General features: G+C 44.1%; 4 protein-coding genes across 15 annotated transcripts; all 4 read right to left on the reverse strand.

The window, feature by feature from the left end:
* Nucleotides 1–24,307: 24,307 nt before the first annotated feature.
* hgfb (hepatocyte growth factor b) lies at nt 24,308–46,936 on the reverse strand. The gene is made up of 18 exons (XM_030425420.1): nt 45,854–46,936; nt 43,963–44,122; nt 43,547–43,659; nt 42,845–42,959; nt 40,297–40,445; nt 38,686–38,806; nt 37,564–37,682; nt 34,365–34,530; nt 34,138–34,268; nt 33,167–33,260; nt 31,833–31,963; nt 30,086–30,115; nt 29,422–29,527; nt 28,403–28,477; nt 27,996–28,145; nt 27,793–27,899; nt 26,886–27,028; nt 24,308–26,390 (listed from the first exon to the last, which is right to left on the reverse strand). The coding sequence occupies exons 1-18, from the start codon at nt 45,900–45,902 to the stop codon at nt 26,211–26,213; spliced, it is 2,139 nt and encodes a 712-aa protein (XP_030281280.1). The 5' UTR covers nt 45,903–46,936; the 3' UTR covers nt 24,308–26,210.
* A 5,131-nt stretch (nt 46,937–52,067) lies between these two features.
* On the reverse strand, nt 52,068–124,516 carry LOC115586402 (voltage-dependent calcium channel subunit alpha-2/delta-1). 5 transcript variants are annotated; one of them, XM_030425414.1, is made up of 41 exons: nt 124,087–124,516; nt 115,910–115,991; nt 115,578–115,694; nt 98,312–98,371; nt 97,500–97,535; nt 96,336–96,465; nt 90,113–90,244; nt 88,949–89,018; nt 88,332–88,382; nt 88,006–88,105; nt 83,736–83,894; nt 82,991–83,095; nt 82,221–82,299; nt 81,652–81,701; nt 81,459–81,548; nt 80,569–80,643; nt 80,377–80,457; nt 79,965–80,039; nt 75,537–75,608; nt 75,212–75,283; nt 74,370–74,431; nt 73,905–73,981; nt 72,918–72,929; nt 71,467–71,475; nt 71,108–71,168; nt 70,921–71,012; nt 69,298–69,379; nt 68,695–68,757; nt 67,962–68,065; nt 67,325–67,414; nt 67,142–67,209; nt 66,994–67,032; nt 66,444–66,515; nt 64,405–64,557; nt 63,474–63,526; nt 63,021–63,076; nt 62,757–62,886; nt 61,897–62,009; nt 60,717–60,799; nt 60,310–60,389; nt 56,076–58,155 (listed from the first exon to the last, which is right to left on the reverse strand). In XM_030425414.1, exons 1-41 carry the CDS (start codon nt 124,176–124,178, stop codon nt 58,119–58,121), a joined length of 3,264 nt encoding a protein of 1,087 aa, XP_030281274.1. In that variant the 5' UTR covers nt 124,179–124,516; the 3' UTR covers nt 56,076–58,118. The 5 variants fall into 5 exon arrangements, with proteins under 5 accessions (XP_030281278.1, XP_030281274.1, XP_030281276.1 ...); XM_030425418.1 differs by lacking the exons at nt 56,076–58,155; nt 60,310–60,389 and adding an exon at nt 52,068–56,012; XM_030425416.1 differs by lacking the exon at nt 60,310–60,389.
* Nucleotides 124,517–128,238: 3,722 nt separating this feature from the next.
* Nucleotides 128,239–191,448, reverse strand: pclob (piccolo presynaptic cytomatrix protein b). 7 transcript variants are annotated; one of them, XM_030426013.1, is made up of 37 exons: nt 191,330–191,448; nt 186,753–187,992; nt 185,014–185,847; nt 181,686–182,504; nt 180,617–181,516; nt 179,447–180,388; nt 178,287–179,180; nt 177,115–177,957; nt 175,695–176,867; nt 173,887–175,506; nt 172,424–173,461; nt 163,025–163,921; nt 155,784–162,630; nt 153,693–155,260; nt 153,293–153,558; nt 152,095–152,923; nt 150,899–151,949; nt 148,854–148,922; nt 148,483–148,509; nt 145,496–145,584; nt 145,284–145,359; nt 145,068–145,193; nt 142,949–143,057; nt 142,659–142,726; nt 142,317–142,558; nt 141,233–141,280; nt 141,004–141,134; nt 140,074–140,100; nt 139,494–139,587; nt 138,510–138,581; nt 137,833–138,139; nt 137,268–137,462; nt 134,939–135,080; nt 134,731–134,789; nt 133,101–133,238; nt 132,830–132,975; nt 128,239–131,599 (listed from the first exon to the last, which is right to left on the reverse strand). In XM_030426013.1, the coding sequence occupies exons 2-37, from the start codon at nt 187,725–187,727 to the stop codon at nt 131,456–131,458; spliced, it is 23,805 nt and encodes a 7,934-aa protein (XP_030281873.1). In that variant the 5' UTR covers nt 187,728–187,992; nt 191,330–191,448; the 3' UTR covers nt 128,239–131,455. The 7 variants fall into 7 exon arrangements, with proteins under 7 accessions (XP_030281873.1, XP_030281874.1, XP_030281872.1 ...); XM_030426014.1 differs by lacking the exon at nt 191,330–191,448 and adding an exon at nt 189,501–189,678 and having other exon boundaries at nt 142,317–142,555; XM_030426012.1 differs by lacking the exon at nt 191,330–191,448 and adding an exon at nt 189,501–189,678.
* Nucleotides 191,449–205,687: 14,239 nt separating this feature from the next.
* On the reverse strand, nt 205,688–230,963 carry sema3e (sema domain, immunoglobulin domain (Ig), short basic domain, secreted, (semaphorin) 3E). 2 transcript variants are annotated; one of them, XM_030426638.1, is made up of 17 exons: nt 229,805–230,963; nt 218,669–218,829; nt 218,452–218,511; nt 217,977–218,096; nt 214,788–214,881; nt 214,373–214,489; nt 213,918–214,060; nt 213,710–213,824; nt 212,301–212,370; nt 212,082–212,226; nt 211,500–211,725; nt 211,179–211,270; nt 210,710–210,751; nt 209,696–209,862; nt 209,264–209,331; nt 208,803–208,936; nt 205,688–207,727 (listed from the first exon to the last, which is right to left on the reverse strand). In XM_030426638.1, exons 1-17 carry the CDS (start codon nt 229,917–229,919, stop codon nt 207,227–207,229), a joined length of 2,370 nt encoding a protein of 789 aa, XP_030282498.1. In that variant the 5' UTR covers nt 229,920–230,963; the 3' UTR covers nt 205,688–207,226. The 2 variants fall into 2 exon arrangements, with proteins under 2 accessions (XP_030282498.1, XP_030282497.1); XM_030426637.1 differs by having other exon boundaries at nt 209,264–209,334.
* Nucleotides 230,964–241,919: the final 10,956 nt, after the last annotated feature.

Raw genomic sequence — 241,919 nt, forward strand, 5'->3', positions numbered from 1 at the left:
GTCTGGGTGGGCAGGCTCAGATAAGACTTGCCATCTCCATGGCAATATTGCTGAGGTGCTGGTTTATTTTTAATGAACAAAAGAGAGATTATGTGTGTGTGTGTATTACGTACGTACCTGTGTGAATCTGCAGGCAGGTTAAAAATACGGACCGCGCTCACACTAGAGGCTGATCTTACTCTATCCCGCAGTTACGTAACGGTGCAGCAGCGACGTTTCGACAAACACTCTTGAACTTTTTAACCGAGCGAACGACCTCATTAGACGAGTGTCAGCCGTATGAATGTAAACACGATCCATCAGGAACATGCGTGCCGATACAGGGAGCCAAAAGAAGGCCCACACACCCGAGGCGTCAGACATCAGCTCGCCTGATTTGAGTATTAATCATTACCCTGGTCGCGCACGCACTCACACAGAGCCAGATTCGTCCCCCGTTTGTTTATCGGCATTTTTTTTTCCTTTTGTTCCTCAGACTGCGTATGAATCACACAGCAACACAGTCCTGAAAAGAACATTCTTGCAAACTGTGTGTATGTGTGTGTGTGTGTGTGTGTGTGTGTGTGTGTGTGTGAATCCGGTGAGAAGGGGTGGATGGAGCTGCTACATTTAGGATGCTTTCTTATAAGCAGGTTAGGACTCCCAGTAGCATCAATCCTGCTACAAACTGCTTTGATCAGTTTGTAGTCTCAATCCAATTTAAGAGCTCGCCGCAAGCAAGAGTGTGTGTGTGTGTAATTTTGTGTATAAACTGTAAACTGGTGTTTGGCCTATGGCTGCAGCTGGGCAGGGAGACTGCAGGCTACAGCCGAATAATATAAGAGCATATAACACACACACACACACACACACGTCGCTTGCCACGTTCGGGAAATAAGGACAAACTCATGAAACACAGCCAGCCCTTTGTACCTGCCTCTGTCCATCTGTCCGTCTCTCTGTCTCTCGAAAATGCGAGCACACACACACACACACACATAACAACCGGCCGGCCGACGCACAATCCACCCACCTCCTCCTGAATGAGTTACTATGCTCAGTATTTATTGTTCTGAAAAAACCCGCGGATCGTATTAGCATTTCATCCCCTAAAAACACAGTATAAAATATGCAGCTTCTGGAAAGGAAGAGTCATGGGAGCCCTGAGAGTGTTTATTCATGTAGCACCCTGGGAGAGCTCGCAGGAGCACGTTGGAGGGAACACTTTACAGTGCACAGCAGAGCTCATCAGCTGAATATATTACTCCTGCTCCTGAAGGCGATGCTGTTCGCTTTTGGACTCCTACGGAGTGAACACTGCTGATCAGCAGGACACACACACACACACACACACTGATTCTCTCTCTCATTTCACACCCACTCACACCTCAACCTCTCTTCCCCCCCACGAGCTGCCCTTTCCTTCCATCTCGTTTCCCCTGCTCTTAATGGGAGGAGGAGAGGATGTTAATAGGCGAGAAAAAGGTCAAGGACATCCACTCATGTCCTGCTTAGGCCACGAGCCACCTTCAAGCGGGGAGAGCGACAGCTGCTAACAGGGCCGAGACAGTGAAAAAAGAAGGGAAAGCTCGGCAGGTACGTGAAGGGCTCGTCGTCCTAGAGCGAGACCCGAGCGCGCGTCTCATCTTGCGGCGAACAGCACGGCGAAAGCGAGCACTTGCAGCTCTGCGTCTGGAATGAACATTTACTTATACACGTCTGAGTTTCTTGATCCCTTAATCAAAGCAAACACCCAACTTATTAAAGCCAAGATTAGAGCAGCTCTTATCTCCTCACGCCTGTAGTTTTCTCTCTTTTTTCTCTCCGGGTTTTTTCTTTTTCGTTCCTCGCCGTCGAGCTGGATGATGATGCGGAGGAGAGAGGGAGGCGAACCTTGGAAGACAACCTTTGCTAACCGGGCTCATGTGTCTCAATCACAGCAAACAATATCAGTCTGGGCTAAAATATGCAAGGCAACGCTCACGCTGGAATTTTTCTTTTACCGGGCGAATGGACTTAATTTAGACGCAACTGTTTTTCTTCTTAATATTTTCCCTCTCACCTTTTTACCCACACACACGCACAACCTGCCTGTCTTTGCACTCTTTATTTATTTTCTTTTTTTGTCTTTTTGTAAATGATAAGGTTCGGGCTCTGACTGACAGGCGACCCAGCCTCCCTGCCTCCTCTCTCTCTTCCTTTCTGTCTCTCCTTCTCTCTCATTTTCTGAGCTTCCCTCTGCTCTCATTCTGCCTGTCAGCATTATAAAGCCCAATACAATGTACACACACAGACACACACACACACACAGAGGGAGGGAAGGAGGAGAAATTAAGGAGGAGAGCAGGGGAGAGGAGAGGAGGCCTTGAGCCTTAGCTGACACCATGTTTTCACACTACTGTAACCGAAATGTGTGTGTGTGTGTGTGTGTTTTTTTTTTTCCTTCAGATTTTCTGGTTCATAATAGGGTTGTGAGCATCATCGTGGATGCATAGCTGACGGGACAGATGACTCCACCATCGAGCGACTTCTTTTTTTTTTTCTCTCTCTCTCTTCCCACGGCAGATAGCAGACTGCAAATGTTTGACAACAGTTACATATGAAACTATCAGAAGGCCGTCGTGGAGACGGGCTAGGCGGACAAGTTGAAGATTGAGACGGGATGAATCACTGAACGTAATGCAATCCTGTGATTTCTTAACGCGTGAGCCGCAGCGGGTACGCGGCACACAGATTCCCCTCTCTCGCAGCACTTCTCTGCACAGTTGCAGCCTTTGCGTCAGTTGGTCGGAGCACATCACCTTCCCAGGAGCTAAAATTAACCTGGAAACCTGAGAAATGCTAAGTGGGACATTTAGATTCTTCATGACTGCTCAAGATCTCACGGCTCGTCTGACTGAATTTTCGGACGTTACGCGCTCGACGTCATTCGCCTTTCGCACATCGGTCTGTTTGCGGCACGGGGAGAAATACGCTGAAGCGATCGCTGTAGTCGGAATTCGTTAGGGGACACGACAACTTTCACAGAGGCTGTTAAGCGTTATGTCTGTTTTTCAGTTTGCCCAGTCGGACAACAACACACTTACTGTGAGGCCAGTGCAGTGCAGTGCAGGCAGGCAGGTGGACAGCTTGTATTGCTCTGCCGCGCTCACAGGTGACAAACAATAACTGTCAGAAAAAAGGCAGTCGGTTAAAGCACACATCCGCTGCTCACTCCTTTAATCTGCCTGCCTGCCTCTGCTGCTGCCTCAGCGCTCGGTGTGTACACACCACTGCGGTCATGATACACGACACTTAAACTCATAAATCCCTCCTCCATCCCAGCATCCACCTGTAGCTTCTGTTTCTCCCGCGTATCCACCGCGCTCAGCGTCGCGAGGCGGGCATTTTTAAAGATCAGACGCTCTGAATGTTAGCCCCGTGCATTCATCTTACACATTTAGGGACGCACGATGTAAATCGGATGGAAAAAATGATGAGAAAATCTGCAAAAATAATGCACATGGAGTTCGTTTCAATTCACTGCTGTTATGCACTTATGAGGACTGCTAACGCTAGCTGCAGGTCTCGAAGTTTGTGTTCAGTCGCGGCCCTGGCTGCGTTCACCTGAAGCCCGCCGCAGTTAGCAGTTAGAGGTTGGCGGCAGTTAGAGGTAAGCAGCAGTTAGAGGTTGGCGGCAGTTAGAGGTTAGCAGCAGTTAGAGGTTAGCAGCAAGTGAAACCATGCGTTCATCAGGAAACTCTGTAAATCAGTGAGGGTTCAGGCAGAGCAGCCAGAGGACACGAGAGGGGAAACCAGAATATGTAAGAAGACGCCAGAAGAGGAAGGCAACGACGTGATGTAATTAAATGAGCGCTACAGTCTGCTAATCGCTCCGCACACATCTGATGTTTTCATCTGCCAATATTTTGTTTTCAGTGGAGCCTGCTCTTCGATTTTGTGGTATTTTCAGGATTTTTTGTCTTGTTTTTTGTACAAATTGTAAAACCGGTTGATGGAGATCCACCTGGTGATCAACACCGTGATTTGCATATTTGGGATGATGAGCGGAGAAATCTGCACCCTCGGCCTCTTCACATCGCTTCAGCAAACACCTGTCATGACGCATCGTTCTGAAAACGATGTGTTACGTGACGGCAGACAGCTGGTGAACTGTAACCGGGACATTGGGCAGGTGGTTACGTGAGCGCTGCTGATCTGAAACCCTGGAAAGTGTGAGGAAAACACGGTTCCGGGGGGGCAGCAGCTCCCATCAAGGTGCCCTTTGGCAAAGCAAGCAACTCATAATGTCTCTAGTGTGCAGCTCGATTTTCCCTCGGGGTAAATACGTTTATCTCCCTCCCGTATATATATTTGTTTGGCTTTAGCTCCTCTGTGATACCACGTTTATTCTGCTCCGGCGACGCACTGACAGCGAACGTCGAGTGTTTACTCGAGGAGTTCCTCTCGCTCTCCCGTTTTCCAAGTGGCTTGTTGATGTTCACCGGCAAAAACATCTCCAGCCAGAGCGAAAAATCCTCCTACACGCCAAACTAGGAGCTGTTGAGCGCGGAGAGAGCGGAGAGACACTGACGCAGAGTTCGGGAAGGACCGTTGCGACTGTGTGTATCGTGATGAGTGTTGCTGTGTATGCCGTCACTCCAACTACAGGCTTGTGCTGCTGTTTTTCTGCTGCACTGCAGAGGCCTGCGCCGCCTCTCGCTCACAACTTTAGACCGGTTTCCCCGGCAACCAGGGTGTCTGCACATGGAGAGCAACCAACTTCCCCAGATGAGAGCTTTTGTCAGTACAGTCACGATCACTGGGAAAGAGAGGGAGAGAGGAGAGAGGAAAAGAGAGGGAGACGGAGAGAGATGGGAGAGCGCAAAGTAACTCTCGCCCATATATCACTTATATATCTCGCCGAGGCATAAATTGCTATTTGTCCGACCGAGTGGTCAAACCTTCCTAAGTTATAGTAGCATGGTATCTGTCTCGTCCTCTCTCCCACACACACACTCTCTCTCTGTCTGTCACACACACACACTCACAGATGCACCAAGTTTTTACCAGGACATTCTGCTGTCTGCCGCTCTTCTCGCCTCCACAGTAAACCGGATGTCAAGTTTATCTCGCGGGATAAAACTATCAAGGTAATATTTCAGCCCGGGTCCATAAAAGAATATCTCAGCCGGCACGAGCCGCGCTGCATCCGTCTGTGCCGCCGCGTGGCTTTAAACTTTGAACAGGATCTTGGAAAAAAAAAACAAAAAAAAAAACAACGCGAACAGGAGCCAGAGTTTTTAGGAACCCCGCTGTGTTTGTTGAGAAGTGGCATTTAGACAATTTGCCCGAGATTATAGGGTGGATGTTGAAGAAACCGAACGCTGTTATTACAGAACCTTTATCTAGTCATCTGTCGGGCAAATTTGATCTCGTGGCGTCTGCTGGTTATTGCAGGAACCGCTGTAGACGATCTGAACTCAGTTTAAAGAAGAAAGAAAAATACCCCGTTACTGAGCGCTGAGTGCATTCGAAAGGCAGTCAGCATCATTCACAGTGATGACAGCGGAACTGCCATGTGCATGCAGTGACACTGAGAGAGAGAGTCAAACCAGGAAATGCTCTCAGCTACCTCTGTGTGAACTTTATAGAGAAACAAGGAAACAGCACGCAGCGACAGTGGTAACACCTGTCTCGTCACTCTGACTTTTACAAGTGTTATTATTGATACGGTCGAGGTAGCACATTTGATGATCTGAAATTGATTAACACGAGTCAAGTAATTTGTCCTGTTGTGTCTTTGGTAATCATTTTATTTTATTTACTGAGCGTGCAATCTACGAAGACAGCTCACAGCCAGTGCGCGGTAGCTTGCGGCAGATAAACACTGGCTTAGCAACGCAAATGAACACAAATGTTCCTGCCGTCAAACTCGCTTCGGTGTTGATGCATGCGCCATTAAAACAGCCGCCACTGCTGATGGAAATTCTAATGTGACTCAGGCACAAGTGTTCACAGATGAGGTCACGTTTGAAACTTTTATTCACCTTAAATTTAGTCTCGTCTCGCTGACTTACCCACCTTAAGGGAAATTCAACGAAATGTACGGTTACCTTGAGGTGGTACACAACACAACAAATTACATAACAACGGTCTCGTTGTTTTTAGACATTTTAATGCAGAATTAATGTATATTATGGGGCGGAGGTGGCTCAGGGGTAGAGCCAGCGTCTTGTTATCTGAAGGTCGCTGGTTCGTTCCCCTGGTCTGCATGTCGAAGGGTCCTTGGGCGAGAAACTGCTCGTGATGTGCTGGTCGACACCTTGCATGGCAGCCACCACCATCAGTGTATGAATGTATGTATGTATGAATTACTGGAAGTCGCTGTGGACAAAAGCACCTGCTAAATGCCCTAAATGTAATGTAAATGCATATTATACCTTTAAGGGGAAACAGCTGAAACAGTCTTAACCGAGCTTTGTGCCCGATCCTTTTGTCTGTGCGAGGTGAACGAGTGTATTTTGGCTGTTTAGTGGGGGAAAAAAAAAGAAACTGACAATTATTCCTTCTATCTATCAAAGAGGAAGGAAACTCATTTTCTTGCATTAATTAAAAGAGTTGTTTGTAGTACAAATCCAAATATGTTTGAAACAAAAAAGGTCATAGCTTGTATTGATCTAAAAATACACAATTATTTCTGCTTACTCCCCCTTCTCCATGTGGACGTGTAAAAAAAAACAAAAAAAAACAAGAACAGCGCTACAGTGAAATGCCCGCGAGAAAAACCTGTACCCGTGTTCCTCAAAAGTCCACAGGGTGCTCTCCTCCAACAAAAACCACCCCCGCCCTCCTACCAGCCCCTCTCTCTCCCGTTTTACTCGCTTCGTCTCACTCCCCTGTTCATTTGTCTTCTGCCGTATTTGTCTAGATATATGACTCACCAGACTCCGAGGTGGAGCTGCAATTTAGCTTCCCTGTCTCATTCAAAACATTCTCCCTCTCTCCCTCTCTTTCTCCGAGTCCCTCCACCCACTCCTCGCTATCTGTTTTATCCATCAGTAGTGTTCCGTGGCCCCAGCTGACCTCCCCTCTTGTGAATAATAATGGGCATTCATCCCCGCGCATTGGTCATTAAGATCCAGCGAGCGGGCCGCTAGATGAAGACAGGGCCGCGCGCTGTCTCTTTAATGCGGTAGTAATGTGATTACGATCATAACACTGTAGCAACAAGGGGCTGACGGCTGTGTTTGTGTTCATATTACGCTTGATCGTGGCCTAATAGCACATCCGTGTTTGTAGGCTAGTCATTACTGTCACTCACGCGCTCATAACTCTTCATTACCGCTAACAAAGACCTCCTGCCACAGAGACACACACGCAGGCACACCTCCAAAAAAAAAAAAAAAAAGAGATTGCGGGGTTGCGTATGTGTGTCGTGTCGGGACAGCTCTTCAATCTCGGAGCAGCCGCGGCGCTGTTGTTGTGATGTACTGTCTGAACCGTTAACTCGCGGATGTTTTCTTCCTGCCCACAGGCCCCCCAGTTCTGTCATGTCAGACGTAACGAGGTTAAACATCAGATTATGGAAAATGTATAAGTTTTGATAAATCTTACGTGCCTTCTTTTCTCTGATCTATAAATGTTGTGTTCCCCCCCCCCCCCTCCGCTCAGACGGGCGCTATCTCGAATTGTGACACGGAAACGGAGATAGCGGACTATGATCGGGCAGACACACCAAGTAGATAGAGATCACCCCTCTGACATGACCTCTGCCAATGACACACACACACACACACACACGCTCTCGTACACAAACACTAAAGGTTGTAGACAGTGGTGTCGAGTCAATAGGCATTCGAGTGGGACACATTCTGTTAGGATAAACACACGGGAGACAGAGTGAAGGACGTATAGATTCAGCCTCGGAGCAGGTTTCCAAACACAGACAGACAGGCCCAAAGTACTCACGCTGTTCCTGGTTCAGCATCTCACAGCCGGCTTTAGAAACAAACGCCGGCTGCGCGCATCAGTTTAAATCACCGGTGTCGACAGCCTTAACGTTCGCAATACCTGAAGCCGCTTTGTCGCCGTTACTTGTTTTTAAAGGGGAATCTGTTTGATCACAGAAAACGTGTCGCGTGTCTTCTGCTTTCACAAACAAACAAAAGGTGAGAGCAAATCTGAGTGATTATGATAACGCAGGCCGTTTAGAGGATGCTTGAACCATCTGAAAGAAAAACGAGATTGGATCTATTTTTGGGGGGATGGGGGGCTCTACAGGCAAAAACACAAATCCCTGGATTATTCATATGTTCACAGTCGCAGGGTTCAGGGCTTTAAAACATGTGCAATACATTGTTGGATTTAAAAATCTCATTGGCTACATGATGTATCAGTCATCCAGAGGCCGGCATCCGAGTTGCTCAGGTGAAAGGAGAAAGAAGTCAGCGGGTCACCTGTCTACGTGATCCCTCATTGGCTGTTTTTTGCTCTAGGGTGGGCAATGAAGCTCCTATCAAGCTGTCAATCAAATGGCTACCATCTCAGGATCTCCGGTGTTGAGGTATAATGGTGACTGCTGGGAAATGAGAGTGGCCAGTCTGTTAGCTGGTCGAGGTTTAACTTTAAGCGCTTTTATTTTGAAAAACGGTTTTTCAATGCAGCGTAGCCGTCACAGCTTTAATGAGCCGTAAGTCAACCGTGTTTACATTAAAACAAATTCTCCCAGCAGCTGGCTGACTAGTTCTTCTCGAGCGCTGCCTTCTGACATTGATGAGTCAAACAATGTGTCAAACGGTTGAATCGCGACAGCCCAGCTCTCCTAGTCGGGCGACAACATAAGCGGGCAGGTAAGAGAACAGGAAACTGACAGGATGTATTAGTTATGAGGTGGAAGAGGCACTGCTTTGTTGGGGATGTTGGAGGGACTTCACCACAGGGGCAGGCCATCCGACAACTAATCGTGTTTTGTGCTTGGCTGGTTGGGAGGTGAGCTCTCCAGGTCCTCCCAGTTGTCATGGTCACCGTCCTTGCCACCCTCATCACCATCAGGATGAGCTGCTGGGGCTGACTTTTTTTTTTTTTTTTTTTTTTTTTTCAGCAAGATGCTGATTGAAAGCCATAGAGGGAGGCCCAGCCAAACACACCATCCTTTGCCACCCTCTGCTCTTCATTGCTGCCATATGATTTCATTGTACGAGTATCCAGGGAGGAGCTGGAGGGCTTTACAGAGGGAAAAAGATGATGCCACAGCTGTGTTGAATCCAGCTCCAGCCTCTGGCACTACTGAATAGTGTCCAAGATGAAGGCACCAAAGGATCCATTCAGGGAGCACAGGGCATCCACCAGATTCCCTCCAATCCTGACATTTTAGGGCCGGTTGTCCATTATGTCGGAGTTGCTGGAGATGAGTGAATTAGGAATTGAGGTCACGGCTGCACGTTTTACAGGGGTAGCACTCGCCAGGCTTAGTCTGATCGGCTGGACGGTACAAGTATGTGCGAGATCAAGCCTTATGTAGAGTCTGTTGAAGAGTGAAGCATGTGAAAATAGAACAAAACTGCCTTTGTTCTGACAGAAACAGTACTTATTTTTGCATTGCATTTTCAAGGAGACTCATAAAAGCACAGAGCTATCAAAGCTAAAGCAGCGCACAAAAACAAAACATTGAGCCCATCCGGAGAAAACCACACTCATCCCAAAAAAAAAAAAAAAAGCATCCCCAAGGGTGTATTTCACAAAGCAGAATTAGAAAGATTATTATTATCATCCATCAATATGCATGACTGAATCGTACTCCTAAAGCTAATATTCACATTTTGTGTTACAGATGCAAATCAGGAGCACGAGGATATACAGCACTATCAGCGGCATAATTGTTTTTGCAGTTATCTGGTTTTATAATCCTGCGCTGAAAAAACACCTCTCAGCTCCGGCGTCGGCTCTCAGGCGAGCACAAGTAGGACATAAACAAATACATGACTGAGCACGCCTGTGGTACAATAGCTGAGAATTCAGACCAACATGATAAATCGCCGGCATGCGAGTCACGTTGCCTCCTCAAAGGATTTTGAATGACACTGACCTTTTATTTTTTAAGCAAGCCAGGGAAATACAGCCGCTGATTGAAGTGATGGCCCGATTGATTACCTGTTGTTGATCCGGTTGGCTTTTTAGATACACTGTTGCTTTGGCATTTTCGGATCATCAAAGTCGCCATGGCTAAATATTTTATTAGTTTTGGAGCTCATGTTCATTCAGTTTTGCTTGTGCATATTTAATTTTTTTTACAGAATACATTTGAATAGTTTTATTGGAATGGGTGTTTATTGGCCATGGATAACCATGGATCCTGAGGCTAGAATGTCTGAGAACATGAAAAAGAAAAAGAAAAAGAAAAAGATGTATTGACTTTTGTGCAGGCTGATTGAAAATAAAAAGCATCAATACAACACGTCAATTTCTCTTTGTTCTGAATCAATGTCACCACTGTGCTCTGAGGAGAATCCAATATATAGTGTATTAAATGATGAAAAGATATTATTAAAGGTGAAGACAGGGACGTTTTTGATGTTCCGTAAGAAAGATTTCATTCTCTTGGTTGATGCAGGCAAAACGAAAATTCAATTTCATTTCCCAGAAATTTCAATCACATCCCTATGATTCAATAGAAACGTTCCTCTACGCAGTGCTGAGGCCCAGATAAGAGGTAATTGACAAGAACTGACCGATGCAGTAAAGACTATTGAGCACACTCATTATCTCAATGACCTGACCCCAAGCATGCACAGACCACGCCCCGCCGGCACACACACATGCCCCTGATCAACTACACTGTTACTAGGCAACTGCTGCAGCCAACCCCCGCATCCATCCCAATCACACTGCCCAAAGGGCTGACACAGATGACAGTGTGTGTGTGTGTGTGTGTGTGTGTGCTGTGATGCCTTCTCTTCCCTAATTTACTCAAGTTGTTGTTGCATCAAACGTTTCGGTCTTGTATTTAAATTCACACTTTAAAGGGTTAATCCATCAATTAACACATTAAAGTGTTTTCACAGGTCTTGGGGAGTACTGCTGCATATGTGAAGACGTAGTGCAAAGCTTTTCGTGGCTCCAGAGAGAACTGCATGTAATCTGATCAACTGCTCTACGTGCATTCTGGGTAATGTAGGCACCAGGTTTCGAAAAGTAAGAAGAATAAAAGTGGCGATATATTTCTGGTTCTGCTGCATGGATTTTGATCATACATTTTATAACTTAAGGAGTCTCACAGTGTTACAGGAGTCCAATGCTGTCCCAGTGGACAGCTTTTCAAAGCTGGCTCTGACGTTACCCACAATGCAACTTAGTCACTGAGTGACATCACTGGAGCAAAACTCCACAAGACCTGTAAGCACACTTTAATGTAAAAAATGGGTGGAGTTACCCTTTAAGTAAGCAAAGACCAAAAACAACTCGACAAGAGGTTGAACAGGTGTTTTTCTTCAGCTAAAAGGGAGACGAGATGAAATTTGATCCAGACAGTCCAGTTATAGTAACAGATCGAGCAAATCTGAAGGATTATCGAACGACGAGACAATGCAAATTAAAAACACTGCAAGACAAGATTTTACCACTCTAGAAAAGATATTGCGGTGGAAATCTTCTGTCAAGATAACGGCGAGGTAAATACAAGAAATTCTGTTTTGTTGTTACAAAGTGATCTACCAGAAATGTGTGCCAGGTCATATCTGATTGGCCTCGCTGGCTGATGCAGCGTCGTGGTCTGCCAAAAGTTGACCAGGTTCAACAGGGTAAGCCACTGGATCGACAGACTGAATGGATGAGGAGGCTGCTGTGTCTTATTTTTATTTTGACGAAGAGCACAGCTCTCTATACATTTAAATTTGCCTCAGCTTTAAGTCAAAGATGTCGAATTGACGTCGGCCTTTTCTCTTTCTCGAACATTTTATCTCCCGTTTAACTACCTCCCTCTTAGTTTTCCTGCCTGTGAAGGTCAGACACATTAGAGTGAGGTATTTTTTTTTGTATAGCAGAAATTGTGTAACACGACGCATTATAACTTGTGAGGACACTGCGCTGCCTCACTCGCAGAGGCAGAGACTTGAAAGATCAACGGAGCGCAGACTGGTTAAAGGAGAGAAGTGGGCCAATGTGAGCACTCCGTGATGAATCAATAGACTATAAAGACGGAGACATACATACACAGACAAGTACAAAAAACATACTCACACATTCACATTTGCAAATAAAGGAAATCCTTGTGAAGAAGTGACTCAGTGGACGTGGAGAAGGCATGGCCGAATTCAGATCCACATCAAATCTATTCTATCTAATCTGTCCATTACAGGTGTGAGTCAGAACACGACGTGCAAATGAAGCCGATCAAATCTGTTACAGTAAACAGTTTAGCTTTATCTCTTGTCTACAGTTTAAAGGGAGAGAATAATGCCTGGCATGGCCGTGCTGGGCAATTTATTGAAAAAATCTCCAGTGCTCTGAGAGGCTGTGATAAGGTTCCTGTGATGTTTGTAAAATCGCCTTTTCTAAAATTGGATTTTATGAGATCACATCTCTGTATATCCGCACTTGACCTTAAAACGACAGATAAGCAATGTAGAACATGCTATGTGGAGCAGTCAGCCTCTTGGAGATGCTCAGAGGAGCTGTTCATTTGTTTCAGTGACAGGAAACATGGCCGGCCTCTGTCGGGAAAACAGAGACTCACTTTTCGCACTGTATGTCCAGGTGAAGAGTCTCGTGTTTTTACACTGTGAAAAATCCACATTGTGGTTTTTAAAAAGGTAAACAATCTCACAGTACCTGTGTAGAGGATCTTACAGTATAATATAGTCCGAAAAGATTACACAATTGTATGATATAATGCACCAAAGCGTCTCCACTGCTCTGTTTATCCGTATCACTGGTGGAGTAGGCGACTGTTCCCTTTCTTGGGATTGCTCATCTGCCAGATGGTAGTATTTCTAGGTCTCCTATGGGTGTGATATGTCTACACAGTGGCCTATTACATAAGCACTTTCCTATCCGCCTGTGGCTAGCCCAACTGTGGAAAGGTGCTAAAGCAGTGCGTGCCTTGCATTTGGCCCCATTAAGGAATACATTCATATAGCTCAAAACAGGAGGCATTGGTTGGCCCGTTGGTTCCAGTAAATATCCTTTTTGGTCTCAAAGGTGCTGCCTTACAATCTCACTAAAGATTAAACTGGAAAGACAAAACGTTAGCAGATCGTGTTCCAAATTATGCAATTACAAATGTCATGACACCATTATTTACAGACATTTCCCAACTAATACATATAAAACAGCCCTGGCACTAAAAAACTAACCAGCCTGAATGATGCCGAATAAATGATGCCTCAAGTAAATAAAGATGCAGCTGTTTATTTCCTTTTCAGAGATAACATCTCCACAGATCTGATCTGCATGAGAATGAGCAGGTCCAAGCGATGTTTTGTTCTCTCTCTCTCCTCTGTTCTCCCCACCCATTCCCTAAGAGGGATAATAACTGGGCATTTCTCCAATCCATCACTGGTATGAACTGAACTGACAGTCTCACTGGGGGGGCGAAAAAGACGATCTTGAAAACAAACACATCGTGAAAAAAGAAAAAAAAAATGGGACCAGAACTTATGTTAGAAGAGGAAAAGTGGAGGGACGGTGCGTAGAAAAGTTACACAGAGGAGGGCTAATTTGGAATGCAGTCAAGTACTCCAGGGCCCGCGGCTTTCAGCAGCCTGGCAGGCTAATCGCAACACAAACGCCAACAGACAAGATTTCACAGAGTGCAGCGAACTTCAGGTGAACCTCAGTGGCTCTCACCGGGGGAACAGACGAGAGAAGAGGGACAGGAAAACAGGTAGCTGCGGAGCTGTCTAGTAATACTCACATCAACTTTAGTCACACGCAGTCAGCACTCAGTGGGGCACATGTCTACCGCCTGCCAGCGAACAGACTCACAGACTGAGGTGCGACAGAATGAAGTACATGATATATTTAGCTGATCGTTAGGTCCGATGAAAATGAGGGGAATCTTTTAAAAACTGGTAAAAAAAAAGAGACATATTTTTAACAAGATGCAAAGCTCTCGCAGCCAGCGGTGGGAGAATCACTGGCAGGCGACATATGCTGATGCGCTGGTTGGAAGACGTGAAGCAGATCTGGTAAGTTAGCGGCCAGCAGTGTGAATGTGGCCGAGATCTGAGTCAAGCCAGCAGCACGTTTGGCACCAGGCACCAGTGAGACTCCGCAAGGTCACCAGCACTCAACCCGCATCAGATCAGGAAGGACGAGATGACAGAGAATCTGGCCTGAAGGGGAACACATACTTACAAGCGCATACGTATGCGCGCATTCAAGAAGGCTGTAAACTCACCGAAGATATGCAGGGGGAACATGCTTGCACGCGCACTTATTGTACAGCTGTATTTACTGTACGTCTACGAGGACGCAGCCATCGACACGGAGAGACACTTAATAGATCATGCAAGCTTCAACAGTCACAAAGACACAGCTGCTGTGCTCCCTAACTATCATCGGAGTAGCAATAAACGTCATCCATGTGGATGTCTGCCATTATAGTGCAGGATAATGAGCGGTATTGGTGATTGACCTGATTTCCCCCCCAGTCCAGAGTACTCTCAGGCCTCTTAGTACCCACCGCACATGAACATACATAAAAAGACATTAAATCTTGTTTACATGTAAGAGAGCACAGTCAATGCCATAACAACAGACTGAATTGCGGGATGAAAGTGGGGGCTGATAAAAGAGGGAGCAGAGCACAGAGGGAGAGAAAGAGGTCAATCCACATGAAGGGAGGCATTCTGGATATAAATGCCCCGTAGTGGAGTACTGTCACTTAGCGCATGTGGTCCGTGTGTGAGTGAGTGTCGCGTCTGTCGAAAAACCTCCCTTTAAAAAAAATATGCCACATTAAATAAATTAGTCAGACTCGCGAAGGGAAAAAAAAAAAAAAAAAAAAAACTGCAGAGGGAACGATAAAAGACGCGATTCGACAACATGTGTTGTGACAGACACAAACCATATTTGGAGCACATTGCGCATTCCGAACGCACAACAAACAAAAAACATCGTTCAGAAAATACTGCTCGACACAGTGGAATATGTGCGGTGTTTGCAGTGACAAAATAGACCTACTTATCGCGTGCTTATTTGCTGCGCTCCAGCACAAATGCCAAAGTTGCTTTCTGCGGAGCGGTGCACATTTAAGGAGGTCTTCTCACCCTGATTCCTTCTTAGACACATATCCCGGCTACCAACTGCCTCTGTCAGCACACACAGCGGCACGCACACACACACACACGCACACACACACACACACACACACAAGTCTCCAAGGGCATTCTCACACATGCATACAAAGGCTCATGCACAATCATGGCATATGTGCGCACACACACACACACACACACACACACAGGCACACACACTCACCGCCCCCACACACAGGCAAATACCCCTTGGCACCTGAATTCAGGTTGCTATAACTGTATGGGCCATTTTTAGCTCTTTAATAATACTTGAATAGTTGTTACCTGAGATAACCCCAGGGAGAGGAAAAACAATTCCAGTCTCCCACAAGCCCTGGAGTTTAATCCTCTCTAGTATCCTAGGGAAATAATGCTTCCTCTAATAATTCCTTGGGTCTTTCAGTTCAACATTGATGTCCTTTTGTGTTGGCTGAGGCCATTAGTTCTGACACATGTATAATTGATTATCATATTAACAGCTAAAATCATTCTGCTCATTTTTGCTGAGGCCATCGGGATAGACAAGGTACACAATGGCTTCGAGCAGTTGGATCCATAGCTGAGATACGACAGACTTTATCGCCCCCGGCTGGGAATTTCCCGTCGGACGCCACAGAGCGTGCAGTATAAAATCACAGGAAAACAACAGTAAAAAAGAACAACAACAACAACAAAACCACAAGAGAACAATATAAAACAGGGATCAACACCAAGGACAGCTACAGAACGCACATGCAGCATTTCAGCAAAGGTGTTGTTAAGGCTTTTATGGACATGTTGAGAAGGTGGGGAACCATGAACTGTCTGCCTGAGGTGGAGAGCTGATACTCAGGGTGGGCAACATGAGCTGATCTTTTTTTGGGGGGGCCTGTTTGATTGTGGTTTGTTGAGAAACAGCCTGAGGATCTGGATGTCCATTGACACCTATGATCTCAATGGTTGTATGTATATGTCCGGCCTTTTTTCGGGTTACCAAAACATGGAAAGACGCCAAGAGGAAGAAGGTTCTCACGCACCGCAAGATAGAATATAAGCTTCATTCCCAGTTCCCACCAAAGTTTTAAACAGAACCTCTGGGTGTCCCCCTGTATTATAGCGTGATCATGAATCAAACAGAATCTTTGTGTTGAGGCCGAGATGATGATCGTAAGTTAACACAACGTTCTGGTTGTTTAAACCACAGAGTGAGAAAGCATAAGCCTGGAAAAAATGTAAGAGAGATGACACACCCCTGGGTCGCTTCGGTACTGATACTCAGATGCTCGGACTGGATGCAGCTACAGTCTGTGCACCCTGCTGCCATCTGACAAAAGATACGTATCGGCTGCCGTACCACCAGACTACGGAGCAGTCTTCTTTCCTCAGGTCACTTTACCACTATTCTTGCACACAGTCTGCCACTTGGAAAGCAGCTGTGGACGGCTTCTGTTGAGGGGAAACAAACTATAGTATCAGAGGATTTACAGATAGGTAAAATGACCTCAGTCTAAGACCCAAAACTTCACTGTCATCACTACAGACTGTCTGCCCAACTGTACACTGCCCACACCAACCGTCATTGACATACACGCCGGGCCTTCAGTTCTGTCAGCGCGGATGTAGGTAAAACCTTTGATTTCTACCTTTGGACTGGGGATTTCTGGTCTTAACCACGTCTCAGTGAAGAGCATTACAGAGGATTCACCGTATTCAAACCAGGCTTTCCACAGCAGTTGGAGTCCATCCATCTTAGTCCCCGGTGATTTTGCATTGCACAGGATCGTGGATGGTAGTGGAGGCCTGTTTCCTCTCCTTCTCAGCTCCCCTGCCTCGTTTTCTCTCGCTCTGTTGCCATGATGATTTTATCTCCCTGGGCAGGTTTTCGATGAGGGACCCCTGTAGGTGATTGCGGCCAGACAGAAGCAACTCTGGTTTGAACTTTATGGCCAGGCTGTCCATTTTATGACGTGGTAGTTGTCACCGGATCACTACTGCCACAAAAACCGTCCAAGAGCAGAAAATATCAAATTTTTGTCACTCATACAGATATTACTGCACATGATACACCCCAATCGTCTGACAAATAGCTGCTGGGACAGCCAAATGATCACATAACACCAAAAAAACAGCAGACTGGCGTGTCTGCTGCCTGCAGAATAACGCCAGGGCCATTTTTGGCAAAGCATGTCTCCTTTTGCTATACTTGGAGATGAAGCCATGTGACCACTAGAACCGTCAGTGCTGTTCTCGTCGTTCTCCCGTCAGTTTACTCCAAAGCCTCATGCTAGTGCAGTTGGTCCCTGCTAGAGGAGTGGCACTTATGCTGTACGTAATGGTATGAAGGAGACGCGATCGTCGCAGGGAACCTTCCTCTTCGCTCAGGTTCAAGGGTCATCAAACCACATTATTCATACGAGCTGAGGGTTCAGTCGGAGCTACAGGGAGGGGGGAGAGAGGGGGACAGAGGGAGGATAGATAGAAGGAGGCGAAGAAGAGGAGGTGGTTTCTGTGCCACCGTTCGATAAATGAGCAGAACACAAATTACTTTAAGTGTGTTGCCTTGAGCCAATTCAAAGGGCAGTGCTGGGCCAGCACTCTTTGACCTTATCTAAAAGGAACGATTAGCGAGTCGAGCTCCAAACGTGTCCGGCACGAAACACGAACACGGAAATATGTAAGCGCACACACATTTACACCCTCATATATAAAAATCAGCTTCAAATGAGATTTGATTCACGACATACATATTGATTTGTTTCTGTATAATCAAAGAATGCGAATAAGTATAATATAATAATAACTAACTCTCCACTGTGATCGGGTGTAAACATTCCCACCAGCCTGAGCTAGTGCTAATAAGTAAATCCTAGCATGCTAAACTAAGATAGTGAACATGCTCGATATGATACCTCCTTGGCAAGTGTCATTGCAAGCATATTAGCATGCTGATATTAGCATCTAGCTTAATCCTTGCACCCCTGTGCTTGTAGCCTCATGCAGTCGCTACAATGGTTTTAGACTTTGCAACAACTAATCAGGGTGCTTGACTCTCAGGTCCGGTCTCTGTACTGTACTGTACATTTACAAAATATATGAAAAGATGGTTGATGGAGTGGGACAATTTGACCCATAACAAATTGGTTTCAAAGAAAAGGCAAGGAGAGGAGAGGAGGAGAGGACAGGAGAGGAGGTCTATGACGTCAAAAGGGTAGTTGGTGGCTTACATAGCCTTATCTGTAGCCTGTATCCCATGGTTACCATATGCCGAACACAGCTGGGAACCCGGGCCGGAGAGAGCAGGGTGACGCACTAGACACACACACACACTGTAGGACAGCTGGCACCCAACGCAAACGCACGCTAAAACACACCTATACCGTCGCCAGTGCAATTCCACTTCACCTGAATGCGGCCCTCACACTGGGGGCGGTGTTTCTAATTCCATCCCGGGTTAGAGAGAACACAGAGGGGCTAATATCTGCAGGATCTCCAACTGGGAGAGGTAACACACCTCCATCCCCATGGGATCATCCTGACGGAGGGAGATAGATAGAAAGAGGGAGACGGAGAACGAGATACACAGAGGGGGAGGCGGAGAGAGACGTAGACAGACAGAGAGAGAGGAAAAAAAAGGGAAAGACGGCCTGATACAGAGTCACAGACAGAGACAGACAGAAAGGAAAATAGGAGGAAGAGAAAGCAGCACATTATCTCTGTGTAGAGTCCTGGGAGGAACAGCCTGTTTGTAGAGTGATACCTATCAGCTCGCTGGCTGTCTCGGGAGATATTACTGCACCGTGGTGTACTTTACCCAGATAAAACATCCCAGCGTCTCTGATAGAAAGACTCAGACAGATAGTGGCAAGGTGAAAGGGAAAGAGGCAGAGAGGCTGTCAGACAGATTGACAGACAAAAGATTGGCAGAATAGCTGATCACTTCCTTTTTAAAAAATACATGCTACGGCATAATGGATGGGATTATGCAGAATACATGATTTAGCAAATCCTCGCATCAAAAGTTACACCGCGCGACAGATGGTGCAGGCGTGCGAGATATCCCAGCTGAAATCAAACACAGAAATGCTGTGGCTGCGTGGCAAAGAAGTTTAAAGTGCATCGCGCATATACACTGCATACTGTGTGCTTTTGTTTGCATGTCTCCCCCCGACACGTCAAACTGTGGACCGGTTTGTCACAAGTGTGCATCGCTCGGTGAATTGCATCTAGTCAAAAACGCGTCATGCTTCCCATATGGAAAGTCATTTTGGATATGAAAAAGACTTCCTAGCCTTAACTTGGAAGTTGGTTGTCACTTTGAGACTAAGTGATCTCCCAGACTACGCTGTTTAATGTCCCCCAGCCTTCCCCTCCTCTGATGATTCACCCTGCTGTGTGTCTGCATGCCCGCCTGTCTGTCTGTCTGTCTTCTCAGCCCGTCGCGCTGCCTCCCGGGGCCCTGATTGAATAACTAATGATTAATATCAACACAGCCACTGCCACGGCGACTGATTTACCACATTCATTGATCCAGACCTTGAGATGTCATGAAAAAAAGGTGCAGATTGAACCGCAGGCAAGGTTTTGTGAGACTAAATTATCTGAGCCTGACACCCAAAATTCAGGGCGCATCGGGGGAAATATACTGCCGCAGACAGCATCCCACTCCCCGTTCTCAGAATTGGAAATCTAAACCGTTATTTAACCAGGTGCGTTGTGAAAAATAAAGCCTAGGGTTTAATATGTATCCACACCTGGTTTCTGCCTAGTAATGACAATTTATTGGCCCATGAGCAGCTTCATTTGAACAGTTGGGGATTAACTGCGTTTCTCCAGGGTGTGTGCAGAGCAGTTGCTGAGCAAAGATAGAACCCCTTTACTCAAACTTCTCTCTGCCAGATTTGTCTAATTCCAAAAATACAAAGCAGGGACTTTCTGGATACAGGTTTCCAAACATCGGGACCACACTGAGGCAAAGCCGTCGCCGAGGGGGGGGCGGGGGGGGCTGTTGGTTGTAGTTTGGGTAAAACAAAAAAGTTGGATTTCCAAAATGAATATAAATAAGAAGTTGATTCAGTCCATCTGTATGGTTGGAGGCGGCAAGCTGCTGCGGCCTCGAAAAAACATGTGCACCCACAAATGAGACGGGAGCTCCGTGTTTGTGACTACACATCTCGATTTGTGATAAACAAATTATGACTCATCTTTCATCTCAGGAGGTATAATTGATTCTCTCTTGTCCTTTCCAGTTCCTCCCTGAGTCACCTTATCAAGTAGTTTGCGCACCGTTGTACCAAGCAAAAAATAGAATTTGGTCAGCAGCGAATATCTCTATCCATGTCGTCAGCTCTGATATTCACAGCCCAGTCGGCAGGATAAAAATGTTGGCAGTTTTTCGCAGAGCACAGATGCATTCAGATTCGCACGTGTCGTGGGCCATGTGCCGTATTGTCGTTGTTTATGATCAGACTGTCATGGCAGTAGGCGGAGGGGGCGGTTGCGGAGCAACAAGTGGGAAAGCTGTAGCCGCATTTCACACATTTGTAAGTGAGGAACCACTGAACAGTTTCCAGGTGACCACGGGGATCTTTGTGTCGGCCTTTGTGCGGTTCTATTGATAGGACAGCTACAGAGAGATGACAGAAAACGGGGTGAAAGAGTAGAGGGGTGATACGCAGACCCGAACCCCGGGCTGCTGCAGCGAGGACAAGGCCTCTGCACATGGGACTCCCGCCCTACCAACTGAGCTACTGGGCACCCAGATCTTTGGATTCTTGACATGAACTCGGCACATCTTCAGCCGTGTTTGGGGCGATCAGAGCAGGTATCGTAAGCCAAACCATGATCTTCTTCCAACCCTTACTGAGTGACATGTGTGCCCGAAGCTAACCAGATCAGAAGCAACGCGTCAGGAGACAAAACAGAAAATTGAACCCAAGGAAATGTCGAGATTGCGTAGACATTGCCATCATGTATTCGGGCGACGCGTAACTCTTGTTTTGGCCTCCGCAAATTCCTGAAGGTAACATCTGCCTCTTGAGCTACTGAATGCGCACACCATTTCTTTTTTCTTCTATCCCTTCGGTGCCCGACAGGTAGGATTAGACTCGACTCGATTGGAAAACAGCCTGCCGCTGCATCCGGGAGTCCAAATTTAATGAGAGTGATGAGAGCGAACAAAAACACGGAGCTGAATCACACTAAAATGCCCCGTCAGGTGTTCACGGGTGTCGCTGGTGATCCACATCAGAGTTGAAATATGACACAGAGGCCCATATTGACGATATCATGCATTACTCCAAAGGGGAAAAATAGGCTGAAGAAAACAACCTAAAGGAGTTCATTTCAGCATAACTGATTAATGACTATGTTATGGGCATTTTATTTCTGGAGTTTGCTCGCTCCACGCCTCATCTCACGCATGAGCGTTTTTACCAATGAGACGTCAGTCAGTCAGTCTCGAGCAGTCCAGAAGTTTAGTGAACACTCGGTTTTGGTTTGGACAATTAATTTCACGAGTGCTGCAGTTTATATATTTGTATGCGGCGCAGATTGCTCGCTACCTCTCGAGTTAATTCGAGCAAGCTCAATAAAATCTTATGTCGTGAGCTGCTAGAAATCTTAATAACCGAGCGCCGCGGTTTGCAAACACATTTCAAAGCCGGGAGAAAATACCATTCACGTTCGTCCCCAAAGAAAGGCTGCGGATAAATGTGATGCAGTCGAGTCAGACAGCAAAAACTCCACATTTTTGAGGTCTGTGAAAAGACATTTCTACCTCCTGTGTTGCGTTCAGCTGTCTAGTGGTTTTCAAAACTCAAGCGCTGCACTCTGTAAGGTGAGAGTCACGTTGATGGCAAACCGAGCGTGAGGGTCGAGAGGTGTGTCGAGTTACAGGATGAATTACTGATACGGGAAGCATTATTTTGAAGAGCTCGACTATCATCCCGCATACACTTCCTTCTCCTCGACTGTAGCAAACTTACACGTGACACTTGGAAAATATGCACACACACAGACACACACAAACACACACACAGAGAGCCCTGAAATTGAAGACTCCACAGAGAGGGGAGAAAGTGCCTTAAAAGAGGTTAAATGGCATTACGAGACAACTCAATTAGATTATGAAAGATATTCTTAACTAAGTCTGAAACTCAATGATCTGTAATGGGAGTCCTGTGGCTTATAAAAGCCCTTCCTTGGAATAATCAGTCTCCGAGTCTTTCTCTCCTTTCACTTGCTCACACACACGAGTAACACACACACGCGCGGTGGGGAGACGGAGACGCCACCGGTCGCACTTAGATCTCTGCATGCAATCATCGGCCGACCGTGGCAGCATGTGAGAGTACCCTGCCACTTTGTTTGAATTTCAATGGCCAGCCAGTTGGCCAGCCGGAGATTTTAAAGCTTTGGAATTTATCAGGAAATGCCACATTTATCCATTTATCCACCGACCGAGTCTGAATCAGGTTCGCGCAGACGCAACATGAACGGCACGATTTGCGAGTCCTGGGGTACAAGCTGTATCCGTCCCTTCTGAGGTTTAAACGAGGGATAGAAAATGAGAATCTCTTGGCACGATGGAAATGTATCAGCTGTGATGCCACAGAGGACATCCGTACCTGTCTCCCTTTAATTCTCACTGCAGCAAAATTCTTTTTATTTTCCCTAATGTGCCGTTAACCGCTTTGACAAAAAAAAGGTTAAAAATAATTCATTGTTGTTTGGAAATTGATGGAAATGTATTGCTTCAAGGCTTTACTTTCGGGACCCTCTTGAATAAAGGATGACGCATCTAAAGGGACCGAGATAATACATTCTGCTATTTACCATATGAGTCACTCACATGCATGACTTTTAACATATTCAAGCCACTTTGGCAAATAAGGCTACACACTGAAAGACACGCCGCCTTTTGGTTCACGAGCATCTGACAGTCTTCTAACACTCACACACACACACACACACACACACACACACACACACAAATGCTTTCACGCCGCCATGAGCAGCCCTGACATAAGCCATGTTCTATGGATCATTAGCCTCCTGTATGCTGTAGATCTCACGGTGCACTGGGCGAGGGTCAAGTCAGCCACTCACTCAGTCTGCGGGCAAGTGTGTGTGTGTGTGTGTGTGAGTGAGTGAGAAGAGTTCGTGTCAGCGCATGTTTGTGCTTTTTGCAGTTGTCCTCCTGCACGTCTTTTTGTTAATGTCCACAGTTTCAGTCTCGCCGTCCGTCCATCCATCCATCTGAGCAGCAGATGAAAGCAAAACTTCTTACACTTCATCTCCCTTTGATGCCTCTACAGTGGCTGTTATCACAGAGGGCTCTGTTCGTCTGTGTGTGTGTAAGTGTGTGTGTGTACTGTATACCCGTGTGTTGTGTCAGCATCAGTGCACAGCGTTCACAGTGTGCATGGCAACAGCAAAAAAATGTCTATCCCCGTGTATTTTTCTGCTTGCTCCATAAGTCGTCCCCCCCCCAATACAGCATCAATGGATTCACAATTACAGTAATCTTCAGCTCTCGGTCGCCGCTTCCCCCACCTCCCCCGCCGCTCTTTCACCTTCACACACTCCTCTTCATCACCCTCATGTCCCTCCAATCTATCCTTCGCTCTCTCTCTCTCCCTATCTTTCAAACTCCAGAGTTTCTGCCACTCTGTTGTAAGCGTTTGATCAAGAACAGCGACAAGGCTGGAACGGGGACGGCGTGTGTAGGTATGTGCATGCGTGTGTGCACGTTAATGGATGAGAGCGTGACCAGATTGTGGGTATATGCATGCGCCTGTGTGTGTGTGTGTGTGTGTGTGTGTGTGTGTGTGAGAGAGAGAGAGAGAGAGGGGGAGAAAGATTAGTCAGATTACAGAGGCATCTTTTTTTTTCTACAGTCTCTGTGCTACTGTGGTGCCATCTCCTGGCGGGGAAGCACAACAGCCTTGACTTCATCATACAGCAGGAGCAGGAGGGATTGGCCGGGATTTAACACATTAGCATTCAGGGCACTCCGAAGGGGCCTTCAAAGAATGTGAAGATTTAAAAAAAACATGAAGGAGAAATGCACTTCGTAGAATAAAAAAAAGAAAGACATTTAATATAGTGACAGACATCAGTAAAAAACATTTCAAATAATTGCTGAAATTGGGTTTAACAGTTAGCATATTGGATAAGATGACATGGAATTGTATAGTGAATGCACATCATACACAGAAAATGACACGGTACTGTACAACCTGTAGAGTATAGCAGCTTGTATATGCATATCCGAGTGCACACATTTTCTCACACTCTCACCAACGTCACGGAGCCACAATATAAAGTCGGCTCGATCATTTACACCGCTTAAAAAAGGAGATGTGTTAATTTGCTTCCAGGGCCGTTCAGTCATCTCGGTGCAGCATCCATCACAGACAATGCAGTCACAGAGACCATCTCTTCTTTCCCCCGTGACAAAGTTTGAAGTGACAGACTTTGTGACGCTAACGTCGAGAGTGGATTAGAATTGGAGGTCTGCCAAGGTCTGAGTGTGGGGAGAGGATAATTCATTCAGCTCGGGCCCAAACACACACACACAAACACACACACAGACGCACACTCTCTCCCTCTGCAGTTATTGTTTTGCATATTGACACTGCTGCAGAAAAACACATATACACAGACACGCATGATGAATTAGCGCGCATAGGTTTAAAGGTGCAACATGTACGTCGTTAAGAAACTTAACCAAGATTATCACCAGAATGTGAACAATTAGTAGGTTCGAAGTTGTGGAGTCTTTGTGTTCTACTCAAGTTAGCATGCTAACCATTTAGCCCCAGCCTGCCCCAATCCAAAGCGCCTGTGCCAGCGGTGCAATCACAAACACTCCCACGGTGCTCCAGGTCCGGAATGCTAGCTGAAGGGCTAACTGAGCTAACAGCAGCTGCATTTAGCAGTTAGCCTGGTGATATCCTGGCCCCTGTTTGTTTGGATTATGAATTCAACAGGTTTCCAATTCTTACATATTGCACTTTTAAGGAAATGTTATATTTGGATAGAATGAGTTTGTGTATACACATTATTGTTACATTTTCTGCTTTTTTGTCAAATCCTAAATGGGTTGCCCAGACATACATTCCTTTTTATTAACACAGAATGCAAAGATCATTATATACAGTCAGTGGCTTTGTTATAACATTAGAATACTAAAAAAGAAAAAAAAACAGAGTTTATTTGAGTGTTTCCATACAGCTGACATCATTATGAGACAGAAAGCTGAAATGTAAATAACACACTGTACATCATTTATCTGCCTTCCACGACATTCATTCCTCTCGTCACAGATCTATAAGACCCAAATCACCTTTAGAGTGTCACAAATACACTCATTAAAATACTATGTACAGTAAGGACCACTTTATTTAAGCCCCTGGAGATGCTTGGTAAGAGTGCCCTTAACATCGCCCTCCCACTGGATGGTTCTCTAAGTGGCCCATTGATGTACTCCGCCGTGGGGGCTGCTGAACCACTGCACTTTTGGTGTTCAAAAACATTCAAGTAATGCCAGGAATCAAGATTATTCACATGCACACATACCACTCTGGTGGATTTGCTGCCAAAATAAAAACCATGAAAAATGGATTAAGACCAAATGTTTGTTTGCCCAGTCTGCTCCCAAGACATCTTTCTTTGTTACTGGGTCCCTTCTTTTTCACACACAGTTCATGTCCTATGTCTACATTTTTTTTAACTCTTCATAATGACTCTCAGCATCAGTACGATGTCTGATTAATGGTTTGTTCACAGTGTTACCCCCATCCATTCATCTGTTAATGGTGCATCCTCAGACCAGATTCTTATTGATCTGTGGGACTATGTAGGTATGAACAACATAGATACCAGGTGTCCTGAGTGCACTGTTGGATTTTAACAGAAGTAGAGGCTGTGGGTTTGGTTTAGTCCCCGGGTTCTGTTTTATTCTCTACTGAGTCTTTAGACGATTTCAGGGTTGGGGTAATATTTGAAGACCTTGTAGATCCACTGTGTATAGAAGGGCACGTTAATGAAGATGCCAGGCTGGTTGGCCCGAGCGCAGCCTCTGCCATGGACGCTCACTCCCACAATAACCTTGATGTCACCGTCCTGACACACGAGAGGGCCGCCGTAATCCCTCTGCAGGAGAAAAAAGAGAGATGGCACATTTTTCACCGTCACCGGTTGAGTAATGGCGATCAACACTGTTTGCGTTCGCGACGGCGTTAAAAGAAAGCAAGATACATTGTCACAGCACCAGACGTTATGTGAACATAGACAGCTCTCTTCCAAAGCCAGAAAACCACAAAACCGAAGCTTTGAACGCTGATGAAATTTTGTGCAACAGTCTCCAGCTGCTCTATTTACGACGGACTGCATACTAAGCCCGCGGATTCAGTGAACATTTGTTTGAGATTTGGATCTTTGGATCAAGCTGAGCTTTGAAAGCGCTGCGTTGAACCAAGGCGCAAATACTCCCAGAAACTCACACTGAGAACAATTACTTTAGCCGAGGGCTTTAAAGGCCTACCAACAAGGGCTGAACACATGATCCAAACTCTAGTGTGGAGGTCTCGTTCTGGTTGATGAAAACGCCTCAATCGGAAAAGTTATATTAAATGAGTAACAGTTTACCTCACACACTCCCTCGTTCCTCTTGCCTCCTGCACAGATCTTGGTGCTGGTGATGTGGAGGTTCCCTCTGTGCATCTCTCTGCACCTCTCATTACTGACGATGGGCAAGTCGACCGCCTTCAGGACATCATCGTGGCCGGTGCCTGAAAGAGATCCAGATTGGACTTCATGGCATCTGTTCTGGTGTAGCACAATGCAAATGCTACTATTGTACTGTTAGAACTCCAGCATGTTTTCAACCTCGTCCATCTGATTGTTTGTTGAGTCGGTGGTTTTGTCAGCAGGATTGCACAAAATCTACAGAACAGATTTCAACGAAGCTTTGATGGAGGATTGGTCTTGGCCCAGAATAGACCCGGTTGACGTTTGTTTCCCAGTTAGGGAACAATCAAGGAACTCTTTCTCAATTTCTTGGCTATCGAGTTTGATATTAGATTAGGAGGGGACTGCTGGGCCTTGGCGGAGTTATGAGCTCTACTGAGTGCCGTATTAGTTTTGTAATGTAACAAACATAACATAGTGCAGTATCATATTCGGCACATTTCTGTTCTAAAGAGCGAGGAGGAACGTCATGGCAATCATGGAAATTCTTAACTTTTATTAAAAATATAAATCTTCCGTGATCCCATCTGTATATCAAGCCACCCAAAAAACACTACTGACCCAGAGTTGAGAAACATATGGCCTGAGCTATACAGCAGCCAATTATTTAAGAGAGGACTGTGCTATAATATACGTTTGCGCCTCCACCTTTTATCATCTTGAAAAAAAAATTAAAAATCTCTAATAATCGAGTCCTGTAGCAAGGGAAATGCAAATACATGTGATATATTGGCAACCTGGGAGACCTGGAGAGTAGACTTGGATACAACAGCTGCAGTGGAAGTAGAATATAGAATATCAATACCTTTGGTCTCTCCCCATCCATACATTTTACACAATCGTCCTTCTGGGATGGAGCACCCAGCCACAGGTAGCTGAATCGTATGGACATTGTCTGCAGGGAGCGCGGGCCTGGAGGGTACACAGCATGATCAACATCGCGCGCGCACACACACACAAACAAATATACAGCGATATATCTTTGAGATTGTTTTTCCAGGCACTCACTTAGACAGCCTTATGAGGGCTAAACTGGAGCCCTCAGGACCACATATCACATGAGCTATGCTGACTTCCTGTCTGTTGGACCAGTCGGGAGCGCCCTCTCGAATATCAGAGGCTCCCAGCCACACCCGATACTCGCTGAGGTCCGGAACGCTGGAGAGGCACGAGACAGTTTTACTACTTAATAAAATATTCCACATGTATCGGGATGTGCGAGCTCCTGCTGATCAGGACAGACGGTAGCAACTGAACTGAAGAGAAGTGGTGGGGTATTTCTTCTTGAATACGCAAACACATATGAACACATATGAACTGAAGTAACTTTTACATCTAACGCACTGTGAATAAAGAGAAAGTTCAAGGTTCAAGCAATATTACATTAACGGCAGTGAGCGCTGAAGTTACTGTACCAGGAAGAGAAGCACTGCCTGTCAGTGAGCACCCACTCCTCTCGTATAAGTGAACCCCCACACCAGTGCATGGACCTGAAGAGAGCACAAAGCACAAATGGCACAATTAGCACGTTAAAATCTGTAAAACACAATATGTGAGCAGTACTATGATACAATACAGTGTTGGTCCTGACTCGCAAACGTAATCGCATCTCTAACTTTGCCGAGGCAGTGGTGCAGGACTGAGTGTATATTGTAGTATATGTCACTATCAGAGTCAACAGCCATTCTAGTAAGATAAGATAACTGAATTTTTTTAAATTCCGTTTTATTGCTTACAATTTTTATACATTTTGCCGAAGGGCCAATGTCGACCTTCAAATGTAACATAACTTCCAAAAGCTTACATATAATACATGATTTTTCTACTGCTGTGTCGAGTAAGTTCGGTAAGTTAAAGTAAAAAACGCTCTATGGTTGATGAGGAGGGTCCAGGAAAACGGGATCAGCTCTTGCTTCGTTGGACCTCGGGGGGAACAGTGATCTGGCCTCATCTGCAAACAGGTGAATTTTGCAGTCGAGGACTCTAATGTTAAGCGCCAAGAGACCAATCACAAATCCTACAACAAGTTTATGGGTTTTCCTTTGTGGCCTTTAATCATTTGCTGGCTCCCTCAACTGGCATTCAAATCGAGAAAACTATGAGAGCGCCTGATCCAAACTAACGTAAACTGATGTAAATGTGAGCTTTGCACGACTCTAAATTCCCCCTTCTGATTGGCTTCTTGTTCTGTTTCATTTATGACACAGCCGATAATGAGTGTCGAGCATCAATGCCGCTACAGTCATGATTTAAAGCAAACAGAAATAAATGTCAGGTTCTTTCAAATGTTTGGCGTGTGGCGAGCAGAGCGGAGCAGCATCTGAGCACTTCCACTGAAGTTTTTATGAATTCAAGGTCAGTCTGGCGAGATGTCCTATTGTTCTTCTTCAGCGGTAGTGGAAAATGTGTAGAATATTAAAAAGCACCGCCGCACCCTTTCTGTATGCTGACCATCCAGCTGCCGTCTGATATGCCCACCGGACCTCCTCCCACTATCCTGGTTCTCTTATGGACAAAACATCCAACGGATGACAGCTCACCTGGAAAGTGGACACACACATACACAAAAAACACACACACGCATAAATATTTCAATATACTTCACCTCATGTAATATACATGTGTTTCGAGACATGAATATGCATATAAAATGTGATAAGTGGTGACATATTGTTTACACAGTCACAGTACAAGAGGCACTTGAGCTGCTAATGATCCAACACAATATCATCATTTAAAAACCGTAAGTGGCGTGGCCAGTCATTAAAGTAATTATTGAATAAGTTCATACATCACATGAGTGTGATTGTGACTCTATATGTCACGAGATTAAAGGGTTCGTCATCTCTTCTTGAGCTATTATGCGCAGAAGAGTGAATGACGCAGACAGACCAACACACACTCCTATGTACACACACAGAAACAGATGTCACCATGGCAAATAATATCCTGCATCATGCACCATAATGGCTGGACATAAAAGGGACTCAATCAGAGACTCTGCCAACACCACTACTTGCCTCGGAGGCTATCAAACACAGATCAGCAGCTGAGCCGCATTCAAAATACGGACAGACAAAGCCAGCGGAGACACTCACCCAGCGGAATGGAGTTCTGTGAAGCATCACCTGCACGGAGGAGAGGAGACAAACGGGATCAGGGAGTATTAAGTGCTACAAGATAAGAGGCGACCTCACACAGGGGGGTAATTTTCATACAGCCTCGGCCACCTCACTTCACGAGGCAGCTGGATTTGCGGGATCACGTGATCGCGCAAATCCCACTTGTCAGGCTTCAGGCTTATGCGCTTGTGGCTCAACACGCAGTGGTTGGAAACAACTGACTGTTTCATCACAACTGGAGAGTAAATTTTAAGGGATTGGATTTATAAACTGGCTCCGCTGGTGGAAGGTCTTAGCTGAAGGTATTAGCTCTTGATGCATGGCGATTGACGGATGGTTAGTCCAATTATCTGCCAGGATTGATTAAAAAACGCCATCTCTTTTTCTGTTTCCAGTGGCGCCTCTCCAGGTGGTTCTGTGCAACAAACCAAACATCTGGAGGGTTTTAATTGAATGCAACACGCTTCAAAGAGGTCATATTGTGCTTTTTGGATTTTTGCCTTTCCTTTATTGTGTTGTGTAGCATTTTTGTGCATGTAAAAGGTCTGCAAAGTGAAAATGCCACAAAGTCCACACCAAAGGAAGTCACTCTCTCCCACAGAAAACACTGCTGCACTGTCTGAAACACCTGGTTTGAAGTCGAGCCTTTACTTCCGTAACTTACGTGAGTCACTATGTCACATCACATTTGGCATGACCCCCTCTACTCTGCCTCTGATTGGCTACCTCCTGCTCATTAAGTAATACACATGTGCAACTCTCATTGAAGATTGAACAGAGCGAGATGTTTCACTCTGCTGCTGAAGACCCCCGAATAAAAGTATAAACCTGGAAATTAGCGTAATATGACCTCTTTAAATATTTCTACATTTAGATGTCTCAATAGACTTTTCCTATAGCTTAAAGTCAGCTACTGGCTTCCATTCATTTCTGTACAGTAGGAAAATAAATTAGCCCACTCTCATAACCCCTTTTACGGTATTGTGAACATCACGTTTAAATTGTTGTCCCCATTGCACTTTACGTGACTGCGCAGCGTTACCTCACAAAATTAACGAGGCTTTGCAAAGATGCTTAACAGGCAATCATAATAAAACTTTAGAGACAGCGGCATTGTTTTCTAAATTATGAGTTGCCTTGTAAAGTGTAAGCATTGTGCAGCAAATGGCCTAAACCTTGCAAAGCCACTGGTTTAGTCATCAACAGCTGATAATAATGTTCTACGAAAAAAGTTTTTTATTGGCCAGAAGAACTGTGGATATCTGTGTAGATTTGATTTAATGACACTGACACAGAGACATGATCGAAGACACAGACACACAGACACACACACAGACACACACACACACACACACACAAACACACACACGCGCACACACACAGGCAGTCACAATGCCTCTGGCTCTCGGTCCATGTGGGAATAGTTAGAGGGAAGGAGCCCTCCCTTGTCTTCCGGATGAGTTGTGAATCTCCTCTGACACACACTGACCTGCGGGTGTAGACAGATCTACACACTGCGAATTAAGTGTGCGCGCGCGTGTGTGTGTGTAAGCGAGACGGACCACCAGACGGAGCACAAACACTTCTACACGCAAGTTCCATCTTGGATCAGGAAGTACAACAAACTTTCAATTTCACAGTCCCACAGATTGTTTTCCCCCACCCTTTGTGTCCCCGTGTGTGTCTGTGAAGGTACACTGCAGCCACGTTTCCATTCACTCACATGGTTTTACGTGGCAGTAGTCCCAGGGAATGGCAGAGTTGTTGGTGTAACACCAGGGACCGTGTTTGTCTTTGTCAGGGTTTCGGCAGTAGCTTCCCTCCAAGCTGGCGATCTGCACGCCCCTCTCGCCACTGGACACACACACAAGCACAAAAAGATTCAATAACTTCAGACAATTTTCCAAACAATTGAAGCCAGATAATTTGCCCGTTGATGAGACTAAAAAAGGATTTGCGTGTGATTTATAACTATTACTAATACATCTGAACGAATTTAGCCAGATAGGATCTGGACAGTGGGGCTACACAGCTGTGTGGGCTCTGTCTCTCTGGACCAAGATAAGAAGGGGATCTGTGAGGGAATTACTCACTGAGACAATACGCATCCACCTACTCTCACATATTTAATACATGCTCATGCAGACAGATCCCACACATGACAGTGTTTTCATAAGAATTTTAAAACTGCGGAGTTCTTTCCCACACTGAATTCCATGACCGATAAGGAGTACAGTTGAGAGGTAAAAAGGGAGACACAGGGGGGAAAGGGATGCTGGGTACCAAATCACAACAATCCGCAGTTCTAAATCTGTGTTGTGTGTGTTGTATTTCCAGCAGCTAGCTCTCGCTGTGACTCCCTAACCCCGACTTCTGACCCCTGGGCAAGAGCCAAGCGTCGGAGCTGATTGGCTTTGAAGTGTTCCTGCAGAGGAGGGGCCTGGGGTCAAAGGTGAGGAGTGAAGTGTATATCCCCCAGCCAAGTTATCACTGGGAGCCATTCCTGCCGAGTTAGGTCATCTTCAGGGAAACACTTCTCTAGCCGTTTAGGAGACGTCGGAGAGGCGAGTCACGGCACCCGCAGGAGCCGTTTTCTCCTTTGAGAAACAAGAGGCCTGACTTGATGCGCTAACAACAATGAGACTTAACTAGAGGTCAATAACAGGGCGCCTCCCCGCACTAACCAGCACGTCTCAGGTTCGCACACATGGTTCTGGAAAAACACAGGCACATTCGCACTGCACTCCGAGGCAGTCGTGCACAAGCTTGTATCATGAAGAGCACATTTTTGTAACATTCTCTCTCCTGTTGAAACCCATGAAATCTGCATGTTTTTTGCTCATCATCAGCGGCTTGTCTTTGATCCAATTGTGCTTTAAAAAGGAAAACCTCTTTCGGCTCTCTGACGGGTTACTACAACTGTGTGATATCTTGATCTCTATGTTAGGCGGGGGCACTCGTCTGCGGTTTATTGACGGCGCAGGTCTGTTTTGTACATCACTGTGGAGTTTGGGAAAGTTATTAGGTCAGAAAGTAGCGGGGATCCAGTGGGCCGACCTGTTGCTGTGGTCTCTCCAGGGAGCACAGGGCAGGTTTGATCGAGTCCTTGACTGCTCCCCTTGGTAATTCTCTCCAAAGCCCTCGTAGCAGTCTGTATTTAGACACAAAGAGTAAAATAAAGTGAGACAGGCGTTCCACAAACATATGTCATGTCTTTACGAACAAACAGCTTTTAACAAAAACATGCACAATAGGCAGTCTCAGTCCCCTACAAACCTGCATCGCCGCGACAATAGGTTTTGTGAATATTTTGACGTACTGCATTGTTGTACTACAGACTAATAACACTGAGGGATATTCAATTAGATGCAAAAGGATAAAAATAACTTTGCGAGCTATTGTGGTTGACATGGGATCTAGAATCTAGCTGGGAACACAAAGAAAGTCGTCCACAGTGATGCCATAGAAAAATCCTGGTCATAAATTAGGTTTTGAAGCTGTCTGTCACCCTGCATCTCATTTCTATATGGGAACGTATTCAGTCCTCGAGGTTAGACCGCAACGCAACCTCAGAGAGGGTTTATAATCCCAATGGCAAGGCCATATAATCTCAAAAGACATATCCCTGAGATCCCTCGGGAAATTTGCATTTGTGTACTCAGCCATAGATCTACATCTTTTGCTTCCAAATCTCTCGCTACCCCAGAAAGAATCCCATCCAGAACTAATCCTTCCACTCCATCTTTCACTGTCCAGTGAGACCTGACGATCCTGAGCGGCTGTCAGAGTCTGTTTATGTGAGGCGCGGTGGTCAGTCCTTCCCACAGCCCTACATGGCTTCGGTTCCACCACAGGGACGGAGACAAAGTGGTTACGAGCCAATACGTGCGGTTAGAGGGTCTCATGTGAACTCTGCGGTCCAGAGAATATGAAAATGCAGAATATTGCTATGCTTCTGATGTAGAGAAAATCAGCTTTTCCTTTTTTGCCGTTCTGAATGTGTCAGATAAAGCTGTTGAGTCTCTCACCGCTGGGCTTGTTCTGGGTGCCGCACTGAGGGATGTTGGTGCACAACATCGTGCGGACTCTTGGGTCCGTCGTGAAGCACCAGGGGGATTCTTGGCCATCTGGATTCCGACAGTAGTTTTCTCTCAGGTCTCTGGAAAACACAGAAAAAACCATCCAGTAATCTGCTATAAGTGCATGCAGGTGGGTGTGCGAGTGGACGCGTGTCTTATGTGAGAGTCTGACTCACTTGCAGGGGTAGGCTTGAGGTACGAATGTGTGGTTATGGGGATACTGAGAGTCCCAGCGTTGGCAGCTGAGTCCAGTGGGCACCAGATCTACTGTCCCTCTGTAACCCTCTCCTCTGCCCTGGTAACACTCGGTCGTTTCCACCACATTACTTTTCGGAGGCGTTTCTGGAAAAGAGTTAAACAATATTTTAAGGGAGCGGCTGACATCGGTCAAGGTAACAATCATATTTATGTTCACTTATACAACGCATGTGAATATCCACAGTAAGGAATAATGTTTATCAATAATGTTTGATTAAGGTCGTAACATAGTTCTTCAGCCTTTTCCAACAACCAGAGCTAAGTGCATGTTTAACAGGGCAATAAAAAACAAACCAAAAAAACATGGCACTCAAGTGTTGAGACCGTGTCAACATCCCAGAAAGCAAGCTTTTATATTTCCACATTTACTGGCCATGCTACTCTTTCCTCAAAAAACATCCGCTCAGTGGCCTTTAAGGCACAAGTACACAATGAAAACACTGATAAAAAACCAGATGAAAGCATATGCCATAGACGGAAAGGAACATTCAAAAGACAATGTTTGCTTTCACCAACTGAGAAAGCATTTTAAACTTCAGCCCCAAACCAAAAATACATGTTTTATGCTCTCACCTGTGGTGCTTTTTGTCCATATCGATTGTTTTGCAGTGATTTGCAGAGATTTTGGAGATACTGGCCGTTAAGATGTCTGCCTCCTCTCAAACATAATGGAACACGATGGCACTCAGCCTGTGGTGCTCAAAATGCCAAGAAAATAAATTTGAAATACTCAACAGCAAGGTCTCAATTACTCAAAATATTTCACAGACCTTGTTGTGAGCGGCCCCACGTAGGACGTACTTTCTGTCTTATTTCCGCAGAACTGCACCCGCAAACCGTATCACCACACGAACAGCAGCGTACATTTACTCATAGGCAAAAGGCTAGCAAACCTTACAGCTCAGTTGAGAAGGACGCCATTAATGGTTACATCCTGCACTATGTTCTGTCTTGTTCTTTCTGCGAGGGGCTATGGCTGATGGGTAAGGTTTGGTAGAAACATCAAGAGAATTCGGCAGATATCTCCTAAACCCGTCGACTGTCACCATAACAATCAAGATGGATTAACAGCACCATGATAAGAGGAAAATATGTCTTTTTGATTTTGGGGTGAAATGTACCATTGGCATTATTGAAATCTAGAGACATAAGTATCGACTTATCTTCTTTAAAATACACAAATATTGAATGATGTGTAAATGCAGGAAACCACACAGACAAAGGTATCATTGTAGCGGTGTCACAACTGGCGATCCCCAATCTCTACATCATCACATGCACTCGTACCAAAAATAAATAAGGATATTTATCAAAACTAATCTGGTTTGCTTACTTGTGCTGCTATTTTTGCACGAGAGAGGCAAAGACGTGGTGGTTGAAATGGTGGATGGAGAGATGTGGGAAGCAAAGACTGAACTGCAGGGAGAGCTGGAGTTAAGTGAACTTTGTGAGAGTGAGGCGAACTTCACATGAACTGTGGCACTGCACCGAGACCTCGATGAACCCGACTGTAGATTACATAATGATACGCGGACATGCGTGGCACACCATACACTTGGTGCTGTGCCACCATGCATGCCATTCTTTTATTATTTCTCGCCCGCACAAATGTGATGTAGAGGTCCACTGGATTTTATCGCCGAACTGTCGGCAACGAATGGTTCGGACTGGAACAAACTTGAGACATCAGTTGGTCCCAGAATTGACGGTGTCTCCACACTCTCAGGTCTCATCAAAGTTGCTAATAACGTTCCTTTAGAGAATGATTTGTCACTGAGGAAATGTTCAGTGTGAGTGTGTTCGATGAGACGCATGGCTTACAGTCTCAATGTTTTAGCCACCTGCTCTCAACAGAATAGCTCACTCTGTGGGTTATGAAGACCTACAGTATAATGAGGCAGATATAGCCAAAAGTGGAGAAAAAAAAAAAAACAAGGCAGGAAATCCCATCTGCTCTGTTTCTCTCTAGAACGGCTGCTCATTACACACGAGTCACACAAGTTCATTAGCCCGAACATTGTGCAGGATTGTACCCGGCAATGTGCGGAGCTGCAGATCTTCCAAGACTCTAAAACAGACATTTTCTGCCCCATACAATACGTCTAAAAATAGACGCGCACTAGTTGTGACAGTAAACAAAAGAGCAGGCCGCGACAAAAGAACACTTTGTCTCTCCGTCTCTTGCTCTCTCCTCTCTGCCTTGTTTTGATTAAGACTAACTGGGTCGTAAACTTGGTCTGTTCCCAACAAACTCCCATATCAGAGACCCAGAGAGAGGGACTGAGAAGCAGAGAGACCGAGAGAGACAGAGAGAGAGAAAGAGCGAGGGGGCAATTTTTAGAGGGGAAAGAGCAGGAGGGGGGAGCAGTGAATCACTGGGTCCACATGGAGGAGTGCCATCTAGTAAACATGGTGCCAGGGCTGCTGATGATTTTAGCAGGCAAACAGGCCAGTCGAAGACTCAGGAGAGCGAGGCCGAGCCCAACAATAACACCAGAGCTCTCTCTGTTTTATGTTCTCGAGGACCACAGTGGCTGAATCACTGGCTCGTCACTGATTATAGGTCAGCTAAGAGTGTCTGCTGCTTTAGGTGCAAAGACACCCGGAAACACAAAGCCAGACGTGACATGTGCACCTCGCTCATACACATCAATCGCACTACTTGCGCCGAGTGTGTGAGGTGTAATGAAAGCGATCTGCCTGTAGTGTGTGTGTGACCCCTCGTGTTGCGTCTGTGTGTGTGACGGGAGGTTAATGCGGAGCAGTAACTGATCCCTGAGCAGTGACCGCCACACATAAGAGCTGGCATAGAACAATAAACAGCAGGCCAGTGGCGCAAGGGGGGGAAAATAAACATTCTGGCTATTAGAGGAGACATAACAGAGAGCCAAGCCCAAGAAGGGTGTGTGTGTGAGGGGTTTGTATGTGTGTGTTTCTTTACTATCAGCCAATGAAAAGGAGAGGAGTGGTAAAATTAAAGGGAAAGGGAAGTTATGAATTCTGGTTAAGTCAGTCACACTTCACGGGCCTGTGCCGAACACAAACACGCCCAATGAACACGCATGAGAGTCGCTAATGCATTCGACCACAACACAAACAAACACGAGCCATGCTTACCACAAACTTTGATGTCGCAGTACTCCCAGGGTGTGTTTGGGTCCGTCGTAAAGCACCAGGGTCTGTGGCGCCCATCTGGGTTCCTACAGTAGTTATCGTCGAGGCCTTTGTCAGGAAACCTAATACAAAGCACAAAGCAGTGCAACAACCTTAGTGTATAGACAAAAGTATATACTTTTAAAGGTCCCATAGCACAACTCTCTAACTTGGAGGTAAGTAATAGCGGCAGAAAAACACTAATTGTCACATCATTCTCAAAACCCGGAGTTAGAATCGTGTTTTCACTTTCCCTCTGAATCCTTGGGAGAACACGACAGGAGTGGAGAGACAATCCACCATCGCACGCAACAGAGGCATTAATAACTGGAACGGCGCGAGGACTCCATCTGCGAATCTACTCAGAGCTCAGGGGAGCGAGGGAGATAATAGGCCGCGCCACTACAGGTGTTCGACAGTAAGTCATCCCAAAGTCCCGCATCCCTCCAGGCCTCCAGCTTCCAGGCGCGCAGTATCGGGCCGTTGGACCCTCCCCTCCCCCCCTTCTCATTACATTAGTGCTATGAGCAGTCTGGGACCTAGTTTACACAAACACTGAGATGATTAAGGATGTGTTAACGAGTCCCCACTAATCCAGACCACCTGCCGTCCGAGTTTCTGGAGCACTCTGCTGACGCCGACGCACGGAGCAAAGACAGAGCATGCAAAGAATACTAATGCAGACTAAAACATACTGCCTCTTTACCATAGGTATAAGCTTATCTCGGCCTGCTTTATAATCTACCAAGACCTTAAAAGGAATTTTGGCCAATTAAGTCAGACCGGGGAGTTTTCCCAGCATAGTGCTGCTAAACACACACAATTACACACTGGATTCTGATAGCATTCCTTAAGGGAAAGGCGCAAGACTCCAGATCACTTCATCTCCGGAGCTAGTCACAAGAAATTAGCTCATGAACTTATTACTGCATAAACTATTCTCATACTAACTGCTATTAAATTATGCATCAGTGTGTGGGCTTAAGTGTGATTTAGCGTGCTCAGTTTAGTGCGATGCTGAGTGATGCAGTTAGACCTGCAGGTAGCCTACAGTATTTTGTGTGTGTGTGTGTGTGTGCGTGTTACCTCTTTGGGTGATACAGGTGTTTGTGTGGTCCATCCAGGTCCCAGCGCTGGCATTCCTTTCCACTTTCTGTGTGGTCCATTGGCCCTCTGTAATCTTCCCCATTACAGTTCATACACTCGACTGTGCAGCAGCAAAAAAACACACACACACACACACACACACACACACATATGCACACACAGACACACCAAGCAAGAGCTTAGAGAAACATGGAATCAATCTATCAAAAATTCTGTCTCCTCTCTTCGCCGAATCAGTGGCTTATTTCTGTTACAAGAGGACCCGTGGCACAAAAAAAGGACCTCCAACCGAATCCTCATGGGCACAGAATGAATCTAAATCATTACACTTTTAGTAGTATAGTTACGGGCTGACAGGGCAATAAACTTGGATCATCCACTTTAATACATTTCAGGTCGTAATTTTATTCCCCAAAGTGGTTATGCAACATTTTGCAATAAAAGCTTTCATAAAGACCTGTTAGGTCTGCCTAAAGTTCAGACATTATGTATAAACACACTGACTGCATGGAAGCGCACATTATGTGTCACACTGATGAAGGCGAGGCCCTCTTTGACGCAGAAGAGGCACCGCGCTGTTGCATGGCGAGTAGCACACACTGTCTAGCGTAAACAAAAGACAGCACACAGATTAAAAACAGATGTTTATGAGCCCGCCGCTGTCATGACAGAGCACATTTAATACCATTGGCTGAGCGCGCATGTGTGTGTATGTTTCCCATTACGAGCAGCTAATTTTTTGGAGAGACCCTTCCAGTGATTTTCTTCTGAATGAACGCAGGCTTTCCATCAAAAATACAAAACTCATTATCTCCGTTGTACAACTCGTGATAACCCGTCGGGACACCACATGTGAGCTGGAGAGCAAGAAGGATTCCCATCCTGTCTTATCAACCCACAGCCTGGTTCCTCATTACTGTGAGCTGGTGTCATACATGCGAAGGGAACAAGCCCTCTGACAGCATCACTCCCCAGGGATTAGATAACAGAGGTCATTATCATCCCCTTCTCCAGGAGTAGGTCGGTGCCTGACAGTAACATCGTGTGATATAACATGCATGCTGAAACACTGGTGGGAAAGTATTTTTCTTTCATGGCAGCCAGATAATGTCAAATTTTGTACTCTAACTCCAACAGTTTCCTTCTATTTCTGCCACACGGCTCGACAGAATATCTCAGAAATGTGTCTTTAGGAGACGACAGGGGATTAATATCCTCCAACATTCCAGCACACCAGCCTCTTTAGGTTCAAACCATGATATATATAAAAACATATAAAAGCTTAACCTGATGGAATGAGAGAGGACAGCATAAACTGAACCACACACCTGGAAACAGCTGCAGCTGGGCTCAGTGACCCCCTCCCCTCCAAAAAAAACACACACACACACATATATATGCACACAGATGTAGAGCAGAGCCAGCGTTGCTTGGTCCAAGGCGCTGTGTGATTGCCTAATTTTCTGCAGCTCATTTCAGAATATCAAGCTTCAAATGGTGAAGCAATTTGCTATGTGAAATGGGCATTATTTTAAGATTAATGCCTGCTCAGAAGAGTATTGTGTGTGTGTGCGTGTGTGTGTGGCCTACCTTGTGAGCACTGTGGTATGCCGCACTCCTGGTGTCTGAGGTGCGGCCGGGGGTCAGTGGTGAAGCACCACGGGCCGACGGTGGAGTTGTCCGGGTTGCGACAGTAGTTTTCCCTGAGGTCCTTCTTCCTGAACCTCTTCGACATGAATCTGTCAGAAGCAGATCCGCAGTTACACAAAGTGACTCAGGTACAAAAACCCGTCGCTAAATGTTGCAGCTAGCATGCAGAGCAGGCTCCTTTTTGAAAAAGCCAAGGCCACAGTTTCTCTTGTGTCCTTTCATCTCTGGCAGAATGACAAATCCTCTACTCACGCTGCTTAGCTCTGACGGCTGAAACCTGCCTCTCAACATGACCAGTGAAAACTAACAAGCGTAAAAAGTAACTGATGGCAGCGCTCAAGGGTCGCAGCCGTCATTGACATGATGTTATTAATGAGCAAAAACATGTAGAAGCAATGTTAGTTTTCCATGAGACTGGGTCTGAACGTAGTGTAAACACGCTGACAAATGACTCATATCTTCTACATCAGGCGAGCACATGGCTGCGGTCACCGCTTACGATGACGGACCTGGGGTGCTCTTTGAGTCAAGCCGTGTTTTTCCACATGATGATGAAAAGATAAAGTTTGTTTGACTGGAGTGGGTAATGACAGCGACAGACATGAGAAGGCCTTTTGCCGCGCAATCAAAAAAAAGAGGAGAAACCTTTCACTGATAAAAACGCAATTTGTTCTTGTTAGTGTGTGTGTGTGTGTGTGTGTGTGTGTGTGTCGGAGTCAGTTAGAGTTTCCCATGGCTGTAAGTCGACTGATAAAACATACAAAGCGCCTGGGTTTAATTACCTGATCTACAGAGATGTTAATAGCAGTCTGATAGAGCAGGTTCAAGGGAGGTACAAACGTACACTGCCCTCTTTGATTCGTCTGCTCACTACAAAGCCTTTCAAAGTCATTTAATACCGCTGAGTGGAAGGGGAGGGAGAGCCAAGGATGTAGAATAAGGTTCAAAGATAAGAAAAAGGTCTTAGATGAAGTGTCATGGGTAATGTTCCATGATGTTTATTAATATGTGAAACAAGATTACATTTGATCCTTATTTCACTGGTATTTTCTCCTCAGTTCTCCTCCTTGTCCTCCCCTGACATAAAATATTGCACTGCATGCTCTTTTTGTCCTCATGAAGATGATGGGATAAGATAATGTACTGTTAATATATTTTGAAAGTAAACCTTTTTGGGGGGGTTATCACTGTATAGGTTGCACTGTGAAATAGGTCTACATGCTTTGGTGCACCAAAAACACATCAGTTTTCTCATCGCTTTATTCCACCACTGTCTGAAACGCACTTTTTTAGCTCCTGTCTCTTTAAGGCCCCACCCCCTCCCAAATACCCAGTCTCCTCTGATTGGTCAGCTCACACATGCCTGCTAACATCAACAGAGTCGTTGTGCTAGATCAATTCTTAAAGGCCAAACTAGCTACCAGGCATACATGTTGCAAATGTGTCACTGGGTGACGTGGTGTGATGTCACAAAGTCACGTAATTAAAGGTGGGACTACTGAGCAGGTGTTTAAGGAGCAGTGGAAAGGGGGAAAGAAGAAAAAAAGCACAATACCTGTAAGATAAACTACATCTATTAGACTGCAGTGATGTAAAGTAATTAGGTGCATTTACTCAAGTACTGTACTCAATCTAGTACTGTACAGTACTTGTAATTCATTTGAGTAATTCCATTTAACGTCACATTTCAGAGGGAAATATTGAAGTTTTTACTAAGCTACGTATATTTGATAAACTTAGTCACCAGTTACTTTAAAGATTCAAATTATTATTACCAACTATTATCAGCCAATATGATACGATATATTATCATGATATATTAAGCAACAAAACAGTAAAGCAGATTAAATGATGCAGGACTTTCACTTGTAACAGAGTATTTCTTCATTGTGGTATTTCTGCTTGTTTTTGAAGCCTGAATGTGAAACTGAATCCTTTTGTTAGACATGTTTGCAAAGGATTAATGTTGTTATCTCGTTACTTACCAGGCAATTACTGAAGATCAGCGCCAATTTAACGTTCACAATCTTTGAGAAGGCGTTGCTTCACTCGCATCTTTTCTTTCTAAACTCCACTTAATTGGCTCATTTTTCGTTTTGGGAGCTGCACTGTATCAGAAAGTATGCCAGCATGAGCTTTAACTAGGAATGTAGCTGGGGGGATGTACCTGCAGCTTAACCAAAAACTGCATATTAGATATGATCCTAATCCCAGTAAAACACACACACACACCTAGCACCTAGATAAACAGGAGGGGCACAGCAGGAAATGATCTGTGACTCTGTAAAGCATTACAATGAGGTCAGTTCTGATGAATGGCTGCTCCCAGGGGCCTAATCAACCCCTAATATATCATACTCATATACACATACACACGCGTACAGAATAGCCCCTAGCTACTCGCTAATTTAAGCACAAACAGGCTAACAGTCAGACTCACCTTTGGAACGACTTTGACACTGTGGTTAAAAGTACATTGGATGCTTACTTGTGTTCATGAGGGATGGGAGAGGCCCAAGCCTGGCACAGGATCCCGCTCACTGTCACCGACCTCCGCCCCCTGTAGCTCTGACCCGTACCCACAATGCACTCCCTAACATAGTCTGAAAGAGAGACAGAGAGAAAAAGGGACCAAATGAGAGCAAAACAGAGCAAGGATGTGGACGAGCCAACAACCTGACCGCCTGTGTACACGGAGCCAGTGCGGATGATGAAGAAAACAGACAGTGGGAGATGTTCGGCTATAATGCGGCGCTTAACAAGGCCACAACAATGCCAAAAAGCCGAGTCTGTTTTTCTAATCTTCTGCAAAACATTTGGATTCAGGCGAATTGGGCTACACGGCTCGCATGTTCACTGTTGTGGCCGTCAAAGTCAAGTGGGGTGGGGGTTTCCACCGTTTACACAAACACAGCTTAATGACAGAAAATGGACCATAATGTGCTGCGACACAATAAACAAGACAATGGTCCTTGCCCTTCCTTGACTTTCTCCTGAGGGATTGTGAAGCACGAATTGCTCTGAAAATGGCCAATTACAGAGTTATAAAATCCTAAACCAACTAAAACATGTCTCTGATTTGAAGTGACCTATGCAGAGTTTTTCTCTTTTTTCTTTTTCTTCTGATGGAAATATATGTTGACAGGAGGGGACACAAGGGGAGCGGGAGAGTAGAAACAGCAGAGGGCACCTTTCTTCTGATAGAGTTGGTAGTTGAAGTCCTGCTGGCTCTGAGCTCCGGGTGAGTTCCTGTCGAACGACAGCCACTGGCATTTCCTGTTTTTATGATCATAGAGAAACGCTCTGGAGAATAAGGAGGAAAGGACAGGAAAAGGGGGAAGAGCGAAGTAAATAATGGTCAGGTTTATATAACTTCTTGACACATAAAAGTGACCCAGGATAATTTACAACCCTGTTATATGAGCTTGCGATGCAGTCAGGAGTCCTGTCTAACCAGCCAAACAAGACAATTATACGTGTGAAAAGCTTAATTAAAGACCTTTAGGAGCCACTATTTAACTCTGTCTGTATTTACAGCAATTAACACTGTGGGAGAGCGACCTTATCTGCACCTCAAGGGGGGAATGCTGGTAAGTACAGGCATACCTGCAGGTGAAGGGGAGCCTCCTGTTGCGGCTGCAGGCTTTAGCACACTTGGCCATGCTCAGCTTCTTGGTTTTGGTCAGTTGGGAGGCATCGGGAGACGTCACAACCAGTCGTGTGCCATCAGTCTTCTGGTAGTCCTGGAGCGCATTTCTTCTGCCCTCTGATACATAATCACAGAACATGTTCGTGAACACTCAGGGGGCATTTACACAAGTTTGTCTGGTGCTGATCAGAAATAGGTGGACAGTTTGCCTGTCTACTTTCCGGTTTGTTCCATCTAGCTTCACCTTCTTCTGTCCTGTGTTCTCCTGACATAAAGAATGGCGAACTTCATTTTGTGTACAAGGTGCCACACAAGTTAAATTATTATTATTATCATTATTATAATGATGACACATGCACACAAACACACAGGCGATGTGATATTCTGCTAATGAGTCGGGCCGGACTGGGAACACTGAGCAACTGCATAACAATGTGTGAATTAGACTGCTTTAACTGTTATTAATCTACAGCACCTAATAAGATGCACAGTCATTTGTCACTGCCAGGCTGTAACACACACACACACACACACACACACACACACACACACACACAGAACAGCACACACTATAACTTACTTTGGAGAACCACATGAAATTACATACTATACTAGCGTGCAGACTGGGCAAAATGTCCACACAAGTAAGAATGTCCACACAAGAATGGTGGGATTTCATATGGTCCACATAAGTATAGCAATACAAACTTACACACACACATACACACACACACACACACACACACACACACACACACAAACACACTTTGAGGGGACTCAGCTCTGGGAGTGCTCTGTATCTCAGATGATTGCAGGTTCTCTCTAAAAATCAAAGAGCCACTTAGACATTTACATTTAGACAGAAAACTCAACGCCACCTACTTCTTTCCCCTCCACCCACCTGTTTCAACTCTCTGCCTATATGCACTTCAGTCGATTCAGGAGCTTTTTTTTTGTATTTTATTTTTTTTTAATCAACACAGAGAAACAACTGTTCTTCTGTTTCTGTTGGAAAGGTGCCCACGGAGCTGTTCATTCCTGGAATAAACAAATCACGTAGCAGAGCGCAGAGCCGGTGTGTGTTTTCACATTCAGTATTTGGGTGTTTTGGGGACGGATGAAGAACAACCTGAGGATCGCACCAGGACCGGGAGGCATCATGTTTTGTCCGATCCGCAACTTGAGTTCACCGGCTCGGCAGTTTTTTTTTTCTCTCTGCCTGAGTGCCTACGCGCAATGAGGCGCAAAATCGCACTCTGTTAGTGGACTACAGCATAAATGAGCTGCTAATTTGATTTGAACACGAGTGATTTTGCGGGTTGCACCTATTCACTTAATCATGGAGAGGATTTTAATGTGGCGTTCCGGTCAGATAATGTATGTCCTAACGCGTCCCTATGCGGTGGAATGCGCACTACAGCGAGAGTTGAGATTAAATAATAAATAAAGAAATCCTCTGCTGGATCATCAGTGCTGGCAAAAGCATCGTTTCCATTTAAGCCCTCAAGCTGCTTATTTTCTTCTCGGACTGGCAAACTTAGGAAATGTTGCCCTGACACTTGGAGAACACTGTTTTCCTAGAAATTAAATTAATGCGTAAAAATCACAATTTTTAGAAGAGAATTCAAACATCCTCACAAACACTGTAAAGACTCGTGCTGTGCATGGATTGACGTGATATTACAAAGATAGACTACGGCAGAAAAAAAAAAAAAAGTTATACTAAAGCTCGTCCTAACTCGTGTTTGACAGTCACGGTGCGCCGAACCAAACCCGTTTGGCACCATCTCTCCAGCACCATCAGGGAGCGAGCCGAGCAGTTTGCGGGGGAATTGTCGCCAAACTTACCAGAACATGAGATGATGACGAGTCCGAGAACGATCTTGTAAATCCACATCGCCGCGTCACAGAACAACAGCCTCAGACCCCGAATTCTGTTTCAAAAATGCGTGTCCGCCGCGCTGCCTGCCGGACTGTAACCGGGAGATGTTGCTTCCACCACTGCACAGATGATGCGTCTCCTCTCTAAAGTACTTCCTCGCCTCCCTCGTTACCTCCCTCCCTCGCTCTCCGTGCGTGTGGATGACTTTATCTCTCTCTCTCTCTCTCTCTCTCTCTCGCTTTTTTCGCGGTGTCTCTCTATCCATCTGCGCCCCGGTCCACTTTTCAATTAAGCGTTTTTTTTATTGGTCTGAGAGTCACATGCGATATTGACAAAGAGTCTGTGCGTGTGGCAAAAAAAAAACATTTATTATCCTTATCAGCACAGGATCTGTATATAACTGCGTGTGTGTGTGTTTGTGTATCTGTCAGAAGGCTTTTACTGACAGACTATAGCACATAAGAAAACACTGAATAACCGATTTGTTTTCTTCTTTATGTTTCTTTGTCTAACTTTATTCTGCCACCAGTGATGGACTCGGGATGTTTGAGGAGCAGGGGCAAAGAAATGAAAAGGGCACCAGCGTGAAAAAAGGGCACTGAAAAGGCACCCTAGAATGAAGGGATCCATGTTTCTCCATTTGAAGACCACCCTAAAAGACACTTTATCATGTTTTCCCCACTGGAAGGGCATCCTAGAGGACACTTTATCATGTTTTATTTCCCATAGGAGCATCCAACAGGGCACTTTCGCAGCGCTTTTTTGAACGGTCCCCTACACCAATGTTTTTTTTTTTCCATCTATACCATTCAAAACCTATAGAGAACCTATTAAATAGCATCCTATACATAGACAACTTATGCATTCTCCTCAGAATGTAACACAGGTCTTACAGTGGCTGAGCTGGAGAGCTAAGATTCAGACTCAATGAAACAGATATCGGCAGGCACTTGTCAGCGATGGGACACTCAGTGGGGATGTAAAATAGGGAATGGGAGGGTGAGGGGAGTGCGTGTGGTTGTTTTTGCTACTTTCCTTCTCCCCCCCCCCCCCGTGTCAGATAAGGAGTGAAGGTACTGTTGGGGTGGGGGTGGGGGGTGGATGAGGACAAGGCATCCCAATCCATCTCCTGGGTGTCATCTCTACTTCCAGCGATGACAGCGCGAGATAGGAGCCGGGGACACTTAGCCGGCCTTTCGCATTTACTCTAAACATTTCTGATGGGCTCTTGCAGTCCGGTGACAGCCGGTAAATAGAAATCGCACCAGTTTAGATTGAGAGTTGCTTTATTGTGTGAATCCCCCCCCCCTCGGTATTTCCTTTAAACTAACACCATGTGCACCAAACAAAACAGAGGAATAGATGGATAAATATGCAGGAGGAGACGGACTCCATCTCTATCTCCTCTCTGGTTCAATGACTAATGCTCCTGCGGCTTCCTGAGAGGACCACAGAGTCACTCGCAATAATAAACAATCAGCCATGAGTCAGATACTTTCACTGGAGCGGAGCACCAGTCTCCTTGTTTTCTCTTTATCTCCCCCTTTTTCTCCCAACCTTTCCCTACAGTACAAACACATGAAACACGACCACATGTGCAGACAAACACGCATTTGAACACTTTTTTTTTTTATGCCCCTCCGTCTTTTCCACTCGCAAAAACAGGCCTGCTCGCACGTAACGAGCAGCAGATGACTGGATAACCTTCACCAGTTTGAGCTCTCGCAGCAAAAAAGAAGAAGAAGAAAAAAAAAAAGCCCTCATCACCGCAATCTCATTACTGACTCTCCTCGCAAGAATCCAGTGGGTGTTTTTCACCGCGTCCGCGAGAGAGAGCCACTGCTTCTGCGAGGAGATGGAAATTAGAGAGACCCAGTAGCCCACTGCTAGCGCATAGGAGTGCCGTCACCATTCAAGACTCCTCACATCTGCGGCTGGTTACTGCCAGAAACTTCATATCTTCGGGCAGCTGGTTAATGGAGGGAGGAAGTTCAGTGGGAGATGGAGATGATATGGTGAAATGAAGAGGTCGATGCTAGATGAAGAGCGATGTGAGGAAAAAATGGGAACGACTGTGGCGAGGAAGGTACAATGCAGAGCAGTGTCCCCGAGCCTGCTCCCGTCTTGAGTGCATACTTGCGGGGTGCGTGGAGTATTAATAGACTTCCTGCAGATTTTGTTTGGAAGTTTTGTGTGCATCGCGCGCTATTAAATCCTCCGTGCATGTGTGTGTGTGTGTACGTATGTGTCCAAACCGGAGATCATTTTTCATCTGCAGCAAATTAGTTGGAGCTCATTGCGACCTCTAATCGTTCCAGCCTCCCTTCCAGACTTCAGCCATGTGACCTTACGTACGAGAGATGGAGTGGAATGGAAAATTAGGAGATTGGATGACAGGAATCGGAGACGCAGTTTGATTGGAGACAGAGAGAGATAAGGTGGAAGGATTGAGGAAATATTGGAGCGCGGAGAATTGGTGGCTTAGGTATCTCGCCCTAATGAGTAAAGGAAGACATGTTAGGTTTTTGTGTTAGTGTGTGTGTGTGTGTTTGTGTGTGTGTCTTGGGGTTAGTGATGACAGCGGTGGCCCTGGATGCTGTAAACACAGATACTGTGTCAAGAGATCACCCTTTTAAACAAACACGCACTTCCTGTTGTCAGTGTCTGTGATGTAGTCACTGCTTGTAATTGAGATCTGCTGACAGTTACTGGTAACACAAATAAACTACGCGCGCACACAATCTGTCCACACAAACAGTTTGGAAATACGGCCGCATCGGATAAAAAACGTGTGCTAAACCAGACTTTTCATCGCAGCCCCGCGTTCGAATTTCCGTTTGATTCTTTCCGATTGCGACAGGGAATTTTTGAAAAAAAGAAAAGAAAGTCGAGGAGCGGGCAGGAGATGCAAAAGTAAAGCTGGAGTTTTAACATATCTTCATTATCATGCACATTAGCGGACTGAGTCGCTGACACATCCATAGAAATAGCTTTAAAGAGAATGAGAGGAGCATAACCAGAAACCACTCAATATGGCATTGATTTTGCTTTCAGATAATTCACTCTCTAACAGCAAAACAACTGCTTCCCTCATTGTCACTGACACACTGAAACTTACACCATCGATCACAGAAAGTGGAGAGCAGGGCTTCACCGATGACTCATCTTTGATGTGCTGAATCATTCCAAATCTAAGTTGTCGTGTCTGCAGATGTGACTCGCAAACTGCATGACTTCTTTCACTTTACTTTCTTTTTTTTTTTCTACTTTTCTGAGTAAAACTTACAAGACACTTTCTGAAATGGCGTTCAGTTTCTCAGTGGCCTTTCAAGCTGACGCTCTGCATTAAGGTATTTCTCATGTTGAAAGTCTCAGAGCGACGCCGACCGCTTCAGTTCAACATTCAGTTCACAGTCCTCATCCAGCCTTTTGTCTGTGCCCCCTGCCTGTGTTTATGGGTGTTGATGTGAACGTTTGCGACCGAGCCTTGGAACAATTGATCAACAAAATGGCCTTGTGAGTTTGTATATCCACGCAAACCATAACTGTTTAAATGACACATCCTCTAGCACAGTACACATGAAGTGTGTCGCACAAACACATCAACATCCCACACGCAGCCTATTGTGCCGGCCCTCTGACACTAGATGTCAGTCACCCGAAAGTGCACAAAAACTGAGGCAAACTGGCAAACACACACGAATAGCCCATGTTTACATACACAACCTATATTTGTTATATATTTATGTGATGTATTGTAAAGGAAGGACCAGTTCGTGCTATTGTCTCACTTTCGGATACAAGTGTTTATTTTTGAAGAGACCCTGCTGACCACAGTGGTCTATAGTAGTATCGATCCTTCCCTTTTGGACTTATTAATTAGAGAAAATGATATGTAATAAGATGTAAAACAAAATTTGTCACCACCCATACACAATTTAAATCCATAAAGTCCAGCGTTTGAAGTCGCCCTCCAGCCAAAAGTGTGTTTCTCTTTTTCTTAAACTGTTGAGTGTTGAAGCTTCACTGTGTGGAATGATGTATGTGCAGAATCTGACACTTAAAAAGCTCTTTTCACATTATTTTTTCCTGAACGTGGGAAGTTTCTTCGTGCTCACTGAAAATCTGATTTTAATGGGCCAGCCTATAAACACCATTTGTGACTTCACAAATAGTTTGGAAGACAATCCTGGTCCAATATTCAGCCTGCAGTGATGTTGAAAACCTCGAGCCTCCATTGCACATACGCTGAGATTTTTCGGGAGGACATCTTGTGTCAAGCAGCTAAACTTGTAATTTGAAAACTATTTGCATATTCACATGTTCTGGAATGTTTAAGGGAGAAGGGAGTTTTGCCAGCAGACAACCATGTCAGATGCACCTCAGAGAACCCATTGTGTGGCGGGGATCTTTTCACATTTCATTTCATCATATCTAGAATTTGGCTTCAAGTGAAACACTTGGAGTAAAAACACAATGTAGAAGTCCAATATGCTCAACATGCACATAAAATAAAACCAAGGAAGGAAGCAAAACACAGCCTGAGGACGAGGGGAAAGGGGAGAGTGGCTCTTAAAATAGCGCCTAGACCTGTGTTTCCTCATTTCTTACACATCTGCTAACAGTCAGCTTGTCTTGTCTGATGCTTACTGCTAATTTACCCCCGCATGACTCACGCAGAACTGGAGACACACAGGGGAGGGAGGCTAGTCGGCACAATTAAAGAGCAGAGGGGAGAAAAAAAGCTGCTCTGGGGCAGCAGGTACATTTCGTCCCACATGCGTCTGTGTCAGACCTCATACGTGTAATTAACATGTTGACGGTGAACATGGCGTGGGCCAAGTGGTACAGCATGCAGCCTGGGTGTTCAGAACCCACCTGAGTGATTTGCCAGACACGCACACAGGTAACTCGAGGCATGAAAACACAAAGAAACACATAAACATCACTCCGTGGTGTCCTCAGGAGCCAGCTGCTAAAGTTTTACTACTCCACCCCTCCTGCAAAACAAAGTTTCCAGCGGGAAAACACTCACCAGAAGTGTGTACAACCACAATCAGGTGACCTTCTTTACTCCCTTGCTCTCTGTTGATCTATCCTGTTTCCATTCATACACAGTCTTCATCAGTTATTTTGTCCATATTGCGAGCATATTTTGTTTGATTTAGGCCTGGATACAACTTTTATAGGATACACTTAATGAAGATGAATGTCAATGACTTTCTGACTCTTCCTCTGGCGCCAACAGCAGGTCAAAGTTATCACAAATCTAGTGAAATATCTCAGCGTCAGATATAATGAATTGGGGAAATAATCTGATAGAGGCATTCACGGTTGTCTGAGGATGAGTATCAAGTTTTTTTTAAAGATCTAAAACCATTATCGCAAACATAAACAACAAAATGCCTGCTAATCTAACGACATTCCCAACAGAGTCCACTGCATTTTTGTGTTTAGTGCCGTTTAACAAAAGTCATCATGTTAAATATGTTCCCTTTAGAAATCATCCTCTGGGGGTCATGAATGTCTCTACATCATTTAGTCTGTACCTGGCACATGTGTCATGTACATGATATTTATATCATCAGAGATTGGTGTCTAATGGTTATTCTGCGACTATAGGTTTATTATGTACTCGATGTGACGTACATCATTTGATGCACTGATGTTATCTGTGGAATGTGACAGGTTGCTAGGTTGCAGTGGTATTCTTGGTAAATCTATGTTTCTTTGCGCCATATCGTGATGACTGTCAGTCAGCAGAAAAGCTTAAAACTGGCAGCAGGACTGCACACTACATCGCCAACTATGTGTATTTTTGTACGTGTACAAGATCTAAACATAAGGTGGACCCACTTGTTGGAACATTACTCCTTAGCATTAATCGTAGCCAAAAAAAACTCACAGGGAATCTTTAAAACACCTTAAGGTTTAAATGTCATATTCCCTAAAACGTATTATGAAAGAGACTTAACAAAACACCTGATCTCACGAAGAGAAAGACACATATTCCTTAACCTTGCCGAGTGCTCGTGCCCCCCACAAATCTAACACCTCATGTTACCAGTTAATGTATGTTAGGCCCCACTCTAAACACAGAGAAAATCCACAAATCAATCCCCAATCTGGGCCGGAATGGAATGTGTCCCGTTGAGACGGTTCACCTGGACAAAGTTTTCCAGTGTAACGCCTGCCAATCACACTGAGCACACACCCGGGCGCACGCACAGCAGGCTTACAATCTTAGAAAGAGAGGAGAGCAGAGAGAAAAAACAAGGTAGTGAGAACAGACAAGTGTGCGGTTGTGTTTATGGGTTTGAAAAAGCCAACGGCATTTCCTGATTGTCCACGCCAAGTCTGTGTTTGGTGTTCTTTTCCAACCCGCAGTTTGTCTAACGCCATCGTTTCTCCTCTCCGTTTTTATTTTTTTTGCAAATATATTTTAAGGTTTTCTTTGGCTCGCGTCGTTGCCAGGTTGGGTGGGGGCTCGTAAGAACAGGTGCCAAAAAGTTGCAACAATCACAGGAAAATATCTGAAGCCTATTTAGGATTCTTTTCTGTGATTAAGGACTTATTTGACGCTCTCTGTGTTTTTCCCTTTCGCTGCAACCAAAACACATTAGGAGGTCCAAAATTGTTAGAAAAAAAAACACACACAAAAAAGATTAATCTAGAAATACTGTTTGATCCAATTCTGGGCAAACACACTGTAGACTTGCCTATGCACTCAATCAGGCAGCAGTCACTAACAACACTCTACTAGACTTTAATGCACAGTAAGGGACCGGTGTAACTTTTTTTTACAGGATGTCAGAACCTTAGTGACCCGATGAACCTGCCCTGCTGTGTTTTATGGTGATGGAAAAACAGTGACCTCTCTGCTGCTGCTTCCAGGAAATGCACTCTCGTTTTCATAATACTAAGAAGAACAAAAACAAATGGTGCCAATTAAAAATCTTGCCGCTCATGTAAACCACATTATATTTACCAGATTGAGGGAAGTTTATTCAGACTTGGGTTGATCGCCCCTGGGGTGAGTACCCAGAGGCCGCTGATGTCGCTGGGGCTAAATTAAGCACTAATGGTACGATCAAAGTGTCACCAAGTTCTACAAATAGCACTTGCTGGTAAAAACCTACGTAAATTGATGTTGTGTTACTGTCAAAGTAATGTTAATGAACTTTAGAGGGGGTTTTACTAATGACATGCTGATCCTCGCCGATCCAGTCACAGGTCATGTTGTTGATGCAGCATCAATCTCATGTGTCACATCCTGCAATTAGTGGAACAAACCCAAGAAAGTCGTGCTCAGGCTTCAACTCAGCCACCAATGAGTCACGCAGTTCCAGATTTTAAGGCTTTACATTGGGTAAAATGAGCATTTTTGGAAAACCCAACAGTAATGGTGTTCCGCTAAAATATGTTTTGCATCAGGAGGCAAAAATAAAAGCACCACAGGAAAAACACCAATAATGTGTTTCGTAAGTGGTATTTGGTAATGAAGTTTAAAAAAAAAAAACAAGTGCCATCACTCACATTGAATACCGTTATTGTGTAAGTCTCTGTGCTGTCTGACATCACAACAATACCAGAACAATTGCATCAACAGCGTGATTGAGTCAGAATGGACTTTTCCGAGCAGACAAGTGTTTTTAACAAATCCCAAATTTATCCCATTTATCTAACCCAATCATCTTGATAGGGTGAACCAAAACTTTCCATTGTTATCGCCCTTTGAGTTCTAATTCTACACGCGTGCTCACATCTGCTACAGTACAAGAATGGGCCAAAATAGAGCGGAAAAAGAAAACGAACAAAGAATGTTTTGCTGACAGATTAGGTAATGATTTTAATGGTTGACTTCATTTTCTTCTCCAAACAAATGGTTTAAATGACATGGCGAAAATATGGACTTGTTTTGTGTTTGGCCAGAGGTCTGAGACAAACGCCATAAACCCAATCCCACGGTTCGATCCTGGCCTGCAGCTTTTATTGCATTTCATTCCCTCTAGCTCTCCAACCATGCCTCCTGTCACTTTTTGACTGTCAACTATACGATTAAGAGGGGAAAAAAAGGTTATATAAAGGGTATAATAGAACTGGGAAAGAAAAAGGGAAGCTGTTGCATGCGTTGAACTGACTCAGTTAAGCTGTGATTAGCTCAGCAAACTGTAGCTCCATATGTCAGCAATGAAGACGGTAAGCTGTCATGTGTAAAAGCACCGATGCTCAGAATGAAACAAATCAAACACACATTGTATAAAAGCCAAAACAAAAAAACAACTGAATTGCCATTTTATAACGGAACTTTCCTTTTTAAGTGGAGCGCTTTCATTTTCTTCTTGTGGGTTTTTTTTTTGTTTTCTTTTTGGACAAAATTACAAAGTGAAAAGAGATGTAGAACTTGTCACGTCGCTTTCTGTGTCTGTAACTTCTTAAGCCAGGCATGTTAAAGGCTACGACCTCGTCCCCATTTACAAGAGTATCCCGTTACAACCTCCCCCTTAGATACCACTCTATGGTACACATACGAAGACCTCCCAGTCTGACACATCTCCAAGAAAAACAAACGTCTTTATGCTCTCCACTTAAAAACTATCGGCGGTATTGATTCTTAGATTACCATCAGATAAACACAAATACCATCAGGCAAAGCGCGAGTAGTGTACAAATACGCTGCAACTCTGATGTCAGCATCTGGCTTTCTACTTCTCCGGAGCTGCCTGTGTCAATAGTGCTGCCAGAGGCATCACAAAATTAGAAACACAGGGAGAGGACCCCCGTCAGAACTCCCTGCCATGCTGTGTCATCACACATACAGTCGAGCTTTTCATCTGGAGGAGCTTCTGTCGTCCTTCTCACTCGGGTACTCATGTGAAAAATGCATATGTTTGTGTGTGTGTGTGTATTGGTTTGTACTCCAGGATGAAGAAAGAAAAACTCAGCAAACAGGAAACAACTAGGTAATGAGCTTTTTAAAGAAGCAATTAGGCATTCTCCTGGGTGGGTACTTCTCGTGTACATTAATATGCGGATGACTATAGCCTCTCATGTTCAGCCAAGTGTGTTTTTATGATCAAATAAATATATAAATCATTTAAAATAACCTCATTACTTGGGATACAAAAATGTTGGCCTCATTTATGCATATGATGGATACGTATTATGGATATGCATGATATAACCTGAGGCTGGAAAGCCCATGCACCGATCCAATATCACATTATTTATTCATAACATCCATAAAGGGTTAGTCGTACAAAGATTTTTGTTAGCAGTGGTATCATTATTATTTCAGTCTGATACCCAAAGTTCAGCTACACTCTAAAAAATCTGTTATTTGTATCAATAAATTCTAATTTATATATTTTTCCTGTTTTTTTGTTTTTGTTTTTTTTGAGTACAGGAAAAGTCCACTAAATTACGGAAATATTTTGTGAATATACGTGTCCAATGTAAAATAACAGGGAAAATCTGTAACTGAGTTACTCATCAATTTTCAATGTCTTTGGCATTTCTTGTTTATAAGTGTATATATACTTAATCAATCATCAGAAGTTCCCCCAAAATATCACGTTTTTTGTTTTTTTTCTGGAAATTACCATGTTTTTACAAGATTTGTACAGTGTCAGAATTGTTACCGGTAAGGAAAAAAAGGTAGACATATATTTATTTAAAAATGCCACTTTGAGACTACAACCCCTCTCATTTAACTTAATTAACACTCAGTGGTCAGACCATTATATTTATGAATATCTGACTACAGGGTAACTTGACAACCCCTGAAAATCTTTCTTTTCTGACCTTCTTTGGAATCGTCTCACCTTCCTGCAGTTACTTTGGATTGTACCAGGGGGTGAGTCACTGCACTGTGACATCACTTCTGAGCTTGGTTACACGTGCATCATAGCACACTTATGACCACACCCTACCACGAAAGAAGGCTTTAAGTGATTATGTCTTGGCTTGATGTTTTAAAGTGCAGTCTATTTGACGCAGTAGCAATCATCCGCACCTACTTGGTACACAAACACAAACAGAGGGAAACCCCAGATGTGAGTGCACTTCCCTTTTTCAGCAGCTGTCTCTCTTTGCAGGAAGGATGACATGTTCGGTCTTCTCCCACTGGAGCCAAAGCAACACGGCCAGATGTGACGGAATTAAAGGGGGGAAAAAAAGCACCTTGGGTCATAACAATACAACACTTTTATTGTGAATATATTATATTTGCACAATAATCAACACCATATTATAAACATTTTTCATTTCCTTCCATTTTCTCTTTTATACAGTAAATAGTATTAGTGTACAAATGTATACAAAAATTTATTCAGGCTAGTCAAGTTCCACAAAAGAGTAAATTCATGTACAGTATTAAAGCACAATCAGATATCGGAGGGACACGCACATGCCTGCACATAGACACGGGACCCCCGGGTTAAAACACGAGTCAACACGCGACTTTTGATAAACAGGCATAACCTGAACACTCAACACCAGCAGTTCACCATGACGGCGAGGTGGAGAGAACTCAACTTTAATCGTTATAATGGCTAAAAAAAAAAGGGACAACTAAAACATTTTTGTTTGATTTTTTATGATTTATGGTGAAGTAAGGCAATGCATGATTACCCCCAGCGTATTCTCAAAGTTCTCTCCAACAGGCCCTGATGCTGACCGTTGGGCATAGACAGCGTTTAAAACACATAACAAGCTCATCCCATGACATTGCAGCGTTTCGACACTGAGCCTTCAGCGTCTGCTTCACAGCACTTAGAGAGCAACACAAAGAGGAAACAAGCAGAAGGAGGGAGAGTGGCGGGGAGGAGGAAAACAAAGAAAACAGTCGATTTTATTATGCTGATCTCATTCACAAGTCATCTTGGCTCCTGAGTCTGGAGATCCAGAAAAAAAAAAGGTAACAGAAACAGGACTAATAAAGAGAGGTGTTGGAACGCAAAGCTCAAGTCTGGTTTCAGTTTGTTTTTGACCGTGGAGGGAAATGATCTTCCTCTCGCGCAATCAAAATCACCGGTTGTTCCTACAGGTGTGTGGGCCTTATGAATTCAGAGCAGACCGCAGCAGATTTGACCCATTCTGCAACATGTCACTGCACGGGCTAAACCTCTGTGCTATACTGCAGCAGGCGGCGGAGCATACGTGTTAGGAATACAACTCTGCTGCATTGTTTTATCCGGGTAACAGACTGTTTGAGCTACTGAGTAGGCACTGGGAATTCGATGCATCAAATTGAAGACAACCAAAGCTGTCAGACCAAGCACAAACGCATTTGAAATAGTAATATCCTAATAGGTTAAATTCACACGGGGAGCTCTCTTACCTCTCAGCGAGGCATCTAAGGTGTCTATCTACCTAGCTAACGCTGTAACCCGAATACTGATGTGCACCCACGTCGGAGGAAATCTGAAAATAAACTAGCCTGCAGATCCTCTGTAGTAGGTTTGTGTATGTCTGTTGTCCTCGGTAGTGTGGAGCTTTGGTGTCAGAGTACCGGTGTTGTGTTTAGCTCTGTACTGAGCACATGCTGCTACAATACAACACCTAGCTAGTTGATCCGGAGTTACAAAAATAAATGGTCGATAAATAGATAGGTACAGTACATTTAAAAAACACGCCAAACAAAAAAAGGGATATTCTTCATAGTTGCACTGGTTGCCAAAAATAAACGGTCATTACAGCATAATGATTCATACGCAATAATATCGTAAGCAACAAACAATATCGACGACTACATAAATCAACGCTGTCAGTGAACATACAGTCTTTGAATGATATTTAGTTGGCATAGTGGGACAGCTCTTCACCCTCTGCTAAATAAAATCAGAGAAACAAATTAGGCAGAATTAAAGGGTTTGGTTAGCTCTTACTCTTGCACCAGTATTAAGGAGTATATCGTGGTAATGAGTGCAGCTGAGCACAGTAAATGTGTCTCTATTTTGGAAAAATGACGAGGAGGAAATGAATGAGCACCCTTTGGCATAGGAAAATGGAGATGCTGATAAAAGTGTCTCGTTGCAAATATTCTGCATACGTCCCGGATGGCATAACTGAAGTGTCTTCTCGCCTCTTGTGAGATGAGATGATGATGATGATGATGATGTGTGCCTGTGTGTGTGTGTGTGTGTGCGTGTAGGGGTCATGAGTGTTGCAAAGATGTGAGGAGCCACAGCAGCAGTAGTTGGAGCCCAAGCATCGGCCAAAGACACGGGCTTAGGCAGGTCCCTCCTCCGCAGTCAGAATCATCTTCCTGTTGGACGAATCAGTCGTGAACAAGTTCAATAAACAGTCTCTAGCTCTACTTTCAACAGGCTTCTGCTGCTATCAATAATTAGCAATTCATTATCATATTGTATCTTCTCTGAAAGGGAGGGGAAAGCGATTCTGGAGGAAGATAGCAGGTTATTGATTCCCAGGTTGCGCTGGGTTTGTATTCTGCCTGAAACTTTAGCACAAAGTGTCTGTATTTAGGAATACATTTTAAAACAATTGAAAACTACAACCCTTGTCCCTAATACTTAGCCCTACAACTGTTCACGCTATGGGGTAGGGTGTCCCGATTGCACAGAGGGGTAGGGCAGAAGGAGGTTTTTCAGAGGCACACTTCAAACTAAGGGTTATCAGAACTCTCCGTCATATCAATGAATCACGGTCCTTTTCTTTATAATAAAAGAAACAATCGCTACAAGTCTGCTGATGTCTTGGCAGCTACCTAGCTTGCTAGCTAGATCGACATCGACAGTCCCTCATTTTGATGTATTTCAATGTTGCAGTGGCCCCTTAGATGAACTTTAGTCCAGCAGCCAGGTTGCTACAGTTCACACTGACCCTTAAAACTCTTGATCAGATGCAACGGGAGGCTGGAAAACAAGAGGTATGGGTAAAAATTGGAAATTGGATTGAGTCTATGTTGAGTCTTGACCAGATCTGTTTCCCTGTTTCCAGTTTTGCTCTCTAAAGCTCCTGATTTTTGATTAACTCGTTAAATACTGATGCTTTCGAATGGTTGCTACCCTGACCTACAAAAACTTTCAGTATGTGAGGAGTTGGTAAACCTGAGGCATCAGTATTACTGTCTTACTAACAGGAGCTTTAAGCAAACAGAAATCTACCGTACAGTGACTGTGGTATCAGTCTTCTCATCTAACTCGAGTTTGCCTAGAAAGCGAGCAAGCGTATTTCCCATACTGAACAGTCGTTGCAGTTCGAGAGGTGTTCCCAACCTCGCTGTGCTTTCCATGTGTGTCTATGCACACGCACCTGCCCACACACTGTGTGGCTTTTCTGTGCTTGATGGGAGTATTCAGGATATCCGTGCATGCCAGAGTCTCGGGAGAAAGAGGTGGGAGTCCTCCGTATTCAAAGGGCAGGAAAGCTACGTGGAGCTTCCTCTGTTTACACCAGTGACAAAATGGACTGGCCTGGACACAAACTGTCTTCCTACGAGGAGCCCAGCCAAAAGTAATGGGACAGATGGAAAGAGGAAAAGGGACGCGGCCTACTTTTACTCTGTTCATCTACTTCCTCGGCCACAGACTCGCCACAACATAAACACGGAGGCACATGAATTAGTAGCCTGTTATGTGTGTGATCTACGCCTTTACAACACAATGAAAGACTGAGTTCACAAAGATATGGGAAATAATTTCTCCAAATATTTAGACGTCGTATAAACTGTTCAAAGTTGGGTGGTGATGCAGTGATCTCACACATGATTTATGCCCCCTCGCTCCTTTGTTTTACTGATTTAGCCCAAATGGTACAACACATGAACTTCCATCAGATCCTTTCAAGGGAATCTCTTGTGTGGACAGTTAATGCCGTCTCAATCTGGTCTGAATATTGCACTGCAGTCCTTGAAACCCTCCATCCTAAAACCCCGAATAATTTGTTTTATATATTTACAAACACAGATCTGAGGTAAATTTGGTTGACAAAGCATTTCAGTCACGCCAAATAAAAAGACTGCGGCTGCAGATTTATTTGCACATAGTTTTGTGGTGCTATTATATCAAATTGATTTCACACTTTTAACTTCCAAGGTCGCCATCTGTTGGGGTAAAAAGCTGTAAAAAATACAGAAACAAAACAGAAGAACAAGATGCCAAAAAAAGGTCATGGCGTCTTGGAGGAGGGACAGGCATGCAACAAAAGAAATAAATCCAGACTCTTATAAGTCTGCTATTTTCAAATCATGTAAATGTGCGTGAAAGGAGCTTGACTGGTTGTAAAATTGGTGAGCGATGACTCAGATATTAAAAGTTAAACAAGGCGGGATTGGCATGTCATAGTAGGGCCTGATTTGTCCTTTGCCAAGCGCACTGCGATGTCCAAGGAACAGTAAAGCTCACAGGAGTTAATAATTCAGTAATGAAGCTGCGTGGAGCCGTGTGAGGACACTGACCCTGAACATAGCATCAGTAACAACAAGAGAGGTGCGGGGCTCAGTGGAGAACCTCTGCTGATTGGGCACAGGGGCTCATCCTGCCCGATGAGCGCAGCAGCCGGCGGGGATGCAGAACCACAAGAATGGCGGATGATGAGTGGAGAGACGACAGGAGGCAAGAGGAAAGCAAAAAAAGACTGAGTGATAAGTGCATGCAAAGGTAATGAAATAAAGACGATAACAAACCGATAAGTAAAGAATGAAGTGAATGAATAAATCAAGTATGGATCAGAGTGCAGGAGCAGGCAGCCAGCAGTGTGAGCGCTGATGGAAACCAGACAGAAATAGACGGAGGCCAACTGTGAAGTCTGACTAATAGAGCTGCTTCCAGCAATAATCTCTGCACATGTGTGGCTGCGTCTTACATTTTCATTGTTGTCAAAACACACGTCCGGCCCTTTGCGGTATCTGGGGTTCTGAGCCAGCTCGCATGGATCTGGACCTTCGGCTGAACAGAAAACTCTCAGGAAAATAATGTGGATAACCATCAGCGGCGTATACTTAGCACTTAAAAAACAACCATTAAATGATGTGCTGACTCTTAATTTCCCTGCCAATGAAAAATCCTCATGTAGTTCCAACTCATCAGCCTTGGCTAGACATCCCCTGATTTATTTTCTTCCAGATATTTGCTGATCTTTTATCAACATCTACGGCTGCCAGGAGATGGAAATAGAAGAATTAAGAAAGGCAGTCCTTAGAAATCACTGTCTGTGCTACTTTATATGTTATGGAGCTGCTGATTGCATCTTGCCATCGTGTCCCTAATAAAATAAACACTGTATTCTGATGAACCCATTTAAATCAATCCTCATAATCAAGCCGTTCCATATGTGTGTGTATCTGTATATATACCAGCGGTGTCCTTGTTAGCAGCTGGAGGCCCCCATTTTTACCCCATGGTGACCTCTGATGATGACACCTGTACTGTTGAAGCAACAGGAAGCTGCATTCAAGGCACATCTGTCAAACAGATATCCATATCGCCGAACTGGTCCGGCCCAGCGACGGGCCGTACAGCCTGCTTGCAGTTCACCTCGGCCCAAATAAAGCAAAGGAATTAAGGTCGAGAGGCGGTCCAGAACGGGTCGCCGGAACACAACCCTGTGACACAGGCCTTGATTCTGGCTACCAGATCTGAACCACCTGTGGACCGTAACTCATTGCTGTCTGTCTATCTATCTGTACACGCACGCGCACACACGCACACTCATATTGTACATACACATGAACACACCTTAACCCTCTTAACCTTAATTCAACCTGATGGCATCACGCAGCCCGGATGAATTTAAACAGAGAAATCTAATCTGGGGGTAATGTGAGACAGACTTTCATATGCTGTGCATCTGGTTTACTGTTCACCCGTGGACATTCAGCAGGGACCTACTGCAAGCTCCTTAGGTGTGTGTCCTTGTATTGAGAGTTTAAAGCCCCGCTGTCATAAGGGTGATGGATGGAGGGCCAGAAAGTAAAAAGGAAGGGTACGTTCGTTTTTTTTTTAAATCTTTTTTTTTTTTTTACGGGGGTTGAGTGAAAGGATACAGGGCTGTTCGGCCTGTCGTAGCGGTCTGGGGTCACATGACAAACACGTCGCCTTGGCATCGGTGATCAGGAACACTAGGTTGGTGTTTGGCAGCTTCTCGGCACGATACATCCTGGAAAGCACACACGGCCACACACACACACACACACACAGTCATTCCCGTACACCTGTGGTGCAGGGGGTTTAATGCAAATGCAAATCATGCAAATTATCCACAATGGATCACATTTGCATAAAGAGTGTTTGTATGCAGACATACGCAGGTATGTGTGCAGTAGTCCACATGTGTACACAGTCATACCTCCTCTCTCCCCTTGGGATTAGCTTTTTATGGTAGTCATGAAAGTTTCTGTGTCTACAGTCGTTAACATTGGGGAGTAAAGCACCAGACACGTGGGACTCATAACACCCAGTAATTACAGCCATATTTAACCCCCTCCGACAGCCCAAATTGACAAAAGAAGGAGTTTGGAGCAAAGTGGTCTGTGACTGTGTGTTTTGGCGAGTTTGAAGTGAAGCCAGAGAGCGAAGGAAGAAAAAACAGATAAAAGAGCTTTTGTGCCTTCCTCTGCAATTCCGGTCACTGACAGATCAAGGTAATCTGTGTCTGATCAGAACTCATCAGAACACAGCTGCCTGAAATCAGGCTGGAAAACAGAAATAGGCCAGGAAACCAACCCCTGTCCTGGACCCATCCCTGCAGACCATTAAACAGAAGGCTGTCCAGGAAGAAGATACAGTAAGAGGTGGAATATCTTTAACAACACTTCCCATTTACAGCGAGAGTGGACTAAAATAGGAGCACATGCAGTGTTTTCGACACAAACATTCACATGAAGAAAAAAAAACACTCACATACCTGGAACAGTTTCCACAGTCCAGGTTACCTGAGTAGGATCTCTCCTCAATGTCAAAAAAGTACTGAGTTTGCTCTGTAATGCAGCTTTCCTTAAACATGGCGTCTGGTATGTCATCATCTGCTGACTCCGCTAGAAACAAGAGACGGGTTTAATAAAGAAACAGTGAGGGATTACTGCGAACGTGATGGGATTAAAATCGACCTCATATAAAAGAAAAAGCTGATGGTTGGATTTTAACACAATCGCAGCTTCAGTTTCCTCACCTGCCTCGAGAAGGTTGGGGAACAGGAGGCCGAAGAAAAGCTGCTGGAGGATCGACCTAGACGCAGCGAATGAAAAGAAAAAAACATGAGTCACACGGATGAGTCAACGGACCATCTTTAACTTATTTACATTGAACAGCCAAACAGTGTGTAATAACAACCACACATCTGTTTAGGGCTCGAGTCGCTGCTGATGTAAATGTCGAGGGACACATCAGTCTTCCTATTTTAAAAAATCTGGTTATATCGCAGTTGGACGGTCGGAACCGATAGCGGTGGAGTGTAATGTTGTGTAACTGCCCTTGTCCTACACTGACCCTCAAACAACATACACGAGCCCACTCCCAAACAAACGCCTACCCTAAAGTACAAATGTACTCCCACTCCAAAACGCACACAGAAACAAACACAAAAAAAGTGCAAGAAAGCAAAACAGAGAACCTGAAAACTCACCAGGCAGCACTGGAGGCCCACCAGCCGATACTGAGCAAGTCTGCAATGGTAGGCTGGAGACGGACAGGAAGAGACAATTCAAAATCGAGCAGAAAATAATAACAATTAATTTTTTTTCTTTCATTAGGCTGTTTTTTAAATACTATTATGAATCTAGAAATAATAAAAAAATCGGAAATACAATTACAATATTAGAAACTAGAATAATCAAGATTCAATATAAGTTTGTTTCAACGTCCCGTAAATAGAGACTATAACATTCAGCCAAATTGTGAGGTTAGTTTGAGGTCAGGAAGAAGAAGAAGAAGAAGAAGAAGAAGAAGAGAAGAAGAAGAAGAAGAAGAAGAAGAAGAAGAAGAAGAACAACAACAACAACAACAACAACAAGAACAAGAAGAACAAGAAGAAGAAGAAGAACAACAACAACAACAACAACAACAGAAGACATTTATAATTATCGGTCATCTTATCGTAATTGGAGCAGTGTTTCCCACACATATATTTTACTTGGGTGGCCCAGATATGTTGTGCAACCCATTTTAGCAGTTTATATTTTTTTCATCCATTCAAGAGAACAGCGCCATCTGCGATCGATTAACTAGCTGCTATACTCGTCTTGTCTACTGTCACTCATGCATGCTCTGCAGAGAGAAAGATAGAGAGATCTGGTAAATGCACTGATTGTGATGTGACCGCTCCTATTTAATGCCTGGTTGTTGCGATGGCCCTTGGTTTTGAGCTACACACTGTTGTCAACGATAAGCCTCTTCAGTTAATGTAGGTAAACTCTTAAAGCGCTTCTGAAGAATGATAGTCATTCTGCGTGGAACCACCGTAGTAGGGCTGAGTAACTGCACAGGCATAAACATGTCAATAATTATCCGCGAGAGGGTGACTGCTATCTGACAGCTTGCGTGAATCAGCATCTCACCACGTAGACGGAGCGCGGTCCTGCTGCAGCCTTGCTGTCTCTCTCTGGGTCGCACACAGACTGGTAGTCATAGGTCTTGTTGAAGGCGTACAGGGAGGTGTTGACCAGGTTAATCATCAGCACAGGATCCACCTCTCCAAAGAACTGACCTATCTAGACGGGTTCACGCACAAACACACACGGGCAAAACAAACAAACAATAAAAGCAGTGTCAGACTCAGCTTGTACAAACAAACCATACCGCTGCGTGTTACTTCCTCTGACAGGGCTTTAGAGGCTTAAGCCGTTCACCGTTGCGCATCACCGCGCTGAAAATTTGAACTTACATGCATGGTCAATTTAGATGAGCCTATTCAGCTGTTTTGTGACAGTCCTTGTGAAGGGAAGGGAGTCACACTTTGCTTCTACAGACAGTCAGGCTTATGTTATAACCATAGAGAAGTTTAAAGGTGAAGCCAGTCTAATATAGAATAAAGGTTACATATCGATAGGCCCATGGTTGCAGTCAACTAAGCCAACTAAAGTTATAGTCAACTAAGAAAACCTATTGATGAGCAATCCACGATTGGTTTAATTTCTTATGGGGCAGCCTTCATTGGGATGAATAAGGCTTATTCTAAGTGGCAGAGAATATAGATTGCATGAAAATGTTTCATAAGCTGATATGTTTGGGCTGCAAAGTGGTGAAAAACACTGATCAGTGTATCCCAAGCAAAAGACTTTGTCCTCAAATCTCTTGTTTTGTCCACAGCCAAAACAGAAAATGACCAACACCAATTAATCAATTATGAGAATTAATGACAGCTAATCAATTAATAATTGTAGTTCTACTTAAATGTCAAGATGGTATGTAAAGAAGAGTGGCATAGAACTGATTCAGGGCTCTGCCACGGTTCATAGTGCTGTGGATAAAATACAAATCTTACATACAATGGTTCAAAGCAGCCACAAATGACTGCTTTGCATTTCTATGCCTCTGCGCACCAGTCGAGTTGCTATTCCCTGACCTATGGCATTGAGTAACGATCACAACATATTTTGCAGGGTATTATGATGGCATAGTGAAGCTGACCTTTGACCTCTTGGTAAAAAAATGGCATAAATCCATAATTTTGTCCTATCAGACATGTGTATCATACTTTGACATTTTTATCTGATTATTGTTGAGTAAAGGCCAAAAATGTGTTTCGTGAGGTCGCAGTGACTTTGACTGTTGACCACCAAAATCAAATCACTTCATCCTTGAGTAGAAGTGGATGTTTGTGCCAAAAATGTGGAGAAATTCCTTTAAAGCGTTCCTGAGTAATCGAGAATCGGACAGACGTACGGACAACTGGAAAAGATAATGCCACACTCCCAACGGACACCAAATGTATAACAAGAAGTAAAAAAAAAAAGACATATGAGAGTGCTCATATCGCAAATGCTCGAGGACTGTAAACTCTCTGCCAGACATTGTTATGGTAGAACGGATCAAAGACAGCAGATGTCCCATCGTGACTGACATGAAATGTTTCCGAACCCACTGTATATCCTACCACTGACACACAGGGGCCTAAAGCAGCCCGAAAGAGTGGAGTTAACACGGCAGAGCTGACTTCTCTCGTACACGGGGGACTGACTTCACTACAGCCTCCATGACTGACTCAAACCCTTCAGAACTTTCCCTTTGATCCTCCTCCAGTGGCTAGTGCTTCACTTTACTGGAGATTTGGATGAGCTGATTCAAGCATCTCGGAGCTAACAGGCCATTCTCATAACTTAACCGAGTCATGAGCCCTTTATTTGACCTTTATATGACGCTGATGGATGCTTGTGACAACCGAGAGGGGAGCTGAAAGGTACGTCGAAAGGTAGAGAGAAGTAAGAATTATGAACTCTGGCGGAGTCTGTGATTTGAACTTTTCTGACTATGTGTCTGGAGAAGTTTTATTGAGTGATGGTTTATGATCGCTTGCTGATCATTTGGAGAATGACAGGCAGATAGGCGAGGCGTTCGTGGTCACGTAGAGGTGAATGAATGGTTAGCGGTAGCTCACCAGGTTTATGTACTCGTCTTGGTTGGACATGAGAAGAAATCCCCCGTCGTCCAGGATCACACAGTCTACTTGCTGCAGTGTCGGACGAAGAACAGATGCAATAAATGAAAATGATGATTTTTTGTTGAAATCATACATCAACTGTCAGGACTTCAACAAGAGATGCTAACCAGGCTTAGACAAAAAAGGGAGCAAAGGTATAGTCATGATGGTTTTGAATCAAGCCGTGATAAGAGGAAAAACATCTTAGAAAAAATGAGAAACAATATGTGTAAAGGAACTGTTCAGCCCTGGACTGTTTTGGTGTGAGGAGCCCAGATTTGGCAATATCAGACCGAGAGCTGTCTGCCTCCTCTCAGATATAATGGAACCAGACGGCACTTGGCTTGTGGCACTCAGAGCACCACAAGCTCTATTCATTATGTTCAGAGGAGGCAGACAGTTCTACCAGCGACATTAGCCAAACTCTGAACTCACACCATGACAATATGCATTTTTGATTTTGCCTTCTCAGTTCTCAGATTGCATTCAGTAAACTGCGGCGCTGTACCTTGTCATTCCTCAGACAGCCACAGATCTCATCTTTGCACTGAAAGGTAAAAAGTCGGCCACGTGAGAAATGAGTACTTTACACCAACAGATAGAAGGTGTCAACATTAGAGTACACGATGCAAATAAGAACTATTAGCATGACTTACGTTCGCCTTCAGTGTAGCATTCATGAAAATGTTCATCCAGTACGAGATATTGAGTTTCACTCCCACCACTGCGGAACAAAACCACAAAACAGGCAGGGGTACAACTTTTATGAATAGCTATTGAGTCTTTTTCATTTCTCCTGCAGCACAAGAGGCAATCATTCTGGTATTAGGAAGACCGACCTGCTGGTTTGAGCGTGACTTCGCCAATTGTGAGGTCGACCGCTTTGCTCACCAGAATACCTGATTCAGAAACAGGCTCCCTGCTCTCCGCTGCAATTGAGAAAAAGGGATTACACAGGGGGACCAATAATCGTGGCAATTTAAACCGAAATCATGTTTAAAAGTGCATGGAAGAGAATGCGGATCGCGGTTGAACGTAAGCAATCGCCGCCCGTTGTGGGGGGAATTCCGTACATTTTTAGCTGCTTGTAATTTATGTGCGTGGAGTGGAGTCTTGTGTAGCCAGTACATGTGTTAATCCAGTCAAGTGTAGCTGTGAGCACGTACGGCTCCATTACACCAACGTTTGCCTGTCCTGGTGTCTGCTAGAGAGATCAGTGCAGATAACAGGAAGTGTACGGGGCGGGCGGGAGGGAGGGAAGGAGGGGATGATCGCTGAAAGACGCAGCGGGAAAAAGGCGAAGGATAAAGAGAGTGATATCAGAGGCCTGAGAGTGTGATCTTTGCCAGTGGGGTTGGGATGACGTCCAACAACAGAGAGCAGGATAGGCCCGGTGCCAGGCCACACTGAAGAGCGTCACGCACAAAGACTAATGCACACATACACACACACATTGGGACCTATCAGAAGACTTACTGTTGAAAGATGGAGCTGTGAAAATATAAATTTCATTGTCCAGGGTCCTTTTGTAGAAGCTGGACTCGTACGTCTCGGGGTTCTCGGTCCACTCTTCCCCGGCACTGAAAGACATTAATGCGGTCACGTAACATTATATACGGACCGTTATAGGCATAAAACACCAAAGCAAGTGTGTTTGATCTATTTGAACAATTCACATTTGCATCTCCAGCCAAATGTTAGTCATCGGAGTAAGAGTCACGCCCAGTCCGGCTGATATATGTCGGGGGCATGATCCAGTAAAAGCAATAACCGATTGTATTTCATGTTTTATCGTCAGGAGGAATAAGCATCCATCTTCGGTTGGAATGTTATATTCTGACCGAGCGGAACCCCCAAGTGCAGTTCAGACAAAAGCAGCAGCAGCGGGGAAATTGAGGGAAAACGAGTTGCGTTTGGCTGCTGGATCTGTGGCTTCGACCCGTGTCCCTTCTCTGGCCCGGCGAGCTCTGCGAGTTCAGCCGAAAGTGTCTAATCCTCTGTGTTCAGGGGGAAGAAAATAACCCAGTGGAGCAGGTGAGCGAAGCAGCCAAAAGCGATCGACCTAAGAGTATTACTGTCTGTATCCATTTTCATCTCACACGTTCACACCGGCAGATATTTGGGCAGGGCTTCCCGTGCTATTTTACTGCGCCAAGCGCAAACGCCGTGGAGAAGAAGAGGAAACTGAGGAAGACGGAGGGGAGAGTACCTTCTCGGGTAGATTCTTGTGATTCCTCCATCTGTTGCCACAAACCTGGCCACAATCCCATCCCTGAGAACATGGAAAGAAAAAAGAAAAAAACACAACGGCCAATCAAACATCGCACACATTGGAAGAAAAGCGCTTGTGAACTGTGACACCGAGCTGCAGATGTGACGCAAATGGTTTTATGCCCGCAGTCCCTTGTCTCTATATGTCCTAATGTTAAACAGATACCCTGCGGCCTGTGTGTAAGTGTGCGCTCAGATTATTTCAGACAAGTGGATATACCATGAAAGGAGACGCACTGCTGTAATTAATTTAGTTTTCCCTCTCAAAACAGCATGTCTTGGCAGAGCCCTGGGTGGCTGGGTGTGATATGCATTTTGCGCTCTGCTTTCATCACATTTTGCTAGTTATTCGTGATCGATTTGCCAAGAGTGGAAAAGAAAGAAAGAAAAAAAAAAAAACTCTGGCTCGGTTAGTAAGTAAGATTGTACACGAAGCGAGTGTCAGCTACGGTGGTAGATAGACGCAGGGTACGCATGCAACGCAGATTTTCATAGAAGAAGAAACATATCTTAGCATCGCTTCAGAAGGTTGAGCACTCACACTGTCTGCTCGCTCCAAAGTTTGACCAGTTCAGCTGTCAGACCGGCATCCAGGATCAGTCGATTCACCAGGGACACGTTACCTGCGGGTTACAGGCAAGTCACTTTAAAACACCACAGTTACAGTGCTTAGAGGGGTTTACATACAAACCTGGGCGGAGGAGGTGAATATGTCACACTTTTGACTCACATTGAGAACGACGACTGATGCGCCATTAAACACTGCTCTTAACACAGCATTTGTTTTTCAGTACATCTGACTAAAGACTGGTGATTTAATGTATGTGTGGGGGAAAGTCTGGCTGAAGAAAAAAAAGCAGGTGTGTTCAACCAAATGCTTGTCTTCAGATAAATGAGGTGGAGGTCACTAATCAGGAGATCATCCATCAGGAGGATATGTTTTTGTAGATCTTCCCTAAGTACCAGCGGACAGGCAGATAGCAGGAAGTATTGCGTGAGGGATTGGCTGTTGACGCATTGGGAGCTAGTAACGCCAAGTAGGGGCGGGACCTTGAAGGTGTCCGCACCTTACTGACTGCCAGATCCAAAGCTAAATGGCTATGCTGATTGGACGAATCGCTTCACGTTGCTCTTCCTTGTGCAACATCTAACTGTCTTCGGCATGTTGTCCGCCTACTGTATCTAGAGAACTGTTCATCCAATCTACTTTAGGATGCCTCTCAAATTGGTCTGGTTCAGACGAAACCGATGTGACATCCAGGTTTTAATCCTAAATATCGAACATGTTAGACAGTAGTAGGCTTAAGTTTGGATCTGTAAACCCCTCACATTACCAGATCACAAGCAGCATGTCTGGAACGGGAACTGTACTAGTACTGCGAATAATGCGATGCAAGATATAACTAGCGGTGTGGTGGACGGGGAAATTGCGCCACATACTAAAACTAGTACAATACTTTTTTGTTAATGGAGAAACTCATGAGCATTTTTAACATCAAGGAAACAAGATTGCAATTTAGATTAGGGACCACGTTTGTGATTAAATAGATTGTATAAAAATAAACAAAGTAGAGCTTCTTAAAATAACACGAGTGTCCAAACCTTTTCATAAACACACAACAAACTAATCGCCCCGACGTATTGCACAAACAGCATTAAGAGCGGCATTAATGCCTGAGTGTGCGGCTTGCCCCTAAGGTTAAAATGGATCAAGGATGCCTAGATCCATTAGCTGGATGATGGTGGTCAGCCATATTAGGAAGAAGGATCCATTAGATGATGACAAATCAAGCATCGTGAGTCACTGTGCAGCATGACGGCATCGGGCTTCTAGGAAACTCAGTGGATCAGGCTGACATCACTCTGCTCAGATCCTGCTGACCAAAGTCAAGCTGTGACCTTTCAGATGCTGACCGCCGCGAGTGGGAATTTCCACCATGACTACTAACAGTAAGACACACTGTACCATGCAGGTATACAAACACACAAACTTCCACTCTCATTACTGTAAGCAATGCAATGCAAAAACACTGTATATTGATTTAAGCGACATTGTGCGGGTCACTGCGGTATTATATCACTCACATGAGTGCAAAACAGTGCCGCAAACTGACATCACTACCAGCGCAAATGAGCAGCAGTGAAGAAAAGAAGCGTGACTCACATGCGTTTGGAGTGTTTCTATCAATGTACTGGCTGAAGTCGAGGAGAAACTCGGTGTTGTTGGGTGACAACTTCAGCTCTTTGCAGTACTCCCTGAAGAAAGAGTATCGATCAGTTTCAATCCCGGACACTTGTTTCCTTCCTGTGTTGTGACAGCCGTGTTGGAGCATTGTGTCGGGATCACTCACCTCGGAGCGATGTAGGTGTAGCCGTACTCATCGAACCTCTCCAGCTGTATGGTTTCCATGGCTTTTTTGAAAAACATGGAAAACACCTGGTTTAAGCTCATAAGACTTTGGACAAGTGTGATCTCTATTTATGAAACTGACGTCAAATCCGTGGCATTTGTGCCGTGAGATGATTACGATGAAATCCAGACACACACAAGAGGGTGATCATATTAAAAATGTAGGAAGTTGGCGATACACGGACACAGAGTGGAACCTGCGCATACTGGACAGATCTGAGGTGATGGATTAAGGTGGAAAGCGCGAATGAAGGCGCAATAAGGGGGGCGAGAGAGAGTAACTGAGTGAGAGATACTTGCCTTCTTGCCCTGTTGTGACCCCAGAGAGAGAGAGAGAGAAAGAGAGAGAGATGAGGAGAGGAGAAAAAGTAGGGAGGACAAAGGGTGATAAAACTCCATTCATCATCCCACAAATGATGTCATACCTTGAAGAATTGTAAATATTTCCCACAGTAGGTAATAAAAATACTCCAGTGCGACCGCAGTGAGAGATTATTAGATCGCACAGACAAACTTTCAATATGAAAATAAAAAGATCGAGTGCACTTTTTAAGAAATGCAGAACGGGGAGACGATCACAGGGGCTCTACAAGCACGGTCATGCAAGGAGACAACACGTAAACACACAGAAAATAATGCAGAAAAAATCCTTCCACTCGTCCGGCTCCTGGCTCTGGGTTTCATTTTGAGTCCTGTCTGGTAATTCTTATCTCATAAATGACATGACAGGCATCGACGGCCATCATTCAACTGCTCTCTTAAAATGAAGACATCTTGGACATCGCCTTTAAAATATATTGAGTGGTGTGGTGCCGTCTGCGAAAAAAATTACCCGAGCGCCGACTTTCCTCGGGGTCATGGAAATCTGGTGCGGGATGAAACAACGTCCTTCACATAAAAACGTAACGGGCAGATTCATTGTCCCTCCGTCTCTGTAGACTGGGCAGGGTGTCTCTACGTCCAATTGCTTTTCACACATACATTCTTTCTCGTTTTTTTTTTTGCTTTTCTTCCTGCTCCTCGCACTCTCCTCAACGCCGTTTTTAAGCTCATTCATTCAACACGTGCAGCATTCTCGCCCTGTAGATGAACGAAATCCCGCGTTCATCTATCACAACCTCGGCCGGGGACACTCGAATGCATTAGGAGGACAAGTGGCTGCGGGAAGCACCTACTGCAGGGGAGCGGTAAGATGGATCGAGGCACTGGTGGTCTGGCTCCACTGTGAAACTCTATACGGCTGTACGGAGAACTTTAGAGTCCCAAGCTCCCTATCGGAGCAGTCTGCAGCAGCTAGGCATGGTGTGTTACTTTCTTTAACAGGCCTGTAAACGTTCTGACAGTCTTTATGGCGCGGTGACAGACTCGTTATGGCAGAGAGGGAGTGATACAGGGGCTGGGACGCTCAGTCAAAATCTCATCTGTTGGAATAACTGCACCATTAGCCGTTTATGCTTTGTGGCGACGCATCAAAGTTGAGAGGAATCCGCTAAAGCCAGATGGTTATGTGCTGAATCCGGTGTTTTCCGTCTAATTATATCCCCCCCCGATCAAAGCAGATATCCACCCTCGCATCTGTAAAGTCATGGGTAAGCATTCTTATCCATCCATCTATCACCCATCCATCCATCCATCCATTACATCCATCCATGTGTAATCATGCAAACACATAAAGGACAAACATGCTTGTGCACTGTACGAGCATCCTACTTGAAGAGGGAGACAGGGGACACAGAACAGTGAGTACTTGCCCCAAGAAGAAGCTGTAAAATCCCAGCGTGGAGGAAGGAGACAGGGGAGAAACAAGTTGCATCAGAATCAAAATGCAAAGAATTTTATGAAGAGCGACAGGATGTGCATATGCGGACGGGTTTTTTTTTGTCCTTGCGATTATTAGCTGCGTTCTGAGCTGTTAGGAGAGGCAGCCAGAGTGTGTCACGCAGCGAGACAGCCTTGAGAGCACAAACAAGAGCGAGGGAGAAATAAGCCGAAGGAACGGGGGAGGAGGGGGAGGGGGAGGGGGAGAGGAAATTTAGGAAGGAATAAAGTGAACGAGGTGAGGACAGGTTTACAGATTAGATAGAGAGACGGGGGGAAAAACAGGGAGGCAGACAGAGAAAACAAAGTAAAGTCTGTCGACTCTGGGTAGAGTGTTACCTCGCAAGAAAATGAAGTGGGGGGGGAGATGAACTGAAGGACGAAGATGTAGAGAGATGGAATTATAACAAAAGGGTGGAGTGCAGAATAAGAAGAAGAAGAAGAAGAAGAAGAAGAAGGAGAAGAAAACATTTGGTAGGAGAGGCGATAATGAGCGGGGAGAGGAGGTGTAGGAGGTTGAGTCGTCTTCCCAGCCAGAGGGAGGGTTAGAAGAGGGGAGCGAGGAAGGCGAGAGGAGAGCAAAATGTGAGACAAGATCAAAAGAGCGAGCGCTCGGGCTGGGCCTGGGAGAAGGCGAAGCATGCTGGATGGAGTGTGTGTGGGAGTGCAGTGTGTGGCGACTGACCAGTGGGTTACACTACAGAAGAAAAGCACAGTGGGGATCCGCTGATCTGAGCAGCAAATACAAAGGAGTGGTTGTGGCTCCAGCTAGGGAACAAGTAATACAAAACAAGTGGAGATACTCCAGAGTACGACCCGCAAGAAAGTATGCATGGGAGTTGGCTGCGAGGCACCGGCGGAATCGGGTCTGATTGATGTGTTTGCACACTGTTTATCACGCGGGTGGACGCTATACTCACACATAGCTTGTTTCATGTCGTCCCCCAGCTTAGCTTGAATGAAGTGTTCGCTGTATTTGGGCAGAACGAGAGCCAGGCTGCAGAAAAAAACGACAATCACAGTCAGACGGGTGAAAGAATTCTGTGATTCTCTTTGTTAATTTAAAAGATGGGAGTTCATTTCACTTCCTTTCCTTTGCGTGCGATTCAATCAATAATCAACAAAAAAGCTGAATATAAAACTGAGGAAGGTTTTTTCCTTCATCCCTCCGTGTTTTCAGTGAAACCCAGAAAACGTCCCTTAAATGTATTTCACATTAATCAAGCAGAGCCTGGTGTGAGAAACAGGAGAGTGACCCCTGTTGGCTTAAGTAGTGTCCTCCATCTGCTGGAGTGCTCTCAGCAGTTAGCGAGTCGTTGGCAGTGACACAGAGGCAGTTTAATAAACCATAGAGGGATATTAGAAAATTGCTGAGAAGGGCTCACCTGTAGTCTGTTCCATTAACCGGTGCCCACGTGTAGGTCCGGATTCCTCTGTCTATATACCTCTGCCAAAGACCACACACAGGAAATGGCATTAGGAATTTGCTCATAATAACACAATAGCTCCAATATATTGTTTAGTGTCACTTTATATCGATAGTAAAACAAAATTAAAAAAAACACTGTGTAGCTTAGAAGAGAAAGATCTTTATTAACTGTTGTTTTTATGTCTAAACAAACTCTTTGTTTTCACTGAATAAACAAACTGCCCCTTTATTTGTGGCGGACCCCGCCACCTTTCTAGCTTCAAGCTGGATTCCGGCTACATTATTTTCCTCTGAGAACAGCTTGTTTATTCAGTTATGGAAAAGATAAATATTCCCGAGTTTGTATTACCGCCTCATTAATATTGTAAATATTACAATTGTGAGTTTCCAGAGCTTCACGGTGCCTCCTTTACAAACATTTGTATAAAATCGAGGCAATGAAAAAGGAGGTCTGGCACGAAGTCAGCATCGTTGGGTTCTCTACTTTGTGTTAGTAGATGGATATTATTAGCTATCCTCGCTGCATGATGACCCTCAGTACTGCAAACAGCAGGGAACAAAGTTTTCTTGCAACAGTATATTAATATCACTATAACGCTCACTTTTTGAAATGAAACGTTGCACTGAAAACATTACGTCAACCCGTTTGTCTACTCTGAAATGCCTGTGAACCTCTCTGCAGCGTTACCGAAGAATACGCAGCTGTAGATCAGAAGCATGATGGGAGACCATCAAATATAAGTTCCCCCAACATACTCTAGAATAATATGTGGGGCCGCTTCCAGTGTTTCCTCTTACCTCATCCTGCGTTTTCACCAGGGTGTGAATGGTACGCTCGCCTGTCTCTCCATCAATCATCATTCTCCTGATCTGCAGGGAAAGAAACAGACGGATTCACTGTGTTGCAGCTGATTCGAAAAACATTCTGTCTCGTAACCTCATGCTAAACAAGTTGGGAACACTGAGTAAATCACCTGCGGGGGACTGATCATGATAGCTTTATGAGGCGAGTCGAGACATCTGGCACCTGAATACCTGGCTGAACGTGTGTCTGAGTGTGGTTTTTGCGTCCGTGTCTTTTGTGCGTGTGACAGGCGGATTTCCATGTATCTGCACACTTTACCTCCACTTTGATGTCGTTCTCCAGCTCGGCATCCAGGAAGTCTAGCGTGACGGGTTCCTGGAATTTGGGATTCTGCGGAGAAAAGGATGATATTTCAGTCCGAGCTGCGACACCGCTATAAGAACACTGGTCACAAAAATTCCCAAAAAAAAAGAAGGATCGATGTGAACAAAACAAAGAAGGACCATTTACTCTAGGCCCACTCGTTAGGCTGGGAGTTTATTATGTAATAACTGTCTTTCATATCACTCCATCCGAAGCCTGCTGAGCTGATAAAGTAAAACGTTATAAAGTGCAGCGGACCATTTTACAATTGTTATTCAGAGATGGGTTCTTACCATGGCAATCAGCCACAGAGGGGGGGGATAAAAAAAGCCCTCCGCATCTTACTGCAATTGCATAGCATAGAGTGGACTTTAATAATTGTTTCTTTTGCATTCAGTTCAGGAGAGATGCCAAGCCCTTTTCTAAACACATGCATCTAATCACATCCCACGGTATGAAAAATAGAGGGCACCATATGGCGGCGCTCTGGCAACATATCTGTGACACGAGACGCGGGCGAATCAGGTTTGATACAAAGTGACACTGGACCCTATTAATGTCCCCTCTTAAAAACCCTATACGTCTGAGTGGCTTTATAGTGGCATAAAATGGTAGTAGTAATCTAGTGCTTCTCTATAAAACAGCAGTACATGCAATCTGATACCGGTCCGTCCTCCGCGACGTTTGTTCACTCTGTGGCTCCAAAACGTGGGGTGATGCGGTGAGGGCATGCTCGTCTTTGATACATTGTTCTCTACATAGTTTTTTTTTACGCTAACGTGTGCGAGCGGTCACTCCAAAAATCAATATTTGCGCAAAGAGAGTGAGTGAATAAAAAAAGAAAAACTACACCACTTGTAGATAAAGGCTGAATCACAGGGACAAGAGACTCAATTAATGAAAAACTCAATCAGGTAAAAAAAAAGAGCCAGAGTTGAGTTCCTTACATTTGATGGTGAGTGAAATGAAATGGAGCAGCAAAAGGAGGATGAGTAAGATGAAGCATCTCGACATGGAAAATGAGAAAAGAAAGAATAAAAGATCAAGAGGTACAACACTGGGTGTTACAGAATGAAACATCAAACAACAAACACAAGAGAGACAGGAGAGGATACGAGCCGAACGGAAAGAAAGAAAAAAAAAAGGAAAATGGGAACTCTGGATGGCGTGAGTGAAAAGAAGATCAAATGAGAGACGAGGAGTGAGGGAAAAAAAAAGAAAAAGGAGCAACGAGATTAAAAAGAAAAGGAACGAGAGTGAGAGGATACTGTATGTCTGCTGAGATTTGTCGAGGTGAGCCGGGGTTGTGAGATCAAAACAAAAAATAAAATAAAAAACGCCACCCGGCAACAGGGGAGATTTGTGTGATGACTGTGGAATATGTACAAACATAATCAAATAGAGAAAAGAGGCGCCGCTGAGACGGGGAGAGAGGTGAGCCACGGGAGATGTTTCAAGGGGCCAAGGCCACCATCAGTATTCACACAATCTCCCATTCGGCTGATTCAATGAGACAATGAGTGATTGACAGGCAGCCCTCTAAGCCTCAAACACTCACACACACATACACAGCACAGAGGGTGATGGGAGAGAAATAATAATAGCGAAGCCGTCTGTCTTGAATGTTTCAGCACAATGAGATAATTCTGACATTGCTTTTGTGCGTGTGTTTGTGTGAAAACATGAAGGTCTCTCTGCTGACATTGCTTTGTATGCTTTAGAAAGGAAATCTGAAGTACAATACAACAGGCCGACCCTCTTACCTGCCCGTGTTTTCACTATTACCCCCATAGGCTATCTGTGCTTCTAAAAATGTAAGTGTTTTTGTTAAATGTGCATGGAAAAAGGCAGTGAAAGCAACATCCGTAGAACTATAGACAACTTTTTTGGTCACAACATACATGTTGATTTGCACAAAGTAGTTACTCTACAAAACTACAACCCAAAACTCAGTTAGACAAACCCTCTGTACAAAGTCAACCATTTGTATTTTACTATTTTAAATACTTGAAGGTGCAATATGCAAGACTCAAACGTGTTGAATTCATATGCAGAAAAAAAGATGGAGGGCAACATGTCAACATCACCGCTAACTGCCGGCAGCTGTAACTGATGTTAGCTCAGTTAGCCGTGCAGTGAGCGGGGAAGCATCGGTGTTCACTGTGCTAGCACGGGAGCTTTGGATCAGGATGGGCTGGGGCTAGCTGGTTAGCATGCTAAACATGCTTTGCCACACAAAACATAGACGATGTCATGACGCTTCTACGTCTTTGAAGACTTTTTGGAAGTTTGGAATGTTTTCAACCAAATTCTTACATATTGCACCTTTAATAGCGAATCATCCGACGACGCCGATTATCAAAATTTCTCTCAGCATCAACCCTGTCACAACATATCCTCAAACAAATGCATGTTCACAATTTTGAAACATAAACATCACATATTTAGATTGTATTTTCCATGACCAGACCACTAGATCACTACAAGCAACCTAAGATTATACTATGACTTCAGTTTGGGGGAACTCAGACATACAGGAGGGTTGTAGGTCCAATAACAGATGCATGATATCCCAAACAAAAAGTCAATGACTGCTACTACATCTGCTAGAAAATGATATCTATGCAACTACAATACAGAAAACTCCACATTACTACCTTTAGGCACTACTTCTGCATTCTACAGCACTGCTTCTTTGTCTCACCTCGTGAAAAGTGACAGCGTACTTATTACTGAGCCTGAGCTTCCTGTTACGAATCCTTTTCTAGGAAAGCAGTGAAGAGATGCACAGTCATGCACTTATGTCACCGTGTGTGTTTGTGTGTGTGCGTGATGGTGGTGGCGTGGTCGTCAAAGACAGATGATGAAAAAACATGGTTTTCAAAACATACAAGTGTCACTTCCAGCTGAAACACAGCGACCACATTGACAAATATATCTAAACACACACACACACACACAAACATACAAATATACAACCCCACACAAACACACACACATACACATACACACACACACAGAGCTTGACCAGAGTTAAGTGTTCCAGTCTGGGTGAAAAGATTGAAAGAGGGCGAAAACAAGAGGGACGTTCCGTTTAGTCCAGGGAGAGGAAGATTATGCGGCTTTGCAATATCTCTTACCACTGCTTTAAAATGTCAAACAAGAAGGACATAAACATGTAAACATTAATGAATATTATACATCATTATCTTCTTACAGCAACAAAGCCATGGCCCGTCATGTCTGTAGACCAGAAGTCACCACAGTTTGTGTATGAGTAATGTGTCTTTTTATGTAACTTCCAGTAGTCTTGAGTCACAGTTATTAACCAACCCTTGATTTATCGCACTTTGACGCGGAAATTACCAAACTAATAAAACCTATTATACTGAAAATTAAAAATAATTGGATCCATAAGCCGTTTGTCTGGATGTATTAGACTGTGGAGAGCTGTTGGCTTGATGAATTGGATGTTAGTGTGTGTCCCAAAGGGATCCGGGTAGGTGGTTTCGCTCTGAACATCTCGACACCGAACACAGAACTCGGGCCTGGGCTAAGCTAATGGTCACCGCCTGTCAGAGCCTGTTCGCCTCGGGGCTGAAGGCAGCGGGTTGGAACCTCTTGTGGGGTCACGGCTAATTTTTTTCACATCTTGCATAATACCTGCCGGCGGCTACGAATCCTGCTGAATTTATTTGAGGAAAAGTAAGACTGCTCTGGGCCTTTCGCTCGTCGGGCGGGCGGCATATGATTAGTGACATTTTACCACTTGAGGCTTTGGTGGAGTTGGTGGATATTTCGTTCTAAATTCAACTTCAAGCCTTGTTGTGAAAGAGAAATTGTCATCAAATCAAAAGTGTTCCATTAATTGAGTTTAAATGACAATAAAAGCGACCCTAAAAAGAACCATATATCGATTTTTATCGTATACATAACATGTACAGGAAAATACAAACTACAGTAGTGTGATTCATCCCCATGGTGGAACAAATTAAATCATTTTCTGAGGTGTGCCACTAAACACATTTTCTCTTCCGTACGCCGCCGTGCCTCTTCCTATCCTTCATTCTTAAACATATATGCCAGCTCACTGCCAAGCCCTACATATCTATTTTATCTCACATGGTAATGAGTGACCTTCTAGCTGACATCCGAGGGGCTGATGATATCAAGTCCTTCTCTAACTGGGGAATGATTTCTCTTTATGAAGATTGATGAGGTGACGGCACACGGAAAGGTTTGAAAAGAGCCTCCGCCATCTGCTAGACTGCATATTATTCACAGAGCGCATGCAGTTATTGTGCAACCCAGTGGAATAGTCCTAAAAAAAAAGCTTCAAGACAGGAGCCACGTGAGGCGATGCAATGGGGCCGGACGTCATACCTTGGGCTGGAGATTTGGATGCAGCAGGACGTATCCGTTGGGGTCGATGGCAAAGTAGTATCCGTTTGGACCAATCTGGAGATCAACAGAGGAGGAGGACATTTAATTGTCTGTCCAGAAAGAAAACACATGGTGCCAGTAAACACAGTGTAATGGAAAGACAGCTGTTAATGGCTGTCAGAAAGTGTGTCAAATACAGGTCTCAGTGGTCCCCCAAAAACGCACAGGGGCTGTAATTAATGACAGAGGCTTTTTCTTCCATATAGACATTATTTATCAGATGGGATCACGTCACTCACTAATTGCACCAGATGGAAAACTCTATCTTTACAGCTGGGCATGTCACAAAAACCTGGGTTTGAGAAATGTATTAGTCCGTGTTTATGTGACCACATATGGGTGTTGAACTCACTGTGAAGCGTGGTGTGAGCTTCTTGATGTCATCCAGAGAAACGTCGATCCCCATCACGCCCAGAATCAATTGATTTTGGTGCTGAGGGGGAAAGTGTCAGAGAAAAAAAGATGAGGGTGAAATGTATTTTCATCAGGTCCCACTTCTGCTGACTCCCAATCGTTGTGTTGTTCAAGCCTTTGTGTGCCGCACCTCGCCGTTCCTGTCGTCTTTGGTCTTTGTTTTATTGAAGACGGGAAGCGTCCCGGTGATGACCAGACCCAGTTCCTGATGGAGAGTCAAGAGAAAGCACCGTTCATCTCCAGTAATCTTGTCAAGTTGAAATTAACAGGGCAGGAACAATTTGTCCGTGTTATTTAAAGGTGAATTATGTAAGATGGAACGACTGTCTTTGAACAGAGGACGTGACCTAAGACATTACTTATCACACACCTAAAATGCTGTACTGAGTTCTCTCCCCAGACAGCTTAACAACCATTCACACCTGGGCTCAGCTAGCATTAGCAACCCACATGAAGGCCGGTTTGAAAAAAGACCCACAAGTAGCCCTAATGACTGTGAAACTCAAGAGCTCAAACGTGTCCTAAATGACTCTTTAAGGACACTCCCACACAGGGTTTAAAAGCCTGCAACTCCCCTCCAGTTAGTTAGACCCAAAAACTGAAACAAGTCCAGTTGCCTAAGATACAGCACTTAGATCTATCATGAACTTGATGACTGAGAACTTTCATCAACATATGTAAGAATTCAAACTTTAATTACAGAAGTAATTCACTCATAAATAAGTTATAACATCTGTGTTTTGTGCTGTAGAGATATCTGTCCTAATTAGCATGCTGACCAGCTAGCACTGGCCGTCCTGGTCCAAAGCTCCTGGTCTAAAGGTGTAAACACCGAGATGTCCCCAGTTCTGTGAGCTCCCAGTCTGGATCACTAGCTGTATTGCTTACTGAGCTAAGATGCCAATGGAAGCTACAGTTAGCAGTAGTTAGCAGTAAGTGATATAATGTTTGTTTTGGGTATTAATTCGACAGGTGGCCAATTCTTATAAAATAAAATAAATTACATTAAATTTGCCATACCAGAGCATCGAGGTATACGTTAGTCCACTGGACTTGTTTGGCCTGCTTGTCAGCCAGAACCATTGGTCTCCCCAGGACATCCAGGTACTCCTAAAATTGGACAAACCGCATATTTTCCACATTAATGCTTCCGTGCTGGCAGATTGTTAGGTTCTCAATGAATGTTGCGAAAAACAATAAATCACGCTCTAACCTGAGTGTTTATTCTGATGGCTCCGATGGAAGGAATCTCATAGAAGTAACCTGGAAATGTAACGAAAACCAAATGCTGCAGTCACTCAATGATGACATAACAACAGCAGGAAGCACACAGCATCTTCAGCTTAGCCTACTGTGTCGTGATGTCCAGACTTTTTACTTGTGGATGTGTGAAGGGATTCTCTACTGATTCATCTATCATTAACCACTTAAACGTTTTCTCCCCATTCTTCCTCGGGGAGATTAAAGTGCAGTCATCACTGTTTGAGCTGCTAATGTTTCCGGCCAAGGACCTTTCAGCGGGGAAGAAGACAAAGGGGCTTGATGGTAGCTCCGCTGTTTCTAAAACGATGTTCATTATCACACCACCACCCTGTCTTCTTTCAACACTTTCCTGTACTTGAAGTTTTATACCACCCGTAACCCAGCTGAGTAGCCCGAAACAAAATGTCAGATGTATTCGAAATCACTACAAATATCGAACAAGCACAACTTCATCTAACACAAGGATCGTAACAAAACGATAACAGTTTTGGGTGATTTGTGCTCTAATCTGTGCTGTACCTTTGTTGGAACAGGCCATCCACTGAATGGGTCCTTTGTCATAGTTGTGCTGTCCTACTGAGAAAGTGAAGATCCTCACCTGCAGAATGAGATTCAATTGAACAACATCTATCAACACATAACCAACATATTCTTCATAATTCTGGAAGCACAAGTGATGTCTTTGAATAATTTCATTCAAGGTTGATTTTGAGTCAATCAATTATTGTCTTATGTGCCCTGAATGTTATTATGATTACTGTGTTTTCACCTGCTCCTGATTTGAGGCAGAGTGTCTGGAGAATGAGTCACACCTCAAGTCACTTATTTTGATTGCTGTTCCTGATATAAGAGGGCTGGATACCTCCCTCGTTCCCTCTCTGTCTGCTGTGCTCCCAGCCAGCAGCGTTTCAATATGCTTATTCATTCATTTAGATCTGGTCTAATGTGGTTCAACAAAATGTTATTTATAATCTTTGACTCCCGTCTGAGCCGGGTTGTGACATCATGATGAAGTGTGTGTGCAGTCTGCTCCCATTCTCGGCCTTATGCATGTGCACATTTGTGATCTGTGGGTGTGTATGAGTGTGTGTGTGTATGTGGTATAGGTCTTTGTTTCACACATTATGCAAACATACCTCATCTGCATAAACTTTTGGGTAGTGAGGAAATGAACACGGAAGCTGCAACCCAAAGGGAGCTCCAAAAAGCTGAGTCTAATAAAAACTACAACGGGAGCAGACCCAAATAGATAAAAGCAAACAGTGTGTGTGTGTGTGTGACCAACATACCTTTTTGTCAGCATTGTACTTCTGCAGTATAGCCTGAGCTCTTTCCTCTCCTCCATCAGTAAACAGCATGATGATCTTGTTGCAGTTTGCTCTGCTCACATTAGTCTAGTCAAAGGGACAAATCAAACATCAGGATCATCTTATGTGAAATTATTATTTTTTTTTCCGCCCAGGTGATGGAAAACAATATTCTGCTGTAAATACGCACGATCCCAGGATAATGAACCCAAATATCTTGAGGGACCTCCAGAACTTTCCTTTTTTATTTCCATCTCAGATGAATTCAACTCCAGAGGAAAACAAACTTTTGATTTGGATGAGCCAGCTGCCTCTAGTGATATCCTCGTGCGTCCAATCAGCCTCAAAGTACTGCTAACAAAGCGTAAACCAGTTCTGGTCTATTCATACCTAATTCTGCCACATATCTTGACAAAGTTCAGAGTTCATCACATATATCACGTTAAGCGTTGCTGCACAATAACCCAGCTGGAGGATGATGCTTTTCATTTCAGTGCAGTCATTCGTCTGTAACAGTCTGGACAGTTGAGACGAGGTAATACCTTTGACCAGCAGATGGCAGTGAAAGACAAAGCTCTGCTGCTGCTGCTGCTGCTGCTAGTGGAAACATGGAGCCATCAAAGGCAACATTCATTCAAAACTTGCTCTGAGCCTCTTTTACCCTCAGAATAGAAAAAAAAAAGACACGTTTTTTCGTTCACCGAAAGAGAAAACTTTTTTATCTCACCGCAGAGAGCTGCCTAAAAGCAAACTCAAAGCCTTTTGTGTAGTTGGTGATCCCTTTAGCCGTGATGTTCTGCACAGCATCCTTCAGCAGCTTCTTGTTCCTCACGTTGGCTTGGACCAGGTGGTTGAAGCACGCCGTCTCCTTCACCCTGGTGTTGAACTGGGAGGCAAAAGACGCAAAAAAAAAGGAGTCAGGGCCTTCAAATTATTCATACGTACGTGTCTGCGTCTGAAACAATTGGGACGAACGTGGCGCAGACACGCACACAAACACTCCCACCTGGCCTTGGCTGTTATCAAGCAGAGGTAAACAGACACATTCATCAAGCCCCACTAATTGCTTCACATCCTCCACGAGCTCAACGATTTGGTACCCATGGAAACAAGATTCTGCTATATAAGAACAAGGTTAGGCAGCAACACCATCTTTTTTTAAAAGGTGAGACCTCCTCATTTCCACACCTCGGCACACATATGCACACACTCCGCCCGGCATACAGCAAAAAAAGCCTGCTTCCCTTCTACACCGCGCTGTGCTCCAGGTCTAACAGATGGTCCCTATTTTCACTGTTAAACGAACGGAAGCTTTCGGATTGTCCGGGAGTGAACAGAGAGGACAGATTCAAAGAGCTCCGAATGGCGATAAGTAGAAAAAAAAATAAACAGATAGAATATATTCTAATATATAGAGGACATGGGACAGCGGTATAGTAAACCAGCACAGCTATTGTGTTGCAGAACTCTTCTAAAACAATACCGCACCTCATCGATCTCGACTAATCAATGTGTCTCTGTGAGACGGCCAATAGGGGAGGCTGGAAACACTGATCTACACCGACAAGAAAGGAGGCAAAAAAAAGAGACCTGGCTGCATGTGAGTGGGCGTATTTCCAATGAGCCTGATAGCCTTGAAGTTCCCTTCAGATTGACAATAACAGACACACACACACACATCTGTGGCGGACTGAGAGGCGAAGTGACGACAGCTGCGGTTCGACAAAAAGGGCCGGATCAAGGCGACGGGACATAAACACTCACAAACACACATTCACGCGCAAACGCGGGTTCACGTGATTTGCCCTCCGTGGAGCAGTCGGGGATCTTTTACCACCTAATCTATTAAAAGGAGAAGTGAGGAAGGTGAGACGGGAATGTGGGAGGGTGAGGAGCGGAAAGTGACGGGAAGAAGACGGAAAAAGGAGGAGGGGGAGGGTGTGAACGCAGGACTTAAAAGCGGTAAAAGTGAGACGGTGTGTGATATACTGAAAATAATGAGCTCACGCAGTGTATGGGACACATCAATCATGTTCGGATTAGAGAGATGCAGTTTTTGTAGGTAAGCCCAGAGTGATATAAATGAAAGAAGGAATAAAACTATTGTGAGAGTCTTCTTTGTACTGTTATGTTACTGGCCTTGAACACAAATGTGAATACAATCTACTACAAATTCTGCTGTTCCCTTGTGATCCTATTACAACAGCTCTGTTGTGTGAGTCTGTGTGTGTGTGTGTGTGTGTGTGTGTGTGTGAGATGGCCCAGGCTTTGGGAATGGATTAGCGATGACACAAGAGAGAAGGCTAATCGTCAAGCTCTAATCCCGCCGGACGCTCTCCTGCCCCGGTTTGGTGCTCTGGCTTGCCCACTGGACGTGACGGTAGCTAACAGCACTGACGCCGGCTAACACACCGGCTGAGCAGGCCGGATAAAAGAGACGGAAGGCTCATTGAGGTGGGAGGGTGGGAGAGGCGAGAACACAGGCGAGAAGAGAAAAAAAAAATAGGGAGGGTGAGTACAGAGAGAGGGAAGAACGAGCGGGAAGGAACGGCCATCAGCATTCCCCTGACCTGCCGCCGCTGCCGAGGAAGTGTGCGAGCATCTTCCATGACCAAATGCCAACTTAGTCCCTGGGCTACTGTTAATGAGGAGGGATTTATGGGTAATATCAGAGATTAATGATTTAGTGTCAGGTTACAACACCCTCAGGGCCAGACATAGGGCACCGTGGATGCGTATGAGTAAGCGAGTCGTGTCACAAAGAAATAGGTAGAGAGAGACGATGACAGAGAAATGACTAATGAGTTTTGTCGGGGCAATTAATGGACACCAAGTCACACTGTTAAGATCTGAAAACGAGGCAGTATTGCGAAGAAAAAGTCAAGATGGAGCGAGACGTGCGAGGGGTCGCATGATCGTACAGGTCGCAGCCAAACCAGGTTGACCAAACTTGTAAGAGATTAGTGAACGTGACTCTTGCAACCCAAACTGTCTGATGCAAACACCCATGAGATACAACTTCATTCATTCTCATACACAATATAGATTAGTTTACATGTTTCAATATTTTATACACATGAGATAATAAACAGAGCAACCAGCCCAACAGAGCAGCCTATGTTGTACGGATCGATAGGCCACCAACATTCAACTATGGTATCTCCTAACACTAACATGCAACTCACCCAACGACATCGACATTATCAGCGGGTCTACGGGCTTTCTGAAGTAATCATGTTTGTGCGTTAACCTGGGACCTTTAAGCTAATATTTGCATTGGTTCGACTAGCTCTAATATACCTTCAAGGCGGAAGGTTTGTATAATCTGTGATTGGCAGGCAAATTGTCAGAAAATGGACTGAGGTCTTTCAGCACACTCCCACAGTGGCTGCACGAGGAAGCTCATTGCCATCAGCGTGTGAAATGATCTAGATGTCTGTATTCAACACACGATCATAACTAGTCTGTGAAGTATGTAGATTCACCATTTCCAGGGTTAGGGTTAGGGTAAGGGTTACTATATCATTTACATTTAAGTCTCTACTACAATCCCACTTAACAACCCTGAACAAGACTTGAATTATCAGGGGCGAGGTAAGTTTTGGCATGGTCTGTGTTAAACTGCACATAGCACTTGTCTGATCGCCATCATATGGTTTTGCTGAAAGAAACTGCCATGAAACCAATAGAAATACAATCCAAAGATAAAAAAAAAAACATGACAATCTAGAAAATGTAATTCATTTCAGGCAATGAATTATCCTCTTAGCCCCGAGTGCCTCGCGTCGTCCTTGGACCACTAATGCATCACTCCCACGTCGCTGTAGCAGGCGAGGAGGAAAACAATTTAACCAGACGAACAGAGGAACTTCTGAGTCAAAACTGCAGTTGAACTTTTTGAACTAATCGCTCTCACTCACTTTCTAAGACGCACACACACTCACACACACACACACACACACACACACACAGAGCGCCCCGCCAGATTCCGATAATTGCACGTCTTTGCAGAATCACAAGTCCACCGTGAAACGGAATACATTGTGCCCAAGACAAAGGGTCCCTGGAGAGAGGAAACAGACTCTGAATGGCTGTCTTTGTGCGGGGAAAACGAAGACGGCTCCAATCTCGATAAAGACCCATCTCAATAAACACCTCCACAGGCGCCCGTCTACGCATCACGCAGCCTCCTGATTGGCTCTTCTTTCCTGAGCGTAATCACAAGCGCGGAGGGGCCCCGGAATAGATGGTCAGAGAATGAAACGGGGCAGGGGGAGAGAGCGATGGAAGTGATTGGTGGGCGTGAAAAGTAGAAATGAAGGGAGCGCGAGAGAGTCGGGCCGGTGGAGGGAGCAAAGTTGCGGTGTTGTGTATAGAGGAGTGGAGAGGCGTACGGTGTGCAGGGAGATCATGCAGTGACACAAAGAGATGAATCAAGGTGTATGGGGGGAGTGCTGGGACTCAATGATGGAGGGAAAGGGTGATTGAGAAATCGAGGGGGTGATGAATGAGTGTTTCCCGGGGTTTCGGCCCCAGTATGAGGTGCAGCTGTAATCCCTTTAGGAGCAGTGGGAATGTGCACACATACACACACACATGGGTACGGAGGTGGGGTGGGGGGCATGTAGTGCGGAGTTTTAATCCTGTACACCAAATAGAGCAGAGGGTATTTCATTAAAGGTCTTTTTCAGGGTGGCCAGGCCTGAGAGAAATCCATATTTCATTACCTGTCATCCATCTCTCTGTCTCTCTCATGTGTGTGTGTGTGTGTGCGTGCACACGAGTGTTCACTGTACATTGTATTTATGTGTGTATCTCCATTTAAATCCATCTAGATGGGCGCGTGAATGGGCGTGTAAACAAACGAGCCCATTCAGGCGCACATTCTGAATCCGCCTGTCACTCTGTCCCTTCGCGCAGCGTGCATCGCGGCCCCCCCGTCGCCTCACACAAACAGACCGCCCGGCGCTCGGCAAGCAGGAGGGTTTAATACTCACATAAACTACATTGACGTAGTCGTCATCAGACAGAGTCTCCAGCATCTCGCTGACGGAGGTCCTGATCAGTTTGAGAGTCAGGCCTGACACGCTGCCGCTCCTGCAGCAGCAAACGACAACGACAACACAACACCTGAGAGCTTCTCACTGCAATCTGTCAGCTCGGTTTCACGTCCTGTGAGATTTTGCTCGATGTAATTAGAAATGTGTCCGCTGTGGGAGATGCATTACATTACGTGGCGGGAGGAGGGCATGTATCATAATCAGGGGAAATCATGACTGATGCGAGGAGGTTACGGATCAATGGGGTTAGGAAAGTAACTTACGCATCCACAAGGATTAGCATGTCTTTGGGCGAGGCGGCTCCTTGGATGTACCTGGATGGGTAGAGAAGCTTATCTAAGTCTCACACACACTCTGACCAATCATTAACACGATTATTCACTCTAATCACAATATTACACATGCACTGCATCAGGAAAACCCTTCAGATCAAAGTGTACTTGCTAACTTGTCCGGGAGCTTTAAAGGGGCTCTGTGGAACTCGTGCTAGAAGCCGGGTGTTGCTTATGTTAACGGAGTCCTTTTTCCAAACTAACGTTAGCCACTGTTACTCTCTTTCAGCAGAGGGAGGCCCTGAGACAAGGCAGGCCAGAGAGTGCATTAAGTCACTTCTGTTGGACTGTCTCAGAAAATCCTCCCCGAGTCCTTCACAAGGAAATTCCACAGTCCAGCGGCATTAAACAACTTAAGCAAATCCTTCACCGGGTTGTTTGGGCGACTTCAACAGGCGAGGAAGGTCTCATTTTTCACGCCACATTGCAATCCGCTCACACGTGGCCAAGAAGAAAGCAAGTAATACACGTAAATTACTAGAAACTGTTACGTAGAGCCCCTTTAAACTCCATCTTACGATGATTATATTTTCTTGCAGTTTTCTTACCACGGCCTCCTGCGGACGTCGTACAGGTCGATTTTACTCGGGGTCTTCCGCGCATCCATCCATGGGGAGGCTTCAGGAGGAGATCAAATACGTGTTAATTCTCTTTTCATTATCGGAAGACAATGAGACAATAGTTCCTATTTTAGTTTGTTTCCTGACACCTCTGACTGTCTGACTGAAGTGTTAATCTGCAAATATCTGGCAATATGGGGTGTCATATTCAGCCCTGCAGTGTCTGGCCACTGTCAGTCACATTGTGAAGATAAGAGAGGACGCATTTTGGGAGGTTCTAAAAAAAAAAAAAATAAAATAAAAAATAATCTGTCACTTGTGTCACGATGACAGCTAGCTTATGGGATGGAATCCGACACCATCTACATTGAAGCATGTTTAATTTACTGAAAAATATTTCACGAGGAGGTAAACAGCAAGTAAATGGGGTAAAATCTTCATCTTGGATGCATAGCACGTAGCGCCGGATTCACTTGCTTTGACAGTCATCGGCTGCTTTCTATCTGTATGCTATTAGTGAGGGGCAACGTGAAAACAAGCCAGTATGAGAATGTGTGACTGCCTATCATGCATGCTAAGAGGTTAAAAAAATAAATAAATAAGAAAAAAGGAACAAAGAGGACTAGATTCAAGGCCAATGAAGATTCATGAATATTAGACATAAACTTTTCCCATGAAGCGATACGGAGTCTATGATGACAGGGAATCTCATGAATAGAAATGGCTTGGCAGAGAAAAACACTTGTGCTTGGAGAGCCACGCCAGACTAATGCACTTTAAGATAGCATGACACCGTCAGCGGCATCACATATAAAAAATCAGTGCAAGTCGAGCAACGGGGATTATTTATTGAGCTGATTTATTTGCTCAGCGATGTGTTAATGAAGCAGAGGTGTGAGTACACTCCCGGGCTGTTTGTCGTTGTGATTAAAAAAAGCCACGCGCTGTATCTTAGGTCAACCAAATTATAATCGGCTGATGAGGGCGCCTTCGATTTGATAAGAGAGGGAACACACGAGGCTTCAGTGCGATGTGTGATAGGGACGGATGACAAACAAGTCTGGACAAGGGGCTTTTTCCGCCTCGATGAATGACAGGCGAAGACAAATACAGTGTTTGTTTTTTACTCCATCTTATTTTATTGTTTTTTACCTGGGTAGTAGCGGGCCAGGCCTGTGGCGCTGCCAAACACCTGCCAGAGGAGGGTCGGGTCATCCTCCCTGTTCTTTTTAAACACCTCCTCCAGGGCCTCCGTCCAGTTCAGCTCATTCAGCACGATGGTGGCTGGAAATCCACACACACACGCACACACACACACGTCAGAAGATAACAAATCAGTCATATCTTGTATTCAGTCTGATATTGCAGTCGGATCTTGATGTTCCATCTGTGAATGTGTGCTTGTCTGTGAGCGTATTCTGCAGTAATGATCGCAGGATAAAGCCTGTGTGTAAGAAAGGCCATTGTGGACTGTCACAGACGTGTGGACGTACCAGAATATCACATTCATTGGGATTCACACACACAGGCCCGCTCAGTGTCAGCCCACTCACCCAGCGGGACACATGAGCAAATATTGGGCCACCTCATCCGGCCTGATGCCGGTGTTCGGAAAGAAATGCCGAGGAGCAGTTTTCTGGAGAGTAACTGCGTTTAATTTGACCCGCGACACACAACGCACGCGTGTGCATGTGCATGTGTTCGTATGTGTGCATGGGTGTGATTGATAGTGTGTGTTGTGGGAGGCAACAGGCATTATGGATGTAATGACACAGCACCCAGACAGCTCAGAGCCACATAACACTCACTATGATGGATGGAGACGCAGCACATGCTGCCCCAACTCTATCTTTGTTCTGTCTCTCTGCTGCTCATCTTCCTTCCTTCCTTCCTTCCTTTCTTCCTTCTTTCCTTCCTTCCTTCCCTTTTAATACTACTGCAATACTGTATATATGCTTTTCGGTGACTCTATATGTGCATGTGTGCATGTGTGTGAGATATATTGGTATCGCGCATTGAATGTGACATGGTCCATTGATGTGCAGAGCAAACACTGTTCATTTGCATGCATGCCTCTGGAGAGGGAGAGTTAATGAAGCCTCGGTTGCCAGGAGTGCATGTTTTTTATTATAGAGAGAGGGAGAGAGAGAGGGGGAGAGAGAGGGGGAGAGCATGCAGTGTGTGTGTGTGCACAGTAATGTGTTTCCCTCATTAAGCACAGAACTTTAAAGGCAAAGGAAGGGAAAATAACAGCACACAGCCCCTCGTTAGATAATGAGAAAATTACTAACTGTATGTGTGATTTTTTTTCCCAGCGAAGAGTGATGAAGACAGACAAGTAGGTGGACGGCTATCCACTCACAGGCCCACTCACTGCTATTTAGACAGCAAGATAGCTCGACAGTCAAAGAACACACACTGAAAAAGATACACGCGCACAGGCGAACGAGCTGAAGTGCTGTGATAAACAAAATCTACCCCAGTCGTAATGTGTAGTTTTTTGAATGTTTCCATTAGTTTTGAGCACTCCTGAGTTAGTCATAATATTTAATAAGCTGCTTCATAAGGGATACAGTTTCCTCTAGTCACCCATATTGCCACTGACACTAATGAATTCCCCGGCTGCACTCCGGCACGGCTTTGATGCCACACTGAATCTACACTCCGTGATGACTTCATCTCGGGGGGATATCAGGGTTGCAATATACTGTAATTAAGGAACAAATACAACATGGATTGGCTTTTTTCAAGCATTAAAGAGTGTTATTTTTTTCACAGTTTTAAGTAAGGATAAGGAGTCCACCACCACCCCACCCCCGACCCCCCCAATACACCCAAACAATCATCACGTACTTCATGTTTTCAAAAGAACGCAAGCGCTGCTGAAGAAGTCAATCTGATACAGTGACGTTCAAGCCAGAAGTGACGGCAATTTCAAAAGACTAGTTTTCAGATACTTAACTGATATAAAAGTGTTAATACCACACTGTGAAAATACTCCCAGTGTTTCCCGTATATATAGGTTTCACTTGGGCAGCCTGCACAGGTCGATAAAATAAGACTTTTACTATTCCTCAGAAGCGGACATTCAGGGTCAAAATTGGCAAATTTTAAGAGGACTGATTGTCGACTCAAATAGTAACATGCAAGGAATGAAAATGTTTATTTGGCTGAAGACGTAGGAGAGTTCTCTGAAATCACGAATGAACACTTAATCCTTCGGTCTACCATGAGAAATTCCAAATCATCAAAGAACATGGTCTTAATAGGACAGGAAGATAACAATTGTAATATGAAAAGTGAGAACCAACTCAAGCTGTCAGACAAATATAGGGAAGGAAAAAGGTACAATATTTGCCTCCAATACCAAAAAGCGAAATTAAAGCAGCAAGTTCCTCACATTTGTACTTTTACACTACTGTTCGGTAAACTGCATTTTGTTACATTCCACCACTGGGTCATCCTGGAGCGACTTTTTGTCTACAGTGAGATGAGAAGGCCAACACCGCTTGTATGTCTAAACAAGAACCAGAGCCAGCACGCCAGTTAGCTTAGCGAAGCACAAAAACTGTAAACAGAGAGAAACCTGGCTCGGCCCAAACGTAACAGAATCCTCTCCGTCTTTCCTCTTTCTCTGTCTGAGTGCTGCGCTGTCTCTCCTGTCCACTCTTTTGATCGAGGTTCAAGCTTTTTTGTTCATCACACACACGGAGCACAGACTACAATGTGCAGTGAAATGCACTTTTTTGGCGCTCCAGGGATAAGCCTAGAGCTGGTGTTCTTTTGGAAGAGTAAAACTAAATGTATTTAACTGTGTCCTGCCCCTGAGGTGACATATACATTGCGTACACACATTTTCAGCGTCTTTATCTAAAAGCGACGCCACAGAATACAACCGTTTTCTTGTCTGTATCTCTGTCCTTCGTCTGTCCTGAACCAACAGACGCAGCCGTTCTGGTCCGACCGTCACCTGGCCGTCTGCTTTCCCTATTCTACACTTGTCTCACATACGTGATGTGCTGCTGCCTATAGAAGGTGATTTCATAAACTTGCCTCCCACTTTACCCAGAAAATCCAATTTTCTCCAGCTGAGCAAAGGCTATTCCTGGAACATTTATAGGGTGGAGATCAAATTGGAGAGTTGAAGCCTCAATAACATATGAATCCTCTGTCTCTCTTTTTTTTTTTTTTAACCCCCCCCAGGCATACAAAATACATACTCCTCAGCGTGTGCACATATCCGACACGGTACATGAGCGTGCACGCTCAATGACACACAAATGTTTCTCATCAATGAGGAGATTTGAAGGGAGCCTGGTCAAATAGCTACAGTGCGTGCTGGGCCTTTAAGGAGGCGAGGGGTTACTTATGGTGGCCCTGAAGGTCAAAACACAACATTACATAAAACACAACAACATTTCAGGAAACACAGCAACATTTCCACAATATTGAAAAGGTCTGAGTGACATACACAGTTTTGTGTGTTACTGTTGCGTCGTATGAAATGCTGTTGTGTTTTGACCTTCAGGGCCACCATAGTCTGTGTTTTGTTTTTTTTTTCTTCATAAAAGCCATTTCATTTTACATTTGTGTGTGGATCAAATTTAGCTGCGCTACATTATTCATATCGCCGTGCCTAAAGTCAATGATCTGCATTACAAAACATTACAGGAGGTGATGCCTCTGCTGTGTCAGTGAATTTACGTCTTCAAATTTGCCCTGGAATAAAATGTGTTATGTAAATAAAGTTGCCTGGCCTTGAATAATATTCGCACAGCACTTAATATTCTCACTGTTCTCACTCACAGTCAGTGAAGTTTGGGCACAACATGAGTCAGTTTCCTTCATCCCCCCGAAAAGAGCCGACTGAAAAAGAATCGCATCTTTGCAAACTTGACATCACTGCTTCTTGCTGTTCACATAGGGACCCCTCTTTAAATAATACATGCCGAGCCCCTTTTTTTTATCAGCACTACAGGGCCCCTTTTAATCTTAGCCAAACTAATTGAACCTAAATCCTCAAACGCTGTCTTAACCTCAAAATAAACTTGCATGGACGAGCTTTTGTGCTACCAGCTTTGGGTCCTCACATATTCCAAACACACCTATAGATTTCTTTCATCTCACTCTGATCAGACTTCAGTTCTGGATTGGTCCCAGCAGCTCAGCGTATCCATGCATACTTATTAAAGGCGTCCAATAAACAGCATCCTTGACAGAAACGGAGCGTGCAGAGTCGTGGCACCGAGCCCAGATTATGGCCAGAGATGTGTCTCGGGATAAAAATGACAAAGTCACAACCAGTTCAGAGGCTTGCTAATAAACCCGCCTTGCACTTTCGCAGATAACGGACCCCGACGACAGTGCGTGCCCGTCCCCATGCCTCATCTCTGGCCCTGTGTTCGGGGTCAGCGGAGGGGTGAAGTGTGTAACCTTGCGGCCAGACGGTTCCCCAGCAGGCTGAGAGCCATGCTGAGGAAGTCACTCCACTCTGCTGTCCCTCCGAGTCACTGCTGACGCACCACATCCCACCGCACGTTAATTAGCGAATATCCAAAAACATACACGCATACACGCAGATACCCGGCCTCACACAGCCACAGATAGAAATTCCGCAAGCACATGCCAAGCAGCAACAGTGCAGCCTGCTGGTTTCAGAAACTATCCCGTAATTGGACTCATGTTCAGACCCATCATGAACCATGTGTCCCGGTGAAGTGACTTTGAGCGAGGCGACGAACGCTTTACTGCGCACTCATTCCACGTCCGCGATCAGAGCATCACCCATGAGCTTAAAATGTAAAAAAGTAGAAGGAAAAAAAACTGTTACAATTCATAATTCCGACCGTAGTTAAGATATTCAACAGACGATCCTTAAGTCATTGACATTCAGCTAGAGCTGTGCTAATGTCAGAGGGACTCTAGAGAATCAAATTATTCTGAACCACTCAAGGTAAATGTCAGCGCTTGATGAGGAAATGATCAGAAATGTACTTTTTTTTTTTTGGACAAACAGGGCAAATACACTTTCGAACAGATGCACATACATGTATGTTTCATGACACAATATGAATATCTACACTTGGTTGTAAAAATGGCTGGCTGGATGGAACAAACTCCAAACAATGATGCAAAACATTTAGCCACCTTGTCTGAAACGCACAGTCATTTCTTTTTTTCCCCTTCCTTTTCCTTATACCTTTTCCAGCCTTTGCAAACCAGCTTTTATCTCACTCCATTACTGTCATTATTTGCTGCTCTCTTAATGCTGCATTCCATTGCACGATGATCGATAGTTCAAAGTGGGTATTTCTCGACTCCCAATCTAAATGTGTCCCAGCTTGGCACAGTACGGACACCCGCAGCAAACGGCTGTTTGTGCGTCAAGTCCCAGAACTTCACAGGAAACTGATCTAACGAACTAACACACACAAGGAGAGAGAGGAGGATTGGGCTCACACTGCATTCTTGCAAAGACTTCTATGAAGCACACATCAACTGGACTGGACGTTTGAGGACACAAACGCCAAAGTAAAAATCAATGAAAAGGAAATTGTTCGCTGTGTTTCCGATTTGGAATTCTGACTTGGATAACAGTTACATTACATTGATTTTTCCCCAGAGGATGAATCCCAAGAATTTTGACTAACAGCGGTAGAGAACGTTTATTTGCATTTTTGAAAGTGGCAAACTTGTTTTTTTTTCTGTTGTCATTTTCAGTTGTAGCAGTAACGTTTAAAGATGCATAGTAAAACACGGTGGTCCGACCTATCTGACGTTCCTGCTGTGAGTATTCCAGGTACCCGCGCTGCTTTGCTAGCATCTAGGATATTTACCCAACGGAGACATCTCATGCTAACTGCTACTCAAGCTGTCTTTCCCTTCAAAACACTGTCTCGTAAAGTACATAGGAAGCTGGATCACTGGCTTGAATTTATAATCATCAAACTTTCATTTTATTCATGATTCTGCTTAAACCTGATTAATTCAAAGCCTCAGGATTCCAGGAAAAGGTTGATTTAAAAAAAACTCCCTAACATTGACAAAAAAAACCCAAATGAAAGATCGCCTGATGTTTGGAGCTTCGTTCAGACAAAGCACCCACGAGTTCATTTCAGTTGGAAGACCCTCGGTTCATTCACCTCCCAAGGACACGCGGCACACCCAACAGACGGAGAACACAGTGCAGTAGAAGATCTCATTATGCTGTATTGCTGTATCACTTTTTTTTTTTTAAAGTATTACTTAGCCAGGGGCAAATCTGCTAGAGGCACAATCTGTAAACAACATTTCATGATGGGTTGGTGTGTCAGTTGTAGCCATGGTTACCATTTGGGTCTGCGTGTGTGTGTGTTGGTGTGTGAGGTGCACTCACAGCCATCATAGATGTCCGTGGGGATGTGGACGGCCGTGTGGTTGTGATCAGTCAAACGTTTAAAGGACGGGTCCTCTTTAAAGTCCGGTCGAATCCTGTATTTCCGTCCCTCCGTCTCATTTGCATCCAGCTGAGGGGGAAAAAAAAAAAAAATCAAGATGCAGACAAGAATGCTGACCGGAAGGTTTATAACATCATACAAAGCCTCTTTATTCTTTTTTTGCTGAAGCATCACCACGCTGCATGAAACAGTCCGTGGGTTTATTTGAAGGCACAGTCTGACTGTACATCCTCATCAACTTCTGTCTGGTGCGATAATGTCATCGCTGCACATTTTCGCACCCTCCCAGCTCATTTGAGAGAAAAAAAAAAACAGAAAACGCAGCATTACCGACGATATGCTTAATGATATCCTGCTTTTTTTTTTTTTTCATTCCTTATCATTTTCACTTGGGAGGAGGAGTGGCAGGTGACAGCCAGATTGTCTGTGCCCCCTCGTTGGAGATTTATATCTCCTGCCCCGTGCATTCACCAATTTACATCAATGAGAGCGGCACGGTCAGGAAGATGTATGAAGAAAAAAGCATGATGAGATATGGAGGAAATGCAGGGTGGAGAAGGGAACTGAAGTAGTGAGGTGGAGAGGGAGAGGGAAAAAAAAGCAGGAGGGGGGAAGGGAGGGAGGGAGGGAGGGAGGGAGGGAGGAGTGTGAACAGTTGCTTCCTAATAAAGCAACAGTGTAGCCAGCTCATACATCTCATCTGTCAATTAGAGGAGAAACATGGCAGAAACCTCTTCACCTGAGAAAAGGGTGGGAGGAGGGGATGACGGAGAGGAAGCTACTCTGGAAAGAAGAGGAAAAAAAAGCCCGGAGAAGAGGCGAGACGGGGAGGGATTGCAGTAAAAGAGGCTGAGGCAATAATAGAAAAAGAAAAACCAGGTTGCAGAGGGAAAGACATGAATGTGGTAAATGGGGGGGGGGGAAAGGGAAAACGGAGAAGAGGAGGCGAAGAAGACGGGGAGGTGAATGGGAGGACAAGAGAGGGAGAGAAGGGTGCCGTGTGGCAAAAAGCGTATTAGCGGCCCATGTCTGAGTGTGACCTGTTGGGGGGGCTTAATGGAAGGAGGGCAAATAGGCGGCGGGGGAGTAAAAAGCACACTCACATTGTCCTTCGCGTTGTAGTAGGCGATTTCATCATCCTGTAAACAAGTCGCACGGAAACACAAATATCATTTTGGCTGCTGCTTTGGGGGGTTGTTGCACGGAGAAGCGTAACATTTACGCAGGCATGGAACGCTGACTACATTTTCTAAACACTTTCTTTATTTCGTTGGCAGACAACTCCATTAGCGGGAATTCTCTAGTTTTATGCTAATGAAGACACTGGCCCCTTTGCTACCAATCGAATGAATACTGTATGAGTTAAGCTGAGTGTGTTCCTCTTTTTTTTTTCTTTTTTCTTACATCTGTGTCTGTGTGCCTGTGCAATGCCCCGGGGTGGCATTGCCGTGCCGTTGAGGAAGCAATATTGTAATTCAGTGCTTTCCACACATCACACAACTGTGTCTGTGGCACATGTTTTTTCCTGACCGCCACTTTACTTCCGCGTTCTAACTTTCTGCCACTGTGGTTCTTGGAAAGCAGAGTATCTGTCATCTGAAATGAGCTGCGTAATGTGTCATAATAGTGTATAATGTGCAATAAACCTGTTTACTAATGGAGTTGTAATCACTGCTAACGACACGCAGGCACAAACAGATTACACCTATTCAAACAATGAAGTGAATTTACGGGCAGTAAACTCAGACTACGTGCATGAGCATTAATGTTTTGTGTGTCAGTGCATCTCTCAGTCGTTAACCCTGAGTGTTATAAACGTATATAATGTGCAGATTTAATATATCCGTGCTGATGCAGGTACTCCTCTAAGCATGAGCGTCTGTATTTTTTATTTTTGTGTGTGTCGCTCCGTTACCTCAAACTCGTCTTTCCACTGATACGCCATCTGGAAGTCCTCAGCAGCTGTGGCCAGTTTCTGGGGAGTGAAATATGACAGGGATTTAGATTGGAAACTGTACAAGGTATGCCTGCTTCACAGCGCCGGTCCAATTATAGATATTCAGAGCAAAAAAGAGAGAACGGTTTAAAAGCACGATGGAGAACGACCCAGAGCTCAAACCACGGGGCTATCGCTGTCTTACAGCACCGTTCACTAAAGGCCACACAGCACAGAGTGACACACTGCCAGAATGAAAAGGTAGTACTATTGGTTGGAGAGTACTGTGTGTGTGTATGTGTGTGTGTGTGTGTGTGTGTGTGTGTGTGTGTGTGTGTGTGTGTGTGAGAGGGGGGGTGGGGGTCGTCGGTGTAAGAAATAGCAGATCACTGAATAAAGTCAAGTGCAAATGGATTACAAACTGAGAGGCTGCCAATCAAGTCGGATGCTACTAAATTATAAGGGGGGATATAAATGTAATTAACCTCGCCTTCGCTCTACGCATCGCACTCATACTGCTAAGCCACAGAGGAAACGAGAATATTTGTAGCAGCAGTTCATCTGTTTTTTTGGACGAGAACATCTCCCGCACAGCACGAGCAGCAAAAAGTTCAAGCACATAAACTACAACAGCACATATTTATCACTACGGCAACCAGTGTCGTTGGATGATTTAACAGGCCTTCTTGATAATCCTTCACTATGATTTCATCTGTATTCTTTTCCTTTGTAGGGAAATGAGGTCATGCTGAAAACACTAACAACACAGAAAGAGCAAGGAAGACGGGCAGAGATCTGAGCTCCACATCTCATAGTTCACGTGTGAACTTATTAAACAGTTTCATGCAATTTTAAAGATTCTTCTCGTTTTTTTGTTTTTTTTTTCATTTAGGTATTTTTGCTTTATATGAGCTTTCTTTTGCTGGAATTTGGCACAGTTGGCTGTCAGTGCAGCTGCAAGTGATTGTCATTTCATACAACACACAGTCACATAGATAAGATCTGAGGGCTATTCTTGTTTCTAGATAACTCACCTTCACACAGGAATAACTGTGGGATCTTTGTCTAACAGCGTTGTGATTCTACAACCCTTTAAATGTGTGTGATTGAGCCATCATGTCAACTGACCACTGGTAGATCAGTGGGTCCACACTGAACTATCCCATCAGCTGTTGGACTGCCGTGCCCTTTTGTTTGGACATTCATATTCCCCAGATGATGTCTTTAGTGTTGACATCTGTGATTCCACTAACCCCAACATAATGACCATCTTGGTTTCTGACAGACAAGTTTTACCAACGTATGTATGAATGTTTGTGATGAAATTTGGTAACAAAATGAATGGTCCCACGAGGATGATTCGGAATGAGTGTTTTTTGACCCGCTGGCTTTTGTTGTAGCCCTATCAGGTCAAAGGTTTCACATTTCTCTCAACATCTACTGTATGGATTGGGACACAACCTAGAACATTCATGATCCCACGTGGATGAACCACAAATACTTTAGTGATCCCCTCACATTTCCTCTAGTGTTACCAGCTGACCAAATTATCACGTATCTAGTCAAATCACTTAAGATGGAATAAGACAGAATTTAGTACAGAAATTCACGGTCCCCAGAGGATGAAACTCAACGACTTTGGTGACCCTTCTAGCATTGAAATATATCTCAACATCTACTGTATGAATTCGGACACAGTATGGTACAGACATTCATTGTCCCCAGAGGATGAATCCCAAATGCTTTAGTTATTCCCTGACTTCTCCCCTGGTGTTGCCTGCATATCAAAGTTAAAAAAATAGTACATTTGCCTACCGTTTAAATGTTTCTAGATAAAATGGGACAATTTGTTCCAGCAATCCTTAGTTCTCAAAAGATGAATTCCAAACACTGTCCTCACTATTATCAAGTCAAAATTTCAATTCGTCCAATACTTCATGACCAGATACCTGCAATAAAAGAAATTCCCACCAGTGTTTCTTGTACTTTGTGTTTGGTGCTTATTAACAGTTAAGCATGCTGACATTAGTACTGACTGACTAATTAGACTGCACTTACAGCCCCATCAGTCCACTTGTATGGCTGTACACTATTTAATTAACAACAGACACTTAATCATTAGATTATTAAGACTATCTCACTTATTTGAAATCGTTTCCACTGTGTAGAAAAAGGTAGGAGGCTAGAACAAAAAGAACAGTGAGTTCCCAAGGCAGACAGGAGGCAGAATAAACAAACACATACTGACATTATTCTACAGGACTGTGTACATGTTCACCCAGGTAAATCCACAGAGATCAAACCTCAGCCTGGCCTCGGCCTTCCTGCTCTGACTGTGCTGGCTAATGACAACCCCGTGGAGGAAAGGACTGCCCTTAAATAAACTTGCCTGTCTGACACACCAACTTCCTCCACAACAGTGAGGGTTACCATAGCCTCAGAGAAGCTCTACTCAGGGAGGTATTTGAAATTAATTGATGCAATTAGAGTTGATGGTCGAGTGTATTTATAGCTGAATCGCTCTCCGATATCCATCTGTTGAAGAATATAACATCGGGCATGTCAGATCTGTGCATGAGCAATGGCTGGATGAGATGTTGATAGTATATGTCATTCTGTGCTTTTATTGGTGCGGGTCCGAATGTGTATTTGGGTGACCATGTGTCTGCTGTCGGCAATGGTTCCATTCTTGATCAACAGCCCCATTCCTTTTGGCCTCCAGTCCCGGGCTCTGTTCCAGACCTGTCTCCACCTCCTCTGCACTGGCTGTCAGCAGCTAAATATACACGCCATCTGAGCCATAAACGCAACACACACACACACACACACACACACACACACACTAACACAGAACAGTGATCATGATCATATTGTGCACCACGTATAAAAATAACAAGCTCAGTCACTACGTCAGGAACTGAATCATGCGGTTCAATTTATAAATCATTTCCATCAAAAGCGCGATTCTAATGCATGCAGTCCATAGCTCTAACCCTGACCCCAACCCTGTGCCACTGGTACCTTCTGCACCACCAATCTTACCCTGCGAAAACAACTATCATTACGAAAATTATCTATTTGCATTCAAGGGTTTAAAAAGAATTACATATGAGAGGAAAACCCAGGTTGAGCTTGGTGGTTATACGACCTCCTGTTCTTTTCTAATTAATACTTTGATTCAGTGACCTCTGCTGCATAATAGTTTGACAACGTTCTAACCAAAAACAAAATCATGGTCCTTCCTATTTCATTCCAGAAGTGATTCACGGAGGAAAAAAAGAAAAGATATAAGCCATGCAATAATGTGCCACCTGAGGGAAAGCGGGAGCAGCAGTTCATATCAGTGCTGAAAAGGCCAAGTGCAGAAGGTCTCATCATTAGGTTAATGTCAGCTAATGTCACCGGAACATCACATCATGTTAATGTCGCACCACTGAGCTAACTGAGTTTACCACTTGTGCATAATTCCAGACCATCTCTGAAAACATGTCCAATTTGCTTAAATGCATATGTATAGCATGACAGTACAGCAGCGGTGCATGAACGTATGGATATTCTCCTGTGGCCTGATGTCGCATGTGAAATGGTACATGTCTGATACTTGTAGCGTCATGCATCATACTCTGTCAATTGGGGTGACATTAATGGAGAATATTCCACTGCGGTATTTAGCGCCAATATACCCCTTTTTGCCTCGCGCACTTCCTGTATATGAGCGCGCACATGCAAACACACGCGCACCTCCGAAGAGAGCAGACGACAGGGTTGTTAAAAAATTCATGACAGCACTTTGACGAGGCTCCTCTCCCCTCTGGGAGGTGTGTGTGTGTGTGGAGGGGGGGAGGGTGGCGGAGGGTCGCTGTGAGGAAAGATACCTAATTACCCTTCCCCTTTTTTTCTTCCTCCCCTCTTCCGCCGTATCTCCTCTTTGTCAAACACGTATGCGCACCGGGGTTATCAAGCTACCCAAATAAAGCAACGCTACAATCAAACACTACAGAGCCTCGGTTTGATGAGGCCGCTCCCTGAGTGACAGCTAACCTCTCTAAACTGGCATAACAGTTCATTACGGGGCCGCTGCAAGTTGCCGTTTTCTGACAATTGATTAGAAGCCCCGGCGTCGCTCTGTCGAAACACACAAATTTAGCGCTTCATGGGGAGTGCATAACACACTCCCCGTAGACCTAACTGCTCATTAGTCTCCCTCTGGCTTATTGTGGTGTGGACACCCCACCTCCACGCCATAATGAGTCCACTCTGTCACTCGACTGACCACTGGAGACCTGAGGAGAGCCACCGTTCCCCTGCAGCCCTAATGGGGGAAGAGGAATAAGTGGTGTGAGGAGGCCGGGAGTTGGATCTATGAATGTAACGAAGTGGAGTGTTTTAAGGAATGAAGTGCTTCAGTGAGGAAGAGGAGAGAAGATGAGAAGCAATTCATAAAATCTAATACGAGTGGGGGGGGGGGGGGTGGAAATGACCGGTGCTATCTGCGGGCAGCGTTGCTGATACATGTAGGCCGGCTATATCTTAATCCCCATATGAGCAGAGAAACGGCCTAATGATGACCACAACAGCTATTGTGCCCATCAATAATCCTGCAGCCAAATAGGGCAAATAATATATTATTCCTCGTTCCATGCACCCTCCACGCACGCTGATGTATGAGATCATTACACGAGCAGCCATAGAGAGCACCGGAGTGCTCGGCCCAAGTGTTGGATGGCAGTGGAATCTCACCTGCTAGCCCCGCAGAGAGATATTTCTGCCCTGCTCCCACCAGTCTTAGTTGTCATTCTGCCAGGGCAGCCCAGCAGCCCACCATGCATTTAGTGAGAAAGCAGAGCACAGCTTAAAGGATAGACAGGGAAGATGAGACAGGCTCTGCTAAACCTCACAGAGCCTCCCAGACTCCCTGGGCGCGCGCGCGTGTGTGTTTATGTGTGTGTGTGTGCGAGTGTGCGCGTGTGTTTCTAAAGGCTCCACACGCCCAAAATCAATGGGCCATTCAGAGCACATTGCCTTCTCCCCCAGACAACAAAGCAATACACACAAGGGTAGTAACGGTCTGAAAGATCATTAACACCCACATCCAGTCTTATCTCTCCCTCATTCGTTTCTGACAACGTGTCTACATTCATGAACGCCGGCTACCTCCTCGCCATAATGAGTCCCAACTCAAAGGCGATGGAGAGGAAGTAAAAAAGGGGGGGGCGGGAAGGTCAATGTGAGAGAGAGGAGTCTGAAAAGGTAATGGGTAAAGACAATAATTATGAGCAGACGCATTAGCGGAAAGGACAGTGAAAAGGCAGAAAACAACACTCTGACTCAGCACGATCACGGCATTCATAGTTCTCATTAAAACTTGAGCTCATGAGAATGAACGGTGGCATGATGAAGAGAAAAGACACGGGGCGGGCGAGGTTTTTCATCAATAGAAAATGATGGAGGCTTTTTCCAGAAATACATTTGATCGCCTCCTCGGGGAAAAGGACAAAGAAATGCAACCTCTTGTGTACATGTCTAATGAATACATTGCGTTAATGTGTGTGTCCGCAAGGTGTAATGAGAAGGAGACGAGTGAGAAACAAGAATAGGCTTGAGTGAAAAGAAGAAATGAATAGCAGAGATGGACAGACAGAGCAAAATGGAGCAAGAGGGGGCAGATGGGAGTGTAAGAGAGAGGTAATACGAAAGAGCAGAGAGAGGATTTGGAGGTGGTGGGAACAGATTTGCAGGGGGAAGAGAGGGAGGGAGCGCGATAAGAGCGAGACGAGTCGAGGGGTCAGAAGATATTGGGTTTATTTCAAATTCCAGTTGGACAGAAAACTGTGGCAAAAGGTCAGGAGCTGGACACAGAGGAGAGAGAGGGGAGAGATACGGACTGTTAGTGTGGCGAAGGAAGGCGGTGGGGAAAAAAAGCGAGGAATGCAGCGATTGAAAGGGGAGATGGAGCTGGAGTGAGAGCGAAGGCAGAAAAGAGAGAGCAGGAGACGGAGGGAAAGAGCAGAGGTTTGTGCAGCTGCGAGAGCCCTGGGGAGAGCCGGGCTGCTCCACATGGCTCCTCTCAGAGGCCAAACCCTCCGATGGGAGCTGCAAATCTACAGCTGCTCCTTGTCTCGTTCGCTCTCTTTGGATCTTCTGCTCTCATGCGTGACGGCTCAGAGATGTGTGTTTCTCTGCCGTCGGCCGCGGAGGATTTATAATGTTAGTCACCTGATCAGATCTCACAGGGATTCTGCCGGATGCGCTGTCACGATCTTCTACTACGAAAAGGGTTAAATGATAAAGGGACAACTTACTGAAAGGCATTCGATATAAAAGGGTTTACAAGTCGGAAGTGATGGATTTACAAAATCTTAGCGAGTAACTGGTTTCACGCTTTACTGGTCAATTAAAAGACATGAATAGGAAAACATTGCCAGGTTTCAAAAAATCCTGTTGGCTAGCTTGGTAATAATGCATTTATAATGTTAATAAATCCTTAAACCTGCGATAACAGATCTTTTTTGGACACTTTTTCTAGTGTAACAAGATGTGAACACAACTTTAACACATCATCAGCGTTTCAGTTAATACGTCGATAACATGATGTAAGTACTAACCCAGCAGTTGCAGGACAACAATACCATTCATTTCGACTCATGTTTCTGTTCCCAAGGCGAATGTTACTCACTCTTTTAGCTCTGTTTTTGGTCTCTACCAACTTTTGCAGGGAAGCACCTGGCTCTTTGGTTGCTGAATGCTTCAATATAATCACCGGCTCACTTTGTCTGTCTACCATTTGGTGTTGAACAGGTTGTACATCCAGTTTGGGCGGCTGCTGTTCAGGGGAAGAGCCAGCGTTTTGTTATCTGAAGGTCGCTGGTTCGATTCCCCTGGTCTGCATGTGGAAGTGTCCTCGGGCGAGATACTGAACCTCAAACTGCTCCTGATTTGCTGGTCGGCACCTTGCATGCCAGCAGTGTATGAATGCATGTATGAATTACTGTAAGCTCCTTTGGACCAAAGCGTCTGCTAATTGCCCTAAAATGTAAATGTTTGCGACTTTGATACCAGTTCCTTAATGATACACACATGGTGAGCCCCATCTCTGGGCACAAACAAGTCTTTTTCCTGCATGCCTCAAGACAGCCAGTCACCAGCACTATTAGATCTTGGCACAACAAGCAAGCTACATGCTTATTGGCTCACTGACTCTGAGGAGATTAACTCCTTCGGTGCTGCAATATGGTATCTAATCACAAGACATTCTAGACACTAGATCGAGGCAATTCAGTCGGTGCCATAAAGTATAAAGTTCAGTACCCAGCCCTACTGCTGCGTCTGTAAAGGCAATGAAAGCTGTCAGACTGAGCAAAAATAGTAAAGATGAAGACTGGTTGGCCTATCCATGACCTGATACTAACTATAAAGCCATCTGAAGGGGAGCTGCTGATTTATGAGATCATTCTCTGTGGGTTCATCACTATGGGCGACCCATATCATATTCATTCCACATTGTTCTCGATAGATTGAAATATACAAAAATGTGTTGTGGAATTTTGTCTAGCTTGACCATTCAGGAGAGACGAAGAAGACTCACAGACACCGATGACTTACGTTGAAATAGTTTATAAAACATGATCGTGGAGGAATAAAATAATGGCACATCTGCCTGCACAGTGAGGCCATGTTAATGCTCACGATTCTCTCCAATGTTCAGATTATATCTGCAGCTCAGGAAGCATCCCTCCCATAGATGGTTATCTGTTTAACAACAAGGACGGGACAAGTTACTGCAGAATTTCTCAACTATGGCCAAGTGAGGAATGGAAAGAAAATGGGTAAACAGTAAGTCTGCTACCCCTATCATAGATAGATAGAGGGTATACACAAACAGTACAAGTTTACAAAACAGTCAGCTATGTTTTGTCGGGGATCTTGTTCAGTGAACACATCTGCACAGTTTCGACCTGCTAAGTTTGCAAATATCATGAGAGGTATAAACTCATCGAGCAGACTTGACTATGCCCTTATCCATACCTTAATGTTTATACCCTAGTCTCATGAAGTCAGAATGCCCCTGGACCTGTATTGTGGTTGAGAAACACCAGTGATGTTGTAAAAGAGAGGCTGCTAATTATCTCGTCACATCGCGATTACTGTAATTACGCCAAAGTTTCACGATATTGATTCAAGGAAAAACACTACCTGTCACATCTAATCAACACTTATTATTATCATAGGATCTGAAAAACTGCCTCAGTTGACTCTGACAGTTCGTCCGTCTCAAAATGAAGATTTAAAATATAACCGCAGGCGTGTTTTGATCCGCCAGTGTGAATTTCTTCTCGATGAATGTGTTAGACACCTGTCCCTGGCCTACCATAAGTCTAGTTAGAAATCCCCATCTGCAGTTCTTCCTCCATCTCTCTTTCTATCTTGCTCACACACACACTCTCTCACACACACACACATGCACCCCCCCCCCCCCCCCCCCAAAACACACACACACACACACACACAGACACACACACACACACACACACACACAAACAGGATTGCAAGCCAACAGACAGGGACGCATGCACACACCACTTGTCTGCTTAATATGATCAGTGCAGAGCAGAGATGGGAGGTTGAGTAACATCTGCTCCGGAGACTGGCATGTCTCTGATCATATCGTAGCCTCTGTTCATTACTGCGTTACATTGGCTCACACATACACGCGCACATGCATAAACACACACACGGCAAAAAGTCATAATGTCAAATCATGTGCTCATGATTATAACATTGTGACAGCAGGCAACAGATTAATAAAAATATGGTCCAGCACCTGGGGCACACAGACTCTAATTAACACATGCACAACTAACACACCAAACGGCACAGACTCCTGAATGAGGGGAACTGGTTAATTGAGCTGCTTGGCACTACTTGTGGCATCTTGAAAATGAGAGCATTCTAAATGTAACATCGAACATACACTGATCAGGCATTACATTATGACCACCTGCTTAATATTGTGAAGGTTCCCCTTGTGCAGCCAAAACAGCTTCGACCTGTCAAGACATGGACCTCTGAGGAAGGCCTGTGCTGTCTGGCACCATGGCGTTTTACAGTGGATCCCCTTGGTCCTGTATGTTGGGGGGGGTGCGGCCTCCATGGATCATTCCTGCTCCAGCAAGTCTTACAGATGCTCGATCAGATTGGGATCTGGGTAATTTGGAGGCACAATCAACACCATGGGCCCTTTATTGTGTTCCTCGAGCTGTTCCTGAGCAGTGTTTGTCCAGCTGGGGGGCCACTGCCATCAGGTAGTGCTGTTGTGATGAGGGGGTGCACTTGGTCCACATCAGTCTTTGGATTGGTGGTACATGTCAAGTGGCATTTACGAATGCCAGCACCTAAGGTTTACCAGTGATGAGATGATCAATGTTTACGTCACCTGTTTTAGTGGCTGATCGGTGTATAGATCTAAACACAGTTACGATTTGGGGAGAATATATTGCTGAGGTTCTGGGAGGCAACACTGAATGGTTATCTATGTCTGATTATTATTCCACTTGAGATGGAAGAGTTTCCATATGATTTTATAGGCTTCGGTGGTGACAGCCGACTGGAGATATAGCTGGCCGTCAGTGGAGCTAGTGGACTGGCGATCAAGGAGATATGCTGACAGCTGTCTTGACTTAAGAGAGATATGGATGGTGGTTTGTCATGGCGCTTGGATCTTGTGAGGCCGAGGCGCTGAGAGCGTAAGAAGCTGGGCAACGAACAAACATGAAAGGAGAGCCATGGGGACACAATGAAAGACTGCCTCCGGACATCGGGGTGGCTCCCAAACTGGTCGATTGAACGGTCATAGTGTTCACAATATGCAGGCTCAGGGCAGGCAGACAACAAAGCAATACTCACAGGAGTAGTAACTGTTAGATTATTTACACCCAAATCCAGTTGTATCTCTCCCTTACTTGTTTCTAACATTGTGTCCAAATTTGTATGGTTGGTTACCAATTTATCCATAATGAGTCCGAACTCAAGGGAATGGCTCAAAGTTAAAATGTGGGTGATGTGATGGGTCAACACGAAAGGCTGAAAAGAGTTGAGTCTGGGAGGAGGAAAAGACGTAAATTGTGAGGGGATGCATGAAAGGAAAGGAAAGTGCGAAGAGAGAATAGCCAAAACTCTGATCACAGTGTTCATAGTTCTCATTAAAACTTAGTTTATGAGAATGAACAGTGGGATTATAAAGAGAGATACTAGGGTGGCTGCCGGGTGTTCAGTAAAGAATGATAGAGGCTTTATCCACAAATGCCAGGTCAGGGCAGCCAGGCTGGAGGCTAATGATCTTAAGGCTAGCCAGCTGGGAAACGGGCCGGGTACAGCTTGGGGGCTTGCAGGCGGGGAATCATATTTGGTACTAGCTGGCAGGGATGCAGGGGAACCTGGACTGATGGTTAAACACTCTTCCGACCCAGGAAGCGACTTAACAAGCCAAGGCTTGAAAGAGAAGAGCCATATTGTCGCTGACAAAGAAGCGTCCTTCTGTTCTATACTGGCATTTTGGCAGTAGATTAGAAGCCAGTCAATGGCGTGACTCACTTTATTTAGTTCATCCACTAAATCTTGTGCTTCCATTTTTAGACAGATTGTTCAGTCAGGCATGTGAGGACAAGGCAGCAAGGAATAGGACCCAAATGGAAAAAATCTGGCAGACTGGATTGCTTCTGATTCATTGATAAAATCAAGGTACATGCTAACTGGCATGGGTAAAAATGCACCGGGAGTACAGGGTTAATAGGAGTGGAGTAGGTACAGGGTCCAGGTTTCAAGTACCAGCAAGCAGGGGATAAGAGACAGGTTGCAGGGTTCAGAGGCTAGAAAGCGCAGCACAAAGCAACATTGTCTATCTGGCAGAGAACGAGTGGAAGGCTGCAAGGCTTACAAAATTCTACAGACTCGCTTTTATTGACTCATTCATTCAAGATAATTACAAAATATATGTAATTGAATGGGAGATCTCAATGTAGATATTGCAGAACGTGGGTATTTTTTACATTCGAGCAATTTTAAAGCAATAATGATTTTAGCTCACGATCTTAGCCTGTCCAATAAAGTTTTCCCTGTAAACAGCTCCACATACCGTACATTAGTAAAGCCTACAATACACTATATTGATTCCTTGACATTTTTGGTGGAACATCCCACAGTGGCGACTAAAGCCTTTTATAAATCTGTATAAAGTGTATATTATTAAAGATATAACTGAACTCGACACTTCAGCTAAAGCTTTTGGTGACATGAGACTGGACCAGCGAGGCATGGGGCCATGCTTGGCCTTAAAAAATGTACCTAGCGCACAGTTAAAATATGCTCCATGCTTCATTTAAATACATGAGGACAATGAGGGTAGATAGACTTGTCAGGATTTCAAAGTAATAGTTAAAATTAATTTTAGAAAGAGGTCAGGAGTGTGACATCGCTCTCTGGTTGACGAAGAGTGTTTCGAATATACTGATTTCAGCACAAGCAAGGGAGCGGATCCTGCAGGTCAGGTTTGACAGTTTCTGTGGACATTTTGATGTACATCTATCCTACTGTGAAAGTGGATTATCATTCGGGGCGCGACTTTCACAGACTGAATTCAAGGTAACCAAAATGCAAGCTGGCAATGTACAAATCAAGTAGAAACAACTGCCAAAGTACCTACTGGTAAAGTCTGGCATTATTAAATAATGGTAATTACCTCACATCCATTTTTTATAACAGATTGTTGCATCTAGTAAAACGTTCCTAGTTCATAAGCCCTTCATTGCATTTCAATAATGACCATAATTTGCTTCCAGACAAGATGCCAGCGTCGGTAAAGGGGTGATATGTCTTTTTGAAAACACACACTTTAACCTAAACACACATACGTGCGCTGTAGGGACCCACAGACAGTGGAGAGTCTTTTTTAGAAGTGCTGGTTGAGGTGCGACACTAAGTAATGTCGTGGGCTCGCTCATTAGTCACTGAGCAAAGGCCCTTCACCCAAGGAAAAAGAGAGAGAAGTTGCACGCACACATGCACACACACACACACACACACACTCACCTCATGCAGATTGCTCAAACAAAAGCAAACAACCGGCTGCAGACGCATGGCTGCTGGTTGTTAGCGAGAGAGAAAGACAGAGGTGTGGACTGTGAACAATGCCTGGATGTGTTGAGTGTACGAGGATGTCTCTCTTCAGTGTTTTGTCTGTTAGCCTTTTGCCTTACCAGTTCTGCACCATCAATAAATACGTTTTTAATTACAGCGCACACAGACAGCAACACAAAGAGAGAGCAGGCTGCGGATGGGGGGGGGGGAGGAGAGGTGGACTGAAGTAATTGGATCTAGCCTCGGGCACATCACGCACTTTCATTATGTGGTCAACTATATTTGACAAGCTTTTTCAGTCTCTCTCTCTCTCTCTCTCTCTCTCTCTCTCTCTCTCTCTCTCTCTGTCTCTCTCTGAGCAGTAGATGTAGATGTCGACTCAAACACAACACTGTCAATAACAATGGCGACTTAATCGTCTAATGAAAAAGATGAGGGCATCAGGAAAGTCACGGTAAGTGCTCTGAGTTGACGGATATAAATGGCAGGGAAGAGGACACTCGGGTCAATGGACTCCAGAACAGGAATGTAAAGTAGTGTGAATATGTAAATCAAGCTGATAGGTGGAGCAATAGAGCCAACCATTATACCATTTTTTGAGCCACTTTATTTATTAATTATGTCTCCTGCGCACTGAAGCCTTATTTAACCTTAGTTTACCACAGGCAACAGTTAAGTGATTATTATACAGCACAAGGACTAAAGCCGGTAAAAATCGTGAGCCTGAACAGTTGCGGAGGAGAAAATGTTTGCAATGTATTGTATCATAATGTTATATGGATGTGAAACCGCTTGATGCCTGAGAACTTCATCAACTAGTCAGGACGCTCACCAGCCACTATGGGTAATATTTAAGAGACTTTTGGCAAATGATCTAAAGCGCAAAATAAGGCACGAGACTTTAGACTAACCCTAACCTATAAATTAAACCATTCCCCTTTAGTGCGCTCGTCAGACAAACTTAGTTTATTATTTAAAACTCCTGACTTGCCTACACAATTGTTTTGTATTTCATGTTAAGTAATGTTCCGTATTCCTCTACATAACGAAAGGTCACAGAGTCTGGATTCATGTGGTAAAAATAGTTTGGAGTGACACGGTCGTCCACCTGACAAATCCTGAGAGCTTGTCAAAAAATATTTATTTCAAGAAGACAGAAGTCTAATTCTGTTCCCTGTGAAGAGTTTCCCCTGTCCTGCCAAGTCTATAACGACAGCTTTTAGTCTCAGAATAATTAGCAGGATAAATACTATTGACTTTTTCACCAGCTTTGTGTTGGTCTGTGACTTTCTGCTGCCGGATGATAACAATGTGCCATCAGCTAAGGTGATTTGTTCATTTTTAACAGTAGGGGATGGCCATAAAAACTATATCAGTCGTATGTCCTCTGGTTTGGTTTGGGGGGTGCACATCTGGGGCTCCATGTCACTTTAATCCATGAATATGACACTGCTCCTCTACAGGCTACAATATTGTATGAAATTGAGTATTTACAGTATAAAGTTAAAACGGGGGAAAGCAGTTTAACAAGGGGAAGGCCTCCCCCCAACCTTCTCATCCTGCATTGTCATCGCCTACTGTGTATGATTAAGAATATCTAAACCAGCAACAAAGTCAGCTGCTGCTGCAAAAACCTAAACATAACGGCTTAACGGCTTCAGGCTGTTTAATGTTGACTGCGTGGTGCTTTATCTACCATCAATAATGCATCATGTTTAAAATAATATAAACGTCCAACAACAGCTGTCAGCCCTTTCTCTGCACGCACTGTTCATTTTAACTTCCAAACCTCCACAGGTTGACAGCGGGCTACGTACCGCTCTGTGCATGCAAGAGGACACCGACATTAAACCAAAGAAAAACAAGATTTAAAGGATGAAAGCAGAATAACAACCAGTGTAAATTGTGCATGAATGTTTCTTTCTCTGGCTGTGACAAGATACCATATAGCTCCACTCTCACTACGTCGAAAATCAAAAGTAAAAACATGTCAGGATCAGAATTCCTTTTTTTAAGGACAGTAATATTGCAATAAACAACAATAATCGTAAAAGATGCTATTTAACATATGCTGTTTCCTCTGTGCAATTAATATGGTCAGTCATGTTCAGCAGGACCTCTTAACTTATAACTGAGGTCACGTCAGGATACTTAATTAAAGAAAACCAGACACTGGACATGTTCAGCACATCAAAAATAGACACCGTTAAATCTATTTTTATCAAAGGCCACTTAAAACGCCCGAGCAATACTTCCTATGTGTTTCATTCCGCCCCGAGGGCGCGGCTGCAGCCCCCACAGGACCCTCCTTCCCCGCACCAATGTGTGTTAATTGTGCGTCTTTCCTGTCGAGATCAAACCCCAGAATACATTGTAAAACCTTTGATAAAGTGATCTCTCCCAACAGCGCGCAGCCGACTTCTCATTAATAATGCATGTAACACTCTGCCACACACTTATTTATGGAAGAACACATAGACACACACTTGCTCGGCACACCTGTGGCTGGGTAAACGGTGGCCTTTCAAAGGTCATCCATCATGCAGAGTAAGGGATCAGAGACGGAAAGACTGCGAGGAAGAAAGAGGGAGAGGGAAAGACTGAGAGGAGGAAGGAAAGGATGAAAGTTTGGAAGTAGTTGACAACTAAGTGGAAGTGGCTCAAGTGCCTGGGGCTATCTCCAATTATGTTGACATTGAGAGTCGCCCCCGTCCATTTTTCAAAGGCGCTGAACGAGAGAGGATCTCCCAGCTGCAATGAAGATACTTCCTGTATTCCGTCTGATAAACTTTATAGCCAAATCTCTTTAGTTATACCTGAGAAGATTGGTCAGCAAAAATCCGCTCAAAGCACAACTTTGTACTCTACCGGGACGCTTTCTGATTTAAGTCTGCTGGTGTTTATTGGCACCGCTGCATGGTGTTCTTCAGAAGTCCGAGAAAAGACTCCCGAATTAGGAAAAAAAAACCTCTCACAACCTGAGCTCACCGCCTCACTCTCTCCCTCCCTCCCTCACCATTAATGCTCTCCATATTTTCACCGCACCCATCCTCCTTGCTCATCTTTTCTATCACTCAATCATGTTCATGCGTTTGCCCCTCTTTCACATCATCTATTCATCCATTTATCTCCCCCGTCCATGCATCTCTGGACGGGGAACTCAATATCGGTGTGCCTCCAGGTTACTCGTAGACAAAAAGATGCAATAAAGAGCGAGGAGTGATCGATGTCCGGGGGTTGGATGGACTGTCGGCATCGGGGTAGCTGACCCCACCTCCCGCCATAAGACATGAACGCACATACAGGCGAACACGCCCGACCCTGGCAACAGTCTCTCTCTTCCATCATGTGGATAACACACTGACGCCAATTTTCTCCTCGCTGCTTACGGCACCAGTACTAGGAAAAAAACGATAAGAAACACCAGGATGTTTACTTAACATACACAAGGCAGACGCTTGGCGGGGTATGTGTTTATGAACATTCATAACTACTCCCCTCTCCATTACTAATAAGAAAACAATGGCGATGCCTTATAAAGGCAGAGCAAAGGGGGTTGCTGTGAACTCCCTGTGAATATATAAAAACAGTTCAAACTCCTGATATAGATGAGCTTCTCTGACCCACTTCTGGATAAAAAACATTTTAAAAAAGGAATAGAAGAAGGGGGGGGGGGGGGGGGGGGGGGGGGGGAAAGAGAGAACCTCCCCAGGGTCAAAGCACTTATTATCACATCGGATCCCGCAGAAGAAAGGTCTCAGTCCTCCACTCTTTTCCGAGCATGCTTCACTGCTGTTACTCTCTCACAATTAAGTGATCCCTTAGATCCCCACAGCTTCCCCACTAAATCACCAGTGGACACTTCGACAGTATGAAAGCCTCCAGGATTGCGGAGGTTGTTGACTGATTTCAACTCATTTTCGAACATTTGTTTCCTCCAAGGACGCCTCTTTTGGTTTGGTTGAGGTCCACGGGTCTCACTGCCAAAAGATCATTAAAATGTTTTGAATGTGACTTTTTTCTACATTTGAAGGCTCATTTCAACCAATCCCACAGCAATCAGGCTTGGAGAATTAGGGTGAAACCTCGGTCAGATGAATCATTTAAAAACAGACAGACGGCGGTGTGGCCGCAACGTCACGCTTCATGATTTAGGCGATAACATGTGAACCAGCTGATATAAAATCAAAGTTGACTGTCGATATTCTGTTTATGTGATGATGCCCGAATATCTTATGTTAGGATATGTAATCTTGTGCCACTATGATTGTATAACTACTTTTTTTGTAGTTACAACTATGATTCAATTTGGCTTATCGAATAGTGTTTAATTTATTCCCAAATTATAATTTAGCGATTTCTTATCAAATCTGTCAATGCAGGTGCTTCAAAGATCATTAGATGTCCAACGGATGTTCAACTTAACTTAATTTACTGTATCTGAATAAAGCAGTGATTACTCCAAAGGTAAGGCCAAAATATGAAAAGACAAAAATAAAAAAACCGAGGTATAAGATTAAGACGATGCATTCAGTCTCAGTTCTTTGACTGGGTTTCAGGCTCACTGACACTGCTGCTCTAGCAGCTAAAGCCCTCAGGCTCAGTATTGTGGGCTCAATCCAACTCTGTTGAAGTCACACTGTGGAGAACAATAGGCACATTTCTCAGTGGAAAGTTTGAACAGTTAAATCTTTTCTCTTCTTAGTTCGCCCTGTCCTTTCTCTCCAGGAGTCTAGCAGTCGTAATGCCGGTCTATTAAAATCAGCATGCAAGCTCGATGTTCGTGGTTTGTTCAGTTAAAAAGCTTTCCATGGAAAACTATTGCTTCATTTGTTTTACTTACAAAACGTGTCCCATCAATGTGCTTTTCGATGCACACTGAGACACGTTGATTATCTCCAATACTGATCCAAAAAGTGGATTTAACACATGGTTCACTACAGACACTTTAGTTATTGAATATATGTACATATATATATATATATATATATATATATATAGAGAGAGAGAGAGAGAGAGAGAGAGAGAGATTCAAGTCTGCAATGTCTTAACAAGACAGGGATGGAAATGTTCTTTTCCCGTGGTTAATAACCGTCCTGTGCAGCTGTCTTACCTCTAAGGCAGCAGCCCTCTTCAGCAGCAGCTGTTCAATTTTTGTGGCTGCCCTGTCCACCAGCTCCTCTGCGTCGTTTTGCTCCACAGTGAAAAGGTGTTGGTTCCTCTCAAAAATCTAGACGGAAGCATAGAGTGGTGAATGTGTAAAAGCACACACAGTATGTCAGAAATGCATTTGTTTTATTCAATTTTAAAGAGCTTTGCCAAAAAATGAAAACTACAGAACCATCCAACAATTTCTCTAACACAATTATGTGTGGGTGGTCTGCAGCAGTGTCAGACTTTCTTGTTCTTTCTTCGTTTATGTGTGTGGTGCGTGGTTGTTTGTACCTGAGTGAGCCCCTTCCCAGCCGTGGCCGTGTCTGCCAGGGTGACGAGCTCTTTCTGCATTTGATCAACCCATTCTTTAATCCTACGGGACAAAAAGCAATGCTCACAGCCGATCTTGTAACTCAGATGCAACCATTATAGAGGAGACATCACAGACATTTCACAGTGCAATTAAACTGTCAATGAAGTTATCTTTCATCTGTCATCTGACGAGACCGTCCTGACACACAGCGTAAACACAAAGAAAAGCCAAAGAGAATCGCCCTGATGGGGCGAGGCAAAATGTCAACCAATCACCGGCGGAATCGCTGCAAAACGAATACAATGTCGCCCAATCCAACACGTGTCATCGGGTGCCGACCAATGCGATTAGTGTCTGCCGGGTTCAAACATGAAGTCAACCAATCAGATAAGTGTCAGCCGGTGTTGTGGATACCGGTGACAGTGATCTGAGTGGACAAGGCGAGAGGTGGGAGGTGTCCGGGGGCCGACGGGCTTCTCTGGATATCAAAGGGCCCCGGGGACATCAGGTCCAACCTGCTGGTGCCACACACTGGATTATACCTTCCTCTCATCCTCCTCCAATCATCTTGTCGGGCCACAGTAAGCCTACATGCATTATGATATACTGACACAGTATTTCACTGTGTGCCTCCCGAACACCATGGACAGAGACAGACGAGAGAAGCATGACAAAGAGCCGAGACATTATGCATTAAGTTACACGGTGGTGTGAAAAATCGGACATGTCTTGAGGCGTATCTGGTGCCTGGTGCGTGCATGTGCATTAATTCCACATATATGCCGCCACACGTGCGCGCGCACACACACGCACGCCCAGACAGAGCCATTAATACTGCATGAGAATGATAACAGATTGGCATTGGATACAGACAGATACTCTCATTGACATGCATTCACACTCGCACAGTCTCAGCTGCGATCCTCCCCATTGGCAGCGAGACATATTATACTCACATCTAGCAAACTGGAATAAACAAAGGCGAAACCGATACGCAGCACCCGGAAACTTTCCTAAAAGATTGTCATTACAGCGAGTGCGATGCAAGCTACGGTATGTGTGCAAACGATCTACAGCTGAGGGGAGGGAGAAAGCGGAGGTACGCACGATCGAGAAGCCAAAAAAGAAGTGGGAACGATGCGTCAGGGAGGCAAAAACTCAAAAGTGATGAGGAAAATTCTGAGAAAGAACTGTTGTGGAGAAAGATGATACGCTTTGCAAGAGCGGGGAATACCAGAGGGGCCAGCACAGTGTGAATTTTTTTAGGAAAAGAGAGGGTAGGTGGAGGTATCAGAGCAGGGTCAGCCATGATTCAGCTGCTGTCTCTTAATTCCCGATGCCAGATGGTTTAGGGGGTTGTGGACAACGCTGCGGACTGAGGCTTGGCAGCACTTCATGAGTGCGAGGATGAAAGCTAACATAGATGTCTACTGCTTGTATGTTACAGCGAGTTGGACCCACCAAATGGTGTTGTTCCGCTACTCATCTTTCAGCTGGCAGCGGATGCAAAAGAACCAGATGAGCTGCTGGATGACCAGGTGCTGGCAAACAGGTGATCCACAGCCATAAAAGCAGCACGAGAGCTGTTTCTCACTCTGCTAATCCAGCTCTGAAACACTGGAGAAACAGGAGTGCAGAATTGTCTGATAATGCTATTGACAGGGATCCCTAACTGCAAAATAAAAAAAACAAACGTGTCGTATATCTACGGCAGACAAACATACATAATGGAGACATTTCCTTAATTAACTCAGATGTATCTTTTGTGTTCCTATATTTCAGTTATTTACGTGTTGGCAGCATATTCACCGATAATGACAGACCAGTGACAAACTTAATATCTGCCTCGACCAGCTGTGGCGGCTCGGACAAAGTCGCCATGTGTTTCAAACTGAAGCGTGGAGTTTGGGAGATGTGGGTGTTTTAACCAAACGCGGAGGGACTAATGAGTTGGATAATGAGAAGAGTTTGGATTGGGAGTGTTTCTGGAGCCTGTCCCAAACTAGCAACTAAAAGTCAGGACAACTCCTCCACTTTATGGAAATGTAGTACGAAATTGCTGCCGTGCACTTTTAATGTGGTGGCGCTGGGATTCAACCGTGACATCTCCCAGGCCTGGCAGCAAAAAGGAGCCTTTTTTTTGAGGGGGGGAATTGGAGAGAATTTGTCACTCAATTGAGCATAGCTAGTCTACTTTAAAGATCCGTCTACTGCAAGTGAGCTTGCATTGAAGTTGCTGCTGACTCCAGGGCGGACCCCCTTCACTTTAATCGACGGGCCATTGCATTCGTGGCGAATAACCTAATATAACGTGATTTAGAATAATGTCTCGATGCTGAGCCCCAGCAGGTAGTCAACTTGTCTTCCCATGTTTTGGCAGAAAATTCGGATGGAGGCGACTGTTTACCATATAAAACTAGCATACAAATCAATGACTAGTGAATGAAAACAAAAAGGACTCATACACAGGTTTTACACAACTAGTTGAAAGCTTGAAACAGCAACAACATCACTACAGAGTTCCATTCAGTAGCCGCTCTGGAGCTCTTGATCATATCACACATGTCTTCATCAGTGGGTGGATCGTGCTCAGTTGCCATGATGTTCAGGTTCCCTCTTCTTCTGAGGACTTCTCATGTTGACTTAAGGATTGTGTGATACGATCAAAAGCTTCAGAGCAGCTATTCAAAAGGGCTTTGTGGTGAAATTTTAATTGCCGCTATTTTCCACTTGTGACTAATTGGGCCTGATGTGACGCTTCATCTTTGTGCGCTCTAATACTGCTCGTACTTGCACTTGCATCTATTTTGCGATACCTTTTCTTTTGTTATCATTGTATATGGTGTATCATACTAATGCTTAGTGTGTTACCTTTCTCTTATTCTGCCAGAAATACCAATACTGTATGTTTGCATCTGATGCAACACAGCCAGTCACATACCTTTTTATGTGAGCATGCAAGCACCAAATTCTCTATGATCCTCTCCTCGCCTCATTCTCACTCCCTTCTCTCCTCGTAGATTCTCTTCATCTTGATCCTCGCCTCTCCTCCCACCCTCCACCCTTTCCTTTGTCCCCAGATCTACCAACAGCGAACTGATTGTGAGGTATTTTAGTGGACCTTGGACCCCTAAGCTCTCAAAAGCCTGAAGCGCTGACAAGTCAATTGTGAGTTAGAGTTTATGGGTGTGAGTGTGTGTCTCTGTCTGTGTGCGCGTGTGTGTGTTCGTACTTCCAGGGCCTTGACATTCAGAAAAGCGGAGGGCCGTCTCTCTGCCGCGTTTAACTTCTGTGCAGTCTACTGCTACCAGTGTAAATCTATATCACAAAAAAACTCCCAGGTGCTGCTAAACGGATGAGACGGCCCAGGCTGTGGTGCAGTATGTGGGTACTTGTTCGTCTGCAAGTCCAATATGGATGACGTTTTTTTTGGAAAGCCTATTTAGAATATTTTGTCGTTCTGGAAGGCTTCATAAAATCGTCTCATCTGCAGAATAACTCAGCCTAATTATCACAAAACTGAACCCCTTGATTTCATATTTGCTTTGTGTGTGTGTGTGTGTGTGTGTGTGTGTGTGTGTGTGTGTGTGTGTGTGTGTGTGTGTGTATCTGTAAACACTGCAATCCGCGCACAAAGAAAGTCGTGACTGCAAAGTGCTCACTCGGCTCATTATACACAGTAAAGGGCCATAAAACACAAAGTTATGCTACCAGTCCCTAAAGTCGTCCGCCTGTTGCTTTATATGAATATTTGCAGTCAGATCCCTCTGGTAAATTGGCTTTTAACGGCCAATTGTATTATCCATAGGCCTGGAAAATCTCTGCACATTAATTCCTCGTCCTTAAATCATGCATTTTTCAACCGTCCCCTTGAGGTCCCAACCTAGCTTTAACGGCAGTGCTTCTTGAATGCCATTAGGTGAAGCCCCGCACTCAACCCATCATGGTTGATGTGCGATGTCGGGTTCTCCCCCCGCAATCGTAAGTAATGTATCTGGATTCAGCTCCGTCCATACGGATACAAAGTGGGTAATGCCGGCGATGCTTATAATCTTATCACCATCGCACTGTCATCACGAGTAGAGTTTAATGCGAGCTCTTCCCAGTGGCTGGAATAACATGGCAATTCAGAGCTGGTTAAACAGTAATGGAGTCATTGTTGTGGAGCTGAGGTAGCAAAATGTTTCTGCTCTGGTTGCTGGGCTTTGATTACTGCAGCCGCTGGTACAACGCTGGATAATTAAACACACACACACACACACGCACACAAACGCACATACAAATGGCAACTGGGTCAGACACTGCCCTACATTGTTTTTCAGACACAGGAAGAGCAAATGAGAGCAAAACAGAAAGAGAGGCGGGGAGACAACACAAGAAAGAGAGAGACAGATGTTGTGGTACCACCACTTTGGAACTAGGGAGAGTAATGAGCTGGCCCGTAGTGTGTATCTCGGTTGGCGACTGTGTTAAACTAGAGTCTAATTACACATCATTACGGAGGCAAAGACAGAAGCGGACCAGTCCAGACAGCAAAGCCGAATGAGGCATGGGAACACCAACTGTAGTGCACCAAAAACAACCCGCGGTGCTCTGCTCACACTCCGTAGCCTATACACTGACACCCAAGCGGCCAATCCTGCCTTCTTCATCCTGGCCCAGAAGTCCTTTTATATAAAGCTGAGGGTTTTTTTCTTTTTAGATCAAGCGCTGTCCATACCAGCACCCTCAGCCTTGATCAAAACAAACTAACAACTAGAGCCGCAATGATTCGTTGATCAATCGTTTAATTGAAGGACTAAAAAGTAATTGGCAAGTGTTTTTGATATATGACTCATCGGGTGAGTCATCTTTCAAGCAAAAGTGGCAAAAAAAACTGCTGGTTCGCGCTTCTTAAATGTGAGGATTTGTTTGCTTTTCTTTGTCATTAATGATAGAAAACTAAGAGCCTTTGGGTTTTGGACTGTTGTGCCAAAAAACACACACGGCACATGAGCTTTTTGTTGCTTGAAATGCTATATTAAGGGGGCACAAAATGTATAATCTACAGGATATTTACGTGAAACCACACAGCTCATTAGTTAGAAAAAGCCTCATGAAATCAGCTGATTACAGTTTGCAAAAACCACCTTTAAATAATCAGTAGTTTTTCTCTCTACCCATTTGATTAGTGTTACCCAGGAGAAAAAGCACTCGATGACTGGAGTTAATTGAATTTTATTCAGTTTATGTCTGTGTTCAAACGCTCAATTGCATCTCATCATCCTGCTAAAAAAAAAACAAAAATACCTTTTCTTAGGAGCCATGTTGAGATGTTTTCCTCTCATGTCCCTAAAGCGGCTCCAACTCATGCAGACAGACATGTGGCAATGGCTCTGGATCAAATCGTGTATATCTATTTTGTGCTTGCTATACCACATTAGTAAGATATATTTGTTTGCTCGCACTGCAACAGAGAGGTACACGATGGATTATTTGGTGATCCAGACTGCAAATGTTTTTTTTTTCCGGCAGAGAATTTAAAAAGAGGAGCCCTCCGCCACTCCTCGTGCTTCTGATGGAAACTGAATTCAGCAACCATCCTAAAAAATAAGAGAGGCCATGCAAATATGAAGATGGCGATACTGAGTGGTGAACATAGCAGACCTAAGGCTGCCTGTCAGTCAGCTTCGGGCGCAATCTGAAATTAGATTGAACGATGCGGCCTGTGAGAGTTTTTTTTTCTTTTCTTTTCTTCTCTTTTTAGCAATAGAATCCGAAAGAAACATTTGAGGTCTCCATGCTGCAGCCTAAAGAAAGTATGAAGCTGTACTCGAGATGGGCGTTCTGGTCAAAAGACTTGGAATAACATATGAGTTTTTCCATTTGCACCATTAAAACACAACATTAAAGCATTAAAGATGGTTCTCAAGCTGCTCGGCGTCGTACTCTTTACAGTATTTTACCCGAAAAGTCACTTCGCTCTGTAGATATATTAATGTAGCACTGATCAGCTAGTCAATGAGGTTACGTGAAGTTTTGAAACAAAAGTAAGAGGACATTAAGGACCGCGATCTCTACAAGTTTACCTGAGACAAAGATGGTGGACGCCCACCCTCAGGATCTGAAATCCTCATCACCTAAACAGCACACGAGCAATGTGGTTAAACAGCATAGTTGTCAAGTATTGTTTTGTTTTATGTTTAATTGTATACACAATGTCGACCCATTCCACCTGCACGACGATGGCTGCATTTTGTAAATAGACAGCCGAGAAGAGAGAGACTATTCATGCACTAAATCAGTCACTCATTCACAGATTCACCCTGAGAATCCAACAGATCTGGTTGCCTGTTACAACCACATATGTTATTACTGCAATACACATCTACACAATGAGAGTGAGTGAGATTTTAGTTTACTACTTCGTCACCGTCACTTCCTAACACAGAGGCAAATTCTGTACCCAACCAAAAAACACCTTTGAAAACCTTCCAGGGAACCCCAGTGTTTCACCGTTCACACAACTGTCAGATGGTGGGAATTATTAGAGTGTGACACATCAAAAGGCCGTGATTGACAGCAGGCGTGAAGGAGGATAACAAGGGGAGGAATGGATGGCATAGCAGTTCACCTCTTTTTTAATTTTGCCTGCTCCAAGCTCCGAATGAATCACTGAATCATTTTGTTGTTACATATTTCATGAGTCATATAGCTGTTTGTCAGATCTCATTCGGCTTTAATAGATAAAAAAAATAAAAAAAGACAAGTGTGTCTTGAGACTTTGCCTCGCCCTTCGGTGAGCCTCGGGCACAAAAGGTTTGAAAACCGCTGCAATAGATTCAGCACAAAGGGATGTTGGCTGATGAGTGGTTCTTCTGTGCTTTCAGCTCAAGGCTGCAAAAATACAGATATTTGCTCGGTCGCTAATTGTGTGTATGCTGAAGGGTAGCCAGAAAAAAAGGAGATTGTCGGCTAAGGTGGTCCAGTCTACAGCAGGAACAGAACAATCGGTGTATTTACCTTTGAAGAAGAATACCAGTGTGGAACTGTAGAATGACGCCTGAGAGGCATTTGCAATTTTTCTGACGTATATTTTCAGTTGCCAATGTTCTGGTTTGATGACACAACTTCCAGTTCAAGTAAAAGTCAAACAAAAGTGACATACAGGTAAATAGAGTTGAACAGGGACAGCCATGGGAAACTGAACAACTATATGTGATTAATATATATATATATATATATATATATATATATATATATATATATATATATATATGTATACTCTAGGCTGCCACTTTGTCTCTCTTGTTTAAGAGATAACTGACCTCAAGAGATGTCCTTTTCAAATCGATAAAAAAGGGAATTGATTTGTGGCCAGCTGCATTAATCTCTGATCAAAATGTAAATAGGGTGCAAACAACAGAAAGTCTAAACATGACTGATCATGTCACTGATCACAAAGGGGTGATGGATGAGTAGATAAGAATCCTCTAACGCTGTTCATGTTGTGTCTGTTGCTGTTTATTGCTGGTTTTCCATCTGTGACTTGAATGCACTTCACATTTATGTAGTCACAACATGTCTGGCCGGGCGTTAATTGCTGCAGGGTGTCTCTCCGGTGCGCGCCATGCAAATGCTTTGAGAGCGAGTGGTGACCGCCGTCATCGTGCAGAATAACAACAGGGCTGCCTCGACATATCATCTGTGATTACAGGAGGGATGACTAAACTCCAAACTCGTAAGAGCCGCAGACGAGGTGCAACTTTTGTCATCTCGCATAGAGGGAGAGGAAGAGGGAGAGGAAGAGGGAGAGGACCGGGGTTGTAACTCCTCCACAACTTCATAAAGGAGCTGTCACGGCGCACGGACGTCCAAACTGATGATTATAGGAGGGAGGCAACATTAATCACCGCCTGGAGGAGGCGAGCAGCCAGAGAGGAAGAGGCTCAACTACTGTCCACCACCACCCCCCTCCTCCCCAAGCGTGTCTTCCTCAAGATGACCACTGGTGCGTGAATGAACCAACCTGCCCGCCCCGCTCCCTCTCTCACACCCCTGGACGCGCACGTACACTACTACTGTACCAGCCGCGCACACCTTAATTGTTCCTGAAACGAAGGGGCGCCTGCACATTTAGCGCCGCAGATTGGATTAGAGAAGGGTTTATACTTACATGAGCTGTGTCGGGAACTGCGATGCCAAAGACCAGTCCTGCCATGCCAGGAGGAGCAGAAACAGCCAGACTCGCACTCTGCAGGTATCCATTGTAAAAAAAAAAAAAGAAGAAACAAAAAAAAAAAAGGAAACACAAGGGGGGGGGGGGGAACTCCCCGACGCGCGTCAAACCACCAAATGCGCTCCTGCTTCCCCCGTTCGCCGCCGATGAATGGGAGCGGTGTGCGGGAGCTGCGTGAGTGGCAGTCTGTCGCTCCCCCGCAGATTAACGAACCCTGACGCCTCTAATCTGATCACCCGGCCATCCAGCTCTGTAACAGGTACTGGAGCTGGAGATTTCACTCTCTCTCTCTCTCTCTCTCCCTCTCTCACACTCCCTCTCTGCCTCTCCCTCTCTCTCTCCCTCTCTCTCTCTCTCTCTGTCTATCTGTCTCTCTTCCTCTCTCTCTCCCTCTCTCTCTCTCTCTGTCTCTCTTCCTCTCTCTCTCTCACTCTCTCTCTCTCTGTCTCTCTTCCTCTCTCTCCCTCTCTCTCTCTCTCTCTGTCTCTCTTCCTCTCTCTCTCTCACTCTCTCTCTCCCTCTCTCTCTCCCTCTCTCTCTCTCTCTGTCTCTCGTCCTCTCTCTCTCCCAGATGTCCCCCCCCACCTTTTCCAATCTAGGGAGAGAAAAATCACATATGCTCAGTTTCATCTTGTAATCAGATACTCTGCGTGACTTCATCTGGGGCGGTTTACAATCTATCCCCATTTTCTCGAAGATGTGACAGTTTTATTGTTATCAATTCTCACAGAACATTTAAAAAAAAAACGAGATATTCCAACAGAAGCTGTCATATTTTGGGGTCTGAAACGCACATTTATCCCCTTCCATTTAGGTTTACAGCCCTCCATATTGGAATTCCAAATTGGGTTCTTTTTTTTTTTTTTTTTAACCTCACTATAAAGAAACACCTGCTCAAAGGAGGGTCTGACCACAGGTACCACACACACACACACACACACACACACACACACACACGAGGGCACGCACACTGAATACAGATGTGAGGGGTTGGCCTCTTTAAAATGCCCCGCAACCCTTCAATCCCTACAACCTGGAGGGATGGATGGGAGAATTTACAAGCTTTGATAGCACAATCTTTGCCACTCCGCTATCAGTCACACTGGTTGCATTGAGTGGCAAGCGAGCAGAGGGTAGGGCTGTCCCACATGGGAATCAGTGTGACAGATGTATTGATTCCACACACATATGGTGTAAAATCTTATGAGCAAAGTGGGGTAAAAGCCCAATAAATCTCGCTGCCATCAATCACATACCTGTTTTATAAGATTGAATCTGTGGCTATGTGCTGCGCATCCTAACAGGAATGTATAAATATGATACAGAGAATATGTAGGAGCTGCTGCACCGCTGCGGTATCTAACAATCAGTTTTTGTCATCAGTTTGAATTTAACGAGCATCAACACTTTTAATTTATTGAATAATTGAATAACACAGCCAGAATATAAAGCTACTCTGTCTCTGTGTGTGTGTGTGTGTGTGTGTGTGTGTGCGTGTCTGTGCATGCTTGTTTGTGTGTGTGTGTGGGTGTGTGTGCGTTTGTGTGTGTAATTCAGGCCTGCAGGGAGGGCAGGGCAGCACAGGCAGGATGCTTGGGGATTTGGTTATCAATCGTTGCCTGGCAACCACACACCATCTCTCCTGTCCTCTCACCCTCCCCTCCTCCATCCCCTCACCCTTTCTCTCTTTGTCTCTCCCATCCACAACTTCCCCCCCGCGCTCTCTCACTCTGCTGCACTGTTGCTCCTCTTCCCCCCATCGGTTCTTCCACTCTCCACTCTCATCCCCTTCACCCCCACCAACGTCCAATCACCCTCTGCACTAGTCGTGTCCCCCCGCTACACCTCTCTCACACTCATCTCCCCCAGCAGAGGAAGCAAATGCAACCTGCGGACGGTATGGAGAGAAGTAAAGTGAACGGTGAGAGCCGGAGGTGTTGTTTGGGGTGGAGGAACATAATAGCATAACAGCCAAGAGCAGAGCAGAGCAGAGAGGATCCCCATTCAGTATTTTTATTTTTATTATTTATTAATCAGGAACATCTTGTACTACATTTCAAATAGGAGGAGGTGTCAGACTAATGCTCAGCCTGCTGCATCTCTGGATATTAGTGAAAGACCCTGAATAAAAACTAATGGCATCTGTCAGACAGACCCGGGCAAACAGTGTATCTCTGTCTACAGCCTGAGACACCAGACAACACAAATATTATTCATAGTCCATATGGTTACATGACTCAAGTTACCATCTGTTTCATTATTCGTTTCACTTGGACAAAAAGGAAACAGTTTGACTTTACATACTGCGTAACACTGATGACACAGTCTGTCCTATAGTGATCATGATCAACAGTGAAATTTAAAAAATACAAACAAAACTGTTTTTAGACATATTCATGGCTACACAATATGCTTTTTTTAAATATCATCCTAACAGTGTAATCCTGACCTCAAAAGAAGCAACCACCTGTAGACAGCAGTCTCTTACACTGATGGTAATGTTAACACACTGCCACTTACAGATCCGTCTTACTGCACAGTGATGGTGTCGTTTATATGAGCGAGGACACTGCCATCTGGAGGTAATTCATGAAAATCACAACAATCGGTCGCTGTGAAAGAATGCTGCTATAAACCAGACACACACACTGACACTATTTCTTTTTTCAAACCTAGATTTATTCATGTGTCTGTATTACATTCAAGCAGATCGTGTGTGGGCACAATAACAGCATTATAATTCGTAAAAATGTCACAGTTATTACTAAAATATATTAAAATATGTCACACAGGTTGTAGTAATACATGTAGTACATAATCATGTGACTACACATAATGTATATATAAACGTGTCAGAATTTAAATTATTATATGCATTGGCCTGGGAGTCACTTTGCATCCAAGAACCGGAATGTGGATGATGATATTACCCAAATTTTGTGATTCTGTCATTATCATTGTGCATGAACTTGCAATATTTTTACCACCAGCAGCATCTAGCTTCTAAATGGGGGAATCATGTCCTGCCTCTCATTCACATGCCTGCAATGTATGATGCTTTTAAGAGCGCTGTTGTTCATGCATTATGTATTAAGTTCCTATGTCCTTTGGCATCCTTCCAGCAAGCAATTGTATTTTAATACTTACGTTTGTTTGGTCATATTTAAGTTGATCTGGCTCTGACCGAGCCAGCTCTAGCCGAGGTTTCAAGGACTCACACCCACACATATTTCTTGGTCTTTGGCTGATCCGTAATTTATATTGATCCATTCTTTATTTGTCATATCAGCCTCATTTCAGTCAGTGTATATAAGTAATCTGAGGGTTGTGTTGGCATTTCCCAATAAAAAAGCAAAGATTTATCATCATTATTCATCACTATTAAGAGTGTTGTTCTTGTGCTCTTATCAACCCGCGTCATTGAGAACCAGAAATCAGCCCAGTCTCAGTCTGACCGTGACTTCACATCACGGCTAAATAAAGCATCAACGGCATGACCGAGCATGGAGCTGTTGTAGGAGGAGTGACGTCCGTGACGAAGCGCAATCTTGGACGCAGAATGTTTAGTCTTTAAGGCTGATATAGAGGATAACTTCACCCCAGAAAGGTTCAAAGATAAGATTGGACCAGGACAAACAAATCTTGTACTATATTGCTGAGAGTACATCATGTTGTTAATGTATAAATGTTAATGTCAGAAATATTGATATTCAGCACAGGGGCACTGCAAACCAGCAGATGTCTGTCTGTCACCCTGTTAATATATATATGAACTGCACTTGGCCTTGACAAGCTTTATTAATACATTATAATAAAACTACTCAAAAAATAAGGACTCAAGTGTTGTTACTTGTTTACTATAGATTCATCCTTAATAATTAAAGCTTTGGCACCACCTGGTGGTTTCATTAAATATGACACTCTACCAGACTGCTTGTTTTGTTTTTTTTACATTGTAAAGTCAAGATGCCTGTTCACTTATTACTGGGAAAAAAAAAAGTTGAATCCTAATGTACAAAAACAAGAGTTGTGTACGTTCTTCAAACTTTCTATTCTACGATCCAAGACAAAACCACGCCAAGCTCTGCATGTGTAATATAGCTCTTCTTAATATTTATTCTTTAGACTCGGGGGGGGGAAACAGCTGATTTTTTTTACAGCACAATTTGCATAATATCTCAACACATCCTGTGTACAACCACAAAACCATAACATTAGATTTGTTGTTTTTACACTGAGTGAAAAACAAGACAATTGTACAAGCATATTTCTTTACAGTCAGCATACAGATAAATCTATACATATTCTGTTTTTTGTTTTTTTTTAAACATAATCTGTAGGCAAAATATACTGACGGACCATCAACAGAACATGCAACATCCAGAACATAAAGTCTCAGACAACTATCGAAGTCGAATAGATTTTTTTTCCCTTTGTGTTGTTTCTGCCGTATACGGGACGTGGTTGCACAGATAGTCATCGGTTGACAGCAAATGTTTTGATTACACAGTCAACTCCCCTTATACAATTATAGACACGCATTGCTGTACAGTAAGTCTTTTGTGGTTATTTTTTCTTTTCCAACACTCACATGCTCAAACTTCAGACAATAAAAACATTCAGTCTTTTGTAGAAAATAAACACCTTATGTACACATGTCAAAGGACTCGATTCACATTCACACCCCTCAGAAACGACAACAAATGGATGTTTTGTTTTTTTTCACAATTACAGGCAACAGCTGATCTGAACAAACAGTAGCTTGGGGGAAAGTCTAATGAAACACGAGGGGGTTAAACAGTCATGACTGAGCAATGGGGGGGAATATGTCTTATTTACTGTACTTTGTACACAGACTGTTAAGTAGACTATGAGCAGGACGAAGTAAGGTAATCTCTCCCCAGATTGTGCATTGTGTTCAGGAACCCCATCGTGTCTGCATGTTTTTTTTTTCTTTTGCCACATAGATACAAAATGCACACCACAATATTTTTTTTCTGCCACCACGTACACCATGATTCAATTCATTTCAGTGCAAAAACACAAAACACATAATCTTGCAAGTCAGTCAAAATGGGACGAGGAAATCAACGATGTGATAATAAAGTGCACAAGCTCTATGTGGATGCCAACAGCTGTTAACATCAATTTATATTAAAATCAGTAAAAAATCAATATCGTTAATAGTTCCTTTTCAATGATGTACAAATTAAAGTTATTTTTTCTATAAGACATTATTTCTTTTTTTTAGACAATGTGTTCACAGATATAACATTTATCAAACACATCTATGTTGCATAGAATTAAGAACCAATGGGTCTGGAATTAAAAAACAAAACAAAAACAAACAAAATTGGCACAGCAAAATAATTATCTGAAAAAAATCAACCATGTTCTCTTTCTTATTATATCCTCTCTTTTGTTATCATTTGCTAGAAGATTTAAGTGACATCTTGTTCTAAGTTTGTTTGTTGTCTCTCCTCAGTTCTATTTCATTCTTACAAAAATTGCATCAGCCCTGTGATATGCCTCCACACACTGACAGTAAGTCTGAGGGTGTTGCAACTTTGTCTTTTATTATTCCATGGACGTTGTGGCAAAACATGACAGGATGAATGCACGGGTCGCCTGCTCCACATTAGCTCTTCTGACTTACTGTAAATATGACTGAACCCCGGTGGGCCTGAGTGAGAGTTTTGGTCACGGGCAGTGAAAGAGGCTGGTTCACTGTGTTGCAACGGGAGTCACTGACACAAAACAGCATAGTGAGTTTTTACAGCACAGCCAGACACACACAGGGAACCTTGACATATGACTGGAAAGAATGTTTTTTTTTTTCTCTTCAGTTTGAAAAATGTTTTAAGGTAAAACGCAGACGGGGGCGGGTTTCGCTAATACACAGAAAGCAGAGCTGCCATACTAATACGATGACAGTTGCAGATCTAGGTGTGGTTTTTTGACACAACTCGTGTGAATTACACGTCCATCCCGACATTGGTGGACAACACAGAAATAAATATCAGCGTTTGCTCTGCCTGACTACAGCAGCCTTGTAGTAAAATGTTGCACACGTGACACGGATATGAACTCTTGTCATCCTCCGCTGTTGGCTTGTAACATTCAAATACAGCATGTGTGCTGGACTTCCAAAACATGAAATGCTGTGTCGTTTTTTTATTGTAAATACGCGATGGCGTGCCACTGGATGATGACCTCGACCGAATTGTAATCTATCACAGCCCTGTTGAGTATCTAGTGGTGCGTCGGTGTGATCAGAGGACCGAATGGAGCTGCTTCCCGTGAGCTCGCATAGGTCCACATTCACGTAACAGCCTACACCATAGACTAAAGTAGCCTACTGGATTGTCAGTGCGCCACCCACAGCCTCGATCTAGAGATCATATGTCTATATTTTTATCATATATTGTGACAAGAGAACTCTTATACTGTATATTTAGATATATTCTGCATCTGATATCTTTGTATATTATATAAACATCACACTGTACAATGTGATTCTCTGATATGCTCTATAATCTGCATGTGTGATATCTACAATCTGAAGTGCTGTACATGTTATCTTCATCTCATAGCAAAAGTCAACCCGCTGACTCTGTTTCTAAATAGGCTTCTGTTATTTTTAAATATGTTTTTTTTTCTCCATTTTTACATGAAACTGAAAGACTATCATACAAAATAAAATAAAAAAAACAACATTTTGCATTCCCTTCATCATAACATATTTCAAGACCACTTATGTCCACGCACGTCACAACCATCATCTGGGCATTACAACAAAGAAAACACAATGATAATTCGGGAGATGATTCTGTGATCAAAAGTCAAATTCATTGTTTTTTTTTATCATCTTTCCCTCTGACGGATATGTTAGCTCAGTTGCACAGCACCAAAAAAAGTCTTATGTGTGATGATGGAATCGTGACTATGGTGAGAAAGACATCACTGCTCTCAAAGCCATATTGCTGCTAAGTCTGTTTAAGTGCCCGCATGTTTTGCATCCTACGAGCAAAGTCTACAGCCAGCGGAGACTCGACATGGGAGGAGGTGGACATGTGTGCTGGCAGTTTTGGACTGATACAGTTGTCGTGATATTAGCACATGATTCCCTCCTTCTTTATAACCCATGAACTGAGGAAGTAAAGGAAGAATGGAGGAATTAAATGGATCTTTTATTTTCCTCTTCTTGGTTTCTTTTTTCTCTCATTCATCTTTTTGTCAAACCCAGCGCTCTGAACTAGAAACATTCTGGCTTCACCTTTCGTTGATCTGACGCTTGGTGTGGTGCTCAGGGGTTGGTCTGAGTGGAGCTGACGAACAGCTTGTGCCAGCTGACCACTCTCTTCCTCATGTCCACCTTATCCAGCCAGATGTAGGCTTCTCCTATAAGGGTCTTCTTCATGAACTTGCCTCCGTTGGACACCAAGAACATCTAAAAAGTACGTTGGAGAAAGAAACAGATTCGTCATCGCTTGTTCTGTTATCTTTTTACTTTTTACATCTGCAAAGTTACAAGACTAAAATCAATGCCAAAATGCCAAACAACTTCTGTAACTTGTCTTTGTCACTGTGTAACACAGCACTACTTCCAGGCCTGCCCACCTCGCTGCTATTGTTATGAAGATTTGGAAGGTACAAATTCAGCCATTTTCTCTGTTGTTGGCCAAAAGAACAAACACAAAAGTAATCTACTCTTATCTGAAGATGTCAAACCCAGCAGGTTTTTCTCACGTACAGCTTCAGCAACTTTGACGATACGAGCTAGAGAATACATTGATACCGCGTTCGTGACCCGACTTTGAACTTGGAAGCTGTAAGTTTTGCCGTGTTTTATGTTGGTACTGATTATTTTGTTTGCTGAACTGGGTGTTGGCATGTTGCTCAGCTTATGTGGCTGCTCCCAGTCTAATGTTGTAATATTAAGCGACTGTCAAGAGAAACTGTGTGAACTTTAAGCATCATTTGAAGCCAACTAAATGACGAGGAGTAGGTTGGATGCCATTAACACAGTTTTTTTTAATTTTTGTTTTTTTGGCCATGGTAATTCTAAGTGCTGTATCGTAGGCAACTGGACGTGTTTCAGTTTCTTGAAGTCAACGACTCACAAGTGGCCCTAACAACTCTGTAAGGACACTCCCACACAGAGTTTAAAAGCCTGAAACTCCCCTCCAGTTTGTTAGAAATGAAGACATTTCTTGGATGAGAGGAGAAACGTCTTCAAGAAACTGACGTCCAGTTGCCTACGGTACAGCACTTAGAATTTTCTTTATACTGCAGTGCTAGGTCAGCTAGTGTTGTTGGGAGAGGTATGCTTTGGCACGGTATGGTTGCTCTAGCATGAGCACAGGCACGGGGGTGCAACGTGGTCATGAAGCATAATCATGCGCATTATGACGCCTTGCATAACCAAGAAATTCAGGATTGTGAGAGGGCCATCTATGACCGAAACAACACAAGATAAGCCGCAAAAAAGTCAGTAAAGTGATATGTTCTCTGTTATGTTCCCCTCTGTACTGTGACCGCTCTACAACGTGATGACAAGTGCAGGGCAGCGGGGGACTGAGTAGGAAGGACAATCGTGCTTCAGCATGGTAAGGAGCAATTGAGCCCAGTGTGAGTGCACCCTAAGTCTGTAACTGTCTTATTTGGGTGGTTGTTATACCTGTATTGAGTGTCCAGTCGGGTTGAGGGGGAATCTGAAGGTCTCGTTGAAAGAGGGCTCCCTGTCATGTCGACAAACTCTGGTCTTCTTCTTAATGATCCTCTTCTGAGTGGCTACGTTTACCACATACAGCTTCACATACAGGTCTGAAGGCAAATAAGATAAACGATGAATACTGATGAGTTAAGCTGCAACCTATTTAAAAATAACAAGAGCACAAGCTTATAAACTCGCACTCGTGAATGTGAACAAATACATGCTACTTCCAGACCTGGCAGATGATCTGGGCTCTTGAACTTGTAAGTGATGTTTCTGCATTGAAGAATCTCCAAGACCAGTTGGTCCCCTTCTGTCTTCACCTCCTTCTTGAGAGCGACCTTGATCTCCCCCATCACTTGTGTTTTACCAGCTAAAAACGACAGAGAGATGTGGAAGATCGGTTTTTAAAGTTAAGTTTTAGGTTTCAATATTTCTTTATTTGATCAGCCCTGACTGAACCCTGCGCCACAGAATGTGCAGTGCATAAATATGTAGTGTATAATCATCCCTACATCTGTGGTTATTTGAACTGTTGTATTTTCATCTTTGTTGCTGGAACACATAGTGCCTACGGCAGAAATACATTCATCAGCACTGCAGAAGAAAATGTGGGTTTTGGATTTATAGCAGCCGACTTCAAGAGGATAACTGCCCAGGGCATGTTTTGACCACCCACCCTGACCAGGCTGATTGTCCCAGGAAGGAGTAAACAGTCATGATAATCCCTTTTGAATTTAAGGCTGCCCCTGCTAATGTCCAGTCCCAGGAACATGAAATGGACTTAATAGGACAACTGAAAATTAGAGACTGTTGTGTCCACATCTTCTTCACAAAAAAGATGGCAGTCGATGGACGGACCTTACAGGAGCTGACAGAGTGCAGAACCACATCGGGACAAGGAGAGGCTGACTATGTGTTTACATTATTGATGCTTGGCACTCACAGTCAAAGTTGGAGTTTCCCTGATGTTGAACATCTATTGGGAAGATACCTGCTGTATAATGCTGCTTACATTCACTCTGAGGCAAATTGAAAAAATGCTCTGCGTGTTTCTGTATACATGTGCTGTATATAAATAATTGTAAATGTGTTATATGTTTGAGCAGCATGAAGGAGTTACAGACTGTCATTGCGATAAAAGAATCACCTTGAACTTGTAACTGCAGACATACTCCTGCATTTGCACAGAAAAGTGTGTTCTCTTCGTGTCACTAAAGATAACTTAAATTATTTAACAATGCTGCATCACTAAACCTGGGCTCAGCAGAATAAAACCAGGTCAGGAAACATTTCTTCACTTTCATATGGGTCTTTTTGACTGCAATGTGTCTCTTATGGAAGTATAAGGGTTTCACTAAGACAGTTTGAGTTAAACGTGTTAAATGAGTTATCAGGCACCATGGAAATGACCCCCTGGCCCTCATACTGTATCTGAGTAACAGCTGCCAGGCTTACAGCCTAACTTGACCTTGGACTCATTGTTACAAATTGAAACTAGAGATGGAGGAGAGGCATCATGACACCTGAGCTTCATGAAACGTAGATATAGTTATGACAGTGGGTGGGATAGTGTGACATCCACTTGTCTTCCACCATCCCCAAGCCATGCATTTAGTCATTAGGCTCGGTAAATATCGCTAATTGACAATAAGCACTTGACACAATTGACTAGAGTCATTATGAAAACACACCGTAGAGGTGGTTAAATGAATGGCTGGGAAATAAATAAATAAATCCATAAATAGGCTTTACACAATGTAGCCAGCAGATGGAGACCTACGATCAAATAAGAAAACATCAGAAATCATATGTTTTCCTTTATAAAGGCTGTACTATAAACAGAGGTCACTTCCGGAACTTGCCTTCATTTTCTGGAGTGCCTAGTTGGTTCTTGTCGGTGCCGTTGGGAATAGTCTTACCGCTGCGAGAGAAAAAAAACGACACGAGCGCGGCTTTACTCACAAGAAACATTACCAGACGTATGGAATGACTAGGTGCAATACTAGGCATTGCTGTCAGCCTTGAGCATTAACAGATGCTCCAATCGTTTTTTGCCACAAATGGTCTTACATCCGTGGCACTTGAAAAATGGCACTGTCCACTCCAGTGTCGGCCCCCTCGTCCCCATCCAGACCTCCATAGGCGTCTCCCACGAGACTCGGGGCAGACAGCACCACTGACCCTGAGACGTCACCCAGTCGGTGTCCTGGTCCTGTGGGTGGCAAGAGTGAGCGTGATGGTGTGGAAATATCTATTCATCGATCGATCTATCGATCTATCTATCTATCTATCTATCTATCTATCTATCTATCTATCTATCTATCTATCTATCTATCTATCTATCTATCTATCTATCTATCTATCTATCTATCTATATCTGTACACAGCAGCAAACACAGAGCATCTTCACTGACTCAGCGTTTGCCACACATGCATGCACACCCCATAGATAAGCTGAAACACTTCACACCCCCAGCTATCAATCACTGACAGCGCCGCTGTCCGTCACACATAACTTTGACTGAGCATCACATAACAGCCTATCAGGGGAGGGACAGATTAGAGCAGATGGCACCCCGTGTTTGCATTTAGCAGTGCAGCGGGCAACCTTCGTTAACTCACACAAGGCCACTGCTGGTCCCTTCAGTCGAAAATAAATGAAGGTCACTGAAGTTTAAATCACACAAGAAGATGAATTCAGTCGGAGACATTATGTATGTTTTTTTTGTTTTACGTTCATATTTCCTCTCGGCACCTGGCTGCTGTTGAGTTATGCTCATATAGAACGAAAAAGCATGATTAGCTCAGGGAATATGTGAAGTGTTTCTGTCTAGACTGAGGATGAATATATATGCTTTGCCTTCATGGTCACAGGGTCCACTGTCTATATTGGCTTCAAAACAATGACTAATGGCAATTAGATTATATTTGAAACACAATCTGTGCCTCAAAGGCAGCGGACGGGAATCCCACTTCTAAAGCCATGAAAACACGAGTTACAACAAAAGTTACAAACGAAAGACACACATGCACACTTACAGTACATACATGAACATCATTAAAATATATTTATTTTTTGCTTTAATTATTTACACATTTGGTCATATGTTAGACTTTATTTTGTTTCTTAACTATTTTTTTTTTTTTTTAGTTTTTTAGTTTTATTTTAATTATTAATAACATTTTTCCTATGTTGCCTCACCTTCCCTCGACACTTCTCTTCCTGGTTAGCTGACCGCTTTACTCTCATTGGCCGGTGAGTGCAGAGTGAGCCCCCTCTTGACTTTTGAACATCTCGGTGTGTCTGTGTTTCCTGGTTTGACTGGTTCAGCCTCACATTTGTGTCCCCTTTGTTTTAGGCGGTGGGTATGGGAGGGGGATTGGGTAGGGAGGGGAGCCTGTGGGCCATAACTGTGTGTGTCTGTGAGTGTGTGTGTGTTTTCTGACTTTTCTAAGGGTTCATTCTTATGGCACACACATGCACACACACAGAGCGAGAGACTGCAGCATCACAAAGTCCTCAGTGGCCAGGGAACAGTAGGCGGGGGAGCTTCAACTGCATGCTCAAATAGCTCTGACACTGGGCTAACTTATCTTAGAGAGGGATGACAACATAGTTCTTCCTTTTGAGGACATCACACTAAATATTATTCACAGATATTGTTTTAATCATGTTAATATGGTGCAAGACATGTAAGAGGTTGCCATCCCAGTTTGGTTTCTATACAAGGGTTGGAAAACTCCACACTGGGGTTCTGTAGAAACCATATGCTTGGGATTGGCACATGCACAATTCATGTAGAAACAGAGGGGTCTGGGGCTCTTATTTTGGAAGTTATGAAAGGAATATATCTTTTTAAGTTATATTGTAAGATGATAAACTACTCTGTTGTGTTAATAACTTACAGGAACATACTTTATGACACTTCATCTCCTATTTAATCCACCCAAATAGGTAGCAAAAATATTAAACAGATGGGGAATGTGAAATATTATACCATATTATAATATTATTATGTATTTAGTGCTCTGAATGTGCCAGATTCATCCATATGTAATATTTGATTTGAAGACTGAATGACATAAGAATTTTACAGAAGGTTTAGTTTTGCTCATATCTCAGATTTTTAGTCTGTCATCTGCCATGGATATTGTTTAGTGAATCTTAATAAGGAGGAGGCAGTTTTAAACTAGGGTTATTAAACTAAAACAAATCAATTTGCTCTCAGAAGGAAAAAAAAGTAAGATGAGGAGAGCAGAAGGCGAAGGTAAAATGTTAAGGAGGTGAACGCACAGCGGTTCAGGTTTTTTCATCAAACAATCTCAAGAGAAGCTTTGCATGCTCAGGAAAAAGGAAGCATGTCACAGGAAGTGTATCATGGGTAGGGGAGGGATTTACTTGGTTGCAGACGGGACTGTTGCACAGCAGCCTCGGCAGCGGCAATGGCTATCCCAGCGTCCTCGAGGTGGGCCTGAGTGACGCTGCTCTTGCTTTGGCTTCGGGAGGGGCCGTGGGAGCGCAGTTGTCCATCGGAGGAAGATTTGGAGCTGCCTGGGCTGCTGTGGGACTTTTCCAAAGGCAGCATCTGCATGTCTGGAGGAAGATGAAATGGAAGGTTCAGACTGCTGATGGGCCGGAGAATAAAGAGATGAAAATAATCCAAACTCCTCACAGAATTGAATATTTTCTGCTCCACAGTGTGCCTGATTGTGCCATGTAGCAGTTGACAAGCACACTGACTGTAATTATAGCTGTCAACAAATGATCAGCATTTCTGTATCTATGGCAACAGCCTCCATCCCTATGACAACTAAACGGCAACCGTATAAATAACACTTTTTTGCCGCAAAGTGGAAACCTGCTAAGAATAATAATTTCGGAGGCATGATTCAGAATTACCAAGCACGCAGGATGAACTCATTCATGGAAATTGTGTGAATTGAGGATGTGTGCATTTGTTTACCTTTGGATGGATCCGGGAAGATTCCATGGCTTCGGCTCTTAATTACAGAGTTTTTAGGTGAATCATGACCCCCGTCTCCCTGTCCTGGTACATTGCCCTGTCCCATACCTTGCACAGGCCCCATCCCAGGCACTGACATATAGCCTTGGCCATGTCCCTGACCGTGACCCTGTCCTGACCCAGACCCTGACGGGCCTTGAGCCGCATGGTGGGCTCTGCTGTGCTCAATGCTCTCACTCTGCTCTTTCAGAGGCAGCCAGCGGGGAGTGTTGTCTAGCTGGGCTGTATTCGATAAGTCGATCAACACCTGAGACACAAATAACACAGAGACGCACACGGTGACATTTAGAGGGGCAAAAAAGACTCTAACACCAAGCTCACTCAGGTATAACATCATTCGTAGGAAGGTAGACAAGAATTCGCTGTAGAATAAGAATAAGAATTTCCTAAAGAATTGTCAGGCGTTCTGGATTTAGCTCAATTTATATGTAGCGCTGTTCAGATTTACAGGCATGAAGCAAATTCCGACTTCAGAGTTTATGGGAGGAGAGAGATAAGTATAATATCATTAGGTTGTTTAAAGAAAAGTTGGCCCATAAAAACAGCAGAACCCTTTTGTCTGAGGTAAACCCTAATTGCATTTGACATTTTCAGACATGGGATCCGAAAGCACTCACTTCTCCGAGGAAGTCGTTGGAGGAGGATCTGTCATAGTCCCACACTGTCACCTCCAGTGTCTTTTTCTTTAACTGGATTGAAAGAAGAGTGAGGAAGAGGAGAGAGGGGCGCAGATTATACTGACAGATCTTGTGTGTGTGTGTGTGTGTGTGTGTGTGTGTGTGTGTGTGTCCGGGAGAGAACTCTGTATGTGTGATTGTGTCCGTTTGTTTTGCGTGTGGGTGGATGAAGCATTGAAAGAAAACAGCTCGAGCACACAGTATGTGCAGCGCAGGAATGACTGCAAACCTATAAAACAAGGGTCATTCACTGTGATCAGCAGAGAAGTTGCGTTAGGATTGGTATCTTCCAATACATGTCCACGCATCTGTGCATGTACCTGTGAGTATGTGTGTGTAGGAACACATGGGAGGAGGTGGTGAAACATCTCAGAGGGAGGGAGTGGGCAAATGAGTGATGCAGCAGCATTTTTAAAGCAGCTCCTGCCAGCAATGAGACGTGATTAACAGAGGGCAGCCCCAGAGGAGCCAGCTCTGCCTCCGCAGAATGCCTCTATTCTCTGACCGCTAAAGCTACCTCATCTGAACTCATCCGCCTAACAGCTGCAATTACCGTCTGGGCAGAGCTCTGTCACAAAACAACCACGCTCACCTCGGAAAACACGCGCACACATGTGCACGGAAGCACCCGATTACCGAGTCTCTATAACACTTTTTTCTTCGTAAAATGACAGGCAGTTAGGCAGTCTGTGTTGAGACTGTGTGAGAGCAGAATTGATGGTGGTTAACTTGAGTCTTGGGAGTGCTGATAAGGGGTTTCACAGGAATACTGAGAAGAGCCCGGGGGACAAGACGTGCGGACAGAATCCTAATAACAGTATAAGACAATTAGGCCAAACTTGGGCCCACAGCACATACAGGAATTGCACAAGCAAGACATAATGAAAGTGTGTGTGTGTGTGTGTGTGTGTGTGTGTGTTGTACCTGCTCTAAGTGAATGTTCTTGTAGATGACAGTCTGGTTCCATTCTGGGTTCATGGTCTTCTGGGCATACCTGGTCCTTCTCTTGTTATCAGCACTGATAAGTCATGATATTCACAATGATTGGTTGTCAGTAAGTAAATGAAACATTCTCTTCCCTTTCTGACCCCAAAGGCAAAACATTCACCAAACTGATATACTTAATAAATTCAAATGACTTGAATAGATGCTTGTAAAACAATCTGTGGGAGACGTCAGAAAACAAGTTCAGATGTAAGATGTTTGCTTTGTTTTTTTTTTCTTAATTGTCTTGTTTCGACTGAGATGCTTTTACAAAAAAAAAAAAAATATATCACAAATTACTCCAGAGATAGCAGCTGAGGAGAGTTAAAAGGGAGAAGCGTATATAAAGAGAAAAAAAGCAATGATAGGAGTGTTTCTTTAAAAACACCATGAAGTACAGCAGATAATTGGACGGACAACAAAGGCCACAACAAAAGGATGGAGGACCACTTTGGAGACATAATTTGGAGAAAGAAAAAAGGTGACACCAAACTAAAAGCAAAGATCAGCACCACGCTACCTTGCGTTCTGGACAACCATGACTTGGCTGAGGGAGTCCAGAAGAGGAAGAGGAGGGCAGATATCACAAACAAGAAAAGCAAAAACACAAAAAACTGTCAGAGAAGCCCAGAGAGCTCAAAGTAAAGGCAGTAAAGGATAGAGACCTGAGGCAATCAATATTCTCTGCAGGGTGTACCGCTGTTATTGTGCCTAAGCAATGTGAAAACTTCACAACGATTACAACTGGGTGAGGGTCTGATTCGCTATGTATCAGAGCTGTTGTTGAGATAGCGTGGCTGTGCACTCTGCGGCTAATGTGAGACAAAATACTCTTCAAATGAAACAGCACGAGAACAAAAGTGCTCTCCTACGGATCTTTCAGTACTAACCTACACAGCGTGTAGGTAGGGAGGGTTTATAATCTCATAAACAGGTTTGATGGGGTCATTATCCAAGAGCAGATACTGTTACAGAGCAGATAAAGCCCGTATCGATCCGCTCGCTTGATATTCACTGGCTCTTGGGAAGATACCAGAGCAGACAGGATAAGAGGAGGAAGGAGAAGGCGGAAGGACATAAAACTAGGTGACAATAGGAAAACTTTGGTCACAAAGTGGGCATAAAGAGGAAGAGCTTGTGAAGGATGTTTTCACACATGTAGGCTGGGATCTTTCAAAAGGATCCCCTCTCACAGCACTGTATAAAGTCTTAAACACCCGCCCATTGATTGATAGAGATTGCATCAAATTACACCACCACTGACTGCCTCATGTCATCATGTCCGGTCTCATTCTCTCGTACAAACTCAAGTAGTTAGTCAGTTCCATACAGCACAGTCGATACAAAGTCAGAAAGAAATAGGGGGAGAGAAAACAAGACAGACACAGAAGCAGAAAGGGAGACAAAGACCAGACATTTCGTGAAAGACTCAAACAAGCTCGGAGCTCACCCTCTCCCTGGCAGGAGGTAGACCTTGACAAAGGGGTCAGAGTAGCCGTCGTTGTCCCTCTGGGCCAGGTTTCTAGCCTGCAGGACGTGGACGATCAGGTTTCCGAGGTTCCTGTCATAGTTGATCTGGAGCTGAGAGGGAAACGAGTGGAGCGGAGAAAGATGTGAGTGAGAAGGATCCAACTGCATCTGAAAGAAATAAATCTCTCGTACTTTCAGTGCCTCCATACCTGAATCTCTCCAGTGATGGGGTGAGGTATCCTCATTATCTCTGATTGCTGTAAAAAAAATAAAAAGGTGTGGAAGAAAAAGAAAAGTTAATGTCAGACTTCAGCTATTACTCTAAGATTAGGTTTCATAAATGGTGCTTTGACTTGACTCTTGGAACAATGTCAGTGCGCAGATGAATGGATTGTCCTTGCAGAGAAGATGCCGAGTAAAGATTTCTCACCCGATCTACGAGCCTCCAGAGAGATTTGACTATCTGAGCCCTGTAATTGACTGGAAAAGTCCTCAAGTGAAGTTTCAGAAGGTGAATCAATTATGTGAGGTGCTTATTGCTCACAATATACAATGTACACATATTCTACTGCCTGTTTCGCATTTTGTGCTGATTTGTGTTACATAATGTATTCTCTTCTTTTCTATCAGTGTGAGAGGCCCTCCGCGAATCAAACATTTACACATTTGATTATAATGAGGCTCTTACTGCCCATTTCATGTGGGAAGGAACCCGGACCCGAGGTCATGCAGTGTACCAGACAGTTTTCGTGTTCCATTATAATTGACCTGTCACTCTCCGAAGAACACAATCACTCCGTTTGACCTTCACATGAGACCTCCTCTTTGTACTGCCATATGACTCAACACTAACAGGGGTGCGTGATAGATCACACCATGTTCCACAGATACCCCTTTTTAACTAAGGCAGTTTAGATGTTGGTTCGGAGCGGTGCCGATTCAGGAACCAGACCTGGTTCTCGGCCAGGATAACGGGTTCCAGAGTGGCACCAACACTTTGTCGGTTGAGAACAAAGCACCGCATGTGTCAGGGGCTGGGGGTGGTTAGCGTGACTGAAGACCATGTAAAACTGTTTGTGACCGCCAATTTCAAAAACCAGAGTTTGTGTACTCTGGGAGAATAAAAAGTGAAAGAGTTTCACTGTGGACAAAACAAAGAAGCAGTGGTCCAGTTGTGTTTGAATGCCAAAGCCAGGAGCAAACATTACAAAGAGTCGACGCAGTCTACCATAGCTGCTCCTAGCAATGCTGGAAAATTGGAGGCCTAGAAGAGCATGTCTGAAGTGTACAAACCTTGGGTCGTTGTTTCTTGTTAATGGCAGGGGATGCAGGCTGGCCGGGACTTGGTACACCACTGGAGGCAGCTGATCCAGTACCCGAGTGGAGGAGGGCCGAGCGCTCCAGTGCGGAGAGTACACCCAAACCTCCAGGCCCAACCCCTGCTCCAGCCACACCAGGACCCTGCTGCAGGGACACCTTCTGCAATTCTGCAGCCAACTGATTAGGATCCACACCAGGGGAGCGCTGTCCACCTACTGAGACAAATGTACATAGCAATATAGATTGTATTTATGTGGAAAACAGTATACATATACATGCATGCATGCAGACATATCAACAAAACCTCGTACATACCAGCCTTAAGCTGGACATGGTGCTCCAGGACTTGTGGGTGCTCAGGGTCAGACAGCATATTAAGGTCACTGTTTGGATCCATACAGGAAATTTATGATGGAATATCAACCAGTGTATCTTAGCAGTAATCAGTCACAGAGTGATATTTGTCAGATGAAAGGGTGTGGAATGAAGCGAGGGGAAAGGAGGGAGGAGAGAAGGTGTACATGGGTGTGTAGTTACCATATTGCAACTAAACATGTAGGAGTTTCAGTGGGACAGAGGGGTAAACGATGACAGATGTAACTCACAGTCTCACACAGAGCTCCGCCTCGGCACATGGCTGCCCCATAATGCACTGCACTTCTTCATAGGTCTTTGCTGTGAGAGGGACTCCGTTCCACTCCAACACCTGCATTCCTGTGGCATGATAAAGGCAAGCATGTAGATTCAGAGATAAAACAGAGAATATGTTATAGCCTGTGGCTAATTCCTTTCACCTGATCGCTACATACGGAACGCGACTCAGTCTGGATGGTGCACTCCCCATGCTCACATAGCAGAAGTAATCGTTCAATTTGTAGAACAGAGTGGAAATTTTTAATAATCTCATCTTCAATTTGGCTTTTGTGTCAACTTTGCCGTTGCATCATTATGGCATTACACACACACACCACAGCAGCATAAAGGCAGGATTTTGCACACAGTCCTGTTTGCTTTTTCTCACACAAATAATGTCCTGTCAGGAGTACAAGAAGTGAAACAAAACAACACACTCCAAAACCTAATATTAAAGCAAAATTATGTAGAATTTGGCATTTTGGGCAATTTGGCAAACACAAATCCCAGGTCTTCAACATCGTGTCAGATGTAATGTAGCTACTAATTAAAAACACAGCTATTAACATCTTAACAATGTTATGTGTATGTTGTGTATGTATGCTGTGTATTATGTGTATGTTAAATGTATCTCAAAGTAAACATGTATGTAACGCTGTGATCCTAACCTCTCACTGAAGTTACATACAAGTGCAGAAACAAGTGAAGGGGGGGCTGTGACAGAGACACCATTCACGTTGTTACCAGCAACTGTACCATCACAATAATTCTGAATATGTTATTTAAAAGTAAAAATGCACATAATGTTGCTTTAAAATTTGCATATTATTAATGATATGATATAAAAGATAAAAATCAGTGCACAGCAAACTCAAACTTCTAACCCAAGGCCAACACGAGGCCTCACTTACACAACTGAAAACTGGTCTTCAGATGGGACTTCTGCTTACGAAGCAACTCAGCAGCTGCTGCGACAATAGAAGCTTGAATTAATATCTCCATACCCCTCTGCACAAGCCATTACTCCCTCTGCTCTCCAGATATAATTCGCCTTATCCCCCCCCCCCCCCACACACACACACACACACACTTTATTTCTCTCTGGCACCTGAAGGCATGTTCCGCTGCCATTCTCTTTCAGTAAAACAAACATCACATTTGCATAGTTACAATTCAGCATACGCTGGAAAGTAAACATTGCCAGGCTGACCACTTTATCTATTTCTCTAGTGCTAAGTATTAATGTCACGAAAACCAAAAAAACCCGGTCCAATATTGTATTATTCCAAAACAAAAAATAAAAAAAGGGTGAAATGCATCAGACCAGATACAGAAGAAGAAAATACATGAGATGGTCTGTCCTTCGCTCCCTCCCTTGTGCAGTAGCAAAGTCATGGCAGTCCCCATGGTGGAGCTCCCATTGAAGAGAGAAACTAGAACCAATCCCGTCCTAAAAATATCCTCAAACAGTGGGAATTATAACATGACACATCTCTGTCCAAATAATAAACATGAGGGGATCAATCCTTTGAAAATGCTAATAAAGTACAAATTGTGAGGGGATTTTTTTAATGTGTGTGTGTGTGTGTGTTCGCCAATGCCTGCCATTGTGGGTTTGTGTCTCTGAAGCTAAATATAGCCTAATGACTAACATAGCCCAGTGCTGTGGAGGGTTGAGTTGACAGGCTTTTTTCTGTGTTTGGATGTGATGTGTCAGGGAATGAGACATGACAGACCACAACACAGAAGGCTACAGCAGCCTCTCACATCTCCATCTGGAATTCAGCGATTTAGGCAGAGATTTTTTCCTGGAGGCTCACACTGCTCTGAGTTTAACGATAGCTTAAAGATGCCTTAACACTGTTTATCTTCCAGGACTTTTAAATGATATTCCTTTTACACTCATACATTATCTATCCAGGCAAAGTCAAATTAATGCACCTCTTATACCACCATTTGAACTACCTATGTTTTCTATGTAGTTAATTCTTACTATTACAAACCCATTTTGTTTTCCTTTCAAAATGTGAATGTTTTGTTTCCGGATAAAAACTAATTCAAACCATTTCCTCTTTCTCATTTTCCTCTTACCCTCAACAACTTTTCCTGTTTGCTCGGCCACACCGCCAGGGATAACCTTGGCAATGTAGGCTCCAATCTCTCCTCGGCTCCCCGGAATCTCCTTACCGCCCACCACACGGATCCCAAGTCCATTCCCTAAGGGGAAGGTAAACATACAAATCCTAATTAGTAAAGCTGTGATAGGAAAAAATTGTGTGCTGTATGACATGTTTGTGTTTGCCTTACCTGATACACTGGTGTCCTTCAGGTCTCTCTTAAGCTTGATTCGAGTGTGGGGGAAGTTATAAGGGACCAGTTTCATCTAAGAGAGATTTAAAGAAATTGAGAGCATGAAGAAAATAGGTTTCCCTTCAGAAAACATCTCAGGTGTACATGTCGAAAATTCAAGTAAGAAAACATCACAGTGTGCAGGTGAACGTTGTCAGCTTGGATCTCACCTGTCTCCTGTCTGACATGCTTCCGCTCTGCGGATGCCCTTCTCTTGGCTTATCAAACCAATCTGTGTCCTCTCTCCTCAGATGATAGGCTAGGCAGGGAGAGTAAGTGGTTTAAAAGCCTTGCACACACAACCACACATCTGCTGTATCCCTGACAACTTGATAAATCTCTGCTTTTTACAAGGTAACTTGTGTAATTTAGGCAGAGATCAATCTTTCAACAAGGCTTTGAATAAAATTTCTAGTGTGCATCATAAAGTGTGTCTCACATCCATCCCCCTTTGCTCAAAAGCAGGAAGATCTTCGATCTGTCCTGATTGGATAGGTGAAAGCAAAGAGGTATAAACTCTGTTCCACTCTATCCGACCCGTCTGTGAGATCAAATGATTACTGCAAACACTGAATGAGGGATGCGTAAAATTTCAAAGAGCATTCTAGGTTTGGCATGCTTTTGATACCATGCAATGCTCCCCGTCTGAGTGTAAGGGCTCCACATTTTCATAGGTACTTTTTATGAATCATAGTCCTTGAAAGAAGCCCAAAAATATATATATATATATGTATATATTGTGATGTAATCATTTTAGTCACAACACTGTGGGTTGGCGTTGTCCCATTGTGTGTTTTTATTCTTCTTCTTCTAATAATAATAACAATAATAATAATGATAATAATAAGTATAATTTCCACTATACTTTTTAGTTTATGATTAAATGCTGTAATTAACTATTTAATGTTTTTAATGTCCCCTCCTTTCCCAAAAACAGAAAGAAATCAACACTTTTTAAGCATGATTTGTAACGTCTGATAGATATTTGATGTCTTCTGGCACAAATTAGCAAAATTATTGCAAAGCTCCAAAAAATGTAAGCATCTACAAAGTAAAAATGATCTAAAGCAATGGTAACAAAGCAGGTTGGTGGAGAATGTACTTCATTAGAAATGTGAGTCATCACTTTGGTGTTCAATAAATTGTCACTAAGGATAAAAAGTGTGCAGGTCTATGGAGCCAGAACGGTGACTTTAAAATTTGGCATCGAAAAAAAAAATTGGCATTGAAAACAATACCAGTACTGAAAAAAGAAACATTGTCATTGAAACATTTGTATTGCAAACAGTTGTATTGGCATTGAAACAAGTATTGGCACTGAAAAAAGAAAGTAATTCAAATAGTTCAAATCCGAAAATCTTATAATTTTATTTTATTTGGATCTTTTTGTATTTTTCAATGACAATCTTCAGATTTTTTCTTCATGTCACTTTTTTTCAGTGACAGATTTTTTTACAATGTTAGTTTTTTTTCAGTGTCACTGATTTTCAGTTTCAACTTTCTGTCACTGTTTTGGCGTCAAGAGGGAGGGGCCTGAGGGGAGGGGCAAGTAGAGCGTGGTTTGCATATCATTTGAGAAGGTAATGGCAGCAGCCTGCGGGAAGGTGGGGCTGGATGGTCCAGCCACAATACACCATGTTAGGGCCCATGTGCCGGCCGTCTCTGGGCAACACAGAGTCCAACTACCTCGCGGACTTTTCTTCAAGCTCTCTCCTGATGTGTCCAAGTCTCTGTGTATCTGGTTCTCTCCCGCAGCTCCCGAGCTCCGGTCTCTATGCGTATGGAGTGTGGTAGTAGTACCGGGGCGCCGAGCACGGAGCATTAGCCACAGTTAGCACAACAGTAGAACAGCCTGTTGCTCCGAGCTGGGGCTGCAGCGCCGACAGCAGCGCTCTGGTCTGCTCCCCGAGCTCTGTGCCACCGCAGAACCAGATACACAGAGACTTGGACACATCAGGAGAGAGCTTGAAGAAAAGTCCGCGAGGTAGTTGGACTCTGTGTTGCCCAGAGACGGCCGGCACACGGGCCCTAACATGGTGTATTATGGCTGGACCGTCCAGCCCTGCCTTCCCGCAGGCTGCTGCCATTACCTTCTCAAATGATATGCAAACAGCGCTCTACTTGCCCCTCACCTCAGGCCCCTCCCTCTCGACGCCAAAACAGTGACAGAAAGTTGAAACTGAAAATCAGTGACACTGAAAAAAAACTGACATTGTAAAAAAATCTGTCACTGAAAAAAAAGTGACATGAAGAAAAAATCTGAAGATTGTCATTGAAAAATACAAAAAAATCAAAATAAAATAAAATGATAAGATTTTCGGATTTGAATGATTTGAATTACTTTCTTTTTTCAGTGCCAATACTTGTTTCAATGCCAATACAACTGTTTTCAATACAAATGTTTCAATGACAATGTTTCTTTTTTCAGTACTGGTTTTGTTTTCAATGCCAATTTTTTCTTTGGATGCCAAATTTTAAAGTCACCGTTCTGCTCCATACAGGTCTGCCAAACGTCGCTTTATATTATCAATGGTTTAATTCCACCAAGAGATGCACCAGTAATGATGAAAAGAAATTGCCTATGACCTTATTACTGAAGGTAAATGTTGCCTCTTATGTCTTGGATTAAAGAGCACTCATCAGTTCTGATCAGTATTTGAGTTGTCTGATCAGGAATCAGTTAACAGTGTCAACATCAACCTTCAGAGTTCTCTCAAAAGTGCCTATACATATTTGCGCTGAATAGCAATTCGAACATATTTTAACACTTATGCATGATCACACATATACACTTGATTTTTTTGCAAAAGTGCATGAACATGAATACTGCGAATGGGACTGATATGCTCACAGAGCCACTGTGATGTGCATTCATTCCAGAATGATGTAGAACTGAAGTCACTACAGTAATATGACACATAAAAAAGATCTGGTGTCATTAAGATGGGGTTTGTTACAGAATGGGTCTGACATGTCGACTACAAGAGATCTGCTAAATGACATGTATTGTATACTGTTGAGATGTGGGTCATTCCAGAATGGGTCTGGTATGTTTACAAAATCAACCAGAGAAGGTGGATCATTCAGAACCATGATATGCGACATGGAGGCAAACAGTCTCTACTGTAACTACATGGAAATTGGGATGCTGTCTCACCTTCTATATTCCAGTTTGGGCCTCCAGCTGGGGTACAAAGTTATATGTTTTTTTCAGAAAGGCGTTCAACATATTTGCAGTAATCTAACAAACTACAGGAACTGCTCAAGATTAGATTTGTATTGTGAGAATACTTCAGCACATGCACTGAAAGCGGTAGTCAATGTAAGATACATGCTTGAAACTACTGCAAGTCTGACACTAGTAGCCTGTCAGACAGTTTACAGATTTAAAGCAAAAGCATTGTGAAAAACATATAAAATACATTTTAGGGAAAAAAGGCATCTATCAATTGATGTAAGCTTGAGCCATTGTAGTACCATTGAAGTAAGGGTTTTTTTTTTTTATACTAGTACTGTAAGATACTCTACCGTGTCTGATACTTTCATGAAAGATTCTGGCCTCATCTCTGTTCAAAGCCAGCATGGATTCACTTAGTGCTGTAATCAAGGCAGATGGACACTTACATGGGGTCAGGAGAAATATCACCTTCTTATCAAGAATTTAACCATACCAATCCTTTGTAAATGGTCCAGAAACAAAGCTAAAAATTGCTAAACATATTGATAGTATTAGGCATTTTGATAGGTATCTGAAAAAAAATCAATGTAGATGGTGAAAAACCCTCTTAAACATTGTCCTAATCAGGCAAGTGTTTTGTAAAAGCCATTTTATAGCTTTGTTTTTCACAGTCCAGATATACATGTTTCTGCTAAATGCAGAATATGCTAAATCTAGATTAATTTTTACTGAGTTTTCATACAGCATATTGATATCTACAGAAATAGATTTACCCAACCTAATGAAACACTACCAATCCCACATATATAGAGATGGAGATAGTACATGTCAATATTGGCTGTAAATCCCGAGGGGACATAGACATCTCACATATTAATGAGACATCCACAGCAACAACCAACAAGCAGAAAACATTCACTTTATTAAGATGGAAAATGGAAAACTGACGTATTGCACAACATGCAAGGATGCAAAATCAGATACAGATAGAAAATTAAATATATACAAAAACAAAAGACATACAGTTAACATAACACAGATGAGACACAATAATATGATGCTTAATGTAATTTTAAACATTACACATAACTGCATGGTTTTCCTTGAGAGACAGTCGTTGCATTGCAATTCGGGTTAAAATGAAGTCTCCTGCAAATGAGATTTCACTTAAATTGACAGGTGTGTGTCACAGACTTGCCATGAGTTATAGAGAAGTAACTACACAAAGTGAATGCCTAGACTGCACAACACTAAAGTGCATCCAGACACCCATGATTCAGCAGTATTCCTTTAAACCTCCTGCTGCTAGTTGTTAGCTGAAAGGGTGCCTTGGAAAAGAAAATACACTTTTTTCGGAGGCGATGGCCTACTTCTCACAAAAACAGCGTTTTGCTCTGGAGATTGGTGGGGGGAGGGCCGGAAAAAAGGAAGAGAGAATCCCTAGACACTCCTTGTCATACCCTCATGTAAAAGTCCTTTACTACAGTTTTCTACAGCCAAGACAGCTAATGGATGGTCTATACAGCATCTGTAACACTGTAAATGCCAGCAACCAAACACAACTGTATTCTAATGTACAGGCATAAGTGTACATGATATATAATTTATGTTTAGGCACTTAACATTTGAGAACATGACACATGTTATTTTGTTCTGTTTTATCATCATTTTTGTTTTTTAAGAATTACTTAAACATTATATAGCTTAAATGTCATATATTAACTTGTACTAAAAGGTTCTTTTTTGGTATCTCACTTTTAAGTATTAAAAAAATATTCAGATATTCTACACCTGTAAGTACGTTTCTGAACCACACAGGTGTGTCTCTCAGTATTTATGTATATTAATAACTGTAATATATCTACCATTTATTCACTGAAAGGTCCCAAAGAAGATATTTTGTTTAGGGTTAATTATGTATTGCTTGGATTTTAAATAATTGTTGGGCTCTCACTGAGAATACAGCAACCGTAATTTAACATATGTGTATCAAGTCCAAGCCCATATATTTTGTTCATATCGATTGTATGGATGATCATTTAACTATGATAAAGAAAAGCCATTGAAAAATAAAAAGACAAAGCATGCTGTTGAAATCACAGAACAAACATGGATAGAACTGATTAGTGACATACATAAACTCAGGCCATTAGAGTATTATGTATCGGTAAGTGAGACATTCAAAAGAAAGGAAATGGCATGCAAACATCTAATGTGACATTTACCATAACAGAGGGAAATATAGTAACCAACAACCAATAACAATTATCTAGAGAACTGATGGTTGAGAAAGAACCAGTTAATACACAAAGTCAGTAAGACCACTCAGCATTAGCATGCGAGACAAGCAGGTCCACACAGTCAAGTTGCTGTAACAGTCTCAGACTCCATTTACCTTCGCTGTCAGACATGGCGCCTTGCAAGTCATCCATGATGAATGCGATGTCTCGATCATAGCCCCGCGTCCGAGATTCTTCCCTCATATGCTGCTGTACCTCTGGCAGGGAATGGCTAGACCCAAATTGATCCCTGGAGTCAGCAGAGATGGGAGGTAGAGGTCCAGCTGATGCTCTAGCCATACCCATAGGCTGCCCCACTGGGCTCAGAGGGCTCTCCTCCTCAGAGTTCTGAGCCACAATGGGGATGCGGCCCCGGCTTTGGCTGATTGGTAAACTGGTGGGCTTTGCTCTTGCCACCCCAGGGGCAAATGCTGCATCTAGAACCTCTCCCTCTGTCTTAAGTCTAAGTGAGGAGCTTGATAGGTCCCGTTTTATAGATAGATCCAAGCCATAGACAGAAGAGGGGCGAGAGGAAGGGCGTGATGAGGGTCGGGATCGGGTGCCACTTGGGTAAGTACCATCATCCTGGGCAGTGGCCCTGATTGTGGCTCCCAGTCCAAGGGACTGCCCAAGATTTAGAGAACCAGCTAAATTGGCCCCCAGGGAGGAGCCCAGATATTTTTGCTGCTCCGACAAGTTCTTTCTTAGCCCAAATGTAATCTCATCCTGAAGAAGCCTAGCTGTGGCAGCCAGATTGGTCACAGAGGAGGCCCCAGATCCCATGTAGCCTGCAAAGTCAGGCTCGAGGTCCCTACTCTCCTGAATTGGTGAAAATTTTGTGATGGCCTTGGGGTCTATCAGGGCCTTTTTGTTTTTCATCTGTTTCTGGTAAAGAACAGCAGCTGGGAGTTGCTTTGCAGCTTGTTTTTCAAGGGTGAGCCTGCCAATGCTATACTTTTCTCCTTTAGGAAAGTGTCGAAAACTGCTATCACTGGGGAGATACTGCGGCAAGCCCAGGCCTGTTAAGTGTTCTAGTCCCTCAGTTCCACGCCTGAACTCCTGCTTGATCTGCTGCTTCAGTAGCTTCAGCTCATAGGGCTCCTCCATAGTGTCATCTTCTCCTTTACTGTAACCCTGAAGTCGAGATGAGCCTAGAAAATCTGCAACCTAAAAGAGAAAGCAAATATGAAAAACAGGTTAGAACATTATTGTCGTTATTATTGTTTCACACAGCATCTCACCTTTTTTTGAAATCAGGGTCATACATGAGGAGATTAGCAGGGCGAATGATGTAATGATGCATTTTTTTTACCTCTGCTGTGCGCCTGACTTCTGCTGCTCGGAGTAGTCGGTCTGCCTTGGACAACTCCTTATCAGGCAGGTTGAATCCAGAACTCAAGCCGGTGTTGCTCAGCCCAGTTGAGGTCTTGGTGAGCTCCCCTATGTCCTCTATGAGCACATAGTTCCTGGCATTGTGGTGGTCAATATCAGCATAAAAGGAATCAGCGGAGATGCTAGACATGGGACTAGAGGCCATACTCCTCTCCTCTAGCCCTAGCCTCAAGTCCAAACTGCCATACTTGCCTCCCAGGTGAGCAACCCCATAGCCACTTTCTGAGGAGGTTGGCACAATTAGCAGAGGCTGGTTGCGCATCACTTCATAGCCAGTGGTGATCTTAGGCTCCAAATCAGAGAGGGTGGTTTGACGTTGCTTTCCCTGCTGCAAGAGCAGCGCATGTTGATAGCTGCCAGACTGAGCCTGGGCATGGGAGAGGGATAGGGTTGGGTAAGGAGACACCTGTTGGTGGTAAAGGGACTGTTGTTGATATAAGTTCTGTTGGGTATAGTGGCTGGTGGTTTGGGTCTGGGGAACATATTGGGCATAATGAGAGTAGGGACTAGTTAGTGTGTTGTACTGGGAATCAGCTTCTGTCTGTGGGGGGATGAATTCTTCAAACTCTGACTGGGGAGCTGTCCGTGGTCTCTCCAGGCCATCACCCCTGGCTTCTCGGATGTTGCTAACTTCACTGTCTGACATGTAGTCTCTTTCCTCTGCCACCCCCTGGAGATAGGCCCTCTCTCTCTTCTCTCTTTCCTTCAGCAAGGCTTCCTTACGCCGATTGATACCCATCTCCAGGTACCTACAATTAGAAGAAAGAAAGGGTACATATTGTTTTACAATTTTAACACTGACAATTCTAATAAAATTACAACCACAGAGGCAATTAATGTTTTGGGTTCCCACACATTGGTACCTTTTACTATGTGTGAGTGTGGAGAGGTCTCACTGAATGATGTCAAGGCAGCCTTTTAGCCCATAAGCTATCAAGGTAAGAGGGGAATCATGCAGATGAATTAGGATTAATGATTGCAGGAGAGGGACGGGTGCAAGAATATTGGATGTAATCAATTCATGACATTGATTGGTTACTAACATTATTTGTTTGAATTAATGTCAAAGAGTTTGAACAAAAGCTCAAGCCAAATTGTGTTGATCTTTTGGATCTCACCGTAGCTTGGCATCAATCTCCTTTTCCTCTTCATCTAGCTCGGCCTGTTTCTTGCGAAGTTTAGAAGATTCTCTCTCCACCAGATCAAGCTCCTTGTCGATGTCCTGCAGGATCTTAGCCCGGGCCATTGTTGTACTACGGGCAAGGCGCCGACGAGCAGAGTTGGTGCTGTAGCCTGACCGTCCTGTCAAAGAGTCATCTTCGGGAGGGGGGTCTGGCAGGGTCCGCTTTACCTTCTTACCTGTACCAGAGGGAGAACCACGGCCCTAGAACATGAAAACAAATGATAGATTTGTCAGTCACTGAATGCAAAAAATTATAAATCAAAAGAAACACTATCAATAATGATAAGATGGTGCAAATTTTGCTACGCTTGTTTTGCAAAACTGCTATGACTTACAGAATAGCTGTCTGCATAGTATCCACCCATCCGGTCTTCTGTGGAAGGACTAAGGGATTTAGGATCAGACAGAGACTTCTGACCAGCCTTCAATATCCGAGGGCCAGAGGAAAATCTTGTTGGATCAGCAGTCAGCATCCTCTGCCCTCCAAGTGACTTTTCCGGTGACAGAGGGGAGACTTGGTTGTAAAAGACTTTAGACTTAGAGGGGACATCTGCTGTTAGGTGTGTGCTGTAGCCCACCTCAATGGGTGTTTGCCTTCTGTCTGAGTCTGTCTGACAGCTCAGACTGCCACCTCTCTGAGAGTTCTCTGGAGCTGAGATATGCTTGATGATTTCTACTTTAGTGTCCATCTGGACATTGGGTCGTTTGATAGTTCCAGAGTGGTCGGTCTGGACAGATATCTCAGCCACTGTCTGGATAGCAATGCTAGAAACCTTGGAGCCTTGTTTTCCCTCGCTGCTGTGTTTTCGAGAGCGTCGTCGAGCTTTTGTGGGAGCATCCCATTCATCTTGGTCCTCATCATCAGTTTGAGCTGAGCTTTCAACATTTCTCTTATTCTTCTTTCTCCTTCCTACATGCTGCTTCTCTGCTGAGTCTTCATCATCTGTCTGCACTCCACTATCAATTATTTTTTTCCCTGTGTCCTGATCAGCTTGAAGCTTCCTTACTAGATTAAGCTGGTCCTGACTTTCATCAAACTGTGTCCCAATTGATGGAATTGAAGACTCGTCTTTGACAGGCCAGTATTGGCCACTGTCCCCTACCCCTGCATATTTAGCATCTAGGAGGTTCCCTGTGGTACCAGTGCTACCATAGTGCTCATCTAACTGGCGCTGGAGTTGCAGTTGGAGTTGTTGAATTTGCTGTAACTGTTCTTTCTGCTGGGCATATGTCTCCTGCTGGGCCACCATGTGGGCATGATGCTCTTCCTCTTGCTGCAGGAGGAGCTGCTGTTTCAAGGCCTGGAGCTCTTCAAGCTCCCTTTGGACCATAAGCTGCTCTTGTTCACGGTAACGTTGGATCTCCTGCCTCTCCCACTCCAGCTCCTCGGCAAGACAAAGCTGCTTAAGCTTCTCCAGCTCGAGAAACTCCCTCTCCATCTGATACTGGGCCATCTTGGTGTTGTCTAAGCCAGGGAATATTGGGGAGGAAGCTAAGGCATCCAGAGAGGCAGCAATTGCCTCAAGTGTGGTGTCTGAATACATCTCTGGATAGCCTGTTATGATGTCAGCCAAAGCAGTGGGTAGAAGCTCCTTAGGTATTCCTGTGTCAAAAGGAATTATCTGCCCTGGGTCTGTACTGGGAATGAAACCATATGGGTGCGGCAATGACTGGTTCTGGACTGTAGATGTGGGTGTTAAGGTAGTACTAAAGATGGAGCCTGGTTGAGTTGTTATTGCATATGTGGAAGGAATTGGTGCAGCAACCGAGGAGTAAACTATTCCATCTGAGGTTCTTAGAACACTATTTACACCAAACCCAGCTGCAGGGACCTGGGAGTATGGAGCTGAAGTCATCCCAATGTAGCCTCCAGTAGCTTTGCTAGTGTAGTCTAGAGCATTACCTGCCACAATGAAGGATATCGATTTTACTTAATCAGATACATTATAATTTCAGAATAAACATACTGTATTTATATGAATTGAGAGTCATGCAATTTGGATTTACAGTCTCCCATTGCACATGCACATCTGTAGTCATTTTGGTTAGCAAGATGCAAAACCAAAATATTGAGGAAGCACACGCAGGCACACACATGCATCTGTATGAAGACAAAAGGAAAAAAAACAAAAAAACAAACCAAAACAGGCATTAACACTTAGAAGAGTACAAAAAACATGCATATGAAGGGGAATGCAAATAAAACAATTACAGGAAAGCAGGAATTCATAATTAACTTAAATGACAAACAAACATGCCTTCAGTGAGCAAATTATTTAACTTAACAATATAAGTTGAATATAAAAAGAACCTTGTAAATAAACATTTCAAATCTATTGAACCAATCAAATGCAAGCCCATAAAGCAAGCATAGAGGATGGTAATAAAAAAAACCTGCAAACAAGTAGAAACACCCTCATACGTACCAGCAGAAAGTTTGGCAGCAGTAAGGTCTATGGCATCATCTGTAGATCCACGAAGATAATCTTGGTCGTTCTTGGGGTCATAGGAGAAGAGCCCTGCCTCTGTCAGGTTGGTCTCAGACATTGAGGCTTTTATACCATTCATGCCTTTGATACCATACAGTCCAGCATTATCATATTGGTAGTGGTCATCTCTATAGCCAAAACGGTTGTCCGGCTGGGCTGTGACTGGAGGCTGTGTTCTGCAGCTTCCAGTAAATGGTAGTTTGTAAATGACATCACAGCACACATTCCTCCTTCCAGCTGTAAGGTCTACTGGAGTCCCATCGTCCTCCACAACAGTGGTCACTACTCCTGGACTTGTGCCAGACAAAGCTACCATAGCTCTCACTGGTCTGTAGTTTGACAGGTCCATGGCTCCTGTAGCCTCTAGAGAAAGGATAGGACCTCCATTGCTGATAGCTGCTTGGACTGATGTAGTTGGCTGTTTGCCCCCTGGGGACACTCCATAGGAAAGATTAATGGGTATGTCTTGTGCTGTGGACGCTACAGCACTGACTACAGCGTGGGAGTTCACAGGTCTGTATACAATCTGTGCCAGCGGTTCAAATGGTTTGTATGTGGTGAGAGGCAGAGGCAAGGATGTAACAGGGCCCTGCAAATCAAGTGGTTTCTCCGCTGGTGTGTTTTTATAAGAGGCAATGGTCGCTGTACATGTGACTATTGTGATGCTGTCAGAGACAACTGACAGTGTGGTTGCAGGGGTGATTTCTGCACTAAGATTTACAATCTCAGGTTGCACTGCTGTGATTTGACGGCCACTTGAATCACTTGAAAAAGACTGTCGACATGACTCAGGTGGTGTCAGGTCCATGCCTTGTTCAGTCATCTTTATACCAACTTTCATGGTACGCAAATCGATAACGTCACCAGGGTAGATTATCTTCCCATTCTGTTTTGGCAGAGGTTGGACTTTAGCTACATCTGGCTGTATATTGATTGCTACACTGGGTGGAGGGACTTGTGGAAGTCTTTCATGGACAACAGAAACAGTAGTCCTCTGGACCTCAGTGGTGACCACCTGAGTGACCAGGCTAGGCAGGCTTTCAGGAGGCTGGCCTGAGGTGGAAATTGAGGAAGAATACATGTGACTCATGCTGGAGACCACCTTTTCTGGTCCTCTAATCTCTTGGCTCTCAATAGACTCTTGTTGAATTTTAGTGATGGTGACTGGAGCCACGGATACACCCTGTGGAATGTCATGTGCAGTGGGTATTGAAGTTCTCCTGGTGTATGCCTCAGTGGTTATTATCTCCAGAGGGCGATCGTATTCTGACGAATAAGTTAATACCTGGGGTCTTTGCTCTGTTGAAGGAATTGACTCTCTCCTGTACAGCACCTGAGAAGCATGTCCATCAAATGGAACATCTCTTTCAGCTGGCATGTTAACTATCTGTGAAAGAGGTGGTTGCTGCATGGTTATGGATGCTCTCCTGGTGGCAGCAAAGGCTTCAGTTGTAACCACCTGTGCAGGCATTTCATACTCTGTGGGATAGGTAAATATCTCACTTGTAGTATATGGTGGCTGTACTATAGATGATATAGATGTCCTTCTCCTACTGGTCATTTCCTCAGTGGTAATAACTCCAACTGGCATCCCAACCACTGTCTGGGGCTGCATAATTGATGATGTTATTGAAGGTCTTCTTACATCAACATTTGTCAGAATTTCTCTGGGTGTTTCGCGTTCAGGCTGTAATGCAATGACCTCCACTGGAGGTGTTGAATATGGTGTGACTGAGGATGTAGGTGCTTCGTAGACTTGCGGGATATAAGTTACTTCTGGCTGCATTGTCATTTGTTGGACTTCCATCACAACAGGTGATACTTCACCAATTGTAGGATGTGTCATCTTCCCATCTGTAGTGAGTGGCATTAACTTAACTCTTTCAGGTGTGTCTTGGGCTACTACAGGTAGAGGATGGGGTACTGGAGATACTGTTGTTACTCCTGGTATCCTAGAAGTTGAGTCTGTTTTAATAACCTCTGTAGGTAATTCAAACTTTGCGGTTTCTACAATAAGTGGCTGCTGTGAGGATAGTTGCTCTGTAAATAAAGGCAAAACTTCTAAAGGCTGAACAGTTTGTGGTTCTGATGTGAGTATATATGTATTGTCAAAACCTTCAACTACCACATGTTGCTGTTGAACATGAATTCGCTGACTCACTTCTGGTATTGGTGATCTTATTATGACTGCATCAGTGACAATGACATCAGTAGGCATATCCTGTTCTTTTTGTAGCATTTCTATTTGAGTTCCATTTTGTGGATGAATCACAGTTGAGGCGACTCCAGCTGGTCTATCTTGGGGAACTAACCCACTTAAAGGTACCTCAGGCTGTAATGGTACAGTGACAACATCTGTCCAAGGTTGTGGCTGTACAGGTACTGTTGGTATCAGGGGCTGATGCATTAGTGCTTCAGCTGAAACCTCTGGTGGAATTGTTATGACTTCTGAGGCTATGTCTGGATGCTGAGCAACATATGGTATAGCTTGTGCTCTTGCTGTGGCTTGGACTGTTAGTGGTTGAATAAGTATCTTTGGCTCTGTGGGCATTGTAATGACCTCAGATATTGTTTTGGGTGGTGGCAGTGGCTGAGTAATTGGTTGTTGTTGTTGTTGGTGGTGGTGCTGCACATATGGTTTCTTGATTGGAGGAGGCACACTAATTGCCTGAATAAATATGTCCTGACCTGATGACACTATGGTGACATCCACAGATGATGGTGGTTGCACTACAGAAGGCACAGAGTCTTGCACTTTAGCAGTAACTCCTTCAGGGGGTGTCACTTGCTGTACCACCACAGTTGGAGCTATTTGTATAGGAGGTGGATGCCTTACAGTGGGGACAGAGGCTCTCCTAATTGTTGCCGGTGCTGAGAATGACTCAGTGGGTGTCTTCTGCTCTGAAGGCGTGGTCCGTACCTCTGACACTTTTGTAGATGGGATGGAGCCTCGTCTTACAGGTGCCTGGACTGTTATTCCTTCTGGTGGTGAGCTAAGCTCAGATGGAAGAGTTATCACAACATAGGTTTGCAAACATTTGGCATGTCTGGGAGACAACGGTGACTTAGGAGATGTTGCACCTGACCTAGACTCCACAGGTCGTGTCAGGCTAAGTGACAAAGCATTTGGAGGTTCTTTGGTCCTGGGCAGTGTTGCAGCTTTGGGGACCATTGAAAGAGGTGGCTTGACACTCTCTCCTGGCTTGTGGCTGAAAACCAGTCCTGCAGGAATTGATATAGGCTTGGGTGGTATGGGTGGTGGAGGCTTGGTTTGACTGGGGCCAATTGTTGGAACACCAACATCTTCTACTTTTGTTGTAGCAATTGCCAGCACAGTGGGTACTAGTGGCTTTGAATAAACAGTTGGCTTCGGTGAAGTAGCAGGATGTGGTGGAGGTGTATCTGCTACAGGTATTTCTACTGTGTCTATAACCTTTGACCCTACCATAGGTTTAGGTGGAAGTGGTGGAGCTGAACCCACTGGCACTGCTGACACTTTTGTGGATAGTGAAGCTGTGTCTGTACTTGGTATATTCGAAACAGGGTGTGTGGATATTTGACTACTTAATGGCCCAGAAAGAGTGGAAGCAATTGGCCCTGTGCTAGCTCTGTCTTGTGGAATTTGTCCATGCAGAGATCTGTTTTCCATACTGGGCACTATGATGACTACATGCCCTTGTCTGGTTGGGGTCACTATTTGAGGTACATCCACATCATCTGGTTGCATTTCTTCCATTCTTGGCTGTATATCCACAGCTACAGACTGCATTTGTTGGCCAGCCACAGTGGTTCCCGTAGCTCCCGTAGTGGTCACAGTAGGGGTGACTTGCTGAACAGTCCTTACATGTGGCAGCTCTGTATTAGGCTCAGGTAATGACACTGAAGTAGACCGTGGGGGAGGAGGGGGTGGAACCTTCTTTTTAACAATAGTAGTTGATGCTGGGGCTGATGCAGGAACCTGGGCTGTTTGAGCCAAAGTTGAGGCTACTACTGGGCTCACAGAGGAGATGGTTGGTTGTACAGGGACTGAGTGCACAACTTTGGCTTGTACTTGAGCTGGGGTAGTTACGAGTGCTGACACTGGTAGTGGGGATTGTGCACAGATTGGAGATGTAGTTGAAACCAGGTCAGGCATCTGAACTATGACTGGCCCAAGGCATGAGGCCGGAGTGACAGAAGCAGAAACAACTTGGGCTGAAGCTGGAGTAGAGACTGCAACAGGTGTAGCTGCAACTACGACTGTAGGTTGGGCTGAGACAACAACAGGTGTTGGAGATGGTGCTGAGACCTGTATAACAGCTGGACCCTCAACAGGCTCCTGAGATGGAGATGAAACCAAGTCGGGCATTTGAACCACAACAGGTACATGAGTAGACATCCCCACTATTGCTGGAGTTGCAGCATCAGTTTTAGAAGCTTGACCGACAGCAGTTGTTTTAGCTTTGGATGGATCTGACACCACATCGGGTATTGTAACTATAACTGTGCTTGGAGCGGGAAGAGAAACTACAGCTGAGGCAGGTGATGGTGGTGAGATCTCTGGAGGTGATTGGGTTACGAATGAAGTTGGAGGTGTTGGTGTAGACAGTGGAGTTGAATCTGGTGACAGAGGTGTTTGAGCCTGGAATGAGGATGAAGATGTAGCATTAGAAGCCAAACTGGAATCTGGAGTGGCTGGTGAAGTTGGAGGTGACACTGGTGATACAGGGGACGGTGTAGTGGTTAGTTCTGGGGCTGATATTGGAGTTGGAATAGGTTTTGGCTCAGGAATTTCACAGACCACACAGATAGGTTCCATCTCAACAATATCAGATAAAGGTGGGCTTGTGGATGGATCTTCTTTAGTCTCAGAATCATCACTGGGTGTAATGTCCGAGGAAATGCCAACACCATATTCATCTGCAAGACTGTCATCCTCTTCCTCCCCGGATGAACACTGGGTGATCTTGAGGTCTGGTATAGGGAACAATGCCTTTCTGAGTGCTGGATCTTGAGGAACCATAGGTCTAACAAAACCTATAGATCCACTAGGCGTACTAGGAACAACAGGGACCTCAGAGCGCTTAGGAGGTTCAGAGGGGCGTGGAGGTGCTGGTCGTTTCTTTTTCTTCTCTGGCACTTCACCGGAAATTTCAGTGCCTGGGAGGGGCATGTCGGTTTGCCCAGTGATAGATATCTCTTCTGTAGGTATGGTCACCACACAGGTCTCAGCAACCAATGAAGGCCCAGTGACTGACGCACCTGATGAGGAAGATTCCATGGCTGTCTGGGCCTGTTGAAACTCTTGCTCTATCATTATCAGTTCTCTCTTTTTCTGCATCATCTCCTCATAAACTTCCTCTGGGGACCTGAGTTTTTTGAGAGATTCAGTGGAAGTATCCTGTTTGAGTTCTTCCTCTTGAGAGACAATAATCTTAAACTCAGGCTCCTCAACTAAGGACTCATAAAGATAGTCCTCTATTGCCATTCCTCCATAGAGGGGCTCAATGTCAGGAGGACTCTCCCCTGGAATAGATTTTGTCTTCTGAATTATTTCCTCATATGCTTCTTCAGCACTCTTCAATGATTTTGTTACAGTATCATTTTCTTTAAATGGATCAGAGGGAATGTACGGCATCACTGTTGGTGAAGGTTTACTTCCTCTTTGTACAGCTCGCCTAGCCTCTGGTTCTGATTCTATACTGGCAGAGTACTCAGAGCCAGATGTTTTGCTGGTTTCATCAATTACTCTAACCTGTCTCAGATCCTCTGAGGAGGAAGCATTTTCAGTTGGAGACACGGGTTGGTCATTGGCCCTAAATTCCTCTTTGTCCTTCCTAGACTTCTCCTCTTCCCTCATCTTTTCGTCCTCAGAGGAGTCTTCAATGGTAGGGAGAGGCTGAGTTTGCTGCCTGTGCTTACCTTTGCGATGCCGTTTGTCCCCACTAATTTTCCTATGACTGGGACTACTATCACTGTCCTCCTCCAGTGATGAGGCTGATGTAGGTGAAGATCCTGGAGTAAAGCTAGATGCCTGAACACTAGATGATCCCTTTGACAGTGATTCTGTGATGCTCTCTACTTCTTCATCAGTGCTTTGTCTCTGTCTCATGACTGGAATAGCTTTCTTTAGAGTAGTGCTGGGTATTGTTTCAGCCACTTCTTGAGTATTTGCAGTGTCAGTTTTAGGGAGGACTTTTATCCTGGCTTGGCTATCTTCTTTATCTGTGCTACTTTTTCTAGCCAATGATTCTGGTATCACTGTAGCATTATCAAGTTCAGTCTCCTTGAGAGCTTCTTCATTTGCCAAATCCTTTTTCTTTTCATCCTCTGAAAGAGACATTTCTTCTTCATCACCCATACCCATAATCTGCCTGCGGATGAATTCTTCATCTTCTTCTGCGTTGGAGTCAGCACTCTCAGTTTTGATGTCCTCACTGCTGGATGAAACATGGCTCACCGTCAGCCTTCTCCTCTGGACCTTAGGTGAGGGTGTGAGCTCACTTTCACTGCTTTCATCCATTGCTTGAAAACTTAGGCGCCTTCTCTCAACTGTCACCACCTCCTCTACTGAAATAGATGGGTAGGTATTTATGTTATCTTTACTTGTATCACTAACCACCTGCCCCTCTTCCACTTCCCGGGATATGGGTAAAATCTGGGGCTGGTCTTCATCATGCTCTTCTCCTTTGGATTTAGGTTTTTCAGCTGCTGCAGGGACAACTATGTTTTCGAGTTCAACCTGCCCTGTAGGAAGGGACACCTTTCTTTCTTTCAGTGGCTCTTTCTTGGTTTCTTCTTGGTCCTAAAAATATGAAGAAAAAAAACAAAAAAAAACTTTTGGTCAATACAAGGGCTAGACTTCTAAAGCATATACTACCAAATATTTGACAAGTTCTTACTTGTAACTGCAGGATGCTATTAAGAGTAATGCTAAAAACAAATGTCTAAACGACTTGAAAAATGCATCATTCATGAAGTCTTGTCAATATAAATCAAGAAATTACAGAAGAAACATCAACAAACTAAACAAAATTGAATTCTGAGACAAGATTCCACAAATTTTATCAGTTTTTTTTTTGCTGTCATCACACTATTCATACTGCTATCATATGTTAAAACAGAGGGACAAAGGATACTAACAAACGATTGGTTTGCAAACAGTATATTGTTTGTCAGTCAAAAGGACCCATATTTACCTTTATGATCATGTTTGAAGAAACTGGCTGTGTCTCTTGAGTTGAAGTGATGGCAATTTTCTCTTCAGCCAGTTTATCAACCACCTCCTTGCGGTCAGCTGCTATGGCTGGCTCTGTCTCCACTGGTAGCTGTTCTTGTGACTTTGATTTCACCTCAACTGTCAGTTTGATATGATCATCTAGGTGTACCTCCTTAACAATCCTTTCTGGAGCAGACGATTCTGGCTGTGTTTCAGTAGCTGGAATAATCCCACTCATAGCATCCTCTGCAGCAATAGCGGAGGTAGGTACAACTGTAGCCTCAGTCGCTGGGAAAGAGGAAGCCACAGCTACACCTGCCTCAGCTTTGATTTTTGAAATGTCAGGTTTAGACTCTTCAGTTTTGTAACTTTCTTTTGTGCTGTCCTCCATTTTTGCCAACCCTTCTTTATCTCCCACTGTTACAGTCTTGGGAATATCTGTGTTTGGCACTTCAACCTTTGGTGTTACTACTACCTCTTGCACAGGGGCCAAAGGTGGTATGGGGGGTTCTGCTGTGGATGCTAAAGGCTGTTTTTCTGCTGCAACAGGAGAAACCATTTCTGTTGTTGGCTTGATTTGTGCAGTGGCTGCCTTGGCCGTGGTGTCCATCTTGACAGATGTAGGATCCGTCTTTTCTTTTGGGGTTGGAACTGTTGGTACTTTCTTTATGGCAGCAGGTGAGGGCTGTGACTTTGTGGCTACAGGTGTGGGCTCTGCCTTTGTAGGAGTAGCTTGAGGCTCTGCCTTTTTGGTTGTCAATGTGGCCTGAGTCTCTGGCTTGGCAGATACAGGTAAAGGCTGGGGCATTTTTCCAGAGTCTCCCAACTGTCCCGACAAAGCCCTTTGAGTCTGGCAGTTCAGACACAGCCATTCCTTCTGTAATCAAACAAACAACATATGATTAGGAAACACATTGTACCAAAATTAAATAAAAACCTTAATAGCCCAATAAGTATATTCTTTTTACCTTTGGTATATCGCTTATACAATTGAAGGCTTTCAGTTATATATACAGTTGATAATAGGCTGAGAGGACTATTTCATAATTCAGGATAAGAAAAATGGGGCTTGTCGTGGAATGCCTGACTTGAATGAGCCTTAGTCATAACAGATCCAAGCCAAAGCTATTTCAAACTTAGTGCTTATGATATCAGAATATATTGAAGTTGTGTATTTGTTCAACAAGATAACTGAGGCATTGGTTTGTTCCGGACAGAGGACTCAAGTAATGCTTGCATTAGCTGATTAGGATCAGCTGCTCCATCATCAGTGGCTCATTCACAAACTACTTGGCTACCAGCAAACTTGTAATATACAATCATATTCATATTAGTGAAAAGCACAGTCTGCTTTTCATGCCAGTGCTGCTTCTTTAAGCAGCTGGCTTACCCATTACGACCTCCTGCTTCATGTTGACTTAAACCAACATTATTCAACTATTCAAAATCAAAATCATTTTGATGGTACAGTGTCTTGTAATAGGGTGAATGGTGTGTCTGTCACAGCCACTGCTTTTTTCGCTGTTGCTTTAGCCATAACGTATTGGCATGTATTTGTTAGGAGTGGATAAGCTTTCCTGCAGAATTATTGTTCCTACTTGGGTTCTTTGAGATTTCCCTCAATTAAAGCACACCTTGAAAAGTAGCCCGATCAGGAACTGGATTACACTGAAATGGTAGTTTGAATTGCCCAAATATGTTGTGGCTTAGAATGTGTTGAAAACAAACTGAGTTTACTGGAATAACTGCCTTAACTCTTTTGTTTGACAAGACTCTGGACACAAAAGAACAAACATATACCAAGTTTTCTCTAATACTCTTAGTACCAGAATACTTGTTATAAATGTGTATGTCATACCAGGTTTCAATTATGTGTTTTGTGGGCTTAGACTGCAACTTTAAAGTTGAAATTATATGGATGTCAAATATAAGTGGGGAAAAAATCAATCAATGATGTAGTGTGTTGCAGCAGATAACACATAGTTCTCATATTTTCACTACTAAAGACATCTTTGACACTATCTATAGATAAGACCATAGTACAATACAGCACTCTCTCATATGCTGAGTAATGCCATAGCACTCAAAGTAATATAATTCAGTCGTCATCCTGCACTACCATTGCTGAAAAATGTAAACAACCAAAACAATTAGAAATATTAACCATCAACGACATTTTCAACAGGAGCTTGTGATCTATTATATCAACATGCTCGCTGCTAAGACACTACAACTTACGACACTTGTAAGACCGCAAGAAAAAATGCTTACCTTGCAACAGAGCTAATCACATTTTATAAGCAATGTTATCAGTTTGAAAAATTATTCCTCTGAAGACACACTTCTTATCGCATCTAAGCCCCATTAACAGACAGTTAAGAGGAGAGGAAAGCAAAAGCTGTCAATAGATAAAACAGTCTGTAGCAACCCAGCAGACCAAATCACAGCAATGCGCCTGCCTCTGCAGAGCCGGGCAGAGCAGTTCTGATATACAGGACAGAGGAGGAGAATATACCGCACACATATCCTGTTTATGAAACCATTAACTTTTAACTGCTTTATCCACAAGATAAACTATATGAACCTTTACACACGCAATACATCTTAATTATGGAACCACAATGGCCACATGTACACACTAACAAACATGTTTTTTTAACCTGTTCATGCACTATATAAGAAGAAGAGGAATCTCAATTTGCTTCTTAACACAGACATTTTGTCTTAGAGTTTAGCAGTGATTCAGGATGTAGTGACATAAATGAATACCACAGTTCATGGGCTCATGTGCTGAGTTGAACTTTGGTAAGAGATGCAATCTACTCTCTGTCATACCCTGGCTTAGGCCTGCTTTTACAATCCATCTGTGCAGGACATTTACATTTTTTCCCCCACAAACAAGCCTAAAATATCACACTGTTGCAATCATACTCGATAAATGTTGTCTAAACAGGAAGACAGGGATAGGGTTGGTATTTAAAATGATCTGATAAAACGTCATCATCGAGTAACTAGAATTAAATAATTTATTGTTTCAACCCTCCAACTGTCCAAGGCTGTCAGGCTAGATATTTGGAAATAAAAGACTGTTTGCATCCACCTACTGCAAATAGAGCATGGTTGAAAATGCAAATGCCCATTTTCTACCCTGAGACTTTGGGCAGCGATAACACTTCAAGAAAAGATCAGCTGCACTGCTGCAAAAAGCTCCACTGACTGAGAAACATTCACGGCGAGCAGAATTACAGCTGATGAGAACTGACACTGACATATCTAATTTAATTGCTGCTGAGATGCTTTTTTTTCAGTCAGCTGTGGTTCACTCAGGAATATCATAATCCCGTTGGTTCCCAACGGTGACAGACAAAGCCTCATCAGCATAGTGCATGATGCTGATAATCTTGTAAGTCAATAAATCATTAAACCCCAGTTTTATGTGATCTGACGCAAGCTCAGCCTCACTTATGTTTGCCTTTGAAGTTGGACAAACAGTCGTCACATGGGTCCACATAAATGATAAACCTTACACATGGTTATATTTATTTCTTTGTACAAACTTTTCACCACTCTATCTTGAATACAGAACAGCTCATAAATCTATCTGTTGACTAAATTGGGTATATTATTTAGGCTGACCTTTTTTGTGTTAGATGACAAACCTGTGTGTGCCGGTATTCTGCCTTAAAATTCCCATGCACCCCTCGACTTCTCCTTCTTCTCCATTGTCATGCTTGCAAGAGGTAATCACAGCTAACAAGGAACGTGCTCCTGTTACATCCATATGCTAATCAGAAATAATATAATATCACTGCCGAAGCCATTCAAATGAGAATCCAGTAGTCACAAACAGCAGCTCTTCCTACTTTTAATAGGAAGGGTAATTTTATAGAGCTGTCAAATTAGCCTTAACAGAGGCAGCTCATATGCACTGATGCTATCTTTCTAGCAATGAAGTCCTGAGCTGCCATAACCATAATTTGAGACAGTATGAAAAAAACAACAACTAATTTTTCAATATTAGATAAACCGCACTTGGATGTCAAAACCGATCAATTTCACAACTCCGAAAGAGAAACTGATTCATGATGAAATAAAATAATCACAATCGGGGTTTGACATACTTTACATATCTATAATTGCCGTTACGGCAATCAGTTGCATCAATGCGGGGCAAACGGCATTCATTTTGAGCCACTGAAGATAACTGCACTCTGAAATTAACACATCTTAACAATTCACAGGTTGTTAAAGAGCTGCAGGATTGTCAAAAAAAACACATTTGCATAACTCATTAAAATCAAACATTGTGGCCTATTCCCCATTCAGCTTCTGCTCCCCTTTAACAGTACAAACTTGAAAGGGACTGTGAACTAAGACTGATAGAGTACGATCAAACAGCAGTGTTCGCAGATGGCTGAGCTGTGGCCTTGCATTCCTGAATCTCTCTGATGGTCTACTGTATTCTCTCTCTCTCCCTCTCTCTCCTGCAATCTCACACCTCTCCAGGTGCTGGTATCCCACAGATCCAAGTCTCAACATGATAAATAACCTTTTTCAACCCGAGCAAAGAACAGATGGACAAAGCAATTACAAAAGTGTGCAAAAGGGGTTAAACTTCAGCATTGTGTTTTGTATGCCAAACTAAGGCCAATCAAGGAGAATAAACATTATACACCACCATTGCACCAACCTTGCAACTGATAATCATTTACCCTGCAAATTCAAAATCAGAGTATAAAAAAAACAAAAAACATCACACTCAACAAAAAAACCTAATCTCATCACATTTGCCTCCCGTACACCAGTCACTGCCTCACAGCACCACAGTCTCAGAGCCATACATCAGAGCCACAGGGTTTGGAAAGTCGCCATCATCCTTTTGTCTAATTAAATCTGTTTTATGACTAAAGAGCAAGAGCCCCAAGCACGGAGCCATGGGAGAGGCTGCTCCCCACGATTAGCCTGTGAGCTGGATTACCAGACCTTCACAATGACAGCAGTCAGGAAATTATGCTCTTGACACACAGGCGGGCTGCATTAGGCTGGATCTGCAGAGCTTTACAAAGAATTGCCCAGTTCACTTTATTCACAGCCAAAGACATTCTGCATTTATGCATTCAGCAACACCTTAGAGAAAGGGCCCATTCACATTTGGCTAAATTATCTTTAAACATTGACTTTTTTAAGAAACCTAAATATTTTAAACATTCATTCAAATTTGACATGTTTATTGGTATTCACATCCGACATACAGATTTGGCACAATCCACTGTGCATTATGTATAACTGCCATGAAACGGCACTGTATGGTTAAACAAATACACTGTCAATCAAACTGCTCTTGAAAGTATAGGCCTGTCACTCTTGCATTTCCACACTAATGCACTAATTTCAACAATTTAATGTGACGATTTCATCAATTAATTTGAGTCCGTATCATTTGTCCTAGCAAGAAACCAGTCACAGGGTATCCAAGTAGTCCTGAAATTGACATTTTATGATAGCTAGACTGAAGAGATGTCCTTTGGCCTGTGGACAACACTGCTGTTTCCCTCAGCCTTTCATCAGTGCTTTTCTGCTGTTGATGCTGGAGCTGGTAAGTTTCTTATTGATTTCTTGGCAGACGCCTTTGGCACAAGCTGTAACTGGCTAATATACTTGGCTTTCAGCAGCCCCCACAGAGCAGAACTCCTCATAAATCAAGCCCTCTGATAATAGGGATTGTTGACCTACTAATCTGTAATAAGCAGAGTGCTTCATTCTAAAGACAAGGAAATACACCCACTGCTTTTTGCAATCTGTCGTATGGTGCATCAGCAAACTTCCCTTTGATGGCAAAGTGCAATAGAGAGAAGGTTGGAGTTGAAGCGGTAGTGAGAGAGTGTGGCACTAGGAGGTACATTGACAAAGCTTCGGCGGGGTCCTACTCCTTCTTTTGGGACAGGAAACATAGCTTCGTGTAATACATTAATCTGTGTGGAAAAACAACTAACAGCAGTGGCAATAAATAAATATATCAGTGTGAATAATAAATCAGCGTTATGAGACCATTTTAACAATGTTCTGATGCAGCATCCCATCCAAAGCAAGTGCCTTCTCAGTTTTAATACTGCTGGCCTCATTGTAACTTCTGAAAAAGGCTGTAAAAAAATAAATAAAAAAGAGCAAGGATGCAGCAGGTATGCTTGGTCTCTCCTCAGAGTGACTATTTTTAACACTGTCACTAGGTGCTCTCCTTATCAAGGGGCCAACTGTCTGTGGTTGCCTGGCTTGCAGCAGAAAACATCTTGCACATACACCTGGTGTGTGTACAGCATATAAAACACTTTGGTGAAAAAGGCAAGACTTCAAAAGTGTTAAATTGCAGGCTTAAAGGTACTCTCTGCTGGCCTGGGTGTCTGAGATAATGCATCTTGTTATGAATCAGTGTGCAATGTTTGGCAATTGCTTTTCGCTTTGATTGGATGGGACAATTCATCCAATGGATGTTGAAATAAACTCATATTTAAAGAGAAAATATAGGGTGAAGACTGTTATTTATTGGAAGACAAAAAACATAAAAATGAGATCTGATGAAAATCTATCTAAAGCTAAAGACATGTGGTAAGCTGTGTGGTAATATTTGAAAAAAATGCTGACGAACTATCATTTATACCGTCTCATCTGTCACACACAAAGCCTAAGCTGGCAAAGCACGACACACGTGTGTCCTACTTATCAGACAACAGTCACTCCCAGGCTTTTGATGGCATCAGCTGAGGCAGAACAAGCAAAGGGGAAAATGGACAGACTTGCTGCTAGCACTCCGTTTGCCTAAAGTGGCCTCCTCTCCTTTTATACCTCACAAGTCCTTTTCATTTTTTAAAAGGAGGCATTTCTGTCCTTCGACTGAAGAGCCATGCACATTCATGTCAGGGAACTGGCAGTCACAGCCGCTTTAGATAAAGCAGGTCATAGGACAGAAATAAGTATGGCAGTTCATCCTATTCAGTTGCACTAAGGCCAGACTATATCTGTTTTCCTTTGCTATTAAGAGGAATAATTCTATTTTGTACACACAGCATTAATCACCCGTGCTTGTCCCCTCCCCCATCCAACATCCACCCTTAGGCACTTCCTCCTCTCTGGTGTCCATAAAAAACGTGAGAAGTGTCAATTACATAAGAGGCACATCTCTGTCAGCATTATTTACCCATAATAATGTGCCATTTGGGCCAAGTGTATCGCAATCTGACGCTGGGAAAACAACATTTCTTTTTAAAATAAAGCACATTGACTCAATAATGATGGAGAGGGATTTTGTTGTTTACCAAGAGACAACAAAATGCAGGACTATTGTCCTAATTGTCATAAAAATAACTGTCAGCCAGTAATACTTTGTCTTTCATGGAAAGTAGGAATTTGCCAGAAACTGAATAAAGCCCAACATTATTCTTAATAAATTCATCATTTACATTATAAAAGTATCAGCATCAGAGATGACCTTAACCAAAAGCTGCCAGTGGAATGACTTACATGACTGACGGGGCACATTATTGAATTGCACCCACATTTTAAGTATTTTCAGCGCAGTGTTGTGTCCTTTGAACAAACTGTAACAGTGAAGTAACTGAGAGAGGAACAAAGGGCTCACCAAATCATTAAGAAATTATTTAAGGCATTAACTGTTACTACTGCTGCCAGAAACTGACCAACTCTACAGGGAAATGTGAGCTGTTCAGAAAGGTAGTATTACTGCACCTTATAGGAGCCACAGCCATGCGTTCAGCTATGACCTGTATGCGTGGGTGCATCGCAAAACAGGTACACACACGTGTCACTGCCACCCACATAAAATAAAGAGGAAATTGTTGAATTACATGGAGCCACTGATCTGTGAGAGAGCAGATGGCCTGAAAGGAAATGTCTGCTGCCCTAATGTACTGCACGGTGTTGTGTTGGACTTAATCCGTTTCACCTCTGCTTATTGGCATATCACAGGGCTTTGCCATCTCAGATCTCTCACGGAGGATGGAGATTCCCTGGTTTGCTATGGCAGCAGATCCCATCTCACTAATGCTGTTGCACAACCCTCAATCACTTTAATACATTTTCAGTGCGCCGGTCTGTTGGAGCACTCTTCTCATCGTCGTTATGTAATAACTCCGGTCACTTTGGCGGAGGAATAGCGGCCATCACGGATCCTGCATTTAAGTAAGTTTGAAATTATGTTTGAGGACCTCTCTAAGTAGCTCAGTGACTCACAAAGGTTACCTTAATTAACAGCCCACAGACCTCCATTCAAAGTCACAGTCTGAAAACAAATTCAAGCAACTTCTTCATATATATTTTCTCTGCTGTGGCACCCTCATCTATTGTTCCACCACACTTGTACCGACTGCTGTTTGTCAAGAAAACCAATTCAACAGCATAAATTCAGCCTATTGTTCAACATTTTCAAAAGAAATAAAAGACTGCATGACAGCCAATCTCCATGTTTTTCATCCTTTGCACTGCAGAAGAATATTTCAAAAAGTAGAAAGACTAAAAACTACTAAAAAAAAAACAATTTTATCGGTTGCAAACTCTCACTTAAAATAAGATGTGCTTGACCTTGCAAGGCAGACAACAAGGAAGAACTTATAAAGAAGTATATTAATTGATGATACAAGAAAAAGGTACTCTTCACGTAATAGGAACTATCAAATGAACAGTTTCATAAACTGCATACTATGTAATTAATAAGATGAGGTGTTGATGCAGCAATGATTACTGAGGGGTAAAGGTGGTCTGTATGTTCTGTATAACAGAATGTGTATTTATACTTTGAAGAAAGGTGCTGCTCTTTTACTTTTGACATGAATGCTAACCATGTACCAGCAGCAATACTGTGATTTGGCATTGATTACAGTGAAATTTCTCCAAGCTAAGCAAAAGCAGCTATGAGCCTATTATATATGGGACACAATGAAACCAAAAAATTCTAATGATCTTCCTTCTTCAATATCTCCAAATGTTTACATCACAGTTTCTACCATGTATGCTTTCTTCCTTATGTATTTGTTTACAGGCTCAAGTGAATGTGTTTGTCACATACAATTGATGTATAATACAGTGCAAACACTGAATGGTGCTGACAAAACACAGCATAATGTAATAGGAGTACTAATACTTCTGAGCCCTAACTAGTGTTTTGCTGCTCAGTATCAGGCATGATTACTGAAAACTGAAAACTACATCAAAGCTGCTGACTTAATTACAGTCCAGTAAAACACATAATGCTAAACCATAATAATCCTTCTGTGATTGCAGGGTGTGGAACAATTTTCAAGTCCAAACCTATAAAACTCATTAACATTTGTGTGAAAATGACATAGGAAATGAAATGTATTGCACTTACCACTCCTGTATGAGGCATTGGATTAAATCCACAAAGATTGCAGACAGTGTTCTTGCATTCAGTGCAGGTGTTGTAATTGGCGGGATCCTTGGAGCCCACATTGAGTTCGACCTTACAGAGTGGACAGGTGGACAGATTTGTTTTAGGAGCGACCTGGGTCACTTCTGTGGATTTTGGAGGCTCTGATGGAGCTTTCTCTGCTTTGGCCTGTGCTGGTGAAGCAGGCTTGGCCTGTTGAGGAGGCTCTGATTTCTGCGCAGGAGGTGGCTTGGTGTCCTTTGCAGGGGGAATCTTAGGAGAAACTGGAGGTGTAATTTTAGGTGAGACACTGGCTGCTGTAGACATCCTACGTGGAGTCGGCGGTGTAGTTTTAGGTTCATCTTGAACAGCTGAGGTTATCAAAGTGGATGCCGAGCTTAAGAAAGATGAACCAAAGCCAAACATCTTTCCAGTCACTGACTCAGCAGGCTTTGCAGCAGCAGGTTGTGTTTTAGGACCACCAAAGCCAAAGAAGCCTCCTGACTCCTGTTTAGTGGGCTGAGCTGGTGGTGGTGCAGATTTGGCGGCAGGGGTTGGAGATTTTGGGGGCTGCTGTGGTGGTTTCCCAGCTTCTTGTTTTACGGGCCCTGCCTTGACTTCTGGCTTTGTCGTCTGAGAAACCTGTACTTGTGGGGATTTTCCAACAGGCTGTTGCTGGCCAGTGACACCATGGTCTTTCCCCTGTTCAGTGCCTGGCGGGACCTGTGTCTTTTGCACGGAACCTCGTCGAGGTATCTCTGTCTTTTGGACTCCAGTTGGCAGTGGGGCCTCAGCTTTGGGGGTTTCTTTTTTCTCTAGAGGTGCTTGGGTGACCTCCTTTTTTACTGCTGTAGGTTCTATAGACTTCTCTTTCCGGACTTGTACATCCTTTTGTTCAGGGGCAGGAGGTGTAAATACCTTGCTTGGGGAGGGCTGTGGTTTCACTACAGGACGTACAGTTGGCTCAGATGCTCCTAGCGCTCTCTGCATCTGGCAGTTCAGACAAAGCCATTCCTTTTCCTAAAAAAAAAAAAAAAATGTACAATGGAATGTAAAGATCATTGTTGAGAAACACACATCAACACAGTGTCTTTATAGACAAACACAGGGGACAAATTGTATTCAGATTTTGAGTGCAGAGGATATTTAGCCTCTTATAAAATGATTAATAAGAACCTGCTGTACTAATGTAGTAAACCAATGTACAGTATGTCAAAATGCAATTGAAATATTCAACATCGAAAGTATTGATTTAAACCTCAACTTATGGATCACTGTACGTTATTAACGTGTCATGTAAGATCATGAATTTACTAGATCCATAAATAATGTTAAAGACCATTGTAAAATGGTAATTTAATCAATCAATACAAGTATCATTTGTTTGAAAGAATTTAAAGAAAAGGAAGTTATAGCACAGGCAAGACGTGGGAACGGTGATTTACCTGTGCCACATTTGGCATTGGATTAAATCCACACTGGTTGCATACAGTTGTCTTGCATTCGGTGCAGGTGTTGTAGTTGGGAGAATCTTTGGAGCCCATGTTTAGGTCAACTTTACAGAGTGGACAGGTGGACACTTTTGCTTTTGGACCCCCTTGGGTGTCTGTTGTTGCTTTGGGGGGTTCTGATGGAGCCTTGTCCACTTTGGCTTGTACTGCTGAAGGAGTTTTTTCCTGCTGTGGTTTCTCTGGATTCTTCTCAGTCTTCGGAGCGGCAGGTGGCTTTGTGTCCTTTGCAGGTAATGTTTTAGGAGAGGCTGGCGGTGTAGTTTTAGGTGAGACATGGGCTGTAGTAGACATCTTACGTGGAGTCGGCGGTGTAGTTTTAGGTTCATCCTGGACAGCTGAAGTTATCAAAGTGGACGCAGAGCTTAAGAAAGATGACCCAAAGCCAAACATCTTTCCAGTCACTGACCCAGCAGACTGTGCTGCAGTAGGCTGTGTTTTAGGACCACCAAAACCAAAGAAGCCACCTGACTCCTGTTTTGCAGGCTGAGCTGGTGGAGGTACAGATTTGGCTGGAGAGGTACCAGCTTTTGGAGGTTGTTGTTTGGGTGGCTTTGCTGCCTCTGGACCTGATGGAGGAGCAGACTTAGCAATAGAAGTTGCAGCTTTTGGAGGCTGTTGTAGGGTTGGCTTTGCTGCCTCTGGCTTTCCAGCCTCTGGACCTGGTGGAGGAGCAGACTTACTGCTAGAAGTCACATCTTTTAGAGGTTGCTCTTGGGGGGGCTTTCCTGCCTCTGGACCTTGTGGAGGAGCAGATTTAGAAATAGGAGTCACAGATTTTGCAGGTTGTTGTTGGAGTGGCCTTCCTGCCTCTGGACCTGGTGGAGGAGCTGATTGAGCAGTAGAAGTCACAACTTTTGGAGGCTCTTGTGGGGTTGGCTTTGCTGCCTCTGGCTTTCCAGCCTCTGGACCTGGTGGAGGAGCAGACTTACTGCTAGAGGTCACAGCTTTTGGAGGTTGCTGTTCGGGTGGCTTTCCGGCCTCTGGACCTTGTGGAGGAGTAGATGTAGCAATAGGAGTAACAGCTTTTGGAGGTTGTTGTTGGAGTGGTTTTCCTGCCTCTGAACCTGGTGGAGGAGCAGATTGAACAGTAGAAGTCGCACCTTTTGGAGGCTCTTGAAGGGGTATCTTGCCGGCTTCTTGATCTGGTGGAGGAGCAGACTCAGCAACAGAAGTCACAGCTATTGGAGGCTCTTGTAGGGGTGCCTTGCCAGCTTCTCGGTCTGGTGGAGGAGCAGACTCAGCAACAGAAGTCACAGCTATTGGCTGAGGCTGTTGCTGGGGTGTACCTGGTTGTCCTTTCGGTGTCTCTTCAGTAAGCGTTTGTGAAGGTGGTGATACTTTCTCTTTGGTTGTAGCAACAATATCAAGCTCATTTTTGGATTGTACTTTAGAGATGTCTTCCTGAGAAGTTGATACTGGTGTCTCTTGCTTCTTTGACGCGAAAGGGACCTCTTTACTCGGAGAAGGTTGTGGCTTTATCATAGGAAGGCCTGGGGGTTCAGAAGCTCCAAGTGCTCTCTGCATCTGGCAGTTGAGACAAAGCCATTCCTTCACCTGAAAAACAAACACAAAACATGAGTAACATCCTTTTCATTTGGGAATAATGAGCATTCAAAGCAGCTTTGATAGATCCAAATACATTATTTTGTGTATTTGAAAATTAATGCAGAGATTATAGAAAAGTAAAAAAAAAATTGCTGAATGAGGAAATTCATTTTAAAGAAAGTTAATTATTAAATTACCTGTGTAACATTTGGCATAGGACTAAATCCACATTTGTTGCAGACACTGGCTTTGCATTCAGTGCAGGTGTTGTAGTTGGGAGGATCTTTGGACCCCATGTTAAGTTGTGCCTTACAGAGTGGACAAGTAGACTGCAACACTTTGGGAGCAGCTTGGGAGGCTTCTGGTTTTGCAGGCTCTGGACCCTTGTTAACTTTGGCCTGTCCTGATGGAGGAGCCTTGGCCTGCTGTGGTTGGTCTTGTATATTTTCTTGATGAGGTTTCTGAGCCTGAGGTTTGGCCTCCCTTTCTGATGTCATCCTTGGAGAAGGTGGGGGACTAGGCTTTGGAGATGTTGACATCTTGTCGGAGACTTGTGCTGGGGCAGACATTTTACGTGTACTTGGTGGTGTTGTGCGGGACTCCTGAACTGCGGATGTTATTAATGTGGATGCTGAGCTGAAGAGGGATGAACCAAATCCAAACATCTTTCCAGTCACCGCTTCAGTTGTTATTGAGGCAGCACGCTGAGATTTAGGACTTCCAAAGCTGGGGAAAACTGATTCTTGATTTATTGGCTTTGCTGCCAGAGGAACAGATTTGGCCGTTGACGTTTCAACAGGTTTCGATTCTTGGATTAGGGCTTGCTGGGGCTTTACTTCATCAGTGGATGTGACTGGTTTATCAGCTGGCTTCTGAACTTGTACATCTTTCCCCTCTTTTTCTAATACTTTTTTAGTTGCAGGGGAACTCACTGGAGTGATATCCTTGTTCTTCTGGACAGACGTTTCAGGAAGTAGAGAAGGCAGTGGTTTATTTAGGTCTTTAACTGGATCTGCTGTCTCTTTAGCGGGAGGGACAGTAGAGACTGGGACCTCTATGATAGGTGCTGGACTGGTTTTCTCCTCTTTTGTTGGGTCTGAAACAGCACCTGGGATTGATGCTTGGGTAATATGCATTTGAGGTGGTTGTTTAGTTTCTTCTTTCTTTTGTGGTGCACCTGCTGTTGTGCTGTCCTTCTGAATTTTGTCTAGCACTTCTGCTTTTTGTGTAGAGATAATGTCTTTCTTTTGACTGACAGGTGTAGAAACTTTGTTGGGTAATGCCTGGGATTTCATCATTTGAGGCTCTGCTGTTTCAGCTGCTTTGAGAGCTCTTTGCATCTGACAAGTCAGACACAACCACTCATTCATCTGTAGGGAAACCATATCATTTTGAGTACGTTTGTCTGAAAAACATTAATCGCATTTGTATGGTAGCATTATAATATAGCACAAAAAGTCAGTTATACGTTAAAATACTTTGTTTTAGATACACCACATCATCAATTTTGAGATTGGCAATATACTATTTCAGTTCATAATGAACCATACATAGAAACGTGGATATTTCATGGAACCTACATCATCAGTACACACATCTTGAGGGAATTTTACTTACCTCTGAGACATTCGGCATGGGGTTAAATCCACACTGGTTACAGACGGTATTCTTGCATTCAGTGCAGGTGTTATAGTTAGGGGGATCCTTGGTTCCCATGTTGAGTTCAACCTTACAGAGTGGACAGGTAGACTGGCCTGATTTGACATTGGCTTGGGAGGGTGCTGCAACATTTGGAGGCTGTGATGGAGGTTTGTCCACTTTGGCCTGTATCAATGGAGGTGTCTTTGTCTGCTGGGATTGTTCTGGCTTTTTATCTTGGTCTTTCTTCTGAGCAGCAGGGGATTTGACGTCTTTTGCTGGGGATATTTTAGGAGAAACTGGGGGAGTAGTCTTGGGCTGGTCCTGTACAGCTGTGGTTATCAAAGTGGATGCAGAGCTGAAGATGGAAGAACCAAAGCCAAACATTTTCCCAGTCACTGACTCTGCAGGCTTTGCAGCATCAGGTTGAGTTTTACCTCCACGAAAACCAAAGAAGCCTCCTGACTCTTGCTGCATCGCTGCAGTAGCATTGCTTTGCTTACGTTCAGCTTGCCTTGTCTGGTCTGGTGTTTTGTTCGGACCTGACATTTTCTGAGGCTCCTGTGGCCTTTTTTGTGGAACTGCGCCGGGCTGTTTCTGACCATCTGGCTTGTTAGCAGCCTCAGTTGTAGCTGGCTGTGCTGCTGTAGACAGTTTCCTCTGAGGTGACTGTGGTTCCGATGACTCAGGTTCAGCTGTGCTGATGATGTCTTTCTTTTGGGGTTTTGCAGGTGTCTGAGATTTGACAGAAGTGACTCCTGAGGGCTGTGTTGCTCCAAGAGCCCGTTGCATCTGGCAGTTGAGACACAACCACTCCTTCACCTAAAAAGGAGAAGAAGAAAAATCTTCCATTACAAAATGTGAGGTAACATGTTTATAAAAAGTCAGTGTTTCATATTTGTGTAAGTTTGTGCAGTTTGAATTTTTGTTATATTCCGACAGCATTTTTATTAATCTATTAAGTGTATAGGAGTAAGAGTAAGAGAGTAAGAGAAAATAATGAACAAAGGCATGCATAATTTACACATGATAAAGAGCTACTAAGAGACCCTTTTAAAAATATGAATGTGGTGAAACTCTTTGAAGCATGCCAGCTGTAAAATGTAGAATTCAAATTTTATCAAATATTTATTTATTTTCTTTAGTCTTACCGCTGTTTCATTTGGCATAGGGTTGAATCCACACTGGTTACAGACAGTGTTTTTGCATTCAGTGCAGGTGTTGTAGTTGGGGGAATCCTTGGAACCCATATTAAGTTCGACCTTACAGAGCGGACAAGCAGATGGGTGTGGTTTGACAGTGGCTTGGGAAGATGTTGCAGCTTTCGGAGGCTCTGATGGAGCTTTGTCCAGTTTGGTCTGTACCACTGGATGTGTCTTGGTCTGCTGGGATGGCTCTGTTTTCTTCTGCTGTTCCACCTTCTGAGCAGCAGGAGACTTGATCTCTTTTGCAGGAGACATCTTAGGAGAAACTGGTGGAGTTGTTTTGGGCTGGTCCTGAACAGCTGAGGTAATCAAAGTCGATGCAGAACTGAAGATGGAAGAACCAAAGCCAAACATCTTTCCAGTCACTGCAGGCTTTGCATCATCAGGTTGAGATTTAGGACCACCAAAGCCAAAGAAGCCACCTGACTCTTGCTGTGGAGCAGCAGTGGCATCATTCTGCTTAGATCCGGGTTGGGTTGTCTGATCTGGTGGCTTTTTTAGACCTGCATTCTGTCCTTCCTGTGGTCTTTTATGATCAGGTGTTTCGCTGACCTGTTTCAATGGTGCTATAGCAGCCTCTGGTTTGCCTGACTGCACAGATGGTGTTGACTGTTTTCTCTGTGGTGAGGCTGGCTCTGCTGTCACTTTCTTTTGCACAGCAGGACCCTGACTGTCTTTCTTTTGAGGTGTAGTTGGTTTACCAGAATCCTTCAGCTGGACTGCAGCAGGTGAAGGAACTTTACTGGGTGATGATTGGGACTTCAGTGTGGGGGGACCTGGGGAATCTGATGCTCCAACTGCTCTTTTCATCTGGCAGTTCAGACATAGCCACTCTTTTACCTAAAATGCAGTAGACACTCGGTTATCTTTTGCTTTAGAATTGGGAATTGAAGTAATTCACAACAGCCTGAGGTATAAGAAGAAACATATCAACTCTTCAAAACTGCACTACAGGTCAATGAGGTTATTATAAAAGGGTCACAGATAACAAATTGAAAAACAAATATTATTTTAAACGTGCAGAATGCGAAAATACTGAAAAAAATTCATGCATGACACGGTATAACAAAACAACAATGACACAGATGTTTGTAGTCCTCATTTACCTCTCCTATAGGCATTGGGTTGAATCCACATTGGGTACAGACAGTGGTCTTGCACTCAGTGCAGGTACTGTAGTTCGGTGGGTCCTTGGTGCCGATGTTAAGCTCAGCTTTACACAGTGGACAGGTGGCCTCGCCTGCCTTATGGGATACTGTTGCTGCCTTTGTTGGCTGTGCTGGAGCTTTGTCCTCTTTGTTCTGGGGGGACTCCTCTGGTTTCTTCTGCTCCGGCTTCTCAGTAAGAGTTTTTGGCTCTCTTGCTGGCGACATTTTGGGCGAAACTGAAGGTGTCGTTTTCGGAGAAACCCTGGGAACAGCAGACATCTTCGGAGAGACTTGTGCAGGTGCAGACATCTTACGAGACCCTGGTGGCGTTGTCCGCGATTCTTCCTGGACAGCAGATGATATCAAGGTGGATGCTGAGCTGAAAATGGAGGAACCAAAGCCGAACATCTTTCCAGTCATGGACTCTGTTGTTTTTGAAGCATCAGGCCTTGTTTTAGGACTAATCGACCCATCTTGGGTGACCTTAACATCTTTTGGTTCAGGTTTACTTGCCTGGTCAGTTGGTTTCTGAGAACCCGATGCCCCTTTGATATCTAGAGGAGTTTTCTGACCAGGAGTTGGGCTTGCCTGTGTGTCATTTTGTGGTCCTTTAGCCACCTTAGTTGCCTGTGTCACTGCTGTGGCCTGCTGGTTCTTCTGAGGAGAGCTTGGTGTGGAGCTCTCCTTCTTTTGAAGTGTATCAGCCACTGGAGTCTTTAGAGGTTCACCAGATTTTGGTAATTCCTTCTTTTCCACTTGATTAGGGGTTGTTATCTTTTGTTGTACGGCAGATGGAGAAATTTTGTTAGCTGCACTGGGAGGTTTCATGGAAGGTGCTGTGAGTTCAGATGCACTAAGAGCTCTCTGCATCTGACAGTTCAGGCATAACCACTCTTTTACCTGCAAAAAGAAAATATGTCATATTAAATAATTTGGAATCATGCAAGCATGGAATCACTTCACTGTGTCAAAATACATTCTGTATAGTTCTTTATCTTTTACAGTGCATCATATCACTATTTGCATATGGTTTCTCATATGTTACTTTTAACATCTATAGTTTTGTATTGCAAAATTTCAAAGTATTTTTTGGTAATTTAGGAGTTTTGTAATATTTGCTTTTATTACCTCTGACACATTTGGCATTGGGTTAAATCCACATTGGTTACAGACAGTGGTCTTGCATTCAGTGCACTTGTTGTAGTTGGGGGGTTCCTTGGAGCCAATGTTGAGTTCCACCTTACAGAGTGGACAGGTAGATTGGCCTGCCTTCGGAACAGCTGGGGAAGCAGCTGCAATCTTAGAAGGCTCTGATGGAGCTCTTTCTACTTTGGCTTGGAGGGATGGAGAGGTCTTGGGCTCCTGGACTTGCTCTAGTTTCTTCTCTGACTCCTTTTTCTGAAATACAGGTGATTTGGTTGCCTTTGCAGCAGGCATCTTGGGAGAAACTGGTGGTGTAGTTTTGGAATCAGCTGAGGTTATTAAAGTGGATGCAGAACTGAAGATAGAGGAACCAAAGCCAAACATTTTTCCACCCAGTGATTCAGCAGACTTTGCAGAATCAGGTTGAGGTTTGGGACCACCAAATCCAAAGAACCCTCCGGATTCCTCTTGTGTAGTTGAGGTAGTATGACTCTGCTTACGTCCAATTTGACTTGTCTGATCTGGTGGTTTCTGAGGACCTGTCTTCTGGCTCTCCTGAGGTGTTTTCCGACCAGGAGCTGGGCTGGCCTGTTTCTGACTTCCAGGTCCTTTCACTACTTGAGCCTTTGCTGGCTGCTCTGCTGGTGTTGATGGTTTCCTTTGAGGGGAGCCTGGTGCCGAGGTCCCCTTTACTTTAGATTCAGCTGTTGTTGGAATGTCTTTCTTTTGAGGTTTATCAATAGGGGGAGTTTCCTTATCAAGGGCATTGGCAGGTGCAGGGACTTTATTTGGTGAAGCCTGAGGTTTCATCATGGGAGTTCCTGGAGGCTCAGACGCTCCCAGTGCTCTCTGCATCTGGCAGTTTAGACACAACCACTCCTTCACCTATATTACAGCAAACACTTAATTAGTCAAATTCAGATCAGTTTTGTTATACAACATAATATATTCTACTTTATAATAAACCATGAATTGCATCCATAATGAAACACATAATGCAAGGATTACTGCTCAAGTAACTTTTCTGTGATCTATAGTATTCCAATTATCTTACCTCCTTAACATTTGGCATGGGGTTGAATCCACATTGGTTACAGACAGTGTTTTTGCACACTGTGCAGGTGTTGTAGTTGGGAGGATCTTTAGAGCCCACATTGAGTTCCAGTTTACAGAGAGGACAGGCAGACTGGCCTGCCTTGGAAATTACTGGGAGCTTTGGTGGCTCTGATGGAGGTTTTTCCACTTTTGGCTGTGCTGATGGGGGGCCCTTGGTCTGCTGGGGTTGTTCTGGTTTCTTCTCCTGTTCTGGTCTCTTGGCAGTGGGGGATTTGGAGTCCTTTGCAGCAGGCATTTTAGGAGAAACTGGCGGTGTGGTTTTGGCCTCATCTTGGACAGATGAGGAAATCAAAGTTGATGCAGAACTGAAGATGGAGGAACCAAAACCAAACATCTTCCCAGTCACTGACTCCGCAGGCTTTGCAGCATCAGGTTGAGTTTTGCCACCACCAAAACCAAAGAGGCCTCCTGACTCTTGTTGCGTCGTTGCAGTGGCATTACTCTGCTTACGTTCAGTTTGTCTTGTCTGGTCTGGTTGTTTCTGAGGACCTGTCTTCCGGCTCTCCTGGGGTGTTTTCTGACCAGGAGTCGGGCTGGCCTGTTTAGAATCTGGTCCTTTAGCAGCTTCAGCCTTGGCTTGCTGTGCTGCTGGCATAGAAACTTTTCTCTGGGGAGAGCCTGGTGCAGAGGTCTTTTGTAGTGCAGGCTGTGTTGGAGATTTATTTAATGATGAACTGACCAAGGATGTGTCTTTTTGAGGTTCAATACCAGCTGCTGCTCTTTTCACCTGGCAGTTCAGACAAAGCCACTCATTTCCCTGAAAAAAAAAAAAAAAAACATAAAAGAAAAGAAACAACAAATTATTCATGTGCTTGGTTTCATAGTAACAAAACAGAACGACAGTAAAACAAAAGTAGTACGTTTAGTTTTTCCCTGAAGTAAAACAAAAAAAGAAAACACATTTTCACACACACAAATATTTATGTAATACTGTGAGCAGACTCTGTAGATGGCTACAGCAATTTAGTTGAAGACAGAACTGGGTTGATCCAAAACTTGGGAGTGATGAGGCATACATATGTAATCTTAAGATGAATGATGTCAGAAACACACCACCCAGGTTTTTCCTTATATATATACTTTTGTTAACAGTCACTATTTACCTCATTATTTAATAAAACTGTATATAACTGTGCCAGGCAGTTGCCTGGACCCACGTTGACATTTAAACATGGCTGGTCATTTGGAATGTGCATTTTGTCGCTGCTTTATTCCTCTACTGTGATGCATACAAACTGGACACCCAATCTGCCCTGCACTCCCTCTTCCCCTTAGAAGTCGTGCTGCCACCTTTTTCATGGAGTTCATGGAAAACTCACTGCTTGATAACGTAGATGAAAGTCATATACATATTCTTAAGGACTTGAAGATGTAATCATTACTAAAATGTATGTACGAAAACCAGGAATAATCACAGTGCCAACGCATTGAGTGACATGCAAGAAAATGTTCCATCTTAAAAGTCGCTAGTAGCCGCACATTGCCTTTGTGCTTGACTTCTGCCTGCACCGTAGTCGTGCATAGCAAGGCCTATTTGCACAGCGCTGTGTCAGCTGCACACACCATTGTGTGTGTTGTCATTCTTGTAAAGTGGGGAAAAATGCTCTTGCTTGTTTGATTTTCTTTAAGCCAATCACAATCGTCTTGAGCGTCTGGGCCCAGGACGCAGCAATGGTGCCCTGTTTCCTAAAATCGCTAAATCATCACATTTGTTCATATCATTAGCGATCAGGTTAGCATTGGGTGTAATCTGGCATTGTCAGCACATAGGCTGCTCGCTCTGAAAATATTTTGTTGTTTCCCGTGGCGACAGGAATTTTGAAAATGGTAGAGTGGAAAGGGAGGTGAATGCTGCCTGAAATAGGTGGCAATTGAGGCTTAACCCCACAATCTACGTCAGGTGAGTCAGACTACCTGCACTGCAACTCTTCCTCAGAATCGATATTTATAATGTGGCTGAATTTGCACAGTAATAAATATAATCATTCAAAACACAAACTACTTGTGTTCTTTCACCAATATCATGATCTATTGAATGAAGTCAGCCTAAAATATGATCATGTGGTCCGTTACAGTCGACTAATTTCTGTTAACTTGCCACCACAGATACTGTGTCTACACACACACACACACAACTTAACAATGCACATGCATGTATGCACATCATTGGTGCGCTTCAGTACTCAAATAGCACAACAACTCTGCTGTTACCCATCCACATCCCCTAGACCTGCCTGCCATGATACTGAGTGCAAACTTCTGGTTAAAATGTGTTTAAAGTTTAACTTAATCCACTAATTTTATCATCATAAAAGTTCAAGAGTAACCTGTTAAAACATTAGCCAAATGAAGGTGTTTCAGTGGTTTAAACTATGCATGTTAAAACATCCACTCTCTCAGCGCATTTTCAAAAAACACACAAGGATTTCTCCATCTTGACTTTGGTTCACCACCAAAGGTTTGGTTTTAGCCATTAGTTTGAGCAGTATCACATGATCAAGTAGCCTTGGACTGTCCTTGGCAAGGCAGCCTACTAGCTGTGCATTGAATTACAGAGTCAAGTGTCAAGTCCTTTGTGTCTTCAGATAGCCTGAAAGATGCCATGGCCATTTACTCTGCATGTAGTACTCCTGACAAGACAATCCCAGCTAGGTGTGTGTGTGTGTGTGTGTGTTTGTTTGTAGTAAGAGTTTGTGTGTCTGACTTTAATAGTATGTCTCTTTTACCTTATTCTAGCAACACTAATTAACACAGTGTGAACTTGTGACAAAACGTTAAGAAATTGTTTCTTTTTGATCTGTTTTTTATCAAACCATGGATCAAAGTTCTGTTCGAACCATGCAACAACCACGTTTATCTCCAGAAAAGAAAATAATCAGGGAAAAATATGTATATAGAATGTCTAAATCATGCCTCTGATGAGAGTTGAAATTGAACTCTGACTTGAAAATGAGTGCTGCTTTGTCATCTATTAATGTACACGAGTTGTACCATTTAGGAACAACACTTACATGAAAGCAACTACTCTGAACATCAAAAGGGAACTTAGCTTCAAAGAGCTTATTTCACAAGTATCATGAGCATGCTACAGTATTGCACCTAAGTAATGAACACTTTGGTGACACTGAGCATGAATGTAAAAACGTGGACTGAATCAGCAGACGTGTTCTGTCAGATACACAGATCACGTAGGAAACTTTTTCCTCAATGTTTCAATCATCCCTTCGTTGGTTAATTTAATCAAGAGTGTAATCAATGTGACTTACCTTTTTAACATTTGGCATTGGGTTAAATCCACATTGGTTGCACACAGTGGTTTTGCATTCAGTGCAGGTGTCGTAGTTTGGAGGATCCTTCGAGCCCACGTTGAGCACCATCTTACAGATTGGACAAGCGGACTTGCCTGCTTTAGGAACACTGGGAGAGGCTGCTGCTGCCTTTGGAGTCTCTGATGGAGCTTTGTCCACTTTGGCCTGTCCTGCCGGAGGACCCTTTGCCTGCTGGGGTTGCTCTTGTTTCTTGTCTGGCACTGACTTTTGCACAGCAGGTAGTTTGTTCTCCTTTGTTGACTGCATTTTGGGAGAGACTGGTGGCGTGATTTTAGGCTCATCCTGAACAGCAGAAGCTATCAAAGTAGATGCAGAACTGAAAATGGAGGAACCAAAACCAAACATCTTCCCAGTCACTGACTCTTCAGGCTTAGCAGCTTCAGTTTTAGTACCACCAAAGCCAAATAAACCTCCTGACTCCTGCGGGGGAGCTGGGGTGGCACTGCTTTGCTTACGTGCAGGTTGACTTGTCTGGTCTGGTTTTTGAGACCCTGATGTTGTTTGGGTCGCAGGTGTCATTTTCTGAACAGGCGCTGGGCTGGCCTGTTTTTGACTTTGTGGTCCTTTAGCAGCTTCACCCTTGGCTGGCTGCAATTTCTGAGGTGAGCCTGGTGCTGACATCTCTTTTTTGACAGGTGCAGCAGGAGATGGTGTCCGGTTTTGAGAAGCAGGAACTTTAGTGGGAGTGGGCTTTTTCATGGAAGGTCCCGGTGGTTCAGAGGCTCCTTGAGCTCTCTGTACCTGGCAGGTAAGACAAAGCCACTCATGCCCCTGTACAAAAAAATAAACACACACATACATTTTGACAATGATGCAACACAAAGTACAAGAAAACAGACATCATAAACATTATTTTACAGTATATAATATAGACCTCATTCACACAGTGGCCTCCAACATCACCATAAGTGTGGGAAACTTAAATGCTGGGAAAAAGTAGTACTGCTGTGTTTCAGGTTACAAGTTGTATCAACGTAGATAAAATGACAGATTGATCAGAAACTGAAGATGATGGATAGAGAACATATAGAGCCATATTTGGCCATTATTCAAGGTGAAACAACATATTTGATAACTCTTTAGCTGATGATAGTTTTTAACGACTGCCTGGCTAACATTACCTTTTGAATACATCCTGTGTGTTTCATTTTCAGTTTTTGAAAAATGTCACCCAGATGTATATTTCTGAATTATTTATGCCTTTCCCAATCGTATCAAAACAGTATTGTATCAAACAGTAAGGTTAGCTAGAATGTGGCTGAATGCTAATGTAAGCTGTTTTCTAATGGAAGCTAATCCGTTATCAAACCTGAGGCTTTACTTTGAAATATGGTCTGATGTATCTCGGGATTAAACTACCCATTGTCTTTACAGTTGCTTATCAATCAAGAAGCAGTAAATTGACAATTTGCCTATATTTATACGACTTGCAGTACACAGCAGTATGACATTTGAGCTTTCCACCTCTAGTGTGGTGTAAGGTGAAAATGGCCACCTTGTGAATATGGTCAATTACACTGAATAGGGGAAGAACTTTCATTTGTCAATAAATAAAACCTTATAACATTCATAACACCAGCTTTTATAGTAAAATATATTTCATGAAATAAAATGCATGCACATTCATAAAATATCTAAGAAATACTTTACAAACAAAATACTCAGCCACTACTTACATCAGAGTCTGGAGGGCTGAAGCCACAGAAGCTGCACACTTCAGTTTTACACTGGGTGCATGTTTTATGGTTAGGAGGATCCTTGGTGTGCATATTAAGTTCTGTTGTCTTACACACTGGGCAAAGGGACTTAGCTACTGCATTTGACTGAGATCCAGCTTTGGTTGCTCCCGGTGTACCAGGTCCCTTGGAGCCTTGTGGCTGAGGCTTAACAGAGGACTGCTGCTGGGGTGTAGTCCTGGAGCCTTGCTGTTGTTGTCCCACCTTAGGCGAGCCCTGCTGTTGCTGCAAAGGTTTTGGCAAGCCCTGCTGTTGCTGTCCAACTCTCGGTGACCCTTGCTGTTGCTGTCCAATTCTTGGTGACCCCTGTTGTTGCTGTCCTACTTTAGGTGACCCTTGCTGTGAGCCAGGTTTTTGAGGCCCAACCTTTGCTGACTCTTGTACTCCAGTCTTTGCAGGTTCTTGATGCTGTTCACCAGTCTTATTAGGCCCTTGTTTTTGCATCCCTGTGTTAGGTGGACCCTGTTGCTGTGACGATACCTTTGGAGATTCTGGTTGTGCTCCACTTTTAGACAGAGTCTGTTGTTGAGCTCCAGGCTTAGGTGAACCCTGGGGTTGATTTTTTTGTGGCTGGCCATCAGGCTGTGTCCCTGCCTTTGGAGCCGCTTGTTGCCCACCAGGCTTGTTTGGTGGTACAGCCTGTCCATTCCCATGGAGCTGTGGTGGTCCTTGTTTAGGCGGAGGCTTTTGCATAGGGGGGCCCTGGCCTGACTTTTGTGGTCCCTGCTGCTGCTGAGGGCCTTTACCAGGGCCTGCTCCTGGCAGCTGCTGTCCAGGTGTCTTCACCCCCTGCTGGGGAGGTGTTTTCTGGTTTTTATCCCCCTCCCCATCATCTCCAAATAACCCAAACTTATTCACAGCAGATGACACGGCATTGAGCGGGTTGGCCCCGCTAAGGAATTTGGAGGAGAACATATTGGGGTCTTCCTCCTCCCCCTCCTCTTCCTCGTCGTCGTCGTCCTCCTCCTCCTCGCTGGAGCTGGAGTCGGAGTCGGAGTCTACAAGACTGTCAGAGTCAGAGCAGGAGCTGTCTCCTCTCTGTCCTGGCTCTCCCGCAGAGGCCTGAGGGGGGGCTGGGGCTGGAGCTGTGGAGAGGGCATCTACAGCCCCAATGCTGCTGCTGCTGCTGCTGCTGCTGCTCCCTGGGCTCTCCTCTGGCTCGGCATCTACATCAGACTTCCTAAATGCACGAGAAATAAGACAGAGAGGAAGTGTGAGATGACAGCGAACAAGACAAAAGGGAGGGGTAATGAAAGAGAGCGTGAGAATTTGTGAACCTCATTTACAGCCCTGTCTGTGCCAATATGTTGTCTGGTAAACAAAACCTGCTGCAACAACACACAGAGGAAACCTAATATCATTCATCCATTGATTCACTGCAGAAGGTGGGCTTTCAGTCCCACTTCTCACTGAATGAGACAGATTTGTAATCAGGTTGTCTCTGATAACTCCACTCAGCCTGTTACATAATGCCATGTGGTTTTTCTCGCTGTCTTCTTCTGGATCCGTAATTTCACAATGAAGGAATTTCCACTCGAGCACACTGTAAAATGTGAGGAAACACCACAAATAAAATGTGCTCTCGTCGCCCCTGGAACGATCCACTGTTTGCGTGGCAGTCGTCGCCTCTCGCAAGCCCACAGAGAGAGAGAGAGAGAGAGAGGCATTAATGATCCAGCCTCGCTTTGATTTACTCGGCGCCGACTGTTGCTTTCAGGACCATGGAGAGGGGGGTCGGAGCCGCTCTGTTGATCACAGCGTACACAACCCTCGGAGATGCCTCTCAGCCCCGCAGTACGTTCTCACACACACCCGGCTACTACACAACCCTCTATTCAGACGGGCATCCGAGCAGATCCAGACTACTATTAAATAATTCGCCTCTCTCTACTGATCGCATTCTCGGATTTCCTCCCCCCCCCCCTCTCTCATTCATCAACCACAAACAGCAGCCAGCGACAAAATCTCATGCAGGACATGTTTTACAGCAGCGAGACGCGTAAACACAGGACATTTATAGCGCTCTCTCCAGAGAGAAAACTGCAGGCACATCCGGGTAGGGGCCCATCATATACATGCATGGGGAAGTGAACAGTGACACTTTACAAAAAGCACCATCAAGGGCAGCACGGGTCTGGGATAAGTATTTGCCGTGATATTTAGCCCGGCAGCTGGATTTCTGAGGTTTTACTACGCTCAGCCAGCCCACCGGCAGCGATGGTCCACCCAGGGGCGGTCGAGTGGATCTGATGTCTCCACAGCGCTTAATCCCACTGAAAAAAATACAAAATAAAATGCATGCATTTACGCCAGACCAGTCTAAAAGCCGCTAACACGTTAGTCCGCAGAGGGTGAGAGGTGATGACAGCTCCATGCGCACGGCTGAGCAGAGATGGAGAGGGGGGGGGGGGAAACACGACAAAATACACATTATCTCCTATTTCTGTGCCCTTGACCACGAGTCTGTTCGGATTTCCGGAAACTCTAACTGTTGTACGATCCTAGAGTTATTATCAAACCCAGCAAAAGCCCTGTCATCTGCCGAAATACCATCTGTTATCCGCGCCGTGTCCCCCCTACTCATCATCTCCTCCCATCCTGCAGCCGAGCATCCTTCACCCTCCACGGTCACAATGTCAAACGCCGACGCGCGGGTGTTCCAGCGAAGCCGACGGGGAAAAACTGTACCTTCACGGAGAGCAGATCTGCCTCCCCTGTCCTCGCCTCCCGACAAGAACCGCCTCGGATCTCCCCCTCCTGCGCGTCCGTGTCTGTCTGATCGGCGAGGGATGGAGGGCACAGGGCAGCAGATAGAGGAGCGATCAGCATCCACTCCGCCTCCCGCCCCAGTGCGCAGGCGCCGCATCTGACAGGTGATCACAATATATATCACGCACGGAAATTGAAATTAAAGGGGACAGGGCGATTTATTCACTCCCCGCCAGTCACGTGTTGTCGCCAGCGAAGACCTTAAGATTTACCCTCCCGCGTGATGCGTTGCACATTTTCTCCCGTTGATGTATGTGAAGTGTCACCGCGGTGATCATGAGAGCTGTAGAGGGATAATGTGATGTAAGCTGCCGTGTGCTGACCGAGAGCAACATCAGATGTGGACCAGTTCAATTTGAATTTCCCTTTCACGTATTATTATGTTGTTGTTTTTTTGTTTTGTTTTTTTTTACCAAATCATTATTTTAATTTATGTTTTCATTGTAATTTAACATAGAGCACCAGAGAGGCGTGGTGCATTTGATATAGATTATGTATTCACATATGGGCAGTGGTGGATAAAGTTCAGTAACATTACTGAAATATTACTCAGTTACTATTAAAATAACTGGTTTTAAGAATAATACCTAAGCAAGAGTACAAGGTATTCTTCTTAAACACTACTCAGAGGATTAGTTACTTTTTCTGTTTCCGTTTCTCCAAATCTTCTGTCTGAATTACTCCCAACGCCTGCCCTGTTCTGCTCAGTGGTCACGGTCATCAGTGAAAATGAGCCGGCCACGTCTCCTTTGTATTTATGAAGATATTTGTCTTTACCCGATGCGATGAAATAACACATATTGTCATCCACACGCCGCTGCATCATCTGTCTCCATCACACAGTTCGTAAACATCATCCATCCGTCAACCCGGTCTGAGCACGAGCCCACGGAGAAACACAACTCATTTCAGCCCCAAATCAATACATCTCAGAATTATCATTAAAACGGCCATTTCATATTTCTTAGTCTTCATTAGCTGAGCAAAAGTAATTGCTTTCTCCATACAGACTTGACTCCAGACCTGGGGGATATAGTCCACACAGTTTGCAAGTCTCGGACATCAGTCAGATACGCTTGTAAGGCGAAAAATGTCTGCAGACACTCACGTGTTATGTTGTCCTGCATAACAAACACATTTTGCACCAGATGCCTTTCTTTAATATGCGGCAACCCTTCCAAAATACACACACACACACACACACACACACACCGTCTAGACTTTTCCACTTGGGCCTGAATTAAAGGTTGTTGCTGATGGTTGCATTTCAGTTTTTTTTTTGGAATACTTAATAGAGATGTATGTAAAAAGGAAAATGAGGCACCCAAAGGCACAAAAGCGCCTCTCTTCAGTCGGTGTAACCTCTCTCTTTTCTTCCTGTGCCGGCCTTCTCATCCTGACAAGAGTTTCTTTCCACACAGCAGACGTGATGCGAAGAGGCAATCTGGGCAATCTTTTCCTGTGCTACCGTCTGAGTGATGAAATAAAAAGAATTTAAAAAAAAAACACTTGACGGCTGTCTTCCTTTGTCCTTTAAGCTCAAGTCGAATGGAGACACAAGACCAAGTGCCATGAGCCTTGACAAGGAAATCCTTAACAATTCTGTTAAAGGACTACAAATATACCTCTGAGACAGGCAAATGCTGCATTTGCTGCCTGTACTCAAAGAATAGTTATCAAAATAAAGGTTCAGAAAACTTGATACCAGAGCAAGAGAACGCACAAAAGCATAAAAAGAATATTCTCACCTCTATGGATCACCCCTCTGCCGTTCATCGTCAGTTTTCTGAGCACACACACACACACACACACACTCCTCCCCCCGCCACGACACTCGCATGGAAATTCACACACGACATACAGTAGATCAGTTCCTATTCAGCATGTGGTAAGCGTGAGTGAGATGTGTGGGAAGGACCGAGGAGCAAGTGGTGTGTGGGCGTGTGGAAGAGTTACGTCATGCGTGATGTGTGCGAGCGGCAGGATCGCCACGGTCCCTCGTTGGAAAGTGCCAGATTTGGCTGTCGTTGCTGACACACACACACACACACACACAGGAAACATTCATCAGCACAATCTCCATCTGGGGATATAGGCTGTAGCTTTGGGCTTGTACACGAGGCCGGAAATCCTTTAAGCAATCTTAGACTGCTTATATCTACCTCATCCTCACAATCTGGTGCTAAAGAAAATCATCGTTTTTCTGTCACCATCATGTGACGATCTTCTTCCTGGTTTAGTGGAGTATCTGTATAAGTCGGGGCTGTCACTGTAGGTTTTTTTCTTGTCTAACTCATGGACCCACTTAGGCCAATTCAGGAGTGTTCTTCTTTTGGCCCGTCTTGAAACGAACGACATGTCTGAAAGTCTGTCCTCACGATTAACGTTTTTTGATGTTGTTAAACTGTTTTCATCCCACTCGGGGTTGAGTCGTGTTTGTCAGTCAACAACATTATGTAAGAGCGTAAGACAGCAGGCAATCACCAGATGCGGCACCATCATGTTCTTTTCTTTTGATCTCTCTCCCCGCTTGTCAGTTTTTTTAAACGCAACAACTACAATCTCCACTGTCACCATCCCTTTTTCTCTCCCACGCACTTTCTGATAATGCCAAACTCAGACTTAAATCCCGCGCTCACACAGATGAAGCACATCGTTCGGCAGCAAAGACGGACCCCGAGAATAAAATAAATGAATTGGATGCTCCCGTGTGTGCTGAGGAGTGAAAGGAATTCATGCTGCTCACGGGGAACCATTTGAAAAGCTTGAATATTAAAACACAGTTCACCTGCCGGGTCTCTTTTGTCTGCCTTTACCGCATGTGTAGTGAGTAAATTTACATGAGGGACTGAGATAAATGTTCCCTTTCAAAAAGGCCTTTGTCTTTTTTTATTTCATTTTTTTTATTAAATTCCCTTTTCCGTACGAGCACACTCTGAGAAAAACAGACAGAATCCCCAGCAGGAATTTCAAAAAGATGAACAGCATCAGTCGCTCCGCTTCTGTCTGAGTGGTGTGATTTTTGTGATGTGAATGGAGACGCGAGAGAGGCCCACATTCATTCTAACAGCTCGTAGTAAAATGTTTTCTCTCAACATTCAGCCCTTCAAGTCACGTGACTTCTCAGCCCGTCCTCCTCAGCAGAAAAACCCATTTATTACAACCCACATTTACATCCACTGTTCTCCAGTAGCTGTGGTAACAATGACAGAGGCAAAGGAGGAAGTCGGGACGGCTCAAACACACCTACACTTTCACCCAGTAGACAGCTGTTCGTCCCATATTGACTTATACTAGCTTACATAATGTACTTAACTGACATCATAGGGTTTAGGTACATGATGTTACGTGGCCCAAACACACACAGGCTTTGATTCAGGAGACGGCTGTTCTTGTCCAGTGTGAAAACAAATGAAAATGTATATTAACTTACATAATGCACTGCACGTAGTAGTTTGTTTTTTTATTGACCATATGAGAGCAGATTGTAACGCAACGTAAAAAAAAATTAGAGCTTCCCCCGTCCCTCTCGGTTGCCTATACAAGCCTGTGGATGAATTCTTTAAAGGAGAGATATCATGCTCATTTTCAGGCTCGTGCTTTTATTTTGGGTTCCTACTAGAATAGGTTTCCTTGATTTAATGCTTGAAGAAACACATCTGTTTTCTTTACACTGTTCAGCGCTGCAGGAGTGTATTCCCCCCTCAGTCTGAAACGCTCTGTTTCACCTGCTGTCTCTTTATTGGCCCCGACCTCTTAAATATACAGTCTGCTCTGATTGCTCAGCTCACACACGCCTGAGCCATAATGACTGACAACAGCCGAGCAGCTGTGCTCAATCAAATCTCACGTGCCAAACTGATGAGGCGTTTGATGCACTTCAGAAGCGGTGTCTTCTGTGGGAGAGGGGAGCTTCTGTTGGTGCAGACTTTGACTTATTTCAACTTTCAATACCGTTAACATGCACAAAAAAAATTACATCTTTCCTTTAAGTTGTTTAATGCAACGACTGCATATTTTTAGCGACAGTCCGTAGAATGTGATAAATCGCATGTTCTCGAGCGCCTTGTTTCAGTGCCTCTCTCCGCTCTGCTAACAGCGAGCAACAGTGTCTGCTAACATAAACTAATGACCGGCTTCCAGCACAACACAATGCACAGAGACCCTTTCACAGAAGTCACACACATAATGCAACAGTCACATAATGTTCATAACAGGATGTTTTGGAGCGTAGACCAAACCAAACTGCAACCATTTCCAAAATAGGTCCAGTATGCTTGTCGCTGGTACTCTGCAACTGTCAAATATAGTAGTGGGATAAGTCGTAGATGTTGTCTTGGGAGTCACTGACACGTTGCAGCTTCTTCAGTTAAGGTGTGCAGTCGTGCATCTAGCACCCGAAGGCATTGCTCGGTATAACGCCCGAAAGTCCACAATGAGCGTTATGAAAGAGCGTAACCCGTTCGGTGACAGGCATTACGCCCTCTCGGAAAAAAAAATCTTGTGTGCCTTTCAGTTTACATTTAAATGGAGCACTAATGAACTGCGGTACACGCCGTACGGCTGAAATTGAAAGCTGATCTCCATGAGAAGAAAACCTATCCTGTTCAAGGGTTCAGGTGTCTGATGCCTATAGGAAGAGAGGATGGGGTACATTCAGGACAGGTCACCACTCCATCACAGGACACGTACATACAAGAACACCCACACCTACAGTGCAGTAAAAACCTTTCAGTGGTCTAGTTTGCACCTAAAGTCTTTCGGACCGTGGGAGGAAACCCCTGAATGTTTGAACCTGGGCCATACAGTCCATTAATGCTGGCTGTTAATGTAAATATGACTACTTTCCATCTTGTGAACATGAATATAGACATGAGGGCTTGTCCCATCAGACAGCTGACCAGATGCCCCCTGTGGTTCTCCGAGCGTCCCCTTTCAGCTCACTCAGGCGGACACCATTAGAAAGACATCACATTTACCCATCATTTGTATTCTTCTCCGCACAGTCGAGCCCGATCCCGGCACCCACACACCCGTCTTTTTCTCTCTCTGTCGCTCTCTCTCTCTTTTTTTTCTATCTGGCTCTCTCAAGCACAAACACACACAAACAAACAGAGCTCAGAAGCAGTACTTATCTCGGTCTCATTTTAATTAAGCCGGCACACAGGAGCATAATGCTGCTGAGCAGTTTCCAACTCCCTCAGCTGTAATTCTCAGGGATGAGACTGCACAACTTCCACTACCACCACAGCCAAGCAGTCACTCACACAAGTATTTTTTGGCAATAGCTTGTAAAAACACACATGCACACACACACACCTCTGGCGTTGACCCTTGAGGAAGGCAAAGCAGTTTTTCCCCGGCATGGTTTTCTCTGGAGCCGAGCTGGAGCGGTGTGGAGCCGTAACCTGCATGGAGGTGTATTGCTGTCCTCTCTAGGTCTCTAGGTCTCTGTGCCTGTGTGTTTGGAGGGGTCACCGTGTAATCTATACAGTAACCTGATCACACACACTTTGCCAGTGTCATTAAATTTACATATCTTCCCCCGAGGAGGGGAAAATATGGACTCACGATACTACTCTCGAAAATGGAATGCACCAAAACGACAAATAGAAAAATTAAAGTTCACATTTGATGTATTTGGTTTCAGGTGTGCCATTTAATACCCTCGGGATAGCTTGTGTCATGTGATCTGCTGTATTGTTTGCACCATAATATAATTGGCCTATATGTAAAATAACATATCGGTTTCTACTGACTACTGACTACTTTCTACTGAGTTATTGGCTCCAGGAAAATGAAGTTATAGGTCCATTTTCTTCTCCAGCACATGCTCGTTTAGAGACGGATTGGAGCAAACACTTTGTCACGCATTACAAAGGTTACAACAATGTAATTGACTGGCCGATAACTCGGTTGTCTTAGAATGCACATGATACGCAGGTAGAGTTACCAAGCCTTGGCAGTCTGCTGTGTGTCACTAGGGAGCATGATATGCCGCTTCGCCTTCTCCCTTTCTCACTCCGGCATCATGCTCGAGCACAAGTCTCTAAAGCCACCCAGCCTTTTTTTCCCGACGAGTGACCACTGCTATCTGCCATACTAAAAATACTCTTAAAGAGACAGCGCGCGCGAGACATCAGAGCGCCCTTATCGCCACTTCCCCCGTGTTCTTATCTCTCTTTTCCCACCAGCCCCTCCCCCCCTACTGCCATGTCATGGGAGAATTCTAAGGATAACACGGTTCACGCCCCCCGAAGCCTGCAAATCAGTGAGCAGGAAATCACTGCTGATCAGAGTCAGAGTGGCACAGGAAAGAAGGATGGGAGAGGAAAGGAAGACGGCGGTTGCTTATAGTCTGATAATGGAAATGAGGAAATACAATTGATGAATAGCATGAAGATTACAAGATTCGGTGCATTTATTGTCAAGTGCACGCGGCTCACATGTTTCCCTGCACAATGACATTCTTCCTTTGCCTTCCACTCTGAATGCCATTTTACAATGAAATGAAAAAATACAAGAAATAATAAAAATGATAATAGAAAAAAACATATACACATAAAATGTGCAATGTATAATGTGCAGAAATACAGTATCGGTACAGAAATATAAAGTATAAGTACAAATATACAGTATGAGTGCGATGTATGTTAGTGCACATGAGCTAATCACCAGCAGATGTGAGAACCGGGATGAGGCTGAAAAGGAGACTCAGTGGTGCTGTGAGGAAGGTAAGGCTGCGGCTGCTCCGTTGCTAATGTTAGCCTTTCATGGAACTGACGACTGGCTTGAGTTTGTAGTCCCGAATGTCTTTTTTTGCTTCAGAAACGGCCAACGTTAGCAGCCATAAGTAGCCTCCAACATTTAGTGCACAGTGCACACGTCTGCGTTGTGTTCTTTTCTTCCTTTATTTATGTCAGAGTGGGCAAGCCTGTGAAGTGCAAAACTCACTGAAGCAGGCCAGATTTATTCACCCGACCACTGACTACAATAACGATCGTTGGTATGCAGTGAGAGGTAAATTTGCCGCCGGTGAACAGAGTTGTTTGTTGCGGGCAGGGAGATGGACCACAGAATGTTTGTGGAGGTTGCAGTGATCGGGTCTAGACGGCAGGCTGTATATAATTGAAGAGGTGTAAAAGAAGATGGGGTTTAAGACTACATGAGGACTCCTGCCTCTCCAGTGTACAGTGTCAGAGGCAAACCTTGTTCAGCTAGCGGGCAGATACTGTACACACAGCGCATATTTTTCTTTTGGAGAAATTCAAACAGATCAAATTCAGTGTAAGGCATGATTTATGAATGAATGCCTTCGGGCTTTCCATCATATCTAGAAGTGTTCACACCTCTCAAGGTCCATTTAGCATTTCCAAACACGCATAATTCTCTATGTGTAATGTAAACTGTTTGTGTTTCCGCTCATTTCGCGCACAACTGTATGTCTTACTGTTGTCAGAGATGAGTTACCCCCGAGATATGCTAATGCGGTGGCACATTTATCCGGAAATTCACAGAAAATCAGACAGTCGAGCCTATAAAAGGGTTGGTAATAAATAGACTAAAACACTTGCACACATGCTGGTATGTTCTTCCAAGGCTGGAATGCTACAAATACTGACAAAGATAAAAATAAACGGACGGATGAGTGCACTTCTAATTGCCCAATTTATTGACGTCTTTGTGTTTGACTCTCTCGTAGTATTCCTCTCTTGCCACTTGAAAGCTGCTGGTGAAAAGGCGCAGATGACCTTGCGTGTGAGTGTGTCCCAATGATTTCTGAGGTGGAGGCCGTTGAGAATAAGAGGCATCGCTTTCTGGTGTGCCTTACATCTTTGAGTTATGCAGAATACTCTGATATCACCTTCACTGGCACCTGCCTGGCGTGAGACCGTGGAACAGCAGAGAAACTGTGCCACCTGGTATGAGTGTGCATACGTGTGCGCCTGGCTGTGTGTGTCTGTGTGTGATTGAGTATGCACACTGTACTCAACCTGCCCAGGGAGAGGATCCATTCTCTCATCAAATATTCACCAGCAACCACAGGCTCCCAGCTGCCTGCTGCTATAATGCACACACATTGCCGCGTTATTGGCGCCCGATGTATTCGCTGAAAACAGCGGCCCATAATATCTTTGAGTAGTCGGTTTTTGGGGGATCATTTCTCAGGTTTATGTGGCTCATTCTCAAGTGTTACTGCCACACACCTACACCTGGATACGCCAAATTCCCACTCGAGTAAAAGCAGGCCGGGTTGCAAAGTTGTCAGTGAAGAATAGATGCCCAGGTGTGGATTGACTCAGAAACATGTGGCCTGCTCGTACGCTCCCAGAGTAGCTTCCAGCTGTTTGTTTAATACCCTGCTGTAACATGCGTGCCTTGTTTATCTATAAATAAATATATATAACATTGATCCATACCATCTCATAGATTGATGCATAAGAGTTTGATCCACAGATCTACTATATAAGTAGAAGAGAGAGAATGAATGTATGCATGTTCTCTGCTTCTGCCTTATTTACAGTCCGTATTCAGCGCTGAGACATGATCCACTCTCATCTAATGCGCGCGTATTATTCGTAAACGGCAGTTCCTCTGAAAAGATAAAAACACGCGTGTGACACACAAACTGCTGTGACTCATGCGAACCTATAAATGATGAATGTCTCGAACTGCATAAAACGAGAACTTGTAATGACGCGTGTCCTAAAAAGCTCAGGGGTTATCACGGTCCGAAGCAAGAAATGCAAATAACACGCCGTCTTTAGAAAAAGCTGTGATGTTATTAACTACATGTTGCATGATGTTGTTCATGAATAAAACAAACAATGTACAGTCGGATAACGCCGGCCTTGGTGTTGTTCCTGGGACGTCATGATTAATGTCGCTCCAGGTCCATCAATGTAACCGACCACTGGCGCATCTGTAATTCCATAGCTTTGTGACCTTGGGAAAAAGACCAGAGAAACATGTAAAATCTTGTGAAGCAGTAAATCTGCAACCAATCCATGTTTTCCTAAAAACAAATGTCAAGTGTTTTTGTTGCCTAAACCCGACCAAACTGCAACAGAAAAGGGAAAAGTGAAATGCAAAATTTGAGGTGAGCTTAGTGTAAGCTCCGATGGGGATATGAACTCCAGTCACCTGGGTGGGACAGCTGTAGTCAATGGCCTGGTCAGAATATATACGTTGCCTCTTTCTTATATGTATAATTGATGTTCTCTTGACGCCACAAACACAAGCAGCAAAACCCATTTCAATCAGGAGAGAAACAAAACAAGTGAGAGCATATAAAGCGAGATACGCTTTTATTGTGAACAGAAGGAATCGACTTTGGCACTTAGACCGAGGCAGGAAGCGGGACACCGTGGGAAGCAGCCTGACATATTAAGTGTTTTCAGCATGAAAAATTAGACTTCACGCTGGAGCCAAGACACTGGCACTGGTAAGGAATGGAGCTCGATGTAGGACAACTTCAACGACCTCGGATCGGAGCGTTGGCTTGAGGTGGCCAGGCCTCGGCTGGTTGAGGTGGCGTGGATGCGAGAGAGAGAACACACTTTTAGATTCGACAGCTTAAAAAATGATTGGCGAGCGGACATCGTGACGTGCTTTGATTGCGTGAAGGGGGGAGAACGAGCTTGAGGAGATTAGGGGGAGGCGGGAGACTGTGCTTGTGACCTTGGGGCCATGCTTAAGAGACGACTGAACTTCCGCTAAGCTTCATGACATCACGGCGGCGCGATTGGTCACTCGCAATAACGTTCCCGGAGCATTAATTATGATGCTGTGAGGACAAAACCAAACAGGATGATTATGGATAGACCTATAGACAGAAAAGAAAATATTCCCCCTCAAATGAATTGAGTACAGTATAATACTGACAGAACACAGAGAAATACCCTGCTTTATAGATACTGAGCCATAATTCATAATTCCCCTCTGATATGGAAAAACAGGCAGCCCCACTGAAAGTCTGTTTATTTTCAATGTCAAAGAATTTTGTAATAAGCCACAGAGAAAGATAATACAGTAGACAGTATCTGGTACCTTTTGTAATAGTAATGTTCCACTGGGAGCATTAATTTCATAGTTGACTTGCTTCATGTTATCGCGAAATGCCGTCAGCTCAGGCTGGTGCTGACAAATACGGCTGCTTTGGTCGAGGGGCAGTGGGAGAAAACTAATTCTCCGAAACACTCCCAGGTTGGACCGATTTTAAGGGGATTATTTGCAAATGAGGATATTTGATGAAGTCTTTTTACGCACTGATGAGGAAGATATGCACGATTACGGTTGCTTTTTACAGCCCCTTTTCCTTTTTTTTTTACTGCAGTCATCTACATGGCAAGTACTGGGTGGTATAAGCAAAGCTGACAGTTAATAGGTGATGTATTACATTTGAGACAAATCTACCTTAATCACTTGCAAAGTGTAAGTGCTCCACGAGACGCTTTGAAGGATGTTTCTGTAGAATGTCATAAAGGGTGAACAATCTGCTTAATACTTCTAATTAGATCACTCCAATAAATCCTTACTTTTTCAGTGGGAGAATTTCTGTCTCTGCAGCTGTAAAGTCTGTTTGGTACCTTTCAGCCTCAAGCAGAGTTTCTCAATGCAGCTTTGAGTCATGGGACCTGGCTGAATCATCGCTGGGTAAGACGCTGTCTCGTGCTTTGTTGTCCTCATTTCTTATCTAATCACGACAGTGGGGGGAAAGCTACACACTCACCTCGACAAAAATCCTGGAATGATTTGGGCATTGTTTCAGAGAAAAGCAGATGAATTAGTCATTTCATGCTATCTCTGTTTTCTAATTGATTCATATTTTTCTTGGAGAAACATTATGCCCCTACTAGAATGGGGTTACATGCTTTAGTGCTTAAAAGCGCATCATATTTCTCACACTGTCCAGTGCTGTAGCTCTGTATTCCCCCACTGTCTGAAATGCTCTGTTTTGGCTGCTGTCTCTTTAAGAGCCCCCCTCCTGAACAACTAATCTGCTCTGATTTGTCAGCTCACACACGCCTGAGCCACCACTAACTACATCAGAGCAGCTGCGCTAAATGAATGATTTTGTGCCAAATTAGCTGCTACACATTAATAATCCAAATGTGTGAATCTGTGAGGTAATGTGATGTCACAAAGTCGCTGAATTAAAGGCGGGACAGCTGACGAGGCGTTTCAGGAGCAGTGTTTTCTGTGGGATAGAGGAGCTTCTGTTATAGAAACTATATAAAACACTGAAGGGGGAAAACATATAATACTGCAGGTCTCCTTAAATAAAGAATGACCTTTATAAGTACAATAAAGATACAGCAGCTTGCATAAAGATGTCCAAAAAATATGTTCTTCTGTTTTCCCACAGTTGGTTATTTTCATTGACTGTAAAAAATGTAAAAAAAAAACAAAAACAAAAACAAACAAAAAAAACAGGCCCACATGCACACATAAATATAGACGGACAAAATATCAAGTTTGGCATACTGATTATATTAGTGGAACAGCTCAGTCAACATGCAACTCACTCCAGTGGAGCAGGCAAGCATACTGGTTGCCTACAACATATGCTGACTTGATCAAATACTAGACCTTGAATATTCAATGGATGAATTTCTTCAGCTATGAACGTCTTCTGGGATCTCCAGTAATAGATAAACAGGAATTCCTGATGCTACGCCGCGAGAGTGTAGCATTCAAGCGTTCATATTTCACATCGCTGTGTTCAAAGTCAAGCTTTTGAAAGTGATCCTCAGGTGAAACCGCAGAAGGTGTATTGTGGTTTATAATGCCACACCTTTTTCGATTTTCTGCCTCTCCCGTCTTGCCCAGTGTGTACAGTCAATATGGTGCGGTGATTGACTGCACGTGCTTTTAGTTGTTTAACAGCCTTGGCCAGCTGTTGGGGCTGCAAAGGTCAGAGTTACGTAATGAGAGCGATGCAGGGATAAAGAGACGGATTAGAGGAGCGAACAACCCCCACAGGGACACAAATGTAGTGATTACACCCAGATTAATGACACAGCACTCGCGTGCGTCACACACATGCACACACACACATTCATGGCACGCGGCATTACTTTCGCCGAGCATAATGTCCGTTAGTGTGTGTTATAAAGGAAAGATCCACCCAAACAAAGCTGCACAGATGGACTCAGGACTGGACACATGTTCTATAAATAAAAATCCATGACAATAAACTGCTGTTATTTTATGGCTGTTCTCAACAGCATTAGTAATTTATGCCTGTCTGACATGTTTACTTTCACCGCGTTTTAGGGCATCTGTGCTTCTCACTTGCATCAGGCACCTGTCCCACTTCTCCTGGCAGACTTCGAGTTCAGGTTGGCAGATAAAGCAGCGATATTATTCAAAGACGTGTTGGTCCCATGAGAGGCGCAGCCTCAAGGTGAGGAGAGCACAGAAACCAACATCACGCACCTCCTCGGGTACGACTTCCTCTATTCTTTCCTGTTTGACTCCGTTTCCTTTTCACTGCTTCACTCTCTTCACACTTTCTCTCTCACTGACTCACTCTGTCGTCTCTGCATCCCCCCGGCTATCAGCAGGAGGAAAAAGCCAGATGATCTACGCCTCCCATCTTTCTCACTCCCTCAGCTAGCCCATGTGAGCCTCCTGTGTGTTGTGAGGTGTGTGAGCGGTGGGAAACATCATAGGACGATCGGCGGTAGGCATCTTTAATACATGCCAGCTCCTCCCAAGGGTTCGTGGGACGCACACGTGCAGCCCAGTGAATCATGGTGAATGAATGGGCTGAATTTTTATTAGACCGTGTGGGTTTCCTGTGAGCTTCTGGAAGGCAAATGTGGGACACAAATAGAGGCGTGTGCGCAAAATGACGTTGCGCCGGGGTCATTTCAACCTCTCTTTGTGCTGGTTATTGAAGTGCTGCTGGAAATACTGTACCTCTGTGACAGCTGTGTCAGCGAGATAACGCACGGCACACTCTGGCACGCTGCTTGTGTGTACGATGTGTTGATGTCTGTATTATTTCAGACTCCATTTATGTATTTTGTATGTTTTGTGCGCTTATCTCCACGTGTATGCGGTCATTGTGTTTACTCCTGACAAATACACACCTTACCTCAGAACTAGAGCCTTTTTTTCTTTTCTTTTTTTTTGTCCCCACCTGATACGCAGGGCAGGCTGCCTGTGCTAGCACTGATAGTGGCTCCTCTCTGCTTATCAAATCACCTGATGATGTGCAGAGTGTTGTGTTTGATGTTTAACCTTCAGCTGTAGCCCCCATGTGCCAAAAAACATCTACCGATAAGCTCCCTCGTTCTGAACGCAAAAAACAGTGGTCATAAAACACGGGAAAATCCTACACGGAGAAGCTAAATCCAAACGTATGAACATCACTTTATTTTCCAGAGGATTTAATCCGTAGCTCACAGGTCATGATTACAGAAAAGACAGAGGTTACGTAGTGAATATGAAACGACTGGTATGAAAGCGAGAGGCGTTTTGCTTCAGATGTGTGCGAGGTTAGCTTTGCATGTCGCAGATAACCCTGAATCAAAGGAAGGGAAAAGGGGGAGAGGGCCAACTCAATCCATTTCATGTCTGCTCGGCTTTCATCCTTGTTCGTGCAGACTCACCCGTAAAGACTTGTATGCAAACGTCGCAAAATAACACGCGCACACACGCGGTGTATCGTACACACTGACAGCATGCAGAGTGATACTAGCTGCAGAGGTTTCGCTCACTGTTTGTCGCTCGGTGTTAATTTCCCACCGCCTCATAACCTCTCCTTCCCTCTGACATTTTCACTTGTAATAAAGCGTTCTGGTGCATTGGCTCCTGATAGAAAACGGCGCTGTGCGAGGACAACAAGCGCCGGCAGGAAAAAATTGAAGAGGGGGTGCCAAACGGCGAGGAGGACGAGCACCGTCTATCTGTGCACGGTGACAGAAACATGTACAGCAGCCAGTTTATTGTAGTGGACCTTTGACCTTCTGATCCCCCTGTGGATCAATAAACTGATTTATAGCCTTTCATTATATGAAATTGGCCTCTTGGGCCTTGACATGTATAATTTTTCAGGATCGAAATATGTGCAGCTCCAGATTCAGGCATGGATCCGTTCCAAAAGTTGGTCACATGGCATCTGTCAGTAGGGTCAGCAGCTCCATCCAGCCGGGCCAACGCCAGCTCCAGTCCCAGAAGAAAAGAAGAACACTTTCCAGCTTTACTTAGTGGACCCAGTGTCATATATTAGACTGTGATGTATGAGCGGCTACAGGTTCCATTGGCCAGCGGAGCCCAGGGGCCAGAGTAACCGTGTTAAAACTTGACAGAGAGAGGAGGGGGAGCTTTGATGAGGAGGGGAGCTGAACTGGTTCAGAGCCTGTTGCTATGGTAGCCGTGTGGAATAAATTTGCAGCATGAATTTCTATTCTCAAATGCCTTCAGCACCCCACCGGCTCAGGTAGACCTCCACAGAATTTGAATGAGCATGGTGTCCCAGTGGGCAGCTCACCGTGAGAAAAAAAATAAAAACAGCAGTCCTTCCTGCTCGTACAAGATTTTGTGTTCACAAAGCAACTTTGTATTACATCTGCCAAGGAGGTTATGTTTTTCACCCACGTTTCTTTGTTTGTTGGTTGTTGTTTTTTTCAGCAGGATTACACAAAAATTACTGCACAGGTTCCCATAAAACTTGGATGGAGGATGTGCACAGAATAGACCCCCGGATAAAGGGATGGATCCAGGACATTTTTTTCTCATCGATTCTGAAGAATTTGGCAATTTGACATTTTCATTAAATTTCTCAGGGATTAAAGCAAAAACGGGGGGAAAAAATCAGGCATATTTAATTGGCTGGTTGTCTATGAGTGTGGATAAAGGAGGCTGTCGGGCCTTGGCAGAGGTATGCGCTCTACCGAGTGCCATTCTAGATAACGTGATGTGAATTTGCTTGACCGAATTACAGAATTATGAAAAAGAAATGATCTTGGTCGAATGTCATACAATCAACCAGTTATATTAAAACAGGCTCAATTTAATACTGATGCTTTGACATGATCTACATAAGCAAATGAGACTGTGAAAGAAGGTTGACCATTTCTATATAGTTTTTTGTAACGTCTTCCTCCAGTCAGATTCTAACAATTACAACTATTTTCATGGTTGAGTGTTGAGGATAAATTGTGTTGTCTCGCAGCCGGAGGAGAGAAGCTGCTCTGTAGTCTGCTGATACAGCAGCAGATGCTTCAGTATCACCAGACAGCAGCAAAACAACTGGTTTATAATGTAACTTTATGGTAGCAGACATAATATTACTAGGGAATATTGATAACTTTAACAATGTGACTATTACCAGGCAACCTTAGCCTATATGTATCCTGCGTATGAACAGTAATGGTTTTAAAACAAAGTTTACTCAGTTTCACCATCATATTACAGTTAATAATCATACATAGTAAAAAAAATAATAATCCTTAGGCATATCTCTTGCCACTTACTTTCAAAACAAATGCTGGCCAGATGAACATCTGTGACCGGAGGGGCGGTGCTGCTCCCGGTGCCTGTCCACAGGGGCCGCCAGAATCAACAGCAATGAGAGTTCCTTGTAGCTGCTTTGATTTATATTATCATTTTTTTCTTCAGAAAGAAAAAGTATTGAGTGCTCGGGAAGTTCAAACAAAATGTGATGCAGGGAAAAGCCGAAGTTCAAAAAGAGGACAACTCCAAAGCACTCTTCAGGCAAAATGGTTAAAAAGCCTATTAAAACCTTTTAGCCAGAGGAGCGCTTTGGATTTTTTTCTTTGGATCTCTGTGAGAGGGTCACATCCGAGGCACTCTTCTGGCAGAAAGGTTAAAAAGCCCATTTGAACCCTTTTCGACGGATTTTTTGAATTTATTTTTATTTTTGTTGTAATCTGAGTGACCAATGCACACGGCTAACTCTCTACCTCTTTATAGCTGCATCATTGGCTCAATCTCTCAATCTGTGTGTGTGTGTGTGTGTGTGTGTGTGTGTGTGTGTGTCTGTGTGTGTGTGTGTATGTGTCTGTGTGTGCACTTGGACCGGGTATACTTTGTCATTATCGATGGCCAAACCACAGAGGTGACACCGGGGGAAGGATGGTCCATCTTTTTTTAATGGCAGGTATTTATAAGGGGTAAAAGCAGACACAGTATTTTCAATCAATGTCTTAGTTGGAGAAAATTCAAGGAGAATGACCAGTGGCGATATAAGGCCCCGCCAGAAACCGAGTGATTGTTTTTTTTTTGTTGTTTCGTTTACCACATTATGAATGGGGTACAGACAACGAGGTCAAAACTATAAAGCGACAAAATGAGGAGATAAATAAGGCACGACATTGGGAATAAAAGCGATCGTGCGGACTCTGTTTTAAGAGTCCAGAACCACCGTAATGCAACATCAGACTGTTTGTTTCTGTTCTCTGTCATCTCAGAATCAACTGAATATTCATGAGAGGCTGACTCATCAGTTTGTTCTAATGACATGCTCGGATTGGTCACTCACACATTTATTTGTCTTTTTTTTCTCTTCTTCTTCTTCTGAGCAAATTGCAGCTGTTTTACATAGCTGTGTGCGGTGGTAATAATGAATCCCATCTGCGACATCGTTACAGACAAACAAAAAAAGGGACAGACTTTTTTGGATACACTTTTACAGTTGCCAGATGTGCACGCGAGACCAACCCTGAATTTTAAATTAGGAACACAATACACACAATACTGTCGATACATCTGATCACAACTGCGGATGTAAATGTGGACACTTAATAATAACATCCGCTTTTTCATCTACTGTAACAGTTTTCTTCTTTTTTTTTTTAACAAGTGCTTAAATAGTAATCATTTCCACAGAGGGCATAATTATCACTAAAACATGCCTCGAATATCCATAATAGTGGCATTGCAACATCTTACTGTGGCCATTGTAACCCACACACAACACAGCCATGACCACGTTATAATCATGTAAGAGCTTAAAGCATGTTTTCCACTGTACAAAAACAACACCGCTATATATTTTTTTTTTTTTCCAGTTTACGACATCTAAACAGCTACAGAACTCAAAATAGAGACAGAGAAAATAAGTTACCTTTAACATAGCTGTATTTTCTCTCACGATAGATACAGTAAGAGTTTGTCATATTGAGCCGTTGAATGAGAGGTGGAGTGGAGGGTTTTTTTTTTTTTTTTTCGTGCGGCAGTCTCTGTGTGCGTTTCGGATTGACAGCCGGGTCCACAGGAGCTGATATATTATATTCTGTCCCATTCAGATCAGGAAGGCGACGCGGCTTAATCAGCCGTCCGTCTCCGCCCAGGGCTTCCTCTCTGTACTGACACTGACATACATAGTATTTACCCAGGGTGCGCAGCGGATAATCAGTTCACCCCCGTAGAAAAAAAAAAAGGTAAAAAGTTGCTTCTCAAAATAGGTTAAAAAACGTAACAGTTAAACTACTGGGTGATAAATGTAGCTACAAAAACAAGGTAACCTGCTACTTTTTTTTTTCTGTAACTGCTCTTGTTGAAAGCAAAGTGAAAACCTTTTACATGGTGCAAACACAGAGTGAAGTCTGACCTTTAGACTGTGTGTGTGTGTATGTGTGTGTGTGTTTGTGTGTGTGCGGTCGGTCTCCTCAGGTGCCCACGGTGTGCCTGGGCGCTCGGTGGGAGTTCTCCTCTGCTCTCCCCTTCCCTCGCTTCTCGCCACTCGGAGGGACGTACTTCCTTTTGGTCTTTTTACGCTTCTTATCCGAGCACCACACTCTCTCGCAGTACTCCTCCACTCTCTGGGCATCCCCGTAGCCGATCAGCTGGAGGAACTCCTTGTACCACAGCCTGGAGTGGGGGCCCGGCAGCGAGGAGGGCACCAGAGCTCTGGGGCTGATGCTGGGGCCCGGCAGGGGGCCCAGCGAGGAGTGACACAGAGCTGCAGGTTTCTCTCCTCCCCCATCGTTAGGCCTGTGAATCGCCGACTCCACCCTCTCCCCTCTGAGCACTTGGAGTGAGACGCGTAACAGTGTGTGAACGTATCCGTGTTCCACAGTCTGGCACACGTACACGCCGGCGTCGGAGCTCTTCACACTCAAGAACAGTAGCCCGTGTGAGGTCAAGATAACCCGCTCATCACCTCGAACCTACACGGAGGAAGAAAAAGACATGGTTTTCTTCTCGTCATTGATGTACACCTTTTCTGCACCGTTGCTGCTTCTCTTCCGAAAGGGATTCTAATTAAAAAACCTTCAGAACTAAACTAACTAAAGGATAAATGGTAGTTCTTCAATACAGTGACTCTGCACTTAAGCTTCTGTGATGTATATAATCATTCAGTATCACTGTTTGTAGTAAATAGTTCAGATACTGGTATCAACCTTTTAAATCCATTCTGATGCATTCAAATGCAATTTCCAAGGTCTTGAGATACACAACACTGAGACTGAAGTCACTAACCCGGTACCAAGGAGAAATACATTTTCTGTTTGGGGCTCTAAACATTAAAAAATAAATATATGCAATACTCAACAAAACTTTACAATAAGAATCACAAACATGTGAGTAGTAACTATATACCAGGTAAGAAATGAATCAGGAACAACTTGATAGTTAAGGAATCGTTAATGAGTATTTACTTAAAAACTGTGATTTGAGGACTATATTATATTCATACACTGATGGCGGTGGCTGCCGTGAAGGGTGCCAACCAGCACATCGGGAGCAGTTTGGGGTTCATTATCTTGCCCAAAGACACTTCAACATGCAGACCATGGGAATCTAACCCTCCAATAACAAGACGCCAGCTCTACCCTCTGAGCCACAGCCGCCCTAACTAGTAATGACTCATTAATTAATAATTACTGAATCATTAGTTACTGTTTTTGTGTACATACTCACGTAATCATTAGTTACTCTTTCTGTGTACCTTCAAGTGAAGTGTTATCATATTTATTTGCAGAAAATATCCCCCAGTTACCCAAGACTCTATAGATGTAAATAGTTTAGCGCAAACAAATTAAATTCCATTAATTCGAATTAAGCTAACGTAGCAGCAAAAATCTTGTCTCTAAGTCAAACTTTCTCCACAACAACAACTGGCCCGTAAAAGTACAATACCTCTCTTTTTCCAGTGCTTTGTATCTTTTCATGGCAGTTTGTCGTGAAATATTTATTCATTCTTTTGCATCGTGTTCATCACAGGCCCAGGAACGCACTCACCTCGTGTCTCTCTCCTCCTTTCTGTAAGAACCAGAGGACCTTGGCTTGAAGTGATCGAGGGACGCACTCGAGTAAAGTGCTGTTGCTCTCCACGCCGTACACCAGCCTCTCCTCAGCTCTCTGCCATTGTTCATCTGCACCCACACACACACACACATCATAAAAGACAGTCAGGCGAGAGACATGGCAAAGAACTGCCGTGACCTTTCATTAACTGTAGAGTGGATTGTTCTACTCCAATCTCCTCCCACAGTGGAAACACTACCCTCTCTCACCTCCAGCTGTGATTGCATATCAAGAGTTCACATTTGTTGCGTGTTCAGTCTAGTGCTTCTGAACAACTGCATCATTTCTTTGCTTGTACACAGTATTTGGCAAAATGCTGCAGAAAATACACACAGGCATGCCCGCGTGCACATACACACGCACGCACCCATTACACGGTCAATTTATACACTAACCGTCAATTTGCAGCCCGTTGCACAGCTGGACAGCGTTGCCATGGCGAACATCCTGCCGCCTGAATCGTCTGCTGAGACAGGAGCGAGGGAAGTAAAGGGAGAGAGTGATTTTGAACATGTGACGAAGTGCAAGGGAAGGGCGAAAGGGAAGATTGAAAAAAGCAACGAGGGAGAGGAAAGAGAGAGGAAAAGAGGAAGGGCGGTGATCAGGTGCATGCTGTTAGACGTTACATAACGGCTGGCTGCCGTGCCTCTCTGAGCCTGTGGTACTGACTTGATAAACCAGCCTCAGAGCATTGTGACATTTAGGGCCAAGGTGCTATGATGAAACAGAAGTGAGCTGGCGAAGGTGTGAAGAGCTGATATCACACAAACACATCTGCAGGCTGGAAACGATGGGATCTGTCTCGGAGAGTGTGTGAGTGCTGGTACCTCTTGGTGTAGACTCCAGCAGGGTAGTATCTGGAGCAGGTGAGACCATCCCAGGCACAGTACGGGTCTCGGGCCAGACAGCAGTCAGCACATTCAGAGCCATAGAGGTCACATTGATGCAGTCTGACCTGGGCCACGCCCAATTCTGATCCCACATACAGCTGTTGCTGTGGAGCCGAAAACGGAGCATTGATGTCAAGACACAGTTTGTGCTTTTATTTTTATCCTTTATATTTTCCCTCTCTTTTCAAATAGGTTAAAGGAAACCTATTATGCTTCTTCATTTTTGTCCTTTCCTTCAGTGTTTAATATAGGTTATAATGCATGTCATGTCCAAAGCAACAGCTCCTGAAGTGCCTGAAACACCTCGTCAGTAGTCTGGCCTTTAATTTTGTGACATTGTGACATCACACTTCGTCCAACTGTCATACATTTCCATAATTTACGCCTTTATTCACAGTAGAAGAGAAGCCAACTGGAAGCTGAGAACACGTCAGAGCCAACAGGAGACACATCTAGCGGTGCTGGCTCAGGCTTGTGTGAGCTGACCAATCAGAAAAGACTGTATTTTGCCTCTTAAAGAGACAGGAGCTAAAACAGCATCTCAGACAGAGGCAGACTGGACTGTACGAGAGAACTGAATACGTTTTTTTTTTTAGCATTAAAGCTGTTATAATATAGTTATAATACAATTATGAACTGGAATTCAGCATAATGTCTCCTTTAATCAACAACACTAAGTAGTAGAGTAGTAGAGTTCCCAAAGAATTTCAGTGAATTATTTTTTAAAGTTTTGGGGATTGATGAATTGTTAATTTCTGCAATTGACAATAACCTTTGTCAGTTGAATCCTTGAATCAGTTTGATAGAATATTCATGTATATTCATTACCTACAGTACATGAAACTATGTAAAAACAAAGCAATGGAAATTGTTGCAATGTTAACACCTTGTGGCTAAACAACAGTATTGCATGAACAAACAACAGTATAGTGACTCAGATTGTCCTCTTACCCTTTTAGGTGATATGATGATCTCTCTTATTGGCGCTGGCAGCTGCGAATAGGAAACATTATGACTGTTATTCAGAAATGAAGCTGGACTGGTGGTTCATTGCACGCTTTAAGAATAAATTAACAAGAGCTGACATAAAGTTCTTTGTCACTGGAGGCCTCCCGTCATGCCTCTATCCATCCCAAATCAGGTCTTAATTAAAATGTCAGCAGCCGCAGCTTGCAGGCTGATCTAAAATGTAACTGATCTAACTACATCCAAATCATTCTGAGGATCTCTCGACAGGCTGGCTGCACAATCATACTCGCGTCCCTCTGATGATAAGAAGGACACAAATTAGCAATCAGTGAATCCAAAACAATCTCTCTAGCCGCAGCAATAATGCACTGTGATGCGTATGCAGTCAGATGCAGAATTTGCCTGGTTACGAAGTCTACTTCTGTTTCACATTTTCTATAGCTAAAAATACCTTGAATATTTGCAGCTCTTCCAGCAGCACCTCCTCCATGGTGTCTGTGTCTTTGTTGTAGATGGTGATAACTTTCAACACCACTGAGTCATCTAATAGAGGAAGACATCAATGTTACATATACCGAAGTGTTGCAGGTGATCTTCTATCACATCCGGTGCAAAAACTGAGTTTGTATACGCACAACTTTGTATGTGTTTGTGCCACCAAAATGTCTGGTCAAGCGTGTTTGTTCACCTAGAGAGCGTCTCATTCTTGACTTTCATTTTCAAAATAGTAACACTGTGCGAAAGAGTCATTCATTCTTCGCTGTGTATGTACCCGTGCCAATGTAGAGAACATGGTAGTGTCCGTCCTGTGCCTGGACTCTGTCCACGGCGATCTGGGTCAGCTTCCTCCTGCCCGGCTCTGTCTGCAGCAGCACAGGTCTGCGGTGCTGAGGAAGGACCGGGCGATACATTACGGGATGAGACCGCACGAACCTCAAAACCTCATCAGGAAACTCCTTAGAGCTGGAGAAGCCGCCTCCGTTCACCTTGCTGGCACACTGTTAGAGAGATAGCAGGACGGAAATGGAGAGATTAAAGGAAGGAGCAGAGACAGAGACACAAGAGGGCCATTAATTGCGTTGGCACTTCATGCAGCGCAGAAAAAAAAAAAAAAAAAGAAGAAGGCTGGCATGCTGTCGTCTGGCCCGTGCTGTCCCTGCATGACCTGCTGAGGTAGCTACAACAGCGCTGACATTCACCGGCGCTGTCCTACATGGCCTCAACACTGTCCCTCACAAAAGGATGTCTGTTGTGGACGCGGACAAATGGAGAGTGCTGCGAATGCATAATGTTGTTGTGCATCAAGGAGTGACGCCCCTATAAACACTCCCTTCACTCAGACTGGAACACTCACAGATCCAGGGCGGGGGTAAGGGACTCTGTCCTCATAAGGCGTCCAGTGATGCTCGGGTCTCTCTCTGAAGGCGAATGGACCGTTGAAGGCTGCTCTGATGTCCTCCATGCGATAGACGCACACTGCATAGCCTTTGAACACCGCGCTGCAAAATAAAGTTTTATTGGTAAGTAGAGAGATCATCTGCATAATGAAATGCTGACGGCGTCGTGGACTCACCTCGTCGTGCTAAAGAGGCCAAAGATTTCTGGGTTTTTTCCATCTTTGTTCTTGAGCACAAACACATCCTCTGAAAACACCAGATGTAGGAGTTAGCTGCTGTTTGTTAGCCACACTAAGGCTGACATTTTTTTTTTTTACGCACTTGGCATTTAGCTATAAAGAAACCGCTGTATATCATGGAATTATGATTTCTCCTATTCGCCTGGGAAACAGATTAAATTCTCTTTGATCCCGCGGCAGAAAGAATGTATTTTCCGTCCAGATGGTTGGAAGAATCCTTGTGGATTCTGGATATCTTTAGAACAGCAGTAAAGGACTTAATTGGTTTTTACTAAGATCACTGTTTGTTTATTTTTCAGTAAATTTAATACTTAGCTCTGTGACATGAATGTAATGGTAATACATGCGAGGCACACTGGGGCTTTAGTCATTCTGCACCACTGGCTGTATGTCTTATGGAAAAAAGTGTTGTGTTGTTGTGTGTTTACTGCTCAATTGTTTACAGCTATTGCAGGCTTGGCACACACTTATGAAATATAAGTATATATCCAATACTCTTCATGAAGATCTAATATGTTATAACCCATTTGTTCCCACTATATTTTCACGTTGCAATTACATATTTTACTGATATAAAGAGGCTTCACGTGTGATATCTTTATATGTATTGAAATGTACATTTAATGAAGTATTTGCAATCAATTACTGTATATTTTGAATGATATATTTTCCATACATTGACAATTATACCAAGTATTGCTGCTTTTAATCTGTTAGGAAAAATATTGCCATAAAATAACAAAATATCGATTATTTGGTCATGTATTAAAAAAAAAAATTTAAGACGTTTTTCAGTACATATCAGCATATGTTAGCAGGGCATTATTTAAAATTTCAAATCATATATTCACAAAATATTGACAAATATATAGATTATGGCTGCTTTTCGTATACAAAAAACAGTTCCATATTGTATCCAAAAATGTAATATCTAGTTATACTGTACATGCATATATATTTTGAGTTATAGATGTTTTTAATTCATATCAGTACATATAAGCTATGTATTATCGAATATTTAACATGTATACCAATTATTGCCATTTTTCATATTGCCATAAAATATCTGAACAAACATATTCAAGTAATATAAGCAATCCTATATTTTCAGTAATAGATTTTTTGAATACATAATTTAGAAACACATTTGATTCCTTTAATATATTAAAATGTATTTTTTAACGTATTATTTTCTCAGCACATGTCAGTCTATCCTTGTTCCATGACAAAAATCCTCAATACCACAGTGACTCTTCACATCTGGAGGTGTATACAGATGTGTCTGTTACTGTCACGCAGTAAAAACAGGTTTCACAATGAATAAATAAGATGGCGTGCAGCCCTACCGAGATCATCAAAGTGTGTATCGATGCCGTTCGGCCCGGCCACAGAGCAGATGAGACGAGTTTTCAGGAAGGAGCTCCATCTATTCACCAGCATCCTCTGTCCTCCTTGATCATTCTGACGGATGGAGGCACATGTAGAGGGTGAGTGCAGAACTTTGGCTGAATCGTGCCAAGAAAGTCTTTCCAACATAAGCATCAGCATTCTCACCGCACAGACTCGTCCCACGCGAGTGTAGACGGCCTTGTTCGCTCCCTCACCGTCCGCCTCCCGCTCAGTGAAGAAGAAGTAGACTTTATCATCATCCCTGTCGTCGTTGTCAGGAATAACTGCTGACCCCACAAACTTGGGCTCTGTTGGACGAAGAAGAGAAAAGTTACGCCTGTCATAAACTTTTGAATTCCTACTCGTTTCAAGCTGCTTTACGTGAGAAATCTCTGAAATCATTCAATTAGTCGATTGAAAGTTAATTCAGCTTGTTAGATGTGAGGATTTTCCTGCTTTACTTTGTCATCTGAATAGTAAATGACGAGTCTTTGGGTTTTGGACAATTGGTTAGACAATAAAAGCAAGAAGGCACACATAGGAGCTGTCACCACGTAGACTAAATGCTTGCACTACCTTGGATGTACATGTGTGATCGTATCCCTGCGAGGCATACTGACCGCTGAGCTGCTGCCTGTCGTCTCTCTCAGTGCGAGTGTAGGTCTGGTTGTTGAGTCGACACAAAGCTCCATCGTTCTCCCAGTAGTCAGTGTACAGGCCAATATACAGCTCTCCTCCTGAATCACACACACACACACACACACAGAAACAAACACAAACTCTATTAACACCAGTTCATGTGTAAACATTTAAAGTGCAGCCCCCCTTTTGCTCTGTTTGAAATGCTGACATGAAAAACGACCACAAGGTGGCAGCATTGACTTGTTAGAAGTGAGCGACTGTCTTTAGTGTAAACTTGCATGGTATGTATTCACTCAGCTGAAATGAAAAAAAAACATTCATTGCAGTCTCACAACTGTGTTTTTAGCTCAGCGGATGGTGAGGTGGCGAGCGACAGAGTGAGCGGTGCCTTACTGGAGAGCGTAGACGTGCAGGGGCTGTTGGGGTCGTACGGGCAGCGCCCTCTGCCGCTCATTATACTGTCTTCTTCAAGAGTGAACTGCTTGTTCTGAGGACGACACACACAGACACAGGCGCAGTTATTCGCACACAAGGAGAAGCTGCACTCTTGCAAAAAGCTCCGGCAACATCGAGACAAACCCCAGTGGGTGACGTGTGCAGAGGGATTGAAGTGAATCATGGAGAGGAGGGATGAGAAAGTGATGGATGAGCAGGAGGAAGAAAGATAGATGAGACAAGGAGTGATGGATGACCAAATGAAGGACTGTTGTCTGAATTCGTATAGCTGACCATTCTCTGCTCTTACACCATAGTGGGCTCACTACTTCCTCTCTTCTGATCTCGTTTCCCTGCACGGCAGGTGACAGAAATGCACACACACACACTCATTCATACCCTGAACTCCCTCTAGAACCGGAGCTCATATGTTGTGGGCCACCACAGTGTTTATGACTGTCACTGGTAGATCAGAGGGGGTGTCATACATTGATTTATGAGTAGCCAAGGAACCCTACTGTGCTGTGACTACCGCCCGGCATTTGACTGTAACAAAAGTCCGTTCCTGGGTAAAACTCATCCATCATGCAGCGCGGTCCATCAGAAGCAAACGGAATATAGGTAAATATGGTTGATCAATATCACTCTGCACGCAGTACTCTGAAGTATGGGTTGTTTTTATGATATGTCTGGGCCAGTAGGGCATTAATACTTGATCTGCTGGTCAGCGGTTGACTTGATGAATGGAAATATTATTTTATATCACATTTTATCGTTATCAAAATATTATTCAGCTCAGGTTTAATGGTAATTATAGACTAAATGTAATCCTGTACACCGAGTATGAAAATTTATGTGGGTCAATGGAAAGATTAGTTTGCCCAGACTGATCCAGTTCTGCTCAGTCTGTGAGCATTCCAATGGCATGAGGGATGGTTGAGCTTGGTTCCTGGACTGCTCGACCTACTGGACCAGTGCTGGAATGCAGGGTGGAAACCTTCTCCCCTCCTCGCTTTCTAAATACACTCCAGACACACACACACACACACACACACACACACACACACACACCTAAGGGGCTGTTCCGTGTTTGACATCTGGGAGATATGTGTCATACTGTAGACAAACATGCTCGCACAGATGTTTGCAGTCAATTTTGCATGGACACCAGTGTGCACGCCAAACACTCCCGTGTGCTCGAATCCCACTCAGGCAACTGAAACACACACACACACACACACACATCTGAACTGACCCCTGAGTGAGACGGAGCATCCATCTTCCTTGACTTCAAACTTGCTCCTACACACAGCAACACCTGGTCTGTCCTCCCACTCTACCTGGACAGTAGCAATGTCTGTTTTTTTTTTTTTTTGTTCATATACAAATGAGAACCTTGTGCTAAAAAGTTCTCTTCCTGGGAAAAAAACAAAACAAAAGCATGACCCTAGCCTCTCTCATTCATTGTCTTTTCCACCTCCACCTCAGGTCATGCGTCCACTTGTTGCTAGGAGAATAAACTCGACCACAGTAGCATGTGCAAAGAATTTAACAGCCCAGCGGTCCAAGCTGTACTAACAATTCTGTGAGCTCCTGGCTAAAACATTATCGAAACAGGGCGGAGAGGGTTTTTGGCTACGGTCATCTAAACACTGTCGAGTGGAGGAGCACAATGGGAAATTTGTCTGGCTGCATGAAGAAGAAATGTGAACTTTATCACGAGGGTCTGAGCGATGTTTAACTAACGCACGACTAATGTAGGTTTAATGTGCAAATTAATTCAGGATATATCATGAATCCCTGCTGCTCAGTGTGATCATCCGTTAAGGAATGTTAATGCACAGTTACTGCACACATTCACTGATAAGCAACCAGATTACCTGGATTACAATTAAATAAAAAACATATTTCAGACCCATTTTTAAAATCAAACTCGTCCGATGCAGTCATTCACATGACAAACATAAACACTCATGAATTATATTTGTTGATGAAGGTTCTCAGTCATCCAGGTCATGGTAAATCTATGTACTGTATTGTCAACAACTGGACTTGTTTCAGTTTACTGAAGACGTTTCACCTCTCATCCAAGAGGCTTCTTTAGTTCCGGAAGGGAGTTGCAGGCTTTTATAATCTGTGTCTTGGTATGTTCTCATCATTAAGGACATGTGTGCACTCTGACTTGCAGAGCTTTAACGGCCACTTGTGGGTTGTTGGTCAAACAGGCCTTCAAGTGGGTTTCTGAGGCTAGCTGAGCCCAGGTGTGAATGGTTGTAGAAGCCTCGTGGATGAGAGGTGAAACGTCCAGCTGCCGACGATACAGCACCCAGATAAATAATATTATGTAACTAAAATATGGCTCAATAACTAACTAACCCTAACCCTCTTCAGTTCTGGAATTAAGTTAATGTGTTAGCTAGCTAATGCTTTATTAACCTCTGCTGATTTGTGCATGACAGTTGTGCATTTTGACATATTTCAATGTTGCGTTCCCCTCCCTTGTTGGCATGTGACGGACCAAATTTAACTTTAAAGTCTTGCAGGGAAGTTGCTGCCAATGGTATCGCTCCCTTTAATAGAGCAGAGCAAGGGCTGCTATCATTAGCTTTTAATATGGCGAGGTTTAATGGTAAGACCTGTTCTTTTATATTCGATACGTTGACCGATAGTATTAAGTTGTGAATGAACTGCACGCGTCAATGCTTTTCCATCTCCATCAGTAACATGACTCTCACTTGCCCCCTCAGGGCTTCCGTACACAGCACATGGCATTGTGATGATGTAAAGATTGCCAGAGTAAAGCGAGAGAAGCGACAACAGCTGAAAACAGCATGTCGGACTGGTACGGTCGCCTCCGTTAAGGTAAACGCCACAACTGCTGGTGACGGACGAGGGTCTTTAAGGACACTCCCATTTCATACGAGGAGGTTTCAGTGACATCTGATGCTCACCAGAGGAAACTATGTTTATCAAGCAGGCAAAGACAGAAAATGGCCTCGTCTGAAATATCCACAATGGATTCAATGTCAGGTATCGAGCCATTTCAAAGTGCTGTATGACTTTGACAAGATGTCTGACAGGAGGAACCCTTTGAACATCACTTGATTAATCGATCGTTAAATCATCTCCTCTGTCTTTGGGACTCACCTGCCCCGTGTGTCCCACTCTGACCAGGCCACAGGCGGGGTTAAAGGCTCCTGTTCCGCAGACCAGCAAATGGGTCTGGTTGTACTTTTGCAGGACCTTGATGTAGTTCGCGCACTCGGGCTGTTGGAAGAGATACAGAGGTGAGGCGGCCGGTGGGAAGAAGGGGTTAATGGGTGAGAGGTCACGAGGTTAGACTGAGGCCGAGGGGACAAAATGGTGTGCTGGAAAAACGCCAGGCTTTTTACCGCATCATCAATAACATCAGTGCTTCAGATTAAACAAAGGTTAATGAGCACAGTGATGTATGTACTCAATTAATACATACTGACAGTATGTATCTCTGTAATGGATATATCTACCTATGTAATAAATTAATTATACTGCAATGCGCATTATGAGCTGGGCACTTTTGCTCTGCCCTTGATAGTCAACCTCGGCCACATCTGTATGCAGCCCTGTAGAGGGTGTCCCTTACCTTCTCCCTCCCTTTCATCAGACACTCCTCTATCTGAGATTCTGTGCTGGCCCACTGGATCTGAAAGAACACACAGTTGCACTCATATATACAAGAAAACTTGACCCGCAGACACACATATGCACACTCCGTTTGGCTAACCTATTACCCTGTGGGCACGTGGGTTCAGTATAATACTCACTTCCTAACAGGCATGGAGGGATGAGCGCAGGCCTACCTCTCTCTGGTGAGTGTTAACCCGGTCCAGGCTGAGGGAGAACAGGGTATTCTTGGCACCGACGTAAAGCCTCTCGTGGCCCTCATCCAGCAGCATGGTCTGAGGCTGAAGAGACGCTCCATGTCCCTGGAACACCCAGGTTCTGTTTAACTGCCAAAGCTCTGCAGACAACAACACACAAAGAAAAAAAATAAATACAGCAACACAATAGAGCTCTGCAATTAAGGTACGGATAGCTGTCTGCTTCGATAGTTCATTGTCGACGTTGAATAACGCCAAGCTTCTTGCCCGTGTTAACCAGCAGGATCAAATTTTGACCAAACCCAAACCTCGAGGGTTTTGTGGCCGCTCCAGTAACCTCCCGTCCCGACTGCTCCCATGGCCAAGGGCACATTGCAACATGTGGTTTTGATTCGTAGCTTCCCCCGAGAGAGCAGAGAGCAACAGCCGGGTTATCTTTCCATGTCATCTGTCCCTCTCATGTGGCACCTATGTCTCCTCTCTCTCAGTCCAGCTAGGCCTTTTTATTTTTATCATCAGTAAAAGTTCCGCTGGCGTGAAAGCATCCTGGCAGCTCGCAGCCGACCTATTTGGCACCGACGGCTACTGCTGTTACCGTTGACAGAGCTCAATCGAGGGGGGGCACATGGAGGCATGTTGTCGAAAGCGCGGAAGAAGGAAGTTGAGTATGAGTCCTGGGAATGATGTTGTGATTCCTGGGGAGGCATTTGATGTCCACAGTATGGCCCATGGTCACAGTTTTATCGGACAGGAAACGGAACCAGCCTCTTTATCTGCCACTAGCTTGAGATCAGCAGCCACTCCCTGTCAGTCTCGCTTTAGGTGATTTCAAATCCGTCTCTAGAAAAGGAAGCGGCGGCCCATGACAGATATGTCATTACATATAAACACACACTCATCAGTGGTAGCAGACACACAAGGCCATTCACCCAGTTGTAGACACCTGATTGGACCCGACAGGCTGCTCCTTGCTCTCTGTGAGCTTGCGGAAAAAAGGTTGAGGGTGAAGGATTAAAACTAAGTGAAGCCCCAGAGGTGTGCGTTTCCTCTGGGTTGCTATGGCCTGAAAAAAAAACGTTTCATTAACAACACGACCGGGTCGGACGCAGGGTGTCCTTGTAAAAAGAAGAAAGGGGGATCTGGTGTGTGTTAGCAGAGCTGCCGAAAACTTGAGACAGATTCAAGCGCACCGGGCAGGGTTCGAGATGAAAATTTATGGCACTGCACAGGCTGTAATCTCTCCATTTCTTCTCCTTTAATGCATGCAAAAAAGAAAAAAACCTCCCTTTAAACGAAGAGAGGGAGAAAAAAAAAAAAAACGCAGCTAGACACGCACGATTGTAATACAAAGCCAACCGACTACCTCAAATGATGCTGAGATGTCTCTACATGCCGAGGTTGCAGGGGGTAATTGCATGATTTGCTTTCCTAGCATCTGTATATTTTCGGTGATACCTGATCTCCAAGGTAGTAGAGCGTGTTTATCCGGGTTCTGTAGATTACTCATAGCGACAGCAGCATATGTTCTGTGGAGGTTTCTTTTATTTGTTTAACATGGGATTAGGTATCCACAGAGGAGTGGGTGACTGTGTGTATATTTTGTTGCTATTAAAATTTCCATGTTGGAGACAAGCGGCTTGTTTGTTTTAGTTGCATTAGACCTCAGCCCGGTTAGGTGGTAGAGAGCGAGGGGATGTGGCAGCGGTGTTCTGCCAGGGCTCAGACATGCTTCCTGTAATTATCTAATCCGCACACACTTGGAGCGTTTTCTCTCTCTCTCTCTCTCCTTCTCTCTCTCTGTCTCTCTCTCTCACACACACACACACACACACTGCCCTCCTCTATCTCTTCACAGTTCCCCTCAGAGTTGAGCTGAACTTGGATCCAGGACAGTCCTCTAAAACATTCCACTCCTGCTACTCTACAAGTGTTAGGCCAGCTCACAAACAATCAGCTCCTTCTTTAAGAGGAAAGTCGAATCTGCTGCCACTTATTATTCAGACGGCTATTTAAAGTGACGGACTAAACAGTGCACAAGCCCGAACCCCTTTTTTCCCCGTTTTCTTTCACTTGTCTTTGTGAATTATGATGAGAGGCAGCTGATTTATACGGACACGCACACAACGAGATGCATTGACAGCTCTCTCGCTCTCTCACACCCGGTTACGGAATGTAACTGAGGGAATTTACTCAAGTACTGTAGCTACGTACAGTTATGAGATACTTTCCTTGAGTTTTTCCATTTTTGCTATATTATTCTTCATGGCATCGTGGGCAAATAATGCACTTTAATCTGCTGTACACCGTATTTATGGTTTTTTTGTAGTACAAACCTACATGCAAACATATGTATAATGTACATTTATTTGAACTTTAGATAGTGAAGTACAGTATGGTAACACTTAACAATAAAGTACACAAACATGTGAGTGGTTACTGAGGAGTTAGTGAGGAGTGAATCAGGAACTACTCGATAGTTAATGAGGAGTTACTGTAGAACAGGCTGGCAGATGATGTATGAATGAATCAGTAGGTAATGATTCATTCATAAATATCTGTGGTCGACATACTCACCACTCCTCTGATTGACTATGAACCAGCTGCTGAGTGTCACTAACAAGTGATAACTCATTAGGTAAGAATGTTGTAGTTAGTATTTGATTCTATCTATTGCTACTGGTTGACTACCCAGTGTAATTTTTAAAGGTGCGCTATGTAGTTTTGTAGAATACATTTCTCACAAGAGAAAGTTCTTTACTGTCTGATTTTTATGTTGAAACAAACTAAAAGTTTTCATGACTGAATAAACTGAATAAACCAATTGACCTTTTATGAATTGTTAGAACAAGTTTGCATTATTACCTCATTAATATCTAACTTTACTTGAAGTGATTACATATTTCATGAGTGTATTGGGTAACTACTCACATTTTTGTGTACCTTACTGTAAAGTGTTACTGGGAGATTTAAGATTACTCATATGTATGACTTTCACTATTATCATTACTTCAATATATCTGCTTTTATTTAAGTAAGACTTTTAGGTTATTTTGGAAACACTGCTCACACAAACAGTCAAACACACACACACATGCACACACACACACACACAACTACAAACAGATTTAATTCCATGATTGTTTACATATTTGTTTTACATGTGTTTTACATGTGTATGGCATGGAATGTTTCCATTATGGTGTGAGGAGACTAACAATAACCAGCTTGAAACTTTAAAATGAAAGGAAGAGAGAAAGAAAGAAAGAAACTGAAAGAAAGAAACTGAAAGAAAGAAAGAAAGAAAGAAACTGAAAGAAAGAAAATGAAAGAAAGAAAGAAACTGAAAGAAACTGAAAGACAGAAGAAGCTGACAGAAAGAAAGAAAGAAACTGAAAGACAGAAGAAGCTGAAAGAAAGAAAAAAAGAAAGAAAGAACATACATTCCCTACCACCGTACAAGTACAAGTGAGGGGAAACTGTAAACTATAATCACATTTATATTAAAAGAAGGAGTTGATTAATCGGCTTAATTGCACATGATTACAAGGTCACTGTAGAACACAATTGGTGGATGTGATTACACTGACACACAGCGAGAGATTCTGCGGAGGGCACAATTTAAAGGGTTGCTCCTCTGTCATTACGCGCACCAGTCAGACAGTTGAAGCCACCGCTCAGACTGAAGAAGGCAACGGGGGGATTTCCACATTTCCTCTGCGTCTTGTCTCCTCTCCAAGTTTTTTTTTTCTGCCATCTGCAGCCAGTGATGGCTCCTTCGCCGTCAGCTAAAGGAGCCGTGAGGAAGAGAAGGAGGAGGGCGTTTCTCCATCAGCAACTGAGCCGAGGAGACACATGGCCCTACTGTGATCCCACTTCAAATGGAAAGCACAGAGAAGAAGGACTCCCTCAAGACAGTCACTTTCATCGGCTGTCTGAGCAGCGCCGAGAGATCCCTGAGAAGATTTGGAGAAGTGAAATCAAAATAAACCTTGTGATCTCCTCCATATCTGTGTATGGGAACACTGTTTTTGCTGCAGCGGGGAGAACAATATGTGCATCTGTGTTGCAGTAGCAATCAACTTTTGATTATAAGTCTCTTAACAGCGGGGTTTAGTCGAAGAACCGAGATGAATGCACACAGAAGTTATTCCTCCAGAAACTTGAAAACACAAATTACATTTGATATCTATTGCCAACACTTAGCGTGCATTTCACGTCAAGAAATTAGACTTGCAGCAGGTCTCGTGTTTCCCCGAAAAAATAAGCCTATGGAGGGTTAGTTATTGAGTAATGGTGCTTGTGCTGGAACAGAAACAAAGAGAATTATTGGAGCAGGCGGGAGTTAAAGTATAAGGACCGGGTCTGTTCTCCTCGTGCCGTCCAGGTCCGGAGTGAGACTGGGGAGCCCCCGGGGGTGGGGTCAGGAGCTGGAGAACTGGGGTGTTATACCATTATCGGTATATAGCCTCGTCTTCCCATATACTCTTGTGTGTGCATGTGGAATGATGTCAGAGTCAAATGAAAGCCACATGGAGTGTCCAAGCAGGATGTGAGTTGGAGAAAGAAAGCAACGTATGGTTCTCTCTAATAAAGGCAGGGGAAAAGGTCTGTAACCTGATTGATGCTATATATCTGGAGAATACCTCCACAACTGACAGTTCAGATATATACGTCTAATTAAAACAATCAAGTATCTACAAATAGAATGTGTGTCAGCTTTTAATATGAGCTCTGAATGAAGGAATGTTCTGTATTTTGGCTGAAACTTGATCAAAGCTGATCCCCCATCTGGTCCAATCTATACTGCCTCTACTGTACACGTACATGACCTCGGAATCCAAACGAATTTCTCATTGATGTGGCTTCCTGTCTGTCAGTGCTTATAGCTATACGCCAAAACCCATAAAGTGTAAACTGATTCTAATATTAACTGTAAATTGCCTGCAATACCTAAAGCAACGGCTGCTGCACAGAAAAACACAAGTTTGCTCAAATTCTAAATGAGCAGAACACAGTGAAAAAACTCAAACCGGCATATAGATTTATTTGCTGCACTTGTTATGAGATTAGTTATTCCACTTTTTAATGTTATTATAAGCAGGTCTGTCACAATAACTATGGCATTCTACGCCACTGAAAATAACTGAAATATAATGGCATGATAATGCAACACGTTCACACTCTCAACTCTTCAAATACACTAGCTTCAAAACTACAATGCTTTACCAAACCTTCCGCAGTAAAGTCAGCAACAATACCTTAGATATATTCTGTTAGACTTTCAAAACAAAGGCACTGTGGTCAAGTTAGCAATAATATGTAATATATAACGTTTGGTTAGACTTAAATTATAGCTTGCTGACAAACTGATCACATTTTATGACAAATAATACATTACAATTTTCTCAATGGTCATGGTTTAGTAAGGTCCAGGCCAACAATTTGTTATTCTTTTTAGGCACCAAAACCACGTGGTTAGGTTTAAGCTCTACTTAGTTAGGTTTTGGCACCAAAACCACTTGGTTAGGTTTAGGCCCAAAAACCACTTGTTTGGATTTAGGCCCAAAAACCACTTGGTTAGGTTTAGGCAACAAAAACCACTTGGTTAGGTTTAGGCTCCAAAACCACTTGGGTAGGTTTAGGCTCCAAAACCACTTGGTTGGGTTTAGGCACCAAAACCACTTGGTTAGGTTTAGGCACCAAAACCACTTGGTTAGGTTTAGGCTCCAAAACCACTTGGTTGGGTTTAGGCTCTAAAACCACTTGGGTAGGTTTAGGCAACAAAACCACTTGGTTAGGTTTAGGCTCCAAAACCACTTGGTTGGGTTTAGGCTCTAAAATCACTTGGTTAGGTTTAGGCACCAAAAACTACTTGGTTAGGTTTAGAAAAAAAGGTCATACTTTGGGAAAAACAACTACATTCATTAACGCAACACAACGTAAAAGCCGGATCTAATGTCAGATAACGTAAGGTAATTGCAAGACATTTGGTCACATAGAGGGCTCAAATCCTGTTCACAGGGGGGACAGTCTACTGTATTACCGATGCAACGACCCCCCAACCTCTAACTTTACTCGCTTTGTATACTACTATATCAGAGGGGTGCTTCAAGAAGTTTTGCAAGAGGGGAAACTGCAGCACTGTGAGTGAGAACAGGCTGGATAATGCAAGTACACCCTTCGAAAAGCAATGAAGATTTATTTCCTAATTTTCAGACAATGGAAATGGAATGTGACAAACAAATATTGAGATGTTCTTAAAATTAGAGCTCACAGAACCAAAGCAATGATCAAAATGCAAATAAATGCTAAGTTGTCCATGTCCAGGTCTCATAATGGGAAGGAAATGTTCTGCTAATATCATATGGAGTTATGTTGGCTAAAATGTTGATGACATCCTTTTGTAAACAAACATGCATGTCAACACAACAATATTTAGGTCAGCAAAAATGATCATTGTGATGTACAAACATCTATAAGTCAGTAATATGTGTGAAAAAATAAAATATCTTCCATAAGAGGTTAAAATAATTCTCATGACAAGCCTAATTGTAAGTTTAACAAACAACTTCCAGATGAACAGTTCTCTTTGTTTCTTCATCGCACAGCGAAATAAATGAAAACAAGATTTGCTTTGCTTTTAGCTGCCAGCTCACAATGAACAATATCCTCTCGGCGTTTTCTGCATGTCACTTGTCATCCTTCATCATCTTTTTTCCCCCCCTCTCTTATCATTGCAACATACTCTCTGAAGACTCCTGCAGTCGGGCCTTCTCTCCTTTTTTTCCCATTCCGCGAACTTAACTCATCTCCTCTCGCCGGTCCCTTCACCGGGAAAAGGTCAGAAAGGATATTAGAGTTTCACCAGCTGCCTTCCCCTCTGGACATGTCATTAATGAACTGCAGAGCACACACATAACACAATGGGAGAGGGGAGGACGCCGAGACGTACACAGACAAAATGAGAAAGCGAGAGAGCTGAGAGAGAGAGGTGAGAGTGGAGGGTAGAGGAGAAGAGGGGCTGAAAAAAATATCATTTTCCCTCCGCTGACCTAAAAGGTGTGATTTATCTCATCATCACCATACCCTCCATTTTCCAGTGCTTTGATATAGGGTCTATGACTGCCCCATGGCCACGATCCAACGTGGTAAATGTTAATTATAGGTCTCTGCACATGTAGGCGGAAGAAATCTAATGGGACTCACTTTGCACATTAGGTTTTTATAGAAAAAAAACTTGATTTCATTTCAGGCAGACACAACTCTAGGCCATACTGGTATTTCCCCCGTCTCACCCTCAGAAGAAAGTCACCTCCAGCCACGTCATTTCACGGCTGTTAAATATATAGAGAGCCTTTTTTCTTGTCTGGAGAGGAAAGATTTAAAATTACAGCTCAAAGGTTTCATACATCAGTAATTGCTACCTGAGTAATCCCTGTGTTCACACATGCATGTGCCTCTGCCTCTCTTGATTTTACAGTTCAGAGTGCTGAAGAAAAAAGAAATGCCCGAAGAAGGTTAAGAAATTGTTGACCGATGTGTTCGCACAAGCTCACCGACGCTCTCACTCATGCGGTTTTAGAGGAGCACAAACGTATATTGACACGGTATATGGTTAAATCCAGCTGCTGAGCCATCTTTTATTTACATTTTCTATGAGGTAAATGTTGGGTTCAAACAGGGAAAGCATGTGTGTTTATTCACACCAGCGACGTACACAGCGTGATGTTAACCCTGTCGGAACAGCTTAGTGTCACAATGAGTTAATTCACCTTCGGAAACGTTAAAGAAAAATGCTCACATCTCAGTAAACCATCACGACTTTTGAGTAAACACGTCTTTGGCAGACATGCTGAACAAATGCCTGCTCGATATAATTACTCTGAAACGATCAGGTTGTGTGTTCTGTATGTTTGCAACAGCTGCCCGCATGAACACCTCCATGGATCTCAGACATGCTTTTCTAAGCCTGTCTGCGGTTATAACCTGCCAACTCATGTTGTGCAAAATGTCTGAAAAATCTTTTTTTTTTTGAGAGAAAGCGCATGGATGATTCTCTATCTCTTAATCAAGTAACTGTTTGTGTTTGTGCACATTGCTAGAGCAGCTCTGGACAGGTAGGATTTGTCTCCACTAAGCCAGGTGTGAATTAACCTGATTGGATTTGAAGTGACTCATCAAGAGGAACTGAGCGCCCAACACAAACTCACCTTTAGAACGAAGTGCCAAACGCACGGGGAGCTATAATAATAATGACTGTAACCTGGAAGAAGTGAGGAGTTTTTGGAAGTGACTTTGCTCTGATCAGGTCATCACTAACATGAAATCTGCTGTATCACGCTCTCTGAAGCTCACGCCAGGCACGATGATGGCGCTGTGGAGGCGGCAACATAAGTCTGCACCTGGCCGTCTACCTGCAGCCTGCCGTGACTCTGACGCACGCGGCTTCATTAGCGGCAGAATTGATGGGTTTCCTAACAGAAGAGCTCATTTCGCTCCAGAGGGCCACCGCAGGCGTGGAGATCTGGAGCTGCTGCCAAGAGCCTTGGATGGTGCACGACCAGATCTCATGGATCTCTGTCCAAAAACACAAAAGCTGAACAAAAAAAACAGCACATTTGAATTGTCTGTTGTATCCTCATCACATGTCCCTGCAGGGCATTTCTATGTAATAACCTAGGATTTAGGGAGTTTAATTGGCTACAAGTCCACACAATTGAGCTGTATTACTATCTTTAGCCTGTGGTTAAGGTCTGTGCACTTAAATATTAGGCGGGATCCTCTCTAAAGATGGCACGAGAGTCTGTGATCGTAACTCAAGACTCAACGTGATTTAGGTGACGGCCTGTTGGAGCTGCAGTTAATTGGGGGTGTAAGTAAATGAAAGGACGACCGGGATGAAAGTGAAACGGAAGGGGGAAATTTGGAAATTTTCTCCGCTGGTCCAGAAGTCTAGACAAGTAAATGGTGAAAAAGATGAAAGAGGGAATGATAATAATTCAGCAGCACATGTGATGTGTGGCTCGCATCAAAGCACGCGGACACTCGCGCTGCACGGGAGCGAGGTCGCCCTTGAAACACACGACAATGTGCCCGGAGGATTTGATTCCCAGAAAAGCAGGAGAAAGTTGATCCGATATTCAATGGAGGTTTCTATTGATCCAACACTTGGTGTCCGCCCACATAACCAGAAGCAGGTTAAAAATATTTCCTGCGCCCATACGATTAACTTCTCTTGCCCCTTATCAATGCCTCCGTTGGAGAGGAGAATCTAGTGTATCCACCATGTTTTGACACCAGATGTTATGGTAATATTTTCTTAGTCCTGAGGCTGAACAGTTAAAAACCACATCCCTATCCATCTTCCTGGACTGCATCCAAGTCATCGGCGTGTAAAGAATTCACACTATTCCGCCCGTGGATGTGGGTGTGTGTGTGTGTGTATGGGGTTTGTGCGAATTGGAGGGCGTGTGCAAAAATCACTGGCAGAGCCCATGAGGCATATATTAAGGGCTAAGATGTTTTTCATTCCATAATGATAGGATCCAACTGAGGCCTTTTCATAGCGCTCAGTGCTAGCCAGAACATGCAACGTAGGGGAGAGAGGGAGAGGTGTGGGCTGTCAATCACTGGAGCAGCTTTCCCCTCAGGCGGTTAATGAATTGGGTGACATAAAAGTCACCGAACATCACGCATTCTGATGTGACACTTATGACTAAGCACATGCGCGCCCGTCCGCTTACTTCGCTGATGATATGAACCGCAGCCAAAAGTGCAAAAAGCCTCTTTCTCTGGTCGGTTTTATCTTCCAAATTCATTACATTTTCTACCACCATTGCTGTTATTTTTAACTGGAAAACTGTTTTAGGGTATTCAGTTATTTATTGTCTTGTAGCTGACACATTCCACTTGGCTAAAAGCCTAGAAATGAAGTGTACAGGACATGACACACAAGGACCCTCCTCACAACTGGCGAAACAAACTTGTAAACCATCGTAAGTGACTCACAGCGCAGCATTTATGAGTTATTGACCATCCGAATTCCACACCTATACCCAGCCGTGACTAACAGGCTTATGTGGAATCATCACCTTCTGCTGCGACGGACATCAAAGAAACCGTGAGAAAAAAAGAAAAAAAAAAGCCAGTGTTTACTCAAGAGTTTTATCTCGATGAGATAAGAAAGATTAAAAACAACCCCCACGGTTGTCGAAGAGACACACGACAGTCTGTCCACATTCCAGTGCAATGCCCATCCATATCACACACTCCCACACACACGTACTGTAAAAAAGAGAAGAAAAAAAAGAAAAATGGGCACAAACAAACACTTTTCCCACTCTGGCATGTCCAAATAAACCGCCGTCATCTCTCTGCCACCATGGCCTGAGAGAAAAGCCACATTGTGGATTCTCAGCCACCGTGGCCGAGGGATCAAAACAAACTACGAGGAGGCTCCTTCAACATCAACAGTGAGTGGGGGGAAAAAAAAAAAAAAAAAGAAAAAAGTATGCCAGCGCAGAAGTCTTAGATCCAGCGTGGATGGCGACTCTTTTTCTCTCAGGCTAGAAAACATAAATCTTCAATGACCGTCTCATTACGCGGTAATGATTACCTGCAGCTTCTTCTGCTGCTCGCTCACAGAAGATGCCGCTTCTCTGGCTTCAGCTTGTTTACAGCACTCTGTCTGTAGTGGTGCACTTTTGGTCATAAATATATATATTTTGCACACATGCACACTTGCATTTTACACATATGCTGACAAGAAAGGTGTGGAAACTTGTTATATCAGCGCAGATATCAGAAGCAGGTATACAGAACTATGTTTGACTGGTAATTTAAGGAATGCTGCAGTGGATAATGCTTCAGACAGAGATGTCTGTTCTTGCAGTGACAGCACTAAATAGAGAATGCTAGTTTTTTTGTTTTTTTTGGTGGAGGCTGCACTGACTATTATAGACAGTTGAACACATTATGCTGCATTACCGGCAGCCCTGTCTTTTCCCTTTTGTATTTGTGCAACACGGCAGAGCGCTGGATTTGTGCAACGTCACCATCCGTTGCCAAAATAAGATTAAAGGTGATTAAAGAAAACACGCGGTAGGTGTCTCCTACCTTTGTGGGAGAGCCGTATCCTCGGGTAGATGCTGTGGGCTGCGCGAGCCGTGCCCAGCAGAACAATATACAGCAGCATCAGAGTCAGACACACAGTCCTCGTGCACTCTGCCATCCTCACTGAGACACGCACTCCCACTTCATCTGCGCAGAAAGCTTGAGAGAAGTCCACTCAACATAAGTCCGTGAGGAGGGAGACAGTTCCTTCGCACTACAAGTTCAATGAGAGATGACCATCCAACTGAAGTCTACTTGAAGGCAACGGTCCCTTTTTCTTGTGTGTGGATCAACTAGCTGCTTTCTCTGCAGCTTCTATACAGTCACTGCTTTTCGCCTATAGCAGCCTGCTGAAAGCTGCATCCACCCACCACCTCGGTGGACAGGATAGTGCTCCGGCGATTATCCTTGTTTGGTCTTAGTAACCAGGGAGAAGAGAAGTCCAGTTGCTACATTCACGCCGCAGTGCCCACTGCTCTCTGTCCATATGTCAGTCCGTCTGTTTTGGTTTGTCTGTCTGTATGCCCAGCTCAGATCCAGGCTTTTCCGATCTGATGAGAGGATACACAAAGATTTTTTAAAAAATAAATAAATCAAGTGAATCCCAGGTGAAGGAGCTGCTGATTTGTAGAAACCTCAATGTATTTGTCTGTCCCAGCAGGCAGGCAGGCGGGCAGGCAGGCATGCAGGGCTGGAGCTGCTGTACTGTATCCTCAGGCTGCGTCCCTCCTCTTGGGTCCACTGGAGCCAGTCACTCTCTGGACATGAGCCCAGGAAAAGGCAGAGCGAGAGAGCGGAGGAGTGGGGAGCCTCGTGCCTGGCGTGCCGTCTCTCTGCACTGGGGAGGAAAAAGTGGAGCTCTGGCTCCCAACTCTGCTCACGCTCCAACAGTCAGGGAGGATCCAAAACCTCAGCTCAAAAACCTCGGTGACTCAGTTAAGATGGCTCCTACCACAGCTACTGATCTGGGCAGAGGCCACCTGCCATGGTGTGGTGTGTCTGAGGAGAAGCCTGTGTGTGTGTGTGTGTGTGGCTGGTAACGTGGGGAGTGTGCATCAGCTTGAAGGGGCTGAAAACTGCTGCCTCCTTCCTCTAGATTGTCTGGATTAAGTGTGCATGTGTGTCTCCCAGGCAGAGCTCTGTGAGACTCTCCCCTGGCTCCTCTGCTGCCTCTCATGTCACTCTACAGACCACCCCTCGCTTCCCCTCCTCCTTCAACACGCTCTTTTTTTTTTTTTTTTCTTTTTTTTTTCTCTCTTCGCTCCTACCTCGGCTGCATTAACATGGAACCGAGCCAAGGTTTTTCAGCCTCTTAACTCGGGCGCTTCTTTTCATTTTCAATTATTGGCCTCTCTGTGTTTGTTTCCATGTGGATAGTCATTATCACTGTTACCATGGATTTTCATGCGCAAGGTTTCTTTCATGGCAATTCTCTTCACCCTTCCCATTTAATCTCCGCTTCTGTTTGTCTATCTGCCAATCTCTCACACTCCTCAGCTCGGTGGAACCTGGTTATTAGTTTGTCCTCGTGTCCGGCACTTCCCCCCCTAATGTATCCCAACATGACTGCCGAACCCTTCTTTGTACTTTTTTTCTGCCTTCCCTCCTCTCTCTGCTCCCCCCTGCGCTCTGAATCAGTTCTATCCGTTCTGATTCATCAGTTTTTTGTACCTGTGGGTGAGTAACAAGCATTCAGGTATCGTCGGTATCCCGTAAAATATTAATGTTGAACTCATTGACATGCAGTCTCGTCTCGTGTCCTTGTAGTCGTTTTCGTTTTGTCTCAAGGTCTACAGCTTTCTGAATCTGATTAGCAAACTCTCTCTCTCCAAAAAATGAAGGGATGTGACCGGAGTCATTATTGAATTTGAACGCGTCCCGCTGGGAAGTCCCACAGGCGTCCAGTTACCGGAGCAGAGCGTTGTCTGTCTCCCGTAAAGCTCTCTGTCATACATCTGTTTCTCTCTGTCTCCGTCTCTTTCTCATGGCTCCTCTGTGACACTAACATTAAGTCATGCTAATCCCTAAAATGGAAACATTCCATCACTCTGCAAAAAAAAAAAAAAAAAAAAAAAAAGAAAAGTTTCTTTTTTGCTGTTCCCAAATCTGCGTCTGGCTCACAATGTGGTAGGGCTGCGTTTTTTAATTTGCAAACAAGGGATTTTTGATGAGAACATTTCCCACTTGTAATGTTGATAATTATAATCCCTGCATTGACTAACAGCAAAAACATACCCTGGTGAAAAATGAACGGCTTCATGGACGGCAGAAATCATGAAAGGGAGGCAGTGCGAGTGTGAGTGTGAATATGTGCCCATCAAGAAATGGCTTGCCTTCAAATTAAGACACACGCTGTAGTATGGAATTGGAAATGATTGTGTTTGGCTGCAGCAGCTGCACCCCCGCCCCCTTGCACCACCCCGAGATCTGAGAACTCCAACTCCCACGTCGCACCTGTTCCCTGCCAGAACAGAAGGACTTTGTGTGTGCCGTGGTCTCGTAACGTACACTATCCCTGTTATTCCATTGCCTGGTGGCAATTATAGACTCTCATCTGTTGTTGAGGGTGAGACAACTGTTCAATGTCAGCTTCCCGTGGAGCCGACACTATCTGACTGACTGTGACACCCAGTTTCATCACTCTGAACCGGTGCATTACTGCGGGAGCGTATTTTAGCCCTGCATCCTGATGAAAGGTGCGCCGGAAGATTTTCATTTCCGATCTCTTAAGCCACTACATCAGATTAATAGCTGTTTAAAGAGGCTAATGCACACAGGCCGGTGGGCACAGCATCCACTCCCCTCTGAGTGAATGGGTGTCTCCCTCCTTCACCCGGTCTAATAGCAGCAATCAGTCAGAAATCTACCTCCACCTCTCCACTGCTTTTAACCGACCCTCTGTCCCCTCTCCCCTCCCCTTTTCTTGATTTGTGTTGCACTTTCAGACCTTGATGTTTCCATTAGTGCGTCTCTGACTCCGCTAGTAGCTTGTACCAAGGCCCCTCCGAATGCTGCACACCTCCACACGGCTCCAAAAATTGAAATTCCGTCCTCTTACATGCGACCCTGGGATTCCACCAATACCTGGAATTTTCATTCAGCGCGCGGTGCACTGCAGAGATATTTGCCCCGCACTATCTGAGCTCTGTGAATGCGTCGAATTTCTGAGATTCATGGTCACAAAATACGACCCCGCGGCCCGTCACATCACCGAACGCCTCCTTCCTCCGTGCTGGCTGTTTTAGGAAGCCGAGCTGTGTGAAAAGACCGCTTGATTGAGTGCTGATGTCCAGCGTTTGTTTGAATAGGCCGTGTCCAAACGTCTGGCGGCGTCCCTTTCATGCTCCCCGAACACTGAAAATATTTTCATTCATGTTAATGCTGTGTCAATATCCGCCCCGGGTCAACAGAAGCCCCCCTCGCCTCCCGTTTGGACCCGCAGAGACAGACAGTCCCCCCCTGCCCCAACGCTCGTACTGTTTATACCAGTTTAGTGTCTAACAAGAGGGCGAGAAAGAAGAAGGAAGGAGATGTAAAACAAGATGGACTTCACTGGGTGAGTGTACGCACATGCATTTATGCATGAAACTGTGCGCGTGTATGTCTACCCATGACCGCCTGCAGGGCTCCCCTCTGCTGAAGAGAGGTCAGGCCCCCCTGGTCTCCCGCGGCAACAGAAGCGGCGCTCTGAGGATCCAGTGTTTCAGAGCCACCAGACACTCCAGCCGTTTACACAGGTGGCTATCATATGTCCGCTGATGTCCGTCCCCGCGGCACACACCAACCACAGAGACACCAGTCAGGATTTAAAAGGCGGGTAGCCGTTTGTTTCCTCTCCATACATCCGTGATTACATGAGAGGCCGGTAAAACCTCAATGAGAAGCACAAACGTTTATCCTACTTTGTGTGGTTTGGAGATCCTATCAGAGAGCTCACGCGGCGGCGAGGTAGCCACTGTAAGCCGCGGCGGAGCGAGCTGGGAGAGAGACAGAGTGTAGGGCCGGTTTTGACTGAGAAGCCAGGTGTGTTATGGTTGGCTCGCCTGCGTCTGCTGAGTGTGAACATTACGGTATAAAAACTGTGCACACCTTCACGCATATGAAATCCTCCTCGTAACCACTTTTAGCAGATGTTTATAGGTAAGTGGAAAGAAGTCTGTTTAATGTTCGGTTACACTCCGTTATTTCCTAACAGTGAGCGCTGCCGGGCCTCAGGTGAGGCCCTAAGTGGGCGCGCGTTTCGCATGAGCATCCACGGCACCTAAGCGTGGTGAAGCCCTTCTCCTTTTCGCTAAATAATGTAATGCCAGAAACTACAATGCATCATCCATGCTCAGGTGGTCGCAAGGCATCGAAAGGGGGCTACACGGCGACCATTTTGGCTCCCGCCGCTTCCTGTGATTCAGCTCGAAGGGAAATATTTCTTAGCGGTAGGGTGAGTAATGGGAAACCCAGCCCAGGTCGGCGCTCCGCAGTTGTAGATGGTGAAGAGGAGGACGGGTTACGCCTCCAGAGTGACATGTTGCAATGACCATCTGGCCTCATCCGTCATCATGGTAACCGACACATAATCTACAGGTGTGTGCGTCAGTGTGGGTGCGTGTGTGTGTGTGTGTGTGTGTTTATGTACTCTCAGGTGAGTTTTGTCATGTTTTTGTGCAAGGAGGAAAAAAAAAAAACCTTAAGCGTGTGGAAGTACCCGTTTATCCTCCTGTGCCTCGTCATCAGTCATGCCTGGCACAGTGTCATGACAGTATTTATGCGGCGAAAGTTTTGGATTGAAAAACCAGACCGCTTCAGAAGCTTTTAAAATGCAGCGTCTGTCCTGACAGTTCTGTCCTCAACACGCTCAGCCACGATCCCAAGACAAAACAGAGATCGATGGAATAATAATGGAGACAAGCGCAGACTAAACATCTGCCTTCACCATATACTTAACGGCTGGGTTTTTTCTTTTTTTCTAGCTCGCGGGGGCTGTGATTCATTCCCACGCAGAAATGTCAGACACGTATCATTCAATAGCAGAGTGCAATGTGTGAGAGAGCAGCTGAATCTGAAACATTGCATCAATTCAGACATTTTGACTGGAAAAAATGACTTTTTTCTCAGTGTGAGTCTGGGTGTAAATGTAACCCCCGCGTCTGTCTGTGTGTGTGTGTGTGTGTGTCTGTGTGTGTGTGTGTGCGAGACACCATGTGTTTTTGCGTACGCCTCTGTGTTTATGAAATATGAATAGCGACATGTAAATCGAATCAGACTGCTCCCATCTCGCCCCGGGGCAGCGGACCACCATATGTGCTGCTGCAGCGAGGGGGGAAATGCGGTGCGTTTTCCTCTGACTCCATGTTCTGACAGTCCGCTTTGAAGTGGTTCAGAAGAGTTCCTTCGGAATCCTATATGGAATGATTGTCCGTCTGTAAGCAATAAAAAGCCGGCGCTCTTGTTTAAGCCCTGCCATTAATTGCTCGACCAATCAACAAATAAACACACGACTGTATAAAACGAAACCCCCTGTTTGAAGTTGAGAGGCGCGGAGTGAAAACAAAAATTAGTTTGATTGGGACCAAATGCTCGAAAAAGTACAAGTACATACACAGTATACAGTCTCCACATCCGTGAATCCAGTGGGGGAGTCATGCTTTGGGTGTATCTTCGAGCTGGTATGTCAGTCTTAGGAAATGACGGGCTAGTGTTTGTTGTTTCCTGCTCTTTTTTTTTCCTCCTACAAATGCCAAACACGCTTCACATCAACGCGTTGTCCTTGTCTGAACTCGGGCCTCGCTTATCAGGGCGACGGAGGTGTGAAACGACCCGTCAATGCTAAGTTTTCACAGTTGCACCCGGCGCTGGTACACCAACGCGCAGTATGTTTGAATCATGAGTTAAAATGCGAGTGGGAAGTTGAAGGCCGTCGTGGATAATGCTTGTTGCAGATGTGTCGTTCCTTCTGGCAGAACTATCAAGTTAACCTGTTCACCTGCACTCTATCACTCTGACTGGCACTATCAGTGACCCGTGTCAAACTCCCCTGTTGATCCATCCGCAGACGTCACTGAGTTTACATTTCTCCCCAGCGCTGATTGATAAGCTTTCGAGGTCTTCTACATCACAATAAGACACACGCCAGGGAAACACGAGCAAAACTGATTGACTGTACACACACAGTCAAAAGAATGTGGTGGGCAGTATCATAACCTTTACAAACAAAGATAGCCTTTACATCTTTCTCCAGCTGGGCCAAATGCATTACATCTTAAAGGAATGGTTTAACAATTGGGGGAAAAAAATTTGTGTTGTCTTTCTCACCGAGTTAGATGAGAAGACTGATACCACTCTGATGTGTGTTTATATACGAAGCTTCAGCCGGCACGGACTGCCTGTTGTGCAGACAGCCAATTATTCTGAAACCCCAATGGTCAGAAAAATGTCCCACTGGACAGAAAAGCCATTTGTCAGACAGCCTGTTACGTCAATCAAAAGCCTAATGCTCTGAGGGCCCGCTGCTCGGAAAATGGGCTTTTAGTCCGACGGGACATTTTTTGGACTACTATTGGTTCGGATTAAAAGGCCATTGGAACAATGATATGGCATCCAGACAGCAGCTAGTTAGCTTAGTCTAGCAAAAAGGCTGGAAACAGAGATACAAAGATGACAAAACCCAGCTTACTAATTTACAGATACTCAGCCCCCCTACAATCCTCGGTATCATAAAGGCCGAGGATGACGTTCCTTCTTGGGATCAATAAACACATTTATTCCTGGCTACACTCTGTGGTGATGACTGTTACACATGAAGATTGTGGCATCGGTATAATGAGACTTTTTATTGGTCTTTATTTTTGGGACCGGAATTAGTAGGTCGTCCACATGGTCAGGGTGTTAGGCGTCACTTTTTATAGGTCCACCTGCAACGTCTTTTAACCGTTTTGTTAAACTTGATTTTCTTTGTCTGAGGTACATCCTGGTACTAATCTTGCTCAACTGTTATAGGACTACATGGCAAAATGGGCTATTGGCACATTATATATTTTTTGATTCACCCATGCGAAAACCAACGTTTAAAAACCTCCCTTAGTGGCCCTGTGACTCACCCGATCTGCGTGTCATCATTCGCTCTCTCCACCCTTTTCCTGTCAACTCTTTGGCAGTCCTGTCAGAATAAAGGACACGGAAAGTGACCACAAGAAACAAGGGACACATTTGGGGTTTGGAGTCGGTGATATTCCTCTTGTTCGATTTTGTAATGTACAATTCTTTAAAAGGTCCATTGTGTGTGGATTTTGTGCCATGTAGCAGTGAGGTCTCAGAAAGCGACCAACTGAATCCCCCTCACCTCAAACTCCCATTACACATTTTTAGAAGAAAACTATGATGGCAACTGTAAATGGGAAAATATGAAAAGCCCTCGCTAGAAAGTGTTTTTTTTCTGTTTTTAGCTGCTAACACGCTGATTTCCGCCAATAGATATCAAAGTCCTACACACTGGACCTTTAACCTCGACATGGGTGTCTCTCCAACTAAAACATTTTTTAGCAGCCCCAACACTAATGAACTCAGCCAAATAAAAACAGAAATGAAGCTATAAACCCATTAATAAGTTACAGTGTCAGACTGACGTCAGTGCGGTTCTGATCACAGCCATGCCAGTAAGACTGGTGTCTGCACTGTCTGATTGTTTCATGCCTCTGTAACCTCCACCGCCTTTGTTTGTCACTTCATGTGCCTGTAATTACCGGCCTAACAATGCCTCAAAAAACCATGTCAAGGTCCGCTTTGAGTTTGAGGCGAACTGAAGGTAAACACTTGGGTTTTTTCAGAGTCAATAAAGGGTCACCGGTCAACACTTTCTGTCAACTGACAAACATTTTTCCAGGAAGAAAAACACACTTGTTTTGGGCCACATATCGTGAGCCACCAGTATATCCCCATCAACACAGCGTGAGCCGGGTGATGCGGCGGCTGAGGAAATTTCTCTCCTCGACCACAAATGGGACAATGTGGCAACAGCACAAAACAGATGTGCTATTTTCACACGCGGCCACATGAAAGGTTAGCTAATGGTTAAACTTAGACGAGAAAACACCTCGGAGCGAACACCGGCAATTAACACGAGTTGGGCTGCAAAATTACCCTGTCACCCTGACAGGTATCGATAAATCAACATACAAAACAAGACTAAACAAACTAGCTCCTGAATTTCTAAACGCAAGACTGTAGCTAGGAGAGCTATTTTGAGAACTATTTTGAGAACCACAACTGGCATTTTAACAACCACTGTCATTTATGTGAACTTTATTTTTTACTATACATTTATGTATCTCTTGTTAGAGATTGATAAAGTACGCCATATGTTAACCTGTCAAAAACATACCAGTATGTTAAGTTCAAATTTTGCAAACTGCAGAAAGAAAACAGTTATGTCCAAAGAAGTTGGAAAATACATTTAAACAGAATCATTTTTCCTGGGAAACAAGATAAGGTAAAATCAATCTGGACAAAACACTGATCACTGACAGTCTTGTACGCGCTCCTGTTCGTTGTTTTTTTTTTTTTTTTACCTTTTCCAACCTGAAAGAAAGCAGAAGACAAGAGGAAAACCATAAAGAAGTTTAATTATGAACGTGCTGTTCTCATTCTCAGCACATTAGTTCTGCTTTGTAAGCACGTAAGTACTCAAATGCAAATGAATACCGACATGTTTTTTTTTAGTTTCTGCCAGGGAACGGCTTTAGTTACATCTAGACTGAGATAACGTAACACTGTTTAATATGACTGTTAAAGCCTCTCTGCTGATTGCTCTCGTCGGCTAATCTATGCTGACAAAGATTAATTTTGGCGGTGAGTGTTTAAGTTTTGTTAAGTCTCTAATTTATCATAAATTGCATCAACATCTTTTTTTTTCCTATGCAGGAGAGGGTGGGATCACAGATGGAGATTGTGATTTGGGTGTATTTACTTCGAAATTCAAGCAAAGTTTTGGCAGTTTTTAAAAAATCGGGTTACGTTTTGGAAAGTCTTCACTCTCGGTTGTCGGGCTCTGTCGCTTTAAAAAAATAAGGAGTCACTGGTTCCTTGTATTTATCTAATATTGGTTAAGCAGGGCCTGAGCCAGAATGACACAGAGCTAAGCCTTCCGCCGGGTGATGTGTTCCAGGAGTTCGAGCCAGACCTCAATCAGTTGCAGATTAGAAGTGTGGAAGGGAGCAGCCGAGCAACAAGTCAGACACACGGCAGGCTACCTAGACATGTTTCTCTGGAGGAGCTGACCTCTGTGCTTTGGTGCATGGACCTTTGACCCGCCTCAGGGCCCGCTGGAGGTCAAACCTGAGACCTCATTTATCCATTGTTTGCTCCTATCTCATCAGCTCCTTTCAGCAGCTTTCATGCTTTTGTTCTCGCTAATGCCTTAAGTCTCATATCTGTTGAGTCAACAGCCTTTCCCCTTGAAGGCTGATGGAGGATAATAAGCCGCCGTTGCCCTGATTCTACCTTTCTCCACACCTTTTTCAGAACCCCTGACACATTTTACTGAAAACATGTAAAAAAAAAAAAGCGTAAACAAGAACTGGAAACGTTAACTTTTTTTCCCCTCTCACAGCGTCTTCAGTGTAAACTCACTTGGGCCTCCATCCATCAGGCCGTGACGCGGCAGATAAACACTCACTTCCACGTTTCTCATTTAGATTTGCGCAGACTCACATTCTCGCCAAAGCTAATGTTGGCCCGTCTAGAGACAATTACATTACACAGCAGTGTACACATGCGCTGATTTACTGGACTTGTACATCGCTGCCACTGGATAAACAACTCGAGGAGCTTACAAACAGATTTAGCGTGATTGACCATTCATGGTGGGGTTTATTCCAGTGTAATTGTATGTTTACAAGTGAGTCAAGTGTGAGCTAGAAAAAGGTGAGGAGGGGGGGAAGAGTTCACTTTTCTTTTGTTTACTTGATCGGAAGATGACTCAAGAGTCTGATGGGGAAAAAAAAGATGACGGACGGCCGGATTAAAAAATGAGGTTTTTTTGTATCTGTGAGCTGTCAAAACTGGAGAGGCAACTCTTGAGATGACAGCCAACAAATTAAGGTGTGCCTTTATGTTGCTTCAGGGAAACCAATCAAAGACTTCAAAGATCACACTGACAGTTTTATTGTTTGGGACATGGAAATCCATTTTCTTTTTTTTTCTTTTTTCATGCCTAAGCTGCTTCAATTTGTACAAGGTGCGTCTGCGCGTGTGCTCAGCATGTATTTTCCTATAATGAAATGTGTGGATGAAAGAAGAGATGTTTTGGAATAGAAGCTGTCTGTGGAAGAGGATTAGGGCCATTGTAAAAAAAAAAAAATAGTTCTGACTTTTTAAGTTTTTTCTCAGATTTCTGATTTTAAAGTCAGGATTTTGAGCTAATAATCAGAGTGCTGATTTTTTTCCTCATATTTCTGAATTTCAAGTTTGAATTCCAAGATAAAAGTCAGAATTGTGAGTTTTTCTCAGTATTTTCTTGCATTTATAGTCAGAATTCAGAATATAGTCAGAATACTGAGGACTTTAAACTCAACATTTTAAGATTATAATCAGAATGCATTAAAACTCAGAAAAAAGCAACCTTTTTCCCTCAGAATCTGATTTTAAATTCAGAGCTCTAAGGGGGAAAAAAACTATTCTGATTATAAATTCAGTTTTTAGTTAGAATTCTAAGAAAAAGTCAAAATTGTGAAAAAAAGTCAGGACACGTTACACCCCCCCCCCCCCACCAATCCTCCTCGTTGATGCGGTATATTAGCATACACAGTAAAAAATGAGGAGTCAAACATGTCTGTTGCATGAGAGTTAGTTGACATCTCCATGACAATGTGACAGACATAAATAATAACATAAGATCAGCGCTTTTCCACATAGGAAATGAGCTAAAGTTCTTGTCATACTACCAATGTAAACCTCTTGTGCCGTGCCGTCACCCTCAGCAGAGAGGCACTCGAGATTCCTGCCAGCTGTACGGTTCACCACCAGCACCGCTGCTGCCAAGCTGCCACAGCTAAACACGCTGTCCTCTGTTTTACCCCGGGCGAGTGATGCGCCCCTGCATGCTAACACGACGCTAACACGCTACCAAAGTCTGATGGAGAACAGCGCACACAGACCCACACGAATCCGACCACGCTTCAAAGCATTATTCATCCATGAGCTAGCAAAGCCCCCCCACCCAAACTCCATCCTGCAAAATTAAGTTTATAACCCTCACGCTCACACACACACACACTCCCGCCGCCGGTATTGACTCCATGACCAAGCCTCTGATAAGTGACAGCTGGAGGGGAGAGAGCAGATCATTACCTCACTCAGAGAGCGATGTGATACACCACACTCTGCTATAAGGTGGCAGATCCAGGTTGTGACATTCGAATGTTATTTCTCGCCTGGCTAATGGGCCGGATGCTGTCAGGGGTCGTTCTTTAGCTGAGCAAGTGTCAGACGTGTTGTGGCTGAGTGGGTCGGGTTTGGCCGCAGCTCTGAGGGGAGATGCAGCTTCTCCAGCTGTGTGGCGAGTCTTCCCTTCAGGAAGAAGCTAAACACTTGGGAGAACCCACGTCTGGGGTCTGCAGTGAACATCAGCAACAATGTGGATGTATATGTGATGAATTGGTGCTGAATCTTCGGCTTTTGGAAGTTTTCTATCAATCTCCCCGACTGCCCGACTTGTTGTCTCTCGAGGTGACCCAGAACAGCCCGACTGGAATGCACCCGCAGAAGCCCTACTGGGCCCAGTGAAGCGGCGGACCAATGTATCGTCACTAGTGTAAAACAAACGACCCTATCTCTGCTCCATTTCACTCTTTCCAAGCCTCCTGATAGAGTGGGGACACGCCGATGCCTCCTCCCCGTAGCCGCAGTAAAGGATGCAGCTGCAGTAAAAGATGATAAGTGTCTGAGGGGAAGAATCGAATGCACTGTGTGGTGTGCGCCTGACATATTCGCTCAGCTGCCTGCCAGATGACTCCTAATCCACACCTTTCCTGTGAAGAGGCTGCGCCGGGGCAAGAAAAAAACCAGGCAAGGTGAGTAATCACACTCAGGTTTCTTTTGAGACGCCCTCCAGGTATTCAATGTCGACACT

Source organism: Sparus aurata, chromosome 8, assembly GCF_900880675.1.
Source record: "Sparus aurata chromosome 8, fSpaAur1.1, whole genome shotgun sequence".
NCBI lineage: Eukaryota > Metazoa > Chordata > Actinopteri > Spariformes > Sparidae > Sparus > Sparus aurata.

Excerpts from the sequence above, each read along its gene's own strand:
- hgfb (XM_030425420.1), bottom strand. The coding sequence starts at position 45,902 with ATGTGGATTTACAAGATCGTTCTCGGACTCGTCATCATCTCATGTTCT. Across the intron at positions 38,807-40,296 it reads CATACCACAGTGCTCACAAG|TCGAGTGTATGAACTGTAAT; the intron begins GTAGGCCACACA and ends GCTGCTGCACAG. Across the intron at positions 27,029-27,792 it reads TGGATGGGGAGAGACCAAAG|GCACCGGCCACGATGATGTC; the intron begins GTATTGATATTC and ends GATCTCTTTCAG.
- LOC115586402 (XM_030425414.1), bottom strand. The coding sequence starts at position 124,178 with ATGGATACCTGCAGAGTGCGAGTCTGGCTGTTTCTGCTCCTCCTGGCA. Across the intron at positions 75,284-75,536 it reads AGAACGACATCAAAGTGGAG|ATCAGGAGAATGATGATTGA; the intron begins GTAAAGTGTGCA and ends CTTTCCCTGCAG. Across the intron at positions 67,415-67,961 it reads CACAGCTCCATCTTTCAACA|CGGAGAGCAGGGAGCCTGTT; the intron begins GTAAGTCTTCTG and ends TCTCAATTGCAG.
- pclob (XM_030426013.1), bottom strand. The coding sequence starts at position 187,727 with ATGTTCTCCTCCAAATTCCTTAGCGGGGCCAACCCGCTCAATGCCGTG. Across the intron at positions 182,505-185,013 it reads CAATGCCAAATGTTAAAAAG|GGAAATGAGTGGCTTTGTCT; the intron begins GTAAGTCACATT and ends TTTTTTTTTCAG. Across the intron at positions 134,790-134,938 it reads ATTTTTCAAGTGCCACGGAT|CGGTAAGACTATTCCCAACG; the intron begins GTAAGACCATTT and ends TTTCTCTCGCAG.
- sema3e (XM_030426637.1), bottom strand. The coding sequence starts at position 229,919 with ATGGCAGAGTGCACGAGGACTGTGTGTCTGACTCTGATGCTGCTGTAT. Across the intron at positions 212,227-212,300 it reads GGCCTCTTTAGCACGACGAG|CGCGGTGTTCAAAGGCTATG; the intron begins GTGAGTCCACGA and ends TTTATTTTGCAG. Across the intron at positions 210,752-211,178 it reads AAGAGCTGCAAATATTCAAG|CTGCCAGCGCCAATAAGAGA; the intron begins GTATTTTTAGCT and ends TCCTATTCGCAG.